The sequence below is a fragment of the Elephas maximus genome, chromosome 13, assembly GCF_024166365.1.
Source record: "Elephas maximus indicus isolate mEleMax1 chromosome 13, mEleMax1 primary haplotype, whole genome shotgun sequence".
NCBI classification, from domain to species: domain Eukaryota; kingdom Metazoa; phylum Chordata; class Mammalia; order Proboscidea; family Elephantidae; genus Elephas; species Elephas maximus.
The window spans coordinates 54104935-54392181 of record NC_064831.1 but is presented as its reverse complement, the minus strand read 5'-3'; the positions used below and the strand labels follow the sequence as shown (position 1 = coordinate 54392181).

The following is a 287247-nucleotide window of genomic DNA, read 5'->3' as shown; positions in this document are numbered from 1 at the left end:
AAGACAGTGCAATAACCAAAGAAGACATCTATGGAAACTGCTTGTGGCCCCTGCACCAGAGCATACTCCTGAGTAAGGAGCCCAGAGATTCCCAGGTTTTCAGGAAAGTAGAGTGCCCCATTTAAGAAAATGTTTGTTCTCTCTAACCTTTCCTTTTTCTCAGTCTGTTTTCTTGCATCTGATCTTAGGACTAGAAGAGATGAGAGGCAGAAGGAGGCAGCACTACATGACATAGGATTGTATAGTTTGAGACATTACAGGCCAGAGGAATGTGGGTCTCAGTCTTTCCTGGGTCTGTGTGCCCTGTGGTAACTGCACCCCCAGTAGCATGTTGAATAATGAATCTGGTCGGCAGTACTGTCTCTGCTGTCACCAGTAGTTGTGTGAACTGGGTTCCTGCTGGGACTGTTTGATGTCTGCCTGATGTTTTGTGCCAACTGTTCACCTTCCTATCCCTTTTTCTAGAAGGGGTTTGGCTACAAGGACAGCAAATTCCATCGTGTGATCAAGGACTTCATGATCCAGGGTGGAGACTTCACCCGAGGAGATGGCACTGGAGGTAACCTGAGTTCTCCTGGGGAGAAGAGTCTCTCCATGCAGCCTCTAGGGTGGGAAGGCTAGGCTGTGTTGGGTAGACAAGCCTCTCCTTTTCCCATCTCCAGAGAGAACTTTATCTGTGCTGAGACCAGCTGCACCCTTCTGTATATATGAAATCCAGTACAAAGGAGACGCCATCATGGGGGTCAGGTTGACCTGAGAGGGTCTCTCCCAGGGGGCAGACCTGCTGATCCAGGCCTGTAGCCTGGTGACTTCTCTTGATATCTCTTGTTGGGAGGGTAACAAAGTGAAGACACGTGTATAGGTGATTCTAGGTCAGGCACGCAAAGCCCGTGTGGGCCACTTTGGAAGCCCTAGCTGGGGTGGTAGAAGTTTGCTTGGCTGTCTCCCACCAGACACTACTCTGTACACATAGGACAGTCACACAGATACGCTATACTAACCTACAGGTTTCACCATACTTGGGTGCACAGGCTGCTGTTCCCCAAGACTGTTGGTGCAGTTGGAGAACTGCTCACTATCAGAGACTAGTTTGTGACCCAGGCTCTGTGGTGGGTGCTGAGACCACATGAAGATCAGTGGGGCAGCAGCTCCCTTTCATTTGAGCATATGAGCCCTCACAAATGGGCTACCAGTCAGTCTTCAGGACACAGGCCTCTGCCCTCAAGGTGTTCATCATGTAGGTGGGAAGAACTAGTGGGGAAAACTGAAAGCTACAAATTAGTACAAGGTGGCAGTAACAAAAGGCCGTGGTGGCAGAGATGGCACAAAGCAGAGCTTGGACTTTTGGAGTCAGACACTCCTGAGTTTGAGTCAGTGTCCGCCACTATCTTGATTTGTGACTGTGGCAAGTGGTTGCAGCCCTCTGAGCTTTGCTTTCCTCTTGTATAAAGTGAGAGTGCTGAGGTAGGGGTACTGTGAGGATTTGGAGAGATCTTGAGTGTGAGGCCTGGCACGTGGTAAGTGCTCAGTGAAGTCGGCCATCATGGATACACGCACAGGCAGAGGAGTCACTTCAGGCCAAGCTAGTCAGGAAGTGGCCATGTGAATGTGAGGAAAGATTTGCGCCGGGTCCCGGATGGGGAGAATTTGAGAGGGCAGAGAAGAGGCAGAGTTGTGGTGTGAGGCGCCTCTGTTCAGAGGCGGGAGCTTGGCTAAAGCTGGGGTGGGCTGGGGGTGGGAGTGTGGTACCGCCAAGGAGTACAGAGGTGGGTTAGGGCCAGACCAGGGAAGCTGGCTTTGTCCTGTGGGGAGTGAGGATGACCCAATCGCAAAGCTGTTTGAGGGAAAATAATGTGGTAGCAGGATCCCAGATGAGCAGGTGGGGTCCCAGGGGCACAGGCAGGATTCTGGGTGTGCAGGTGGGGTCCCGGGGGCACAGGCAGGATCCTGGATGCGGAGGTGGGGTCCCAGGGGCACAGGCAGGATTCCAGGTGCAGAGGTTGGGTCCCGGGTGCAAAGGCAGGATCCCAGGTGTGGAGGCAGGAGCAAACAGACTGGCTGGGGGATTGGGGCAGCTGCCCCTGGGTAGGGTGATATGGGCCTGCACCCCGAGGAGAGTATGGCCTAATGGGTAAGAGCAGAGGTTTGAGAGCCAGACCCCCTTAGCTCCTGCCTCACACGGTGGGTTTTTATCTGTGTGAAATGCTGAGGAGTCTCTGGCACACACAGGCACACCCTAAGCGGTAGCTTTATTGCAGTGGGGTACTGGGAATGGAAGGGCCAGGATGAATCGGTGCTGGGGTGGGGACAGTGTTGACCAGTGTACAGACGCAAGTTGTCAACAGAATAACTGGAGTCTGGAGGGAAAGGTAGCGAAGTCTGTGGAGTTGGAAGTGAAGAACTAGCCATTTGAGTTTGAAACTCGCTGTATCTTGAGAAAGTGATTGGCGCCAAGGACATAGATTTGGGGATTTTCTGGATAGCAGCAGTAACTGAAATGCTGCACTTGGCAGAGATTTACACAGACGGTTTTCACTTGGGGGAGGCACTGCATGGTGGTGAATCTTGTCTCCTCAGTGTGGGGTTGGAGGGTGGGACACAGGCTGAGACATCTCTTACCCGCCTCTGCCAGGCCGAGTCTGGCCTGATGCCCTGAAGCTGATTGGACTGGATAGAGCGCCTCCGAGAGGTATTGGGCAGCGAGAGCTGGGGGTGAGGGAGGCGGTGCCTACGAGCCCTTGGACTTAATGTGCCTCCTTTAATGAGTAATTCTTGGTTTTCCGTCTTCCCGTCTGCTATACAGTCAGCCCTTTGTCATCTCCCTGGTTAGCATCAGTCTAGGACAGATTCCCACCTGGCTCCATTCTGTGGAACCACAGGATGAAAATAGGTGTACTGAGAAGGGGGGCGGGGGGAGCGCTGGTGGTCCAGTGGTTAAAGTGCCCCACTGCTAACTGAAAGGTCGGCGGTTCAAACCCACCAGCCCCAGAGAAAGATGTGGCAGTCAGCTTCCATAAAGATTTACAGCCTAGGAAATGGACATGAAAAGAGAGTGGAGGGAGAGAGCGGGCTGTCTCATTAGGGGGAGAGTAATTGGGAGTATGTAGCAAGGTATATACAAGTTTTTAAGTGAGAGACTGACTTGATTTGTAAACTTTCATTTAAAGCACAATAAAAATTATTAAAAAAAAAAAAAGATTTACAGCCTAGGAAACCGTATGGGGCATTTCCACTCTGTCCTGTAGGGTTGCTGTGAGTCAGAATCAAGTCAGTGGCAATGGGTTTTGGTTTTGAGAGTTAAAAAAGGGTCTCATATGCAAGTGAGTTTGAGAGTTGTTGGGCAAAACAAAATGAAAAGGCCCTCTTTTTGCTGGGTTTCTCCAGCCTTTAATACACTGACAGTCACTCTCCAGGAGGTGACAGGGAAAAGGGTGCCGTGTTTCTGCAAAGCCTTTGCTTCATCACTCCTAATTTCTCCTGGAACCGGTTTTGGAAACTACAGTTAGGGTCTCAGAAATGGTGTAGAGGTCTGCTCTTGGCTCCCTTGTGTACAGTGGCTCCCACACCCGCATGGACAGAGACGTTACACATGTTTATAGTTGCCCTTTATTTTCCGTTCAGTCATTGATAAGAGGCTGTCAACTCCAGAGCCCAAATGGCAGCCCTTCTCCTGTCCACTGCCTGTGCCTCCCTACCATCTTTGTCTGCTTTCTGCTCTGCAGCTGCCTCAGTGTCTTTGTTGCTCTCGGGAAGACAGGCTGGTGAGCCACAGCAGTTTTTCTGGAGAGTTCTTAACCTCTCCCAGTTGTCTCCCCATCCACCCAGCATCCTGCACAGCACCTGTCTTCCCCAAAGACTTGCCACGGCAGGTCCCTCAGGCCACAGCCGAGGGTAGCTGATAGGATATGCCTTATTTAGAAGCCATAAAACTGAACTCTGAAAGTCATTCATCACATGAGATTTTCAGTAAATCCCCCCGGCCATATGCCCTGCCTGGTCTCAGTTAAGTACAGTTTGGTTCTCAGGTCAGGGGTCAGGAAAGGGACAGCTTTTTTATCCTTATAATACACTCAACCTGGCCTGGCACAGAAGACAGGTTGATCCCCTTGAATCTTCACCCCTAAAGATCTGCCTGGTTTGGGCCAATGCAGCTCCTCCTGCCCCAACCCAATGGCAGTATCTGTCTGCCCAGGAAAGAGCATCTATGGCGAACGCTTCCCTGATGAGAACTTCAAGCTGAAACACTACGGGCCTGGCTGGGTGAGCATGGCCAACGCAGGCAAAGACACCAACGGTTCCCAGTTCTTCATCACTACAGTCAAGACGTCCTGGCTAGATGGCAAGCACGTGGTGTTTGGCAAAGTTCTGGAGGGCATGGTGAGTCCTGGAGGCTGGGGCTCCTCACCAGGGACCTGATACAGGCATGGGCCCAGGGCTGCATAGATTTCATCCTTTCCCCAAAAGAACTGAACCCATACGTTCAGAACAGTGCTTATGTCTCCTAACCTGGGGGAAATCAAGAATCAACAGCCTGCGTATTGGTGCCCCCAAATTCTAACCCTTCTGGGCCCCAGGCAGAGGCCAGCCGGGAGGCCTCACTAAGGATTCTTAACCACAGGAGCCTTCTTTCATTCCCTTAGATGGTGCTCTGCAGGCTTCCCCCAAGCTGAGCACCATGTACCACACTCCCAGCCGCCCTTCTCCTTCCCTCACCCTTAGCCCAACCTGGGTCTTCTTTCAAAGGAACAAAACTGCTGCTTCCCTTATTGTCCCTGCCCTGGGCTGGCACCCTGGTCTGAGTTCATTAGAAATTTGGTGCCTCAAGGTTTGCATGCTGTTGGTCACATGTAGATCTCAGCCCTCCTGATCCACACACGGGGTTTAGCTCCCCTTGCTTCAGTGGCCGACCTCTAGACCCACCCTGCCCCCCTTCTTCCGCCTTTCCTTCCCAGGATGTAGTACGGAAGGTGGAGAGCACCAAGACAGACAGTCGGGACAAGCCCCTGAAGGATGTGACGATTGCAGACTGTGGCAAGATTGAGGTGGAGAAGCCCTTTGCCATCGCCAAGGAGTAGGGCCCCAGGGACCTCTTTCCTTTGAGCGACCTTCTATGCAGCCCTGCTGCCCTTATGGGGTGAAGGTGGTCCGCCAGAGGGCTCCACACTGACTGGCCCTGGTGCTGGCATCTGACGGAGTGGACCCACATTCCACAGGCCCAGTTTTGTAACAAACTCCTGCCAACGCTGACCAATAAAAAAAAGGTGGGTTTTTTTTTTAATAACCTGTGTGTAGGCTGGGTTCCTGGGCCTGCAGTGCCTCCCCTAAGTCCAGGATTCTCCAGTGGCAGCGGGTGTTAGCCCCTTCCTTAGGTGCCCGCCAACCTTTTACCCAGGTGCTGCCCTCAGAAAGTCAGAGGGGAGCCTTTTGCTCCTTGCTTCTAAACTGCCAGCTACTGTGCCTCAACTTTGGTTTTTGGTTTTTTTCCTTCTGGCTTAGGTTAAGAAATAGCTTTTATACATTTTCATAGCCAACTTCTCCCTTTATCCCTTACCCTCTGTGCCCTTACTTTGACCCTTGGGGCCCAGAGCACCTGAGTTCTACCACCCCAGCTGCCAGTGTGGGCTGAGTTATGGGTCCTGGTGGGTAAGGCCTGGGTCCCAGGCCAAGGGAGGACCCAGCCCTGGTGCCTTACGTGGAGTTCAGCAGAGTAAGGCATGCGACTGTCCTGATAGGTGGCCCGAAGGCCTCTGGGCTGGTCAGAGCGCCGGTGGTGGAGGAACAAGGTGACAGGCAGCCTCTGGCTGGGCTTTGATGGGGCTGATACTGAAGCTGTAGAGGCCCTGGAGCACACCGTTCACCACCACATTGGGCAGAGGCTCTGGGTAGAAGGAGAACAGAAGGGCATAGGGAAAGAGAAGGCCTGTGACCAGCCTGGCCCCAGGCCCACAGCTCTCTAAACTGCCCACAGGCTCAGCCACCCTCAGGAGCAGGAGGCCATGCCAAGGCAACAGGAAAGAGCTGGGCACCCCAAGTGCAGGTTTGGCTTTCCCAGGTCACAGTCTATCCACATCAGCTTGTGAGGCCAGACTGCTGAGGCCTGGAGATGATGGGGTCTGCCCCCTGGAGGAGAACACAAAACAGGCTACAAGGGGCACAGGAGTAGCAGGTATGGCCCCAAAGGAGGCCAGTAGGAGGGAGATAGTGCCTGGGGGTCCTGGGAACTAAGAAATGGCAAGTTTTCCCCCTGCATCTGCCCCACCCTGGTACCTGGGCCCTGAATACGGATTGTGGGTGGAAATGAGAGTCACCTCCTCACCTGGGGAAGGGGTGCAAATGTAGGGATCCATGCAGAAGCTGACGACAGGTCGGCGGTACAGCTGGCAGCTGAGAGGAAAGAGGATCCTGAACCACCGGGGTGGGGGGTAAGGTGAAGTCCCATGTGGGGTAACACCTGAGATGAGCTCACCGGGGACCCACAAAGGGAAAGGTGAGTGGGAAGTGGGCTTGGGGGCACCAGTGGGAAAACTTGGGCCGCAAGGACAGGCCAGAGGCCAGAGGTGGCAGGCCCATTCCTGGCATCTGGCCACCAGGTGGCAGCAGGAGCCGGCAGAGGAGGGGACTGTGACTTGCCTGCTGTTGCTGGGCAGGAAGTCCTCCAGGGTGCTGAAAAGGAGACAGAGGCCAGTGCGCTCACTGGGGGTGCCCAGGGGAGTGTGAGGAGGGTGGAGACACAAGCCCAGAACCTCGCCTCCCGGGGGACCACTGCTTCTATTTGTAACAAGCCCAGTTCCGGCGTTGGCTGGGGTAACCAAGACTGTCCAGAAAACAGCCTCACTGCCAAGGCTCAAGAAAGCTGATGCTTGTAACAACAGTAATAACCAGAAAACACATGTGTGTTACATAGGTAGATACATGTATATGGGAAGGATGTGCGTATACATGCATGTGCGTGTATAGGTGTATCAGCAAGCGTGTATACACGTTTGCGTCTACTACATGTATATAATAAAGCACATGGGAGCAGTTACATAGACTTCCTAGACATCCAAACAACTCATGCAATTGGCTCACCAGGTTAAGAGGCTTAGGACCATAGTCTTGTGGAACAACTTAGTCAACTGGCATAATTTATAAAGACAATATTTTACACCGTAGTTTTGTGAGTAGTGTCTGGGGTCTTAAAAGCTTGTGAATAGCCATCTAAGATAAATCTATTGGTCTCACTCATCTGGAGCAAAAAGAGAATGAAGGAAACCAAAGACGCAAAGAAGAAACTAGTCTGTGGGGCTAACAGCCCACATGAAACCACAGCCCTCTTTTAACCTGAAACCAGAATAACCAGATGGTGCCTGGCCACCACTACTGGCCATTCTGACCAGGGACACAATAGAAGGTCCCAGATAGAATGGAGAAAAATGTAGAACAAAATTCAAATTCCTAAAAAAGGTCAGACCTACTGGACCGATAGAGATTGGAGGAACCCCTGAGACTATTGTCCTAAGATAACCTTTGAACTTGGCACTGAAGCTACTCCTGGAGGTCTCCTTTTAGCCGAATAATAGATTGGCTTAATAAAACAAACCATATCGCCCCCGAGTAATGTGCTCCCTTAAACAATCAACTATATGAGACCCAATGGTCAGCATTTACCGAAAAGCAAAGATGAGAAGGCAAGGAGGGTGTTTCTGGTTGAGTTGTGTCCCCCCAAAGTATCTGTCAACTTGACTAGGCCATGATTCTCAGTATTATGTAATGCCCAGCATTCTGTCATATGCTGTGATTTTCCTGTGTGTTGTAAGTGTTGTAAATCGTATCTCTGTGATGTTAATGAGATGGGATTGCCGGCAATTGTGTTAATGAGGCACGACTCAGTCTACAAGATTGGATTGTGTCTTGATCCAATCTCTTGAGATATAAAAGAGAGAAGCGAGCAGAGAGACATGGGGACCCCATACCACCAACAAAATATAGCCAGGAGCTTGCATCCTTTGGACATGAGGTCCCTGCACTGAGAAGCTCCTAGTCCAGGGGAAGATCGATGACAAGGACCTTCCCCTAGAGCTGACAGAGAGAAAGCCTTCAACTGAAGCTGGTGCCCTAAATTCAGACTTTTAGCTTACTAGATTGTGAGAGAATAAACTTCTGTTTGCTAAAGCCATCCACTTGTGGTATTTCTGTTATAGCAGCACTAGATGACTAAGACAGGAAGGGAAGCTAGATCAACAAACAACAAGCAGAATGCTGACACATTGTGAAAACTGTAATCAGTGTCACTAATGTGTATAAAAATTGTGAAAACAGGAACCTAATTTGCTGTGTAAACTTTTACCTAAAACACGATAAAATTAAAAAAAAAAAAAAATGCTGACGAGGGAGGCAGGCCTCAGGAGGAGGAAGATCCAGTCTAGGATCTGGGCAGAGGTGAGGAGCAAAAGTGGGGCTTGGCCCCCAAATCTGTCCTCTTCTGCTTGCTGCCAAGAGCCCCTATACCCCCAGCACTGGCCCCTCTCCCTTGCCAAGCCTCAGCCCCTTGAGGTACTCACCCCCAGCTGTTGGCCTTGGGGTCTGTGGGGAGGTGCCGAAGTCTCAAGAACTCCAGTAGCTCCTTGGGCACATCCTGGTTCAGGTACAGGACGCCCTGGAGAGGAGGACAGAGGAAGGCTGGTACTTTGCACAACCTAGTGCAAAATGAAAATGCAGGCCCTTTGGTAAAAAAATGGCTTAAGAGTTTCAAGTTAAGAGCCTAGCATCACACCAAGCTCAGAGCCCTTCTGAACAGTGGGGCCTGTGTGACTACACTAGTTCTATGCCCCTGAAGCCCTCTGGCTGTAATCCCCCATCACTGTGGCTGAGGGGACCCCTAGCCTCCTTCCCCATCACAGGGAGCAGAGGAACTCACCCCTGCAGGGTAAGGGAACTAACTTTGATTGCAATGGGATCACCTGTCTCCTGGCTACCTCCTTCAGTCCTTTCAACAAGCCAGCAAAGTTTGTGTGGACCCATTGTTCAGAAAAACTGAGGCTTAGGGTAGTGAATAACGTGCCCAAGATAAGGGCCCCTCTCCTGCTCTCCAGGCCAGCAGCTTAGGGCACCCAGAGTGGCCCACAGTACCTGGATGTAGGCCTCCAAGCCCTGTCGGCGCTGTTCCAGGCCCCTGGTCCTCCAGTTGGGCAGACGTTTCAATGGGAAGTCGGGCACTTTGTACAGTTTCTTGATCTGCCAGAGGTTACCGCGGTGCTGTCACAGCTCCCTGGCTGAGCCCTCAAGCCCACTCCACCTTAGCCAAGAGCCCTCTCCACTCCTTCCCGCCCGCCTTTCCAGCTCTACCCTGGCATGGACCCGGGTAATGGCGGTGGGGGCTAGGTGGGCCCCAAGTCGCACAGACGCCCGAGGGCCGGCCGGCTGCGCAGGGGCACGGTCATTGCGGACTGGACCTGCCTTCCTACGCCCTCCTGACGATGGCCCCGCAGTCTGCGGGCGGTCTGTGCCCAGGACCTGCTCCCTCATGGACTGGGGCCATAAAGGGAGTGCGCTGGGCCAGAGCCCGTCCTCCCGCTTCCCAGGGGCTGGTCAGGGCCGGCGGGGGTGGGAGTCGGTAAGTCGTCGGCGCCGCCTCACCCGCTTGTGGAGCGCGTGGAACTCGCTGTAGCGCCTCGGCACGGTGTGTCTGCGCCCGCGGCACAGCACTTCCACTCGGAACACCTGGCGGGCGGGCGGCGGGGCGCGCGCGTGAGGTCCAGACGGGGGACCAGCAGGACCAGTGCCCAGCGGCGCGCCCGTTCTCCTGCGCTCACAAGGCACAAAGCGGCGGTGGAGCGCCGCTGCTCCCCGAGGACCCTCTCGCGTCCCCAACACCTGGGAGGAGGGGCTGGCGGACCCACCCCTCTGCTCCAGACAGCTCCTGAGGTGCCCGGACCACGGTCCGCGGGGCAGCCAAACCCGAGCGTCCCCGATACCCTCAACACGCTGTTCCCCGACGGCCTGGTCCACCGCGCTCGGACGCCCCAGCCCGGGCGCAGGGTCCCCAGGGCGCTCCGCGTGGGGAAATCCTGCGGCGGGTCCCCGCGTCCCTCCCATCCCGGTGCTTCGCTCACCATGTGTCCTTTCTCCGGGCTCTGTCCGGACTCCTCGGCCTCGGGCCCCACAGACGGGATGTGAACTTCCAGCATCGGCAACCGGGCCGGCTCCTCTCCCGACGCTGGCAGCCCGAACTTGCCCGGCGCAGACTAGACCCCGGCGCGGAGCCCCGCCCCCGGCCATGGCCCCGCCCCAGTCCCCCAGGCCCCGCCCCGGGTCCGCAGCCCCGACCCCGGCCCTCAGGCCCCGCCCCCGGCCCGCAGCCCAGCCCCCGGGCCCTGGCCCTGTTGCGCCCCACGCTGACCCCGCCCCCGGCGTTCCCCGAGCCGCCGGGGCCTGCGCCCAGAAGATTAGAAGGGCGTGGAGTGGCGGGAGTCGAGGGTCGCTCTCTGAGCCCAGTGGGGTTCCTCCTGCGGAGAGTCATCTGTTTGTCAAACATTTACTGACCGTCCGCTGATTGCGAGAAACGCGGGCGAGTCAAAATTTCACCTACCCTTTGAGTGCCTACTAAGGACCTGGGCCTGTGGGCGCCGCCACACGTGGGCGGTGGAGGGCCCAGCCCTCGGTGCCTGCCCTGGGGGCCAACCAAGGACGTTCCTTGAGTTCCTCAGACACTTCCTCGGGGTCGCACCAACCCCCTACCCCCTTCTCTCCACTTCCAGGGCCCAACCCGGAGGGGGAGTCACCGCCTGGAGACCCCAGCTAAGGCCATGCCTGGGAATGCTAGGACCCAATCCGGCTTTGATTACACCCCCAGCACCCACAGGCCTGCCCGTCCGTTGGTCCATCCCTCCCTCGCTCCCTCACCACGAACCTGCTCCAGGTCCAGTGTGCCGGGAAGAGGCAGTTTAGGGACCCAGGCTCTGGTCGGGGGGTAAGACAAACTGGATTTCTGGAACTGTGTTAGACATGTGTTCATCTGACTGATAGGCAAAATATGCCTCCCTCAAGAGACTGAAAATTGGGATCATCCATGTTAAGCCTTTAGTAAATATTGAGTACATGACAGCTGGGTTGTGGCTGGTCTTGGAGGGGCAGGCGGCTGGTGATGGAGATGGCTACCAGGGACTGTGGGAGGTGGCCCCAAGCTGCTGTTGCCCACCCTTCTGGGCAGGGTCTTTCTGGACGTGTGGCAGTGATTTTAATCACTCTCTGTGCTGCCATAAAGGGCCTCTGCTCCCACCTCTTGGCCACCTCCACCCCCCAATCAGAGGGAGCTGCTGTCCTCCGGCAGCACCATGACAGTGTCTTTGACTCCACTGGCTTCTCCCCCACAAAGGCCCTGGGGGCAGGAGAGGGCCACGCCCTGCCTTCCAAGAGCTGACACCTAGTTGGGGACTCTGGGGTGGGTGGGAAAGAGGAAGCAAATTGCCTGTCTTGGTGGCTAGGAGGAGGGGGAACCACTGAATCACCCCCCTTCCCCGCTGAGCTGAAGCAGAAAATCTTCATTCTTGCTGTGCTCCCAAGAGAGGCTGGGAGAGTGACCCCACAAGGTGGGAAGCAGGTCTCTCACCAGTACTATCTCCTACACTTTCTTCTCCCAAATCCCATCTCATATGGGCCCCCAAATCAGGAAGCTGAAACTTCTAGGAACCTGATGTGGTTCCTTGGAAGGGAAATGACCCACTACGAAGAGAAGTGCTGGCATTTCATTTCCTCCCCGGCACTACAGGGCCCATCATTCAGGGACCCAGCTCACCTGGGCCCACAGGGCCTCCACCACATTCTACTGTCCCGGGTGGCCTCCTCAGACTTCTAGATCACACAACCTATTGACAGTCTGCCCCTCTGTCTTAACCCCTATCACCCAGAAAACTGCCATGTCCTCTAATGGGTCTCCCTGTTTTTCCTTGTCCCTCTTCCCCCATTGCACTTAGAATAAACCCCAATCCCTGCCAGACTACAAAGTTCTAAATGACCCAGCCCAGCCTCCACCTCCCATCTCATCCCATCCCCTCTCCCCCTTGTATGCCAGGCTCCAGCCACAGTGACCGTCTTCTAGTTCTTCAAACCAAAGACAAGCTTTTTCCTGCCTCAGGGCCTTTGAACGTGCTGTTTCCCCAACTCTTCCCTGACCCTTGACCTGGTGGGTTTATCCTCCAAGTCTCAGCCCAATACCTCCTCCAAGAGGCCTTCCTTCCTGACCACCCTATCATATCAGTCTATGCACTTACTACAAACCTTATTGTGTTTAGTATGTGTCTCCCTTAGTTTCCCCCACATTCCCCCAGACTCTAAGCTCCATCAGGCCAGGGACCTGGTCTGTGTGTCAGTGGTTGCTTCTGATGGGCTCAATATGTAGAAGGAACTCAATGGCCATGGAGGGGAGGGGGAGCCTGGGGAGGCAGCAGGAAGGGAGCAGGGGTTGCTAAAAGGTTGGAGGAAAGCCTGCAGGGGTATAACAACAGGAATCTTCCAGGGGCCTTCAGGTTAGACACCTGTCTCTTGACTCCTCCCACCCCCTCTAGGGAGCCGGAGCACTCTGGGCCGGCTGTGAAGACCTGAAGCCCACAGCTTGCAGAGGACCAAGACAACAAGAGAGGAAGGCTGGGTGTGAAAACGTCCCTCCCGACACGCCCCAGCTCCTGTGGGCGGCCCTGCTTGCTGGTGGAGCCCCCAAACCGGCGCCCAGGTTGGCTTAGCCAGCTCCGCACGTCTTGGCTCAAGCCCTCGCCCTCCGCCGCCGGTACATACAAAGCCCCCTTTCAGTGGCAGGGCTTCTGTTGGGCGGCGGAGGCTGCTCAGGAGGTTTGGTTAACCCCGTTAAGAAAACAAACAGCCCTGGGCCACGGGCGGGCCGGCGGGCGCCGCTGCGCACAGAGGCGTGATTCTTCTCTCCCAGGCTGGCTGGGGGACGACAGGGGCCCGCCACCTGGGGCTCCACCTGTGTAACCCTTGGGCAGCCCCTCGAGCCTCAGTGTCCAGATCTGTAGAATGGAGAGTTGTCGCGTGGATTACACGAAGCCACGCTGGCAGAGTTCAGCACGGAGCCTAGAACACAGTTAAGTCAATATTAGCTATTATTGTTTCAGTGAATTATACAAACCGGCTTTTTGTAAATCAAGATTGATGGGGTGGCCTATTGGCAGTTACATATGGGCCACCCTAATATAGTTAGTGATTTCTGCCTTGAAACAAATTCTACCACTCTTTCAGTATCCTGAAATTGCAAGGCTAGCTAAAAACTATTTCTCAGCTACTAACTGGGATCTGGGTTTTCCCTGATTTTCTCAATACTGGCAACCAGTGGAAAAAGAAAAAAAAAAAAGCAAAGAAATAAATTGGAAGCAGCGGTTGATGCAAATCAACTATCCTGTTCATCAAAACAGCCTTAGTTCTTACTGATTGCCTTTTTTAATAAGTACATTTTATAAATTTGAAATAAACTTGAAATAATAAGTTTACAGTAAACCAAAAAATCCTGTTGCTGCCGAGTCCATTCGGTCTCACAGCGACCCTATAGTATAAGTACACTCACAGTCCCCCCGCCCCATCCACGGTTTCCCTTTCCCAGGCTTCAGTTACAGCAGTCAACCGTGGTCTGGGCTCAGCTGTACTGAACATATACAGACTTTTTTGTCATCATTATTCCCTAAGCAACACAGTATAACAACTATTTACATAGCATTTACATTGTATTGGGTATTATAAGTAATCTAGAGATGATTTAAAGTATAGGGAAGATGTGTAGGTTATATGCAAATGCTACGCCATTTTATACAAGCGACTTGACCATCCTCGAATTTTGGTATCTCTAGGGGTCCTGGAACCAATTCCCCGAGGATACAAAGGGATGATTGTATACTAGTATTTTGTTTTCATTGGATTTCAGTGTAAGATGTTGTCTAAAAAAACAGTTCTACTAAAACCTTTTAAATTCATAAAATAATCTAAACCCTTCATTTTATACATGAGGAAACTGAGATGTGAAGAAGGGAAGTGGGTTCTTGAAGGCACCTCAGCCAAGCGTGTCCTGCCTGAGCTCTGAGAGCAAAGCTTGGCTCAGGGCAGGCTGGCGACCTGCTTCCCAGGGGGAAGGCAGGCTCTAGACCCAGGGTTCCAGCCAACAGTGTCACTCCTAGGGCCCTAGGGGCCACCTGCCCCATGCCCAGATATGAGAGGCAGTTCGCCTGCTTCAGATAACACAACCCAGGGCTGGCTAACGGGAGCAGGCAGAGGTCACCCCAGCCACCTTGCATCCAAGGCAGCACAACTTTCCGGGGAGATTTTTCTGGTAATAACAATGTGCCCAGCACTAGGTTCAAGGAACACTCAGGTACCGTCAGGTAACAGGGGTTTATTATGAAGAGAGCTGTGGGACCAAGAACTAGGACAACAGGAAAGCCAGGCCAGAGGCCAGGAGGGGCCACAGCTCCAGGCCTTGAGCTCAGGACTGGAGGTGCCCCCTACTCACAGTCTAATCCTGGTTGCTGTTTGTGGCTTCTCTCTCGGTAAGCAGAGATTTTGGTCTCTGTCATTAATGGTCTCCAGCTACTCACTGAAGCTGCTTCTGTCTCTCAGCTACTGCTCCTACTATCCAACTGGGCAACCCGTCATGTATGTCTGAGGAGAGAGTACCTCACAGGTGTCAGAGAAACTCAAATGCCTACAAGGTCAGGTGGCTAATAAAATGGGACTTGTCCTTAACAGGCCTACTACATGGATTTTGGTATTTAAGAAAACAACTTAGTGGGTTAGTGTCTAGGTTCCTCTTGCCCCCCTTGTCTGGCTTGTGTGGGATATAGTGGGGCAGACAAACTGAGTCAAGCAGACTGGGTTCAGGTTTAACCCTGGGGTGGGACTTTGGGAAAGCTGCCTGAGCTCTCTGAGCCTCGATCTTTTTAGGTGGAAAATAATACCCACCTGGCAGGGCCATGGTGATGGGGTTGGTCGTGGTGGTGGCGGCTGCTGAGTTGATGCAGACTCATGGTGACCCTGTGTGTGCAGAGCAGAACTACTCTATAGGGTTTACAAGCCTGTGATCTTTTGGGAGATCGCCAGGCTGCCTTCCGAGGTACCTCTGGTTGGGTCTGAGCCACAAACTTTTCTGTTAGCAGTCAAGCACTTAACCATTTGCACCATCCAGGGACCTTGGTGATGGGGTACCTGTACTTGTTGATTCTGACTTACAGCAACCCTATGGGATAGAGTAGAACTGCCCCATAGGGTTTCTAAGGCTGTAAATCTGTACAGAAGCAAACTGCCACATCTTTCTCCTGTGGAACAGCTGGCGGGTTCCAACGGCCAACCTCTCAATTTGCAGCCAAGAACTTCACCACTGCACCACCAGGACTCCTCGGTGATGGGATAGTCCTGAGCACAGTGGCTGGCTCAGAGTAGGTGTTTAGCAAATGGCAACTCTTCTAGTTAATAACATTTTTAGGCCCTGGGGTAGGAGGGGGCTGTTGGGGACAGCACCTGTTCTTGGCCGCCAGGTGCCTCGTTTTTCCTGGTAAGGCTGCCAGTGCTCCTGAGGGAGAGCTGCTGGTTTGGCCCCTGTGGTTATGGCTGCTGCTGCTCATAGTGGAAGAGGAAACGGAGAGCTCAGGAGCTGGAGGGGCAGTCATTTGGAAACAACTGTCACGTCTCTTTAGGGAAGAGACTGGACAGGGTTTTTCAGATTGGACAGGGTTTTTCCGGACCCAGACAAAGTGCATCCTATGGAGACCAAGTAGCCAACTTCCTCTCAGCAGCTGGCTTCCTGCATCCTTGGTGAGGGGGCTTTCTTTCTGTCCCAGAGGTCTGGGGTCTCAGCCAGGGGCATTTCCACAGTAGGCAAGGGTCAAAGGGGAGGAGGCCCATCTGGGTCTATCACCTGGCAGCCTGCAGGCCCGACCTGGGGCAACGTACACTAATTCTGCCCCTACAGCAAGGCCCAATGAACCCCAAATTAGCTCAGATTTCTGAATGTCTTGGGGGGAAAAAAAAAAACAAACCAAGATCTGGCCCTCAGTGGGCTCACAGGCTCAAGGGGCAATAATCAGCTGGAGCTGAGGAGCAACCCGTCCCCTTAGGCCACCTTTGGGGGTGGGGAAAGATACCAAGAGGAGCAGGAACAGCTGGTCCCTGACCTTAAGGAGCTCAGCACCCACGAGGTTAATGAGGTCACCTAAGAGACAACAGTACAGGAGGATGAGAAAGACCAGAGATTGAAGAGGAAGACAGGATGGTGCCACTCGGAAGAGGTGGGAAAGAGGCAGGGCTCATGTTCCAGGCTTGAGCTGGGCTGGGGAGTGGATCAGAGAAAGCTTCCTGGAGGATTTACATGTAAGTAGGCCTTAAAAGATGCACTGAAAATAGCTTTATTTAAAATTTCTGATTATAAATACATAGAAATTTCAAGCAATATAAGATGGCATAAAAAATTAAAAATAATGCAAAATTCCATCCCTAGAGGCAATCACAGTTCACAATTCAAATCCACATCCTTCCCATGTATAATTTTAAATAAATGTGAATCATACCATAATGCAATTCTATAACCTGCTTTTTTTACTCAAAAATACATAATAGAGTGATTTCCTTGTCAGTGAATATAGCTATGTATCATCTTCATTGGCTGTATAATATCCAATTGTATGGCTGTACCATAATTCACTTAATCCCTTTTTTTGATGGACATTTAGATTGATTCCAGTTTTTGTAACTGTAGATAATACTGTGATGCACATCTTTGGATAGCCATCCTCATCGATTTCGTTTCCAGAAGCGTTGTCTATGGGGATCCTCAGGGAAAGATCTGATACTGGTAAATGTCCTCTCTATGTCCTTACACTTACACGCCCATCCACGATGTTGAAGAATAAAACAAAACCCACTGCAGCCGAGTCAATTCTGACTCACCATGACCCTATAGGATAGAAGAGAACTACCCCATGGGGTTTCCAAGGCTGTAATCTTTATGGAATTAGACTGCCACATCTTTCTCCAGTGGACTGTGGCTGGTGTATTCAAACCATTGACCTTTCGGTTAGCAGCTGAGCATTTAGCCACAGCGCCACCAGGGTTCCTCTCAATGCCTGTTTCAGACAGGTATAATTCTGAGACTGAAGACAGGGACAGGGGCTGAGAATGAATGCTGCAGGTACAACACCCAGCATTCACAAAGGCTTCAAAGGCTACACAGAAGTGAGAAGGTTAAGAGCATATTTGGAATCAGTTTCCATGAGGTGTTGGCCATTGTTTTGAAGGAATGGGAGACAAATGAGGGAAGGTAAGTTGGGGTCTTACCTTCCCAGAGGACTATGAATGCCAGGTGGCAGTGTCTGCCAGTGGAGAACAATCATTCAACAGTTATCTATTTGGCACCTGTTTTGAGCCCAAGTTCCTGCTGGGGGCCATGGAGTGATAAAGACATACACCTCAGAGAGCTTACAGTTTGGTGGAGAGAGCCAACATAAAACCACACAACCGGTATCACAAGACATTGGCAGGTGATGTACGCACCGTTCTCGGGGTCCAGAAGATGGAGCTAAGCTGTTCTCATCCATTTCTAACGCTCAGCTTACGTCTGACCTTGCCCAAACCTGGAGCAAAGAATCCTAGCCGGTGTCTCCAAAGACAAAGCATACAGTTCAGGTGCATGCCAACTGCAGCAAAGGTGTTTCCTTCTCTGCCCCAGGACGGTTCACAATTATCTCCTCCCTTCCCTTCCCTTCCTTTCACCCTAGGCTGGTGAGTACTGGTGGGAAAAATCCTTGGGGCTTGATGCCCCTTGAAGCTCAGGGTCTTCAACCTCATGTGGGCCCTAAGCATGCTCAGCAAAGGACACTCCTTCCATCACCGTCCTCTCTCCCCTCAATCCAGACACTGGCTGCAGCCTTAGCAGATATGTCATCTTCTCACCCTTTTTAAAATTTGAGTTTCTGCAAAGGCATTCTTTATTTTCTTTAGGGTTCCCTGCTGTAGGTAACATTTAGAATAAAAATCTTCTGGAAAGAGTTCAGAAGTTATAAATATCTATGTGTAAGTGATCCTTCTACTCCTCTCACTTATGATTTCACCAAATACTTACAATGAATACTAGGGTTCCTCCAGCTCACCTTTGGCTCTGGTCTGCATCGTTAGGGCTCTGGAGCCCAGAGAGATTCTTGGGGAGATAACCCAAGGGGAAGTGTAGACCTGTCTGTCTCAACATCTCTAATCCACTAGACTCCAAATGCACAGATAAAATATCTCTGACAACATTTTAATTGTCAAGCATGAAACCTTAGCTTTTCTGCCTTCCTTCCACCTATATATTTCTTTCCCGCAGCCTCACAGTGAGGCTTCCTCTGATCACAGTAACTCCCTCCTCCTGGGTTCTGGACTGCATTTTCTCCAGGGCTTCCAGCTGTTTCCTTTGGACCCAACCCCTGCAGAAGAAACTGGTTTGAAGGGTAGATTTTCTCCAAGATCAGCTTCTGATGGTTATTTCCTTCCTCTCCCCTTAATCTTATTAACACACTCAAGTCAGCCCAACCTAAACTACAACAAAGCCCCCTTTTACTCTGTGTCTCCCCAACCTCTAGCCACTGCCTCCTCTTCCCATTCAGAGGAGCCTCTTAAACAACATGGTCAACACTCACTGTCCCTACTGCTTTCCCTCCCAGCTGCTCCAAAACCATTTTGCCTCCTGTGTTTCACCTGTGTTGTGAAGGACTTCTCTGTCTACCCCAACATCCAGGTCAGATTCCTGGTGTCATGCATGCCCCCTCCCCTCAGGCCTCTCATCAAATCAATGACTAGACCCCAGTGGTCCCATCTCCACCTCCCAAGCCTCTTCCTGCAGCCCCAACCCATTACTACTGCCCTCCCCAGCTCTCTGGGTGGCTGTGATGAGCCTGGCTACTCTTCCCATACACACGCAGCAACTAGAACTCCAGAAGCTTAACAATAAAATATCAGAAATAGATAACTGAATGGAAGGACAGAGAAGTAGAATTGAATCAATGGGAGAAAGGATCGGGAAAACAGAGGACAAATCCCTTGATACTAATTTATTTGAGGAACAACCAGAAAAAAGAATAAAGGAAAAATGAAGAAAGTCTAAGAGTTACGTGGAACGCCATCAAGAGAAACAATCTATGCATGACTGGAATTCCAGAATAGGAGGAGACAAGAAAAAGCATGGAGAGAATTTTCAAAGAATTTCTGGCAGAAGACTTCCCTGATATCATGAAAGATAAGAAGTCTTCCACCCAAGAAACTCAGCAAACCCCCATACAGGATAGACCCCAAAAGAAAGTCACGAAGACATATCATAATCAAACTTTTCAAAACCAAATACTAACAAAGAAATCTTGAGAGCGTTCCATGAAAAGCAAAATATCACATACAAAGGGACACCAATAAGACTAAGCTCTGACTTTTCTGCAGAAATCATGCAGGCAAGGAGACAATAGGATGACATATATAAAACCCCGAAAGAAAAGAACTGCCAACCAAGAATCATATATCCAGCAAAACTGTCTCTCAAATATGATGGCAAAATGAGGATATTCCCAGATAAACAGAAGTTAAGGGAACTTGTAAAAGCCAGACCAAACTTACAAGAAATACTAAAGGGAGTCCTTTAGACAGAGAACAAACAACATCAGATAACAACCTGAGACCAAGACACAAGATAACATCACCCAGAAACCAGCCCAGACAAAGAACTCTCAAAATTAAAATAAAGCTACAATGCTGAAAACAAGGAACTGGAGCTGTCAATCTGAAATCAACAAATGGTGTAGTTATAGAACTTCCATATGGAGAGGAAGTCAAGGCAGTATTAAAAAAAACTCTTTTAAACATAGGATGATAAAGGTAAACCTCACAGTAATCACAAAGAAAATGAACAAACCTACCCACCAAAGTAAACAAAAAGAAAAGCAAAAAGATCCAGTAAACACAAGATCAACAAAAATGAAGGAAATGAAAAGACAATGTATGAACAAAAAGAACTCAACACAGAAAATTAAGCAGGACAAAGAAACCGTCAACACCACAAAAAAAAAGCATAACAAAATGGCAGCAATAAATTCATATTTATCGATAATCACACTTAATGTAAACAGTTTAAACACAGCAGTCAAGGGACAGAGTGGCAGGATGGATTAAAAAAAAAAAAAATGACCTACCAATATGTTGCCTACAACAGACAAACCTTAGACACAAAGGCATACAAAGGTTAAAAATCAAAGGATGGAAAAAAATACATATCAAGCAACCAGTAACCAAAAAAGTGGCAATATTGATTTGATAAAACAAACTTTAAATCAAACTCCCCAATCATAAGAGACAAGGAAGGACATTTATATGATGATTAAGGGATCAATCCACCAGGAGGATAGTTGGAGACATTAACACACCACTTTCAAAGATGGAGAGAACAACTAAAAAGAAACTCAGCAAAGACACAGAAGATCTAAGTAACATGATCAACCAACTTGACCTCATAGACATATACAAAGCCACTCCATCCAACAGCAGCACAGTACACATTCTTCTCCAGTGCACATGGATCATTCTCTACAATAAACCATTTCTAGGTCACAAAGCAAGCCTCAATAAATTAAAAAATATCAAAATAATGACAAGTCACCTTCTCAGACCATAATGTTATAAAATTAGAGACATTATCAGGAAGAACAAGAAAAAAAAATCAAACACTTGGAAAATGAACACCATGCTTAAGAACCACTGAATAACAGAAGAAATTAAAAATGAAATATGAAAATTCCTAGAATTAAACAAGAATGAAAATACAATATACCAAAACCTTTGGGACACAGCCAAAGCAGTATTCGCAGAGGTCAATTTATACCAATAAACACACACATCAAGAAAGAAGGGCCAAAATCAATACCTTCCCCTTACAATTAGAACAAACAGAAAAAGAGCAACAAAAGAAGCCCACAGCCACCAGAGGAAAGAAGCTAATAAAGATTAGGGCAATAATAAATGAAACAGAAAAACAAAACAATCAACAAGACTGGAAGCTGGTTCTTCAAAAGATCAATAAAATTGACAAACCATTGGCCAAACTGACAAAACAAAAAAAGGCGAAGATGCAAATAACCCAAACAAGAAACGAGATGGATGACATTAACAGCAGAAACAGAAATAAAAAGGATCATAATAGAATACTTTGAAAAATTATAATCCAACAAATTGAAAACCTAGAGGAAATGGACAAATTCCTAGAAACACACTATCTACCTAAAAATTCTGAACAGACCCATAATAAAAGAAGAAATTGAAGAGGTCATTTAAAAAAACTACCAACAAAAACAGAGCCCTGGCCTGGATGTTTTCACCGGAGAATTCTACCAAACATTCAGAGAAGAGTTGACACTAATACTACTCAAACTATTCCAGAACATAGAAAAGGAAGGAATACTCCTGCATTCATTTTATGAAGCCAGCATAACCCTGATAACAAAGCCAGGCAGACACCACTAAAAAAGAAAATTGTAGACCAGTATCCCTCATGTACACTGACATGAGAATTCCCAACAAAATTCTAGCCAATAGAATCGAGCAGCATATCAAAAAAATAATACATCACGACCAAATGGGATTCATACTACGTATCCAAGGATGGTTCAACATTAAAAAATCAATCAACGTAATCTACTACATAAATAAAACAAAGGAAAAGAATCACATGATTATCTCAATCAATGCAAAAAAGGCATCTGATAAAGTCTAACACCCATTCCTGATAAAAACGCTCATCAAAATAGGAATAGAAGAGAGATTCCTCAACATAATGAAGGGCATATACACAAAACCAATAGCCAACACTACTTTTAACATAGAGAGACTGAAAGCATTCCCCCGAGAATGGGAACCACGCAAGGATACTCTTTATCACCACATTGTACTGAAGTCCTAGCTAGTGCACTAAGAAAGGGAAATAAAAGGCATCGCGATAAGGAAGAAGTAAAACTATCTCTATTCACAGATGACATGGTCCTACACGTAGAAAATCCCAGAGAGTCCACCAGAAACGTCCTGGAACTAATAGAAGGATTAAGCAAAGTGGCAGGTACAAAGATCAACATACAAAAATCAGCTGGATTCCTTTACACTAAAAAAGAGAACTCCAAAAAGGAAATCAGGAAAACAATACCATTTACAATAACCCCCTAAAAGACAAAATACTTAAGAATAACTAGGGATGTAAAAGGCTTATACAAAGAAAACTACAAAACGCTACTGCAAGAGACTTTCATAAATGGAAAAACATACTGTGTTCATGGATAGGAAGACTTACCGTGGTGAAAATGTCAATATTACCCAAGGTGATCTATGGATACGATGCAATCCTGATCCAGATTCCAACAACTTTCTTTAAGGAGATGGAAAAACTAATCACCAACTTTGTATGGAAAGGAAAGAACCCCCAGATAAGTAAAGCATTACTGAAACAGAAGAGCAAAGTAGGAGGCCTCACACTACCCAATCTCAGAATCTACTATACAGCCATGGTAGTCAAAACAGCCTGGTACTAGTACAACGACAGACACATAGACCAATGGAACAGAATTGAAAACCCAGAAGTAAACCCATCCACCTATGGATACCTGATCTTTGACAAAGGGTCAAAGTCCATTAAATGCGGGAAGGGACAGTCTCTACAACAAATGGTGCTGGAAAAGCTGGATATCCATTTGCAGAAAAATGAAACAGGGTCCATAACTCACACCACACACAAAAAGTAACTCAAAATGGATCAAAGACCTATATGTAAAACCTAAAACTACAAAGATTATAAAAAAAAATATAGGGACAACACTGGGGGTCCTAACTTATGGCATAAATAGGATATCAAGCATAACTAAAGATGCACAAATTCCAGAAGATAAACTAGATGACTGGGACCTCCTAACAATCAAATTCTTATGCTCATCAAAAGACTTTATCAAGAGAGTAAAAAGGGAACCCATGGACTGCGAAAAAATCTTTGGCAACAACGTATCTGATAAAGGTCTAATCTCTAAAATATATAGAAAACTTCAACAACGCAACAGAAAGACAAGCAACCCAATCACAAAACAGCCAAAGGATGTGAACAGACAATTCCCCAAAGAGGACATTCAGGCAGCCAACAAATACATGAAAAGATGCTTGTGATCATCAGTGATTAGAGAAATGCAAATCAAAACCACGATGAGATACCATCTCACCCCTGCAAGAGTGGCAAACCAAAAAAAAAAAAAACCTGTTGCTGTCGCGTCGATTTCGACTCATAGCGGCCCTATAGAACAGAGTAGAACTGCCCCATAGGGTTTCAAAGGAGTGCCTGGTGGATTCGAACTGCCGACCTCTTAGTTAGCAGCCATAGCTCTTAACCACTATGCTACCAGGGTTTCCTGCAAGAATGGCACTGATCGAAAAACAGAAAACAATAAATGGTGGCAAGGTTGTGGGGAAACTGGAACTCTCACACACTGCTGGTGAGAATGTAAAACGGTACAACCACTATGGAAAATGATACGGTGCTTCCCTTAAAAAGCTAGAAATAGAAATACCACATGACCCAGCAATCCCACTCCTATGAATATATCCTAGAGAAATAAGAACCGTACATGAGTAGACACATGCACACCCATGTTCACTGCAGCATTATTCACAATAGCAAAAAGACAGATGAAAAACCACCTCAGTGTCCATGAACAGATGAATGGATAAACAAGCTACGGTACATACACATGATGGAATACTACATAACGATAAAGAACAATGATGAATTGGTGAAACATCTCACAACATGGATGAATTTGGAGGGCGTTATGCTGAGTGAAATATATCAATCACAAAAGGACAAATATTGTATGAGACCATTATTATAAAAACTCAAAAGAATTACACAAAGAAATAATCTTTGAGGGTTACCAGGAGGGAACGGGGGGGGGGGCGGGGAGGGGAAACTGCTAATTAGATAGTGGACATGTGTTAACTTTGAAGGGGAAGACAACACACAATATAGGGGAAGTCAGCACAACTGGACTAAAGCAAAGGAAGCCACTGAGAGATGGGAAACCAGATGAATGGAAACGGGGACCCCGGGGTGGGGGAATTGCTGACACATTGCAGGGATTGCAACCAACGTCCCAAAGCAATTTGTATATAAATTTTTTGAATGGGAAACTAATATGTTCTGTAAACTTTCACCTAAAGCACAATAAAATGTTTTTTAAAAAATGATGTGGACATGTTAAAAAGACACAGTAGAAGTCTGGGACAGTTTTTGAGAATCAAAATAAATCAAAGCAATGGATTGTTAACTTTGAGTAAAATAAGAATCTGTGCATCCATAGTGATAAACAAGTGGGTTAAAAAGTAGGGAGAAGGGACACTTTTTATCTCTCTACAAATAATCTGTAGGAGAAAATAGTAAATTTACAGTGGTGAAATTTGGCAGACATCAACTTAATCAAGAGATCAAAAGTTAACATCACTGTTAATAGATCAACTGACCAAATATCATATACCAAATTAAGATGTACCCAAGACACATCGGTTCTGTGATATTCCTGCCAACAATGCAAAACCCTAATCGAATTACGTGAAAACGCTCAGACAAACCCAAATTGAGGAACCATCTACAAAATAACTAGCCTGTATTCTTCAAAAATGTCAAGGTGATGGAAGACAAAAGCAAGGTTGAGGAATTCTTTCAGATTAAAGATGACTAAAGAGACAACTAAATGTAAAACATGATCTTGTACCAAGAAAGATAAATAACTACCAAGGACATTATTGGGACAACTGAGAAAACTTAAATATAGACTGTGGATTAGGTAATAGTGTTACAGCAGTGCCTGATTTTCCCACTTTGCTAGCATGCTCCTTTTTGGACACAGGCAGTAAAGCTTCTCTGAACTGGAAAAGGTTTAGGGGATCTTGGGTTTTCCTATTTGGAGGCAGAGTTTGTGAAGATACAGAACTGTACTTATGGTGATAAGGTATAAGAGAATGTCCTGTGTTTAAAGAAATGCCTACTGAGGTTTTGGGGATAAAGGGGCACAATGTCTGCACATTACTCTGAAATGATTCAGAAAATATAATATGCAAATGAAGAGAAAACAAATGGTAAAAAATCAACACTTGGTAAATCTGGGTACAGGATACATGGGAGATCTTTGTGATATTCCTGCAACTTTTCTGTAAGTTTGAAATTATATTAAAATTACAAAATTTATAGAATTACAAAAATATCAAGAATCCAACAACAAGGGATGAGTCAGGATTATGGTACAGTCACTCTAAGGAAGCCTTACATTATATAGCCCTACAAATAAGGTTTGTGAAGGGAGATGGCACTGTAGAAAAAAGGCTTACAATATATACAATGTTGAACCATCAAAGCAGGGTACAGAATATTTTGTGCGTATCATTACAACTATGTCAAAACAACTACACAGGAGAGATTAGAAGGATTAGATCAAAGAGAATAATAGGATATTGGGGAGGTAGGGAAGAGACTGAGTGGCTTTTTCCAAAAAACTCAACCTGTTGAAAAAAATACTTGGCAGTACTGGCGCATCCCCGGCGTGGGGACGGTGTGCTAGATGTAAGGCCTGTTTCCTGCGTTCTCCTGCCTCAGGCTGCCCCTCCCCAAACCTTAACCACCCACCAAAGAGAACTGACAGAACAGGTCCTGGAGCCCCCTCGGGCAGGGGCATCTGCGCAGCGGTGGGTTCTGTTCCTGCTGAGCCTGGTGGTAGGGCTGGGAATGGGAAGACTCCCATGGAAGGCAGTCACCAGGTCTGACCCACTGAAGAGGCTCAAAGTCCATTCTCACCAGTGTAGCTCAAGCAGCTGTGGAACACTGCTGAGCAGCTGAGCAGGGAGCCCAGTGATGGCTGAGCTGAAGGCAGGCTTCCCCTGGCCACATCAGCTCAGACACAGCTCGCATGCCCTCGGCTCGAGTGCCCTCAGCTCACGTGCCCTTGGCTCACGTGCCCTCGGCAGGGGCTCTGGCTAGCATGCTTCCTTTTGGGCACCGACAGTAATGCTTCTTTGAACTGTGTGAGGTTTAGGGACTCTCGGATTACCCTATCTGTGGCAGAACGCCTGGCTCTTGTGTCCACGGGGATAATGCATTACGTCCTTATCAGTCCTTTACACCTTAGTATGAACAGGGCCACTGAGGACATGTTCGATGGGTAGCAAAAAGGTCCCGAACATATGACTCCGCTATCAGAGGCAAGACTCAGCGAGCCCCAGGCAGCGTTGGAAGTTAGCGTAGGAGTAAAAACAGAAGGTCTGCCTTCCTTGCAGAATAGCTTTTGTCCCTCTTGTTGTAAGAGACATCTTTATGACTCCTTCCCTACAGGACTAGGACTAAGGATTAAAACAAGTAAGAAACCCTCAGAACAGGCAGCTGGGGCAGGCAGAGAAAAAGAAACCCAGTTCCATAGGGAAGCAGCAGCACAAACTTGTCAACTCCTGCGGAGAGAAACTTACTATACCTGGGAAACTTCTTGGCTAGGAGGATTTCAGACCTGCTTCCCAACTGCTCCCCAGCAAAAAGCACCACCATTTTGAGTCATGTGACCTGATTTGAAAATATTTTATTACATAATCTTTTCATGGCACCATCAGGAGTAACAGGAAACGTTATTCCCAGTTCCTAAACCACACCCTGAAAAATATACATTTGTATTTATATATTTATATCAATTCCCCACTCCTATTCCGTAATTCCACCACCTATTGTAGGTCTTGGCTTAAAGCAGGAAACTATTCTCTTAGATAAGAAAATATATATGGAAGCTAAATAAAATACGGTTAGAATGCTGGGACAGCTTGGCTGCAGGAGCAGACAGGAAGGGCAAGTCCGGGCCAGGCAGGACGCAGCACTGGGTCCGTCAAAAAGTGGAGGAAGACAGTGTATAAAATGGCAGCGTCAGGCAGGTGGGCTCTGCTGTCCTCAGTCCGTTAAGAGATGGCCTTTGCCTCAGGAAGGAAAGCTTCCCAGTACTTTGCCAGCTGCAAGGAAGCGGGACGGTAAGCAGGTGCCTCCATCTAGGGGCAGAGCTTGAGCCCTGGTGCTTCTCAAGCACCTCAGCCACTCAAATGAAGCTGAGGCAGAGCTGAGGAAATCACTGGCCTGAGAGTGGGCCCTGGGGCAGACTGGCCAGCCAGCTACACTGTCCTCTCCCTCTCCCAGGCTGAGGGGAAGCATCCCTTTCTGAGCACCAAGTCCAAGAGCAATCTCTGAAGACTGACTTGGTTCTGCCCCAGAAGTAGCCCTGTGGAGGCCACAGCTTGGGCCAGGTCAGTGAGCTCCTCACAATGGGGGCAACTGTTCCACACACTGATTGGAGCCTAGACCTCAAGAAGGTTAGGTGCTACCACAGGGTGGCCACTCAAAGGATGAGGGGTTACAGACAGGAGAGAGACAGGGTTTGCCCTCAAAAACTAACTCATCATAGGATGAGGGCAGCAGAGCTGGGTCTTCCCGCTTAGGAAAAGACCCTCTTGGATGCTCTGTCTTAGAGCAACAGGGCCTACTTTCAATTACTGATAGCAGCAGGACCTCGCCCCTCAGATGCAGAACCAGCCCACCCTATCACCAAAGCCCCAAGTAGGCAGCTGGCCTTTGGAGCAGGCAGCAGAGGACGAAGGTCACGCACACTTACATACCTGCTGCTGTGAATACAGGAGTGTCTCCAGGTACTTGATCACGTGGTTTTTGAAGTCCTTGGATTTCTCTTTCTACAGGAGATAGGATTCTACACTGACCTGTCGTTTATTGCCGACCAAGGCCAAATACAGCCTCAGAAAGCAGAGCTAGCAGGTGGAACAGCTTCCATCTCCAGCCAAATAGCCTCTGCCAAGGCAGGTGAGTGAGGGGTGAGGGATGGGAAGAGAAAGGATAAAGGACTGGAGGGCATACGGCAGCTGCAAGCTTTGTTTTATGTCTAACTGCTCTGGTCCAGCCATGAGCGTAGCAGCCATTCCCGCAGGCGTGCATGCACACGCACACACGCACACACACACGGACTGTCTCGCCTGCTCATGATGACTGCCAAGTCACTGGCACCTCCATCTGTCTCCCTTCTCAGTATACTTGGACAAAACAAGGCTACTAAAACAGGCACTACACGCTGAGAAGTAGGATCCTCTATCTCACCTCAAACCGTATCACTTCTTTTCGAACCACTGTTGAAATCTTCTCAAAGTCCCTTTCATACTGAGTCACCCGAGACTCCCACTGGGAAGAAAGAGGGAAGAATGGCTCACTTAATATTATGGAATTGTTGTTTAGCCTTTACATTTGCTTAGCAACTCTACACAAGAGACCTTAATTGATCATTATGTCTGTCTGTCCCTCTGGGTGAGATCAGCTATCACAAGGGAATTCAGCACATAAACCACAGTCCAGCAGAAGGCCACCTGAGGGGCTGATGGGAACAGAGGTGCTGTGTGGAACTTAATTTCGTTCTCACCAGATGGGCACATATGAATCAGGTAGGGAGCTTTTCAAAGACCAGTGCCAGGACTCCACCTCCAGAGATTTGGATTTGGCAAGTCTGGGGTGGAGGGGGAAGAGTGGAGGGCCAGGCCTCAAAGCAGGCATGGAATGACCGTCAGGGGCTCCACAGGCAGTCACAGCCCTGCAGACGTGGTCACTCTCTTGCCTGCTGTAGGCTTCTGAGCACCTGGGTGGGAGGGGACCCAAGCTCATTCAGGAGCTGGCAGAATAGCCATGCTGGGCTGCCTGAGGAGACTCACCTCTGCGATCTCGTCCTTGGCCAGCTGCAGCTTGTCAGGCTTGTTGGCCCACAGCAGCCGGGCCTCAGCCTCCCGCTTCTTCTGCAGGGTGGCCTGAGCATCCTGCCAACGTTGCCATGTCTTCATGCGCTGGTCGAAGGCAGCCTGTGGGGGGCAGGGGTGGGGAGCACAACCAGCCCTTTAGGAGCTCCACTGGCTCTGCCCTGGAGGAGGCTTTCCCAGCAGCTGTGCCAAGGAAGGAATGAGCAAGGGCAGCTTCTGCAGCCATGTGGGAGTGCCCAGCTGGGAAGTTTAATGTCTAAAAACACAAGCTTGGGTAAAACTCCTCCCCAATCCTCCAGTGGGCCAGCGCCATGCTGCTTCATGCTACACCCAGGGCCAGATGGCTGGGAGCACAGAAGGTGGATTGATGCCAATGCCTGACACTAGGGCTTCTGAACTGTCTCCCTCAGTTCAGTCAGCCCACGAGTCTATACACTCTTCCTGAGTCCCTGCCATGTGCCAGGAGCTAAGAACACAGGGAGGAGTGAAATATACATAGTCCCACTTTCACGGCACTTGCATTTAACAGAGGAGGCTGATATTATATTAACAACTACTAACACAGAATTACAAGTGTGCCGTACTGAGAAACCAGGGCTTAGCTTGGGAGGTGTCAGGGAAGGCTAACCTGAGGAAGCCACTTTTAAACTGAGACTCGAACAGCATACAGGGTTAGACTGACAAATCTTTAGATAAACCTTAAAACTACCACTGAGACACCTTGCTTTCATCCCAACCATATGCTCAATTGCCCTAGGCTATCAAGGCCTCCAAGAACCTCCCTCAAAGTCTACTTGCTGGGTTTCCCTGTTTTCAGTGCCTTGACCACATTCAGTATTTCCAGGGAAGGGCAGCTGTTGGGTTAACTAACTGTCCCTCAACGCGGCCCCCCGCCCCGGCCCATTTTCTTTGTGTGCTGCAAGAGGCAGCCTGGACCAAAGATCTGTGCCTGGGGCCAGCTCCCAGCTCTGTTCCATTTGTTTCCCTTCCCTTCCCTGCAGAAGTCCTCAGTGTAGGCCTCTGACAAAACTTGAACCTTAGGGAGTGCGATGTCACTGAACTCACCGTCCCCAGCAGCACTGTCGCTGCTTTTCACCTGCCATTTCCTAACACTTTTATGTCAAAGGATTAGGTCAAGCGTGACCTTGTCTCCCAGTAAGACTTAATCCACTGGGCTAACAGTGGTCCAGCTCCAGGTTCAGTGAAGAGCAGGAAAGATCTGCTCATCTCTCCAATCCTACCACCAGCTCATGATCGTGAAGGGTCTCTGAGGAAAGGCCAGCTTACAGTTCTGTGCTGAGGCATGCTTCCCCAGCCCAACATACGGAGCTCTAGGCTAGGCTTCCCTCACCTCGCTACGACAGGCTCATCCTGACCCTGGGGTGTCATATCCAAGAGCTGTGCTCTCCAGAGAAGACCTAGAACAGTGCTCCTCTCTGAAAGCTTCCCCCAGAGAGGGCCCCTCCCTGGGGTGGCTCTGCAATCTAAGCAGTCAGACCAGTTCTAATTCCACAGTTGGTATTTGACAAACCTCTTATCACTCTTGAGTCAGCAGCAAAGGAAATAGCAAAGGGAGAGGACACCGTGCAGTCTCACAGGCTCTAGTTAGCAGCTCCACCTCAGAGGATACAGAGCTCTGGGAGCAGCAGCTCAGCTCCTGACACAACACAGGAGCTCGCCGGGGGGAATATGCTGGGTAGGGGCGGCCCTGCTCCAACTTAGGGGCTCATACATCCTGGTCCCACACCGAATCAGGGGGCAGACTCAGACCCTTATACAGGGTAGATGCCAGGCTGCTTCTTGGCTCTTTCCTCTGTCCCAGAGAGGCCATGCGAGACCTAGTATCGCTGCCCAGTCAAGCTTCCGTGGCTCCTCTGAGAGGTCATGGGAAACCAGACTGCCCTATCGCCAGGAGGAAAAGTGAGGTGCTTGACCTGAGAGGGCAGGCTGCAATGTTGTTACCAGTGTGGTCAGCACAGCAGAAGAAGGGCTCTGGTGACAAAGGCCTCTCAGCCCTCTGGCCACACTCCTCCATGCAACGCCAAGCCCATTCCATGTAGTTACCTGACTGCTCACACTGGAGGGACAAGTGGAAGCCAGCAAGAGCACTTACCAGGGCAAGGCCGCCGATGACTTAGGGAGGCAAAGACCAAAGGACTGAGGAATCACTGCTCCTGGGGCCCAAGACAGCAGGTCTGTAATAAGCCTCGCTTGCAGAAAGGAGCACAGAGGACGCCATCTAGCTTCAGCAATAAGGGGGAGCCTACTTGGAAATTCAATTTTTTTACTTGGAAATTCAAGAGTGGTTTTTTCTCCAAATGCATCTACGAAATTGGCTGTAGGCCTCAAAATGGCTCTATGACAACTAGCTAAGGTTAAATGTATTGCTTGGTTTATTCTTTTTCTCTCAAGAGTAGAAAAAGGTACACCTATTTACAAGCTGTAATGGGATGAAACTTTCTCGGAAGGGGGAGAGAAAAGGAAGATAATTAAATCCAGGGGAGGAGAGAGGGGAAAGGGAACAAAAGCTTACGCGGACTATGGCCAGGAGGCGGATGTAGTCACTCAGAAGCTCAGCCAGGAGGAAGAAGTCATTGTTGGCCTGTTCCTGGTGGAGCTGCTCAATTTTTTCTTCCACCTCGGCCAGCTGGGAGAGTGCCCGCGACAATGCCGTGTTGTCCTCGGAGCTCCCGAGCATGGCTAGACTCTTTGCAAACTGGGCTGTGTTCAGCGCTAGCTCTGGAAGGAGGGAAAGACAGCAGAGGCTCCTCTGATCTCACAAGGAAAGGGACGGGTCAGCTGGCACTGAACGTCACACCTTAGCAATGCTCCCCCCGCGTGGCTGGTAACTGTGGGCTCTGCAGCCAGTCACGTTCACCACAGTCACTTGTATTGACCACAGTTAGCTGTACTGATCATAGTCACCTGTACTCAGAAATTGAAGGGAATGCAGTCTGGTCACAAGGAGCAACATCGAGAGGTACCTGTCTTAAGTTTCACAAGGCTAGGCCTACCTGGAAGAAACCTCTCCAACATTCCCGGAGAACCGGGAGCCAGTTAGCACAAAAAGGCAAAAGGAATGACTCTTAAAATAAAGCTCACGTCTGCATTAGAGGGTGAACATGCACACCACATGGTCTTGCATGTTCTAGAAGGGGGTCAGCGAGCTTTATCTGTAAGGGGCCAGAGAGTAAACGTTTAGGTTTTGTGGGCTACATCCCCCTCCCCCCACCCCACACAATCCGTTAGCCCCTTACACCAGCCTCATGCTACTGGTCTGCTTGCTTCGAGTTCTGACTACTGGCGTATTTAAGGCAGAGAAGGAAAGCATTCAAACTTGGCAAACTTCGCTAGCTTTTAAGCTAATATCACTAAAGAAAGGTGAAGAAAGGTGAGGAGACATAAGGTTTCCCCACATTTACGTGTTGCTGGTTTGACCATGGAGCTAAAGCATACGGGGTATCATTTTGGATATAAGCCACCAATTCAAAACATATCGACGTGTACAGACACCTATGTACCAGATCATGCCGTATCTGGGATGGCTTCTCAGAACCCCTCCCAGCTAGAGCGTATGATGCCCACAGTGGCTGACATAGTTTCCTGCCAGGAAATGCAGAGCGTATCTTTTTCATCAGAACACCAAGGACCAGGTGGGATGAGAATTTCAACTGGAATGGTGAGAGATTTGGGAACAGCATGCCCTCCCGTCTCCAGCTCACCAGAGACATGCATCCCTCTTCCCCAGCTCCAAGCGCAGTGCGGAGGTTGTTACCTTTCCTATGGTTGACTAGAGTTTCTACAACAGCATGCAGTTTCCGTAAGCGCTGCTCCTCGCACTCCACCTCCTGGAGCTTCTCCTCAAACCACTGCAACACACAAGCCCAGAGCTTTAGTGGAGGTGACTCCCCCAAGTACAGAGCTCAGTTCTTCCTTAGCAGTTAAAGAGAAAAAAAAAAGGGACTATCTTAAAAAAAAAAAGGTCTCTAGTCTCAGAAATTTCAGGATTCTTCAGGGCTTCTGACCCATAAGCCTGAGGGGTGGAGGGTTCTGAGAGGCACCACGGTACTCACAATGTCTGATTCATTCATCTTGATGGTCATTTTGCTGACTGCATCCGTGGCTTTGTTGAACATTTTGAGGAGACCAGCGCCACTCAATGTCTGGGTACCCACCGCACGTGGCAGCTACAAGACCAAGAAGGCGGGGATGGCAAGTTATCTGCTGCCCCTATTTTAGGTTCAGAAGAATTAGTATCCATCAGATGGCATGCCCAAAACTTGCCAAAAAATTATTTGAACTGTAGATTGTTTTCAGATTCAGAGGAATCCACAACTAGCACATACAGAAGGCAAAATTAAAAAAAAAAAAAAACGATGCTAAACAGAATCAGCAAATTTTCCAGCTTTTGACATTACGTGCAGAAAGAAAGTAGACTGCTTTGTGGCCAGGTAACCTCACGTTGAAATTTTCTCCCCACTCAGGCAGGAGCTACATAAATGTCACACAACTTTTGTTGAAAGTCAAAACTTCCTTTGGGTTAGCATACTTTGCACACAGCTGGACATAATAGGTCTTGAGAGACTCTGAAGTTGTGTTTTAAGTTCCTTCTGATTTTCCTCAGTGAACAAAGGTTCACGGAGAGGAGCATTATTTATTCAGACCGAGGCGATTTTTAGAGATGACCTAGATATGCCACTCATCGGCTCAACAGCAGTGGGTTTGGTGTTTTTTTGATTAGATAAGCCAAGTCTGCCAAATATTTAGAAACAATTTGATTGGTTCAGTCTTCCCACTACTTTCCTAAGGCATACTGAAGACTCTAGGTAGTATATCATGCTAAAAAACTGGATTTTAGCGCCCAGGACTCTAGGGCAGTGGTTCTCAGTTGGAACCATTTTACCTCCCAGGGACATCTGATAATGTCTGTAGACACTGACGGGGTACTACCGGCATCTAGTACGTAAAGGTCATCCTGCGGCGCACAGGAAAAGTCCCCACAACAAAAAATTGTCTGGCCCAAGGTGTCAGTTGTGCCGCTGCAGAGGAACCCTGCTCTAGGGGGATGAGGTGGGAGGGAGAGAGGCAGGAAAAGGGAAGAATGGATTGAGGAATGCCCAGAGGATGGACTGAAAAATTTAAAGCTGACAGAGCATTTTTAATTTAAACATTTCATCTTGGAGAAAAAAAATCCCATATACTGAGTACCATTTTACTCATTAGGGAAATATAGAAATATCTCTATATGCAAATTATAGAAAAATGTACAAATAAGAACAAAATGACAGACCTACCCTGTCACTTACTTCCTTTTAGTTTTCTTTCCTGAGATAAAAGCCTTGTTTTATTTCATTTCTTTTGATTCTTAGTGACTTGCATGTTTCTATAGCTCTATCTATACGCTGTTTTATGTTTTGCTTTTTATAATTCTTTCACTATATGCTTGCAAGTACAATCATTTCTGTATACTTTTTGTTTATGGTAAGAATAAAGTATTTGTTGTATTGATATATTTTACTTAAATCCTCAATTGTTAGCATTTGGGCGGTCTCCAGTTTTTCACAATCATGAATAGCCTACGCATAGCCTGTAAAAAAGACTGTCCACTTTAATAAACGCTTTTGCTACATGGCAGTTCTATGGTCTGTGGTAATTGGTTTTTAACCAGTGCCCCTCAGCTCCTGGCACAAAAATAGGCATTCAATTTGAGCCAAGCAGTAACCTATGAAAGACATGCCAAGGACTTGCTAAATGGATCACTGTGTTGATGCAGTAACACAAAACTAGGTTGCAGTTTGATCTCTACAACCAGTTTTTTTGTTTTTCTTTTTTGGCAAGGGGCTTCTTTCAATTCAAAGGCTGAAAGACACTTATTACACTTGAGGGCTCATGAAACTAGGATATAGTCTGTGCTAGGCTATGAACATGTTAAGTGCTCAAATATTTGTTGAATGAACTAGTTTCATTTCACTAGGAGCAAATAAAAATTAAGAAATTCAGTTAGTACAATACTAACCTCTTCTTTTTCCAAGAACTCCCTGACATCAGGGTCCTGTAACATGGTCGGATGATTCACAATCCTCTGAAGATACCTGAAAGGTGAACAGTTAGCGTCTGGTCAGTTAATCTGGCTCTGCGAGGTTGTGGACGTCACACAGTCCTGGTGGGAGCACTATGTTTTCATTACTTTAAAATGCCCTCAGATAAGGCATTGCTTGGAACCACATTCAAGTTCATGTTCTTCACATTTCCAAAAGGGGACAGAAAAATGACTGGTCAGAGGGAGATCACAGAGTCATTCATACGTGACTAAGGAGGAGAATATGATTGTCTGCTCACTCAAGACGAGGAAAGAAAAAAAAAGGTGACCTGTTCCTGAGGTGCGAGGTCAAGGACTCAGGAAGAGGCAGCAGAGCTGTATCTCCACTGACTCCAGTGAACAGCTCAAAATGAAGGCTTGGCTTCAGCGTCTCACTTGTTCTCCTGTTAGTCAGGGAAATGGCTGTCGCTTATGACACTTACCTTTCTAGAGCAGCCCTTCGTTTTTCAAGAAATTCTGCAGAAGAAGAATCTTCCTTCCCAACTTTCACTTTTGTCATTCCTGGAATGGAATTTAAAAAAACAAAAATCACCATAAATCATGAAAATGATAAATCTGCATTAAAAAAAAAAAGGCAACAAGGGCAGTACTAGAAAGCACAACCTACCCTATCAAAAACTGCGTACAAGACTTGAATAGACACTTCACCAAAGAAGATATACAAATGTTCAACAAGCACGTGACAAAGTGCTCAACATCATCAGCCATTAAAAAAAAAAAAAACCTGTTGCCATCTAGTGGATTCCAACTCATTGCAACCCCACAGGACAGAGAAGAACTGCCCCATAGGGTTTCCAAGGAATGGCTGGTGGATTTGAACTGCCAACCTTTTGCTCAGCAACTGAGCTCTTAACCACTGCACCAGCAGGGTTCCTCATTAGCTATTAGGGAGATGCAAATCAAAACCACAATAAGATAACCACTTCACTACTACTACGATATGAAGAAAAAAAAAATGGAAAATAACAAGTGTTGGAGAGGATGTGAAGAACTTAGAACTCTCATCCATTGCTGGTGGGAATACAAAATGGTACAGCCACCGTGAATTCCTCAAAAAGTTAAATATGGAACTACCATATGACTCAGCAATTCCACTCCTAGGTACATACACAAGGGAACTGAAAGCAAGAATGCAAACGGAAACTTGTATACCAATGTTCATTGCAGCACAATAGCCCAAAGGCGGAAACAATCTAAAGGTCCATCAACAGATGAATGGATAAAGAAAATATGGTATATACATACAATGGAAATTGTTGTGGTCAGGTGACATTCAGTTGGTTCTGACTCATAGCAACCCTATGTACAAGAGAATGAAACACTGCCCAGTCCTGCGCCATTCTCACAATCATTGTTATTCTTAAGCCCATTGTTTCAACCACTGTGTCAATCCATCTTGCTGAGGGTCTTCCTCTTTTTCACTGACCCTCTACTTTACCAAGCATGATATCCTTCTCCAGGAACTGATCCCTCCTAATCACATGTCCAAAGTATGTGAGATGTAGTCTCACCATCCTTGTTTCTAAGGAGCATTCTGGTTGTACTTTTTCCAGGACAGATTTTTTCATTCTTTTGGCAGTCCATGGTATATCCAATATTCTTCACCAACACCACAATCCAAAGGTGTTAATTCTTCTTTGGCCTTCCTTATTCATCATCCGGCTTTCACACGCTTATGAGGCAACTGAAGACACCATGGCTTGGGTCAGGAGCACCTTGGTCTTCAAGGTGACCCCTTTGCTTTTCAACACTTTAAAGAGGTCTTTTGCATCAGATTTGCCCAATGCAATGAGTCTTTTGATTTCTTGACTGTTGCTACCATGTTTATTGTGGATTCAAGCAAAATGAAATCCTTCACAGCTTCAATCTTTTCTTGTTCATCATGATGTTGCTTATTGGTCCAGTTGTGAGGATTTTTGTTTTATGTTGACGTGTAATCCATACTGAAGGCTATAATCTTTGATCTTCATCAGTAAGTGTTTCAAATTCTCTTCCCTCCCAGCGAGCAAGGTTGTGTCATCTGCATAATGCAGATTGTTAATGAGTCTTCCTCCAATACTGATGCCCTGTTCTTCATTTAGCCTAGCTTCTCGGGTTATTTGCTAAGCATACAGATTGAATAGGTATGGTGAAAGGATATGGCCCTGATTCATACCTTTCTTGATTTTAAAACACGCAGTATCCCCTTGTTCTGTTTGAATGACTGCCTTTCGATCTATGTACAGGTTCCTGATGAGCACAATTAAATGTTCCAGAATTCCCATTCTTTGCTATGTTATCCATAATTTGTTATGACCCACACAGTTGAATGCCTTTGCATAGTCAATAAAACACAGGTAAACATCTTTCTGGCATTCTCTGCTTTCAGCAGGATCCATCCGACATCAGCAATGAGATCCCTGGTTCCACGACCTCTTCTGAATCCAGCTTGAATTTCTGACAGTTCCCTGTTGATATATTGCTACAGCCACTTTTGAATGATCTTCAGCAAAATTTTACTTGCATGTGATATTAATGATATTGTTTGACTATTTCTGTATTCGGGTGGATCATCTTTCTCGGGAATAGGCATAAATATGGATCTCTTCCAGTCTGTTGGTCAGGTAGCTGTCTTCCAAATTTCTTGGCATAGACAAGCGAGCACTTCCAGTGCTGCATCTGTTTGTTGAAACATTTCAGTTGGTGTTCTCTCAATTCCTGGAGCCTTGTTTTTCACTATGCCCTCAATGCAGCTTGGACTTCTTCCTTCAGTACCGTCGGTTCCTGATCATATGCTACCTCTTGAAATAGTTGAATGTCGACCAATTCTTTTTGATATAATGGCTCTGTGTATTCCTTTCATCTTCTTTTGATGATTCTCGTGTCATTTAATATTTTCCCCGTAGAATCCTTCAATATTGCAACTCGAGGCTTGAATTTTTTCTTCAGTTCTTTCAGCTTGAGAAATGCTGAGCATGTTCTCTCCTTTTGGTTTTCTATCTCCAGGTCTTTGCACATGTCATGATAATACTTCACTTTGTCTTCTTGAGCGTCCCTTTCAAATATTCTGTTCAGCTCTTTGACTTCATCATTTCTTCCTTTCGCTTTAGCTACTTGATGTTCAAGAGCAAGTTTCAGAGTCTTTTCTGACATGCATTTTGGTCTTTTCTGTTTTTTTTCTGTCTTTTTAGTGACCTCTTGCTTTCTTCATGTATGATGTCCTTGACATCATTCCACAACTCGTCTGGTCTTCGGTCACTAGTGTTCAATGCATCAAATCTATTCTTAAGACAGTCTCTAAATTTAGGTGGGCTATACTCAAGGTTGTATTTTGGCTCTCGTGGACTTGTTCTAATTTTCTTCGGTTTCAACTTGAACGTGCATACAAGCAACTGATGGTCTGTTCCGCAGCTGGCCCCTGGCCTTGTTCTGACTGATGATATTGAGCTTTTCCATTGTCTCTTTCCACAGATGTAGTTGATTTGATTCCTGTGTATTCCATCTGGGGAGGTCTATGTGTACAGTCACTGTTTATGTTGGTGAAAAAGGGTACTTGTAATGCAGAAGTCATTGGTCTTGGAAAATTATATCATGCAATCTGGCATCATTTCTATCACCAAGGCCGTATTTTCCAACTACTTATCCTTCTTCCTTGTTTCCAACTTTCGCATTCCAATCACCAGTAATTATCAGTGCATCCCGATTGTATGTTCAACCAATTTCAGACTGCAGAAATGGGTAAAAATCTTCAATTTCTTCATCTTTGGCCTTAGTGGTTGGTGCATAAATTGGAATAATAGTCATATTAACTGGTCTTCCTTGTAGGTGTATGGCTATTATCCTATCACTGACAGCACTGTACTTCAGGATCCAGAAATGTTCTTTTTGATGATGAATGCAACACCATTCCTCTTCAATTTGTCATTCCTGGCATAGTAGACCACATGGCTATCTGATTCAAAATGGCCAATACCAGTCCATTTTAGCTCACCAATGCCTAGGATATTGATGCTTATGCATTCCATTTTATTTTTGATGATTTCTAGTTTTCCTAGTTCCATACTTCATACATTCCACATTCCAATTATTAATGGATGTATGCAGTTGTTTCTTCTCATTTTGAGTCATGCCACATCAACAAATGAAGGTCCCGAAAGCTTGACTCCATCCACATCATTAAGGTTGACCCTACTTTGAGGAGGCAGCTCTTCCCCAGTCGTATTTTGAGTGCCTTCCAACCTGAGAGGCTCATCTTCTGGCACTATATCAGACAATGTTCCACTGCTATTCATAAGGTTTACACTGGCTAATTCTTTTTAGAATTAGACCACTGGGTCCTTCTTCCTAGTCTATCTTAGTCTGGAAACTCAGCTGAAACCTATTTGCCATGAATACCGGTGGCATACCTTCCAGCATCACAGCAACACACAAGCTTCCACAGTATGACAAACTGACAGACAATAGAAATTATTCCGCCATAAAGAGAAATAAAGTCCTGATATATGCTATAACGTGGATGAACCTTGAAAATACTATGCTGAGTGAAATAAATCAGTCATAAAAAGACAAATATTGCATAACCCCACTTATTTAAAATATCTAGAATAGGCAAATAAACCAAAGTTTATCAGTGGTCACCAGGGGCAGGAAGGAGTAGGTAAAGGAGAGTCATTGTTCAGGGGACGCTAGGTTTCTGTTAATGGGGATGGAATACTTTGGAAACAGTGATAGTGGTGATGGTTGCACTACATGATGAATGTAATCAATGTCACTGAATTGTACATGTAAAAAAAAAAATGTTGAATTGGCAGATGTTTTGTTGTGTACATATTTGCAACAATTAAAAAAAAAAAAAACTGACAAAGCAAAACAGAACGTAAGGCCACTTCTACGTCATGAGCAAGCATGAACAAAAGGTTTTTTACATGAGAGTCATTCGTTAACTAGTTTATGTGCTGAAGGTTCTGAACTTTGGAATTTGCATGAGATACATCTGTGCTGTGGGACTCTGAGCAGAAGTGAACAAGACATCAACTGATGGAGATAGAAAGGTCTCCCATTCATCCCATACAATTCAGTACATTTCAGTCTGAAGGGAACAGCAGTCATTTAAGACTCCTGGATACCAATTAAAAAGAACAAACTAACAAAACACTCTGGAGGCTGAAACCAGAGCCCCTGACTGCATCTGTGGAAACAGAACATGTCAAAATATACTATTTCTCTAGACCTCAAGTCATGTATAGGAAAACACTGGATATATCTTTTTTTCTCCTAACCACAAGATTTTACAGTTAATAGAAATAGTCTCATCACTAAGCAGTAATTATATTAAAGGAAGAAAGAAGGTAAAAGAAAAAATCCAAGTGGAATTAAAGACCACAGTCTTACCTATTAGGCTCTTCTCAGGCGGAGGAGGAACAATGAAGCCATTCTGAGAGTGTTTCTCTGAGAGCTTCTCATAAAGACCCAGAAAGTCACTAAATCTTCTTTTCACTGCAAACTGTTTACTTCTGAACATTGGTAAGCTCGTCTTGGGGACAGAAAAAACACAAGGCAAATTCATTCCAAATTGGGATGAATCAGTATCTTGAAAGCCATCAGGCTGACATCACAGGAATACATCTCCCAGATTCCTGCCCTTTAGCTACTTGGCAAATAACTCTCTCCAAGGCAGAGTTCTTAAACTTTTTTGAGCTATAGTCCCCCTTGGCAGCCTGGGGAAGCCTAGGGAGCCCTTCTCAGAATGATTTTAAATGCATAAAATAAAGACAGGATTACAAAGGAAACCGATTAAATTCAAATACAATTTCATCCTCAGATTAAGAACTCCTGCTCTAAGGAAACACGTCGAATTCTAGCTTAATGCGAGAACTTTATGGTCACCGAAAACCCATTCATCCTGTACTGACTTATTAAGGGTATAAGCTGCTGGAATTAGAGCAGCCAAACTAGAGAAAAGACAGTGTAAACAGTGCTTCTAAGGGGAGAGGAGATGAAATGTCACAGCTGTAGACACTTTAACCTCTAGTGTCAGAGGAGCTGGAACTCAAAGGAGGCATACCAGCAAGCAGTAGACAGACAATACAAAGGAGACTTCTAGTAAAAAAGGCTAGGCCTAAATCATAATGAGATCATTTTATACTCACCAGATAGGCAAAATTTAAGGAACTTAGCCTCACCAAGTGTTGGCAAAGAAGTCAATCAATGGAAACTTTTACATACTCTCAATGGATGCATAAACTGGTACAAAGACTTTGGAAAATGGTTTTCATTTCTTATGAATTTCAACATCTGCACTACCTATGACCCAAGAAGGACTCCTGGTTACACACCCTAGAGAAACTCTTCCATGTGGGCACTAGCAGACATGTGCGAGAATGTTCCTGGTTCATAACTGCAAAGACTGGAAACAAGCCAAATGTTCAGAACAGGAAAATTAATAAGTACATTATGGTATATTCATACAATGGACTAACCACAACTGCTCACAACACAGGTGGGTCTGAGAAACAACGCTAAGTGAAGAAGGCACATTTTTTTCAGCATAGCATTTTTATGAAACTCAAAAACAAAGCAAAATAAATATGCTGCTTAGAGATACCTATGTGAAGACCTTTAATAAAGGCAATGGGAGAGAACTCAGGAGAGTGGCTGCATCTAAGTAAGAGGCAGAGGATGTGATGGGGAGAAGCATACAGGTAGATTCAATGGTGCTGACCTTAAGGCTGGTGGTAAGTTCAGGGCTCCATTTCATTATGCTTTGTATCTTACATATGATGTTTTCTAAATTTTGTATGCATTCGTATTATATAAATGAGGAAGACCAGCCTGGAGAGGCAAAGGTTAGGGGAAATATTAAAAGATGCTCCATAGATGAAACCTCAGAAGAACTGAGAATTTTTAAACAGGTGATCACTCTTAGTTTGGAGCAATCTACCAAACTAGCTCTAAGCCATAGTTCTTAAGTGGGACGGGGCTATATCAGAGACACTGCACGTCGTAATAACACTTACTAAGTTGCGCACAGAAGTGTTAGCTATTTGGAAGAAAACCGGAAAGGCTTAGTCTAGAGTATCTGGATGAGATCATGAAAGGGATGGAGGCTGGTCCATCCTGAGTGAACGTGAAGGAAGATGTTGGCAAAGAAACTAAAGAGAGACCCAGAGTTAATCTGAAGGATGACCTTCTTGGTGTGAGTACCCAAGCCTTTTAAGGTGGTCATCAACAGGGTCACCTGGACTCACCTGTGTTGTAACTTTGTAGGCTACGTAGGCATTCATACCATCCCCTGTGGGAGAAGAAAGCAGGAGAGGATTATTGTGTAGACCAAAGGAGTGTTAATCTAGCTAACATTAAACCAGGAATCACGCACCATAGGAGTCCTGTACAAGAAGGGATACTTGTTTCATCTCTGAGTTTTACACGCCATCTGAGAATCCAGTTCCTACTTGCCTCTGTGGTACATATCATGCCCCCACGGATGCTGGCTGGGCCCCAATTTCAAGTTGGACAAGAAAGTCAGTCCCCTGTTCCAAAGCCAGGCTCCATTTATACCCTCCACAAAGCAGCGCTGGACACTGACAATCCATCAGTTGTTACCACGCCAGTATTTGGGCTGATTACACACATCTGTCCAAAACCAAACAATTCTCTTGCTGTATAAAGCAGAGGAGGGGAAGGAAGCAACTGATGTCAAAGGAAACAAGTAGTTCCACCCTAGGCGGACTCTGGGCTCAGTTTGCTCTTTTAGAAACATCATCACAGTCTCTTGCATTGGTGCTGGGAGACACTGACTTCTGTGACCTAGCATGCTTACCCAGAGCAAAGGGCCTGGCAGGGGGCGCTTTTGCTGCCTAATGCCACACATTCTCCCTTTCCTGAGGAATTGTTTTTCTGGAAAAGCCTTTACCTGTTAAATAATTTGGGATTCATACAACTGTTTTTCTCTGTGGGAGTCTCCTGACCTAGACCACTTGGGGAGGAAGGTTAAGGTACCAATGATTGAACACTGAGAAGGCATATCTGGGGATCTAGACCCCCACAGCTCCAGTGCTAGGCTATGTGCTTCACGGGGGTTTGGTTCCCTTACTCCCTACCCTGAGTCCTCCCCACACCAAACACAAAAACCTCGTCAACAATTACTAGCTGCTTAAGCTTAAGCTCGAACTAGACCTGGGGAAAAGGGTAAGGAAAGCTGCAATACTGGGTCAAGAGGGTCAAATATTACAGCTGGTTTCAATGAAATGACTGGAAATAACTGCTTTTACAAAGTACGCAGAGAAGCTGGAGGTTATACCGAACAGGGGGCTTGCCTTCTCTACCTCCCCAGCCCCTACCAAAAAGCTCTGTATAAAACAGCTAAGTTTTAGAAACTACACTGACTACCCCCTTTAGTTTTCTTCTAAACCACTTACGCTACATTGCCAAATATTACTAAGGATGCTTACCACTGATGACAGGAAAAAAAATGTGAATTTATAGAAAAAGTATTCAAAATTTCATTCACAGTACAATCCAAAAACCAAACCCAGTGCCGTCGAGTCGATTCCGACTCATAGTGACCCTATAGGACAGAGTAGAACCGCCCCATAGAGTTTCCAAGGAGCGCCTGGCGGATTTGAACTGCCGACCCTTTGGTTAGCAGCCGTAGCACTTAACCACTACACCACCAGGGTTTCCAATAGTCATATTCCAATGTCCAAAAGGTCAATTCTTGGCAAATGATTTTTAAATATATATTTACTGCAATTAAAAAAAAAAGGGAAAGAAGAAATAAGGTCAATCCCATAATGTAGTGCCTGCAATTTTGGGAAAGTCCAAGTGCAAACAACTTAATATGCAAATCAGGATCTTCAGGCACTGACTGTCTGCCAGCTGCTTTACTGGAAGGGTGTGTGAAAATGAACATACTTATATGTGCGCACAGAGCACACCAGATCTGAAAATGTGTTAATATAGCAGTCTTAAAGTTTACATAATTTCCCAAATTCAGAGAGTAAAAGATGGCATATTCAAATTACCAAGACTCCAAAAAGAATATCCTGAAAGAAATAGTTGAACCTATCTGATGTGTGTGGGAAAGAGAAGCACATGTTGAATAAACAGCCCACAAAAACAGAAGGTGTTCCTATAAAGATCAGGCCTTGATTATGAAAAGGCTTTAAGGAGCTGGTTTCCTGGTATCTACATGACTAGAAATCTAGACTATGGTGAAAGGGGATGAAAGCGTATCACCTAAGAATGAATTCTGTTTAAATAAATCTGATTCATGGGATGTTTTAATCATCATCTCTCCTGGTTCGAACATTATGACTTGTTAAATGCTAAAGCAATCAGAATTAGTTATTTATAACCAGTCTTATTCCACCAAGGATTTCAAGCAGCTAATAGCTAGCTGAAAATCAGCATCAGAGAGGCAAGTGAAAATCGTAGACACAAACCCAAAGTTCTGGTCCAGGCTCTACCATGAACCTCGTTGTGCTGAACAGGAAAGCTACTTCATTGTTTGGTCCTCAGTTTCCCCAACTGTTAGATGAGGGAACTGTGTAAGATGCTTATAAATAGCTAGTGCAAGAGTCTAGGAAAAGTAAAAATTCAACAGCTTAATGAAAAACTATTTTGGCATAAAGTCTAATTTGACTTCATAAATTCCTATTCTGAGTTCAGAACAGAGAGGGGGTTGGGAATTACAATGTTTCCTCTTAACTGTACAAACACCACCTCTCTTTAGGAGGACAAAGCTCTGCACAGCCTCCTCTGTAAGGATCAATACCCGGAACAAGGAAAGTTGAGGCCTACTGTTTCCTGCTTACTAATAACCCTCATATGCTTGGGACAGGGGAAGGCTATCCTGAAAATCCAAGGTCTAGCCAAAGTTAAGCATTGTTCTTTTCTGAAGATGTAGTTTCAATTTGACCAAAATTCCACCTAGGCTCTTTGGTTTCTTATCTATGAAGAGAGACGTAGACTTTCTCACCTCATCAACGTATCGAGAGTACATGATAAATGACACATAACAAGAGCTTCAAACTTCTGAGAGAAAAACAAGTTCAGCATCCCAAAATTTTAGAACATGTGTTTTTAAGGTGCTTAAATGGAATTTATGATCTCAAAAGGGGATAAAATGCTCTCACCAACTCTATGGGAGAAGGCAACATTTAGGTTTTTGAAAAGGGATTCTTGTAGTGCTTGATGTCTTTGATTTTTCTTCTTGAAGCCAAAAAACCAAACCTAGTGCTGTCGATTCTGACTCATAGCGCCCCTATAGGACAGAGTAGAACTGCCCCATAAAGTTTCCAAGAAGCGCCTGGGGGATTCGAACTGCGGACCCTTTGGTTAGCAGCTGTAGCTCTTAACCACTACGCCACCTAGGTTTCCTCTTAAAGCCAACAAGAGCCTAAATGAAGTACTGGGTAACTGCTGTTTCTGGCCTTAGAAGCACAGGAAGAGGTATAATTTACAGGAATGGTAATGAAATACTTCATTCACATTGGCTAGCTCAGCTATGGAGCTAACCATCCACAAAGCAGCTTACTACGCTTTTCACAGCTAGAACCTGACATCACAAGGAATCCCAAGAACACTTACCTATCTTCTCAGGGTCAGTTATACCGACTGTCAAATCAAACTGGTCCTCGTGCTCTTCTTCCTCTAGCTTTTTAAAGAGAAGACAGATCATGACAGTTGATACCAAAAAAAGGCTCTTAATTTTACCCTGTTCTAACTTTTCATCAATATAAGATCAAGATGTATCTTTCTGTGCATCAGTGTTCAGCTCTGTCCCTTCCCAACAATCCTCATAAACCAGCTCCCGCGATTTTAAGTTGGGAGCCAGTTCAAAGGTCTTGGATAAACTTATTTCCTTAAAACTTTATTTTGACCAGAATGAGTAATTATTGCATTCTGGAAGACCTGTCTCTTTCTGCCTAAGGAGGAAATGAGGAAAAAATATACTCCTGAATATGGGAGCTTCTAGACACTAGATATCGTTAGTGATTTTTGAAAGCCTTTGTGCTATTCTCTGGGCAAGAGACACCCTGCCCAAGAAAGAGTCCTTTATTGGATTCTGGCTGTCCACTAACCATAAATGTCTTCTTCATGCATCGTAAATATTTTCTCAGGGTTCATGTAGAACTGAACTTCAGAATGGTAGCATAGAGTCCTAAAAATCTAAGCGAAGCAAGACCAATAACATATATTCTTACCTCCTCATAGATTGGCTGGGTCTTAGAAGAATGTGTGGCTTCCTGTGGTGGAAGAGAAATGAGCGTTTTGGCTGGTACCTTCTTCTGATTATTTTGAGTGCTGTCCAGGGATAGCTCCACTGTGGCATCTAAAATGAGTTGATACTTTAAAATCTAGGTCAACAATGAGTTTCTGATGGCTGAATTTCATCCTATAGGTCAAGAGACTTATAAGAATAACAGCAACTCCTCTCAAGACTCAGAGGTTCTTAGGCTAAGAGAACAAGAGTCATGAAATTTTGATGTGGATAAAAGGGCAGGCTGGTTTAAAAAAAAAAAAAAAAAGTATTCTTAGTAGAGCAGCCCCTCTTCCCCTCTTCTTTCTGGAGGGAACTTTGGAAACAACTACTTTGGCTACCCTCTCTTACCTAGAATTTAGGCAAGAATCAGAGATCGATCAGAAAGACTACACAGCCAAAGTAAGTGACAGTTTATTTTACTCTTAGGGCTATGCCTTTAGAAACTTGTATGAACACTGTTGTTATAACGGTTTGTAAAAGAAGAGTAAGTTCAGTTACCTGCTTTACAAACCAGTATGACAGAAGAGGCAGGTGTGCTGACAGCAAAAAATGACATCAAAGGAAAATCCGGGAAAACTATAAGCTAGAAAGAATGCATCTAAGATGCAAACACGGGGACACCTGTGCTTGTGAGCAGTTCTTAAACTGTGCTAAAGTAGCAGTGCTGTCCTCAGGTGTGGCTGTGTTCTTTCCCAGGTGTCACTGTGTTTGTATTTTTTTTTTTTTAGTAATTTTTATTGTGCTCTAAGTGAAAGTTTACAAATTAAGTCAGTCTCTCACATAAAAACTTACCTACACCTTGCTACATACTCCCAATTACTCTCCCCCTAATGATACAGCCTGCTCCCTCCTCCCTCCACTCTCTGTTTTCATATCCATTTCACCAGCTTCTAGCCCTCTCTACCCTCTCATCTCCCCTCCAGGCAGGAGATACCAACATAGTCTCAAGTGTCCACCTGATCCAAGAAGCTCATTCCTCACCAGCATCCCTCTCCAACCCACTGTCCGGTCCAATCCGTGTCTGAAGAGTTGGCTCCGGAAATGGTTCCTGTCCTGGGCCAACAGAAGGTCTGGCGGCCACGACCACCCCGCCGGGGTCCTTCTACTCTCGGTCAGATGATTAAGTCTGGTCTTTTTATGAGAGTTTGGGGTCTGCATCCCACTGCTCTCCTGCTGTGAGCAGTTCTTAAACTGTGCTAAAGTAACAGTGCTGTCCTCAGGTGTGGCCGTGTTCTTTCCCAGGTGTTGCTGTGTTTGTATCTTGGATGCATTCCTTCTAGCTTATAATTTTCCTGACTCTTCCTTTGATGTCATTTTTTGCTGTCAGCACACCTGCCTCTTCTATCATAGTGGTTTGTAAAGCAGGTAACTGAACCTACTCTTCTTTTACAAACCATTATAACAAGAACAAACAGTGTTCATACAAGTTTCTAAAGGCACAGTCCTGAGACTAAAATAAACTGTCACTTACTTTGGCTGTGTAGTCTTTTCTGCTTGATCCCTGATTCTTGCTTAAATTCTAGGTAAGAGAGGGTAGCCAAAGTAGTTTCCACTATGAGTCGGAATCAACTTGACGGCAACAGGTTTTTTTTTTTTTTGTCTTAAAAAGATTAAGTTATATTTAATATAGCTGCCCAAGGGGGGAAGGAGACATGTAATAACTGGAAATCTTCCTAATCAAAATAATTATATAAAAAAAATAGTGCTTAAGAGCCATCCTTTAACTATCTGGACAGTTGAGCAGAGCAACTCATTCCTGAGTGTTTGAGATTGGGGACTTTAAAAACAGCATCAGGTACCATTTTTAAGCATTAAAATTGTTAGACAAATAAAAAGAAAAAGGCATATATTAATACGTTAGGACTTTAGGATTCTTTGGGGGGAAAAAAAAAAGCCACATGAAGTATGTTTAGGATCCTGCAAGAAAAAAGTATATATTAACATGTTAGGACTTTAGGATTCTTTGGGGAAACAAACAAACAAACAAATAACCAGATAAAAGTATGCTCAGGATCCTCCACGTGCCCCGTGAGTAATCAGGTTACAGGCGCGCGTGGACGTGAAGACTAGACCTGACCCCAGGCCGTCGAGTTGATTCCTACTCGTAGCGACCCTATAGGACAGCGTAGCACTGCCCCATAGAGTTTCCAAGAAGCACCTGGCAGATTTGAACTGCCGACCCTTTGGTTAGCAGCCGTAGCACTTAACCTCTACGGTGGACGTGAAACAGGAGATGAAACAGAAGATGCTGATTGTTTAAAGCCTCAGGCTTATTAGAGTGCTACCAAAAGCCTTTTGAAAAACTGCATTTTCTACTGAAATTCACTTGACAAAGATGCCAAAACTTACATTAAAAAAAGATTTTATCTTTGAACTCTTGATAAAAGTAATGGAAAAGCCTTTGGGCTTCAGCAGAGAGACTCTGATCATCACTAATCAGGTGGAAAATACAATCTGAACATTTCATCTCCACGGTTAATACCTAAAACATCTGGAAGCTACTTGAGTCCTAAAATGCCTGACTATAGACATTCCTTCCTATAGACAGCTGTTCCTTTCTTAGTAGTGAGGCAGGTACTGGCTGCTTATGAAACTGGTAGGGGACAGAGCTCAATCAGAATCCTCGTTAGTAATAAATACAACCCTAATAAAGATTTCTACATGTTCATCTACAGAAAACCCAGTCCTAGGGGTAACTGGTTGGTCATTCTAGGATTTCAGGTTTTCTTATTAGGAAAGGTCATATAAATGTAACATCTCAAAGATAAGAAATTTATATTCTTTTCACTCTTCCATGTTTTAAAGATAATTCATTATTTGCATTTGTCTTCCAGAAACTTCATCCAAAAATGGTCACTACCAGAATGAATGGAAACTCTGGTGGTGTAGCGGTTAAGAGCTATGGCTGCTAACCAAAAGGTCGGCAGTTCAAATCCACCAGGCGCTCCTTGGAAACTCTACTGGGGCAGTTCTACTCTGACCTACAGGGTAGCAATTGACTCGACAACAATGGGTTAATGGGTTACCGGAACGAATAGTGCGTGTTTCAAGCTTGAAGGATAAAACGGGACTGGAATATCTTCTACCTCTTTATATTCCTCCTTCTAGGCTCTTCTTCCCTTCTGGGTCTTTTAAATTTCTCAGCAGACATCTAACGTGCGCATCCTCCCAAGATCTTACCCTTGGCTTTCCTCTTTCCTCTTCACCACCATTCTTTCCTTAGAGGATTTTATTCACATGGCAGCTTCCACTTCCAAGGAGACTCTAGGAAGGTGACCCCTTATTTCCAGTCTTCTCTCTTTCCCCAGAAAGAGTACCACAGTTCCAACCACCTCCTGGGGATTTCCTTTTGCATTTCAAACTTAAAACATCTAAAATCTACACTTACTTTTCCCCTAAAGCCAGTTTTTTCTTTAGAATGTGGTTCTATAAACAGTATCATTTTCCTCTCAAACCTTGGACTTGAAACCTTTGACTCTTGTCCTCAATGCTCATTTGTGAACACGCCATATGTCCAATCTCTAACACTAGATTTTGTGATACCTCTTTTGAAAGTTTCCACCTTTTCCTTCCTACTTCTATCACCTGAATTTTGGTCTTGGCCATTTTATTCTTGAACTAATTTGAGACCGCCTTCTGAAAAGTCTCCAGACTCTGCCCACTGCAGTCCCCTTTACATAATTCCACTAGATTAGCTTTCCTAAAGCATTACTTTGCCCATATCACTTTCCTTATTCAAAACTGCAGTGGATGGGCCAATGACTCTTAACTGGTGCTAGGATGAAAATTCAACCTATAATTACCAATGTTGAAAATCCTCCCAAACTATGTCTCCAGCCTTATCTTTCATGGCTTCCCTAAGAACCCCCTGCTTTGGCCCATCAAACTCATGCACTGTCCCCCAAACACACCTTATACTTCCTGCCCCACTATTTGTATATCCTTTTCACCTATATAATCCTGCTTCTTCCAGAAGTCCTTCAAGGTCACTCTAGACCAGGGTTGCTCAATCTCAGCACTATTGACATTTGGGGGTGGATAATTCTTTGTTGTGAGGGCTGTTCTGTGTATTGTAGGATGTTTAGAAGCATCCATGGCCTCTACCCATTAGATGCCAGTAGCACTCCCTCCCCAGTTGTGACAACAAAAATGTCTCCAAACCACTGACAAATATCTCCTGGGAGGCAAAATCTGTTGGGAATAGGGCAGTCCCCCCAAACAAAGAATTATCCATCCCAAAATGTTAATAGTGCCAAAGTTGAGAAACCCTACTCTAGTGTTTTCCAAACTGAAGGTTGTGGGTCATTGGTGGATTGTGAAATCAATGGTTGCCAAGAATATTAAAAAAGTGAAACAACAGAAAATTTCAGATTGTATTAGAGGGAGAAAGGGCAAGAAACTTTTGTTTCACTTTTGTACAAGTCTCTATATATTTTGGATTAGGACAATGTATTTCTTACTACATCTCCATCATGAGTCTAAAATTCCTACTTTAGTGATCTCATACTCCTACGAGCTCCTGTTAGTACTTCTACTGTTCCTCTAGCCACATTTATATTATCATTTAATAGTTATTTAACTCATGTTCTTAAACAACTGTATATTTATGTCTTACTCCCTAAACTTATAATGATGGCAAGGCCTGTATTTTACTTTTTTTTTGAGTTCTCCACAGTAGTATCTTACATAGTGTTATGTTCCCAATGCTTTTCTTTTTGCTTTTGACTTTAATTCAGCAACTTAACAAAGCCATTTCCACACTTGCCTGCAAAGAGGTCCTGTGGCTCTTGGTCTTGTTCCTCATGGACTCCATTTTCTTTGGAGCCACTGTTGATGGGAAGAAGGGAAGCAGTTCTCTTTGGAGACTGGGACTTACTCTGAAAAAAAGGATATACTCTGAATAAAATAGTGCCATTAAAAACAAATCCAACCTGCCTAGAAAGTGACTTTTAATGCATCCCTCAGTGGCTCCCATAGGTGTTTAGGGGAAGACAGGATGACTCGTCAGCCAATTCAACTCTCTGGTGGCCTATATAAGCAACAAATCATTACTAGTGATGTAAGTGCTGCTCATGGGATCACACAGCTAAAACAAACTCACAGATTCTCTGGTTAATTTTCTAACACTCTAACCTTGCTGGAATGCCCTACCTCAAAGCACATGACACCAACCCTGGAATGTGTACCTACAGATAATCCTCAAAAGAACCTATCGAAATGCAAAATGCGAACGCGTCTCTCCTGCTCAGTTCATGACCTTTATTCTTTCAAATGCTGATGGAGGCACATTCTAGTGACCAGGCTCTGATCCTGGCTTACTCTGTGTCTTGGACCAAACTATTAACTGAAGTCCAGTTGTGTGGATATTACTGACCCACCTGTCAGGCAAATGAAGGTATAACACTTTACATCTAATGCTGTTTGTAAATAGCTTCTCTTCTCATCCTTAACTCACAAGAACACAATCTCCAACCACACCCGTGTCAGACTAAATAAAAACCAGTCATGCTTAGCCTAGTGGGTACGTGGTGAAAACAATCAGTCCATGATGTTTATTAAAAGCTCAGTGATCAGCCGCAAGCAAGGGTGGGCTGTGTCCCCAGACCGGTGCCAGAGTGAACAAAGCCGGATTGTGCAGAAAGTCAACAGAAAGCTGGGAACCTGGTCTCAAAAGCCTTGGCGTTGTACTGCAGGATTTTGAAGTTCAGACCCTAAGGCCAAATAAGTTAAAAGACCTGACTTAAGGGACCTTTTAGGAAACATTTCCTTACAAATTTGAGTTTGTTCCTTGGAGATGGGCTGTTTCTGACCCAAAAGAACCAGGTAAAATGAAAAATCCATTGGGTACTCTGAATTTGCCATGCCAACAATCCCATACCAACATTGGGGCCACCCTCCAAGAAAGAAACTGTTACCAATATTTAGATTTATATGAGCAAACAATACACTTACTGGAACTTTTCTATGCTAACAAAGTCTAATGAGCACTTAGCTGTGTATGCTTAATCCCAGTTCTGTTACAGAATTATACAGACTGTGATTCTGTCCTCTAGCTGCTTCCACAAACTTAAAAAAAAAAAAAAATCACTGCAGAGACAGAAAATAAGTAACAGGTCAAAGACAAAGCCAGTATTTCCCCTTTGCCTCTAACATTGCCAAACACCTCCCTACACATACTCTTATACGGTACAAGAATCTCGTAAGAATACCAGTGCCCAGGCTACCTGATTTGTTTTCATTCAGTTCCATGTGGGAGAGGTTAAAACCCAAGATACATTAAGGATATATGTACGCAAATGTAGTTTACTTAGAGCTTCCCAAGGAGAACAAAGGCACAGGTTAGAACTTAGCAATTTTTTAAAAACAGCTACAAAAGCCCACTCCTGTGGTATGGAGATGAGTAAAGCCAGCTTTCCATATCTGATTTACCGTCTAAACTTGGAAGGTTAATGCCTAAGAACATTTTCTGGAGCAGTCAGAATGGCAGTCTGTCTTTCTGTGTTCTAATCAAATGGGACAGACCAGACAGATGGGATACATACTTCAGGGACAACTACAACACGCCACCCCCTTCAAGGCCTAGGCCATAATTTGCTTGACTAGAACTGTGATTTAAACAAAGACTTGTGCTTCCTTTGTAAGCTAGGTAACAACTCAACTACCTGTGAGAAAAGTGCTCCTCAGATATTCTCTGCGACACCATCCAAAAACTAATGACTGAATTCTAAAAGTGTTGAAGAAAGGTAAATTGATTAATATACTTCTCAATCTTTCCAATGTAGCTCTTTGACAAAATTGATCTTCTACTTATGTAAAACTTTGTATCCAGTTTCCCGCCTCTAAAATCTGTATTTTCTCATGTCATTAAAAGTTGTATAAATGATGACTTTTAGCCACTTTACTCTCCATCATATGGGTATAGTACCGTATAATCATTCCCAAGGCTGAACATTTAGATGGTTTCCAGGTTTTCACCATCACAAATAACATCCATCTTATGTTATCAGTCCACATCTGATTATCTCCTTGGGAAAGATTCTTAAATAGAATTACTGGATATAAAATTTTCAAAGGTTTTGTTAAACTAAACTGCCTTCCAGAAAGACTACTGATTTACTCCACCCCTGCCCCCAACTAGAGGAGTGCTGCATAGCATTCTCCTCTCTTTAATCTTTGCACGGTGACTGGTGAAAAGCTGTCTTTTTTCCATGTGTTTATTGGCTGTCTGAACACCTGTGTCTTGACCTGATGTCCTTTGCCTGTTTTTCTAATAGGGTGTTATTCTTCACTGCTGTCGGGTCCCGCCTCATGGCAACCCCACGCAGAACAGAGCCCGACGCTGCCCAATCCTGTGCCATCCCCGTGATCACTTGGGGATCAGACTGTTGTGATCCACCTGGGTTTTCACTGGCTGATTTTGGGAAGGAGATCACCAGGTCTTTCTTCCTAGGCCATCTTAGTCTAGAAGCTCTGCTGAAATCTATTCAGCATCATAGCAACATGCAAGCCTCCACCGATGGAAGGGTGGTGCCTAGAATCAAATCTGGGTCTCCTTCATGGAAAGCAAGAATTTTACCACTGAATCACCAACGCTTTTTGGGTGTTAGTGTTACTTCAACAGGTGTACAGACTTCTTACATAATAAGTATATTAACCCTCTTTATGGTATGTTATACAGTATCCCTCCCCAACTTCATCTCAACAAATTTATTTTCAGTTTGATTGGTTTGAACTGGCATTGGACAAATTAAGCTTATTTCTTTAGGATGAAGAATACCTAGCATACAGTTGGTCTTCAAAGCATAAATATATTCTCAAGTTTTACTTGAAATGAGATTCAAAAGCAACAGAGCAGAACCCCTTTGAAGGACCGAAATGGAGTCCTGTTCATGCTATCCCACAGCCGTCCAGTACTGTTACGGAAAACGAGTCTTCATGAGGCTGGTCTATAGGAACAGCTTACTTGTCATCAAAATGCATACCTACCTGGGCATTAAAACATAACACAACACATTTCATATGCTATGCTTAAGGTTAAAAGGCTATTTTCTATTCAGATTTATGGAGGTATAATTTACATAAAAAGTGAGTTTTGAATCAACACGTAAAATTTTAGTAAGGATGCATTTTGGGTATGCACATTTGACAGGGAGAAGGGAGGAGGCACATTGTTTACAGTGAGTGTCAAAATCAACACTAAAAATAAGCCTTGCTTTTTAATCCATACTTTAGAAACCTCTTGGTAGTCAACAAGAAACCCTGGTGGCATAGTGGTTAAGTGCTATGGCTGCTAACCAAAGGGCCGGCAGTTGGAATCTGCCAGGCACTCCTTGGAAACTCTGTGGGGTAGTTCTGCTCTGTCCTATAGGATCGCTATGAGTCAGACTCGACTTGTCGGCACTGGGTTTGGTTTTTTTGGTTTGGTAGTCAAAAAGTCACTGCTGTCCATCTGTTTGAAAAGGGGTAAATTTCTAAGTAACAGATTAAACTACTCTCTGTGATGCAAACAGTATGTTTGTGATGTAGTAAGTAAATCCAAAGAACTGCCCAGCTTACTTCCCCTCGGCCCCCCCCTCTTTTTTTTTTTAATAAAGGAAGTATTCTTTCTTTTAGCGCATAGACTCCTAGACTAGGATATCCAACACCTGCTGACTCCCTTTGGCTGTTAATTCCAGCAGGAGGTTCCACTGATAAGTCTGTTTAAAAGTTCAAGCGGTTCTGTTTGTCATTACAAGAGAGGATAGACAGCCCAATACTCATTCACGTAGAGGCACTATAAAGATCTGCCAGTAATACAGCACTTGTGTTAGGAGCAAACAGGTACTTCTTGACAACTACCATCCTCAAACCATGAGGGCCATGCCACTAACACAATTTTCTTTGCTTTAGGAAGGACAGAAGTGGCTGGCTGTCCCTCAGGGCTGACACAGCCATTCTGCACTGAAATGCCCTACGGTGATTCCAGAGGGTTTTTTTTTGGGGGGGTTAATCTCGTTGCTCAACTGCTCTGCTCCACGCAGAACCCTCTGTTACATTCAAGGACGGTAGAAGGAAGGGTAAAACCCAAAAAACCAAACCCAGTGCCATCGAGTCAATTCCAACTCATAGCGACCGTACAGGACAGAGTAGAACTGCCCCATGGAGTTTCCAAGGAGCGCCTGGAGGATTTGAACCGCCGACCCTTTGGTTAGCAGCTGAAGCACTTAACCACTATGCCACCAGGATTTCCAGAAGAAGGGTACAGACTGTTAAAACTCTCCACCGTATTTAGGGGTCTGATTCAAATTAAACACTAAGGGAACACCGCTGCTACTGGAGGACTAGAATACTTATTTTCTGATGGGAAATCAGTACGCTTTAGGCAAGATGGAGCTAAGGAGTTGTGTGAGGACATTCATGGAACAAAGCAAGAACACTAAGTCAACCCCAGGAACTATACCCACAAGATAACAGGGCAGCCATGCAGTCTTTAAAAATTACCATAACATGAAATACTGCTCCGTTTGGACCTCTATTTCTAGGGAGAATTGAGTGACATGGGACAATATATTAGTTTTCTGTCGCTACTGCAACAAATTACCACAAACTTAACAGCTACACAAGGCAAATTTATTATCTTACATTTCTGTAGAAGTCCAACGCAAGTTTCCTGGGCCTAAAATCAAGGTGTAGGCAGGCTTTAGGGAAGAATCTGTTTCTTTGCCCTGCAGCTTCTAGAGGTTACGCACATTTCCTTGGCTCAGGACCTCCTTCCTCCATCTTCAAAACCAGCAGTGTTGCATCTCTCTGTGCCTTCCTTTCAGAGTTACATCTTCCTCTGATTCTCTCTTACATTTTTTAAAGATCCTTGTGATTACATTGGGCTCACCTGGATAATCCAGGATAATTTCTCTTTCTTAAAGTCGGTTAATTAGCAACCTTAATTTCCTCTTAACCTTAACTCCCCTTTCTCATGTAACCTAACATAGTCACAGGATCTGGGGATTAGAACACAGACATTTTTGGGGGGCTGTTATTCGGCCCACGACAGGCAGTGACCCTTCTCTTACCACCAGGTTTCGGAGGTGGCACAGATGTGCTAAAAAGCACCTGCGCTCAGAGGAATGGACATTCAGTGTTGATGAAATTTGGGAATGAAATGCATCTTCCTCTACACACTGGGTGAACAGTTGATTATCTCAAATGGTTTCACAATATCAGCCCTCCTCATAGCTTAAGGAGGGAATTTTACCCTGGGATTCATATAATTCAGAGGATCTATGAATGTGGGTGGAAACACTGGTGGTGTCGTGGTTAACTGTTACAGCTGCTAATAAAAAGGCTGGAAGTTCAAATCCACCAGGTGCTCCTTGGAAACTCTATGGGGCAGTTCTATCCTACCCTATAGGGTCGCTATGGGTTAGAATCGACTCGACGGCAATGGGTTTGGTTTGCCTTGGTTATGAACTTGGATTGAGAATAAAATTATAATTTCATTTTCAGTAACCCTTGCTGAAATTCAGCATTTTCTTCAGTTATAAAGACACGCAACAAACCATAATAGTAATAGCTGAGACTACAGCTAATACAAATTAGATTTTTTATATATTATAGTTGTTGCAGATCTCAAAATATCATTTATGTGCATCTCTATTTCAAAGTTATGGTAGTTATCAGACCCATTGTTGTCAAGTCGACTCATAGCGATCCTATTGGACGGAGTAGAACTGTCCCACAGGATTTCCAAGACCCTAATCTTTACAGGAGCAGACTGCCACATCTCTCTCCCACGGGGTGGTTGGTGGGGTCAAACTGCTGACCTTTTGGTTAGCAGTTGAGTGCTTTAACTACTGCACCACCAGAGCTCCTTACCGACCCCTAGGTAATGTATTAAAAAGCCCATGTTACCAATATAAAATTGTTTTAATATGTTAATAACCATATTTCAATATAATTGGTTTCCTTTATGATCTAATGTGCTTTATTTTATGTATTTAAAAACACTAGCGAATGGTCTATAAGCTTCCACTGGACTGGCCATTGGGTCCTGAGCACAAAAAAAGGTGAAGAACCACTGAGCCAGAGGGCAGAAGGAGAGTGGGGAAAATGAGGCTGAAGCTAGCCACTGAGCTAGCTAAGGAGAACCATGAGCAAGTCCATTAGAGACCTCAAACTGAAAGGGCGCATCATGAATCTACCAAATTTAGCTACAGACATTTCTCCTGAATTCTCTGATGTAATTTCCCTACTAAAATTTTTGAGTCTCAAACTAATGTAACTTAGAAAGGCCCAGAGAACTATGGAAGGATCAGAGTACTAATGGGTGTATTATCTTCTAAACTGAAAATGCAAACCCAGTTCAAAACCGGCTTGGACAGCAGAATGAAGCCCAGCTGTCCATCTGACTAAGCAAAAGAATAAGCCAGAAAAAGTGAGCAACAGGTTCTTCCTGGAGATGAGAAACTTACAGCCACTTGTGCTAGAACTATCAACCACTCATGAATTATTTACACAGATAGTTACCTAAGAGTGCTGAGGAGCTTTGAGGACTTAAAAAAAAAAAAAAGGGAGAACAATTACAGTGCTCTTTGTCCTCTCTCCCCTCTCAGCCTAACAAATCCAAATGGCCACGTCATCAGAGCTGCCTTCTAACACCTGAGTATGCAAAGGGGCAGCAACTCCCCACAGAAACCAGAAGTCCAACTGCAACTTCTGTTGCTTCTCTCTTAAGCCCCAAACTCTAATTTTAAATAAATTTTAAGTTGGGTTCTTACTAGTCGTCTTTAAAAGTCTTCTCTCATCTCTCTTTCCCTCACAATGCTTTGTGACTACTTTTATTTGCTTTTCTTCTATAACCTTAAAAGCTAGGTTAACTGCTAGTATAACTGTACTGTCAAGAAATGTTAGTCTATGTACTTTAGGAAAAAATAAACTTATTAGAATAAAACTTATTTGCGACTTCAGCTGAAGATGAAAATAAGTCTTTGGACCTTACACCATTGCCCGACTTTTTAAAGGACAGTTTCATCAGACCTGTGTGAAAAATGTGTCAACTTCTAATCTTTTGACCGGATGTGACCATCTGAGGTTAGCTCCAAAAACAAGTTTTTGAGGCAATAGGCATAAAGAAAATCCTACATACCAGTGGGAAGCTTACCTGTGACTATTTACTAATGTTCGTTATAAATGACTTAACCATTAACTAAAGAGACTAAGCAATAAACCTTTGTTTAAAGATAGTCATGTAGATTCACTTTCAGAAGTCTAGTTAACACTGAAGAAGGGCTAGTGCCAAGAAACTTATTATGTATGCATTGCACCCTGGGGAGAAGCTACCGTACATGTTTTGTAGAATAGAGAACTAAAAAATTAGCCAGTTAAACCATCGATCTCCTTATGGTTGTTTTTTTTTTTTTTAATTGTACTCTAGACGAAGGTTTACAGCAAACTAGCTTCTCATTAAACAATTAATATACATATTGTTCTGGGACATCGGCTGCCAATCCCATGTCACATCAACACTCTCCCCTTCTCAACCTTAGGTTCCCCGTTACCAGCTTTCCAGTCCCCTCCTGCCTTTTTGTCCTTGCCCCTGGGCTGGTGTGTCCATTTAGTCTTGTTTTGTTTTATGTACCTGTCTAATCTTTGGCTGAAGAGTGAACCTCTGGAGTGACTTCATTACTGAGCTAAAAGGGTGTCTTGGGATGCATCAATTGGTCTCAACCCACCTGGAGCAAAGGAAAATGAAGAACACCAAGGTCACACGACAACTAAGAGCCCAAGAGACAGAAAGGGCCACGTGAACCAGAGACCTACATCATCCTGAGACCAGAAGAACTAGTTGGTGCCCGGCCACAATCGATGATTGCCCTGACAGGGAGCAGCACAACAGAGAACTCCTGAGGGAGCAGGAGATCAGTGGGATGCAGACCCCAAATTCTCATAAAAAGACCAAACTTAATGGTCTGACTGAGACTAGAGGAATCCCGGCGGCCATGCTCCCCAGACGTTCCGTTGGCACAGGACAGGAACCATCCCCGAAGACAACTCATCAGACATGAAAGGGACTGGTCAGTGGGTGGCAGAGAGATGCTGATGAAGAATGAGCTAATTATATCAGGTGGACACTGGAGATTGTGTTGGCATCTCTTGTCTGGAGGGGGGATGGGAGGATAGAGAGAGAGGGAAGCTGGCAAAATTGTCACGAAAGGAGAGACTGAAAGGGCTGACTCATTGGGGGAGAGCAAGTGGGAATACAGAGTAAGATGCATGTAAACTTATATGTGACAGACTGATTGGATTTGTAAACGTTCACTTGAAGTTTAATAAAAGTTAATAAAAAAAAAAAAAAAAAGGGTGTCTTGGGGCCATACTCTCGGGGTTTCTCCAGCCTGTGTCAGACCAGTAAGTCTGGTCTTTTTTTTTTTTTTGTGAGTTAGAATTTTGTTCTACATTTTTCTCCAGCCCTGTCCGGGACCCTCCACTGTGATCCCTGTCAGAGTAGTCAGTGTCCTTATGACTTTTTATAAAGTTACCAAATTCTGTCCAGATCTAAGGAAGTTATTCTATAAGCACTCAAATGGAAATAAACTGATCTCAAAAAGAGCTGATTTGTTCCCCCTCAGGGCACACGCTACATTGATCACAGATTTTGGGCTGGATCCTAAATGACCATGTCCTTTCAGGTCTCAATGTTAACGTATAACTTACATTTATAAAACTCTCTGCAGTCTATAAATTACTGTCAATCAGGAGCCAATTACTATTTAAGACTCTACAATACCAATAAAAGTTATATTGCTGATTAATCTTAAAACCCCAGTGGGCATATATAAATAATTATTTGTTAATCAAAGACTAATTATTCAATATATGACTTTTCAAATTCCTTGCTATTCTTTTTTTTTTTTTTTCCTATTGGATCATATAAGTCTTTTATTTTGCAGGTTTTTTTTTTCAACTTTTACTTTAAATAGGTAATATTTGCACATGGTGAAAACTAAAATGTACAAAAGCAGCACATGGTGAAAACTAGCTCCCCTCCACATCTTGGACCCCAGCCACCTAATTTCCTTGCACATAAGACACACTGTTACTACTTTCTTGTATACTCTTCCAGAGATATTTTATGCATATTCAAACAAATTCCCACACACACATACATTTTTATAAGTAGCAGCATAATAAACTTCTGAACCTCTCTTCTTTTTCACTTAACAAAGTACCATGGTATACTGGTATCTTGGGGCTGTCATAGCAAAGTACCACAAATTGGGTGGCTTAAAACAGTAAAAATTTATTCTTTTACGGTTTTGGAGACTAGAAGTCTGAAGTCTGGGTATCAGCAGTGTGGGTTTTCCTGATAGTTTTGGGAAAGAATCTGTTCCATGCCTCTCTCCTACCTTCTGGTGATCTCCTGAAATCTTAGGTGGCTATTCCTTCTTTATCCTATTTCGTTTCTTCTGGCCATTTTCCTAATCACTAGGATTTCAACTCAAGAATAAGACTAATGGAAAAAAATTTTTTAATTGGCCTGATACTCATTGTTGTTGAGTCAATTCCAGCTCATAGTGACCCTATAGGACAGAGAACTGCCCCATAGGGTTTCCAAGGAGTGGCCGGTGGATTCAAACTGTCAACCTTTTGGTTAGCAGCCGAGCTCTTAACCGCCGCATGACCAGGGCTGATACATTATCAAAAGAAGTTACCAGAATTGTCTAAAATCTGAGACTATCATTTATGTATGTTTTCCTTCTTCGTTTCAGCACGAGAAGTCTACATTGTTCTTCCCTTGAAATTTGCAAGGCAGATCTAACTATGATCCCGGCATACTGCTGAACAGAGAGGGGCATATAAGAACTCCTGGGGAGGCAAATAAAAGAGCTTCCTTCAATTCTATCCTTAGGTTTACAAGTACAAAAAGGAGGCCAGTGAAGTAAAATGAGGTATAAAAATATATGTATCACTTAAGTCTGATTAACATGGTAATTTTAAGCAGTAGCAGAGCTGAAAAGACTGGCTCCAATTTAGCCTCTCAGTTTCATAAAGAAAAGGGGAAGATAAACCTATCCCATAACTAAGAAAGTTTTAGCTAAAAAGATAGACATCTGGATTCAGCTCCACAGCAAAGACTCAGATGATAGAAGTTTTAAACCTTTGTTTATAGGCCCACAAAGGAAGAGGCTGAAAGAAGATAAAGTCTTAGGTATTTTAAGAATCAGACATTCCACAAGCTGGTTTTCAGTCTTTAAAAAATGACTTAAGATTTGTTCTAATAATTCTTTTAACTTTAGTCTCTCCCATTCAAATAACTGGGTTGTAGATTCTGAGACACATATCACGTGCTGTTCTTTTGACTATAAATCAAATCACATTTCTATTACTGCATTAACACAGCCTCTAGGGCTATACAAGAGAGCAGATGGGATGTTAATAGCAACAGCTGTGACATCAATGTCCAGGAAATGACATTCAGACCATCAACGAGTTTCACACTTTACGTTCCTCAGTGTTCAGTTCTTCAATGCCCCTCTCTTTGCCTTCAAAACCAGCTTTCAACAGGCAATAAAACACAATATAAAGATAAATCAGTAAGTGCCTACTTTGATGGCTTTGAGCTAATCAAATAAACCTTACTCCTAGTTAATTTTCATAAGCTACACTAACCATTTTTAGGGTTAATTAGTTTAACTTTTTCTAATCCATTATTTGATTTTGTGAGTTTTTTGATTCTTAGAGTTTACAATCGTTGCTAAATCTTAGCTGGACCAAGCAGTGTTTCGTTGTGTTGTACACAGGGTCTCTATGCGTCCTAACCGACTGGACTGCACCTAACAACAACAGTTTACAAATGCTCATCAGCAAATACAGCTCAAGTGCTCAAAAACTAAGTACTCTTTAAATGTTTACTATATGCAAGGCAGTCTCCTAAGTGTTTCACAAGTATTCTAATTTAACCTTCATTATAATGATGGAGGTAGATACTATTATTCACATTTTACAGATAAGGAAACAGTATAATTAAGGGCCCTGCCCAAGATTAAGCCAACAAGTAGTAGAAAAAAAATTTTTTTTTTTTTATAGAGCCAGGATTTATTTAAATATATGCAGTCAGACTTCAAAGCCCACACTCTTAATTACTTTATTCTTCAGGGTTATTCTTTACCAACAGAATCACTCCAATGCCCTATTTTCTTTGGCTCACAACTAAAGCATTTATTAGAATATAATTTGTATTTAATGCCTGTTTAACAAGACATGCACAGCTTAACTAGTCAGGAATCTTGGGGTCTTCCTGAAGATTAACACCAAGGCAGGTAGCTCAAAAGAAGGTTTACAGGTGGCATTTTAGCTTCCTTAGCAACTCAATTTTCCTGGTTGAAAATCTGAATAAAAATAATTATGCATTCTGCGGTAGAGTAAGGTCATTCTGACCCCCTTTGCCCCATAGCTGGAAATTAAGCAAAGGATTTTTACAGTCTTACAATAGAGAAGTATTGATGCCTCTGTAAAGCAACCTGGTGGGATCAATCAACTCTCACCCTCCTGAACTTCTTTAGATAACTCTAGAAAACAACACCTCACCTTTCCAAGGTGCTTTTTAGAAATTAACATTTGCATATGTAGCCAATCGCTTTCAGTGCCAGAGCTTCTATTTTTCAGATATCCAGTGTGCATATCTACCATCTGGGCAGTTTATCAATGGTAGCTGTTCTCCATGGCTTATGGGAGAATTAGTAGAGGAACAGACTAAAGGTACAGAAAACCTAACACTTGAAATCTAAACTAGTAGCAAGAGTTACATTTTTTTCTCAGAATAACACAGACTTCAGCAAATAGTTTGAACAGTTATTAGCATCAGCAAGCATTTTATGAGCCGAGATTATGGGCTCAATTCCTGAAGACAGTGTAAGAAACATTCTAACGATTGCCACTGGAGGCTTTTAGCAAGATATTTCCAAGACACGTAATCTTTTTCTGACATACATAAGATGAGCATAAATGAGAGTCTCCCAGGAAATGATCGAACTTTTTCAGACACAGGCTGTTTATTTAATCACTTTTTATGGTAGCTACAAACTGAGTAACTACTATAAAAAGAAATATTATGGAAGGAAAAAAGATGAATAAATCCGCAGACCCAGCATTGAATAAGTTTACAACTTTGAATGAACCATACCAAGTGAATCAGTATTCTCACAAAACAGACCAAAACGTCGTTACTGGTTCCAGAACTGATTACCTATTTCCACATATAAAGATTAGTTTCTTCCAATATCTAACTCTTATTAGAAATCTGGCTATTACGAGGGGAAACACCATTTCCTCCTGGGACGTACAGGTTTGTTCCTACTGAGGCACTCAGGCACTTTATAAGACATCCCTTTAAAAGGGACAACGCCTTCTGGTCTATGTAGTGCTCTATCTGGCAGGGCCCTCCCTCAACCAGCCAGAGGAGGCCAGATTTTCCTGGAGATCAGGGGAGTCAAATTAATATCCAGAAAAGGCCTTTGGTAATTACCGGTAGGTGCTGGGCTAATGAAAGGATCTGTGGGCGGGTCACTATCCCGGGCCACTCCAGATAACATTATTCATCCCAGAAGCAGTGATGCGTGGGAAAGTAAGGTCTGCACCCCGTTCCCTTATCCTGACCTATTAAGTCGCCCGGGCAGGGAACGAGCAGCAAAACAGTCCCGTGGATTCGTGAGGTCACCCCACAGCTGGGCCAAATGACGGCCTCGGCAGCTCTTCGCTGTCAGGGACCTCGATGGAGAAACCACCACACCCCTCATCCCTCACGGTCCGCCCAGGCCCTGTGGCTCGAAGTCCAGCCAGGCCTCCGAGCCCAGATTACTGTCACCGATGCGGACTCAACGGGCCTACTCTGCCCAGCTTTCCGGACCCTCATCGAGCCTCTCTTCCCTTTTGGGGCGCCCGCCCGGCCCAAAGGGTGCGAACTCACGGCCGCCGCGGCGCCGGTGAAAATGTCCTCCCCCTCAGTGTCGCTGTCCCCAGCCTCGGGTTCTGACCCCCCAGCCGCCCCCTCGGACTCCAGACAGGGAAAGGGTGGAGGGAGTCTCTCCGAGGCACTACAGCCACCACCACCGGACGCCATCTTCCTGCACTCGCGGCGGAAGCCGCAACAACAACTTTATAGAGAGATAGAGCCGCGAGCAAAGCGTTCCAGCGAACCGAAGAGTGGGAGGGCCGCCACGGACCCTGCGGGACCTGCGGGGCGGGGCTTAGGCGCTGGGGGCGGGGCCGGGGCGGAGGGCTCCCTCCCCGGACACCTGACCCCGGGCCAGAACGCTGAGGTCTTAACAAGGGGGACCGAGAGAGCAGAAAAGAGGGAGCCGGGGCCACTCCGGTCCCTACGGCCCTTTGCGCTCCGGATAGCTTTAGCTTCCTAGGGAGATTTCGTTTGAATAAAGGAGTCTGAGTCCTGGTGGCGTGGTGGTGAAGAGCTCGGCTGCTAACGAAAAGGTCGGCAGTTCCAATCTACCAGCCGCTCCTTGGAAATCCTCTGGGACGGTTCTTCTCTGTCGCTATGAGTCCGCATCGACGGCAACGGGTTAGGGGTGGCTAAAAATGTTTGATAAACCTCTACATGCCACTTACTGAGCAGATAAACCCTCAGATTCCATAAATATTTCTGGTTGAGGTCTCTACACAGACTGCACAAAGTATCGGCATTTATTCTTTGGACAACATTCAGTTGATGCATTCAGGAAATACCTACTGAGCATCTACTGTGTGCCTGGCACCCCGCTGTGTCCTTGAGATACATAAATAAGCTCCTCGCCCATTAAGCGTTTACAATTTAATGATGGAGACAGGCATGTAAATAAACAATTTAACATGTTCAATAGTATGATGTGGTTTGGCAGAACACTGGAAAAGATCCCCAGTTCTGGTGGGAGAAGTCAGGAAGCTTCACAGAAGAGATGAAGCTCACAGGTCCTAAATTTGGTTGGAAGTTAGGATTATCTTCTCAATTGCTGTGGAGTGCAAACGGAGTGGAATAGATAGCAGGGAAATTATTAATCTCGGAACAAAATTTTCCTGGAATTTAAACTATTTACTGATTGTCTGGTGAGCCTACAGTCTGAATCAGTTAAACAAGTAAGACTGGAGTTTAAAAGTAAATGGGATATGTAATCATGGAATAACTCTGCAAACTAATCCTGACTTTCTTCTCAAAAGAGACGAAGCTTGCAATCAACTCTGACAAAATGGTTTAGTTTGTTTCCAATTGCAAACTCCTTCACATCAGCGGTTGGCTCTCTCACCAGGTCTGTTCAGTCACTTGAAGGTAGGGCTATCTTTGTATTCTCGGCATCCACAGGCCGTGCAGGGGAAATTAAGTACCCAATAAATGTTTGAGATTTGAAAGAAGGGATGGATAAAACGTCTAACATTATCAACCTGGTTACTGGCATCCATCACGGACATGAACACCAAAGGGCTTAAAACATTCTTTTTAGCATGGTGATCTCCAATCATTTCCAACCATCTCTTCCAGGGAAAGTTCTCCCGTTCTAAGTTGTCTTTGAAGGCACTTGGCAGAAATACTCAGTCCAACGGGAGTTGTGCTGTACTGAGGCCCTATGAGGCGAGAAAACCCAAAAACACTCCCCCGTCAAAGCCTAACCAGTCTGACTAGGTTCCCAAGACCTCCTGTTTCACAGCAACGGAAACTCACTTCCGGCACGACCAGGAAGTAAACGTTTCGTCTGAGAGTGGCTCCCTCGGAGAACTAACAGTCTCTCTGTACATGCTTTTCCAGCACTAGAAACCAAAACCTTCTCTTCTCCTACCTCTTCAGGATTCATCCTTAGCTTATCTCGAGAGCTGAATGAAGCAATCAGTGGCGGATAACCGACGGTTACACTCCCCCTCTTCCCGGCGGAAACTACAAGTCCCAGAATACAGCTCTCGCTCTTCCGAAGAAAACGACCGATACGTCCCAGCAGGCAATGCGCCTCACGGGTGACGAGTTTTTTTTTTTTGTTGTTCCGCGGAAACTGAGCAAGGCATGCTGGGGCTTGCAGTGCTTGCGGCGCCCTTCCTTAGGTCTTCCGCGCTACTCCGTCCGGTCCTGCCTATTATCTGTTCCCTGGACCCTTTAGGCTTTTCTTGGCCCGTTTGAAGATCAGAAAGTTTTAAGTTCGGAGACCGGCTGCTGAAAGACGGTGGCTCGGGTGGGACGGTCGCCAGGGATGGCGGAGCGTGAGGATGGAGCGGTTGTCCGGGCTGCTCTCCTGGACGCTGAGCAGAGTCCTGTGGCTCTCGGGTCTCTCTGAGCGGGGAGCTGCACGGCAGTCCCAGATCATGGAAGAGAAAGCGCTAGAGGTTTATGGTAATTAATTTACCCAGGGGTGCGTTTGGCTTTATACGTGAAGGCGGGAGTTGGGCGGAGTGGGACAGATGAGGGCCTCGCCTTGAGGGCTTGGAGTGGAGACCCGGGTTTTTCCCGGGTTTCGTCGGGAGAGTGGGAAGTTTTTTTCTGGGGTCCTAAGTCACGCGAGGATGTGGGAGTCCTGGGCTTTTTCTAAACGTGAGACAAGCCGAGCCTAGAGGTCTTAAACGCTTCATTGGCCTTGTCCGCCCCAAGCCCTCGTGGCCATCCCAAGACTTCTGGGCAGAGCAGGAATCTAGGGTGCGTGGTTAGGAAGCAAAGCTACGCCCAGCTGCCCCAGTGCACTCCTTGAGCCATCTTGCTTATCCCGAGTCCCTGGACACGCACTCCTACCCCCACGCGGAGGGCAGTGGTGGGTCACGCCAGATTTGGCGACTGGCCCAAGGTCACAGCCACTCTTGTGGCGAAGTCAGTAGGCAGAGGTCACCGAGAGAAGAGGACGAGATAGTTTCTCATATCTGGGCCTCACGCTTACAGTTTCTTTAATACAGCCCTGAAACCTGGAGTACTGTATGTGTGTGTGTATATATCTGTATTTTTTTAACGTATGTTTTAAACCTTTTCTTAATTTAACACTTGAGGCCATCTTCATTGTACAGATGAGGGAACTAAGGCATAAAATGCTTAAACACCTAGGTAGAGGTCACACAGAATCGGAATCAACTCGACGGCAGTGGTGGTTTAGAGGTCACACAGAGGGTAAGGATCAGAGCCCAAACCTAAAGCCCATGTTTTCTGATCCCAAACTTAGTGCACTTTCTATCACTTCTCAGTTGCCTCATGACTCTCCTTTTTTGGAATTATGTGGTGTTGTTTTTGAAAACTAAAAAGATTGGATCTAATGTTCCGAGATTCCTGCTGCCCGCAGGTGCAAGATCTAACCATGAGAATACAAATATAATTCAGGTAAGCATTACAGAAGAAAGTTGGGGATGGGGAAAGCTTTTGGAGCTAATTAGTTCGAGGCAGGTCTTACTTAATCAAACCCAAACCAAACCAGTTACTGTCCAGTGGATTCTAACTCATTGCAACATCAAGTATTGCAGAGTAGAACTGAGCTCCGTAGGGTTTTCAAGGCTGTGACCATATGTTGCAAGTAGAACTATGATCCAGAGGGTTAAGGCTATGACCCTTCGGAAGCAGATCTCCAGGGCTTTATTCCAAGGAACCTGTGGGTGGGTTTTAACTGATGACCAGTGCTTAACCGTTTATGCCACCCAGGGACTCCCTAAGCAACCTTACCAAACCAAACCCATTGCCGGCGAGTTGATTCTGATTCATAGCAATCCTATAGGACAGAGTAGAACCGCCCCATAGGGTTTCCAAGGAGCAGCTTGGTAGATTCGAACTGCCAACCTTTTGGTTAGCAGCCTGACCTCTTAACTACTGCGCCACCAGAGCTCCTAAGCAAACTGAGCCAGATAATTATGAGTGGAATGAGGTCTGTGAAGTACTTGGGCACATTCCTGTCCTGCCACACCTCTGTTGACCACAGATCTAAGGGCATTGGGATGCAACTTTGGAAGAGATGATTTGCACACCAGCTTACTACACTGAGGGAAACCTATACATGTAAAAATATCTATAGTATGTAGTAGAAGGCTATGGGCCTCAATAAGAGTTAACAGAAATTCTGAGGAAAGAGAGACACTAATTTCTGATGAGGGAGGGGAGATCTGGAAAAGCTTTAAGGAGCAGAGTCACTTGAGTCGAGTCTTGAAGAGTAAGTAGGGCCTGGGATGTATAGAAAGGAGACCCGGTGGCACAATGGTTAAGCAGCTTGGCTGCTGACAGGGCATTCGAACCCACCAGCCGTTCTGTGAGAGAAAGACGTGGCAGTCTGCTTCCATAAAGGTTACAGCTTTGGAAACTTAATGGGGCAGTTCTACTCTGTCCTATAGGAATCAATGGCAATGGGTTTGGTTTTGGGTTGGTTTGGATCTGTAGAGGATCAGGTCGAGGAAACTAGAGCAGAAGAATGGAGACAGGAAAGTAACATGTTTAAAGAATGGCAGGTAGTTGGAGCTACAAGGTAAGTTTGTGATTAAAGGAGGAAGCATGGTAGAAGGTTGTTTCATAGAGTAGGCTGGAATTGGATATTGGAGGGTTTTAAATACAAAGATTGTATATCAATGCAGAGCCGTAGAAGAATTTTTGTCAGGGGAGTAATGTGAGGAGAGCAACATTGATTTCTTTCTAAAGAAATAAATCCAAATTTCTCAAATCATTAGCGAACTAGAGAAGTTTAATAAGGGGTGAGATTTAATTTCAGGGTTGAGTAGCATATGCAGAATATAATACAGCTTGTGTAGATGAGCTTATATGGAAGGCATAGGATGAGGGGCAGAAAGGTTCTTTTCAAAAACTGTTTTCCAGAGCCCGGTGATGTCACAGCCTTGAGAAAGAGCTTTATCCTTTTCCCTGCCTACATTTTCGAATTCTCACTTATGAGCAAGTGAAAAGCTTAGGAGATAGCTGTTAGAAGGTACAGTTTAATTGACTTGTTTTTCGCAGCCGGATTTCTGATCAGAGGGGTGCTATAAATAATAGAACAAAACCTCAGGCTTGAGAACATCAAGCCCATCCTATATGAACTTCCTCTGCTTCTGTACTTTTCTGCCTCAGTATTTCTCTGTATCATTTTCCTTCTCTTCATCTTTTTCTCCAACTTAGAGTAAGAAGGAAATCTTGTCCCCTCCCAGGTCAACCCAGTTTCCCATTTTCTTGATTCTGTTCTCTTCTGTGTATTTATTACCTTCCTTCCCACTGCCCCTCAATTACATTTTCAGTCCCTCTTTCTCTGTTTGGAACCCTGGTGGCACACTGGTTAAGAGCTTGGCTGCTAACCAAAAGGTCAGGGTTCGGCTCTACCAGCCACTCCCTGGAAACCCTGCGGGGTTATACTGTGTGCTACAGGGTCCTACGAGTTGAAATCCAGTGGGTTCCTTTTTTTTTTGTTTTCTTCCTCAATTTGATCCTTCCCCTTAGGCTATAAAACATACTCAAGTTTCCTTATCTTTGTCATTGTTCTGGCTTCCTCTTAAAGCTACTGTCCTTTCTCTGCCCTTCCCTGCCAAGGCCCTAGGACTGCATTTTTAGTTCCATCTTGCTTCCAGTCTTGCAAACTGGCTTCCGCCTTCACCTCTTTACTGAAACTGCTTTCTTACAGGCTACAAATCAAAGACCTGTTCTAGCTCTTGCCAGCCTGAATTTTTCTAACATTTAATATTGTTAACTAGCCCTCATCCCTTCTCTACTTCTTGCTTTTCTTTCTTCACTCATCCATAAATTAGGTATTTCCCACTGCTTTATCTTTGGGTTTCTTTCCCTTTACACCAGTGGTTCTTACCCTGTCCTGCACTTGAAATAACCTGCGGATTTTAAAACTCTAAATGCGAGGCCACGCGCCAAACCAATTACATCAGAATCTCTGCAGCTGGGACCCAGATACCAATATTTAAAAAAAAACAAACTGTGTTTTAGGTGAAAGTTTACACGGCAAATTAGGTTCCCGTTTAACAGTTTTTATGCAGATTGTTCAGTGACATTGGCCACGTTTTTCAGTGTGTCAACATTCTCATTATTTCCATTCAGTTTATTCTTTTTGCATTAATCTAGCTTTCCTGCTCCTCCTTAGCTTCTCATCTTTGTTTTAGGGTAAATTTTGACCATTTGGCCTCATATAGTTGATTATTTAAGGGAGCACAGTACTCACAGGTGATATATTGTTTATTTAATAAGCCAATTTATTATTTGGCTAAAGGGTAACCTGCAGAAGTTCCAAGTTCAAAGGATATCTTAGGATGATAGTCTCAGAGGTCGCTGTAGTCTCTGTTGGTCTAGTAAGTCAGGCCTTTTTTTAGGAATTTGAGTTTTGTACAGTGTTTTTCTCCCTTTCTATTCAGGGCCTTCTGTTGTATCCCTGGTCAGAACAGTTGGTAGTGGTAGCCAGGCACCATCTAGTTCTTCTGGTTTCAGGCTAGATGGGGCCATGGTTCATGTCAGCGGTTAGTTCTGTGGACTAGTTTCTTCTTTGAGTCTTTGGTTTCTTTCATTCTCTTTTGTTCCAGATGAGTAGAGACTGGTAGTTGTATCTTAGATGGCCGCTCACAAGCTTTTAAGACCCCAGACACTACTCAGCAAACTGGGATGTAGAACATTATCTTTATGAACTGTTATGCCGGTTGACTGAGTTGTTCCACAAGACTATGGTCCTAAGCCTTCAAACCCAGTAAACCATTCCTGCGAGGTGTTTGGTTTTGCTAGATGTCAGTATTTTTTTTTAAAGCATTCCTGGTGACTCCAACGTTCAGTTTAGGTTGAAAAACTACTGTTCTCTCTCCTTTGTGAATCTCATGGGTTTGACAGCTACTGTAGCCTTGGTGCTCTGTTAAATCCTGTGCCACAGTTCAGTGTCTGGAAGGTTCCACCAGGTTGCCCCTTCCAAAACTAAGCCCATTGCCATTGAGTTGATTCCGACTCATAGCGACCCTATATGACAGAGTAGAACTGCCCCGTAGGGTTTCCAAGGAGCGCTGGGTGGATTCGAACTGCTGACCTTTTGGTAAGCAACTGAGGTCTTAACTGCTGTGCCACCAGTGCTCCAGACAAAAAAAAAAACCAAACCCAGTGCCGTCGATTCCGACTCATAGCGACCCTTCTATAGGACAGAGTAGAGCTGCCCCATAGAGTTTCCAAGGAGTGCCTGGTGGATTCGAACTGCTGACCCTTTGGTTAGCAGCCGTATCACTTAAGCAGTACGCCACCAGGGTTTCCAAGTGCTCCAGATTGCCCCTTAAGTACCTGAAAATCATTATGTATGGAATTGAACTCATTTACTCCAGCCCCCACATGAATTTTTTCCTGGGTTCTCTATTTCTCTTTATTCTAGCACCGTTCTCCGAGACACTTAGACTTGAAATCTGAGCCATTTTTTTTCTTTCCTTGTCTTCTGCACCCAAATAGTTACCAAATTTAGTTGATTCTGCCTTTGAAATTACTTCTTTATCTGTTCCCTCCTCTTTATTACAATTGTCTTGTGTTTATTTTAGGCCCATCTTTTCAGCTGGTGGAAAGCCTAGTGGCGTAGTGGTTAAGTGCTATGGCTGCTAACCAAAAGGTCGGCAGTTTGAATCCACCAGGTGCTCCTTGGAAACTCTGTGGGGCAGTTCTACTCTGTCCTATAGGGTCGCTATGAGTAGGAATCGACTCGAGAGCAGTGTGTTTTTTGGTTTGTTTTTTCAGCTGGTATTCCTGGCTTTTCTCTTTAGTTCAGAGTCTGCATTGGTGGATGAGTTACCAGCCAATCGGGTGCTGTCCATGTCACAGCACAGTGCTGTTCATAGCACTCCCTTGCTCACAACTTCATGACAGCCTGGCGTTGCCTGTAGCCTGTTGTAAAAGACTCTTGGTGGTCTGGCCCAAACCGTGTATCCTACTACTCCCCTTCACTTGTGCTGGCTTCCAGGCAGACTATTTGTTCTTTACTTTTCTTCACCTTAAATACCAGACATTGAAGTGTTACCCATTTTTGAAGGCTTAATTCAGATTTCACTTCCATACGGCTTGATACCACATTCTTCTAAGCTAAAGTTAACTCATCCTCTTGAGCTTCTTTGACACTTTTTTCATTCTTATCGTATTCTATCTTGATTTTTAACTATTTAATAGTAATTGATAATATTTTCAAGTGTGTGGCTCTGTACACTTTAAATGTATTGTTTAATATTTACAACTTTGACGTAAATTTTTGTCTTTATTTTATAAATGAGGAAACTGAGGTTTAGAGAGATGAACTAACTTGTCCATGGTCATAAAGCCAGTAAGTGGCCGAATCTGAATATCCGTCTGTCGGTCTTCAGAGTACATCCTCTAACCATTGTGCTACACCGAGTTTCCCTAAACCTTAATTTCTCCGCCACAGTAGTGCCTAGCAGAATTGTCTGCATAATAACATTTCAGTAAATATTTAAATATTCAGTAAGTGAGTTTAGAATCTTCTCTTATCAGTGGCTGCTCCCTACCTTTCCCTTTGCATTTGAATGAGGTGAGCATGCCCACCTGAAATTGGCACAATACCTACCCCCACTACCTTGTTGAGCCTTCATATATCCAGACTGGAAATGGGACACTCCTAAAGTGTTGGATCCAAGAAACTGAATGTGGTCTAATAATAACCCGAGAAAACAGTTTCCTCCAAAGGAAATTAGTAGTGCAGATTTCTGTTGGAAACTTGGGGCACTGTTGTACTTTTTGCTTAAACAAAAAGAAGTCAGTGTTTGGATTAGGATTGGCAAAATCAAGCTTATTTGGAATATACTTTTTTTTAATGTAACACTGTCTTTGATGCTTTTTTAGATTTGATTCGAAATATCCGAGACCCAGAGAAGCCCAATACTTTAGAAGAACTGGAGGTGGTAACGGAAAGTTGTGTGGAGGTTCAGGAGATAAATGAAGACGACTATCTGGTTATTATCAGGTTCACGCCAACAGTACCTCATTGCTCCTTAGCAACTCTTATTGGTGAGATTATGTACATATATTTTTTATTTTATATGTATATATATATAATTTTTTATGGTTAAATCTTTTTTTTTTTTTGATTGTGCATTAGGTCAGAGTTTACAGAGCAAATTATTTTCCCATGCGATAGTTTGTACATAAAGTGTTCTGTAACCTTGTTTTCATCCCCTGCAGTAGTATGTCAGCATTCTCCCCATTTCTGTCCTAGGTTCCCATTTCCTTTCATCCTGATTTTCTACCCCTTCCTACCTTCTCATCTTTGCTTTTGGGCAGATGTTGTCCTTTTGATCTCGTATAATTGATTGTCCTAAGGAGCACATTCCTCTCGGGTATCATTGTTTATTTTATAGGCCTGTCTGTGGTTTGGATGAAAGGTGGTCTCCAGGTGTATAGATGGCTTAATTCTAAATTATTTTTGCTAATACTGACACAAAATAAGAGTTTATACCATGTGTCACACTTTATGGTTTGCATACGTTCATCTTCTGTAATCCTCACAGTTAGCCTGCGAGGGAGTTAAAATATTATCTTCATCTTAAGATGAGGAACCTGAGGCAGTTTAAGTGACTTGCTCAGGATCGTCTAGCCAGGAAATGGTGGAGCTGGGGCTCAAACCCAAGACCTTGACCCCAAACCTATTTCTCCTTTTGATATACCATGATCCTTGTTTGATGTGCACATTCCCACAGACGATGGAGTCGGCCTCTCTCTTCAGTTGTGGAGGCTGGAGAGGGCACTGTCAGACTAGGACTGTTGCCTTCACCACCTTCTGTTTTAAGCTACTGTGTTGGCTTCTATGTAGTGTGGACAAAAGCCCAAGTGGGAGGGCACTTGTGAGGCAGTTTGCTACTCGAGGGAATACATTTCTAGTGTTTTGGAGTAGTTAGCAGTAAGATAGACAATAGGTATCTTTGAACATGTACTTTATTATATATAGTGAAAAGGGAGTTTATTTCAAACGAGATGTCCATCAGAAGGGGACTGATTAAATAAATGATGGTGTATATAAACAATAGGGAGCCCTGGTGGCACAATGGATAAGCGCTTGTCCGCTAACTAAAAGGTTGGTTGTTTGAACCTGCCAGCCACTCTGTGGGAGAAAGATGTGGCAGTCTGCTTCTATAAAGATTTACAGCCTTGGAAACCCTATGGGCAGTTCTACTCTGCCTGTAGGGTCGCTATGAGTCAGAATTGACTCAACAGCAATGATTTTTTTTTTTAACATAAACAATGGAATCGTATGCTGCTATGAGAAAGAATGAAAAAACTTTCCATGTGTTGATATAGAAAGATCTCTATGACATACTGTTAAGTGGTAAAAGCAAGTATAGTATTGCTACCATCTGTGTAAAAAAAGGCAAAAATACACATTTGTATTTAAAAATTTTTGAATCATGGGAATATATTACCTTTTGAAAAATAAATTTAAAAAAGGATTGAAAAAGGAAAAATGTAGAAAGGGGTTATATTGGAAAGATAAGGGAATGTCACAGAAACAAAGTACAAGTAGTTCTGCAGAGCCTCGTGGGAACGGGAAAGTTGTCAGGCTCTGTGTGTGTGTGTTTGGTTTATAGAGCTGTACGCTCTCTTTAGTTTCTACCCACTCTTTGTTTATGTATGGCCCCATCAGAGGTGCTACCAAGTGGCAACATTGGTTCCTAATGGGTATCAGTAGTTTCCAAATCTGGTTCCATGTTGCCATCACCTGGGGACCTTTTTAATACAGATTCCTGGAGCCTTTCACAAGACCTAATTCAGTAGAGCTGGACAGCCTTTAAGGAGCCCTGGTGGTGCAGTGGTTAAGCACTTGGCTGCTAACTGAAAGGTAAGTGGTTTGAACCCACCAGCCACACCTCAGGAGAAAGATGTGGCGGTCTGGTTCTGTAAAGATTATAGCCTTGGAAACGCTATGGGGCAGTTCCCCTCTGTCCTGCAGGGCTGCTATGAGTCAGAATTGACTCTATGGCAGTGGGCTCCCCCATCCTGTGCTGCAGTCCGGAAGGTACCACAGGCATGAAGCCAAGGAGATCATGGGGCTTGCTTTGCGTGTTTTCCTTCTCGGAGGGATCAAGCCCTGTGTTGCCTTGGGTCCAGTGTCTGAAAACAGTTGCTTCATATATCTTGTCTGGTTTATGGTTGTTTATGGTTTTGGTGGGGGAGCCTTTAAGTCTTTAAACATATTTATTAAAGCTGATATAAAGTCCTTGTCTGCTAATTCTAACCTCTGTCACCTCAGGGTTTATTTCTGTTGACTGATTTCTACCCTGGATATGGGTGACATTTTTCTGCTGCTTCACATCAGTGATAACTTTTTGTGTTTTGGATATTATGGATGCTATACTGCTTATGGTCTAGATTGTGTTGTCTCCCTTTAAGTAATGTTGAGTTTTGTTTAGGCAATGAATTTATTGGCAGATCATCTTGAAGGGAGTCTACTGCAGCCTTTATTTTAGGGATAAGAGACCTGTACCTCAAGTGTGGCCTTCAGGGATCTCATTTGAATGCCTGGGGTGTGTGATGAGATCTCTCTTACATTCTAGCTCATCACAATCTTCTTTGCCAGTACTGTGTGACCTCCAGAAGAGCCACTGAGCACGTAGCTCCTGAATGAATAATTGTTCTCTGGTCGGGCCTCACAGTCTCACCCTGTACATGTGCAGTTCAGTATTTAGCAAAGATGCCTATGCGGATTCCTGGGGCCTTTTCTCTGTACAACTCTCTCGTCTTTGGGAGTTGTACAGAGAAAAATTTTAGCCACTTCAGCAGCCTGTAACTCTGAGCTCTGCCTCCTCAGTTCTGCAAGACAGCTTGGGCTCTCCCATCCTGTGCTGCAGTCCAGAAGGCACCACAGGCATGAAGCCAAGGAGATCATGGGGCTTGCTTTGCGTGTTTTTCTTTCCTAGGGATCATGCCCTGTGTTGCCCTGGGTCCAATGTCTGAAAACAGTTGCTTCATATATTTTGTCTGGTTTATGGTTGTTTATGGTCAGTGGGCATGTCCAGTACTAGTTATCCCATAAGGTATGGAAGAAGTCTCAGACCTAGGATTCTGTATTAAAAACAAAAACAAACAAAACTCCCCAGTTGATTTTTATGAATGACCAGTCCTGTACCAGCGCCAAGATTGGCATTTGGGAATCATTAATGTAAATGTTTGACATAAGGGCCCTAGAGAGTGAAGATTTTAGGTGCTTCCTAGTATGTTAAAATGTGTGTTTCAATTATTTTTTCTCAGGCTAAAGACAAAAAACAAAACAAAACCTCTAAGCAAATATTGAACTATAATTAATAGGTTTCTTTTTCACAGAGGTTCCCTCAGGCTAAAGACAAAAAACAAAACCTCTAAGCAAATACGGAACTATAATTAATCGGTTTCTATTTCACAGAGGTCAGCAATCCCAAACTACTTTCTGTACATTCTAGGATTGAGCAAATAAATAAATATATTACAATTGGTGGGAGCCAGGTTTCTCCTGTTAGAGAATGGAGTTACAAATATGGAAAAGGGGAGGATCAAATGAACCCAGTGGTGCTGGATTGGAAGTGAAGATACCAGTGTGAACTCATGGGGTTAATATATGTAGACATCTAGACATAGAAGAAGACGTAGGATAGGAACAGAAATAGACATGTATGTGGTGGTTATATGTGTATTTATGATACATATGTGTGGGTGTATGCATACGTATGTATTTTATTGTTTTATAAAATATCAATGATTCTGGAACATCTTGTGCAAATAGTAAGTGGCCAAAGAATGATGGGGAGGTATCAAAAGTCACAGTTACTGAATAGAGAGTCCCTGAGCCCACGTTAATATAAATGAATAGATAAATGCTGTTGGAAAGCTCTCTTAGCTGAAGTCCAGCTAATAAATGCAGAAGGAATGATGGAATTGGAAAAGCACCATTTGGCAGCCCGTCACAGTGGGTGGAGGTGCAGTGACAGTATTTACATAGCCTCAGAGTTTCTCACCACGAGATACTTACTGACTCCTAAGGGTAAAATAGTAACTTTAAAGTGGAGAAACCTGCCAGACACCACCGTAACTGAATGATCAGAGTTAACAAGTGCCACCAATGAGGTGAATTGACAACATTCTACATTCTGATGTGATGCCTTCAGAAGAACTCAGCATCACTTCTTGGCATTCTGATAAAAAACGTATAATCTGAACCTAATTATGAGGCAGTATCAGGTAAACCCAAGTTGGAGGATAGTCAAGAAAACCACTGGTCTCTACTCGTAAAAATATTAGTGGTATGACATAGTAAGAAAGATTCAGAAACTTTTCCAGATTAAAGGAGACTAAAAAAACATTGACAAGGCCCTGGTGGCACAATGGTTAAGCGCTCGGCAGCTAATCGAAAGATCAGTGGTTTGAACCATGGGCTTTGTGGGAGAAAAGACCTGGCAATCTGCTCCTGTAAAGATTACAGCCTAGGAAACCCTATGGGGCAGTTCTGCTCTGTCCTGTATGGCCATTATGCGTTGGAATCAACTGGATAACAAACAACAAAGAAAGATGACCACTAAATGTAGCATATGATCTTGGATTTTCTTTTGCTCTAAAAAGACATTATTGGAAGATGTAGTAGTATTATTGATATTAATTTTTTTGATTTTGTTAATACTGTGGTTATGTAAGAGAATTTTTTGGTTTTAGGAGTACACTGAAGTATTTAGGGGTAAACTCTTAAATGGTTCAGAAAAAAGAAATGACTGTATATAGAGAAAGACAAATAAAGCAAATGTAATAAAATGTTAACCTTTGAAGAATCTTTGGGAATTTTTTTTTTTACCGGCAACTTTTCTCTAAGTCTGAAATTGCGCCCCCCCCACCAAAAAAAAGTGTGAAACAGAAATTGTCCCCAAACTAGCGGTCTAAATTAGAGTTATTTTAAGGGCCAGTTCTCAGGCATGTGAAATAGTTGAGTGGTCTATGCATCTGCTACAGCTCAGGTCAGTGTTTTACTATTGTTCCCACTATTGCTGTGATTTCTGTTGTAAGGATTAATTACTAGAATGAATGAAATATATGAAGAATGGTTTTTATTTCTCATTAAATATTATCCTTTAATTACATAGTCATATAGGTTACATACTAATCGTATACCAAATCTGTTGCCATTGAGTCATTCCTGACTCATAGCGACTCTATAGGATGGAGTAGAACTGTCCCTACGGTTTCCAAGGAGCAGCTGGTGGATTTGAACTGCCAGCCTTTTGGTTAGAAGACAAGCTCTTAACCAGTACACCACCAGGGCTCCATATAAATATATCATAATTCTTTTTAACTCTTTAGACTTTCGTAGTTGTACGTAATATTGCAACGGACAACTTTATACATTAAACTTTTTATACATCTCTAGTTATCCTCACGATGAATTTCCTGTCAGTAGAATTATTGGATCAGGTGGTGTAAATGTTTTTAAGCCTCTTAGTACATATTGGCAAATCCTTTTGGAAAATACTTTAGCAGTATGTGCAAAGAATCATTGAAAAGTTTATAGTCTTTGACCCAGGAATTAAGGAAATCATTTCATAGGAGAAAAACAGTAGCATGTACAAACTTTTGTAGTAAATTTATAATAATGAAACCTGGACAAAACTATCATATCCATGAATAGGGAAATGGAGCCAATATGATGGAATTTCATGTTGCTGTTGAAAATAATAAATAGAACCAAAGAATCAAAGTATCTCTGTGGGAAATGTTTGAAAGAACTTGAACGTTAAACTGAATTTGCATTCTGATTACAGTTATCAAAAAAGCTGTGTTTATGTGGACAAAAATGCACAGAGAATATGAAATGAAAATAATTGTTATGTAAGGGTGGTAAGATTAGGGTATGGTTTATATTTCAGATATGTGCACTTCTTGAGCAAAGTTTTGTTGTTTTTTCTGGCCTGTTATAGGTTTCAGTTAAGACCTTTGGCTTTTAAAGAGTGATACAGTTGTGTACCGCAGTAAATGTATTCAGGGTATGCGATTGGGAAATTCAGTGAAACCCTCTTTTTGGCTGATGTGCTGAGGGCATTTCTGATAAGCAGGTAGTTCTAGCAGGGAAAGGTGCTTGAGGAACTTACCTTGGTTGCTTAGGTTGTCACCTACTGAGTTACTCTGTGAGGAATTCCAAAGACAAGGAAGACTCAAAGGGGACAGGTGAGTAAGGCAGGGAAGCCAGTTGATACGCATTTGTGTTGGGTTAGCCCAGAGATGAATGGCTGAAGGCAGCTGTGGTACAATGGGGAGGGCATAGCATTTGGAGTCAGAAGGTCTAGGTTCAGTTCCCAGCTTTGCTGCTTGTTGGCTGTGTGTTGTTGAGCGAATCTTGGCTTCTTGGCTGTAAAATCAAAGTGATAAAATAGTAATACCAAAAACCAAACCCAGTGCCGTCGAGTCGATTCTGACTCATAGTGACCCTATAGGACAGAGTAGAACTGCCCCATAGGGTTTCCAAGGAGCACCTGGCGGATTCGAATTGCTGACCCTTTGGTTGGCAGCCATAGCACTTAACCACTATGCCACCAGGGTTTCCAGAATATTGGGCACTTACTATGTGCCAGGCACTGTTCTAAGCACATTACATAGCAATTTATTTACCTGTTTTGCGGATAAGAAAGCTGAAATGCAGAGAGGTTAAGTAACTTGCCCAGGATCACACAGCTAGTATGCAGAAAAGCCAATTTTGAATGTCAGGCATCTCTCTCAGTTAATACTGGCTCCCTTGAGGATAATGGTGCTCAGGAGAGTGCTTTGTGAATTATGAAGCAGCTGTTATTTACTTGGTGGGTGAAGCATCTGCCAACAGTGATTTTAACCATATGGATGCTCAGATGGTACACAAATAACAAATTAAGGAGATAGCATGGAGGTGGGGGAGGAGAACTCCCCCAGATGTGCTTTAAAGCAGATCCTCTAAAATGAGACCCCCTTAAGGAAATGATTGAGTCTTTTTAGAGTCCACTAATTTTTAATATTTGTTATGAAACTGCTATGCTCCATACTCTGAGCTAGGCCCAGTCTTGCTCCAGTCTCGCCTAATTCTTTTTCCTATTCTAGGGCTTTTCAAATGATTCTGTTAGATAACCTAAAGGTGTGAAGAAGACCAAAAGCAAATTAATTTCATACCTCCCAAAAAGACAGGTAGTCTAGCAATTATATTTTACAGAGTTGGGACAGTTTGGGTTTTTATTATTATTGTTTATTTTTGATCAAACCAAAATACTAAGAAAATGTTCTCGATAGGATAACAAGCCCTTATGTTTTTTGGGGGAGAGAAAATAAACTTCTCTGAGTAAAAGCATTCTGACTCTGCTTCTTCAAAGCTCATTACTGAAACACTCTTTTCATAATAAGAGCAGTTTGATTTATCTTCTGTCTAGAAGTATGGATTTAGTTATAAATTCATTCCTTATTTTGAGGTGGGGGAGAAGTGGAACATTGCCACTAAGATCAAGCCCAGTTTTGATTTCTCCTTCAAGTCTCAACTGGAAAAAGTATTGAATTTAGCAGTGGGGTGATAAACTGAACTTCAGAGGTGCTTGTTTTAGGGAAGGAGTTCTATTTGTATCTTGCAGACATAGAGGATTCCAAAATTGAGAGGTTTCTTATGGCCCTTTTTAAGTGGCTCTTACTTAGTTTTACATCTTGCGTGGCCTGGCCTGTTGTGAACATTTCAGTAAAGTCTGGAGAATGAACTGACCTGTGCTTGGAGACAGATTGATGTAGTATAAAGGGCCTGCGTTTTTCAGTGGTCTTGGGTTTCAGCTGCAGGTCTGCCACTTTATTATATCGTTGTCCTTGGGCAAGTTACTTTGTGACCTCGGTCTCATAATTTGTAAAATGGGGCTGGTAATACCGCTCTCACTGGAGGATCATAAGGAATAAGTAAGACTAAGTGGCTAGCATGGTGCAGGACTCAGAGGAGACCCTCAATAGATGTTAATTCTTGTCTCTCCTTTTGGAGGGAGCCCCGGTGGTGCAGTAATTAAAGCACTTGACTGCTAATCGAAAGGTTGGTGGCTTGAACCCACCTGCCGCTCCGTGTGAGGAAGATATGGCAGTCTGCTTACGTAAAGATTTACAGCCTTGGAAACAATATGGGGCAGTTCCACTCTGTTCTACAGGGTTGCTATAAGTCAGAATTGACTCGAAGGGGTGGGTTTTTTGTTGTTGTTGTTCCTTTGGCGTCACTAGCAGTGCCAGCAGCCCAGGAGCTATCCTTTAAGTCTACAGGGGGTATCCTGACTCTCCATGCACGATGGTGAGAGACAGAACAGTCATTTATACCACCGGAGTGAGCCAGAGCTGTTTTCAGCCCCTGAATTGTATGGAGGCACCTAGACGCTGCTGTATGCTCTTTCAAAAACCAACCAAAAGAAATAACTGGAACTTTTTTTTGTTTTCCGCTCTACAGGGCTGTGCTTAAGAGTAAAACTTCAGCGATGTTTACCATTTAAACATAAGGTAAGGAAGATTGACTTTTTGTTGTTTTTAATAATAGTTTCATTGAGATATAATTCACATACCACATACTCCACTCATTTAAACTGTACAATTCAGTCGTTTTCATTGTATTCACAGTTGTACAACTGTCACCACTATTAATTTTGGAACATTTTCATCACCCCGAAAGAGACCTTGTGCCCATTAGCGGCAACTTCCTGTTCTTCCCCTCTTCCCCCTCCCCTAATACCAAGCCCTAGTCAACAACTAATCTCTCTCTTTTTTTCTTCTTGCAATTATTACCTGAACAAAGTGGGTTGTTTGTAGTACCCAAAGCCTGGAATTCAACCATTTCCTACAGCCCGGATTCTGTTGATTTTTGTCCCCATGTCATTGTACACATTCTTTTGCCTCTTGTATTTCCTATAAATCCTAGTTAGATCCAGATACTTGATCAGATTCATAGTATTTTTTTTGTTTTACTTTTTTCTTAGCAAGCTCATTTCATAGGTGGTATTGTGTGCTTCCTGTTGTCTCACATTAGGAGACGGAATAGCTGATTGTCTTTTTGTGATGTTAAAATTGATCAGTGGGCTCAGGTGTTGTCAGCCTGATCTATCCATCTGTTATAAAGTTCCCTTTCAGCTTGTCGTTTTAGACTTTTAACAGCCATTGATGATCATTTCTAGAATGGGTTAGCGTTATGCCACTAAGGGAATGTCTATGAGCTGTGTCTTTTAAAGAAAGAGTGAACTAGATGGTCTCTAAGGTCTTTTCACTCTCTAATAGGCTGATTATTTTCACTCATGGGAAGCATTTATCTCAGCAGTAAATAAGAACTAGTTCATATGGTCCAGTGTTTTCTGGAGAGTAGACATGTCATCATCACTCCACCACCACCCGTTGCCAATGAGTCGATTCCGACTCATAGTGACCCCATATGACAGAGAGTAGAATTGCCCTGTGGGGTTTCCAAGGCTGTAATCTTTACAGAAGCAGACCGCCACATCTTTCTCCTGTAGAGTGACTGGTGGGTTTGAACTGCCTACCTTTTGGTTAGCAGCTGAGCACTTAACCATTGTTCCACCGGGGCTCATTTATATATTAGCATGCCCTATCTGCCAAGGGATTAGCAATAATTTCACGTGTTTGTCCCAAAAGCTCTGGTTTGTGGCGGTTAGCTAATTTGAAGAGGTACAGCAGACCAGAAGGAATAGCTTAACCAGTAGGATACTTGAGGATAAATTCAGGAAGATAACAGTGAGTGAGAAAAGGAGGGCGCTGAAAACTGTATATATTGTGACCCCGTTTTTGTAAAACAAGCAAAATGAAAAGAAACCTCCAACCTTGGTGTGTATGTGATATGTATAAACCAAACCCAACCCAGTGCCGTCGAGTCGACCGACTCATAGCGACCCTATATGAGTGTGATATGTATGTACGGATGTATGTGTGTGTGTCATATGTATGTATGCATGTGTATGTGATATTTGTGTATGCACATATATGTGTGTGATATGCATGTAGGCATGAATATGTGTGTGATATTCGTGTATGCATGTATGTGTGCGATGTGTATGTAGGCATGTATATGTGTGATATTTGTGTGTACGTGAAATGTGTTTGCCCATTTGTATGTATATGTATGTACGCATGTATATGTGTGTGATATTTGTGTATAGATGTATATCTGTGTGATATGTACACATGTATGCGTGTGTGATATTTGTGTGTACATGAGATGCGTGTTTGCCCGTATGTATGTATAATCTGTGTAAGATTATGAGTATAGGGAAAAATACAGAAGAAATTACATTAGATTGGTAACTTGGCTTTCCTGGAGGGTGGGGCAGGAGGAAGTTAGATACTGATTTGGAAGGAAGAGGTAGAACCTGGGGGAGCGATATATCCACCAGTAAAATAACAGGTATGACATCTCGTTTGTATAAAATGGTATTTGTGCATTGTTGTTGTTAGGTGCCACCGAGTTGATTCCAACTCACAGTGACCCCATAGGGTTTTCTTGGCTGTAATCTTTATGGGAGCAGATTGCCAGGTCTTTCTCCTGTGGAGCTGCTAGGCGGGTTTGAACCACCAGCCTCTCGGTTAGCAGCATAGTGCTTAACTGTTGTGCTACCGGGGCTCCTTACTTGTGTGTATATATAAAAAATTAGTGGGAATGCCCCACACAACCCTTCCCTAGATGAGCAAAATAAAAAATCTTGCTAATTTCCATCCTCGTTTTAGAGAAGAACATGAGAGCGTCGTCCCTAAGTCTTGGATATCGGAGACAGATTTGGGCTCACGTTCCTAGACTCTTAAGTCCACTGTGCATCTCACCTCACTTTCATCTTCAAATGCTTTAATGTCTGCTTTCAATATATGTTCTTTCCAGTTGGAAATCTACATTTCGGAAGGAACCCACTCAACGGAAGAAGACAGTAAGTGAATCCTGACGTAATAAAGAACAACTTCAGATAATACTTTATGCTGGATACGAGGTCCTTCTGCCAGCCAAGTGATATTTGCAAAAAAGTGCAAAATGAGTTCTTAGCACTTCTTTCACAGACGGAGAAACCCAGGCATTTCAAGGAAGTAATTTTTTTCCAGGGTTACGTAGTGGGATTGTGGGTGAAATAGAGCCAGGCCCTGTGGGTGTTGACTGGTTTAGGCCAGTGGTTGCACATCTGTAAAGAATATCTAGCTCTAGGGACTTTGACTTGAGCTCTAAAGAGGGCTTGATTCTTTATCTTTAGTGGAAGGATAGACAGGTGTGTCCTTGAAAGTCAGTGAATTTGATGGGTCTTAGAAGGTCTAGCAATAACGCTTTAGAGAACCTTGGGTAGGTGTTCTCTCTCTGGGTTAATGTATCAAATGAGTGTAGGGAACTTTTTTTATATAGCAGACCTCTGGTCTACAGACAGGAATCAACCAGTAGCTACTTAAAAATAGCAGAGGCAGGGTCTGGGAAAAGCAAAAGACAGAATATTGTACATGACCTACTGGTTACCTTAAAAACAAAAAAATTTATCTGCAAATGATAAAGAGCAAATAATGAGACATACATTTAAATTGCATGTTGTGCCTCACTTTCATCGCTAGGTAATTGAGAAGTTGGAAGAACGACAGCAGAGCAGGGGAAGAAAGACATAGGCAGAGCATAAGAGCAGCAGTAAGATAGATACGGAGAGTAAGACAGTAACTCAGAAAGGCACCCCAGGGACAGGGAGAGATGCACAGAAACAGACACAGAAGAGGTACAGAGGGAAGCCCACTGCTTTCAGAGGAGCAGCCATCAAGGTATTGCCATGGAAACTCTTAAAACCGTGATCTGTTTTTACAGTTCCAAACGTGGATTATTTAATCCTCATGGGCTACATTTATTCAAACCCTGTAAGCTGACAACTTGTACTTCTTAATTCAAAGAATAAAAGAGTTTAGATATGCCTAAATCCACCTTGGAGCATGGGTGGCACAGTGGTTGAGAGCTCAGCTGCTAATCAAAAGATTGGCAGTTTGAGTCCACCAGCTGCTCCTTAGAAACCGTGTGGGGCAATTCTACTCTGCCCTATGGGGTTGGTATGACACAGAATCGACTCAATGCCAATGTTTTTTTTTTTTTATCCACCCAAGTTGTTCTTTTGAAACACCTCTTAATTATAGAATCTGATGAGAATAACAGTATATTTTTTAAAATTTTTTATTGTGCTTTAAGTGAAAGTTTACAAACCAAGTCAGTCTCTCATACAAAAGCTTATATATACCTTGCTATATCCGCCTAATTGCTCTCCCTGTAATGAGACAGCACACCACCTCCCTCCACTCTCTCTTTTTGTGTCCATTCGGCCAGCTTCTGACTCCCTCTGCTCTCTCATCTCTCTTCCAGACAGGTGCTGCCCACATAGTCTCATGTGTCTACCTGATCCAAGAAGCTCGTTCTTCACCAGTATCATTTTCTATCCCATAGTCCAGTCCAATCCCTGTCTGAAGAGTTGGCTTTGGGAATGGTTCCTTGTCTTGGGCTAACAGAAGGTCTTGGGACCATGACCTCCAGGGTCCTTCTAGTCTCATTCAGACCATTAAGTCTGGTCTGTTTACGAGAATTTGGTGTCTGCATCCCACTGCCCTCCTGTTTCCTCAGGGGTTCTCTGTTGTGTTCCCTGTCAGGGCAGTCATCCGTTGTAGCCGGACACCATCTAGTTCTTCTGGTCTCAGGCTGATGTAGTCTCTGGTTTATGTGATCCTTTCTGTCTCTTGGGCTCATAATTACCTTGTGTCTTTGGTGTTCTTCATTCTCTTTTGCACCAGGTGGGTTGAGACCAATTGATGCATCTTAGATGGCCACTTGCTAGCATTTATTACCCCAGAAGCCGCTCTCCAAAGTGGGATGCAGGATGTTTTTTAATAGATTTTATTATGCCAATTAACCTAGATGTCCCCTGAAACCATGGTCCCCAAACCCCCGCCCCTGCTTACGCTGGCCTTCGAAGTGTTCAGTTTATTCAGGAAACTTCTTTGCTTTTAGTTTAGTCCAGTTGTGCTGACCTCTTCTGTATTGTGTGTTGTCTTTCCCTTCATGCAAAATAATTCCTATCTACTATCCAATTTTTTTTTATCCAATTAGTGAAAACCCATCTCCCTTCCTCCCTCCCTCCCCCCTCTTGTAACCATCAAAGAATATTTTCTTCTCTGTTTAAACTATTTCTCGAGTTCTTATAATAGTGGTCTTAGAATCGACTCAAGGGCACTGGGTTTCTTTTTTTTATATATACAATTTTTGTCCTTTTGCAACTGACTGATTTCACTCAGCATAATGCCTTCCAGATTCCTCCATATTATGAAATGTTTCACGGATTCATCATTGTTCTTTATCGATGTGTAGTATTCCATTGTGTGAATATACCATAATTTATTTATCCATTCATCCGTTGATGGGCACCTTGGTTGCTTCCATCTTTTTGCTATTGTAAACAGTGCTGTATATCTGTTCATGTAAAGGCTCTTAATTCTCTAGGATATGTTCCAAGGAGTGGGATTGCTGGATTGTATGGTAGTTCTAATTCTAGTTTTTTAAGAAAGTGCCAAATCGATTTCCAAAGCGATTGTACCATTTGACATTCCCACCAGCGGTGTATAAGTGTTCCAGTCTCTCCACAACCTCTCCAACATTTTTTATTTTGTTTTTTGGATTAATGCCAGCCTTGTTGGAGTGAGATGGAATCTCATTGCAGTTTTGATTTGCACATCTCTAATGGCCAGTGATCGTGAGCATTTCCCCCGGTGTCTGTTAGCTACCTGAATGTCTTCTTTAGCGAAGTACCTGTTCATATCCTTTGCCGGTTTTTTAATTGGATTATTTGTCTTTTTGTTGTAGAGTTTTTGCAGTATCATGTGATTTTAGAGATCACACGCTGATTGGAAGTGTCAGAGCTAAAAACTTTTTCCCAATCTGTAGGTAATCTTTTTACTCTTTTGGTGAAGTCTTTGGACGAGCATAGGTGTTTGAACAGTATTAAGTTTTATGATTTTTAAAAAAATTTTTATTTAGTAAGTAGTTATTGAGTGCCTCTTGTGTGTAGGTACAGTGCAGCCTTTGAAGTGTATCCTTGTCCTTGTGGAGCCTGTGTGGTAGCAGGAAGAAACTGAATAAATTGAAATTGTCTAGATAGAGTAATATGTTTTCTTCATAAGACATTTCAGCAACATCCCAGAAAAGTCAGTGTTAAGAATATAGACGTTTCTCTTTTCAACTTTTCTATCCAAGAGTGCAATTAGCAAATTATAGACAGCAGATAATGTGAAGTTTCATGCAGACTGAATTAAAAAAAAAAAAAAATCCAATAGATTAAGAGGAAGAGACGTGAACAGAAAATTCACACAAGAAGAACTAATAAATAAACGTGGAAAATGTTCTATCTCTTAATCCAAAACCCCTTGCTCTTGAGTGGATTCCAACTCATAACGCAGGAAAAGCAAATTACAACAATAATACGGGGTCACTTTTCCCGTGTGTGTGTTTAATAATTATACCAGGTATTGGTGGCAAAACTGATAATACTCGTGTATTGCTGTTGATGATGTAAATCGGTAAATAATTTGGGGAAGTAATTCAGTGATACGAATCAAACCATAAAAATACTCATACTTTTGATCTAATAATCCCACTTTCATGAATTTTTCCAAAAAGAAGGCTGTGTGTTTAAAGGTGCTGATTGTTGTACAGTCTTCATAATTAATTTAGAACTCTTGTAATTTTTGCTGTGTTACATAACCCTGTAGTTTTGAAAATGCACTTAAGGGGAAATAGAGCAATTTTCAAAATTGTATTTACTCAGAATATAACTATGCGAGAATATATGGACAAAGACTGAACAGAAAGAAGTTAAAATAGACGTGGCAGTGTGGTAGGATTATGGTTTTTTTTTCTCTCTCTCTTAAGTTTGCCTTTTAGTACTTGGAAATGGCATTATGAGTAAGTAGCCAACAATAGCTTCATTTAAGTTCTCAAAGAGTTAAATAGCAGGGTAAACATTTTACCCAGCTAATAAAAATACTATCTGTCCTTTCCTGTTGACACAGTTCTGCTAACTGTTGTCTATGTGTTTTGCAGTAAACAAGCAGATAAACGATAAAGAGCGAGTGGCAGCTGCAATGGAGAACCCCAACCTCCGGGAAATCGTGGAACAGTGCGTCCTTGAACCTGATTAATAGCTGTTTTAAGAGACATTGAACTGTAATTATTTGATATATTTGTTTAAACTCTTTGTAAAATGTAAAAGACTCATGTTTAATACGTAGGTGATTTGTACCTCAGAAGATTTTTTTTAAAGAATTATTTCCAAGCAAGATTTAATTGTAAGATAGTACCTAGTTTGTTCAGGGATAACCTTCTCAGGATTTGTAACACTTAAGTGATCAGACAGAAATATTTTCTAGTTATTATGTTTAAGATGAGTTACTATTTTTCTGATGCTTGTTCTATACAACTACTTTTCATGTCAAATGTCTACTGTGCCCAGATGTGTTCAGTTGAAATCATTATTCTGTAAAATATGAATAAACCGAGATGATTCTTGTAGTGATTCATTTTAGAATGTTTTTATTCAGTAATAGATTTTTGTGTAAATGTAATGTCATTTCCTTAAAGATGTTTCCAGAGATTTATTTTTGCTGATTGTGTAGAATCAGAGATTTGAGAACCTCTAAGAGATCGTCAAGCCTAGGACCTGCCCTTCCTCCAAGGGTGGTCCTGGACCTGGTTATATATGAGAACAGATGTGAAGAGGTCAGATGGCACATCCAGTTTTGAAGATCAGGAAGTTCCCTCAAGAAGCGTTAGGTTAAACCAATCTAAATTTATGGTTTCTTCTTTATTTGTAGTTTGTTCAGTTTGCTTTAGGGGATAGTGGCCATTTAATTGCAAAAAGGTGTGGTTGGAGGCATAAGAAGGTTTGGTAAGCAGCTTCCAAGATGGCCCCCAGTGATCCTCGCCTCCTGGTACACATGCCTTTGTATAGTTTCTTTCCGTATTTAATCAGAGCTGGTCAGTGTGATCAATAAAGTATGGCAGAGGTGACAGTGCATGACTTCTGGGGCTACATCATAAAAGGTGATGCTGTTTCCACCTTGGTCTCTTGTATTACTCCTTCTCCGGGAAGCCAGCTACCATGTCTTGAGGACACTCAGACGGCCCTTTGGAGGATCCCGCGTGGAATGGAACTAAGGCCTCCCAGCAATGACCAGCACCAACTTGTCGACCATGTGACGACCCACTTGGGAAGTGATCCTCCAGCCTCAGTCAGGCCTTCAGATAGCCACAGCCCTAGTCAACATCTTGACTGGAACCTCATGAAGCTCCTGGGCCAGAACTGCCCAGCTAAGCTACTCCCAAATTCCTTACCCACAGAAGCTGTGAGAAGTAATGAATGTTTGTTGTTACTTGATGCCACTAAGTTTTGGGGTAATTTGTTACGCAGAAGTCAGTAATGAACATGCAAGCTGTTAGAATGGAACTCTTCCTGCCTCAGATTTAATTGAGGATGCTAAGGGGGGAAACGGGAGAATCTGCTCTATGGTTTTTGAACCTCTTTGTCTACTTCAGGGATAGGTTTTGAGAGAACAGAGAGTTTGGTGAGAAGACTCATGAAGCTGTTGTTGTGCTGAGTCCTTATCTCCATTTTGGCAGAAGGTTGGAGATGCAATGCCTTCTACCATTACCTGCTAAGGGGAACTTCAAGGGGACAACTTGGACAGTTTGGAAATATGTCTTCTGCAGTTGGGAAGCCCAGAACACTGATGCCTGGATCAGGCCTGCGAAAGAAAGCAGAAGTGGACTGAAGACTATAGTCTGACTTCTGGCTAGGAAATCTAGAGTACAAAACAAAGGCTGGGTTGATTGTGTTCATGGCTGAGCCCTCATGACAAGGGGTATATGAAAGTTTCTCATGGACCCTGCTGTGAGGTCATATTTGACACTGTCCAAGAGGCCATCAACCGGGCCAAGGAGATCTCAGCAGAAGGGGTCTGGACATATCCCACCTGGTGCCCAGGGACTGAGGAGAGGACAGCAAGCAGGCAGTGAGGGCGGAGATGTACCTGCCAGGGTCAAGGGCAGAGCAAAAACCTCCTACGCCCAAGAGGGTGCCATCCTAAGGAAAGAGCCAGCTCTGGTCACCAGGCAGGCCCAGAGAACACAGAGCCAACCAGCTAAGTAAGAACTGCCCTATCTCTTTAGCTCTCCTCGAGCTTCTGAGGCAGCAGTGGTGTAAATGGCAGGTGGGGAAGTTGGAGGGGAAAAGAGAGCAAAGGATTCCACCCCATTTCTCCGTTATAGGTTTCAAGCCTGAAGCCAGCTCAAGTTAGCAAAAGATTTAATGCCGATTTTGTAGTTTTGACTGTGAGATGTGACTGAATACATTAATGAAAGGGGATGGTATGATTAAAAGTGACAGGAGGACTTCCCTGTCAGAAGTCGGGTCTCTGCCCAAATCTTTGCCCATGGAGAGAGGAAGATCATGCCCCCTCAACAAAGTTTAAGAGGATGGTGGGAGACAAAAAAAAAAAATAGTTTTTTTGTGTGTGATAAAATATATATAACAAAAAAATTGCCATTTTAACCCTTTTTAAGTGTACAAATCAGTGACATTAATTGCACCATGTTGCACTATCCATTCCCAGAAGTTTTTCATCACGGCAACAGAAACTCAGTAGTCCTTCAGCAGTACGTTGCGTTCCCTCCTTCCCGCAGCCTTCGGTGACCACTAAGCCACTTCTGTCTCCATGCATTTGGCTGTTCTAGCTCTTTCTTGTAAGTGGGATCATGCAACATTTGTCCTTTTGTCTGACTTATTTCACTCAGCATAATTTTTTCACGGGTATCCTATGTCATAGCAGGTATCAGAACTTCGTTTCTCTTTCTGACGGAATAACATTCCCTCATCTGCCTGTACCGCTATTTTTATCCATCCATCTCTTGATGGACACTTGGGTGGTTTCCCCTTTTGGCTTTTGTGAATAATGCTGCAGTGAACATTGGTGTATAAAACTATTTCTTAAACACCACACTGGTTACAGAAGTTCCTTTAAAATCATCTTGCCTTGCCCTGCTAAGGCTGTGCACTGTGGGAATGTCTCAGGGCACAGCTCTGTCCTTGTGTGGCTCTTTGTCTTGAGATTATTAAAAATGCTGCTGTCAGGGGAACAACTGCCTGGCATTGGGGCAATGACTTTGTGGAAACGCTGCTATCAATTCCTGATCTTTTGCTATGAAAGTTCTCACTGGCTCCTCTCTTTCTTCCAGATCTTTAAAAACCTGTCACTCAGATACATAAACAGACCCAGAAGTAATGGAGGCTTCCTGATTTTTAAATACCGCTGTAATCACGTCTTTCTAAATTACAAATCCACCAGGAGAAGGTCCTCAAGATCAACACGAAGTTTCATGCTTCACAGCAGTCTGCGATCCAGTGCCACGTAGGAGCATACACATGTGTCTGATACATGCTCTGTTCCACGTCCTCCCATTCAGCACACACGTGCATAGACACAAACTGACAGCTGTCTGCTTCTAAAGGTGACAGGCATCATCCGAGGGAGATCTGGGACGGGCACACAATCCAGGGTCAAATTCACATTAATTTCCAAATTCTGATCATTTCTCATGGGAGGTTTGATGTCCTGGAAACCTAGGAGGCCATATATAGGGCTCTCTGTACATCCCCTTCTCCTGGGTCCCTGATCCGTGAAACTCCCATTGACAATTTCAGTCAGCTTGAGTCTGTTGAAGTCAGAGATCCCTGGTCATTCTCTCACCAACTAACGCACTTATTGGCTCTCCCATCAACAGCTGTTTAGTGAGCACTTTTTAAGTGCTGGAGCCCTGGTAGCACAGTGATTAAGAGCTTGGCTGCTAACCAAAAAGCAGGCAGTTTGAATCTACCAACCATTCCTTGGAAACCCTATGGAATAGTTTGTCCTATAGGGTCACTATGAGTTGGAATTGACTTGACGGCAATGGGTTTGATTAAGTGCCAGGCACGATCTTAGATGCTGAAGATACCAAGATGGGCCAGCCACTGTTTCTGACCTGACTTCGTATACTGGTCTTGGCCTTCAGCCCCTCTCTGCTCCAGGCAGTGAATGATACAGGCTCCGTCTCCAGGTGCCTGAGCTAGTCCTGGCTAGGTAGACATGGAGGCTAGGCAGCCAGGACCAAAGACAAAACCATGCTTTAGGGACTGTCTGGTGAGGAGCCCACTGAGGTGTAACCAGGATTGGGTCACTGCTGAGGCACCCCATCACTGCTGGCCTTGCTGCTCCTGGAAGGTGGACGTAACTGCTCTGGTCTCTGCTGCTGCCAGAATGACCTTCCCTCTATCCCTGCTCTTTTGTGGGACTCACTTCTCCAAAAGCCTAGGTGGGGTCTCCACTGGCTGAGCCCACCTCGCGTGTCCATACCCTGGCTGCCAGGGAGGCGGTAGGAAGGAGACCCGGGCCGTCTGATTGGGGAGGGGACTCTGTCTCTCAGCAAGACTCATGTAGTGGGAATTCCCCATATAGAGTAAGAAAGGCCAGATGACACTGTCCACTACATTTAATAATAATTTTAAATACATTTATACTTTATCAATCATAACAGCATCTACAAGCACATGGAAATAGAGGTATATATATTCCCAAGGTATATTATCTAGTTCATCTCTAGCAGGGTCAGCAGACTTTTTTGGAAAAGGATAGACAGTAAATACTTTAGGCTTTGGGAACCATATGGTCTCTGTTGTAACAACTATCACTGTAGTGCAAAAACAACCATTACAAAATGTAACTGAATGAGTATGTGTTCCAATAAAACTTTATGCTGATGGAGACTGTGGCCCTAAGTCAACCCTCTGACTTGACACTGCGTCATTCTTGGGAGCCACCTTCTAGCCAAGCAATAGAAACAATGACACCCGAAAAGAATGTGCTATGAAGAAAAACAATTATGCAAGATCAAAAGGGCAACATTTGTTCAAAAGTAAAGATGTGAATGCAAGAAGGCGTAGGAAAATCAGGCAAAAGGAAACAGGGAACCCAGGGTGGAAATGGGGAGAGTGCTGACAAAGGGTGGGGACTGCGACCAGTGTCATGGAACACTTGGTGTACAGTTTGTTGAATGGGAAACTAATTTGCTCCGTAAACTTTCACCTAAAACACAATAAAATATTTTTAAAAATATGGGCACAGATTTGAATTTCAGATAATTTTCATGTGTCATGAAATATTGTTCTTTTGATTTTTGCCAGCGATTTAAAAATATAAAAGCCATGCTTAGCTTGTGGGCTGTACAAAAGCAGGCTGATTCTTAACCTTTTTGAAAGGTCTCAGGCCACTTTAAGAACCTGATAAAAGATATGGAATGGACCTCTCCCTAGGGAGAAAAGAGCACTTATACACAAAACTTAGAACTTCAGGATGTTTGTGGAGTTGTTTAAGGGATTGATAGAACCCAGGTTAACAACTGCTGTCTACAGGCAATGTTGGCTGAGCGTTTGGACTTTCCACTCTTGGCAGTAACTCCTCAGGGCCTTTGCAGTCCGTAGCCTTGATTGGGAGCCACTACTTTCCTTGACCATAACAAGTAATTGAGAAGCTTTCTTAGCTCCACTGTGGAGTAACTGTTACCTAAACTGCAGATGTCTCCAGCAGGATACAGTGAGCCATGATTAGGGAGCAGTGGTTATTAGGAAGGGGAAAGATTGCTATAGAAGCTTCAATCATAGCCCAATTGGTGTTCTTCATGTGTTAATAGGTTGGCAGAAAACAAGTCAGTGAACCCTGAGAGTTGAAACTTACCATTGGAAGTGCTCTATTTTTATTTTTCAGGTTAATTTTCTTTTAAAAAAATTTTTATTGTACTTTAGATGAAGGTTTGCAGAGCAAACTAGTTTCTAATTAAATAATATATGTATTGTTTTGTGACATTGGTTGCCAGCCCCACAACATGTCAACACTCTCCTTTTCTCAAGCTTGGATTCCCCATTACCAGTTTTCATGTCTCCTCCTGCCTTCTCGTCCTTGCCCCTGGGCTGGTGTGCCCATTTAGTCTTGTTTTGTTTTATGGGCATGTCTAATCTTTGGATGAACAGTGAACCTCAGGAGTGATTTCATTACTGAGCTAAAAGGGTTTCTGGGGGCTATACTCTTGGGGTGTCTGCAGTCTCTGCTAGGTGTTCCCTGAGACCATGGTCCCCATAGCCCTCAGCCCAGTAGTTCTACCCTTCAGGGAGTTTGGATGTGTCTATGGAGCTTCCATGACCTTGCTTTGGACAAGTTGTGCTGATTTCCCCAGTATTGTGTACTGTCTGACCCTTCACCAAAATTGCCACTTATCTATTGTCTATTTAGTGTTTTTCCCTTTTGCCCCTCCCCTCCCACGTAATCATCAAAGATTGTTTCTTTTTGTGTGTAAACCTTTTCAGGAGTTTTTATAGTAGCTGTCTCATACAATATTTGTCCTTTCATGATTGACTTATTTCACTCAGCATAATGTCCTCCAGATTCATCCATGTTATGAGATGCTTCAAAGATTCATCATTTTTCTTTATCATTGCATAATATTCCATTGTGTTTATGTACCATAGATTGTTTATCCATCTGTCTGTTGATGGGCACCTAGGTTGTTTCCGTCTTTTTGCTATTGTGAACAATGCTGCAATGAACATGGGTGTGCATATGTCTATTTGTGTGACAGCTCTTATTTCTCTAGGATATATTCCTAGGAGTGGGATTCCTGGATCATATGGTATTTCTATTTCTAGCTTTTTAAGGAAGGATCATATTGTTTTCCAAAATGGCTGTAAGGAAATGCTCTATTTTTAAAGCTGCTGATAGGTACTGAGTACCATTCCTTATCCCTTTTTGTGTGTATGAAATATTTTACAAATACAGATTTAAAACAAAAAACCAACCCACTGGATCTGGCCTGGGCTGGTTGGTCATCCTTGATTCAGGTTAGACTGTGGGGCAGGAGTGAACTGTGTCCCTATGCAAGTTATTTGGGGCAGGTGTGCTGGGGGAGAGGGCATTGCCGTGTGGGCTGTGAAGTTCTCTCTAAGTGCTGTTAGTGTCACAGACCCTTGGCCCTCAAAGAGGAGGTGATTAAGGGCAGGGACCCTGTGCCAAACTGCCACCCTGTTCCAGTCGTGGGCTCAGCTACTTAGCTGTGTGACCTTGGGTTAAGTTACCTAACATCTCTGTACCTTAGTTTCTTCACCTGTAAAATGGTTATTCTGAAAGTACCTAATTCATAGGTCTGTTGTAGAATTAAAAGAGCAGATGCTTGTGAAGTACTGAGCACAATGCCTGGAACAATTTATCCGTATTAAATAAAAAGAGGAGGGGCCCCTGGATGTAAGCTGCTTGGTGGAGGCCAATCGCTCTCCCTGACTGGGTGCAGTTCCCTGGGGAGGCACTAGATGGCAGCAAAACACAACTCAGTTCAGGTTTTCAGGTCTCCAGTCAGTCCTGCTCCGCAAACACCAGGGGAGCAGTGATTGCTCAGTGTCAGCTGCCCTGAGTGCTGCCAACCACTCCCAAGGGTACACTCACCACCCCTCCATCCAGGCTGCACTATCGGTCCAGAGCACACTGGGTGCGTTGCAGTCTGTGCCTTTGTTGATACTGGGGTGATACCCCTGAAGATTTTCTTAGGGGTGGAATTACTTTGCCACAGGTTATGAATAATTTTGAGGCTTTTGATACACACTGTGGAGTTGCCCTCTGACGAAGTTGTACCAGTTGATACCCCACCAAGAATGTGGGGTTTGTGTCCCTGTCTCACACTAATATTGGGTATTATTTTTCAAAATCTTTCCCAAAATAGAGGATGAGAAATGATATCCTTTTTTAAATTTCCATTTGTTTGGTAAGGTTAAGCATTTAAAAAATATTCCCATTGGGATTTTTTTTTAAAAATCAAATGTTTTTATATCCTTTGCCCATTTTTCTATTGGGATGTTAATGGATTGAATTGTGTCCCCCCAAAATATCTGTCAGCTTGGCCAGGTCATGGTCCCTTGTATGATTGTCTACCATTTTGTCATCTGATGTGATTTCCCTGTGTTGTAAATCCTATCACTGTGATGTAATGAGATGGATTAGCGGCAGTTATATTGATGAGCTCTACAAGATTAAGCCAATCTCTTTCAAGATATAAAAGAGAGAAGCAAGCAGAGAGACTTGGGGACCTCATACCACCAAGAAAGCAGGGCTGGGAGCAGAGTGCGTCCTTTGGACCTGAGGTTCCTGCGCTGAGATGCCCCCAGACCCAGGGAAGACTGATGACGAGGACCTTCCTCCAGAGCAGACAGAGAGAGAAAGGCTTCCCCTGGAGTTGACACTTGAATTTGAACTCCTAGACTACTGGGCTGTGAGAGAATAAACTTCTCTTTTTTGAAGCCGTCCACTTGTGGTATTTCTGTTATAGCGGTACTAGATGACTAAGACAGGTATTAACACTTTGTTATATACATTGCAAATATGTTTCCCAGTTTTTACTTATTTAGGATTTTGAATAAATAATACCTTCATGTGTTTCAAACATCAAATAGCATAGAAAGGTATACAGTAAAAAGACCCTTCCCAACCCTGTTTCCTAGCCACCCAACTCTCACCATTCCCCACCGGGTTTCATGGTGAATAACCTTTTAGTTATTTATGGCTCCAGATAACTTTTATCTCTGTAAAAACCAATACAAATATATATCACCTCTTTTTTTTTTGCTCAAATGTTAGCATGCATTGTGCCAGACCACACAGTCTTACATATTGCTTTATTTTTTTAACTTAACAATGTATCTTTGAGATATTCCCATCAGTTTACAAAGAGCTTCCTCATTATGTTTTACAGTATCATAATGTCCTATTGTATGTATCATTTCTTTAACAAACCTCCTATTGATGTACATTTAGGTTATTTCCATTATTTGGCTGTTACACACGATGCCACAGTGAACAACCTTGTATATGTACGTCATGTCATACGTATACAAGTGGATTCTAGGGTCAATTCCTGGAGAAGGAATTGCTGAATAAAAGACCTGTGCATTTATAATTTAGATAGATCCTGCAAACCACCCTCCGGGGGGATTGTGTCAGTTGACACTCCCATCATCAATGTATGAAAGTGCCTCTTTCTGTTCAGCCTTACCGGACAGGGTATTATCAGATTATAGAGCTTTGTCAAACTAATAGGTGAAAAATCATGCCTCAGTGGACTTCTTTTTATATGAGTTAGAGACATTTATATTTCCTTTTCTATGACCTGTCTAAATCTGTCTTGGAAGAAGCACAGCTAGAATGCTTCTTAGAAGGTGAGACTTCATCTCACATATTTTGGACATGTTATCAGGAGGGACCAGTCCCTGGAGAAGGACATCATGCTTGGTAAAGTAGAGGATCAGTGAAAAAAAGGGAGACCGTCAATGAGATAGATTGACACAGTGGCTGCAACAATGGACTCAAGCATAACAATGATCGTGAGGATGGCGAGGACTGGGCAGTGTTTCCTTCTGTTCTACGTAGGGTCCTTATGAGTTGGAACTGACTTGATGGTACCTAACAACAACTACAATGACCCATCTTTGTATCATTTGTCCACTTTTCTAGTTAGTGTTTGCCTTCATGGTTTGTAGGAGTTTTTTATATATTAGGGAGAGTAGCCCTTTGTTTTGTGTTGCAAGTTTTTTTTTTCTTCTAGTTTGTCATTTGTTTTTGACTTTTCTTTTTTCTTTCCTTATTGCCATGAAGATTAAAAAAACTTTTTATATGGTTGAATTTATTAATCTCTTATTTTATGGATCATAATTAGAAAAAAAATCCCCATTTCAAGGTTATGAAACATTTCTTCTATGTTTTCTTTTAATGTTTTTATGATTTCATTTGTTACATTTCAATCTTTGAGCCATGTGGAATTTGTACTGGTGTACAGCATGAGGAGTGGACCCCACTCCGTTTTTATCCAAATGGCTAATTACTGTCTTAACCCCACTTGTTGAATAGTTTATCCATGACCATTATTTTCAAACCCAACTCTATGAACTGGAGGAGTACAGTGTTATATTTTATAGTAAAAAATGTACACCTCAATGGCCAATAATAGGTAAAGAGTTAGTTTATACTATGTTCATTTAATAGAATTCTTAGTGTTTTCAAAGGCTCTCTAATTATATGGAAGAATTCTCATGATGTAGCTGTTGAAAGAAAAGCAAATTATAAAACAATATGCCAAGTGACCACAATTAATGTATTTACATATAAAAATATCTAGAAGGAAATGTATCAAAATTTTAAGAGTAGTTATCTCTGCTTTAATTTTTTTTTGGCAATGAATATGTTTCCCTCTAATAATTAGAACTCAAAAATCAAAGCCGTTGTCATCGAGTCAATTCCGACTCATGGCGACCCTATAAGACAGAGTAGAACTGCCCCATAGGGCTTCCAAGGAGCAGCTGGTGGATTTGAACTGCTGATCTTTTGGTTAGCAGCTGTAGCTCTTAACCACTGCACCATTAAGGCTTCAAAAACTGGAAAGCCCCTAGTTAATGTTATTTAAAACAAGAAAGGAAATAAATTCTTACGGTATATGTATGTTTTGTAAAACCACTTAAAAAATATCTTTAAAGTGTGGGAGAGAAATAAAATGTATTTATCCTCTTGGGGACATCTCCTTCGATTATCCAGACTCCTGGGGTCTGGTGCTGTGGTATGCCACTGACATCCTTGGTTCTTTGGAATAACCAACATACAGAGATGCCTCCTGTATATATCAGGCTCTCCAAAATTTCTTGTTGAGATTATTTCAGGCTTACCTTGCTCATAGTGAGTGGATGTGGCTCTACCCAAGGCTTCAGCTATTGGCATTTCATAGGAGGACTGTACACTGGGCTAGGGGTTAGGAGCCTGACCTTTAACCCTGGCTCTGCCCCAGATGAGTGTGAATTTGTGGGTGAGTCACTTCCCCTCTCTGGTCCTCACTCTTTCTTCTAGAAAGGTGTTAGATGATCTCAAAGGCTCCTCCAGGTTTTAGAAGTCTACCTACTAGAAGCCACAGTGGATTTTGGCTTTCTGGGGATTTCAAGGGCTCATTGGCATCGTTAACAATCACAGGAGTGATTAATATTGAGCTTGGCCTGAGGTTGTTAATCTGCTGATTCGTGCAGAATTAAAAATGATTATAACCCTTTCCCAAAGCTTATTAGTTTAATTAATTGTTCCTTTTTTTTTTTTTTAAGGAATGTTATGGTTCTTAAGATTGTTGTTGTTGTTCTGATTAAGCTAATAAAGCTAAACTGGGTCATATCAGCTGAGTTTCCCTGTTGCCAGGCTCCTGAGCCTTTCATACCAGTGTTCCTTGGCTACGTTCAGGTGAGAACTGTTCAGATGAGTCAGAATATAAAATGAGTATGTGAGCGAAACTCAAGGTTGCCTTGCAAGGTGACACTTACCAAGTTGCAGAGCCTTGCTGGACTTTGTTTTTCCAACCGAAACACATGGCTACCATTAGGGAATTTGGGGGCTGATTTTGTGTTAATTTAATCCTACTACTTCATTTTGCAGGTAAGAAAATGAGGCAAGGAGATGCTGAGTGAATTGCTCACACTCACACAGCCATGGAAGAATCAGGACCGAGACTATGGGGTTAGGATATATAGGAAGAGGCCTGGTTTCTAGGTGAGCATTTGCCAATAACCAGCTCTGTGATTTGGGCAAGTCATGTCTCCCTCACTGATTAAAGTGATTTAAAAGAATAAAATCTGAAACTTTCTAAAACCAGCTGCTGTCAAGTTGACCCTGACTCATGGTCACCTCACGTGTGTCAGAGCAGAACTACGCTCCATCGGGTTTTCAGTGGCTGATTTTTGGGAAGTAGATTGTCAGGCTTTTCTTCCGAGGTGGCTTAGTGTAGACTTGAACTGCTAACTTTTTGATTAGCCACCAAGCACGTTAGCCATTTGTACCACTCAGGGAATCCAAAACTTTCTAAGTCCCTTAGTCATTCTGTAGACTGAAAACAGGGGCTAAGTAGGTTGACAGACCAAGAGCTTCTGGGTGAAAAAAAATAGGACATAATAAGACATAAAAATCAAGATGTGGTTCTTCAATTTCTCAAGGATATTCACAGCTTAACGTATCTTCACGTTAAAACCAAAAACCAAACCCGTTGCCATCGAGTCAATTCCGACACAGCAACCCTGTGGGACAGAGCAGAACCATCCCATTGGGTTTCCAAGGGCGCAATCATCATGGAAGCAGACTGCCACATCTTTCTCCCATGGAGCAGCTGGTAGGTTAGAACTGCCAACGTTTCAGTTAGCTGCTGAGCTCCACCAGGGCTCCTGTCTTCACATTAGTGATGTTTAAAGTTCTTAGCAATTTTTTTCCTCTTAGCCAGATTTAGCAAAAGAATGCAATGCCCTTTAATAAGTGCTGCTGTTGGACAGAAATGAGGCTGGGGAAGCTGGACTGAACCCAAGAACCTCAGCACTCACTACAGGGCTAAAAGCTTAATGAACATTAATGGGCATTAAACATGACCTTTAGTAATTTTTTTCTAGAACGAAGAGGCTTATTACTCTCAGAGCAGCCTCTGTTGTAGATATTTTGCTTTATTAGTTAAACTAGTTTTCTTTTTGGTCACAGAAGTAATATAGAAGCATAACCAAAGAAAAAAGTTTAAAAAGTATAAAATGCAAACTAGAAGTTTCCTTTTCCTCCTATCCCAGCGTTCCTCCTTCCTCCCCAAAGACAACCACTTTCAACCATTTTTACTTTTAGTTTTTCTGCTAATCACAGGTATGCCTCGGAGATATTGTGGGCTCCCTTCCAGGCCACTGTAATAAAGTAGATATTGCAATAAAGTGAGTCCTATGGATTTTTTGGTTTTCCAGTGCATAGAAAAGTTATGCTTTCACTAAATTGTAATCTGTTAAGTCTGGGATAGCATTATGTCTAAAAAAAAAAAGTACATACCTTAATTAAAAAATACTTTATTGCTAAAAAGTACTAGCCATCATCTGAGCCTTCAGCTGATGGTAATCTTTTGCTGGGTAGAGGGTCTTGCCTTGATGTTGATGGCTGCTGACTGCTTGGGGTAGTAGTTGCTGAAGGTTGGGATGGCCGTGGCAATTTCTTAAAATCAGACAATGTAATTTGCTGCATCAGTTGACTCTTCCTTTCACAAAAGATTTCCCTGTAGCATGCAATGCAGTTTGATAGCATTTTACCCACAGAACTTCTTTCAAAATTGGAGTCAATCCACTCAAACCGTGCCACTGCTTATCGACTAGGTTTATGTAATATTCTAAATCCTTTGTTGTCATTTCAACAATGTTCACAGCATCTTCACTAGGAATAGATTTTATCTCAATAAACCACTTTCTTTGCCCATCCATAAGAAGCAACTCTTCATCCGTTGAAGTTTTATCATGAGATTGCAGCAATTCAGTCACATCTTCAGGCTCCACTTCTAATTCTAGTTCTCTTGCTATTTCCACCACAATTACTTCTTCCATTGAAGTCTTGAGCCCATGAAGGTTGGAATCAATTTCTTTCAAACGCCTGTTAATGTTGATATTTTGACCTCCCGTGAATCAAAAATGTTCTTAATGGCATGTAGAGTGGTGAATCCTTTCCAGGAGGTTTTCAATTTACTTGCCCAGATCCATCAGAGGAATCACTATCTATGGCAGCTATAGCCTTACAAAATGTATTTCTTAATAAGACTTGAAAGTCGAAATTACTCCTTGATCCATGGGCTGTAGAATGGATATTGTGTTAGCAGACATGGAAACAACGTTAATCTCCTTGTACATCTCCATCAGAGCTCTTGGGTGATCAGGTGCATTGTCAATGAGCATTAATATTTTGAAAAGAATATTTTTTTTCTGAGCAGTAGGTCTCAACAGTGGGCTTAAACTACTCAGTAAACCATGTTTTAAACAAATGTGCTGTCATCTAGGCTTTGTTGTTCCATTTATAGAGCAAGGCCGAGTAGATTTAACATTACTCTTAAGGGCCCTAGGATTTTTGGAATGGTAAATGAGCATTGGCTTCAACTTAAAGTCACCAGCTGCATTAGCCCCTACCAAGAGAGTCAGCCTGTCCTTTGGAGCTTTGAAGCCAGACATTGACTTCTCTCCAGCCAGGGAAGTCCTAGACGGCATCTTCCAATATAAGGCTGTTTCATCTACACTGAAAATTGGCTGTTTAGGGCAGTCGCCTTCATCAATGATCTCAGCTGGATCTTCTGGATAACTTACTGCAGCTTCTACATCAGCACTTGCCACTTCAGCTTGCAGATCTATGTTATGGAGAAGGCTTCTTTCCTTAAACCTCATGAACTAACCTCTGCTAGCTTCAAACTTGTCTTCTGCAGCTTCCTCACCTCTCTCAGCCTTCATAGAATTGAAGAGAGTTAGGGCCTTGCTCTGGATTAGGCTTTGGCTTAAAGGAATGTTGTGGCTGATTAGGTCTTCCCTCCAGAGCACTAAAACTTTCTCCATATCAGTAATAAGTGTGTTTCGCTTTATCATTTGTGTGTTCACTGGAGTAGAACTTTAATTTTCTTCAAGATCTTTTCCTTTGCCTTCACAACTTGGCTAACTGTTTGGTGCGAGAGGCCTAGCTTTCAGCCTGTCTTGGCTTTTGATATGCCTTCCTTGCTAAGCTTAACCATTTCTACCTTTTGATTTAAAGTGAGAGAGTAAGACTCTTCCTTTTACTTGAACACTTGTAGGTTATTAATTGGCCTAATTTCAATATTGTTGTGTCTCAGGAACAGGGAGGGCCAAGAAGAGGAAAGAGATGAGGAACGGCTGGTCAGTGGAGCGCCCAGGACACACACAACATTTATTAAGTTTGCCATCTTATATGGGCGTGGTTCGTGGCACCCCAAAACAATTACAACAGTAACATCAAAGGTCACTGATCACAGATCACCATAACAGATAAAATTATAATGAAAAATTTGAAATACTCTGAGAATTACTAAAGTGTGATATAGAGACGTGAAGTGAGCACATGCTGTTGGAAAAATGGCGCTGATAGACTTGCTCGACACAGGGTTGTCACAAACCTCCAATTTTGTGAAAACGCAGTATCTGTGAAGTGCAATAAAGTGAAGTGCAGTAAAGCGAGGTAGGCCTAAACCCAGAAACCAAACCCAGTGCTGTCGAGTCAATTCTGACTCATAGTGACCCCATAGGACAGAGTAGAACTGCCCCATAGGGTTTCCAAGGAGTGCCTGGTGGATTCGAACTGCCAATCCTTTGGTTAGCAGTTGTAGCACTTAACCACTACGCCACCGGGGTTTCTGAGGTATGCCTGTACTAGAATATATTTTATGTTTTTTCCCCCAATTTTTGATTTTGAAAAACTTCTCTGGAAAATTTGCAAGAAGAATGCTGCTAGATTTATCAACTGTTAACTGTTTACTACATTTAGATTTCTCTCACACTCACTACATACATACATATTCTTTTTGTGGAACTGTTGGAGGGACAGTTGTATATATAATGCTATTTCTCCCCCAAATACCTCAGAGTAAGAACACTCTCCTACATAACCACGGTATAATTCTCACATTCAGAAAAATGTAGCATTGATAGGATTATTTAATAAGTCCACATTCAAATTTTTACAATTTTCCAATAATGTCCATTTTAACTTTTTTTTTTTTTCCAGCCCAGGATCCAATCATTCGTCACGCATTGCACTGAATTGTCATGTCTCTTCAGTCTCCTTTGATCTAGAATGGTCACGTTTTTCTTTCATGACATTGGTATTTTTTGAGTACATCCCTCAGTCTGGATTTGTCTCATGATTAGATGCAGGTTCTCCATTTTTGCAGGAGTACTACACGGGTGGTGTCATGTCTCTCTCAGCACAACACATCAGGAGGCACCTGATGTCAGCTTGTCTCATTATTGGTGATGCTACATTTGGTCATTTTATTAAGGTGGTGTCTTAGTTATCTAGTGCTGGTATAACAGAAATACTGCAAGTGTATGGCTTCAACAAAGAGAAGGTTATTCTCTCACAGTCTAGTAGGCTACTAGTCCAAATTCGGGGCGTCAGCTCCAGGAGAACGCTTGCTCTCTGTCAGCTCTGGAGGAAGGTCCTTCTCATTGATTTTCCCCTGGAATAGGAGCTTCTCTTCTCGGGAACCCTGGGTCCAAAGGGTATACTCTGCTCCTGGCACTGCTATCTTGGTGGTATAAAGTCCCCACTCTCTGCTTTCTTCCCTTTCCTTTTCTTTCTTGTAAGATAAAGGCTGGTGCAGGCCACACTCCAGGGAAACTCCCTTTACCTTAGATCAGGGATATGATTAAGAGTGTTATAATATCACCGTAATCCTCTTTAGCACAAAATTACAATCGCAAAATGGAGGACAACCACATAATACTGGGAATCATGGCCCAACCAAGTTGACACATTTTGGCGGGATACAATTCAATCCATGGCAGGTGGTATCTGCCAGGTTCCTCCATTATAAACGTATCTTTGCCCCTTGTCCTCAGTGAGTAATCTGTGGGGTGATACTTAAAGACCACACGAGTATCCTGTTCTCCAACAACCTTTCACTTGATGGTTTTAGTATCCAGTGATGACTCTTGCCTGAATCACTTATTACTATGTGGTGATAAAGTGATTTTTCTACTTCTGTCATTTCTTCTATGTTTATTAATTCATGTTTTTCTTAAAACTTTTACTTTCCTTTTTCCTTCTCTCCTTTTTGAATTTTAATTTTTAAATATCAAATTGGAACATATGAAGATACAACTATTGGTCTCTCCCTGCCTGGAGCAAAGGAGAGTGAAGGAAACCAAAGACTTAAGGAAGAAATTAGTCCACAGGACTAATGGCCTTCGTGAACCACAGCCTCTTCTAGCCTGAGATCAGATGAACTAGATGGTGCACGGCTACTGCCACTGACTGGTTCTAACCAGGGACACAAGAGAAGGTTCCAGTTAGAATGGGAAAAAAATGTAGAACAAAATTCAAATTCATTTAAAAAAAGACCAGACTTACTGGACTGATAGAGACTTGAGGAACCCCCAAGACTATTGCCCTAAAATAATGTGGAACTGAAGCCATTCCTGGAGGTCACCTTTCAGCCAAGTAATAGACTGGCCTATAAAATAAACAATAACACCTGTGAGGGATGTGTCCTTTAAACAATCAACTATACAAGACCAAACAGTCAACATTTACCCAAAAGCAAAAATAAGAACGCATTGAGGGGCAGGGAAACTGGATGGACAGAAATGGGGCAGACTGGGTGGAAATGGGGAGAATGATGACACATTGTGAGGATTGTAACCAATGTCATGGAACAATTTGTATATGAATTGTTGAATAGGAATGTAATTTCACCTAAAACACAATAAAATATTCAAAAAAGTTGGAACATATGAACTCTCTCTTATAATTCAAAGTTATAATCCACTCCTGTCATTATTTTGATGCTCAACTCATTCCAAGTCTGGCCAGTGCAAGGCCCTTCAAGTTGTCTCCTTGTCCTCTTAAAATCCACTCTTTATCTTTGGGTTTGGCAAGTTTGATTATAATATGTCTTGGTGACTTTCTTTTAAAATCTGCCTTATGTGGAGTTCAATGAGCATCTTGGATAGATATGTTCTTATCTTTCACTATATCAGGGAAGTTTTCTGCCAACAAATCTTCAACAATTCTCTCTGTATTTTCTGTTATCCCTCCCTGTTCTGGTACTCCAATCACTCATAGGTTATTTCTCTTGATAGAGTCCCACATGATTCTTAAGGTTTCTTCGTTTTTTTAAATTCTTTTATCTGATTTTTCTTCAAATATATTGGTGCCAAGTGATTTATCTTCAAGTTCAGAAATTCTGCCTTCCACTTGCTTAATTCTGCTCCTCTGACTTTCTATTGAGTTGTCTACTTCTCTAATTTTATTGTTAATCTTCTGAATTTCTGATTGCTGTCTCTCTATGGAGTCTTGCAGCTTATTAAATTTTTCATTATGTTCTTGAATAACCTTTTTAATTTCTTCAACTATTTTATCTGTGTGTTCCTTGGCTTGTTCTGCGTATTGCCTGATTTCCTTCATGATGTCTCAAAGGGTTCTGTATATTAATCTTTTGTATTCTGCATCTGATAATTCCAGGAAAGCATTTTCATCTAGAAGATCCCTTGATTCTTTGTTTCGAGGGCTTGTTGAGCCGATCATGGTCTGTTTCTTTATGTGACTTGATATTGACTGTTGTCTCTGAGCCATCTATAAGTTATTGTATTAGTTTATTTTATGTTTGTTTACTGTATCATAGCTTCTTGCTTCGTTTCCCAAATGGATTGCTTGAGTGAGCTAGCATGATTATTTTCACCTTTGAAGCTCTGACGACCTGTCACCACATGGTTAGATCTGTTATCAGGTATATCAGTCTAGGAGTCCATTCACTTTTCTTGTATGAATCCAGCTCAGGTGTCCAGGTAGCTGCTCATCAAGTGTGTGGTACAGGCTCTGTCCTCCAGTCTTATAGGGGCAGGGGTGATTGGTGTAGGTACCAGTATCTGATTGCAACAGGGGGTCACACTCTGAACAAGGCAGGGGACTGAGAATCATCCCCCAAGTGACTCTGAGGAAAGCATGTCCCTCTTCCCTAGAGCGTACAGGTGGGTGAGTTCTGCAGATGGGCAATGGGCACCCAATGCTTTTGGTTGTAAGGACTAGGAGGTACCAGTTATCCTTGGACCCCTGTCGTGGGTGGCCGGGTGACCTGAGTGGAGCCACCAGTCCTTAGGCCCCTGATGTGGGTAGGTGAGGACCCTGTTTAATAGGCAAAGCAGTGTCAAACATCAAACACCCACCTCTCTACTGCACGGCTGAAACAGTTGTAGTCTGCCTACAAGGGCCACACAGGTCCATGCCGCGGGGAAAGGTACTCAAAGTCCATGGACCATTTATGCCTGGACAGGAGCCGCGTCTGTCCTGAGCTCCCCCAGTTAGTGGAGCTGGCAAATTATCTTTTCCCACAACTGCAAATTTATTCCTTCTCCAAGGCCCGGAGGATGGCTCTAGGTGCTCAACAGGGCCTATCTCAAGCCCAGGGAAATCAGCAGGCACTGAATCTGGCTTGGGGGCAGGGGGTGTGGTAAAATGTACGCAAGGCCTTAGCTTTTGCCGAGAGCGCCGTTTTTCTCTGGTTCTGGAGGTGTGAGTAGGCTGTGGGGCTGGCTGCTTCTCCCTGAGGAAACCGTGACTGAACGCTATGGCCGCAGCCACTCCCGGGAATGGTGCCTGAGGGCTCCTGGCAATTCGGGTCCGGCAGCTCTTCTCCTCTTCTGAACCATCTCTCCCTTCCCCTGCCACTCATCCTGTTTTCTAACTTTGCCTATGATGTTCAGGGCTCCCAGTTTGTCATAAATGTAATTGTTTCACTTGTTTTTTCAGGTCTTTGTTGTAAGAGGGATTGCTGGAAGCATCGGGCTATTCCACCATCTTGGCCCCACCCTTCCTTGCCCTCTCGATGTATTCTCATCCATTTTCGAGCACTTCTTTACTTTCTGGTATGAGATGTTCTAGGTTCACCTTGTACTCTCCCTGCCCAGCCATGGTATCAGGCATGTCTCTTAGGGTCCTGCCATTATACTTTAAAATAATATAAACTAGAGCACATTCCCTTTCTTCCACTTCTCCCTTTTCCACTTCCAAAATTTGTTAGTTACACTGTCAAGATTTATAACATAACATTTTGATCTTTACCTATAAACAAGTCCATTTTTTGCTTATGCATTTATTCTAAAAATTAGGAACCAATCAATGACATTTACTTTATGACTGTGTGTGTGTATGTGCCTATACATATATATCCTGAAAAACCAAACCCGCTGCATTTCAGTTGATTCTGACTTTTGTAGTGACCCTATAGGACACAGTAGACTTGCCCTGTGGGATTTCCAAGGAGCAGCTGGTGGATTATATAATTCTCTGTAGAAAGAAATATGCATTGGGCCTCGAATTTGTGTAGATTTGAATCACCTAAGGGAAACTGTTAAGTACTCAACTGCTAAGTGAAAGGTTGCCAGCTTGGACCCAACCAGTGGCTCCATGGGAGAAAGACCTGGCAATCTGCTCCCGTAAAGATTACAGCCAAGAAAACCTAAGAGGCAGCTCTGGTCTGTCACATGGGGTCACTGTGAGTCAGAATCAACTCAACCACACCTAACAACAGCGACAAGGTTCTTCGTGGAGTATGTGGGGTATTAAAAGCCTGCAAGAGGTCATCCAGGGCACAACAATTGGTCTCTATTCGTCTGGAGCAACAGAGGAAGGAGAGTCAGGAATAAGTAGAGAATATGGAATGTGTAGTTAATTGCCTCCATGAACAGCTGTTTCCTTTGCCATGAGACCAGAAGAACTGAATGGTGCCCAGCTACCATTCATTACTGAACGTTTTCAAAGATTTCACAGAAGAATCCTGATCAAAAGAGGGAAAATGCAGAACGGAATTTTAAATTCCCATGGACTCCAGACTTTCCGGAACCATGGAGAGTGGATGAACCCAAGAAACTATTACCCCAAGATAATCTTTAGACCTTAAACCAAAAATATCCCCTAAAGTCATCTTAAAACCAAACAATAGCTTAACTAGTTAAAAAAAAAAAAAAAAAAAAGCCTGCCTTGAACATTATGCTCTTTTAAGAGGTATCTATGTGGGATCAAATTGACAACAGCAATTCAAAAGATTAGATAGGAACTTTAGGGGGCAGTGAGTTGATGTAATGAGGAACAACTCAAAAAATGAAGGCGAGGATTGTTGCGCAACCGGAAGAATGTAATCAGTGTCACTAAGTTGTTCATGCAGGAGCTGTTGAATTGGTGTATGTTTTGCTGTGTATATTGTCAACGACAACAACAAAATAAAATTTAGGGGGAAAAAAAAAGATGGAAGGAATACACAGAGCCACTGTACCAAAAAGAACTGGGCAACCACTGTCATAATGGAAACCCTGGTGGCATAGTGGTTAAGTGCTACAGTGGCTAACCAAAAGGTTGGCAGTTCCAATCCACCAGGTGCTCCTGGGAAACCCTAAGGGGCAGTTCCACTCTGTCCTATGGGGTTGCTATGAGTCAGAATCAAAACAATTTGTGTGTAAATCTTTGAATGAGAAACTAATTTGTGCTGGAAACTTTCACCTAAAACACAAAAAAACTTAAAAAAAAAATTGGTCAACTCAAACCTCTGACATTAGGTGTTACAGACCCAGGCGCCATTTTTAAAAATCATATTATAAAAACCAAACTAAACCATTGCTGTTGAGTCAATTCTCACTCATTACTACCTTACAAGACAGAGTAAACCTATACCACAAAGTTACCAAAAAAAAGCTGATAAATTTGAACTCTTAACAGTTATGCTTTGTTAGCAGTCAACGTCTTCACTGGTGTACCCACAGCATTTCAGCCTTAACTGTAAAACTAACACGTAAAAACTAAGCGAATTACAGGAGATCTTTCGTTTAACAACATAAACCAGCCTTGCTTACACAAGGCCTCAAAAAATTGAGTTAAGACTCAGACTTGTTCCTCTCCACGGAAATCTTTAGTAAAAGGCGAAAGATTTATACGATATGAAAAGAAACCAGAGTGTATCTTACTGTCTGTGTAACTTACACCTCGGGTAACAGAAACTCCTAGTACACTGATGGTGGCTATTTATCGCCAAAACCCAGTGCCTGAAGAAAAAATTTCACAGAATTTTGTAAATAAAAAACTACAATTTTTGAAAGTATGAGTTAAATAGAATTAAAATTTCTGGCACTTTAAACTGGTACTATGTGCAGTGCATTGTGGGTATGCAAATAAGTCTGAGCCACCACCCTTTCATTCCGGAAATACATTAGCATTTGCAGGATGACTCTGTGTTCTTCCCATCTTCTTTTGATGTTTTCTGCCTCGTTAAATTTTTTGCCCGTAGAATCCTTCAATATTGCAACCCAGGGCTTGAATATTCAGTTCTTTCAGGTTGAGAAATGCCAAGCATGCTCTTCCCTTTTGGTTTTGTAATTCCAGGTCTTTGCACATTTCATTAAATACTTTGTCTTCTTGAGCCACCCTTTGAAATCTTCTGTTCAGCTCTTTTCCTTGATCATTTCTTCATTTTACTTTAGCTACTTGACGTTCAAGAGCAACTTTCAGAGTCTCTTCTGATATCCATTCTGGTCTTTTTTATCTTTTCTGTCTTTTTAATGCTCTCTTGCTTTCTTCATGCATGATGTCCTAGATGTCATTCCACAGCTCATCTGGTCTTCGGTCATTAGTGTTCAGTGCATCAAATTTGTTTTTGAGGTGGCCTCTGAATTCAGATGGGATGTACTCATTGGCTCTTGTGGACTTGCTTTAATTTTCTTCAGCTTCACCTTGAACTTGCATATGAGTAATTGTGGTCTGTCCTGCAGTCAGCCACTGGCCTTGTTCTGAGTGATGATATTGAGCTTTTTAATAACAATGCAGGAAGCATCAAAAGAAGATGGAAGGGATTCACAGAGTCACTGTACCAAAAAGAACTAGTTGAAATTCAGCCACTTCAGGAGGTAGCATATGATCAAGAACCCATGGTACTGAAGGAAGAAGTCCAAGTTGCACTGAAGGCATTGGTGAAAAACGAGGCTTCAGGAACTGACGGAATATCAATTGAGATGTTTCAACAAATGGATACAATGCTAGAAGCGCTCACTAGTCTATACCAAGAAATTTGGTAGATAGCTACCTGGCCAGCTGGCTGGCAGAGATCCATATTTGTGCCCATTCCAAAGAAAGATGATCCAACAGAATGAGGAAATTATTGAACAATATCATTAACATCACATGAGTAAAATTTTACTGAAAATATTAAAAAACAGTTGCAGCAGTACATCGACAAGGAACTGCCAGAAATTCAAGCCTAATTCAGAGGAGGACATGGAACGAGGGATATCACTGCTGATGTCAGATGGATCTTGGCTGAAAGCAGAGAATAACTGGAAAGATGTTTACCTGTGTTTTACTGACTATGCAAAGCATTTGACTTTGCGGATCACAATAAATTATGGATAACGTTGGGAAGAATGGGAATTCCAAAACTCTTAATTGTGCTTATGAGGAACCTGTACATAGATTAAGAGGCAGTTGTTCAAACAGAACAAGGGGATACTGCACAGTTTAAAATCAGAAAAGGTGTATGTCCAGGATGTATTCTTTCACCATACCCATTCAATCTGTATGCTGAGCAAATAATCCGAGAAGCTGGACGATATGAAGAAGAGTGCAGCATCAGGATTAGAAGAAGACTTATTAACAGTCTGCAGTATGCAGATGACACAACCTTCTTTGCTGAAAGCAAAGAGGACTTGAAGTACTCGCTAATGAAGATCAAAGACCACAGCCTTCATTTTGGGTTACCCCTTAACATAAAGAAAACAAAAATCCTCACAACTGAACCAATAAGCAACATCATGATAAATGGAGAAAATATTGAAGTTGTCAAGGATTTCATTTTATCTGGAGCCACAATCAATGCCCATGGAAGCATTGGTTAAGAAATCAAATGAGGCAGCCCTTCCCCAGTCGCCTTTTGAGTGCCTTCTCACCTGGGGGGCTTATCTTCTGGCACTATATCAGAGTATGTTCCGCTGCTATTCATAAGGTTTTCACTGGTTGATGCTTTTCAGAAGTAGACTGCTGGGTCCTTCTTCCTAGTCTGTCTTAGTCTGGAAGCTCAGCTGAAACCTGTCCTCCATGGTTGACCCTGCTGGTATCTGAATGCCGGTGGCATAGCTTCCAGCATCACAGCAACACTCAAGTCCCCACAGTACAACGAACTGACAGACACGTGGGGGAATTCTGCAACTGGATAGGGTGTGTTGTTAGACTAGCTTTTCTGCTGGGGACTAGGTGGGGAGCAGGCATGTTCAGGACCAATTGCCGGAAAAGTAGAGCTTTACTCTGAGCACGGGGTTGCTATGAGTTAAAAATGGGCTTGATGGCACCCAACAACATGAGCATGGTGCACCATGGTGTATTTCACTTCTAAGTAGAGCTGTTCCCTCACCCTCACCCTCTGCTCTGGTTCTCCCTAGTCTTCTCCCCACCATCCTCGTTAAGAGCCCTCCCAAGGCAGGATAGTCTCTTCTTCAGGGAGCTGTCCTCACTCAGGCTTTATCCTAAGTCCAAAGCCGCATCCTCTGGCCACTCTATTAGGCAGAAGAAGAAGGGGAGGAGCCCACTGGTCCTGCTGTACCTAATGAATTATCCTGACGATCAACTACCCACCCCATACCAGTCTCCTTCTGCTCTTCCTAATGGTTAATGGAGAGCTTGGAGCTTTTACAAGATATGGTGTAATTAGGGCTCTGGAGAGTCAGACTGCCTGGGTTTAAATCCTGTCTCTAATACATGTTAACTATAGGGAGCCCTGGTGCAGTGGTTAAGCTCAGCTACTAACCAAAATGTTGGCAGTTTGAATCCACCAGCTGCTTCTAGGAAACCCTATGGGGCAATTCTACTCTATCCTATAGGGTCCCTATGAGTCAGAATCAACTCAATGGCAGACAACAACATGTGAATCTTACTAAGTCTCGTCTGTAAAATGTGGATAATAATAATAATGCAGTGATTGGTGTACAGTAAGTGCTCAGTTATTAGGTGCCATAAACCAAACCCACTGCCATTGAGTTGGACTCATAGCAACCCTGTAGGACAGAGTGGAACTGCCCCAAAATGTTCCCAAGGCTGTAAATCTTTACAGAAGCAGACTATCACATCTTACTCCCTTGAAGAGGCTGGTGGGTTTGAACCATCGACCTTTTGGCTAGCAGCCACGTGTTTTAACCATTGCACCACCAGGCACTATTAGGCACTATGATGACTATTAACTCTTATCTGTAGCTGTGATTTTCTCTGCTTTTTTTTTTTTTGTAACAATTTGATCCCACCTATTTTCTTTCAACTTTTATCCAAGCAACATCTGTACATAGTTTTCAAGGGAAAGTAGTTTACTAGTCTTATAGCTATAAACCACAATATCCTGTCCCATAATGCCCCACACCTGAACCTCGTTCCCCAGAAGCCACCATTCTTAGCTCTTGAAACTGTTTTCTTTTATTTACCACCGTATTTCAAAAAAGCATTATTACAATGTTATTTTATGACTTTCAGTTTTATGTATCTATTGACTTCCTACTATGAAAGATGAGCTTTTAATGCTTATGTATTTCCCCATCCCCCATCCTGTTTTCTATTGAGATTAGATAAAAATGTACCGTTTACATTATTAGTACTATGTAAACATTACCCACAGCTCACAGCCAAGCCATAGCCTATTGTGATGACATTTCCTCACTTATACACCTTTTTGTTTTTTCAGGAGTTAATAATTGCTTTGTTATTTATTTAATTTTTCTGTGTACATTAGTAAATTCATCCCCAAACTTTCCTCTCAAGGAGTAAAGCACCATTTGGTAGGTTGAAACAGAGTGCCTGAGGTATGAGTTTCACTGCTTCCTTGGAGACATCCCCCCTGGAGCCATCTTGTTCCCTGCTCCAATCTGGACTGGCTGCCCTCTAGCCTGCTACATATGCTGTCATCCTCGGACTTCTCTTCACGATGGTCCTGGAAATCCCCTGCACCTCTCTTAGTGTGGAACCTCTGTGATAAGATGGAAAAATCCTAGGTGTGAAAGATGTCCTTGTTTGATTCTGGGTCCTTCAGCCATTGAGCAAATTCCTGTCTTTTCCAGTATCCATCAGGTTCTTGCCAACTCTGCACAAAGGGATTTACTGGAAAACTGGAGGAACTGAGTCAGTGGGGGGTTGGAGCAGCAGGAACCAGAGAGGATCCAGAGGCCGGGCAGGAGGAATAATCCATCGAGGATGACTCCACTGATGCTGGACCCCTGCTGGATCTCACTGTGAACATCTTGGTATTACTTATTGGAGATTTAAAGTGCTGGGCAGAAGCATCTGATTGGACAAGCTTTAGTTTCATGGATGCTGGAGATGGGGAGTGAACGAATGATTTCTTGAATAATTTCTTTTACAAGGGTCAGAACAAAACTGGTTCCTATGAGGCAGAGGTTAAAGATGTCCCAAACATCCAAGTTTTCTAAACGGCTGTCCCACTTCATCATCTCTAACACCAACTACTCCTTCTCCACTAAGTACTCTCCCTCCGTCTTTGGTTTCCATAATTTGCTGCAATGTCTCACAGAACTCACAAACTGTATCTCAAGGAAGTGGCTCATGTGGTTGTGGAGGCTAGCAAGTCCCAAATCTGTGAGTCAGGCATCAGGCTGGTGGCTTCTCCTGACCAGTGTGGCTGCAGGGGCTGATGAGCAGGTCAGACTACAGGCTGCTGGCTCAAGGGGCAACCAAGCTGGAGAAACCCAGAACTGGCAGGTCAGATGACAGGTTGCTGGCTCAAGCTCCAAGAACCAGAGATCAGATGATCACCAACCGGATGCAGGATTCAGAGTGAGAGAGAGAACTTCCCCAGAGCATTCACATACATTAATACAGACTACACTCTCAAAGAAACTCCCCCTACTTGAGAAGGCAGTAACTTGAGTCATGCCCTTTAGTAAGGATAGTGACTGAGGTAAGGGTGGTGACTTGAGCCACACCCTCCAGGAAAGTGGTGATTCAAGATATATCCCTAATCCTGCCTCATTAACACAACCACAGATGTAGAGGCTAGGAGTTACAACACACCATAAAATGGAGGATAATTACATTAGATCACAAAATGGAGAACAGCCATGCAATACTGGGGATCATGGCCTACTTAAGTTGACAAATAACCCCAACCATCACAGATTCCATGTATTTATTTGCATAGTCCCACTCAATCATTGTGAGTCTCAAAGACTATTGCTAGAAGGGTCATTTTAAGTAATTCACTGCACTGCAGGGAGTGAAGATCTTCCCTCTTCAGAACTGGTGATGGAATATGGTATATTACATCCACTTATACCCAATATGGGAAATGCTGGTGGTATAGTGGTTAAGAGCTACGGCTGCTAACCTAAAGACCAGCAGTTCAAACCCACTAGTTGCTCCTTGGAAACCCTGTGGGGCAGTTCTATAGGATCACTGTGAGTCGGAAGCGACTTGATGGCAACAGGTTTGGTTTATACCCAATATGAGGAACCATGGTGGTGCAACAGTTAAGCAGTCAGCTGGTAACTGAAAGGTTGGTGGTTCAAATACACCCAGCAGCTCTGTGGGAGAAAGATTTGGCGATCTGCTTCCATAAAGATTACAGCCTAGAAAACATTACAGGCAGTTCTGCTTTGTCATATGGGATGGCTTTGAGTTGAAATCGACTCAGTAGCTCCTAACAACAACAACAACAACAACAAAACTCAATACAGCCACCATAGGTGTTTCCTCCCAAATAGGAAGGGGGTTTGGAAATAGGAGAGCCAAAATCAATGCAAATGCCCACTATACTCTTTGGGTCTCAGTTTCCCCATCTATAAAATAAGGATAATAATAACACTTGCCTGAAAAGGTATTCAACTCTCAGATTAAATGAGATAATCGGCAACACTTGGCACAGTGCCTGGCCATAAGAGATTGTCCATAAATGTTGGTTTAATATGGGTAGAACGAAAAAAATATTCTATGTGGATGAAGTAATGGAATCAGAAAAATCTCATGAAAAGAAAAGGCAGAGGGAGCCTGGGGACTCTTTGCCTTGAGAGCTGGTCTGAGAGGAAGGAGTAGGGCCCTGTCCTGTCATAGAAGGCTGGGCTTGGCCTCCTGTGCCTTGGTCCTCCGGGATGCAGCTGCTCCTAACTGGGCAGGACTTGGAGCTTCGCCGAGAGGAGTCACCTTGCAGACCAGGGAGTACAGAGCAGGGCACCGAAGGGAGGGCCAGTGTCCACAGAGTTCTGAGGCCAGGGCTCAGTCAAGGGTGTGGAAGGTGCTGCTCTCAGCGTAGCTAAGTCTAGCGTGGCAGTTTCTCTTCAGGGGGAGTGGGGGAGGAAACACGGGCCTACCCATCCTTCCTTCCCTTGTGGATCCACCAGAGTCTCTGTTACTGGCAGAGTGTAGAGAAAGGTGACAGGAATCACCCAAAGGACCTGTTAGTAAATGCGGGAAGGGGAAATGATACCTTTAGCTCAGCAGATATGATTGTGAGTTCTGAAGAGCTGACAGAGGGGGTCTAGGAAGAATTCCTTTCCTCAGGAACTCCTCCCTCACCCCCCAGACACTCAGGGACCATCCCTCCCATCTCCGGCCTCCCTTGAGACTCTGCTTCGCCACTGACCTGGCCCCAGAACATGTGATTCCAGATATTTGTTCCCAGGATATCATCTCTGCTCAGCTGTGAGCTCCTGAAGGGCAGGGCCAGTGCCTCTGTTTTCCCAGAGCCCAGCCCAAGGTCTGCTTCAGGATGAGCACCAGGAAATGTTTGAAGAACGAATGGGCTGAGCTTGGAGAGGTGAAAGGTAAAGGAAGAAAGAATTTTGGAGACAGAGGCAGGGACAGCAAGGGTAGAGAGATATGACACAAGTGACAGGCTGACTTGAGGGAGAAAAGCATCTGCCTGGGGAGAGGAGCTGAGATCTGAGCTGCTACTTTCTCAAATGTCTTGCTTGGTCTTCACATTTGCCCTGAGAGAAAGGTGTAATTATTCCCATTTTATAGATGAGGCAACTGAGACTCAGAAAAGGAAAGTGACTTGTCCAGAAAGTGGCTGAGCAGGAATACAAACAGGCCTGTCTGATTCCTGAGCCAAGGGAAATTGGTGGGTGGAGTCTGTAGCCCTAAAAGTGGGCATAGTTTGGGTACCCTGGTCCAGCACTCACTGCCCCAGTGTCACCAGCCTCTGCTCCAAACAGTGGGCGATGGCATGTGCTCGGGTCATGATGCCAGTGTGACCCCTGTTCTGGCTCAGGTGGGCATCCGTGTAGCAGTAAATGACAGATGATTTCACACGACCAGCACTTTGCACACCCAGCTGCTCCCACCTAGCATGCCCCCCCACTTTACCCCACCCCCCCACACTCTGCCAGTCCTCTGGCAAGCATTACTCTTTCAAGTCCAAATCAAGCCTTATCTTCCCCTCAAGGCCCCTCATAATGCCTGCTGGAGTAGACCTGACCCTTCCCAACATCAGGCTCCTGTCCCCCACACACCAGCACCTGGCCCCAGGAGTTAGGCTGATGAGTGTTTGTAGAGTGAATGAGTGTGCATACATGTCTGGGAAATCCCCACCTTCCAGGGCCTTGGGGGAAAGGCAAGGCCTCCCATCCCCTGAGCCCTTCTCTCTTCTCTCTTCCCCTTCCCCATCCTGTCACTGTGGTGAGGTCAAGGCCTTGCTGAGTTCAACAAAGCTAGAGGACAAAGAAGCAGGTCTTCTGAGGGAGGATGCAGGAAGGGCTGCCAGGCCTGTTCTACACACTGAGCGTGGGAGAGCAGAGGGCACAGGCCAGGGTGGGCAGAGCTGGGTGGGGCTGAGAAAGGTAAGTCCCCTCCCCTTGTGAGGAGGAGGCTTCTGGCCTGCCTCCCACTGGTGGAGCAAACCCCTGGGAGGAACCATCTGTGTCCTCTTCTGGCCTGAGATGGTGGCCCAGGAAGGGCGTAAGCACATTGGACGCTTGCTAAGAATCTGCTCTGGGCCAGGCTGGGTGTGGGATAGGGTGCAAAAATGATTAAGACTCATTTTCTTCCCTTGGGGAGCTCACACCAGATATTTAAGAAATAATAAAAATAGTTAATACACAAGAACACTTTATCATGTGCCAGGCACTGGTCTAAGTGCTTCACTCATATCGATAACTAATTGAATGTTCACAACAACCTATGAGATCAATGCTATTATTAGCTTCATTTGACAGATGGGGATAGAGGCACAGAGAGACCAAGTAACTTGCCCTAGGCCGCACAGTAAACCTCTTGCAGTGTTGGGATCCACACACAGGCAGTCTGGCTTCAAAGTCCATGAATTTAACCTTCACATGTCTTCTGTGTCGAGCTCAGCGCTCTTTGATGTGTGCCATGGGTGACATAGACAGATCGCAGTCCCTGTCTGCCTCCTCAGTGGGTTGGTAGGCTCTGGAAAGTCACCAGGCACCAAAGCGTGCTTCTGGATGTCACTCCTTTCACTGCCCTTTGCTTCCTGCCGCAGTCACATCTTTCCCCATGGGCTTGTCTTCTCTTCCTACAGAGCTCCAAGCTCCAGTGGCTCACAGTTCCTCAGAGTGTCTTGCACAAAGCAGGTGCTCAGATGTGTCTGCAGTTTGGCAGGCTGACGGAGGATGCTTTCATTTTCCCAGGTCTCTGTGACATCAACAAAGTTGCTCTTAACCTGGACTGTTCATTAGAATTCCCTGAGGAGTTTTAAAAAATACTGCAGCCCAGACCACACTCTCAGAGATGCTGATGTAATTGGTGCAGGGTGCAGCCTGGACATGGGGGATTTTAAGCACTCTCCAGCAATTCTGATGTGTAGCCAGGGCTGAGAATCCCTGCACGGACACCATTTTAGAAGTCTTGGAGATTTCTTCTGGGGCAAGCAGTGGTCGGGGGAGCAGAAAGAGCTTGGGCTTTGGAGATGGGCAGATAAGATTCACATCACAGCTCGACTACTTCCAAGTTGGATAAGCTTAGGCAAGTCAACTTTCCCAAGCCTCAGTTATCTCCTGTAAAATGGAATAATAACATCCACCTTGAAGTGAAGTACCTGGTACTGGCATGGCACATGCTGGAAACAATGCAATACATGGCAACTATTGAAATGAATTTTCCATTTATCCATCCACATATGATTATTGACCACTTACTAAGTGCCAGGCACTTGAATGCCCTTGAGAGACAATAAACAACAAGACAGTTATGACCCCTTTTCTTGTGGCATTTATATTCTAGTAGCTCAATTTAATAAGATTTTAAAGGCTTGGGATATCAGGCACTGTATGCATACAAAGATGAACAAGACATTGTCCTTGCCCTTGAGGAAAAGAGAAATGAGCAATAATGAAAACTCAAATACAGGAAAGGAAAAGACCAAAAAGATATAAACCAAATGTGGTGGGATTCAGAGGAGAGAGCCATCCAGTTGGGTAGATCAGGGGAGTTTCCATGGAAGAAATGACACTTGAGAGGGCCCTTGAAGGGTGGTTAAGATTTGTAGGATGGGATGAGGGAGAGTGGTGGTGGGAATGGCTTAGGCAAAAACATGGCGGCAGAAACAGCCAATAATTCAACAAAAGGGCTTGATGTGCACGCATATGCAAGAAGAGACAAGGTGGAAAATGCAAGTTGGAGCCTTAAACTTCTGGGTGAGGGATTTGATCAGTGGTGAGAACCATGCAGGGGCTGGGGCTAAGTTGTATCATTCTCAGCTTTTGATAACTGGACCTCCTCCTGGCTTTATTTTGGAGCAGGTGGCCTTGTCGCTACTGCCCTCAGCTCCCTTTCTCTACCTACTGCCCCTTTGGTCTCCTCTTTAATGCTCAGTGCCCTGCCTGCTGCTGCTCTTGGGTGAGGGTCTGATGAACTCACTCAACCTCAGGCATAAAATGCCTCTCCACATGGTACCTCCCTGGGCAGCTGCAATTTTTTTTTTTTAATTTTGTTGAGAACATACACAGCAAAACATAAACCAATTCAACCATTTCTACATGTACAATTTAGTGACGTTGATTACATTCTTCGAATTGTGCAACCATTCTCACCCTCCTTTTCTGAGTTGTTCCTCCCTCATTAACATCAACTCACTGCCCCCTGAGGTTGCTATCTTTCAAGTTGCTGTTGTTGATTTGATCCCCATATAAATAGTTCTTAAAAAAAAGCATAATGCTCAAAGCAAACCTTTTTTACTAGTTAAGCTAAACTATTGTTTAATTTTAGAAGACTTCAGGGGATATTTTTAGTTAAAGGTCTAAAGATTGTCTCAGGGCAATAATTTTAGGGATTCATCCATCCTCCATGGCTCCAGAAAGCCTGGAGTCCATGAGAATTTGAAATTCTGTTCTAAATTTTCCCCCTTTTGATCAGGATTCTTCTATAGAATCTTGCATCAAAATGTTCAGTACTGGTAGCCGGGCACCATTTAGTTCTTCGGGCTCATGCATGGCAAAGGAGGCAGTTGTTCACAGAGCAATTAGCCACACATTCCATAGTATCTTCCTATTCCTGACTCTCCTTCCTCCTCTGTTGCTCCAGGTGAGTAGAGACCAGTTGTGCCTTGGATGGCCACTTGCAAGCTTTTAAGACTCTAGGCACTATCCAGTGAACTAGGAGGTAGAACAGAAGGGCTAGACACACTATTAGGCCAGTTAACTGGGATGTTCCATGAAATCATGACCTTAAACCTCCAAACCAAGGAGCTGAATCCCATGAGGTATTTAGTTGTTTGGTTGTAAGCTACTCTTTTTTGTTGTTGTTGTTGTTGTAAATATATCTATCATCACTCCGTTATATGTATCTACCACATTTTGTTTATTCATCTGTTGATGGGCATTTAGGTTGTTTTCACCTTTTGGCTATTGTGAATAGTGCTGCAATGAACATTGGTGTACAAGTCTTTGTTTGCGTCTCTGCTTTCAAGTCTTCTGGGTGTATACCTAGGAGTGAAATTACTGGGTCATGTGGTAATCCTATTTTCAGTTTTTTGAGGAACCACCACACTGTTTCCCACAAAGGCTGTAAGTTTTGCATTCCCACTAGCAATGGGTAAGTGTTCCAATTTCCCCATAACTCATGGCAACATTTGTTTTGTTTGTTTAATCTTAGCCATCCTACCACTGCCATTGAGTTGATTCTGACTCATAGAGACCCTGTAGGACAGAGTAGAACTGCCCCACCAGGTTTCTAAGGCTGTAAAACTTTACGGAAGCAGGCTGCCACACACCTTTCTCCCTCAGAGCAGTTGGGGGGTTCTGACTGCTGACCTTTCAGTGAGCAACCAAGCGCTTAACCATGGTACTACCAGGGCTCCCGCTTAGCCATCCTAAAAAAACAAAAAACAAAAAAACGGTTTCTGTCTAATGGATTCCAACTCATAGCAACCCTAGTGGGAGTGAAACGGATCTCATTATTGTGGTATTGATTTGCATCTCTGTGATGGCTAATGATGCTGAGCATCTTTTCATGTGTTTGGTGGCCATTTGAATGTCCTCTTTGGTGAAATGTCTATTCAAGTCTTCTGCCCATATCATGATTGGGTTATTTGTCTTTTTGTTGTTAAGTTTTTGAAGTTTTATATATATATTGGTTATTAGATTCTTGTTGGATATATGGTTTCCAAAGATATTCTCCCAGTCAGTAGCTTGTCTTTTCATTTTTTTGGTAAAGTCTTTTGATGAACAAAAGTTTTAATTTTTATGAGTCCTATTTATTTATTTTGTTTTTTGCTGCTTGTGTTTTTGTTATTATATTAGATAATCCATTGTTGAAAGCTAGGCCTGACAGCGTTGCTCCTGCTTTTTCTTCTAAGAATTTTATGGTTTTAGTTTGCACAATTAAGTTTGTAATCCATTTTGAATTTGTTTTTCTGTACGGCGTGAGGCATGGATCCTGTTTCACTTTTCTGTGCATGGAGACCCAATTTTGCCAGTACATTTATTGAAGAGACTCTTCTTTCCTCATCGAATGGACTTAGCATCCTTGTCAAAGATCAACTGATAGGCAGCTGCATTTCGTAAAAAAACACCCAACTTAGAGTCAGAAGGCCCGGTTGTAATCCTAGCCCTGCCTCCTACCAGCTGTGTGACTTTGGGCAAGTTACTTTCCCTCTCTGAGCCCCAATGTCCTCATCTGGAAAATGACCAAGCTGGATGAGTTGATTGACCCTTTAAGCAGTGATGTTCTCTGACTAATTTTCAAGTGCCAAATCCAGGAACGTTTATTTTGGCTCATGCAAGAGGATGCTGCTACTGAAAGTTAGAAATTAAGCAGGAGGCTTGGAGAGGAAGAGATGGAGAGGCTACATGTAGTTGCTCCAGCAGTGTCCCTTGAGCCCAGCCTTGGATTCATCCCAGCCCAGGCACTGAGCCTGGACTTGTGAATGAAGAAGCCTCCAGACGATTCCAGTCTTCAGTCATTCAAGTCACCCCTAGCCTTCCCAGTTGAAGCCCCAGATATTAGAGACAAGCCATTCTTGCTGTGGCCTATCTGAATTCCTGAGCCTAAAGGTCCAGGAACATAATGAAATTATTGTTTTATGCCAACAAGTTTGGGGTAGTTTGTTGTAAAGAAATGTTGTTGCCATGTGCCAACAAGTTGATTCCGATAGGACAGAGTAAAACTGCCGCATAGGTTTTCCTAGGCCATAATCTTTACAACAGCTGATTGCCAGTTCTTTTGTCCTGTTAGCAGCTGAACTCTTAACCACTGTGCCACTGGGCTCCTTTTTAGGAGCTATAGGAATAATTTTTCCCACTGCACAGATGAGGAAAAAGTTCAGGTGGCTTGCCCAAGAGCACACATCCCAAATGGCAGAGCAGGGCTTTGGACCAGGCAGTAGCATTCTGAACCTAGCACTCTTTCCTCTATGACTTACTTCAGGAGCCAGGTGGATGACTTAGGGATAGAAGTTCTGCAAGGTGGCCTTTTCTTCCTTCCACTAAGCAGCTTCTGGTCTTGACATAGAGCCACTGAACTTGGCCTAAGCTGTTTCAGCTTCCTTCCTCCCATCATCCTTCTCCTCTCATTCCTTTTTCCTCCCAGGATTTTTTTTTTTGGTAAAAGGAAGATGTCTTAGTTATCTAGGGCTGCTTTAACGAAATACCACAAGTGGATGGCTTTAACAAAGAGAAATTTATTTCCTCACAGTAAAGTCCAAATTCAAGGCATCACCTCCAGGGGAAGGCTTTCTCTCTCTGTTGGCTCTGAAGGAAGGTCCTTGTCCTCGATCTTCCCCTGGTTGAAGAGCTTCTCAGGTGCAGGGACCCCAGGTCCAAAGGATGTGCTCTGCTCCTGGTGCTGCTTTCTTGGTGGTACGAGGTCCCCAACTCTCTGCTTGCTTCCCTTTCCTTTTCTCTTCAGAGATAAAAGGTGGTGCAGGCCACAACCCAGGGAAACTCCCTTTACCTTGGATCAGGGAGGTGACCTAAGTAAGGGTGGTGTTACAATCCCACCCTAATCCTCTCAACATAAAATTACAATCACAAAATGGAGGACAACCACGCATGGCCTCACCAAGTTGATACACAGATTTATGGAGGGACACAATTCGATCCATGACAGAAGAGAGGAGTAATCGTCTTCCAGGTCCTTTATTAACCAAGGCTTGAAGGTGATGTGGGGGCTTCATTCACTAACCTTGCCAGGGCTAGGGGCACAAAGGGTAGTCGAGAGGCCCAGCTACTCCACAAGCTACAGGGGTGGGGGGAGAGGCCCTCCCTATCACAGCCCAGACCCTGTTTCCAGGCATGGGTGGTGAGGTTTCCAGAAGGATCGATGTGTGTCAGTGAGCATGCTGGCTGCGAGGGAGGAAGCAGCCTAGTTCTTAGTGGGACTTTTCTCTCGCAGTGATGGTAGTCGGTGAGAGCAAGGAAGTACCATTTTCTGTGCGATTGTGCAGGCTGTGTCACACGTATCAGCTCATTGAAATCAATTCCAGATGAGGGTAGCGAGGCTCAGGGAGGTTACGTGATTGTCCAAGGCCACACAGCAAGCGAGCGGCAGAGTCGGGAAGGGCGCCCGGAGGGTCTTGCTCTCGCGAGCCTCAGAGCCCTGGAGGTGCCCGCCTGCCCGGGCTGTCCGGAGGGGCACCCCAGCAGGGGGCGCCCCTGTCCCCGTCCCGGGCCTCTGGGCGCGCCTCGAGCGGCGCTGGGACAGGGCCGGCCGCTCCGCCCCTCGGCTCCTCAGTGGCTCGGCGGCGGGCACCAGGCGCGCAGACGGGACAGCTGAGCCGAGCGACGCGGCCGCGCCGTGCCACCGCGCCCCAGCGCGCGGCGCAGCGCAGCCTCCCGCCGTGAGTAGCGCCGGGTGCGGGCTCGACGCGCGGGACGGGGCGGGCGGCCCACTGCTGCGGGCGCCGGGGCCGGGGCTGGCGGGGACCACGAGCTCCGGGGCGCTCTCGTGTCCCGGCTCTGTCGCCCTGGGTATGGCCGGCCGTGGCCTTGGGGCTGTGGCCCGAGCCTGAGAGCTGAGCCCTGGAGGCTGAACCTCTAAGGCGTGCTCTGAAGCCTAGCACCTGAAGGACGTCTGGGGTGGGCGGCGGACAGGGGCCTGGCACCCAGGGAGGATGGGGGACAGACTGCTATCATGTCAGGCCCCTTTGAGGGGGGAGAGCGCCCCTTAGTCCCGGGAGGAGAGGTGCTGGGTCTTCTCAGCATCCGCCGCCTCTCACATCCCCTGCTCCCCGCCCAGGCGCAAAGAGGTAAGGGGGGGTCGCAGGGAGGAGTGCTGCATTCACAGTCGGCCTCCTGTGTGACCAAATGAGTCTGTGGTCCCCGCCGTCAGGAGCCCCGGCCCGGGACAGGGCTAGGGTGGGCGTGGGGGGCAGACAGCAGGTCAGCTGCAGACTGCGGTAGAAGGGCATAGAAGGGCCTCCCACAGTTGACCCAGACTCAGTACTAGGTATTGTGGACGCCTGGCGGCACGTATGGGTTTGGCTAACCCTTGCTATAGCTCTGCAAGGTGGAAATTAGTATTCCTACCTCATAAAGGAGAAGATGAAGCCCAGAGAGGTGAGCTTCTTTGGGGCCAAGTAGGTAGTGGTATGTTTGAGAGGCCCACCCCTGGAGCGATGACACAGCTGGCTGCCTCAGAGGTGAGGTGGGAAGGTCCCAGGGTGCAGATGGAGGGAGCACAGCTCCTGACACTCTTGTACTCTAGTAGCCTGTGGAGAGGGCAGCTGGGGCCTGCTGCTATGGTTCTTGACCCGGTCGCCCCCAATTGCCTCTTTGTAAAGTATTCCCGGGACCATCCTGGTGACTGAGGGGCTCTGAGGATTTGGCCTCTTCACAGATAGTTTCGCTTCAGAGCCCTGTTCCTCCCAAACCACCCATCACTCAAGATGGGTTTTTAGCACCTAAAGTGGCCCCACTCGTGATTCAGAGACTTGGGCAGGGAGGACAGGGTTTGTGGGTGTGGGTGGGCTTCTGCTGGTGGGGGGCAAATTTCCCGCAGGCAGGACGAGGAGACCTGAACTGACCCTGACCACCGCAGCCCTCCACTTCCCCAAGGTCTCCCTATTTGCTAGGTGTGGAGCTAGGCCTTCCCAAAAGACAGTTTCTCATGTCTCCTCAGGCAGGTGGCTGACCTTCCCTGAGCCCCAGCTTCCTTATCAAAGAATGTGGGTAGAGATGAAATGAGTCAAAGCCTTGAATGCACAGAGGGGCTTTGTAAATTTTAGAGCCCCCTGCCTTCTGCTGGCACCCGCCCTAGAGCCTGAGTGTAATGATTCCCCATTGGGGGTGGGAAATATAAGGTGACACTCATGTGTGTTTGGTCCAAACTGGTGTCTGCCCACTTGGCATTGTTCTGTTTCACACACTCAGTGAGGTGGGATGAGGAACTTGGTGAGTTCACTTTGCAGGGTGAGCTGGGGCTGGTGAGAAAAAGGGCTTCACGAGAGTTGAGAGTTCACTATGGGGTGATGCTACTGGCCCTGGAAACCCCCTTCTTGGCTATCTCTCAGGAAGCCACTGACTTCTCCAACCCCTGATGCGACCATTGGACGCAGAACCCTGGGAAGAACAGCTGGAGTAGGCTAGCTGTGTGACTTTTAGCAAGTCCCTTCCCCTCTCTGAACTTCGGTTTCCTTCTTTTGTAAAACAAGTGAGTTACCAGACAGCAGTGGTTTTCAAACTTTTTTTTTTTTTCCTGATGAACTCTTATACAGAACCCTAGCGTACGGTATGGAAAAAGTGGAACTGTTCTGGGCAAAGTTGGGGGGAGACCATCTGGCTCCTCTCCCTCACCCTGGTGGACCCTGAAGCAGAGTTAAAAAATCCTCAAACAGATGACTTGTGAGGTCTCTTTCTGTGAAGTTCTAGGAAATCTGTTTTAAGCCCCTAAAGGTTTGGGGGCAGGGACATGAATTCCAGCAACTCCAGTAAGAGAAATGCAGGCATCATGGTGGACCTTATTCGTGGAATGTCTGGAGCCTAAGGCCTGAGTGCTTTAGGCCGAAAGTGTGTCCTTTCCCTCTGCCGTGTGATTTTGGCTTTTCACAGGGCCAGAAAGGTGTCTAAACCTCCCGGGTCCTTTTCTAGCTCCAAGTTGGTATCTATAATTCCATCTCAGAGTTTCTCTGCTTCTGTTTCACGTTTCTGAGCTGGTAAAATGTAAATCTATCTTGAGGGGAGGTGTGAAGAAAGGGCTTTAAGTGGTTATCAGCTGTTTTTGCCTGATGAGGTATCTGAGCAGCTGCCTGGAGAAGCCAGAAAGGAGGCTCATACACTAAATTCAAATCAGTCAACATTTATGGACTGCCTGCTGTATACCAGCTACTTCAGAGGGACAGAGGGGACAACATCATACCCCCTGCCCTCTTGGGTCTCTTAAGGCCATCGGCAGGAGGGCAGGCACTCACATTTGTTGGGCATGTCCAGGGACCATTCAAAACAGTTTCCATGTGTTATCTCATTTGTCCCATAAAGGAGGTATTAGCCTCATTTTCTATTATGTAAATTTCTTATTATTATGTACATAATAAGTGCACCTGTCATATATCCATGCAACCTCCACCTAGATCAAGAAGCAACATTGCCAGCACCCAGAAGCTTCCTGACGCCCCCATCTAGTCACAACCCCCCACCCCTAACCACTATTCTGACTTCCAAAACCATGGATTATTTTTACTTATTTTTGTCTTTAATGTAAATGGATCACACGTTATGTCGTCTTTGATGTCTGGCTTCTTTCATTCAGGAGCCATGGTGGTGCAGTGGTTAAGAGCTCGGCTTCTAACCAAAACATTGGCAGTTCGAATCCACCAGCTGCTCTTCGGAAACCCTATGGGGCAGTTCTACTCTGTCCTATAGGGTCACTGTGAGTCGGAATCGACTCGACGGCATGGGTTTGGTTTGCTTTTCTTCCTTTCATTCAGTGTTATGTTTAAGATTCATCCACATTGTTGCAGGTGGCAGTAGTTTGGTCATTCTCATTGTCGTGTAACAGTTCCATTGTATGCACATCCCTCTATTTATATGTGCTTCTATTGATGGACATTTGGTTGTTTCCAACTTTTATTTCTTACTAATAGTGCTCCTGTGAACAATCTGTGGTGGTTGTGGTTAGGTGGTGTCAAGGCAATTATGACTTATAGTCACCTATGTGCCAGGGTAGAACGGCCCCATAGGGTTTTCTTGGGTGTAATCTTTATGGAAGGAGATCACCAGTTCCTTCTCATGTAGAACCGCTGGGTGGGTTTGAACTGCCAACCTTTCAGTTAGCAGCTGAGTGCTTAATTGTGCCACCAGGGCTCCTTGTAAACATTCTAGCATAGACTATTTTGGAAAATATCTGCACGCACATCTCTGGGGTATGTAGCTAGGAGTGGGTATGTCTATGAAGCTGCCCGACAGTTCTCCAAAGTGCTTGCCCCAGCGTACATTCCCCTAGTAGTGTTTGAGTGTTCTAGTTCTCTACATCCTTAGCAACACTGGCCACTGTCTAACCTCACTTTCCATGTCAGTAGTTTGAAGCCCAGAGAAGTTTCCCTGTGCTTGGCAAATGCTAGACAGTGCTGGGGCTGGGATTTGAACCCAGGCCTGTGTGACCAGAGTCTGTGCTCTCTCTCTGGTTCAAACATGGACATAGATTGTGATTCGAACCAGAATGTGATAACCAAAACCAAACCCGTTGCTGTCGAGTTGATTCTGACTCATAGTGACCCTATAGGGTAGAGTAGAACTGCCCTATGGGGTTTCCAAGGATTGGCTGGTGGACTGGAAGTGCTGACCTTTTTGGTTAGCAGCTGGGCTGCTAACCACTGTGCCACCAGGGCTCCCTAAAAATCTATTCACAGCACTCTCTGGGAATATAAAGTGGCAGGGGGAGAGTTTGCGTTTGGTTTTGGGGGAGAAAGAGTCATGGAGCCTCATAGAGATGGTGGTATTTGAGCTGGGCCTTGCAGGAGGGAACAGTTTTTCCAGGAGAGCCTCCCAGCTTGAGCTGGATATGGCAGGAGTGAAAGTTTCCGGGGAACAGGAAAGGTCTACTTTGGTTGTAATATAGAATATGTGCGGTGCTAAGCCTGGAAAGGCAAGTTGGGGCCAAACTGGTAGGCTCCCCTGTCCCCCACCCCCAGCCTCCCAGAAGTGGAACCTGAGGCAGGGGAACTGCGTGGCGCTGCTCCCAATCAGCTCAGCTCCTGATAGCAGTCGAAGCTGGCCTCTCACCAAGTAGAGGATCTTAACTGTTCCTGTGACCACTCTTGGGGTGTCTGCCAACAGAATTTTTTGGAGTTTCTACTTCCATCTAACTATGTGAAATTAGTAACCCTGCTCCCCAAGGCTTGACAAAAATGGTTTATTTGGAAGGATTTTTTTCAGCAAAAAGAAGATGGTAGATGGAAATTCCGCCGCCCCTCCCCCCCCAGGCTAGTCTCGGGAATTTGCCAGGACAGTGGGGTGGGGGTGGGTTCGGCTTCTGATTCTGGTCAAGCCAAACTTGGAGACCTAAAATCCTTTTCCTCAGAAAGGAACCAAACTGATGTCTCAATGACTGTGGGAGGCAGAAACAGAGACACTGGCCTTGGATGAGTCAAATAATAATAGTAATAATAATAATCCTTCTTAGTCGGAATCGACTCGATGGCACTGGGTTTGGTTTGGTCTTATTTGCATAGCATTCTTGGTTTTTAAAGTGTTTTCAACACCCTTATCACAGTGGGCCCTCACAGATGTTATCACCCCTGTGTACAGCACCCAGAGAGAGTGCTAACCTGCTGGGGGTCGTGCTGCCGCACACACTCAGGCTAGTCTAGACCTGGGCTCCTGGAGCCTACGCTTTTCAGGGTTCCATGCTTGCCTGGGCCCTGGCTGAACACAGAGTGAAGACTGAATAGAGAGAAAGATGTGAGATGAGCCATGGGTGCTTACAGGCATCAGGTTGGTGGGTGACCCTGAGAGCAAGGCTAGGAGCCAGGCCAGCTATGCCTGGGGGTCTCCAGAGACCTGTGTGCCTCAGTGGAATGAAGGGAGGCAGGTAAGTGGCATCCTGGTAATAGAGCTCTGGTTTGCAGGGGGCAGAGGTGGAGGAAAGAAGGTGAAGTGTGTACACACTTTGAGTTAGAATAGCTCCAGCCACTTGGTGATGGATAATGAGATGTGCCCTTACATAATGGTGCCCGGGAAAAGCAGCCTTTCGGGGTTCATGGGGTCTGGGTGTGGTTGGTATCTGAATGGCAGGCAAAAGCAAAGCTGCCAACACCAGCTGAAATGGTTTCCGAGAAAACTTGGCTGATGACTCTTGAAAGACGCATCCACAGGCAGCTGGTTTTAGCTTTGTGTTTTGCAGGCTGTGCCCTGTGTCCTGCCCTCGGGGTGCTGGCTAGGGTGGCATCTGGCTCTCCTGGGCATGGGTGAGCTCCTTGGGGTGGGGATCCCGCAGAGGATGCAAACAGCTTCTCCTGGTGACATGGGGAGCACCCTCCATGGGCTCAGAGCTGTCGTGAGGTTCTCATTAAGGTGCTTGGGCAGCCAGAGTGAGCTCCATTTTACAGATGAGGAAACTGAGGCTCTTCTGATAAGAGATGAGGTCACAGAGCTAGTTGCGGGCAAAACTGGAACTAGGACCTCAGGCTTCTGACTCCTGGTGCCTGTTTTAATTTGCCACACCGCTCCCACCCATATTTCCCTTGGGCGATGACTGAGAGAGTTTACAAATTGGTTCAGACTTGCAGTGGGGTGGCACAGGCCCTGAGAGAACTGAGGTCATGATAATCCCTTAGCTTCTAAGCATTTTATAGTTTGCAAAATAATTTTATAAATTGAGGTTGATCTTTACAGTATTAGCCTTGTTTTATAGATGAAGAAGCTGAGGCTCTGGAAGCTTATGTGACTTGCCCAAGCAGACCTGGAACTCAAACCCAATACTTCTGACTCAAAAACTAGTGCTCTTTCTACTGCATCCTAGCTGCCTCTTCTCAGGAGACCTGAATTTAATGACAACCAATTGCCCAAGTTCGCCATGGGTCTATTTCTCTGAATCTTTTTGGAACAGACCTGAAAAAGTGAGGAGGCCTCTTTTTCTCTCTCCTTAACAGATTTAAATGAATATAAATCAAGTAAGAACTATCTACGGTCAGTGACAGGTGAGAGGCTTGAGCAGGATAGCCCTCAAAGAGCTGGGACTGTGGGTTATGATAAAATTACTAGCTTCTCTCACAATAGCCAAATGGTGGAAACAACCTAAATGTCCATCAACAGATGATGCATAAACAAAATGTGGTATTTCTATACAGTGGCATATTATCTCAGTCATAAAGAGAAATGGACTTCCGATATATGCTGCAACATGGGTAAACCTTGAAAACATTATGCTGTGAAATAAGCCAAGACACGAAAGGACAACTCCTGTATGATTCCACGTACATGAACTATCTAGAGTAGGCAAATGCATAGAGACCAAAGTTTACAGTGGTTGCCAGCAGAGGATGGGAGGGAAAATGAGTTATTGCTTAAGGGACGCTGAGTCTCTGTTAAGGGTGATGAAAAAATTTGGAAACGGCTAGTGGCAATGGTTATACAACATGGTGAAGGTAATTAATGTCATTGAATTATACACCTGAAAAAGGTTGAAATGGCGAATGTTTTGTTATGTATTTTTTACCACAAGAAAAATAATTTGTTGAACGAATCAACAGGTGAATACGATAAAAATTCAATTAGCTAAAAAAAAAATTAGTTCTCCTGTAGCCAATTACTTTAGACCCCAGACCCTTAGGCTTGTGCTAATTTGCATGGCCGCCCTAACCTGGTGTTTCACCCCCTTTCAGGTCAGTAGGCTCCAGGCCTCGATGAGGAGCCCAACATGGAGACGTTCAAGCAGCAGAAGGTGGAGGACTTTTATGACATCGGGGAGGAGCTGGGGAGGTAAGAGACTGTGTGTGAGGTGGAGGGGCTGTGAGTCGGAGCCAAGGTCATGCTTCTCTTTGTACAACTGTCAGTTGCACAAAGTTATGGCACAGGCTTGTCACAGGACTAGTGGGAAGCTTTAAAAACAAGCCTGAGGTTTATTCGTTTTCATGGATAACTGTACAAATAGTCATTTCTCTGAAAATAAAGACCGGCCATCAAAAGGAGCTACAGTTGTTGAGTTCTGTGTCTTCAGGGGAGCCTTGGTGGCACAGTGGTTAAGCTTTTGACTGCTAACCAAAAGGTCAGCAGTTTGAATCTGCTAGCCACTCCTTGGAAACCCTGTGGGGCAGTTCTACTCTGTCGTATAGGGTTGCTATGAGTTGGAATTGACTCGATGGCAACAGGTTTGGGGTTTTTTTTTTTTTTTTCATTGGTAGAAACTGGCTGACAGTTATGGCAAAATGAAATGATTCTTATTTTATTGACACTTTTCTCACTAAGCCATTGGTTTCCTTCTCTGGGTCCCACTTAGGATTCTCCATGGTTCCTGGGAAATTTTTTTTTTTTTTTTTAAGCAAAGAGCCTGAATTGTAGATGAAGTAATCCTACTGAAAATGGATTTGTTTTGAGTAAGCAACTACATGAGCCTAGTCCTAAAGGTTTCTAGGGTCTGAGTTATTTGATGCATTTTCAGGTTTGCTAAATCTCTAATGCAGCCAGGGCTAGACTCTGAGATCTGAAAATCATTACTATTTGGAGAGAAATGAACATTTTCTGAGGTTATCTTCTCACCTTCCATTTTCTAATATTCAGATGGTGTTTCACTGACTAACCTAGAGGTTGGTGGTTTGAGTACCCCCAGAGACAGCTCAGAAGAAAGGCCTGGCGATCTACTGCCGAAAATGAGCCACCGAAAACCCTACAGAGCACAGTTCTACTCTGACACGGGGGGGGGGGGGTCGCCATGAGTCAGAGCTGACTTGATGGCAGCTGGCTTTTTGGCTGAGTGATGACAAAGTACCTGTCGTAAAGTTTGGTCCTCAGAACAGTGCATGAAAGAGGAATTATTTTTACTCTCATTTTTCAGACGAGGAAACTGAGGTTCAGAGAGTTTAAGCAGGTTGTCCAAAGTTGCACAGTCCCAGGTGACATCGCCAGGGTTCTGACCAGCCCAGTTGCACCTGCTGGCCTGATCCTACTCTCTCCTGTGTGCACAGCATTTGCACACCCACCTGCTTACTTATACACCCAGCCTCATCCCTTCACATACCCAGCAGAGTGCAAACTTGGGTAAAAAACTCCACTGTGTCCAAGGGGGTAAAATAGAAGACCTTTTCCCTTTAGGGAACTCTTGGGCCAGGACTAATTATCTCGCTTTCTTTGATTTTAAAGACAAAACAGAAAGAGCATCAAAGGCAAGGGAGCCTGATTCTGAGAAGCATGGGAGGCAGCAGTTGCTTCAAGCTTAGGGAGTGTCTGTCCAGGCTGGCTGGTTGTCAGCTAGCTGACTGGGTGGAGGAGTGAGTGAATGCAGAGCCCCGGAGGGCGATGACTCCTCTGGCTTCTAAGACCAGCTGTCACTGGCCAGCCGGGGCCTGGTGAACAGGGTGGGAAGAGGTCAGGGCGTGCCAGGCCCGGGTGTGGTCAGCCAGGTTCTTTCCACCTCAGGTACTTCTCCTGACCTTGCGGGCACCAGGGGAAAAGTGGCATTCTCGGCAGAAGATCCTGGCAGGCCTTGCCACTGGCACTTGATTTGGTGGCCTTACCTTGGTCTCGTCCTGTGTGTCGAGATCTGTGCCGAGTGCCATGGGCATAAAGGTGAGCAAAGCATAGACGGCCTCACCCTCCTAGAGCTCCAGCCTGGGGGGTGGGCAGCCATGTGCCTGACAACAAGGGTGGAGTTGGATGGAACTGGAGTCCCCAGTGTGCCGAGAACCCAATACTTGGGGGCAGGGATGCAGGGGCTCTGAAGAAGGAAGTAGAAGCAGTTCCCTGGGGAATCAGGCACATGAGCTATCAGAGCTGGAAGAAGCCTCACGCTTTTGGGTTCTCCTTCGAGTATAGGGTGTGAAGGCCCCATTTACCTGAAGGCCTGGGGAGCCTTGGGATGTATCCCCCCTTTCTGAGTTGCTAACTAGGCATGAGGGGGCAAGAGGCAGCAGAGGTCTGGAGCCCTGGAACCTTTGAAGTGACTGGATAGCCTAGGACTTGTGGTCTCAAGGTCAGCTGAGCTAGAAGGGCTTTAGAGGTCTCTCTTCCAGGTCCTCATTTGACTGTTGAGAAAACTGAGGCTCAGAGAGGGGAAGAGTCTTGCCTGGGCCCATAGAACAGGCTGAAAGTAGAGCTGCCTTCAGTGAGGGCTTGGCTTCTGAAGGGACAGTCCCATCCGTCCCTCCCCGCCTTTTTTCGCTTCACAGCAGTGCTGAAGACCTGCTGTGTGCCGGGTGTTCTTCAAGGTCATGGTAAATAGAACAGACAGATTCCTACCCTCTTGCAGTTTATTTATTGTTGGTGGAGAAAGACACTCAACAAGTAATACAAAAGGATGCACCATTCTAATGTGTTAAGGGGTAGGAAAGGAGAGAACATGATGCCCTGAGAAAGAATAAGGAGGGATGTGCTTTAGGCTGGGAGGTCAGGGAAGCTATTTTGAAGAAGTTAACTTGAGAACCAATGGGTAAGTGTAGGCAAAAGCAACAGCGTGAACACAGGCCCCGAGGCAGGGAAGAGCCAGGGGCCAGAGGGGCTGGCAAGAGGCCAGCGTGGCCTCAGAAAGTGAGCTGGGGACAAGTGGTGCTAGATCTGGCCGGCCAGCTCCCTGCCAGCACAGGGTGATGGACAAGTTTGCTTCCAGCTGTGCAACCTTAGGGCACTCAACCTCTCTAAGCCTCAATTTTCTTACCTGTAAAATAGGAATAGTGACAGTATCTACTTTATGGTTGTGAGGATTAAATGAGATGCTAAGTCTAAGGGGTCCCTCACAGAGCCGGGCACAGGGTAAGTGTTCAATAAACAAGAGCTTCTGGCCTTTACCAGATGATAGACTGGGCCTTTGAAGTAAGTTTGGGGGATCAAGGGCCCACATCCCACCTCTGGAATCCCCCTGGGAGGGAGGCGTGGACTTTTGGAACAAGAGCAGAGACTCACTGCGATCACTCTGTTTGAACACAGGGCACCAGTGAGCACCCTAGCCTAGACTATGAGCTGCCTGCTGATTTTAGCCCTCCATTCAGTCCTTACTCTGCAAAAATCAAAATGAATGACAGTCTGCCACATGTAAGGACAGATGAAGCTCACAAACATAATGTTGACCAGAAGGAAGCCAGAGTCAAAAGAGCACATACTGTATAATTTCATTTATGAGAGTTCAAAACAGGCAAAATGAATCAATGGTCCCAGGAGCAAGAATAGTGGTCATCCTTGGAGCACTAGAGACTGGGAGGGATTTTTGGGGTTCAAGTGCCATTCTCTCTTGGTCTGGGTGCTTATTTCACCGATGTGTTTATTTCATGAAAAGATATCAAGCTGTGCATGTATGATATGTGCATTTTCCTTTACGTTTTCTATGCTATACCTGGGGATCCCTGAGTGGTGCAAATGGTTAGTGCACTCAGCTACTGCTGAAAGGTTGGAGGTTTGAGTTCACCCAGAGGTACCTTAGAAGAAAGGCCTGGTGATCTACTTCTAAAAAATCAGCCATTAAAAACCCTATGAAGCACAGTTCTACTCTGACACACACGGAGTTGCCATGAGCCAGAATCCACTCTATGACAACTGGTTAACTGGTTATTCTACAAGCCCACTGCTGTCTCGAGTCAGTTTTGATTCATAGCGACCCCATAGGGTTTCCAAGGCTATTAATCTTTATGGCAGCAGACTGCCACATCTTTCCCTCACAGAGCCACTGGTGGTTTTGAACTGCCGACCTTTTCAGTTAGCAGCTGATTGCTTTAACCACTATACCACCAGGGCTTCTTTGCTAGGATGAGTGGGGTAAAAACCTGTAGATGTTGCTATTAAGGTGATTTGAAGTCCTACTTACATGAGGCTTGGTAGGACATGAGAGTTTACAACATGGCAAAAGCAGTCTCTAATAGTTTTCATTGCAGTAGACAAACTGGGACTAGAGTCTTCCCTAGTTTAGGGACGTTTACCCTGAATTTCTATACCTTAACTAAAATCATGCGTTAACAAACAAACAAAGAACCTTAACTCCACCCGCTGGCCTGGTCCCTGAAGCGTGTGTTCCTGATTCCTTTGGGGGCCTTGTCTGTCTTTATCCCCCAAGTAAGGAAACATCTGTGAGAGAAGCTGCAGAATGTGGCTTTGCCCCAGAACCGCATGCCCTGGCTGCAGAGTTCCGGCTTGTTTGGGACTCTGCCTGGCCCTGCTTATCTCACCTGAGATCTGGCTCCCAGCGCTACGTGTTGACACTTGGCTGTACTCATACTTTTGGCACCAGCCCATTGGGGATGCTGGAGGCCGTCTGCTGCCACTGCGCAGTGTTTGGAGAAATACTGGCCTGCAGATTTTGGCCTCTCCCAGCCTTGGGAGCCACCAGTGGGGCAGAGCAGGGAACACTAGAACTGGCAGGGCTCTGTAAGAGAAGCTCATCCCACCCCTCATTTTACAGATGAGGCTAAGGCCAGAGAGGAGAAGTGGCTTATCCAAGGCCACGCAGTGAGCCGGCCATTGAACCAGGCTAGGGACCTTGGAATCTGACTCCTCATCTAGGGCTTTGACCACCACACCATCAGGTCCCACAAATCACAAAATTCTTTTATCGTTTAATTTGTGGGCTTCTGGGAGTAGGGTAGAATATAGGGTAGGGTAGTCTTTTCTGTTTGACCTTGAGGGTAGGGTCAGGGTCAGGGTCAGGGTCAGTGTCAGTAAGGGTGAACACTGGAGAAGGAGTCATGCTTCCTAGGGTGAATACACTCGTAGATGTGCCCAATGAGACACAGACAAATACTGCATGTCCAAGGGTATAAGGTAATTTAATAGAAACAGAATATAATGACCAGTGATTTCTTCTTTCCTATTCTTAGATCGGAATCGACTTGATGGCACTGGGTTGTGGTATTCTTAGATCACCTTCCTTTATTTGGATTATTATGTTAACATAAAATTGTAACCTATCAGTGTGGGACTGGAGCTCATCAAGAATTTAGTCTAAACCCTCATTTTACAGATGTAGAAAATGAGGCCCAGAGTGGAGGTGATTTATTTGCCCAAGGTCACAGAGTGTGTAATGTAGGAGGCGGAACTTGAAGGCAGAACTTTTTCAACTACACTGTGCTGGTTAAAACAAATAGATAAACTTATCTTTATCTATAGTCACACCTTTATTCACAGCCCCACCATCCTAATGGGCCTTCCTCACAATCACCCCACACATCCCATCGCCCCTTCTGCCCTGGTGAAGACAGCAACCGTGGTAGCTACTACTTGTTGTTGTTAGCTGCCGTTGAGTCACCCTCAGGGTCCTGGCGACTCCATGCCATCCCCATGAATGGTTTTGGATTTCAGACCCATTGTGATTCATAGGGTTTTCATTGGCTGATTTTTGGAAGTAGAATACCAGGCCTTCTTCCTCGTTCATCTTAGTCTGGAAGTTCCGCTGAAAACTATTCAGCATCATATCAGCACTTAAGCCTCCACTCACAGATGGGTGGTGGCTGAGCATGGGGAGCATTGGCTGGGAATTAAACCCAGGTCTCCCGGATGGAAGATGAGAATTCTAGTTACAGGAGGCTTATGTGCACAAGGCACCTGCTAGGAACTAAACCTGCAGAATCATCTTTTTCAGGCACAGGAACCTTGGGGTCAGGAAAGGAGCCCCTGTACTCAAGCTTTGTCCCTCTTAAAAAGAGCTGAGGAATTCCTTGGGGGTGAGATGTGCATTGGTAGGGCTGTCTCCCAGGCTTCAATCTCTCAGTGGGATCATCTGTGGTTAAGATCACCCACTGCACACGCGGCTTAGCCAGGGCAGCCTCTTCAGGGACAGAAACAAAACCCTACAGGAAATGCTTGGAGTTCAGATTTGCTCAGGGTGGGTTCCATGGCCAGTCCAGCCAACAAGCACTATTGAAAACAACAAAAAAGAGGCGCTCAGATTTACCCTTCTCAGTCCTTGGGTCAAGAGCTTCCAAGATGAACTCTGAGGCAAAGGGGATTTTATTATATCTTTTTTAAATAAAAAAAAAATTTACTGTGGAAGTAATGCATGTTAAATGTCATAAAATTATGGACGTGTGTAAAGCAGAAGTGAAAATCTCCCCCAATCCTGCCCTCCGTCCAGCCTCATGCCCACAGTTAAGCTTCGATGATCATTTTCTTCTGTCGTTGTTCAGAAATTTTCTATGTAAAGCCAGTGAGTATGTGGACCCAGGTGGGATCACACAGCCACAACTTGATTTTTTTCACTTAATGAAACATGTTGGATGTCTTTTTACAGCTGTGCAGGCAGATTCATGAGGCGTATTTTGGCTGAAAGTGGCTTTAAATAAAAAATTTAAGAAAACTGTGTAAGCCAATAAAAGATCAGCAGCCTTAACGCATTGGCTGGTTTTATTTCTGAGTCTTCCCTTCTAATCCTTCTGAGGCTATTTCTCACACCCACACATCCCCTGTCTCTGTGTCAACTTGAGGTTACGCACATATGTACTGAGTTAACACCCATCCGGAGTGGACGTAACCACAGTGCTAAGCTAGTGGGGCAGCTGGGGAGGCCAAGGGGAGCTGGAGCAGTGCTGACAGCCCTGGGACAGCCCTGTGAGACATAAGCCTGTCTTACTTTGTACTGGGCTGTCAAGACTTTGAAGCCAGGCCCACCTTTGTTCTCCCATTTTGAGTGTCACTGAAGCACCGAGGCAGAGGTCAGAGGTCCCAAGAGCTTCTTTGACTTGTCTTTGCTCTTGCTGTTTCCTCACCTTCAAAAATTTTTTACTTTTCTTTCACATGCTGTCTCCCTGACAAAGCACCCCCTTCAGTCAGATTTAATTACTCCTTATTTTGGAGCTCTCTCTCTCGTGCTTATGTTATCATACCTTATGTCACCCAAAAAGGCTTACCTGGTGGTCTTCCCTGCTGCACAGAAGGTTCCTCCAGGCCAGGCTCCTGTGTACTTTCTTATTTATCCGTCCCCCGCTATGGTCTCCAGCCCCGGTGTTTTAGATTTGGTAGGTGCTGAACACAAAGATATACACCCATAGACACCCAGCAAGTTAACTGCAGAGGTGCCTGGAATCTGCCTTGAGTTAAATCGAGGTAGAAAACCCAGACAAGCCCCCAGTTCCTGGAGGTCCTGGAATCCATGAATGTCCAGGATTCCTCAAACGCAGAATTGGGAAATGCAACACAAAAATGACTACCATTTACTGGACTTTGTACTGAACTCGTATTATTTACTGGACTTTGTACTGTACTCATATTACTGTATTTAATTCTTTTACCTGTGAAGTAGTTGTTATTCCCAGTTTGCAGATGAAGAAACCCAGTCTCCAAGATGTTACGTAGCTGGCTCAAGAAATATAGACCTGCCTTATCAAGGGGAAGCCAAGTGGGAAATTCTACTCTATGTGACACAGTGAATCTCAGAATAAGTTAGAAATAAAAGCCAGAAGCTTCTCTGGGCAGAGAGCCCTGTCTGCCATCTTGGGTTGGGATTTTTATGCCTCTGTGATCACACACAGAAACCCCAGTGGCACAGTGGTTAAGTGCTATGTCTGCTAACCAAAAGGTCAGCAGTTTGAATCTACCAGGCACTCCTTGGAACCCTATGGGGCAGTTCTACTCTGTCCTATAGGGTCTCTACGAGTCAGAATGCTATAGGGTTGCTACGAGTCAGAACGGACTTGATGGCAATGAGCTTGGTTTTTTTGAGTTTTTTGGTGATCACACACATGCTTGTACTTCATGCTGATGGGAAAGTGAAAGTAACTGACATATGTTAAGAATCGATTCCCCTTTCCCATTTTTGTAGAACTATATGAGCTGGATCACATTCCCATTTCACAGATGAGGAAACTGAGGCTCAGAGGAGTTAAATAGCATATTCAGTCACACAGTCTGAAAAAGGACCATTAGGATTTTATACTAGGTCAAAGAGCTCTTGCTCTTTGTATTAATAAACCAGTAACCTCTTTCTGGAAACCCTGGTGGTGTAGTGGTTAAGTGCTATGGCTGCTAACCGAAAGGTCGGCAGTTCGAATCCACCAGGTGCTCCTGGAAACTGTGGGGCAGTTCTCTGTCCTACAGGGTCACTATGAGTTGGAATCGACTTGATGGCAACAGTTTTTTTTTTTTTTTTTGGTTTAACCTCTTTCTAGTAAAAAAAAACCCTATCCTAATTCAATAATTTAATCAAAATGAATCTGGGAGATTCTTCAGAGGTCATCTATTCTAGTACAGCCCCAGGGTGTACTAGTTAGTGGGTAGTGGTGGCTTAGGGACTTGCCCTGGGTCAGAGGGTTTTATCAGTAAGAGGGGCCTGAAGGAGAAGAAAGAGGAAAAGACAGATTCCCAACATCTGTGCACAGAGCAGCAGAGGGGACCACCCAGGCCACAAAATTCCATTGGTGAGATTCCTTCTTCCAGTCACAGGACTGTGGCCCAGTGTAGGGCGGGAGAGTGGCCAGAAACAGGAGACGCGGGTGAGGGGTGCCAATGGCAGCCCGCTCAACCTCGAGGAGCCAAGAAATGGCATTTGCATCAAAACCAGTCCCGTCAACACCACAGCAGACTTCAGACGGAGGGGGCATCTGATGGCTCTGAGCCCCTCAGAGCCTCTGGCCTGTGGAACAAATGAGGGAGGTGGGTGGGGGGCTTCCAGAGGTGAGCCAGGTGGATGCAAAACAGCCGCACAACACATGGCCTCATGTCACTCTGGTGTGGGCTTGAGAGCTTCCTGGGCCTGGCACAGACAAGGCTGGTGTTAGAGCAGAGCAGCCTCGGGGCCACAGCTGTGCCCCAGCCAAGCCAGTGGTTCCCAGAATGTTGGTGGGTGCATGACTGTGTGTGCATGTGTGCAAAAGCTCATAAGTATGTGCACATCTGTGCTCTCTCTGGGTCATTATCACAGTCAACAAGAACTATTTCCATTTACCCACTGTGTGTTGGGCACCAAATAGGTGTAAACCAAAAACCTGTTGCTGTCGAGTCGATTCCGACTTGTAGCGATCCTTATAGAGCAGAGCAGAGCTGCCCCCTAGGTTTCCAAGGCTATAATCTTTACGGAAGCAGGCTGCCACATCTTTCTCCAACGGAGCAGCTGGTGGGTTCGAACAGCCAATCTTTCATTTAACAGCCGAGCGCTTAGCCACTGCACAACCAGTGCTCCTTCCAAATAGGTGTAGGAGACTTAAGCTCAGACCTTGTCCCAGGAGAGCTTAAGGCGTCGCTGGGGCATAAACATTCTCCTCAAAAGGTAATGAATTGACAAGGTGGACCAGCCAATGTGCTAATGGAGGGACCCCCAAAACATGCGCCAGGAGTTCAGAGGTGAGGCCCTCACCCTGGGTAGGGCAGCTGAAGGGCATCGTGGTTGCATCTGGGAGAAGGAGGGGTAACCACCTCGTGCTAAGGCCTCTAGTTGGGACGAGGAGCAGAGGGCTTGGGCTGGGGCAAAAGGTACGTGGAGAGGGTGGTGGGATGGGGCTGCCAGCAGGACAGTGAACTGTGGAGGGCCCTGGGTGACCAAGCCTGTATGAGAGAGGGAGGCGCTCTGGTCACCCATTGTTAGGAAAACAAAGCACAAAGCCACTCAAACAAAGTGGCTGCATTGCACATGCGGCAGCTTCTGCCAGAAGCTCGGTGCACAGTACCAGTCGTATGTCTAGAGGAGTCGTCCTCCTTGAGCCCAGTACGTAGTAAGAAAACTGTCAGAGCTGGAGGACAGGCGTGTGTGAGGGTCACGGAAACCATCAAATACCTGTATCTACTGTACGGACTTCCCTTTCTTATTTATCACCAGTATGTAAATTTGTGTTGTGCTGGTTTTCTGACTTGTTTTATTGTCAAGCAGTAACCTCTTTCTAGTACCCTTTCCATGTATCCAGGGTCCATGTACTAAAAAAAAAAATTTTGTTTTGAAATAATTTCAAACTTAATAGAAAAGTTGCAAGAATAACAGAGAACTCCCGTATACTTTTTAACTCAAACCCAAATCCATTGCCATTGAGTCAACTCTGACTCACAACGATTCTGTAGGACAGAGTAGAACTGCCCCATAGTGTTTCCAAGGAGTGCCTGGTGGTTTTGAACTGCTGACCTTTTAGTTAGCAGCCATAGTTTTTAACCACTACTCCACCAGGTTTTCCTTAACCCAAATATACCCATTTTTAACATTTTGTCTATCTTTTCTTCCTTGTCTCTCTCTCTTCCCTCCCTCCTTCCTTTCTTTTTTATTGTTTCTAAATCACTTGAAAGTAGGTTGCAGATATGAGGCTGCTTTATCTCTTAGTATTTCACGATGTATTGCCTAAGGATATGGATATTCTTTTTCATAAAAAGTATAGTTATCAAATTCAGGACATTTAACACGGATCCAATATTCTTAACTAATTCATCAATACCAGAGACAACAAACTATAGCCAGAGAGCCAAATCTGGTTTTTGAATGGCCCTTAAGCTAAGAATGGTTTTACAGATGAATATTTCCAGTTTTTGTCAATTGTCCCATTCATGTCCTTGATAGCATTTTTTCTACTTCCAGCCCAAGAACCAGGGCAGGATCATGTTTTACATATTGTTGTGCTTTCTCTTTAATCTCCTTTCAGTATGAACAGTTCCTCAGCCTTTGACTTTGATAACGTTGATGTTTTTGAAGAATACCGGTCTTTTTTTTTTTTAAATAGACGCAGGACATATACTTTTATTAACTTTATAATATCTATAGACATTCCCAATATATTTAACTTTCCCCTTTTCTCACTGTGAAAAATAATAGTGTTTCCCGTGAACACATTTATTTATTTTCTTCTTTATGTGTTATTTCCGTTGGGTCTATTCCCCAAGGTGGAATACTAGGCCAAAGGCTCTGACTGGTTTAATGGTTGAAACTGAAAATACCAAGCCAGTACACAATGTCACCAGAATTGTTTATTTCCCTGTGGCTTTGCCAACACTTTTTATTGCTTCTGTCTATTTTGGGTAGTTTAAGAGTTTTGTTAAGAGACATTAATGTTTTTCCTGTGGGGAAATTTAAAGTGGTCCAAATCTTCTGCGCTCCCCCTTAATTCCAAAACTTATCCTCTCTCTGCTACTTTACTTTTTTTCATAGTGTTTACGTTCTGTTTCCCTTTATTCCATACTCAGTCATTTTCATGGAGAATTTGAAGTTTCAAGAGCGACACAAGGTAGGTAAGGCAAATGTTATAATTCCCATTTTATGTGATGGAAGGAAGGCCCAGAGAATTTACCCAACCCAGCCCAGTGAGAAGTAGAGGTGGAGATCTTCCCTTCTCCTCTGGATTCCCATGGACCCATGGGGAGGCTTTCACCCTCACCCAGGGTAGGGGGAATGCATGGTACACTGGGTGACCCCAGAACTCCAGCAAGGAGTTCCATTGCTTTGTCTCTAAAAAGCTGGCTAGAAGGATTCCCTGAGAAAGCTTTCTGAGTGCTGTGGGGACAGGCGCTGCTTGGAGAGGAGAATGCTTTTCAGAGGGCAAAGGAGAGAGCTCAGTCCCCTTGTTATCCCCCTTGCTGGGGCCACCAAAGTGAATGTTAAGAGCTGAGGCAGGGGTGGCAGTTACGACCTGAGGTATCCTACCATCTCAGCCAAAGCCCTCACAGCTCTGGCAGTGCAGGTGGGTAGCTGGGTGAGAGGCCTCGCACAGAAAGGAGGACTGTGCTTCAGTGAACATGGGTGTGCATATATCTCTTCGTGTAAAAGCTCTTATTTCTCTAGGATATATTCCAAGGAGTGGAATTGCTGGATTGTATGGCAGTTCTATTTCTAGCTTTTTAAGGAAGCAACAAATCAGTTTCCAAAGTGGTTGTACCATTTGACATTCCCACCAGCAGTGTATAAGTGCTCCAGTCTCTCCACAACCTCTCCAACATTTATTATTTTGTATTTTTTGGATTAATGCCAGCCTTGTTGGAGTGAGATGGAATCTCATCGTAGTTTTGATTTGCATTTCTCTAATGGCTAATGACTGTGAGCATTTCCTCATATATCTGCTAGCTACAAGAATGTCTTCTTTAGTGTCTGTTCATATCTTTTGCCCATTTTTAAATTGGGTTATTTGTCTTTTCATAGTTGAGTTTTTGCAGTATTATATAGATTTTAGAGATCAGGTGCTGATTGGAAATGTCATAGCTAAAAACTTTTTCCCAATCTGTTGGTAATCTTTTTACTCTTTTGGTGAAGTCTTTGGATGAGCATAGGTGTTTGATTTTTAGGAGCTCCCAGTTATCTAGTTTTTCTTTTGCATCGTTAGTAATGTCTCGTATGCTGTTTATGCCATGTATTAGGGCTCCTAACATTGTCCCTATTTTTTCTTCCATGATCTTTATCGTTTTAGATTTTATATTTAGGTCTTTGATCCATTTTGAGTTAGTTTTTGTGCATGGTGTGAGGTATAGGTCTTGTTCATTTTTTTGCAGTTGGATATCCAGTTATGCCAGCACCATTTGTTAAAAAGACTTTTCCCCATTTAACTGATTTGGGGCCTTTGTCAAATATCAACTGCTCTTATGCGGATGGATTTATTCTGGATTCTCAATTCTGTTCCATTGGTCTATGTATCTGTTGTTGTACCAGTACGAGGCTATTTTGACTACTGTGATGGTATAATAGGTTATAAAATCAGGTAGAGCGAGGCCTCCCATTTTGTTCTTCTTTATCAGTAATGCTTTACTTATCCAGGGCCTCTTTCCTTCCCAAATGAAGTTGGTGATTTGTTTCTCCATCTCATTAAAGAATGTCATTAGAATTTGGATCGGAATTGCGTTAAATCTATAGATCGCTTTTGGTAAAATAGACATTTTTACAATGTTAAGTCTTCCTATCCGTGAACAAGGTATGTTTTTCCACTTAAGTAGGCCTCTTTTGGTTTCTTGCAGAAGTGTTTTGTAGTTTTCTTAGTATAAGTCTTTTACATCTCTGGTAAGATTTATTCCTAAGTATTTTATTTTCTTGGGGGCTACTGTAAATGGTATTGATTTGGTGGTTTCCTCTTTGATGTTCTTTCTGTTGGTGTAGAGGAATCCAACTGATTTTTGTATGTTTATCCTGTATCCTGATACTCTGCTGAACTCTTCTATTAGTTTCAGTAGTTTTCTTGAGGATTTCTTAGTGTTTTCTGTGTATAAGATCATGTCATCTGTAAATAGAGATACTTTTATTTCTTCCTTGACAGTCTGGATGCCCTTTATTTCTTTATCTAGCCTAATTTCTCTGGGTAGGACCCCCAGCACAACGTCAAATAAGAGTGGTGATAAAGGGCATCCTTGTCAGGTTCCCGATCTCATGGGGAATGCTTTCAGACTCTCTCCATTTAAGGTGATGTTGGTTGTTGGCTTTGTATAAATTCCTTTATTATGCTGAGGAATTTTCCTTCTATTCCTCTTTTGCTGAGAGTTTTTATCATGAATGGGTGTTGGGCTTTGTCAAATGCCTTTTCTGCATCTATTGATAAAATCATGTGATTCTTATCTTTTGTTTTATTTATATGATGGATTACATTAGTTGTTTTTCTAATGTTGAACTATCCCTGCATATCAGGTATGAATCCCACTTGGTCATGGTGAATTATTTTTTTGGTATGTTGTTGAATTCTATTGGCTAGAATTTTGTCAAGGATTTTTGCATCTATATTCATGAGGGATATATGTCTGTAATTTTCTTTTTTTGTGGAGTCTTTACCTGGTTTTGGTATCAGGAATATGCTGGTTTCATAGAATGGGTTTGGAAGTATTCCATCCTTTTCTGTGCTCTGAAATACCTTTAGTAGTAGTGGTGTTAACTCTTCTCTGAAAGTTTGGTAGAACTCTGCAGTGAAGCTACCTGGGCCAGGAGTTTTTTTGTTGGGAGTTTTTCGATTACCTTTTCAATGTCTTCTTTTGTCATAGGTCTATTTAGTTGTTCTACCTCTGTTCATGTTAGTTTAGGCAGGTAATATGTTTCTAGGAATTCATCCATTTCTTCTAGGTTTTTAAATTTGTTAGAGTACAATTTTTTATAGTAATCTGATATGATTCTTTTAATTTCAGTTGGGTCTACCCATCTCATTTCTATTCAGGTTGCTTCATCTCCTGTTTTTCTTTTGTCAATTTGGCCAATGGTTTATCAATATCGTTAATTTTTTCAAAGAACCAGCTTTTGGTCTTGTTAATTCTTTTGATTTTTTTTCTGTTTTCTATTTCATTTAATTCTGCCCCAATTTTTATTATTTGCCGCCTTCTGGTGCCTGAGGGTTTCTTTTGTTGCTGTCTTTCTGTTTTTTCAAGTTGTAGGGATAATTCTTTGATTTTGGCCCTTTCTTCTTTTTGGATGTGTGCATTTATTGATATAAATTGACCTCTGAGCACTGCTTTTGCTGTGCCCTAAGGTTCTGATAGGAAGTGTTTTAAATTCTCATTGGATTCTCTGAATTTCTTTATTCCATCCTTAATGTCTTCTATAATCCAGTCTTTTTTGAGCAGGGTATTGTTCAGTTTCCAAGTGTTTGATTTCTTTTCCCTGCTTTTCTGTTATCGATTTCTACTTTTATGGCCTTATAGTCAGAGAATATGCTTTGTAATATTTCAGTGTTTAGGATTCTGCTAAGGCTTGCTTTATGACTTAATATGTGGTCTATTCTAGAGAATGTTCCATGTGCACTAGAAAAGAAAGTATACTTGGCTGCTGTTGGGTGGAGTGTTCTGAATATGTCTATGAGGTCAAGTTGGTTGATTGTGGCATTTAGATCTTTTGTGTCTTTTTTTTGTGTGTGTGTGTCTTTATTGAGCTTCTTTCTGGATGTCCTTCACCTTAAGTGGTGGGTTGAAGTCTCCTACTACTATTGCGGAGCCGTCTATCTCACTTTTCAATGCTGATAGAGTTTGTTTTATGTATCTTGCAGCCCTGTCATTGGGTGCATAAATATTTAATATGGTTATATCCTGGTATATTGTCCCTTTAATCATTATATAGTGTTCTTCCGTATCCTTTCTGATGGATTTAACTTTAAAGTCTATTTTGTCAGAAATTAATATTGCCACTCCTGCTCTTTTTTGATTGTTGTTTGCTTGATATATTTTTTTCCATCCTTTGAGTTTTAGTTTGTTTGTGTCTCTAAGTTTAAGGTGTGTCTCTTGTAGGCAGCATATAGATGGATCATGTTTTTTAATCCATTCTGCCACTCTCTGCCTCTTTATTGGTGCATTTAGCCCATTTATATTCAGTGTAATTGTGGATAGGTATAAATTTAGTGCTATCATTTTGATGTCTTTTTTTGTGTGTTGTTGACAGTTTCTTTTCCCACTTAATTTTTGTTTGTTGTGTTTAGTAGTTTATCTTTATATATTGTCTTTTCCTCATATTCATTGTCGTTGATTTTGTTTTTGCTGAGTCTCTATTTTTTTCTTGTATTTTATTTTGGTATGTAGGATAGTTTGTCTCCTTTGTAGTTACCTTAATATTTACCCCTATTTTTCTAAATTTAAACCTAACTTTTATTTCTTTGTATCACCTTGTCTTCCTCTCCATGTGAAAGATCTATGACTACATTTCTTAGTCCCTCTTCATTGTTTTAATGTTGCCTTCTTTTGCATAATAACATCGCTGTTCCCCTGTTTTGAGCGTTTTTTTTATCTTGATTTATTTTTGTAATTTCCCTGTCTGGGTTGACCTCTGATTGCTCTGTCCAGTGTTCTAATCTTGGGTTGATACCTGATATTATTGATTTTCTAACTAAAGAACTCCCTTTAGTATTTCTTGTAGTTTTGGTTTGGTTTTTTATGAATTCTCTAAACTTCTGTTTATTTGGAAATATCCTAATTTCACCTTCATATTTGAGAGACAGTTTTGCTGGATATATGATTCTTGGCTGGCAATTTTTTTTTACCATCAATGGTTTATATAAGTCATCCCATTGCCTTCTTGCCTGCATGGTTTCTGCCGAGTAGTCCGAGCTTATTCTTATTGACTCTCCTTTGTAGGTGACTTTTCATTTACCCCTAGCTGCTCTTAAAATTCTCTCTTTATCTTTGGGTTTGGCAAGTTTGATTATAATACGTTTTGATGACTTTCTTTTAAAATCTACCTTATGTGGAGTGTGATGAGCATCTTGGATTGATATTTTCTCATCTTTCACGATATCAGGGAAGTTTTCTGCCCACAAATCTTCAAGAATTCTCTCTGCGTTTTCTGTTATCCCTCCCTGTTCTGATACTCCAATCACTCATAGGTTATTTCTCTTGATAGAGTCCCACATGATTCTTAAGGTTTCTTCGTTTTTTAAAATTCTTTTGTCTGATTTTTCTTCAAATGTATTGGTGCCAAGGGCTTTATCTTCAAACTCACCAATTCTGCTTTCCACTTGCTCATTTCTGTTCCTCTGACTTTCTATTGAGTTGTCTACTTATGTAATTTTATTGTTATTCTTCTGAATTTCTGATTGTTGTCTGTCTATGGATTTTTCTGGCTTATTAAATTTTTTATTATGTTCCTGAATAACCTTATTAATTTCTTCAACTGCTTTATCTGTGTGTTCCTTCGGTCGTTCTGCATATTGCCTGATTTCCTTCCTAATGTCTTGAAGGGTTCTGTATATTAATCTTTTGTATTCTGCATCTGGTAATTCCAGGAAGGTACTTTCATCTAGAAGATCCCTTGATTCTTCATTTTGAGAGCTTGTTGAGGCGATCATGGTCTGTTTCTTTATGTGACTTGATATTGACTGTTGTCTCCAAGCCATTTATAAATTATTGTATTAGTTTATTTTATTTTTGCATACTGTGTCATAGCTTCTTCCTTTGTTTTGTTTTTATATGCCCAGATGGGTTTCTTGAGTGAGCTAACTTGATTATTTTCACCTTTGGAGCTCTGACGTCTTGTCCCCAGATGGCTAGAGCTGTTATCAGGTATATCAGTCTAGGAGTCCATTCACTTCTCTTGTATGAATTCAGCTCAGGTGTCCAGGTAGCTGCTCATCAAGTGTGTGGTACAGGCTCTGTCCTCCAGTCTCAGAGGGGCAGGGGTGATTGGTTTAGGTACCAGTATCTGGTTGCAGCAGGGGGTCACACTCTGGACAAGAGAGGGTACTGGGAATTGTCCCCCAAGTGACTCTGAGGAAAGCATGTCCCTCTTCCCTAAAGCGTACAGGTGGGTGGGTTCTGCAGACAGACCATGGGCACCCAGTGTTTTTGGTTGTAAGGACTGGGAGATACCAGTTATCCTTGGACCCCTGTCGTGGGTGGCTGGATGACCTGAGTGGAGCCACTAGTCCTTAGGCCCCTGATCTGGGTAGGTAAGGACTCTGTTTAATAGGCAAAGCAGTGTCAAACATCAAACACCCACCTGTCCACTGCACAGCTGAAATAGCTGTAGTCTGCCATCAAGGGCCTATTCTCCTGAAATAGGCCCACACAGGTCCATGCAGGGGGGAAAGGTACTCAAAGTCCACAAGCCGTTTATGCCTGGACAGGAGCCGCTTCTGTCCTGAACTCCCCCTGTTAGTGGAGCCGGCAAATTATCTTTTCCCCCAGTTGCAAATTTATTCCTTCTCCAAAGCTCAGACAATGGCTCTAGGTAGTCAACAGGGCTTATCTCAGGCCCAGGGAAATCAACAGCTGCTGAAGCTGGCTTGGGGGCGGGGGGTGCGGTAAAACATACGCAAGTACTTAGCTTTTGCCGAGATTGCTGTTCTCTGGTTCTGGAGGTGTGAGTAGGCTGTGTGGCTGGCTGCTTCTCCCAGAGGAAACTGCGGCCAAATGTTAGTACCAGCCCGCGGTCGCCACTCCCGGGAATGGTGCCTGAGGGCTCCCTGTGATTCAGGTCCAGTAACTTCCCTCTGCTTCTGAACCGCCTCTCCCTCCCCCTGCTGCTCAGTTCATTTTCTAACTTTGCATTTGATGTTCGGGGCTTGTAGCTTGTTATAAATATATTTGTTTCACTTGTTTTTTTGGGTCTTCGTTGTCTCAGTTATTATTATATTAAAATTTCATCAATAAAATATTCATGGCAATTAGTTTTATTCCTTGTTATACTGGAGGGGGGGCGGATATTACTGTTAAGTCAGTTCTGCCTTGTATGTACTGAGTATCCTTGAGTTTTCCTTCTGGTCTGCAACACATAAACTATTTACTGTCTGGTACTTTGCAGAAGAAGTGTGCTGAGTCCTGATTTCCTCCCGTAAGGTTTACTATTTTTTAAGCAGCAGAACTTTTAAAAAATGAATTACCATATTTTTACACAAATAACAGCAACTTCTATGTTTGTTTGCTGACTGTCCCCCCCTCCATTTTCATAAGCACACTATGCTAATTTTTTTACAGCAACCTAAAAAAAATTGGCATAGTGGCACTTATGAAAAAGCTTGCAGGGGGTGGGGGAGGGCATGGTTGGCAAACATACGAAGAAGGCACACATTATTTGTGTAAAAATACAGTAATATGGGATAAGGACAGGATATAAACAGATCAAAGTGAAGGTTTAGAGGTGGGAGAGGGTGAGGAAGACTGAGCAGAGGTCCACCTGCCCCCCTTCCCTGCCCTTCCTCTCATTGCCTTGGGGAACCTCCAGGGACTGAAGGCTCTAAGGAGCCCAGTTTCAGAACCACTGTCCACCTAGGTCAATCCTGTCTTCTTCAGAAGGGAATGGGTAGGGAGAAGGGAAGGAAGCTCCAGGTACTGGGGACTGAGTGTCTTCTCTCAACCTGGCGCTGCTCCAGCCACTGTGGGTACGTTACCTGGTTTAACCCTCTTGCAGCCCTGTGGGTGGTGGGTGTGTCCCCATTTTACAGGTGAGAAAGCTGGGGCTTAGACAGTTTAACTAATTTACCAAGGTATGTGTCAGAGCTGGGTTTTAAGACCATGACTTCTGACTCCCGATCCTGTGCTCTCTTTGAGGTACCAAGCTGCCCAGCATTTTCTCTGTGCCTGTAACCCTCGACTCCCCTCCAGAGAACAGGAAAGGAGCTTGGTAGTATCATTCAGTGCTCTTGGTAGTTCACTGGGGAGCCTACTTGACCTGGGTCTAATCTATTTCCAGAGCTGGCCATGCCTTGCTGCTCATCCTCCCCAGCATCTAACCCTGAAGCCTCAGGACCTGAATCTTGAATCCCGAGCTCCTGGCACTGGTGGCCCGGCCATAGGGCTGAGTGGGTGATGAAATACCCTTTCCTCCTTGAGCTGATGATGTTTATGTAGCATCCTGGGGGCAGGGGCCACCAGCTAGAGAGAGGCACTTAGCTGCTGAGGGGGGCAGCACAGTTCTTGAGGTGAAGTGTTCCTACAAGTCTAGGCTTTGGAGGAGCCCTGGCAGAGAGAGGAGATGAGCAGAGGGAAGAAGGGCAACAGCTGGACCTGGGCAGGAGTACGGGCTCAGGGCAGCGGGCTGAGGAGCTCCAGCCTGGCCGCTACTCCTGTGGGCACTGGAGTCACGCAGGCCCAGGCTGGATTCCTGACTCTGCTACTGTGGATGGTTTGACCCCAGGCAGCTTCGCTCTCCTAGGCTCAGTCTCTTAGTCTGTGAGATGCTCACTGTCTCATAGAGTTGTGGAAATAGCACGTGTGGAATCCGAGTCTCTTGTTTTCCAGCCTTCAGGGGTTCCCTCTTCTTTAATGTCCAGAATAGCAAGCATGCCATTCCAGGCTGCAGAAAATCCTGTTCCCTGACCCAGCCTTTCTGAGTCTCCCCAGGGAGCACTCATCCTCCTGGATGGCTCAAGTCTTTGGAACTCCAGGACCACCCTCCTCCTTGGAACAAGGCTGCAGTCCCCCTGTGACCCTGTCCCAGGTGCAGACTCTGGCCCATTTCCAAGCTTCTGGCCTCACTGGCTGCAAGCAAAACTGAGTTTTTCCTCACGCTTGGAAGTAATGAGAGGAAACAGCTTAAAAATGGGTGACAGATACCTCTTCCCTTTGGCTTTTGACATCTGCCATGATGCTGGGACCTTCCAGGATCCCACCCCAGGCCCTGTATCTACCACCACCGTTTAGAGTCACTGCCCAAGAAAGATGCCCCCTTTCTTTCAAATGCAGGCAGTTTAACTCCTTGTTGTCACAATTTCTCCCTAATTGGATCCTGGATCTGTTTTGCGGAACCGAAGGCTCTTTAAAGTTTTAAAGGTGCCCAGCAAATGGTCACTGATACCAACATCGCTGTCCTAAAAGCACAGTGGCCAGTTGTTTAGAAGAGCTCACACTGGAGGTCTGCTGGGGGGCCGGGTGGGTGCTGGATTGGCCAGTTTCTCTTCTGTGACTTCATTTGATCCTGGGACTCCCCTATGTGGGGTACGTAGGCAAATGGGAAGTAGCTGTCCCCAGTTTATGCTAAGGAAACAGAGGCACAGAGACTCAGTCCAGAACCAGGAGACCAGGTGGAGTAGAGATGCGGCCGTGTGTACACAGAGGTCTGTAAACAAAGGTCCAAGTAGCAATCCTGAAAAGATTTCTTAGAGAAAGAGATTTTATAACCACCTTCAGAGTCAGCTACCTCTGCATCGTTTCCAGAGTTTAAGGTGGTGACATTCTTTTGGATGTCTCATCTGAACCCTGATATAGGAAACTTCCTGGGCCCACACGTGTCTCTGAGATGTCAGCTCCCTGCTGGTCAGGAAGCATTGCCCGCCCACCTGCTCCAGCTCTGCCCAGGGTCCCCCTGGCTAAGCCATCCCAGCTCTACCTCCCCTGCCATGACCCCCAGTGCCGCTTCTCTCCTGGAAGGCCTGTGGGCTGGGCCATCTCTCTCCAGCACACAGCTGGACACCTGGGCATGAATCCCAGCTTTACTACCTACTACCTCTGTGACCTTGGACAAATTACTTCACCTCTCCAAGCCTCAGCTTCCTCACCTGTGAAATGGGAACATACCACCTAGTTTATCAGGCTATGATTTGAACCTAGCTCCCTCCTGACTCCTGAGGATGAATGACTTGACTGTGAAATGTGCAGAATCACCAGGGGAGGTTTAAAACAAACACATACATGCCAGGGACTCAGATTTAGAAGGTCTGGGGAGGGGCCCGGGCATCTGTATTTTTTAAAGCACCCCAATTAGTATAGATTGCACAACTGGGCCCAAGATCAGTTCTCCAAAATGGTACTAGACATGCATAGTAGTCCCTCAGAGATAGCAGGTTATCCCCTTCTTCCTCCATTGAGCAACCCTCCTGTTATTCTCTGCCCTTCTATGTTAATTTTACTTTTTGCCTTGGCGCACACTAGGCCCCTGCTGGGATATACTCTTCCCCCCTCCCCCACCACGCCCCACTGCATGACCTCTGCTACACTCAGTGTTACCTTCCTGCTAAAACTGCCCCCTCTCCCTTCCCACACATCCTGTACCCCAGGAAGTAATGCTAGGCTGGTCGTTGTGCAGGGCAGCTCCTGATTGGAACAGGGGTGATCACCTGACCTGAGAGTGACTCGTTCATTGGCTGGTTGGAATCCTGGGAGATGGCTGGGCTGGAAAAATTGATTGTTAGGGGCAGTGATAATTAGCTAAAAGTCTATCAAAAGGCCTGTCTCTGAGACTTGACCTTAGACTGTGGGGAAGGAATGGAGCAGACCCAGGAAAGTATGGTGCCTCTGCAAGGCAGAGGAGCATGCTTTCCCTGTGTTCGTCTAAGCCCTGCCCAGGCATTGAACACTGCTCTGGGTTCTGCCAAGTTGGACTTCTGCTTCCTCCTGGAAGCCTTCCCTGACTACTGCAGACACGTTGACAGCAGGCACAGTTGGGTGTGCCTATTCTAGGCTCCTGGTGGATACCTCTGTTGTCACTATTTGCCCGAGAGTCTGCTCACAACTCTCTTGCTCTGCCCTTAACAAAGAGCTGCCCTAAAGCAGCTCACGGGGACATTGATGGTTCAGTGGTAGAATTTCACCCTCTGTGGGAGACGCAGTTCTCTTCCCAACCAATGCACCTCATATGCAGCCACCACTTGTCTGTTGGTGGAGGCTTGTGTGTTGCTATGATGCTGAATAGGTTTCAGGGAACTTCCAGACTAAGACAGACTAGGAAGAAAGACCTGGCAATTTCCTTCTGAAAATTAGCCAGTGAAAACCTTATGAATCACAATGGTCTGACCCACAAGTGATCATGGGGATGGTACTGGACAGGGCAGTGTTTCATCCCACCGTACACGGGATTGTTATGAGTTGGGGGTGACTCCATGACAGCTAACAACAAAAGCAGCTCCCAGTCCAGTGGGCTTTCTGAGCACAGGATCTGGCGCTTGCTCAGTTCTATCTCCCTGGGCCTTACACAGAGGCAGGGACAATAATATTCAATAATGTTGGTTCCCCAGGTTTCTTCCTGGCTTTGCCACTATGACTTTAGGCAAGTTCTTCCTCTTCTCTGGTTCTCAGTCTCCTTTTTGGTACAACAAAGGGGCTGGGTTCCCTGATGGGCACTAGGAAGGGGATGGGAAGTGTGGGGTGTATGCAAAGATATAGTTTGAACTTTGTAGGACCTTACAGAATGGTTGTGCTGGCAAGAAACATAAGAGTATTGGGTGCAACAGCTGTTCAGGAACTGTCAGGATTTGGTTCAGCCAATCCAACATCCAGACAATGCTTGTGATACCTGTTCAGGGCGGGGAGCCGCCTCCATGGGCTGGCACAGCCTGAGGGGTTTTGGGAGATGGGAGCTAAGTGGGGAACTGAAGGATGGGTGGAATTTGGGTAGGCTGAGCAGGGAAAGGAAACCCTGGTGGTGTAGTGGTTGAGTGCTATGGCTGCTAACCAAAGGGTCGGCAGTTCAAATCCGCCAGAAGCTCCTTGGAAACTCTATGGGGCAGTTCTACTCTGTCCTATAGGGTCACTATGAGTCGGAATCGACTCGACGGCACTGGGTTTGGTTTGGTTTTGGTTTGAGCAGGGAAAGTGGGAATTCCAGATATAAATGGACTTGAGCTCCCTAAAAAAAAAAAAAAAAGGGACACGAAAATGCAAGATATGGTTGGGGTGGTGGTGGGTCCACTAGCAGCTAGCTGATGAGTTCTCCTTGGGAGGCAGTGGGTGAGCCCAGAGAAGCCAGCAGAAGATGGGTGGAAGGCTAGGCTTGCCATCAAAGTTTTGATAGTATTGGTCACTGGATAGTGGGCCTAAAGGTGATTTAAGTTTTCAAAAACTTTTACTTTTCTGTATCTTTTCAATGTAAAACATATGACATGTATTCCTTTTGTCATATAAAAAAAAAATTTTTTTTTTTAAACCCCCCAAAAACCAAACCCACTACCATCGAGTCAATTCTGACTCATAGCAACCTTACAGGACAGAGTAGAACTGCCCCGCAGGATTTCCAAGGAGCAGCTGGTGATTTTAAACTGCAGACCATTCGGTTAGCAGCTGAGCTCTAAAACCACTGCGCCACCAGGGCTCCAGACCACTGAGGAGCTCATCACTACAGGGAATGTGCAGTGATAGGACCTAGAAGCTTCCTGAGGGTAGGTATGGAGGTTTCATTGTCTTGGATCCTTCACATGGAAAGAAAAAACTCAGTAGACCCTTGCTGAAGGAATAGTAAGTCACGACGGCAGCAGCTAAAAGGGAAGGTAAAGAGACAGTGAGGATTCCATACTGGCATCTACAGTGAGTCTCTCAACTCTTCTGCTAGAAAAATGCTGGCAGAGATACCCCTCTAACCTGGATGCCTCCCAAGGGGGTTGGAAAGAATCATATGTCATTCACAGACTATAGAATTTAGAATGAGAAGACCCAGAGATACCGTCTGTCTGACCTCTTCACTGGACTGTGAGCTCTTTAGGGTAATTAAACATTTTTCTTTAGATTCACAGAAGTCCGCCCTTCACAGAAGTATTCACCCACACAAGTCCTTCTTTCTTTGGCATTCAGAAAAAAAGTTTTTTGTGTCTGTGCTAAAAAAATATATATGTGTATATAACAAAACCTTTGTCATTTTGACTTTAACTTGACTTTTTAAAAGCCTGCTTTTTTCAAGAACTTGTCTCTTGGGTGAAGTATCCTTGTGTGTGTCACGGCTCAAGTCCCCAGTCCAGCTAATGCTGCCTTTAGGAAGCGCTTCTTTTTCTCAAAAGAAGTCTAGGAAACCTTTGCCTAAGGCTTTGAAGAAAATGATCATTAACAACTGAAAACAGAACTTAAACGATTCAAGTGTTAACAATTACAGGTGGTCATTGAGTGACAACATTTCCTTTTGTCTCTGCAAGATTGTCCAATAGCCAGCACCCATAGCCATTGTGGGAACGCTGGTGGCGCAGGTTAAAGCGCTCAGCTTTTAACCAAAAGCTTGGCAGGTTGAACCCCACCAGCCACTCTGCGGGAGAAAGATGGGACAACCTTGGAAACCCTATAGGGCAGTTCTAACCTGTCTCATAGGGTCACTATGAGTCAGAATTGCCTTGATGATAGTGGTGGTTTAGTGTTTTTTTTTAATTTTTTATAGCCATTGTGAAGACTAGTTGACCCTTGTTGACTTTAAACAGCATTCGGATGGTTGCCCAATGCCTACAGGTATACTTACCTTCCCTGTTTGTTGCCATCTTGGTTACCTTTTTGCAGTGTTAAGTGCTTCCAGGCAGAAACCTTGTCTTCTCTATACAAGGTCTGTACAGAATCAGGAAAAAGTGGCTGGCAGATTTAACTGAAGGATGTGGCTAACATGTTCCACTACTCTGCCCGCTCTGCCTGTCCAAGCTTAGCTACTAGTCCACACGCCGGCTCACACGACCTTCTTTGTTTTCTTGCTTGGAGGGAGTTGGGCAGGGGATCGGTCCCAGCTGTTTGACATCCCAGCAGCTGCACAGGACGCTCACTTGTTCTCCCTCCGCGTGCCAAAATCGTCCCATATCACAGGCTTCTCCCTGCACTGGTGTGAGCCTGAAGTCCTCTGTCTTGCCCCTGCCTCTCCAGCAAGTGGCTGAGCCTGGTTGTGTGAACTAAGGTGCAGTGTCTATTCCCAGGGAGAGAAGATGACAGGACTTCTTGTGGGAAGGGCCTGATTTCAACTAAGGAGGAAGATAAAGAGAAGTCTTATTGCCACAGAGTTTCCAGATCAGGACTGTGGCCTTCTTGGGCGTGTCTGAGGATAAGGGGAGTAGAAAGACTCACCTGTGGCATTCCGGCCCTCAGCCATGGACTTGGCATGGAGAACTTGATTCAAGTCCCACTTCAATCACTGATAATGCTGTGTGGCCTTGAGCAAGGCACTTGCCCTTGCTGAGCCATGCAGCATGTTGGTGGCAGAAGTGGGGCTTGAATGCAGGTTTCGTCATTCCAGGCCCATTTCTCTTTTTACTACTCTATTTTTTTTTTATAGAAACACTACAGCATTTGATATCACACCAAGTCACCATTCTTTCCCTTCTGACTTGTTCTTTTTAGTACCCAAGGTGGTGTTGGGAGCTGGGACTTTCCTCCTGAGGGCTACTGTCAGAGGGCTACCCCCACACCATATTCTCCTACATTTCCTTCATATAGATATTTTCCTTCAGGCCTCAGACTTTCCTGAAGCTACCTGATGGGTCTGTCTCTTTTGGCAACTGCAAAGAAATCCTTCTCAGAAGAGGTGGGCAAAGGGGTGCTGCTTTGGTGAAACAAGCAATGCCTTCCCACAGCTGGTTCACAATACAAATTTGTCAAATGAACAAATGAATGAATTCCAGTGAAAGGCAGGATGTCATGGTGTCCCCTTGATCATTACTGCAAGAGACGAGGACACTCTTGGGAATACCTCTCTGTGAAATAGGCCATCTCAGCAGCACTTGACCAATCTCCAGTCCTGCTAGAATGGATTCTGTCTTCTGCTGCCTCCTCAGCTGTCACTCCACATTGATACCTTCAGTGACACAGTACAACAAGAGAGAGGGCTGGTGTTGGAGCACAGGGGTCCATGCTTTGGTTCTGGAGCTGCAAGTCCTTAGACAAGTCCTTCCTTCCACAGGTCCTCAGTTTCCCCATTCAGTTGCCATAGAGTTGACTTTGACTCATGGTGGCCCCATGTGTGTTAGAGTAGAACCATGCTTCATAGGGTTTTCAGTGGCTGATTTTTCAGAAGTAGATTGCCAGGCCTTTCTTCTAAGGTGCCTCTGGGTGGATTCCAACCTTCAGCCTTTCAGTTATCAGCCAAGCGCGTTAACCACATGTACCACAGAAGGACTCCTAGTTTCCCCATATCTCATATTTCAGCGACTAGCCTCCTGCGACTTTATGATTATGCAAAGCAACCTTGCTGGACCAGCGGCCACCTGCTCAATTAGAGCAGGCGTCACTCACCCAGTGTTGTGGCCTGTGGCATAGAAAAGTCTCCGGGGCTGCTGAGACTGCTGCGGAGATTATACAGGGAAGCTTGGCACCAAGTCTGTGACCAGTGACTATTTTAGCAACACACCTAATAAATATTGACTCTGTGGCACAAAAATGGAAAGCAGAGATGACTAAGTTAACTCCTTCAGGGTAGAAGCTCACCAAACCCTGATAAGACGAGATGTAGTTTTGTAATATATAGGCTGTGTCACTAACAAGTAAGTTATGTAGGGGTGGGAAAAACGGAAAAGCAGGACAGGAATCCTTGCACGAGCTGGCTGCCTTGCTAATTCATTTGTTTGTTTTTAAATGAGTACGTGCATACATACAGGCGTACAGAAAAAAGACGAGAAGGAAATACACTGGAACATCCATTGTGGCATTCTTGAGAGATGATGAAATTGTCACTGATTTGCTTTTTCTATTTTCCATACTGTCTACAAGGATCACATATTACTTTTTTAATCAGAAAAGGACAACGTATTACAAGCAAAATATTTTTCTTTGAGAGTCATAAGGAACTTCGGGAATCATCCGAGTGCCTCAGACCTTTGTGTTTCGCCCACTGGACATTGTGTCGCTATCAAAAGAAAAGGCCACGTGTGAGAAGTTACTTTTCTGAATAAACCCCGATCTAAGCTTGTGGACTTAGTGATTTGTACCTATAGAGGTAGAATGTGGTAGGGAAAAATTCCGGTCATTTTAGATTTCAGGACTTTTTTCTAAGTAAGCAGACATTTGCTGTTGGTTGCTTTCTGTTTGCTAGCGCTGCACTTCGCAGAGGCCAGGCCAGGCTTGGCCCAGAGCTGGGCAAGTCTTAAATAGGGCACTTGGTAAGTGGTTACATGTGAGCTGAAGTTAGGAGGAGTCAAGTATGGAGGAGTGACCAGGTCTTAGAATGTGGAACATGGGGTGGGAGGTGGGAGTGGTATTATAATAATAATTATCACTGGTTAACCACCAACTGTGTTCCAGGAGGCTTTCATATATTATTACTAATCCTGGCAAAACTGTGTGTGCTAAGCATTAGCTACAGTATAGGGATGAGGAAACCAGGACTGGGAGAGGCTAAGTCACTTCCCCAAAGCTCCGGAGCCAGTCAGTCGCCGACCCTGGGTTCAAACCTAGGTCTACCTGACTGCAAAGCATTTTCTCTTCCCACAATGCCAGGCTGCCTCTTGAGTGGTTCAGGATTTTGTTCTACAGCTGGAACCTCCAAAGGGAGCCTGAGCTTACAAACGAGGGGCACACAGTCTCCAGCCAGGACTAAGGATCTTTGGGGGACGAGGCAGCCCCAAAGGTAAAACATGGGTGAGTAGCTGCAGGTGGGATCCTGGGTGTGTCAGCCCTTGAACCTGGGATTGGGTGCATCTCCTTCCACAGCTCTGGGATGACCCAGTGAGGCCAGGTGGGCTTCCTTTGAGGTTCCTTCTGGCTGGCCTGGGAAGGCCCGTCTTCTGTTGACTCCTTGTAGGACGGGGAGGCCGTTTGTTGGGGAAAAAGGAGTTGAAGCAGAGCGATTGCAGCACCAAGGCTTGTGGGTAAGGGGAAATGAGTTCATAGGCCTTCTTTGTACCTGGTTAGTTAAAGGAGCCCTGGGGATGCAACATTTAAGCCCTCAGCTGCTAACTGAAAGATTGGTGGTTCAAACCCACCTAGCAACTCTGTGGGAGAAAAACCTGGCGATCTGCTTCCATAAAGATTACAGCCAAGAAAACCCTATGGGGCAGTTTTACTCAGTCACATGGGATTGCTGTGAGTCAAAATCCGCTTGACGGCACCTGGGAGCCCTAGTGGCACAATGGTTAAGAGCTTAGCTGCTAACCAAAAGGCCAGCAGTTCGAATCCACCAGTCGCTCCTTGGAAACCCTATGATTCGCTATGAGTCAGATTCGACTCAACAGCAGTGGGGTATAACATCAACAAGTTAAGCTTAACAGTTAAAGGGCCTTAAAGTTGTTTAGCTCTTTAGCTAGATGAGTAATGCTAATTCCTGTGGTAACAATGGCCTCACAGGCCCTATCCTCACAGCCCTTGGGACTGGCCAGGAGCCTCACTTCCTCTGCCACCTCCCCTGGAAATCTCGACCTGAAACTGTAACCCTAGAATACTTGAGTCTGCCCTTGTTGCAAGGGGAAGGTTCTGAAAGGACCGGCCTTCCCAGAATGAATGCCTCAGAGTTGGATTTCATCAGTTAAAGTTGGTTTCTACTTATTTTATTTTCTCAGGAGAAAAGATATGCATTTTGGGGAGAGGGGCTGGAATTGTGGTCTGTGTGGTATTTTTCAAAAATGAGTTTTTTTTGGCTCAAGGAGCAGAATTGATTGAAGCCCAGCAGTACCCATTATGGAAATGGCTTATCTTGTGGTTCCTCAGATTTGTGGCTAGAATATTTTTGGTTTCTTGGCAAAGTCATATAGGATTTCATAATTTGATGGAGAAAGTTTCAAAGTTACCAAAATTGAAAGGAGAGGCAGCATTTATACTCCCCCCTTCTGGCCCAGGAGCCTGTGTTCCTCTGTCTTGAACCAATGTGAGAGTCTTTTCTCTGTAATGATGATGATTGTAATAATCTTTGGCATTTGCACAGAAGTTTACAGTTTATAAAGCACTTTCACGTATGTTATTTTATTCAGCTCTCACGGCTACATTCATTCAGCTCTCACAGCTACATTCCTAGGTAGGCAGGGATAATTAACCCTCTTTTCTAGAAGAACCGAGGGTCACAGAAGTTAAGTGGCCTGCCTCCAGTCACACAGTGAGGAATGGGCAGTGGCAGAAATTGAACCAAGATTTTCTGACTGCAGACCAGGAAAGAGAGGAAGGTTTGTATCCCGTGGTGGACCTGCCTGTGTCCTGGAATGAGTCTCTGGGCACAGGAAGATATGAGCTTCAAGAGACCTACCTGTGACTGCCCTAGGCTCAGCAGGGCCAACCCCAGTAGAGGACTAGACAGCCTCAGAAGTGTGGTTTGAGGCTTTGTGTGGTACTTTGTCCTCTTTGCCAATCTTCACTGGCTGCTCTCTCTATTGGGTCTTTACAACTGAGTTAAGAGGGTTGTTGTTAGGTGCCGTTGAGTCAGTCCCAGCTCATACTGACCCTACATACAACAGAATGAAACACTCCCCGGTCCTGCACCATCCTCACAATCGGTGTTGTGTTTGAGCCCGTTGTTGATTCCACTGTGTCAATCTGTTTTGTCAAAGTTCTTCTTCTTTTTCACTGACCCTGTACCAAGCATGATGTCCTTCTCTAGAGACTGATCCCTCCTGATAACATGTCCAAGGTACGTGAAACAAAGTTTCACCATCCTTGCTTCTAAGGAGCGTTCTGACAGTACTTCTTCCAAGACAGATCTGTTCGTTCTTCTGGAAGTCCGTGGTATATTCAGTATTTTTCGCCAACACCGTAATTCAAATGTATCAATTCTTTTTCAGTCTTGTTTATCCATCCAGATTTCACATGCATATGAGACAAACGAAAATACCATGGCTTGGGTCAGGTGCACTTTAGTCCTCAAGGTGACATATTTGCTTTTTAACACTTTAAAGAGGTCTTTTGCAGCAAATTTGCCCAATGCAATATGTCATTTGGTTTCTTGATTGCTGCTTCTATGGGTATTGATTGTGGATACAAGTAAAATGAAATCCTTGACAACGTCAATCTTTTCTCCCTTTATCATGATGTTGGTTATTGATCCAGTGTGAGGATTTTTGTTTTCCTTACATTGAGGTGTAATTCATACTGAAGGCTGTAGTCTTTGATCTTCGTCAGTAAGTGCTTCAAGTCCTCTTCACTTTCAGCAAGCAAAGTTGTGCCATCTGCATATCACAGGTTTTTGATGAGTCTTCCTCCAATCCTGATGCTGTGTTCTTCTTCGTACAGTCCAGGTTCTTGGATTATTTTCTCAGCATACATATTGAATAAGTGTGGTGAAAGGTACAACCCTGACACACAATTTTCTTGATTTTAAACCATGCAGTATCCCCTTTGTGTTAGTTATCTAGTGCTGCTATAACAGAAATATCGCAAGTGGATGGTTTTAACAAACAGAACTTTATTCTCTCACAGTTTAGGAGGCTAACCAAAACCAAAACCAAACTCAGTGCCGTCGAGTCGATTCCGACTCATAGCAACCCTATAGGACAGGGTAGAACTGCCCCGTAGAGTTTCTAAGGAACGCCTGGCAGATTCGAACTGCTGGCCCTTTGATTAGCAGCCATAGCACTTAACCACTATGCCACCAGGGTTTCCTTAGGAGGCTAGAGGTCCAAATTTAGGGTGCCAGCTCCAGGGGGAATGCTTTCTCTCTCTGTTGGCTCTACAGAAAGGTCCTTGTCATCAATCTTCCCCTACTCTAGGTCCTTCTCAGCATAGAGACCCTGGGTCCAAAAGACCCACTCTGCTCCCGGTGCGTCTTTTTTGGCAGTAGGAGGTCCCTATCTTCTCTGCTTGCTTTTCTCTTTTATGTCTTAAAAGAGATTGACTCAATATGCAACCTGATCCTGTAGATTTTGTCCTGCCTCAATAACATAATTGCCCCTAATCCTGCCTCATTAACACCATAGAGGATTTACAACACACAGGATAAATACATCAGATCACAAAGTGGTGGACAGCCACAGATTACTGGGAATCATGGCCTAGCCAACACATTTTTGGGAGACACAATTCAATCCATAACACCCTTGTTCTGTTTGAAAGGCTGCCTCTTGGTCTATGTACAGGTTCTTCACGAGCACAATTAAGTGTTCTGAAATTCCCATTCTTTGCAATGTTATTCAAAAGCAGGGTAGGTAGGTGCTATTAGCCCTAGTTTACAGATGAGGAAACTGAGGTTTCAAGAGGTTGGGTGACTCAATCAATGCCATTTACTCGCTATTCAAAAAACACATATTTATTGGGTGCCTATTAGAGGTACTTGGGACTGAGGTCACAGCTAGTGAGTGGGGAGGGAGGGGCTTGCAGGTGAGTAAGAAGAGGGAACATAGTAGGTACCTGATATCTCTGCTAAATGAACAAAGAGCCTTAATGGGAGGCAGGGTGGATGTTAGCAACCGTAACTTACTAGCTGGACATAACGAGCCAGGGCAAAGTGGCTTGCTCACGGTCCCTCAGTTTGGCTCCAAAGCTGAACACTTTCTGCTGAACTACACTGCCTCTCTATGGTAATGAACTCTGAGGACCTTGCTGGGGAAGGATGGTGCCTGTTACTTCAGGGAGCTCATGGGTAAGGAGGGCCAGGTGGGTGGACAGGACCACAGCTCTGGGCAGATAATCTGTAAAGGGCTGTGGGCTCTGCTGGTGGCAGCTGGTGCCTAAGGAGAGAGCAGGGTGGGGTGGGGTGTGGTGGGGAGCCCTGTTCAAGGCCCATGTACCCAACTAGCCTGAAGTCCTCGGGAGCTAGACCTCATCGGGCTGGGTGAGGCCTGCAGAGCAGGGGCTGCCTTGTCCTCTTGGACCCCTTTCTGGGGGTTCTCCATTACCACCATGACCCCTGTTACACCTTCTGCCAGAATGCCCGAAGCCCCTGCTTCCCTTTCCCCCTTCTCCCTGCTGTATTAGTTTTGGGGGGCTGCTGTAACAAATTCCCACTGGGTGGTTAAAACAGCAGAAATGTAGTCTCTCATAGTCCTGGAGATCAGAAGCCCAAAATCAAGGTGTTGGCAGGGTTGTTTCCTTCTGGAGGCTCTGAAGGAGAATCTGTTCTGGGCCTCTCTCCTAGTTTCTGGTAGCTTCTGGCAATTCTTGGCATCCCTTGGCTTGTAGATATATGGCTCCAGTCTCTGCTCGTCTTCATATCACTCTCTTCCCTGTGAGTCTGTGCGTCCTCTTCTGTCTGTCTAGTCTCCCTCTGCCTCACTCTTATAAAGACACCTGCCATTGGATTTAGGGCCAAGCCAGATAATCTCAGATGATCTCATTTTAAGGATGCAATCTTTAAGTTGATTACATCTGCAAAGACCATTTTTCCAGATAAGATTACATTCACAGGTTCCAGGGGTTAGGAAATGGATATACCTTTTTCTGGGGACACTACCCTGTAACATGGAGGCCTGGTGGCACAGTGCTTAAGAGATATGGCTGCTAACCAAAAGGTTGGCAGTTTGAATCCACCAGGTGCTCCTTGGAAACCCTATGGGGTAGTTCTACTCTGTCCTGTAGGGTCGCTATGAGTTGGAATTGACTCGATGAGCAATGGGTTTACTCTGTAACACAGAGGCCTGGTGGTGCAGTGGTTAAGAGCTATGGCTGCTGACCAAAAGGTCAGCAGTTTGAGTCCACCAGCAGCTCCTTGGAAACACTATGGGGGCAGTTCTACTCTGTCCTATAGGGTTGCTATGAGTTGGAATCGGCTTGACGGCAATGGGTTACTCTGTAACACATGGGTTGGCTGTGAGTCAGAATCAAAGGGATAGCAAGTAGTTTGATTTTTTTTTTTTCTTAACCCACTACGCCTGCCTACCTCTTTGTCTTCTGGGAGTAGCCTGAGACCTTTAGGATCACTGCCCTGACTGCAGGCTGGGCCCTGTGCCGACAGCAGCCCCCCCACCAAACAGCCACCCTGAGCCTTAGTGTCAAGTAGGTCTTGGGCCCACATAGCCCAGCACAGGGCGGACCTTGTGTAAAGAACTCAAGAGCCCTGGGGTTAGTTGCTTTCGAACTTCGGAGCCGAAAGCCCAACCTGGAACATGCTGCTCCCTTGTCATGTGTGGCATAGGCAGGTGAGAGGGTGTCCTTGGCATGGCAGGGCCCTGAGGGCCAGCTAGGCTGTTTGTTCTCCAGCCACTGCAGCTGCCACAGGCCCTTGGCCACTGTGGCACCCTTCCTGCTGCCTTGCCCTACTTAAACTAGTCGCCATTGAGTCGATTCCCACTCATGGCGACTGCGAAGGCCTGCTCCTCTCTTGCTCTGTCCAGATCTCCCATCCTCCCCTGTCTGCCCCCTCCCAGGACCCTTCCGTCCTGCATGTCTCTTGGTTGTTCGTACCAGCACCTGGTAGTTTATCCCCCTTTCCTCAACTATGGCATGTCTTGTTTTTATTTAATTAACTTTTTTGAAGGATCAGGGCCTGTTTTTCCAATTAGATGTAAGCTCCCTGTGGCCAGCGTTTGTCTCCTGTGGTACCTGGCACGTGGTCTTTGATAAACACCTGTTGATGCTCCATCGACTGCTCAACTGGCAAAGGGAAGTATTTGTGGGCTTCTGTTCTTGTCCTGCCTTTGTTCCTAAATTGTCCAGTGACTTTGAGCAAGTCACCAGCTTCCTGGGTTTTCATTCCTTCGTCTAGAAAACCAGTGGGTGGTGCAAACGGTAACATGCTCAGCTGCTAACCAAGAAGCTGGAGGTTTGAGTTCACCCAGGGACACTTCAGAAGACAGGCCTGGCAACTCCACAGCAACTGGTTTGGTTTTTCAGGTTAAACATTCTGTGATTGTCCCAACAGCTCTCAAGTCTCCACAGACTCAAGTCTGCTAAAGGTAGGGCCTGGACTAACGTGAATGTTCTCTTTGTGGACAAGTTAGAATTAGAGACACCTACCCCTTCACCCCTGCCCCTAGCAGTGCAACCTCTGCAGGTGGTACTCCTAACAAATCATACTGTAGGATGGACCACACTCTTCTCTGGAAAGCCGTCTTTGTGCCGAGCCCACTTCCCAAGGGCCAGGTTCTCTGGAATGGGTGACGGCTATCTTGGAGCCCTGTTAGAGGAAAACTAATAAACACTTGACCCGTGCTGCTACAACCTTAGCCAGGACTCAGGCGGCTGAGCCTCCCTGCCCAGAACCCTAGCTAGAAGGTGCTTCTTTCTGGCGTAGCTACCCCCCACGTCGGAGAAGGTTGGGGCCTCTCCCGCTTGCTAAGTGAAATGACTCAGTCCTGAAAAGGAAGATTTCTATCTGCTCACAAGGGTGTCATGACTTATTCATTTGAGGCTGGGACTCTTACAGGGATTGGGCCTTTGTTTCCTGTGGCACCAATGGGATGTTCAGCCAGATGGATTTTTCCAGGATGGATAATTTCTGAAATCCAGCTTGCCTTACCACTCACCGTCAACACCCTTCTTCCTGATCTGCAGTCGTTCTAGAAGGAATGCATTCTTATCTGGGCCTCAGTTCCTTCTCTGGCAAAAGGACTTGATGGTATCTAAGGGCCCTTCAGCCCTTAAGTTCTCTGCTTTTAAATTCTTGTCCCTTCTCCCAGCTAACTCTTCTGTTTTCTTAAGGTATTTGCTTCCATACGACTGCATGCAAGGTAATCAGAGACATTTCAACTGCCTGGAAGCCTCTCGCCTGGTTTCACTTTTCTACTGATTACTGAATCTTAAAGGCACCTAGTGTAGCATAAGCTCTTAGTTCCTGGCATGTTAAGAATGCACAGATTCACTTAAAGTTGTCCGACTTGCAGCCAGTCAGTCTAAAATCTTAGTAACAAAGAACAAGGTCTCAGCCTTGAGTAGAGGCTAAGGCAGGTTTACTTTCGTCTCCATATTCCCATGCAGAATGAGGGAGCTGGACCTGTTTCACTTTAGAGAACATTTAAAATGTTATTGTGACTGCTTTGTGGGTTCTATGGCTGTGGAGTGAGTCAGCTCCTTCATGACTTGGTTGCACCTTGTGGATCATCAGGGCTGGGGGCTGGGAAGGGTCTCAGGCCTTTTTATGGGGACTAGATTAGTGGGGACTGTGTTCTGGTTTTTCTTCTGTGCATTCTTTCTTGTCTGTTTTCATTATGATCAAAACAAAGATACAATTTATATTCCATTTCTCCCAATGACATTATAGTTTAAACATTTTTCTCTCTCATTTCTTCCATAAACATATTTTATTGACAATGCAACATTCCAGATATAATTTATTATTATTTTTTCCTTTTTTTCCCGGGGGGGGGGTTCATTATTTTAAAAAATTTATTGTGGTGAAATATATGTAACAAAACATTTGCAATTTCAACCATTTGTATGTGTGCAATTCAATGACGTTAATTACATTCGTTATGTTGTGCAACCATCCCAGATAGGATTTTTTACATGACCATGCTTAACTTTTATAGTTAAAAAAGAAAACTAGTTAATAAAAAAAGGTTCCTTCCCCCATCGTTCTAAACTTCTCCATCTAGTACCAGTCTTCAGAGGCGATCACTGCTTTTGTGTATCCTTCCAGAAATTGGCTATGCATATGCAAGTATGTACAGTATATACATGTTCTGTATTTTTAAAAATGTAGATAGAATCAGACTGTACATGTAGGTGGAATCAGAATATTGTCCTGCAATTTGGTTTTTTAATCTTGTATATTTTCTCATATTAACAGATCATACACACACACACACACACACACACACACGTGCATACATACATAGTTCTGACTCATAGCAACTCTGTGAACAACAGAAGGACACACTGCCTAGTCCTTTGCCATCCTCACAACCATTGTTATGCCCATTGTTGCATCCACTGTGTCAGTCCAGCTCACTGAGGGTCTTTCTCTTTTTTGCTGACCCTCTACTTTACCAAGCATGATGTCCTTCTCCAGGGACTGGTCCCCCCGATAACATGTCCAAAGTACGTGAGACAAAGTGTTACCATCCTCGCATCTAAGGAGCATTCTGGCTGTATTTTTTCCAAGACAGATTTGTTAGTTCTTCTCACAGTCCATGGTATATTCAATATTCTCCACCAACATCATAATTCAAAGGCATCAATTTTTCTTCGGTCTTCCTTATTTATTGCCCAGCTTTTGCATGCATATGAGGTGATTGAAAATACCACGGTTTGGGTCAGGCACACCATAGATAGATAGATAGATGGATGGATGGATGGATGGATGGATGGATGGATGGATGGATGGATGGATGGATGGATGGATGGATGGATGGATGGATGGATGGATGGATGGGATCAGAATATTGTTCTGTAATTTGGTTTTTTAATCTTGTATATTTTCCCATATTAGCAGATCATATATGTATATATACAGAGAGAGCCCTGGTGGCACAGTGGTTAAGAGCTAGGCTTCTGTCATGAATTGAATTGTGTCCCCCAAAAATATCTGTCATCTTGGCTGGGCCATGATTCCCAGTATTGTGTGATTGTCTACCATTTTGTCGTCTGGTGTGATTTCCCTGTGTTGTAAATCCTATCACTGTGATGTAATGAGATGGATTAGTGGCAGTTATATTGATGAGATCTACAAGATTAGATAGTGCCTTAAGCCAATCTCTTTTGAGATATGAAAGAGAGAAGTAAGCAGAGAGACATAAGGACTTCATACCACCAAGAAAGCAGTGCTGGGAGCAGAGTGTGTCCTTTGAACCTGAGGTTCCTGTGCTGGGATGCTCCCAGACCAAAGGAAGACTGATGACAAGGACCTTCCCCCAGAGCTGACAGAGAGAGAAAATCTTCTCCTGGAGCCAGTGCCCTGAATTTGGACTTCTAGCCTATTGGACTGTGAGAGAATAAAATTCTCTTTGTTAAAGCCATTCGCTTGTGGTATTTCCATTATAGCAGCACTAGACGACCAAGACAGCTGCCAACCAAAAGTGTTAGCAGTTCAAACCTACCAGTCACTTCTTGGAAACCCAAACCCGTTGCTGTTGAGTCAATTCTGACTCATAGCGACTCTATAGGACAGAGTAGAACTGCACCATAGGGTTTCCAAGAAGTGGCTGGTAGATTCAGACCACCGACCTTTTGATTAGCAGCTGAGCTCTTAACCACTGCGCCACTAGGGCTACATATATATATATATAACATTCTTTTAACAGCTGCATAAACCACCTATTATGGATGGGCCATAATTAATTTAACCAGTGCCCTGTTGATAGATAAACTTCGGTTGTTATTGCAACGAGCATCTTGTACATTTATCAGCATATTTCATTTACTCACCTACTATATTAGTTTTCTAGAGCTGCCGTTATAAGGTACCACATACTGGGTGGCTTATAAAAGCAGAAATTTATTCTTTCACAGCTCTGGAGCTGGTAGGCCAAATTCAGGCTGCGAGCAGGGCCATGTTCTCTTCCAAGACCCCAGGGAAGGATCCTTTCTTGCCTCTCAGCTTCAGTTAGCCCCTGGGTGTTCCCGGGCTTGTAGCTGCAGGGTAACTCCATTGTCACATGGCCACTTGCCCTTAGACTGTGTGTCTCTTTTCTTTCTAAGGACAGCACTCAGATTGGATTAGGACCTACCCTCCTCTGGTATGACCTCCTGTTAACTAGTAACATCTTCAAAGACTCTATTTCCAAACAGGGCCGCATTCACAGGTACCAGAGGGTAGGACTTCAACATATCTTTTTTTTCTTTTCACTTACTGTATGGAGACACAGTTCTAAAGACTTGCATTTCCTGAATTCTTTCCTGAGTTCACTTAGAGCTGTGCTGTCCAATGTGGTAACCACTAGATGCATGTGGCTATTTAACTTTAAATGTCAAATAATTAAAATGATAAATTAGTTCTTCCGTCATACTCACCACATTCAAGTGCTCAGTAGCTGCTAGCACTTGGCCAGTGCAGATAGAGAACATTTCCGTCATCTCTGGACAGAGCTGACTTAGAGCGTTATTTTTCTCCTAAACCCTCAGATGCTATGGAAGAGATTTTTGAGATCCTCTTTACTTTCTAAGTTTGCAGGTAGGGAAAACAAGGCTCACGGACGGGAGGTGGTTTGCAGCCATGGCCACGGAGCTGGGGGGAGGGGCGGGATGCAAAGCCAGGATTAGAACCAATGCTCCTCCTGTGCTTTCTCCACTCCCACCTGCCCCATTTACCTGCAGGACCCCTTCGCACAGGGCTTTGTTCTGTTCCTCTCTCTCACCACTTGCTGACCTGGAGGGTCCAGATTGGGTGCCTGCTGTGTGCAGGGCCCTCTGCCAAGTAGCCCTGGGTCTGTGCCTTTGCTGTGTCCCCAAGCCTGGGAGATACAGAGTGGGTCAGCCGCTTCTACACAGGGTACTGTGCCCTGCAGACTCTTCCCCAGCACTGCAAGCCCCCTCCTGGACCCTCGTTCAATGGGGCTGGGACAAATATTGACAGCCTATAAACCAGGTTATGGGAGACTGGACTGCTGCTCTGTACAAAAACCTGCTTCACCAGTCACCTGCAGAGCTGGGACAGGTCCTGAGGAATGAAGGGCTGTGAAGCTTGCCCTCATGGATGGGATTAAACCAGAGATGCTAGCAGACTGACCCATTGTCTTCAAAGGTGGGGGTGGGTACTCAATTTAGAGACCAAAATGTGCTGTAGGGGCTCAGCACAATTAAAAGTGCAAACTCTGAAAAGCAAGATGATGGAGAAGGCGGGAAGACAGGCAGGGCCTATGCCTCTGGAGCTAGGGCCTGGTGAGGAATCACTGGTTTAAGACTGAGATAGTCATTAGGACTCAGAGAAATATTTGGTTTAAGGCTGGGGAGCATTGTCATATTGAAAGGGCCAAGAATGCCTATCCCCATGTGTCATGGATTGAATTATGTCTCCCCAAAATACTTGTATCAATTTGACTGGGCCATGATTCCCACTATTGTGTGATTGTCCACCATTTTGTCATCTGATGTGATTTTCCTATGTGTTGTAAATCCTATCACTATGATGTTAATGAGATGGATTAGCGACAGTTTTCTTGATGAAATCTACGAGATTAGATAGTGCCTTAAGCTAATATCTTTTGAGCTATAAAACAGAGAAGTGAGCAGAGAGATGGGGGACCTCAGACCAGCAAGAAACCAATGCCAGAAGCAGAGCACGTCCTTTGGACCCGGGGTCTCTGTGCCCAAGAAGCTCCTAGACCAGGGGAAGACCGATGACAAGGACCTTCCTCCAGACCCAGCAGACAGAAAGCCTTCCCCTGAAGCTAACTCCTTGAATTTGGACTTCTAGCCTACTAGACTGTGAGAGAATAAGCTTTCTGTTTGTTGAAACCATCTACTCTCAGTATTTCTGTCATAGCAGCACTAGATAACGAAGACACCATGCCTCATAGGTTTCAGCCTCCACTCAACCTCTTGCTCCTGAAAATGGTAGGAAAATTGGCAGAGAGTACTAAGCACTTAGTAACTTTTGTTATTGTTACTATTTCTAGTACTACTACTAGTAGTAGTAAACAGGCATGAGTTAAAAATTATATCCATACCCACCACCGTTAAGTTGATTCCGACTCATAGCGAGTCTACTGGACAGGGTATAACTGCCGCATAGGGTTTCCAAGGCTGTAAATCTTTACAGAAGCAGACTGCCACATCTTTCTCTTGCAGAGCTGCTCATGAGTTTGAACCCCTACCTTTTGGTTAGCAGCCGAGCACTTTAACTACTGCACCACTGCAGCCTTTAAAGGCGGAAGGAATGACTCTTTCTGGTATACGAGAATATTCCCCGTGTGTGTTTACGCTGGTGGCTCCCAAACTTTAGCGCACAGCAGAATCACTTACAGGGCGTGTTAGAATGTGGACGCTGGGCCCCAGCCCCAGATTCCGATTCGGCAGATCTGTGGTAGGTTCTGAGCATTTGCGTTTCTCACAGATCTCAGGTGATGCTGCTGTTGCTGGTCTGGGGACCCCACTTTGAGAACTACTGGTTTAGACCATCAGGTACTAGGGACAACTCAGCTTAAGTTTCAGTGGCCTAGGTTTAAATTCCATGCCCCTTACAAACCCCCCTGCCCATTCCTCAGCTGCACCAGCTGCCTAGAACAAGCCTCCGTGCCACCTGGAAATGACTTTTGTCATTCCTGATCCTGACTGTGTCTCAGATTTTTGGGTCTAAGAGCCAGCAAGTCTTGAGTCTCTACAATGTGTCTATCTTACAGTGCGTGCAGGGGGTCACAAGGATGATGTGTAAGACACTGCCCTGCCCTTAAGCAGATTAATCTGGGTTGGGGTGGGGGAAAGACAAACACAGGAAAGAAAAAAATACATCAGATAATTAAGTGTACTCAAACTTTAGGGGTGGCACACTCAGAGGCCAAGATCCTGAGGGTTAGCATAGTCATGGAAGACTTCCAGGAGGAGTTGGAACCTGAATTTAAGCAAGGATGGGATTTGGGTAGGCAGAGGGCATCCCAGGCTAGGCAAACAGGGCTAGCAGAAGCCCGGAGGTGGGAATGCGTAGGTTGGGCTGTGCCTGCTGGGAAGCCAGAGCACAATCGGGTGAGCAGAATGGAGCCAGGTGATGAAAGGCTTCTGGGGCCCGGCCAAGGAGCTCAGGCCTGATGGGAAGAAGGGGAAAACAGGTCTTGAGCAGAGGAGAACGGGATGACATCAGCGTTTCGGAAGATCGACTGGAGGATGTATGGTGTGGCCCGGGTGTGTGGGTGGAAGACCGAGGACAGGAACGTTGGTCCGGAGGTTGGTGCCTAGGTGTACCACAACCACCACTACCGGTTGCTCCCAGTTGATTCCGACTCATGGCGACCCCGTGTAGGTCAGAGTAGAACTGTGCTCCACAGTGTTTTCAATGGCTGAGTTTTTGGAAGTAAATCACCGGGACTTTCTTCTGAGGTGCCTCTGGGTGGACTCGAACCTCAAACCTTTTGGTTAGCAGCTGAGTCCACTAATTGTTTGCACCACCCAAGGACTCCTGCCTGGGGATACAAGAATGAGTAAATACGATCTCTGCTCGAGGACCTCACGGTCTAGTGAGGAAGAAGACTATGTACAGGGATAATCTTAGTATCATGTGCTGAATGTCATCATGGGGTGTGCCCAGGAGTGGAAGCCCAGACAAGCCTTGAGTCCAGGGTACACAAAGAACAGTTTGAAGGAAAGATCAGTGGTAACTGAATAAATTCTGGCCGACTTTCCTGTTCCTTATCCTTTTGTCAAAGAGGAGGTCTTATGTTTGCAGACTCTCTGCTGCCTGGAAAGGGAGCCCTACCCTTTCCTCCCCCACCAACCTTAAGGCCCTTGGTGACCCTGCAGCCCAGTGGCCTGTCCTGCGGAGACTGTTGCCCTGCTCTGAGTTCACCCTTGATTGGGTAATTACAGTGCACCGCTGTGCTGGTTGGGCAGTGTCCACTGAAGAAGCTGTTTTCTCTCCTCTTTTTACAGCTCAAACAGCACTTACAGGAAATTTTCAAAGGAAAAGTTTCACTTCAATATCTGTCTTTGCATCTGTACTTTCTAGTATTTTCTGGCCACTTGAATGCATTTCAAACAAAACAAAAATTGTAATCAAACTGTATATACCACCTACACATGTTCACTTAACATTAGTGTTATTTTTTTGGCTTTTTACTGTGGAAAATACATAGGTAACAAAACATTTTCCAGTTCAGCCATCTCTGCATGTGCCATTGATGACACTGATCATGTCCACGACGTCATTCAGGACTTCCCCTGCTCTACGACTACGCCTGGCCGTTGAGTCGATTCCTGCTCATAGAGACCCTATAGGACAGAGTAGAGCTGCTCCATGGGGTTTCCAAAGAGCAGCTGGTGAATTTGAACTGCCCACCTTTTGGTTAGCAGCCATGCTCTTAACCACTGCATCACCAGGGCTCCTGAAGTTAGTATTTAACGTTATTTTATAAACATGTCCCACATGATGTTCGTATGTATCATTTCAATGGGTGTGTAGTCTTCCATTGCCTCCAGAATGACTAAACGCCAACACAGCTCCTTAGCGGATGGTGTTTAGCTTGGTTCCAGCTTTTCCTTGTCCATGGAGTTGTGTTCTTTCTTTCAAAGTTTCTCCATCGGCTAAATTCCCAGCCAGAGAGCACTGTATTTGGACCCAGATAATACGATTCTAAGTTCTGTGGCTAGTTAGCTATGGGACCTTCACTCTCTGAGCCTCAATTTGCTGGTCTGTAAAATAGGGATAATACTGGCTGCTCTGGATGTTGAGATATGGCCTGGGGCTAATAAAGAAGTGCTTTGTGATCTATGAAGGATCTATGTATTAAAGCACAGCTGACATCACCCTGTGAAAGCGTTCGAGTGTTTTAATGGTTCTTTTCTGTTTGTATTTTAACAGAGATAGTCTTCACATATCATACAATCCACCCATTTAAAGTGTACAATTCGATGGCCTTTAGTATATTCATGAAGTTGTGCAACCATCACTATAATCAATTTTAAAACATTTTTGTCACCCCAAAATGAAGCCCCTTACCTGTTAGCAGTCACTCCCCATTTCCTCTCCAACTGCGCAGGCCTAGGCAACCACTAATCTACTTTCTGTCTCTATGGATTTGCCTATTCTGGACATTTCATATAAGTGGGATCATAGAACCTGTAGTCTTTTGTGACTGGCTTCTTTCACTTAGTATAATGTTTTCAAGGTTCTTCCATGTTGTAGCATGTATCAATACTTCACTCCTTTTTATTGCTGAGCAATATTCCATTGTATGGCTATACCACATTTTATTTATCCATTCATCGGCTGGTGGGTATTTGGGTTGTGTGGTTCTTGACATGGAGTACTAAACGGCATTTATCAAGCACTGTCTCATCCCCAAACTCTTTGATGCTCCAAAATAGTAGGATTCTTGGTCCTTTTTTCAGAATAGCAGTTAGATAAGCTGCAGAAATTGGGTAACTACATAGGAGAACAGTTGGAAAGCTGTCCCAGCAGGTTATGAGAAATTCCAGTGTGGGATAAGGATGGGCCCTCTGGGAGGGGACCTCCACCTTTCTTCCCAGCTCTAACTTTCTCTGGGGTTGGGAGATCAGAGGACGAGAGAAATTGCAGTGGGCTTAATGGGACAGGGCTTCCTGGAGGAGGGAGGCTTGTAACTGATCCTTAGAGGGTAGAAAGCCCTGGCTGGAGGTAGGATGAGGTGGACATCTTGGGCAGATGTGAGTAAGGTGGTCTTAGGGGACAGGTGGCCATGATAGGAGAGCAGAGGGAAGATTGGGGGCTACTGGAGCCTGAGTGGGGCCAGATTAAAAGCTGAGGAAATTGTTTTAGTGATCTAGCACTGCTGTACCAGAAATACCACAAGCACTGCTGTACCAGAAATACCACCAGCCTCCTAGACTCTGAGAGAATAAATTTCTGCTTTAACAAACAGAAATTTATTCTCTCAGAGTCTAGGAGGCTGGAGGTCTGAATTCAGGGTGCCAGCTCCAGGGGAAGGCTTTCTCTGTCTGTTGGCTCTGAGGGAAGGTCCTGTCATCAATCTTCCTCTGGTCTAGGAGCTTCTCAGCACAGGGACCCTGGGTCCAAAGGATGCACTCTGCTCCCGGCTCTGCTTTCTTGGTGGTATGAGGTCCCCATGTCTCTCTGCTTGCTTTTCTTTTATATCTCAAAAGAGACTGGCTTAAGATACAATTCAATCTTGTAGATATAGTCCTGCATCATTAACATAACTGCCACTAATCCCATCTCATTAACATCATAGAGATAGGATTTAGAGCACGTAGGAAAATCACATCAACTAACAAAATGATGGACAATCACATAATACTGAGAATCATGGTCTAGCCGAGTTGGTAGATATTTTGGGGGGACACAATTCAATCCGTGACAGGGATCTTATACATTTCTGTTGTTTGGGGAGTAAGTGAGAAAGCGCTGGGTGATGATGAGCAAGATGGAATGAGGACAGCCCTTCCACTGCCTTTTAGCGTTCCCCTCCTCTGTGGAGATTTTCTGAGCCATGTTTGAGCCCCCCGGTGTTTTCAGTGGCTTCCTGGACTCAGGCTACCTGTAGGGGGAGGGAAGGAAAGTAGTCTCCACTTCTTTCTAGGCTATCTGCGAAGTTGGTGTAATCTGTACTTGGCCTCCACCCTTCCAGCTGCCAGGCCTTCCCCGTGTGGGCGCCAACCCTGAGCTGCCTGAAACATGAGACAGGGTGTAGAGGGAGGAGAACCATGTCACCTGTCAGGAGTCCTGTCTGGTGCTGGATCTTACTTCCTGGAGAGTGAGTGGCCTAGCAAGTCCCTTCCCTTCGCTGGGCCTCAGTTTCCCCATCTGTAAAGTGAGGGTGATGCTGAGAAGTTCCCTTTATTTCCAAGGTTCCATGAGGTTTGCCAAGTTTTATTGTACACTGGAGGATCTTGGACAGCTTCCCTTGGTTGGCTCTGCCCTGCTTTGGCAGGGTAAGAATGGAGTTTGGGGAGCTGTGGCTTCTCTTGAAGGTCCTGATGCAGGGGCTGAGATTGCACATCCTTAATTGAGAGTTGCCAAGCACTGACAGGAGCCCTGGTGGCGAAACGTTAACCACTTGGCTGCTAATCGAGAGGTTGGCAGTTTGAACCCACCAGCCACTCTGCTGGAGAAAGACCTGGCAATCTGCTTCTGTAAAGATCACAGCCTAGAAAACTATATGGGGCAGTTTTACTCTGTCACATGGGGTCGCCATGAGTCAGAATTGACTTGACAGTACCCAATAACAACAGGAAACACTGACATATACTGTATAGACCAGGACATGGAATGAGGAAAAATAAGTCTGTTTTTGTGTCTTCTGCTCCCTGACTGGCCAGCATGGAGGCCTGTCCCCTTTGATGGGCTGGTTCTCTGACTCTGGCCTGTTTTTTGTAAACTGGCAAGAGCCACGTGTGCCAGAACTCAGGTGGGGTACAGATGTTGGTGGCAGGTGCTGCTGTGGTGGTGGAGGGGTCAGGGCTGGCCTGGGGAAGCCCAGTGGACTGATGTGATGGGTTGGGAACTCATGGGAGTAATGGGGAGCAGGGGCAGGACTTCAGGAGATGGCTCAGGGACAGCAGTGGTGGGCAGGCTGGTGTGCCATGTCGTGGAGTGTTGCATGCTTGAGTGTGGTTTTGCTTTGGGATTCCATCCTTGTATTCACTCCCCTCACTTTGTGGCCAGATAACTTCTCACGTTTTGCCCTCTTTCATCCCCACCTTGGCCATATGTCTCCCAGTGTTTGCTGTTGGCCTCAAGCATGAGGGACTCTGGGCAGATCAGTACAAGCCCATCCCCATGTTGGGCAAACGCAAGTCCCGTTTTAGGCATCCCTCTCCACACCTTCTTCAGCACCTGCGTGTCTTTCCTGAATTGCAAGTGGTACTCCTGGGCCAGCAGTGGGGGTTTGGGTCATGGAAGGATAATGTTTCTGCCCTTGTTCCTAATATCTATGGTGACAATATTTACTAAACCCGTGATCAAAACACAAAGCCTCACATGGAGCCTGAGGGTAGAACACTGTGTTTGAGATTGCGGCTTTGGGAAAGTCTAGGCAGGCGGTGGCCGTGAGCCGTTTGGGATACTCCTTGCCTCCCAGTAGGGCCTCCTGGCTTCCCTGAGACCACAGAACAGAAGACCCCTCAGGGGAGGAGTATGGGACTTACTCAGAAGATGTGTCTTTGACTTGTTAAAGGCAAAACCTTGCACCCTTAAGAGCAGGCCTTAGGCCAGAGCAGGACAGCAGGTGGAGCAGCCAAGCTTCTTGGGGTCAGTTTCCTTGTTTGGGGAGTATGGACTCTCCCCTAGTCATCCTCCTTACTCACTTAGGTGCTAAGAGGATTATGTAAGACAGTGTTTTGAAAGCTTGTGAAAACCCTCATCTAAAAGGAGCTATGGGAGTAGAAGGAATTAATGTTCCAAAGGAAAGAAAGAGAAGTCGTCACTGATTTTGGCACAAAAGCCAAGAATGTGAGGTCAAAGAATGACTTGTGGCTGCTGAAAGGGAGGGTGTGGCTCTCAGAGTTATAGGATCCTTGGGTTGTGTCCTCGGCTGACTCAGGAAATGGCTCTGCACATACTTAGTGCTTTTGTGTGTGTGCCCCAGATCCTGCAAGAATTAGAGCCCACGTGCCTAGCCATGGAGCCCTGGTGGCGCAGTGGTTAAGAGCTACACCTGTTAAGCAAAAGGTCAGAAGTTCAAATCCAGCAGCTGTTCCTTGGAAACCCTATGGGGCAGTTCTACCCTGTCCTACAGGCTTGCTATGAGTCGAAATTGACTTGATGGCAATGGGTTTGGTTTGATTTTGGTTTGCCTAGCCATCGGGTCCACTGTGTGATTGCTGAGATGAAGGCTGAATGGGGAGACCCCAGCAGACCAGGCAGTAGATTCTACTGAGGGCTAGAACAGATTCCCTGCCCCCCAGCACATCCCATGCAAATGCAGTAACTTCTTTGAAAGTTCATATCCCACAAAGGAGCTCAAAATCCTCTGAATACTCACTTTTTCTTGTTGAAACCAAGCTGCCCCTTCCAGGAATCAGCATGATGATGATGATTTAAAAAAAAAAAAAAATGAAGCTCCTCCTATTGCATTGATGGATCTAGGCATTAATCATCAAAATCTGCTAAGATCACAAATATGAGAGAGACAGCCAGATATTATGTAACTCTGGATGGAAGCACACAGCACCACTTATGAAGGAGTCTTGTCAGAAACTCAAACCTGAATCTAATTAAGCTTCTAGATCCAACTACCAACAGAGGAACATGTCAAACAATACTACGGGGGAAGCGACCAGGAAAATCCAGACTGTGGAATATTCTACTCTACAGGTCAAAAGACCTAGTATTTTCAACAAACGAATTGAAGAAAAAGAGAGAGAGGGAAAGAGAGGGAAAAAGAGAGACAGAGGAATTTGTAGATGAAAACAGACTTAAGAGACATTTCAGTCAATTGCTGTGTATTGAAATTGCAATGGCAACCCTTATTGGGATTTTGCTTTGACCAAAATGACTTTAAAAAACCTACATGACACAATCAGGGAAATGTGAACACCTCTTGGATATTGATGATATCAAATAATTATTGTTGATTTTTTAAAAATAATTTTTATTGTGCTTTAAGTGAAAGTTTACAAATTAAGGCAGTCTCTCACACAAAAACCCACATACACCCCGCTACGCACTCCCAGTTACTCTCCCCACAGTGAGACAGCCCGCTCTCTCCCTCCACTCTCTCTTTTTGTGTCCCTTTGGCCAGCTTCTAACCCCCTCTACCCTCTCATCTCCCCTCCAGGCAGGAGATGCCAACATAGTCTCAAGTGTCCACCTGATTTAAGAAGCTCACTCCTCACCAGCATCCCTCTCCAACCCATTGTCCAGTCTAATCCATGTCTTAAGAGTTGGCTTCGGGAATGGCTCTTGTCCTGGGCCAACAGAAGGTCTAGGGGCCAGGACCACGGGGGTCCTTCTAGTCTCCTTTTAAGTCTGGTCTTTTTATGAGAATTTGGGGTCTGCATCTTTTTTTTTTATCCCACTGCTCTCCTGCTCCCTCAGGGGTTCTCTGTTGTGTTCTCTGTCAGGGCAGTCATCGGTTGTAGCTGGACACCATCTAGTTCTTCTGGTCTCAGGAAGATGTAGTCCCTGGTTTATAGGGCCCTTTCTGTCTCTTGGGCTGGTAATTTCCTTGTGTCCTTGGTGTTCTTCATTCTGCTTTGATCCAGGTGGGTTGTATTGACAATTTTTAAAAGCGTGATAAGTACTGAGGTTACAGCTTAAAAGAATCTTTATCTTTTCTGTTAGAGATATACACTGAAATATTCAGATATGAAATAATATGATATCTGAGACTGGCTTCAAAGTAATCCAGTGGGCGTGGGGAGTAGGTGGGAGTATAGATGAAATAACATGGCCACGAGTTGATAATTGTTGAAGCTTAGAGAATTGCTTTTAATGAGATTTAAAGAAAGCATTTATGGAACCACTTTGACCCCAAGTTGATTCAGAAATCTTACTGTATGGATATGCCTCTCAGTCCTGGTGTCACAGGCATTATTGAAATACTGCAATCCAAATTAACAATATATTACAATAGAACTATTGTCTTTCCTTTCTCGGGAGGTCGATACGGAAAAAAGTCAACAGAGGTTCAAAGCCCCCAGAGTGAATGATGCATTTAAAAAAAAAAATTTTATCGTGCTTTAAGTGAAAATTTACAAATCAAGTCAGTCTCTCACACAAAAACTTATATACACCTTGCTACATACTCCCAATTGCTCTCTCCGCAATGAGACAGCCTGCTCCCTCCCTGCACTCTCTCTTTTCCTGTCCATTTCGCCAGCTTCCAACCCCCTCTACCCTTGAATGATGCATTTTTGATGTGAGGCAATAGGACTATTTCCTGGGTTGACAGAATTAGTAGAAATTATTACGAATGTCTATCCAGAACCTAAGGAGCCCTGGTGGCACAACAGAAATTATTACGAATGTCTATCCAGAACCTAAGGAGCCCTGGTGGCACAACTGGCCTCCTTCTGAGGCCAGTTCTCCCCACTTCATCTCATTGCAGCCCCCTGCCCCCCAGCCTAGACCCATTCTTGTGAATCCCTGCTTTGGGCGTGAATTGGAACAAGATTCGGTCATATGCAGACCAAATGGGCAGTACCTGCTAAGAAACAAAGACAAGAAGGGACAGGAAGACTGGACAAATGGACATGGGGTACCTGGGGTAGAAAGGGAAAGAGTGCTGACACATTGCAGGGATTGCAACCAATGTCACAAAACAATTTGTGTATACATTTTTGAATTAGATAATAATTTGCACTGTAAACTTTCAACTAAAAAAAAAAGATTCGGTCATAACCCTACTTTGCCAACCCCTGTAACACACACGCACAGAAGTACCTGCTACTGGCTTCATTAACTAGGTGATTCTCTGTTAAAAAGCCCCAAGACTCAAAAGAATGATGCTCTAGAGATGAAATGACAGGCAGTGGGTTTATTGTAGGCGCAAAGGTACCCTGAAATCTTACCCAATAGCTGCCCACTGTGTCTGTGTGTAGACCAATGGTGCTGATACGTATCATTCCATGCATCTGTGTGGGCTTTTGGAGTTTACAAAGTACGTCCCCTTATTTGGGCTTCTTGGCAACCTCACATAGGCAGGCATTACCCTCATTTTACAGGAGAGGAAACTGAAGCTGAGAAAGTTTATGACTTGTCCTAAGCATAACAACTGTTTTGGGGGAGCTGGTACCAGAACCCAGGTTATTGATGTCCTGAGGGCACAAACTCCAATGACAAGTGACCCTAGGGGCCCAGAATGGGCGCTTGGCTGACAAAGGCCTATCCTAAAATCTGCAATCACCTGTGACTGAGTTAGGAAGGAGGCCCAAGGGCCTGCCGGTGAACTTTTGTTTAGGGTGGTGTTATGGATTGAATTGTGTCCCTCGAAGACGTGTGTCAACTTGGCTAGGTCATGATTCCCAGTATTGTCTGATTGTCCACTATTTTGTTATCTGATGTGATTTTCCTATGTGTTGTAAATCCTACCTCTGTGATGTTAATGAGGCAGAATTAGAGGCAGTTATGTTCATGAGGCAGGACTCAATCTACAACATTAGATTGTGTTCTGAGTCAATCTCTTTTGAGATATAAGAAAGAAGCAAGCAGAGAGGCATGGGAACCTCATACCACCAAGAAACAAGAGCTAGGTGAACAGAGCACCCTTTTGACCCAGGGTCCCTGCACTGAGAAGCTCCTTAACTGGGAAGATTGATGACAAGAACCTTCCCCCAGAGCCAACAGAGATAGAAAGCCTTTTCCTGGAGCTGAAACCCTAAATTCAGATTTCTAGCCTACTAGACTGTGAGAGAATAAATTTCTCTTTGTTAAAGCCATCTACTTGCAGTGGATGTTATAGCAGCACTAGATAACTAAGACAGATAGAACAAATAAAACAGTAAGTAGAGATTCAGGTGATTTCTCTCTCATGGCCGAGTTCCCAGCAATCTCTGGTGATGTTCAAGGATGGGTCAAGTTTGACCCTGCTTGGATTTGAACGTAAACAAGATCTCAACCTTCTGTTTCATTAACTCTCCCCAGACTGCTGCTCACTTTCCCACCAATTTCCCACCACTCTCAAAGAGGCAATCAAGGATAAGAGTACAGACCCCAGGGCCAGCCCCTTCCTGTTCAAATTCTACTTTCACCCCTTCCTAGCTGTGTGCTGTGACTTTGGAGAATTACTTCCCCTCTCTGTGGCCTAGTACCCTCATCTGTAAAGAGGAGGTACTTAGAATATCTCCCTCATAGGATTGTTAAGAGTGAGGTACTACATTTTGGAATAGTGCCTGAATATAAAAAGAAATAAACGTTAGCTTTTAGTTTAAAAAAATAAAGCAGGGTATTAGGTCACTATGAATTGGAATCAACGCAATGGAAATAGGCTTGGTTTGGTTTACAGTTATACAAAATAGGAGTGATTGGTTGTAGTTTTTTTAAATAAACAGAAGAATCTTCAAAAGATGCTGTCGATGCTGAAAATAGTTTTGAAACTCCTTCTTGAGAATTAGAAACCTTGGTGGTGTAGTGGTTAAGAGTTACGGCTGCTAACCAAAAGGCCAGCAGTTTGAATCCACCAGGCACTCCTTGGAAACTCTATGGGGCAGTACTACTCTGTCCTATCAGGTTGCTATGAGTTGGAATCGACTTGATAGCAATGGGTTTGGTTTTTCGGTTTTCTTGAGAATTGCCTTCTGTGCCAGATGGCAAACCATATGAGACTATCAGATGCAGTACATGATGGTATCACTCTACAAAGCTTCAGTTAACTATGTTGTTGTTGTTTGGTGCCATTGAGTCAATTTCTACTCATAGGGACCTCATGTGACAGAGCAGAATTGCCCCAGAGGGTTTCCTAGGCTGTAATCTTTATGGGAGCTGATTGCCAGGTTTTTCCTCCCATGGAATGGCTGGTGGGTTTGAGTCACCAACCTTTCAGTTAGCAGCCAAGTGCTTAAATGTTGTACCATCAGGGGTCCTTTTAGTTAACTATAGTCCTCCGTAGTCAACTCACCATACAGTCAAGTCTGCATAGAGTCAAGTCCTCTCCATGGAAGATTATAGTTAACTAAAAGGATCCCTGATGGCAAATTGTCAAAAATGAAACAGAACACATAAAGATCAATATCCTAGGCATTAGTGAGCTGAAATGGACTGGTATTGGTCATTTTTAATCAGACAATCATATGGTCTACTATGCCAGGAATGACAACTTGAAGAGGAATGGCACTGCATTCATTGTCAAAAAGAACATTTCAAGATCTATCCTGAAGAACAACGCTGTCATTGATAGGATAATATCCATAAGCCTATAAGGAAGACCAGTTAATACGACTGTTACTCAAATTTACACACCAACCGCTAAGTCCAAAGATGAAGAAAGTGAAGATTTTTACCAACTTCTGCAGTCTGAAATTGATAGAACATGCAATCAGAATGCACTGATAATTGCTTGTGATTGGAATATGAAAGTTTGAAACAAAGAAGAAGGATCGGTAGTTGGAAAATACAGCCCTGGTGATAGAAATGATGCCGGAGATCGTGTGATTGAATTTGCAAGACCAATGACTTCTTCATTGCAAACACCTTTTTTCACCAACATAAATGGTGACTATACACACGGAATACACAGGAATCTAATCAACTACATCTGTGGAAAGAGATGATGGAAAAGCTCAATATCATCAGTCAGACCAAAGGCCAGGGGCCGACTGTGGAACAGACCATCAATTGCTCATATGCAAGTTCAAGGTGAAACTGAAGAAAATTAGAACAAGCCCACAAGAGCCAAAGTACGACCTTGAGTATATCCCACCTGAATTTAGAGACTATCTCAAGAATAGATTTGATGTGTTGAACACTAATGACCAAAGACCAGATGAGTTGTGGAATGACATCAAGGACATCATACGTGGAGAAAGAAAGAGGTCATTAAAAAGACAGGAGAGGAAGAAAAGACCTAACTGAATGTCAGACGAGACTCTGAAACTTGCTCTTGAACGTCGAGTAGCTAAAGCAAAAGGAAAAAATGATGAAGTAAAAGAGCTGAAGAGATTTCAAAGGGTGGCTCTAGAAGACAAAGTATTATGATGACATGTGCAAAGACCTGGTGATAGAAAATGATAGGGAAGAACATGCTCAGCATTTCTCAAGCCGAAAGAACTGAAGAAAAAATTCAAGCCTCGAGTTGCAATACTGAAGGATTCTACGGGGAAAATATTAAACAATGCAGGAAGCATCAAAAGAAGATGGAAAGAATACACAGGGTTACCATACCAAAAAGAATTGGCTAACGTTTAGCCATTTTAGGAGGTCACATATGATCAGGAACTGATGGTACTGAAGAAAGAAGTCCAAGCTGTATCGAAGGCATTGGTGAAAAACAAGGCTCTGGGAATTGACGGAATACTAGTTGAGATGTTTCAACAAACTAATGCAGTGCTGGAAGCGCTCACTCGTCTATACCAAGAAATTTGGAAGACAGCTACCTGGCCAACCAACTGGAAGAGATCCATATTTATGCCTATTCCCAAAAAAGGTAATCCAACCAAATGCAAAAATTATTGAACAATATCATTAATATCATACCAATCCAAAAAACCCAGCACCATCGAGTCGATTCCGACTCACAGTGACCCTATAGGACAGAGTAGAACTGCCCCGTGGAGTTTCCAAGGAGCGCCTGGTGGATTCGAACTGCCGACCCTTTGGTTAGCAGCCATAGCACTTAACCACTATGCCACCAGGGTTTCCATTAATATCATATGCAAGCAAAATTTTGCTGAAGATCATTCAAAAGTGGCTGCAGCAGTATATCAACAGGGAACTGCCAGGAATTCAAGCTGGATTTAGAAGAGGACATGGAACCAGGGATATCATTGCTGATGTCAGATGGATCCTGGCTGAAATCAGAGAATACCGGAAAGATGTTTACCTGTGTTTTATTGACTATGCAAAGGCATTTGACTGTGTGGGTCATAACAAATTACGGATAACATTGCGGGGAACGGGAATTCTGGAACATTTAATTGTGCTCATGAGGAATCTGAAAATGGATCAAGAGGCAGTTGTTCGAACAGAGCAAGGGAATACTGAAGAGTTTAAAGTCAGGAAAGGTGTGTGTCAGGGTTGTATCCTTTCACCACATGATAAAAAAAAAAAAAAATTTTTTTTTTTTTTTTTATTCAATCTGTATGCTGAGCAAATAATCCGAGAAGCTGGACTATATGAAGAAGAATGGGGCATCAGGATTGGAAGAAGACTCATTAATAACCTGTGTTATGGAGATGACAGAACCTTGCTTGCTGAAAGTGAAGAGGACTTCAAGCACTTACTGATGAAGATCAAAGACCACAGCCTTCGGTATGAATTATGCTTCAACAAAAAACAAAAATCCTTACAAATGGACCAATAAACAACATCATGATAATCAAAGAAAAGACTGAGGTTGTCAAGGATTTCTTTTTACTTGGATCTACAATCAATACCCATGGAAACAGCAGCCAAGAAATGAAAAGACTCATTGCATTGGGCAAATTGGCTGCAAAAGACCTCTTTCAAGTGTTGAAAAGCAAAGATGTCACCTTGAGGACTAAGGTGCGCCTGACCGAAGCCATGGTGTTTTCAATCACCTCATATGCATGCAAAACCTGGACAATGAATAAAGAAGACGGAAGAAGAGTTGACACCTTTGAATTGTGGCATTGGCGAAGAATATTGAATATACCACAAACTGCCAAAAGAGTGAACAAATCTGTCTTGGAAGAAGTACAACCAGGATGGTCCTTAGACACAAGGATGGCGAGACTATGTCTTACATACTTTGGGCATGTTATCAGGAGGGATCAGTCCCTGGAGAAGGACATCATGCTTGTTAAAGTAGAGGGTCAGCGAAAAAGAGGAAAACCCTCAACAAGATGGTTTGACACAGTGGCTGCAACAATGGGCTCAAGCATAGCAACAATTGTGAAGATGGTGCAGGTCCAGGCAGTGTTTCTTCTGTTGTGCATAGGGTCGCTGTGAGTTGGAACTGACTCGACGGCACCTAGCAACAACAATGACATAGTCCCCTGTTAGGTAGAATTGTATGTATGTGTGTGTGTTTTGTGTATAGGCAGATAAAAAGAAAAAAACAAACAGACAAAAAACAAGCTGAAATCAAGATCTAGTTTCAATTTTAGGGGTAGGAAAGACTCAGCCCAATTTCTCATACCTATAGTTCAGTGTACAGGCCTCTCCAGTGAAAGATGAGAAGACTCGTTCTGATAAATCTGCCAGTTGATCACTCATCCATTAATTATTAATTCAAACAATATTTATTGACTATTATGTGCAGATTACTGTGGTGGATGCTATGTGATAGACTCAGGGATAAACAGGAAGAACGGTAAGATCTTTCAAGGTCTGCTCATCTTCAAATAAATATTGGATCAAAGCACATGCACAGGATATTGCTTATTACTGAGGCAGGTAAAGCTGATTCATGTTCCCAACGGGAAGACCCAAATAAACAAGGAATTTCTGATGAACTCGATTATTAAAGATTTAAAAATTAGATCATCCTTTCCTCCAAACACTATGGTTAACCCTCATTGAGCCGTGGCATTTCCACCAGATGTTGATCATAAGTGCCACATTGGTGGCTGGTTGTGGCACCCCCTCTAAGGCCCCTGGGCTTAGCTCCTCCTCTGAAATAGAGGTTGGTAATGCCTGTCTCTAAAGACCTCCCAGGAATTTTGTGACTAGGAAATGAGAGAACTCAGGTGAAACCACTTTGCAAATCATAAAGCCACTCTTCAATGGTTACTATTATTCATGGGAGTCATTCAGCAGATATTTATGAATTTGTGTTTGCTCATGATATGGCCTTTACCAAGGTAGGAAAATAGTATCATAGGTCTAGATTTTCAGAAAGAAGGTTCAGAACTGAAGGGAATTTGGAGTGGATTTTGGGCATACCCAGGATTCCGTGAAATAGTGGACTGGGACCTTGCTGTAATATTTTCTAAAGCAGCACTTCTCAAACTTTAATGTGTACACAGATCACCTGGAAGTTGTGTTAACATGCACATTCTGATTGAGTAGGGCTGGAGCAGGGTCTGAGACTGCTCTTCTAACAAGCTCCTCGGTGATGGCAATGCTGTTGGTCCAAGGACCACACTTTAAGAAGCAACATGGGGGGAAAGGACAGGAGGGGAGGGAAGGGGAGGGGAGGGGAGAGGAGAGGTTAAGCAGCCCACAGCCCCAAGAGGGCAGGACATACTGCTGAGAGCGATAGGCAGAGGTGTCCAGTAAGGTCCTCTTGGGAGCTGGGATTGCTGATCAATGCCCCTGCTTCCTTCCTGTCTCCTTCTGGCATGAAAAGGCTGTTGTCCTGGGTTCCATATTTGCACTGAATGGTGGAGGGAGAAAATGTGTATTGTGAGTGCTTGAGTCCCATCTGAGGGAAGAAGGAGGAAGGAAGGAATTGCACCATTGTGGTACAGCAACGGTCCTTTCTCGGTGGCAAGCAGCATTTCCCCATGGCTAGACGGTGACCTCGAGATAGGGAGTGAGCCAGTTCCTGCCTTCAGTGTCTGAAGGGGCAGCACAGCAGAATACAGTGCAGATGGGGCTCTTTTGAGGGGCGGGTAGTTGAAGTGATGGAAGAGTGTTTGAGGGGCGGGTAGTTGAAGTGATGGAAGAGTGTTGACTTCAGTGTTTTGAAGAAGGAAGGGCTGAGGAGTAAGGAGTCAGAGGGTGCCCCACCCCTTTCTTGCTGCATTTCTCTGATCCCTCTGGTCATCCTCTATTCCCAGCTTGCCAGGCTCCTGGTGCCTCATGCTGCCTGCTAGCGCCCCAAAGACCTCCACTGCAGGGCTCATCTCATTCTGCCTTCTCTCTAAGTACCTCAGTTCTCCCACAAACCCAACATTATCCTTCTCCCCACTTACATAAAAATTCCCTTTTTTTTTTCAAGCACAGCTGAATTCTGCAAATTGGTAGAACCTAAACCCACCCACTGCCGTTGAGTCGATTCCAACTCATAGCGATCCTATAGGACACAGTAGAACTGCCCCCTTGAGTTTCCAAGGAGTACCTGGTGGATTCGAACTGTCGACTTTTTGGTTAGCAGCCATAACACTTAGCTACTACGCCACCAGCGTTTCCAATCGGTAGGAAAGCAGTCTAATTAAAGTAATTCATATTAAGGCGTACATGACTGTTAATCTAGCTAGCTGTTAGTTATTAGCATTTTATGAGCTGTGATACACACAGATTTCTCCTCACTTTTCTCCCTCCCAGCCAGAGCCTAAGCCTTAGAGAACAGCGGAGGCTTTGTAGAGGTCTCCTTTGCAGTATCGGTGATACCTCAGGAGACGGGGTGTAGGAGAGCTGTGCATACAAATTCAGGTATGCCTGGTGCAGGTGTGTCTGTTCAGGGAGAAAGTTTCCCTCTGCCTTCACAGTAGGCCCCAAGTAAAACTGGGGGCTGTGACATAAGGGGACGTTTTCTCTAGTGGTGTGGTTTTCGTACTGAGTCCTGTGGTATGCGTGCGTGTGTCTGTGTGTGTGTGTGTATAGAAGTCAAGCAGGTGCTTTGCCCTGTCCCCTTTTCCACCAAAGCATCTTTGCTTTAAATCTATTTTGCATATCAAGCTTTTATGTAAGATTTATCTGACAAAAGCATTCTTAAATACAGGAAGGCTTAAAAATGGTTGCCTCGAAGATATGAACATGCACTTCACTAAAGAAGACATTCAGGTGCGAACAGATACATGAGGACATGCTCACGATCATTAGCCATTAGAGAAATGCAAATCAAAACTACAATGAGATTCCATCTCACTCCAACAAGGCTGGCATTAATCCAAAAAACACAAAATAATAAATGTTGGAGAGGTTGTGGAGAGACTGGAACACTTACGCACTGCTGGCGGGAATGTAAAATGGTACAGTCACTTTGGAAATCAATTTGGTGCTTCCTTAAAAAACTAGAAATAGAACTACCATACGATCCTGCAATCCCACTCCTTGGAATATATCCTAGAGAAATAAGAGCCTTTACACAAACAGATACATGCACACCCATGTTCATTACAGCACTGTTTACAACAGCAAAAAGATGGAAGCAACCAAGGTGCCCATCAACAGATGAATGGGTAAATAAATTATGGTATATTCACACAATGGCTACTATGCATTGATGAAGGGCAATGATGAATCCATGAAACATTGCATGACATGGAGGAATCTGGAAAGCACTATGCTGAGTGAAATTAGTCAGTTGCAAAAAGACAAATATTGTATAAGGCCACTATTACAAGAACTTGAGAAATAGTTTAAACTGAGAAGAAATTATTCTTTGATGGTTACGAGAGGGGGGAGGGAAGGAGAAAGAGGGGCTTTCACCAATTAGATAGTAAATAAGAACTGTTTTAGGTGAAGGGAAAGACAACACACAATACAGAAGAGGTCAACACAACTGGACTAAACCAATAGCAAAGAAGTCTCCGGAATAAACTGAACGCTTCAAAGGCCAGCGTAGCAGGGGCAGGGGTTTGGGGACCATGGTTTCAGGGGACATCTAAGTCAATTGGCATAATAAAGTCTATTAAGATAACATTCTGCATCCCACTTTGGAGAGTGGAGTCTGGGGTCTTAAACACTAGCAAGTGGCCATCTAAGATGCATCAACTGGTCTCAACCCACCTGGAGCAAAGGAGAATGAAGAACACCAAAGACACAAGGTGATCATGAGCCCAAGAGACAGAAAGGGCCACATAGACCAGAGACTACATCAGCCTGAGTCCCAAAGAACTTGATGGTGCCCAGCTACAACCGATGACTGCCCTGACAGGGAACACAACAAAAAACCCCTGAGGGAGCAGGAGAGCAGTGGGATGCAGACCTCAAATTCTAGTAAAAAAGACCAGACTTAATGGTCTGACTGAGACTAGAAGGACCCCAGTGGTCATGGTCCCCAGATCTTCTGTTAGCCCAAGACAGGAACCATTCCCAAAGCCAACTCTTCAGACAGGGATTGGACTGGACAATGGGATAGAAAATGATACTGGTGAAGAATGAGCTTCTTGGATCGAGTAGACACATGGGACTATGTTGGCATCTCCTGTCTGGCAGGGAGATGGGAGGGCAAAGGGGGTCAGAAGCTGGCCGAATGGACACAAAAAGAGAGAGTAGAGGGAAGGAGTGTGCTGTCTCATTAGGGGGAGAGCAATTAGGAGTATATAGCAAGGTGTGTATAAATTTTTGTATGAGAGACTGACTTGATTTGTAAACTTTCACTTAAAGCACACTAAAAAAAAAAAAAATGTTGCCTTTGGCTGTCAGAGCTGGGGCAGAAGAGATGGGGCAGAGGCCTTCCGTGCGCTTAGATTTTTACTCAGCCATGTTCATGAGTATTACATTGGTAATAATTTTAAAAATGAAAAATGAGACAAAACATGGCTCCACAACTAGAAGAAGTTTGGAATTCCTTGTGGTAGTGGACAGGACCCTGGCTGGAATGGGAAGAGGAAGACCTGGGGCTCAGGCTGCTGTGCTATGAACTGCTCCGTGTCCTTGGCCAAGCTGCTCTGCATGTTTCCTCAGCTGTGAAATGGGAGGGAAAGGGTCCTTCCTCCCCTCTGTGGTTTGACCCTGCAATTTGTGGGAGGCAGCTGTTGACAGCTCTGGGAGCTATGCTCTGGCAGGGCTTGGGTCTGATGTCTAACCTGTGGATTGTCCTGACCCCTAGCCCCAGCTTGGTCAGATAATTCCTGGGATGGAGGGAAAGGGGTATGTTGGGCAAATTACTTTGTTTCTTACTGGCTGTAGGATCCATGGGAAAATCCCTCCCAGAACAGAGAGCAACTGGCCAAGTGGGAATGGACGTGCTTCAGGCAGAGTGTACACGCCTGAGCTACGTTTAGTCTGTCTGTCAAAGTGCCTACTATGTGCCCTGTGTGAAGTTAGATTTCCTAGGGGTAAAGAGATGTTCCACAAAACAGCTCTGCCTTCAAAGAGCATGGAAGAGAAGATACACAGAGTGTTTAGCTTAGGAGATTTGCAAGGGTAGGGGGCGGGTAGCTGCCTTCTTCAAATATTTGGTGGTTCTTACAAACATACCAGCCATCCATGCCAGCCATCATGAAGATGATGCAGGACTGGGCAACAGTTTGTTCTGTTATACATAAGGTCGCCATGAGTTGGAGCCGACTTAAGGGAAACTAACAAGAACAACTTGGATGAGGGGCTGCATCTCCTTCATCTTTGTGTTCCTGGTGCTAACACTCAAGACTCATAGATGCTGAAAACACAATAGTGAACAAGACATTGCCATCCCTGCCTTTCAGGAGTTTACAGCCCATGTGTGTGTGTGTGGGGGGGGGGGGGGGGTGCGGGATGGATTCAGGCAAGAAGACAGTCAGAACAGTCCAGGGTGGTGAGGGCTGAGGTGGGGAGGATACCAAGCTATGTGTGCAGAGGGCATCTGTTGTTATGGTCACTGCAATCTTAGCTGCTCTTGCCTGGGCTTCCTGGCAGTTCCTCTGGGTCTCCTCCTGGGGCAAGACCACCAGGCAGAGACCCAAGGGAAAGCCCTGCTTCTCTGGGTACCCTCTCTGTGTATAAATGAGCCTCATCAGCCAGACTTGGCCTCTGGGGAAGACCTTGCAGAATCCCTGGCTTGGAGAGGTGTGTGGGGAAGCCATTTGGTGGCAGCAGCTTGAGGAAGACAATCTATCCCTTGGCTGTCTGCGTTCTGACAAGCTGAGACACAACCTGGCTTCTCACTCTGCTCTGGAAGGAAAGCTGGGACCTGCCAACCCTCAAGATAATTCAGGAATGCACTGGTCTGCCTAGCCTGGGCCCTGTGGTGAGCCAGCAACTGCTCTGTGGCTTTCTCTGAGGGTGGAGGTGATCTTCTGGGATATTGAGGGTCAGGAGAGTGACCATGGGTAAAAATGTCTGCTCTGGACCGTGATATCCATCGTTTGATTTATTCACCCTTTGTCGTTCAGAAACCATTCACCGTGTACCAAGGATGTGCCAGGCTCTGTGATAAATATTCTTATATTTCTCTAATTAAAATTTCTGAACAGTCCTATGGGATAAGTGCCTTATTTTCATTTTACAGATGAGGAACTGAAGCCCAGTGAGCTAAAAATAAAATCATATTTATCAGTGTTTACTGGTGGTTCAGTGGTAGAATTCTCACCTTCTGTGCAGGAGACCTGGGCTCGCATATTGCACATAGCTCCTATGTTCCTATGATAACGAACAGGTTTCAGCAGAGCTTCCAGGCTAAGACAGACTAGGAAGAAAGGCCTGGTAATCTATTTCCAAAAAATCAGCCAGCGAAAACCCTATGTATCACAACAGTTCGATCCCATTGTGCATGGGGTTTCCATGAGTAGGGGGCCAACTCCACAACAGCTAACAATGACAACAGCCAGGGACCGGATGCTGTTCTAGGCGCTTACACGTGTCAATGCATTTAATCCTCATCATGACCTATGAGGCAACTAACATTCCCACGTTATTGATGAAGAAATGGAGGCTCAGAGGGATTGAGAAGCTTACTCAAGGTCTCATAGCAAGTTACAGAATTGGGCTGGAATTATCTTTGGGTTCTTCCATATCTGAGCCCCCTGAGCCCTCAAAGTGCTGCTTGTTAACCTCTGCCCCTCTGTGACTTCAGCGTGGGCCACGTGGATGTCTTTGCTACCCAGAGACAGCTTTCAAGGGGGACTTGGTGGGCGGGCATTGTAATGGAGAGAGGCCATTTTAAAGCCTGGGGTCCATTCTAGATTGCAGTTTGGGAAGACAGAGGAAAATGAAACATGTTGGATATGATGTGTACTTTTCCTGCGTCCCGACAATTAGGCTTGAAGGAAACACGTTAACCAGCACCAAAGCCTGTCACGTGTAATGACTTACAGCAGAGTTAGAGAGACCGGGCAGGAGTGGCAGCCCCAAGGGCGCCTGGTAGCTGCTAACTGGGGATGGTGATGACAGAGCAGGTGCCACAGCCCCACTGCAAGCTGCTTGCCCAGCAGCGGATCTGGCTTCTGCCGGGGGAATGGGGGCTGGGCGGGAGGAGAGTCTGGAGGGAAATCTGCTTCTGAGAGGACTTGGACCTGTTCTACCCCACCCGCTCCCTTGCCCTCCAGCCTTGTGGGCACAGGGAGGCTGGGTGTGGATCTAGAGTTAAATCCCTTTGAGGGCGGGGATGAGAAAATGGGCCACAGTGGGCGAGATGGGGTGGCACCATTTTTTTCCTGTGGGAAATGCCTTCTGTTCTGCAATCAACTTGGCCATTTGGATTGACCGTAAATATTGACTGGGTGGTCATGCTTGGATAATGCCCTGAATAGTGTGGGGCTTGTTTAGTCACCCGTGAAATGGACCAAGCTTCTTCTTTGAAGGTGTGCTGTGCAGCTGAGGAGTGCCTCTGTGCATTTCCTGGACCTGTGAGTGCTCAGTGATGGCAACAAGAACCATTTATAATTCCTTCTGCTCGTCGTGTGTGTTTACGGGTTTGAAGCAACATTCAATGAGCACATAAAACCAAAAAACCCATTGCCATCAAGTCGATTCTGGCTCATAGCAACCCCGTAGGACAGAGTAGAACTGCCCCATAGGGTTTCCAAGCCTGTATATCTTTTACAGAAGTAGTCTTTCTCCTGTGGAACGGCTGGTGGGTTCGAACTGCCAACCTTTTGGTTAGCAACCGAGATCTTTAATTGCTGCACCACCAGGGCTCCCAATAAGCACATATACACCTAGAATTTGAAAATAAAGGTAGAAGAACAAAAGTCACATGGCCTCCAAATGATTATGATTCAGCAAATGGATGGTAGAGCCTGGGCATCTGCATTTTTTAACAAGCTCCTCAGGTGATTCTGATACACCCCCAAGTGTGAGAACCACTGGTGCAAAGGAAGGCAGAAGGAAATACACCCAAGAGCTTGACCATCACAGTTATTGTCATTGACCACCAAAGCAACAAAAGGGAAATAAGATAGATTATGTAACGTTCATTATCTGAAAGGAGGAAGGCTATCTTAAAGACAAACATCTTCAAGGTACGTGAACTTCCAAAAGAAAGCAATTCTGGGAGTCCTGTGGCAAAGAACACTAAACAACTAATGGATAATTTTGGAGTTGGGGGAGATGCTTTGTATCCCTAAAGGGGTCTGTTGTGCTGGTTGCCCCACATCCAGGCTCCGTCTGCAGTGGAATCTGCCCACCTTCCCATGCTGTCCCTTCCTTCAGTTGGCCAGTGGGAGGGACATTGCCAGGAAGAACAGTGTGGGGACTTGGAGGAAAGGGCCAGATGTGGGGGATGAGAGATGGTGGTCCTCCTGGGCCTGTGCAGTAAGTTTGAAGATAAAACTTGGATCGAGTACCTCGGTGGCCAACAATGCCAACAGGCTCACCAAGGACAGAGTCATTTCCCTTCAGAATGTTACTAAGGCACAACCCTGGTGAACCAGGTGACTAAAGTGACAGGCAGGAGGAGAGAGAGATACAGAGGAGAAAACGGTTGACACCATCTGATGCTGGGAAAGACACAAAACTCCTTTATAGACAATCAACACATAAAGACTCAGCCTGTAAGACACTAAGTTGGGGAAAATATTTATAATATATGTGGTAAAAGGTTAATGTCACAAGTATGTAGACAGCATTTGCGAACAATAAAAGAATTTCCAATGGAAAAATTAGCAAAGCATATATGAGTAGGCAGTTCAAGTTACCAATAAACATAGCCAAAGATGCCCATCCTTATTATTAACTGCAAGTTTATTGATGTAATTCAAGTTAAAACAATAATGAGATATCTTCTTTCAAGTATTAAAATGGTAAGGTTGTAAGAAGTAATAAGCCAATACTACTGAGATGGTAGAGGGTATTTAGAGCTGTTAGAAGTATAAATGAGACATCTTTCTGGAGGATAATAATCAAAAACCTTAAAGATGTATGTACCCTCTGACCAAGGCTTCTACTTCCTGGGATTTGTCTTAAGGAAAGATGATCAGGGATGCACCAAAGATTTATACATAAGGATCTTTATAACAGTGCTATTAATGATATTAAAAACTAGAGATGATATAAATGTCCAAAATCAAGAATTTGCTTAAATAAATTGTGGCTCATCTGTATTACGGGATGCTCTGCAGCCATTAAAATCAGGTAGTAAAAGAATTTTTAATTATGTGGGGAAATATTCATGATATATTGTTAAGTGGAGGATAAAAAAGTGGGTTACAAAATACTATATGCAGTATCATCCCAATTAATGTTAAACAAACGAACAAATAAAAGAGATTCTAGTATGTCCTGAAAAAAATCTGAGAAAGCAGACACCAAACAGAGAACAATGGTTACCTCAGGAAAGTGGAGTTAGAGAAAAAATTTACCTTCTTCTTTGTGCTTTCTGTGTTTCCTATTTTTTAAAAAGTAATGAACATATTTCTTTTGTAATAATAATAATTTAAAAAAAGATACCAGCAATGTTTCTTTTTTAAGCGAGTCTGCCAGGGACACCCTCCTGCTGCGCTGGGCCAACTGTGGGTGACAAAGCTCTTTGCTACACCTCCTGCCTCCCCAAACCCAAACCCCATTGCTGTCGAGTAGATTCCGACTCATAGCAACCCTATAGGACAGAGTAGAACTGCCCCGTAGAGTTTCCAAGGGGCGCTTGGTGGATTTGAACTGCCAGCCTTTTGGTGAGCACCCGTAACTCTTAACCACTACGCCACCAGGGTTTCCCTGCCTCCTCAGTGTAGATCATTTCTTCCTTCAAACACTGGCTGAATCCTTACCTGCTTTGTGCCTGTTGCTGGGCTGGGCCCTGTGAGAATTATAAAGATGACTTGGGCAATTCTTACTCTCTAGGCTCCATGGGCTGGTTGGTGACTGAGAGAAATGAATGCCCAGGTCATTTGTTACAGAAATACTTTTGTGACATCAGTGCGTCCAGTGTTTTCCTGAGCATGAGGGTGTAAGAGGCATCTTGCTGAGTGCCGACATCTGCTGTCTCTGCCCAAAGCCTTGGTCCCCTTCTCTCTTAGGAAATTTAGTTGGCTAACACATGACTGACAAATCTCAGTAGCCTGGACCTCTGCCTGAGCACTGTGAAGTGGGAAACCCAGAAATCACCTCTTTATGTTTCCAAATGTGTTTCAGGATGGGTGTGTGACATACTGACCAGAATCAGAGAATTCTAAGAGGATGAGGCTGGGTGGGGTGGGTGACCTGAAAGAGACATCTTGGTCCAACCCTTTATGTTCGGATGAGGTAACAGATCCAGATAGAGAGAAGTAGCCTAACTTCCTGCCCTAACCCTGTGGTTTGTCCATGACATGGGGTCTTTCCCATTCACATGCCCTGAGCATTTTAGAGAGATGATCTGAGCCATTGCCAAGTAATGGTGAGGAAATAAACTTGGGTTAAAAAATTCACAGAAATTCCAAGACACAGACAGCGTCCACCCTAGATGGCTGAGAGTTGAGTATATTAGCAAAAAAGTTGCAACAGGAGTCCCTTGGGCGTTAAGATCTAGGGGTACAGAAGAGACTTGACAAGAGATCATTGGTTCTGGTTTGTACATACACCCACGTTTACATACCGACACACATAGTCAGCTTCTGCAGAAGCAAAGCAGGGAGCCACCTTGGAGTGAATTTTAGGAAAATGGATTGACCTCCCTGTCTCCAAGTGGTTTCTTCACTTGCCCAAGTATGCCTAAACTTGCCACCATTGAAGTCCCTTCTTGACCAAGGACCCTATTAAAATGCGAATGTGATATTTTGGAGGGGGCTGGGTTGACTCTTGGAATCCTTTGTTGTCTTACATGAATTATGGAAAAGACCACAGGGTAGATAAAGCTTGATGTGGGAACGGGAGAGGTGAGAAGTTCTTAGGAGACAGGGTGGGTAAGGGAGAACTCTGTGCTGGAGAGGAGGGGTCTGGCAAGTTAGAAGGGAGTGTCATAGAAGAGGACCTGCTCACTTCTCTGTGTTATGAGGATGACCCAGTACACCTGCAGCAACAGGAGAACCTCAACCATTCTAGATTTTTCTAGAGCCTTTCTGCCATCCCTTTCTTACTCTGTGGCATGAGCTCCTGTTTGAGGTTTCATCTTTTATGGTCCAGCCTTCTGAGTTCTGCCCCGGCTGTGAGGGTCAGCTGGCTGACATTTCCAGGAGTGAGTGAGCTGACCCCTTCTACTGATATTCTTCCATTAATCAAATATACAACTGATTGTCAGGAACTTCGGTGGTGGGAAGGATGCCTGACCCAACTGACCGTCTTTGGCTGCCTGACCACTTGCTCTCCTTATTCCTTCCACCCCCACAAGGAGGAGAGGAAAGGGCAAGTTCAGCTTCCTGATGTATTTCCTCAAGAAAGTGGCTGTTTAACAGAGAGGAAGTGAGGTAGAGAGATGATGGCTTGGGGCCTGCCCAGAGTAAAACATTTGTGTATCACTCCTTGCCTTTCTAACTGTTGCAGATATGTCTTACACATCTGTCTTAGTTATCTCATGCTGCTGTAACAGAAATACCACAAGTGGATGGATTTAACAAAGAGAAATTTATTCTTTCACAGTCTAGGAGGATAGAAGTCCAAATTCAGGGTGCCAGCTCCAGGGGAAGGGAAGATTGATGATCCTTGTCATCAATCTTCCCCTGGTCTAGGAGCTTCTCAGCACAGGGACCCTGGGTCCAAAAGATATGGTTCCCTCCTGGTTCTTCGTTCTTGGTGACAGGAGGTCCCTATCTCTCTGCTCACTTCCCTCTCCTTTTATCTCATGTAAGATGAAAGGTGACGCAGACCACATCCCAGGGGAACTCCCTTTACATCAGATCAGGGCTATGACCTGAGTAAGGGTGTTGTATCCCAACCTAATCCTCTTTAACATAACCTAATTTTGCCTCATAACCACAGGCAGAGATTAGGATTTACAACACATAGGATAATCATGGAAACCCTGGTGGCATAGTGGTTAAGAGCAAACCAAAAGGTCAGCAGTTGGAATCCACCATGCCTCCTTGGGAACCCTATGGGGCAGTTCTACCCTGTCCTATAGGGTAACACTATGAGTCGGAATCAACTCAATGGCAACAGGTTTGGTTTTTTGGTTTTCAGGATAATCACATCAGATCACAAAATGGAGGACAACCACACAATACTGGGAATCATGGCCTAGCCAAATTGATATACACTCGGGGGGGGGGACACGATTCAATCCATAACAACATCCATACTCTATTTCCTCTCCCTTTAGTGCTCGTCTGATCTCCCCAATAGAATGAAAACCCTTCAAGTTGTAGGGTGTGTCTTGTTTGTAGTACTTAGGACAATGATCAATAAATGAGGGATGGAGGAATAAATAGGTGAATGGACGGAGGGTGAATGGACAGGTGTATGGGTGGATGGCACCCTCCAAGCTCAACACTGCCATAGTAACCTACATCATGTCAGAGTCTAGAATCTAGACTCTGGGTTGAGTGAAATACCGGAGGATACTGAGCTGTACTTTCAGTGAAAACCTTTGTGTAGATAGCCAAGTCCAATTTAAATCGAGTCCTGTTTATTTCTGGTCTTGGATCTGTGGGCTCATGTTAATTTGACAACAGCATCAAAACATGCCCGCGCTTAAGAACAGATTCCGTAAAGTGATCATACCTCAGGCTGACTTGGCTCTGCTCGATGATTCCTTCCTTTCTATGCTTTTGGGGTTTTTTTCTGACGAAGAAGGAGTCCAAAGGAAGGAAGTTAGTCTGCAGGGCCAGAGAGTTAAATGAGCTAACCTGTGAAAGCAGCTGCCACAAGGCCAGCAAAGAGCAGGCTGTGGTGACTGTGCACAGGGGCCATTTATGGGTCAGAGTTCAGCTCCCTGGAGACTTCTGGTTTCGGATGCCCATCCTACATGTGTTCCTTACTGCTCATCCTGAGTGTGACTTGGTTGGAAGGACTTTTTAAAGGACTAGATAATATTAGAAGCATCAGTGTGTTCTGTTTCTCCTTTATTTTCCCTTACAGTTTGAAGCTGCTTTGGGATCATCTAAGAACATGCTTCCTGCTATAAAGCACTACTTCTCAACCTATGTTCCCTGGAGCTTTGAGGTTTGATGAAGCCCCTTTAGGCACCGTGGGGTGCGGGGCGATGAATGGACGGGCTCTGAGTGTCTTTCCCCAAAAAGAGGCAGTTTTTATCTGTTTTACAGACTGGGCTTCTGTGCAAGATTTATTTGAAAGCGGATTCCACACCTCAAATAAATTAAAAAACCATTGTTAAGAGGCTAGAAAGACAATGGCAACCTGGTCAAGGAGGAGGAATGGGTTCGTTAGACTGTGGTTTGGCTCACGAGCTGTCATCAGGGAAAATGAGTCATTTCAACCACCCCGAGCCTTCTGCTCTTTGCAGTTTCTTGTGCATTTCTGTCTGCTCCAGATCCTTGTCTGCGTGCTGGCTTTGCCACTGTTCCCCCCGTGCTGGCTTTGCTGCTGTGTTCCCTGCGTGATGGCTTTGCTGCTGTTCCCTGCATGATGGCTTTGCTGTTCCCCGCGTGCTGGCTTTGCTGCTGTTCCCCACGTGCTGGCTTCGCTGCTGTTCCCTGCGTGCTGGCTTTGCTGTTCCCCATGTGCTGGCTTTGCTGCTGTTCCCTGCGTACTGGCTTTGCTGTTCCCTGCATGCTGGCTTTGCCGCTGTTCCCTGCCTGGTGGCTTTGCTTCTTGCTCTTCGTCTTGCCTGCCTGGTTCCTGTTGTACTGCCCACTGGCTTTGGGTGCATTTTTGCTCCTTACCCTCATTTCTCTCACCTGGAATCCTGACCTGCTTCCTGCTCTGACTTGTGGAGACCTGTATTTCTTAACTCTAGTCTTGGCTTCCTACATATCTGGTCCCTTGTTTGCCCTTACCTCGGGTAACTGTGTGTCTCAAGTGTTTTCTGCCTATCAGGACCCTGACACTGCCTGGGGACCCTCCTTTTCTGCAGCCACGGTCCCCTACAGCACTGTTTTCAAGCTGGGATCTAAGGATGGGGTTCACTGGGGCCAGTCAGGTTCAAGGATACATTGACATTGGAAACATGAAGACCAGAATCCAGATGTGGCAAGCCAGTGGATGGAAATAAATAATTCACTTTAATGGGGAAATTATAGTTTGCACAGTGCTTTCACATGCTTACCTCATTCTCATTACAACCTGGAGAGATTGGGATATCCTTATGCCTCTGTTACACACAAGGAAACTGAGGCTCAGAGCTTATGTGATTTGCTCACGGCGGCAGAGCTGGAAACAGAACCTGGGTCTTTTGACTCCAAATCCTGGGCTTGTGTATGTTGTTGTTGGGTGCTGTCAAATCAATTTTTTTCAGCTCATAGTGACCCCCTGTGACAGAGTAAAACTGCCCCATAGGGTTTTCTAGCTTGTAATCTTTTTTTTTTTTTAACTTTTATTGAGCTTCAAGTGAACGTTTACAAATCAAGTCAGACTGTCACATATAAGTTTACACACACCTTACTCCATACTCCCACTTGCTCTCCCCCTAATGAGTCAGCCCTTCCAGTCTCTCCTTTCATGACAATTTTGCCAGCTTCCAACTCTCTCTATCCTCCCATCCCCCCTCCAGACAGGAGATGCCAACACAGTCTCAAGTGACCACTTGATGTAATTAGTTCACTCTTCATCAGCATCTCTCACCTACCCACTGTCCAGTCCCTTTCATGTCTGATGAGTTGTCTTCGGAGATGGTTCCTGTCCTGTGCCAACAGAAGGTTTGGGGACCATGACTGCCGGGATTCCTCTAGTCTCAGTCAGACCATTAAGTATGGTCTTTTTATGCGAATTTGGGGTCTGCATCCCACTGATCTCCTCCTCCCTCAGGGGTTCTCTGTTGCACTCCCTGTCAGGGCAGTCGTCGATTGTGGTCGGGCACCAACTAGTTCTTCTGGTCTCAGGATGATGCAGGTCTCTGGTTCATGTGGCCCTGTCTGTCTCTTGGGCTCTTAGTTGTCGTGTGACCTTGGTGTTCTTCATTCGCCTTTGCTCCAGGTGGGTTGAGACCAATTGATGCATCTTAGATGGCCGCTTGTTAGCATTTAAGACCCCAGACGCCACAATTCAAAGTGGGATGCAGAATGTTTTCATAATAGAATTATTTTGCCAATTGACTTAGAAGTCCCCTTAAACCGTGGTCCCCAAACCCCCGCCCTTGCTCCGCTGACCTTTGAAGCATTCATTTTATCCCGGAAACTTCTTTGCTTTAGGTCCAGTCCAGTTGAGCTGACCGTCCATGTATTGAGTATTGTCCTTCCCTTCACCTAAAGCAGTTCTTATCTACTAATTAATCAGTAAGAAACCCTCTCCCACCCTCCCTCCCTCCCCCCCTCGTAACCACAAAAGTATGTGTTCTTCTCAGGTTTACTATTTCTCAAGATCTTATAATAGTGGTCTTATACAATATTTGTCCTTTTGCCTCTGACTAATTTCGCTCAGCATAATGCCTTCTAGGTCCCTCCATGTTATGAAATGTTTCATAGATTCGTCACTGTTCTTTATCGATGCGTAGTATTCCATTGTGTGAATATACCACAATTTATTTACCCATTCATCTGTTGATGGACACCTTGGTTGCTTCCAGCTTTTTCCTATTGCAAACAGAGCTGCAATAAACATGGGTGTGCATATATCTGTTTGTGTGAAGGCTCTTATTTCTCTAGGGTATATTCCGAGGAGTGGGATTTCTGGGTCGTATGGTAGTTCTATTTCTAACTGTTTAAGATAAAGCCAGATAGATTTCCAAAGTGGTTGTACCATTTTACATTCCCACCAGCAGTGTATAAGAGTTCCAATCTCTCCGCAGCCTCTCTAACATTTATTATTTTGTGTTTTTTGGATTAATGCCAGCCTTGTTGGAGTGAGATGGAATCTCATCGTGGTTTTAATTTGCATTTCTCTAATGGCTAATGATCGAGAGCATTTTCTCATGTATCTGTTGGCTGCCTGAATATCTTCTTTAGTGAAATGTGTGTTCATATCCTTTGCCCACTTCTTGATTGGGTTGTTTGTCTTTTTGTGGTTGAGTTTTGACAGAATCATATAGATTTTAGAGATCAGGCGCTGGTCGGAGATGTCATAGCTGAAAATTCCTTCCCAGTCTGTAGGTGGTCTTTTTACTCTTTTGGTGAAGTCTTTAGATGAGCATAGGTGTTTGATTTTTAGGAGCTCCCAGTTATCTGGTTTCTCTTCATCATTTTTGGTAATGTTTTGTATTCTGTTTATGCCCTGTATTAGGGCTCCTAAGGTTGTCCCTATTTTTTCTTCCATGATCTTTATCGCTTTAGTCTTTATGTTTAGGTCTTTGATCCACTTGGAGTTAGTTTTTGTGCTTGGTGTGAGGTATGGGTCCTGTTTCATTTTTTTGCAAATGGATATCCAGTTATGCCAGCACCATTTGTTAAAAAGACTATCTTTTCCCCAATTAACTGACTCTGAGCCTTTGTCAAATATCAGCTGCTCATATATGGATGCATTTATATCTGGGTTCTCAATTCTGTTCCACTGGTCTATGTGCCTGTTGTTGTACCAATTCCAGGCTCTTTTGACTACTGTGGCTGTATAATAGGTTCTGAAATCAGGTAGAGTGAGGCCTCCCACTTTCTTCTTCTTTTTCAGTAATGCTTTGCTTATCCGAGGCTTCTTTCCCTTCCATATGAAGTTGGTGATTTGTTTCTCTATCACCTTAAAAAATGACATTGGAATTTGGATCGGAAGTGCATTGTATGTATAGATGGCTTTTGGTAGAATAGACATTTTTACTATGTTAAGTCTTCCTATCCATGAGCAAGGTATGTTTTTCCACTTAAGTATATCCTTTTTAATTTCTTGTAGTAGAGCTTTGTAGTTTTCTTTGTATAGGTCTTTTACATCCTTGGTAAGATTTATTCCTAAGTATTTTATCTTCTTGGGGGCTACTGTGAATGGTATTGATTTGGTGATTTCCTCTTCGATGTTCTTTTTGTTGATGTAGAGGAATCCAAGTGATTTTTGTATGTTTATCTTATAACCTGAGACTCTGCCAAACTCTTCTATTAGTTTCAGTAGTTTTCTGGTGGATTCGTTGGGGTTTTCTGTGTATAAGATCATGTCATCTGCAAATAGAGATAACTTTACTTCCTCTTTGCCAATCCGGATGCCCTTTATTTCTTTGTCTAGCCTAATTGCTCTGGCTAGGACTTCTAGCACAATGTTGAATAAGAGCGGTGATAAAGGGCATCCTTGTCTGGTTTCCGTTCTCAAGGGAAATGCTTTCAGGTTCTCTCCATTTAGAGTGATGTTGGCTGTTGGCTTTGCGTAAAAAACAAAAAAAAAGCTTTGCATAGATGCCCTTTATTATGTTGAGGAATTTTCCTTCAATTCCTATTTTGGTGAGAGTTTTTATCATAAAAGGGTGTTGGACTTTGTCAAATGCCTTTTCTGCATCAATTGATAAGATCATGTGGTTTTTGTCTTTTGTTTTATTTATGTGGTGGATTACATTAATGGTTTTTCTAATATTAAACCAGCCTTGCATACCTGGTATAAATCCCGCTTGGTCATGGTGAATTATTTTTTTGATATGTTGTTGAATTCTACTGGCTAGAATTTTGTTGAGGATTTTTGCATCTATGTTCATGAGGGATATAGGTCTATAATTTTCTTTTTTTGTAATGTCTTTACCTGGTTTTGGTATCAGGGAGATGGTGGCTTCATAGAATGAGTTGGGTAGTATTCCGTCATTTTCTATGCTTTGAAGTACCTTTAGTAGTAGTGGTGTTAACTCTTCTCTGAAAGTTTGGTAGAACTCTGCAGTGAAGCCATCCGGGCCAGGGCTTCTTTTTGTTGGGAGTTTTTTGATTACTGTTTCAATCTCTTTTTTTGTTATGGGTCTATTTAGTTGTTCTACTTCTGAATGTTAGTTTAGGTAGGTAGTGTTTTTCCAGGAATTCATCCATTTCTTCTAGGTTTGCAAATTTGTTAGAGTACAATTTTTCGTAGTAAGGTGATATGATTCTTTTAATTTCAGTTGGGTCTGTTGTGATGTGGCCCTTCTCATTTCTTATCCGGGTTATTTGTTTCCTTCCCTGTATTTCTTTAGTCAGTCTGGCCAATGGTTTATCAATTTTGTTAATTTTTTCAAAGAACCAGCTTTTGGCTTTGTTAATTCTTTGAATTGTTTTTCTGTTCTCTAATTCATTTAGTTCAGCTCTAATTTTTATTATTTGTTTTCTTCTGATGCCTGATGGATTCTTTCGTTGCTCACTTTCTATTTGTTGAAGTTGTAGGGACAGTTCTTTGATTTTGGCTCTTTCTTCTTTTTGTATGTGTGCATTTATCGATATAAATTGGCCTCTGAGCACTGCTTTTGCTGTGTCCCAGAGGTTTTGATAGGAAGTATTTTCATTCTCGTTGCATTCTATGAATTTCCTTATTCCCTCCTTGATGTCTTCTATAACCCAGTCTTTTTTCAGGAGGGTATTGTTCATTTTCCAAGTATTTGATTTCTTTTCCCTAGTTTTTCTGTTATTGATTTCTAGTTTTATTGCCTTGTGGTCTGAGAAGATGCTTTGTAATATTTCGATGTTTTGGATTCTGCAAAGGTTTGTTTTATGACCTAATATGTGGTCTATTCTAGAGAATGTTCCATGTGCGCTAGAAAAAAAAGTATGCTTTGCGGCAGTTGGGTGGAGAGTTCTGTATAAGTCAATGAGGTCAAGTTGGTTGATTGTTGTAATTAGGTCTTCCGTGTCTCTATTGAGCTTCTTACTGGATGTCCTGTCCTTCTCCGAAAGTGGTGTGTTGAAGTCTCCTACTATAATTGTGGAGGTGTCTATCTCACTTTTCAGTTCTGTTAAAATTTGATTTATGTATCTTGCAGCCCTGTCATTGGGTGCATAAATATTTAATATGGTTATATCTTCCTGATCAATTGTCCCTTTTATCATTATGTAGTGTCCTTCTTTATCCTTTGTGGTGGATTTAAGTCTAAAGTCTATTTTGTCAGAAATTAATATTGCTACTCCTCTTCTTTTTTGCTTATTGTTTGCTTGATATATTTTTTTCCATCGAGTTTTAGTTTGTGTCTCTAAGTCTAAGGTGTGTCTCTTGTAGGCAGCATATAGACGGATCGTGTTTCTTTATCCAGTCCAAGACTCTCTGTCTCTTTATTGGTGCATTTAGTCCATTTACATTCAGCGTAATTATAGATAAATAAGTATTTAGGGTTGTCATTTTGATGCCTTTTTATGTGTGTTGTTGACAATTTCATTTTTACACTTACTTTTTTGTGCTGAGGCGTTTTTCTTAGTAAATTGTGAGATCCTCATTTTCATAGTATTTGACTTTATGTTTGTTGAGTTGTTAAGTTTTTCTTGGCTTTTATCTTGAGTTATGGAGTTGTTGTACCTCTTTGTGGTTGCCTTAATATTTACCCCTATTTTTCTAAGTAAAAACCTAACTTGTATTGTCCTATATCGCCTTGTATCACTCTCCATATGGCAGTTCTATGCCACCTGTATTTAGTCCCTCTTTTTGATTATTGTGATCTTTTACGTATTGACTTCAATGATTCTCTGTTATGAGCATTTTTTTTTTTAATTAATCTTAATTTGTTTTTGTGATTTCCCTATTTGAGTTGATATCAGGATGTTCTGTTTTGTGACCTTGTGTTGTGCTGGTATCTGATATTATTGGTTTTCTGACCAAACAATTTCCTTTAGTATTTCTTGTAGCTTTGGTTTGGTTTTTGCAAATTCTCTAAACTTGTGTTTTTATCTGTAAATATCTTAATTTTGCCTTCATATTTCAGAGAGAGTTTTGCTGGATATATGATCCTTGGCTGGCAGTTTTTCTCCTTCAGTGCTCTGTATATGTCATCCCATTGCCTTCTTGCCTGCATGGTTTCTGCTGAGTAGTCTGAACTTATTCTTATTGATTCTCCCTTGAAGGAGACCTTTCTTTTCTCCCTGGCTGCTTTTAAAATTTTCTATCTTTGGTTTTGGCAAGTTTGATGATAATATGTCTTGGTGTTTTTTTTTTTTTTTGGGTCAATCTTAAATGGGGTTCGATGAGCATCTTGGATAGATACTCTTTCGTCTTTCATGATGTCAGGGAAGTTTTCTGTCAGCAGATCTTCAACTATCTTCTGTGTGTTTTCTGTCCTCCCTCCCTGTTCTGGGACTCCAATCACACGCAAGTTATCCTTCTTGATAGAGTCCCACATGATTCTTAGGGTTTCTTCATTTTTTTCAATTCTTTTATCTGATTTTTTTTTCAGCTATGTTGGTGTTAATTCCCTGGTCCTCCAGATTTCCCAGTCTGCATTCTAATTGCTCGAGTCTGCTCCTCTGACTTCCTATTGCGTTGTCTAATTCTGTAATTTTATTGTTAATCTTTTGGATTTCTACATGCTGTCTCTCTATGGATTCTTGCAACTTATTAATTTTTCCACTATGTTCTTGAATAATCTTTTTGAGTTCTTCAACAGTTTTATCAGTGTGTTCCTTGGCTTTTTCTGCAGTTATCCTAATTTCATTTGTGATATCATTAAGCATTCTGTAAATTAGTTTTGTATATTCTGTATCTGATAATTCCAGGATTGTATCTTCATTTGGGAAAGATTTTGATTCTTTTGTTTGGGGGGTTGGAGAAGCTGGCATGGTCTGCTTCTTTAAGTGGTTTGATATGGATTGTTGTCTCCGAGCCATCACTGGGAAACTAGTTTTTCCAGAAAATCCGCTGCGTCCAGTCCAAATCCCTGCAGGACGGTTCCCTGGCTCGGACGCTGCTCTTTCTGCTCCAAGACCAGTCACTGCCTCCTGGGGACTTCTCCTACCGGCTGCGTTCCACGCCACCCGTGGAACCGGCTGGTCCCCCTCCCGGGGTTAGTTCAGGGGGGTGGAGCAGCTCTCTGTGCTTGTGCCGTGCCTGACTGGTACGCTGGCTCCAGGGTCTGGAAACAATCGCTGCTTCCCCGTATTAGTTCGTTCTCCGTCTCTAAATCTGTGTTTGTTGATCAGGGTTCGTAGATTGTTTTGTATGTGATCGATTCACTTGTTTTTCCGTGTCTTTGTTGTAAGAGGGATCTGAGGTAGCGTCTGCCTAGTCCGACATCTTGGCTCCGCCCCCCCCAAATTTTTTTTTTATAGTAGTGGTTTATTCTGTAATTGCTCACTGAGTCTTATCTTGTTTTGTTTTCTTTCAATATACGTGGATGGGCTACTAGATTGTGCTGTCTTGTTTGTTGTAGCCCTTGACTTACTTATGACCTGTTACCAGCTGGTTTGGGCTGTTGTCAGATATATATGCCTGAGTCTATTCACTATTCTTGAGTAGAATCTGATTTTGGGTCAACAAGTGTGTGCTGCACCCTAACACCTATCCAGCTCGAGAAGTAGTGGTGATAGTTGTATGCACCAGATTATATTAGCAGCTGGGGTTCACCCTCTGGGGGGGCAGGATGCTGACAGGCTTCCCCCAAGTGTCAGTGAGGTAGGTGTGTCTCTATTCCTGTAGCACCTTGGTAGGAGGGCACTGCAGCTGTACCTTAGGCCCCCAGTGCAAGTACCTCTACTGATTGGTAGGTGTCACCCTCCTTAGGCCCCTAAGACAAGAGGCTAGGTGGTCTGGGGGGAGCTTCAGCCCTCAGTTCCCTGTTGTGGGTCAGTTAGGGCTCTGTTGAATAAGCAGAGATATCAGACCTGGGAAACTTGTTTTTCCAGAAAATCCGCTGACTGGGACGCTGGCTCCAGGCTCCGAAAACAGTCGCTGCTTCCCCGTATTTGTTCGTTCTCCGTCTCTAAATCTGTGTTTGTTGTTCAGAGTTCGTAGATTGTTATGTATGTGATCGATTCACTTGTTTTTCTGAGTCTTTGTTGCAAGAGGGATCCGAGGTAGCGTCTACCTAGTCCGCCATCTTGGCCCCGCCTGGCTTGTAATCTTTATGGGAGCAGATTCCCAGGTCTTTCCTCTGTGGAGCTGCTGGGTGGGTTCAAACCACCAGCCTTTCGGTTAGCAGCAGAATGCTTAGCTGTTGTGCTTCCAGGGCTCCGGGCTTGTATACGGGAGATCAGAAACAGGCTAGTTGTTGGGGCTGGCCTGTCTGGAGGATGGATGTGTTGGGAAGGGGTGGGAGATAAGAAGCAGGGTTGCAGAACTCCACAGTTGAGACTTTCCAGGCAGAAGAGTGGGGAGGGGGCTCAGTGACACTCTCCCCAGATGGGCTGTCACCTTGGATCTGGGTGTGGGCTCTCTGGGATCAGGCTCATCTGATTCCTGCTGGCTGTAGACTTGAGTAGCTTCTGCATTTGAGACATGTTAGCTGAAGGTGCCACTTGCTCACCTGCTGGGCTGCACCCAGGGTGGCCTTGATGGGAAGTGTCTAAGCATTATCCCTGTCCTGTGGCCCTGAAACCTTGCCAGGTAATCCCCGAAGCTTCATGACTCATTTTTCTCCAGTGTGGGAAGAGGAACTGCTGCGAAGACTGTGGGTGAAGCAGGAGGAGGAGCGTGGTCTTCACATCCCTGTGCCTTGGAATGCTTCCCATGTGATGGCTTTCACCTCATGTGGCATCTTGGTCCCGAGGTTGGGCTTATATGCAGCTCTGCCTCATCTCTGCCTTGATGATCTGGTGATTTTAGGGCAAATTGCTGAACCTCTCTGAGTCATGCATGGACAATTTAGAGCTGACTGACAGAAGGAATGAGTTAGACCCACTCTATTCATAAACCTTATAAAAACTAGCAGCCAAGCCCCTGGGGGTGGACAAAATGAGTCTGGTTGACACTGGCTTACCACGGAGAGTAGAAGGGGTACATTGTCTGTTGAGCATTTAAACACAATAATAAAATTGAGTAGGAATCTGCCTACTTTTTATCATCACCAAGCATTGGCAATTCTAAGCAATGCCAGTGATAACATACACCTCCATTCTGGGGTAGCCTCCTACCCCCTTCCCTACTTGGTACACTGTTGCTGGTTAGTTACCTTGAGTCTCACCAAAGCTGGAGCCAGTAGACCTAGATTTGAGTCCTAGCCCTGCTATGAGGGCCTGCTCCCTGGCCCAACTACCAAATCATTTAACCTCTCTGACTCTCAGTTTTCTTATCTGTAAAATGGAACTAGGACTAATACCTGCAAACATTAAAGGAGAGAATGACTATGATAGTAGGTTACAAACAAGAAAGCTGGATGTAAATGTTGTAATGCTCATGTTCCTATATAAAATGTATCCCATGGTGTCATATTTGGGTCATGCCTGGGCTATTCTCCTTTGGCAGTGAAGAATTTTGGGGTGATTGAGCTAGGCTGTGCCATGAAGCTTAGAAGCTGGTGTGGGAGGTATTTTTGAGCACTGAGAAACTATTCTAGATGTACTACATTTCATCTGATTCCAAGGCAGCTACATGAGAGCACTCTTGGGTTGCCACCCTGGGCTGCCAAGTTCTGGAGCGAAGCCCATCTGCCAGTGACACTGGTAGCAGAGTAGCCCTGCCTGTCCTGCCTGGGGTGCTGAGTGAATGAGGAGTGAGCCCCCTGCCTGGAAAGAGGGGTGTGTTCCTGATATAATAGCAGGAGAGCTGCCGACAGGAGCAGAGAAAGCAGTTTCTGCATCTTGGAGATTCACTGTCTCTTGCTAAACCCTCGTATGTGACTTCTCTAAGCCAGCCTTAGACAACAGAGGTCCAAGCCTCATGCCCTCTACAGCACTGAATGATAAAGTCCTTTCTTAGGCATTATCTCACGATCTCCCTAACAGCCCTGTGAGGTGGGCAGGGTAGATATTATTATCCTCACTTAACAAGGGAGGAAGTTGAGGCCCGGGTTATTGAACAGGCTGCCCAGGGTCATGGTCAGTTAGTGGCAAGCAGAGATGGGAACCCCGGTCTCCTAAGCCTCAGCCCAGAGATGGGAATTTGGAGAGTGACAGGAAAGTCTTCACTTCTGTTCAGTGTTGTTGCAGTCTCTTCAGAGCTTTCTGACAGGAAGCAAAGGTGAACCTTCATGTGGCAGGTAGACAAGAAGGCAGTTACTTGTCCAAGCCCACAAAGTTTTGATGGCAGAACCAGGACTAGGAGTCAGGGCTCCTGACCAGCTCTGCACTGTGTTAGACCATGGATTAGATGTTGACTGTGGCTATAGGGGGAAAATTGGAATATGTGTGCTTTGCCTACGTGTAATAATATTCTCGTGTGTCTTAGTTATCTAGTGCTGCTGTAGCAGAAATGCCACAAGTGGATGGCTTTAACAAAGATAAGTGTATGTTCTCACAGTAAAGTAGGCTAAAAGTCCAAATTCAGGGTGTCAGCTCCACGGGAAGGCTTTCTCTGTCGGCCTTCTCATCAATCTTCCCCCAGACTAGGTGCTTCTCTGCACAGGGACCCCAGGTCCAAAGGATATACTCTGCTCCCAGCACTACTTTCTTGGTGGTTTGAGGTTCGCCTGTCTCTTTGTTGGCTTCTTTCTTTTATATCTCAAGAGATTGCCTCCAGATACAACCCAATCTTGTAGAATGAGTCCTGCCTCACTAACACAACTGCTGCCCATCCTCCCTCATTAACATTATAGAGACAGGATTTACAACATACAGGAAAGTCACATACTACCAGGAATCATGGCTCAGCCAAATTGATACACATTTTTGGGGGGACATAATTCAATCCATGACATAGTAGTGTTCCCGTAATTCTTGAGTTAGCTTAGGCAATGACCTCCAGAAAGGCTGGATGTCTCCCCTCTGCCCTCTCTCTGATGATGCCTTGGGTGGCACTGTCCTAACCTAGAGGGGCCCTCGCTGTCACCCTCACCCCCATAGCCTAGCTGGGTAGCTTCTGCACCATGGGGTCTGCCATGTGCCCTCTGATGGGCACAATGGAGCCACCTCAGCACTAGCTTTTGGGCATCTGCTGTGGGTACCCACACTGCAAACTTCCACTCCTGTTATCCCCAAAACCCAAGTAATCGTCTGTCTTGATTTGCAAATTAACATAGTGGCAGTTTGATTAGTGACTCCCCAAGAAAGCCTGTGCTGGTGGGAGAGACAATCCTTCCCTTTCTCCCCTCCAGACCAAAGGATGAAGGGGGTGTAGTACTCAAAAGGACAGAGGATGCATGATTCACCTCAGTATCGTTTCTTCATCTGTAAAATGGGGATCATCAGAGAGCTGTTGTAAGTCAGGGGTTCTCAGCCCCGGCTGTACAGCAGGATCACATTTAAGTATCAGATGCCCAGGCTGCAACCCAGGCCAGGAATTCAGAATCCCTGGGGGTGGGACCTGGTGGTGCAGTGGTTAACAGCTACGGCTAACTACGGATACAAACCGAAAGGTCAGCTGTTCGAATCCATCAGCCACTCCTTGGAAACCCCATGGGGCTGTTCTACTCTGTCCTATAGGGCCGCTATGAGTCGGAATCGACTTGATGGCAACGGGTTTGTTTTTTTTTTTTTTTTTTTAATGGGGATGGGACCCAGGCCCCGGCTGCATTAACAGTTCCCCAGGTGATTCCAATATGCAGTTAAGGTTGAAAACTTCTGCTCCAAGGATTAAGAGTTGGTTAATTGCTTCAAACAGAGGTATTCTCACATATGGCTGCATTGGAATTGTCTGGGAAGCTTTTAAAATTACACAATTCCCTGGCCACGCATCCAGACCACTGAAATCAGTGACTTCTGTGTCCGGAATCTTTTGCTCGACCCTCACGTGAGCCACAAGCTTATAACAGTCCTAATAGCTACCATGTATTAGTAGCTACTGTATTATATTATATAGGAGCCCTGGTGGCACAGTGGTTAAGCGCTTAACTGCTAACAAAAGGTTGGCAGCTTGAATGCACCAGTGGCTCCGTGGAAGAAAAGACTCAGCAATGTGCTCCCGTAAAGATCACGGCCTAGGTATGGGGCAGTTCTACTCTGTCATATAGCGTTGCTAGGATTTGGAATTGACTCAGCAGCACACAACCAGAGGCAGATTAACCAGTAAGCAAGCTACACGCGGGTTTACAGTAAGCAAGGTACTCACGGGCTTACTTGTGCTTGCTTACTAACCTGTAGTGAACAATTTCACATGGGTTTCACTGTACTAATCTGTTTACTACAGATTAGTAAGTAAGCACAAGTGAGCCCATGCTTACCTTTTCTTACTGGGTCATCTGCCTCTGTCAGGGATTGTAATATTGAAAAGAAAGCTTTGATTCTGTCAGAAGGTGCTGTGGGGTTAGGAGAAAGACAGATGCCAGCCATACCTAGAAGCAGTCTTTGATGTGCTGAAAAAATGTGAAATTGTTCACTATAGCCCATGCTTACCTTGCTTATTGGATAATCCACCCCTGGCATAAATCCCTGAGGCCAGGCCAGTCTGATCTTGAAGCCTGCTCTCCATGCCCAAAACCTCATGTGGCCTGGGGGCTGGCCCTAGCGGAGGGTGTTCTCCACTCTTCCCAGTAACTGCCCAAGGAAAGGGGGAAATGAACAAGCAGCCCTGGCTTTCCTGGTGGCTCCCCCAGACTCACTGAGTGGAGGACCCCTCCCCCATGAAGAGAGGAAAGATGCGCCGTGTTGCCTGGTATTTGGCTTTGTCTTAGTTATCCGCTCTCAAAATACCTCCTTTTGGCGGAAGCAAGACGCCTGCACATTAAGTCTGACCTCCAGTCACCCTTCATGGCCACAGCTGCTCTCACAAAGAGAAAACTCAGGCAGGGAAAGCAAACACTCATTTGCTTTTTGAGAGCTTGAGGAATTTTCCAGGCATGTGTTATAGAAAAATGCCTCCGTTTCCCTCAGAAGACAAAGTGGAGGCTCTTTTAAGGTGACCTGAAATGTGTAGCTCTGCTTCACAAGACCTCTCTTCCCTTTTCATCTGAGCAATCAAGTCCTAACATAATAGAGTGTGAGGCTGGGAGCTGTGGGGTCTGACTGCCAAACCAAACACCGCACATCCACCTATGTGCTCTGGAAGCCTAAACAAATCACTTAAAATTCTCAAGCTTTGGTTTCCCTGAGGGTCAAGTAGAGAGACTGAGCCTCATCTGCCCTCAGGGCTGCCGCGAAGAGGTTGTGGGAACACCAAAATGCCACACCATGTGAGCAGCCCCTTGAGGTATCTGAGACAGAGGAGAAGAGCGTGGCCATCCAGATGCTAAGACTCAAGGCTGGCTGGGACTGGAAGTTTTGTTAAGTGTTTGCTGTCATCCACTAAGGGACCCTATGTCCCCGAGGCCCGAAGTGGCTCCAAGTGACCAGCTGTGTTAGAAAGCACACTGAACGTATTCACTTGGCTTTGGGAGGACTGGCTTCACTCCACCTGCGTCAGACCCTAATGTGGGAACAGCTCAGGGCCAATTTAAAAAAAAAAAAAAACCAGTTGCTGTTGAGTCAATTCCGACTCATAGTGACCCTGTAGGACAGAACAGAACTGCACCACAGAGTTTCCAAGGAGCACTTGGCGGATCCGAAGTGCCAACCCTTTGGTTAGCAGCCGTAGCGCTTAACCACTACTCGACCAAGGTTTCCTCAGGGCCAATATTGGATCCTAAATAGCTCAAACCTTAGAGTTAGTAGACAATGTAATGTAAATTTGGCTCTACAAAGACTTCCCTGCCCAGCCCTGGGACCTCTCCCTCCTCAGAGTTCTACCTATACCTGTTGTCTTTACCTTTTTTCTTTGTCCACTACTGCCCAGCTCAGAGCCTGGCACAGAGAAGGTGCTCACACAGTGTTAAGTGGATGGAAGGATGAGGGGATGGAGAGAGACATGAATATGTGTTCAGTGACTTTTCTAAGGTAGTTGCCATAGAATGCTATTTAAGTGTTCGTGTGTTTATTCCTTGCTTACTTGGCTTGACTTTTTGTTGTTGTTTCCAGTTAGGTTTATTTTGGAGACTATCTCACTGAGCATTATTCTAATAATGGAGTGGTCCAGCTGTGTTCTGAAGTTGAGGCAAATATCCAGAGCCTCTCACTGCGTGTGACTCTCACCCTAGAGCCACTTAGATAGTACATCCTTAGAGGCCCTTATTAAGCTATTAAGCTGAACCATAAAACTTTCTAAGTTCTGTCCCAAGCAGTGTGTATTTTGGGTGGCAAGAAAACATGCGGCACGCAGTGCGATACCACTTCACAGCCACTGAATGGCTATGATCAAAAAGACAGATAATAACAAGTGTTGGCAAGAATGTGGAGAAACTGAAACTCTTGTACATTGTCAGTGGTGTTGTAAAATGATGCAGCCTTTGGAAATCAGTCTGGCAGTTGCTCAAAGGTTAAACATGGAGTTATAATATCATCTAGCAATTTCACTCCTAGGTATATACCCAAGAGAGATGAAAATAGATGTTCACACAAAAACTTGTACACCAGTGCTCATAAAAGCATTATCCATAATAGCCGAAAAGTGAAAACAACCCAAACGTCCATCAACTGATGAATGGATAAATAAAATGTGGTACATCCTTACAATGGAATATTATTCAGCCATGAAAATGAGTGAAGTACTAATACATGCTACAACATGGATGAACCTTGTGAACATTACGCTAAGTGAAAGAAGCCAGTCACTAAAGACTACATATTGTATGATTTCATTTACATGAAATGTCCAGAATAGGCAAATCTCTAGAGATAGAAAGTAGACTGGTGGTTGCCTAGGGCTGGGGGGAGATGGAGAGATTGAGGTGATGGCTAAGGGGTGTAGATTTCTTTTTGGAGTGATGAAAATGTCCTAAAATTGATGGATGCACAACTTTGTGAATATACTAAAACCATTGAATTGTACACTTTAATTGAAACCCTGGTGGTGTAGTGGTTAAGAGGTATGGCTGCTTACCGAAAAGTCCACAGTTCAAATCCACCAGGTGGGCCTTGGAAACCCTATGGGGCCATTCTATTCTGTCCTACGTGGTCGCTATGAGTCGGAATCGACTTGAGGGCAGTGGGTTTGGTTTGGTTTTAGGTACACTTTAAATGGGTGAGTTGTATGTTATGTGAATTATATCTCAATGAAGCATTTTTTTAAAGGAAGGAAAGCATGGGGAGATGGTAGCCTTAGGAGAGTGGGAGGGTATTCAGGAGGAGTGGCCACTGGATAGTCCCAGGGACTCTGCTGCTTCTGCTGGTCACCTGAACTGAGACAGTGAAGCAGCAGGGTTGCCCACTGCCCTTTCCCGTGGGGTGGGCTGCCCTGGGAGCACTCTGGGAAGGTGGCTCAGGGCTGACCACTGCCCTTCCCTATGGGCGCCTGCCCTGGGAGCACTCTGGGAAGGTGGCTCAGGGCTGACCACTGCCCTTCCCTGTGGGCACCTGCCCTGGGAGAATTCTGGGAAGGTGGCTCAGGGCTGACCACTGCCCTTCCCCATGGGTGCCTGCCCTGGGAGCACTCTGGGAAGGTGGCTCAGGGCTGACCATTACCCTTCCCCATGGGTGCTTGCCCTGGGAACACTCTCGGAAGGTGGCTTACCGCTGACTGCTGCTCTGGCATGGACACCATCTCATGACTACTGTCTTAGTCCCTGTAGTGAAGGGTTTCCAGCCCCAGCTCTGAGTGCTAGTGCCCGAAGGGCTTTGTGGACAGTGGGCTGGATGCCTGGCTTTGCCATCAACTGTGAAGCCTCAGGTGGGTCACTCGTCCTCTCCTTGTCTCAGGTTCCTAGCATTTCACAACTCTGGGCAACAGTAGCCCCCTCTCTGTGAGGAGCTCCCACTATGACTATTAACATGGTCAGATTACTTCCCTCTTCCTCCACACCAGACTGCAGAGTTCCTGGCCTTACCTTTACATTGAGATCTTCATGCTCGCGTTTTCTCAGTGCTTCTGTGGTTTGGCTCAGGCCACATAATTGAGATTTTATTTGCTGGGAGGGGGAGTGGGAGCAAAGGGGTGAGGTAGGAGTATAGAGGTGCTTTGTCCCCTCACAATTCCAAATGAGTGAATTTGTACTTGTCCCCAGATCGGGGGACCCAAACTAATAATAGTTACTGTATTTTGGTCCCATTGATTTTTTTTATTCCCCCCCCCCGCCCTTTTTAATCCTTCTTTTACACAGTACAAGCCTGTGGACTCTGTGATTCCTTCTCATGGGTACTAGACTTGGGTACTAGCTGAGGCTTTGGAATGATGAGGCTGCGTCATCCTGATCAAATCGCTAAACCACTCAGGGCCTCAGTGTTCACATCTGTATACTGGGAATGGCAATACTAAAAAGTAAAGGATTCCTGGGAACAGAAGAGAGGCCTGGTACCTGGCCCATCTCCATCCCTGGCTGACACCCAGGTGGGGATGCTGGTTGGTGACACACTTTGATGACCCTGAATTAGTGTGGCCTGGCGGCTGCCGGCCAAATCACTTCCCTGATTGCCACAGTGACTCCCTAATTGTGTGGCTCTGTGTCCCCACAGCGGCCAGTTCGCCATCGTGAAGAAGTGCCGAGAGAAGAGCACGGGGCTGGAATACGCAGCCAAGTTCATCAAGAAGCGGCAGAACCAGGCCAGCCGGCGGGGCGTGCAGCGGGAGGAGATCGAGCGGGAGGTGAACATCCTGCGGCAGGTGCTGCACCCCAACGTCATCACGCTGCACGACGTCTACGAGAACCGTACCGACGTGGTGCTCATCCTGGAGCTGTGAGTGGGCGCGCAAGGATGTGTGGGCGGGACAGCGGGGCACCCACCCACAGGCCCAGGGGGTGGCAGCCACCAGACCCAGGGTCAGCCCAGAGAGGATGTCAGTGTTGGGCAGCTTTCCTCAGCCTCAGTTACCTTTGTTCTCCTTCTGGACCCCGGGCTGGAGGAGGGGTGAGCTTGCTGAGCAGCCGCGGGGAGGGCGAGGGTCTGGCTTTTATTGGACGATGGCGTCGGGGTCGTTTTCTGGCTGGAGGGCATGTGGGAGGTTGAGGGGGAGGAAAAGTGGGGGTGCGGTGGGGCAGAGGCTACTCCCAGGAATCGGGAGGGGAAAAACCAACATCCTCAACTCTGTGAAGCCCTTCTCCAGCCTTTTCCCCAGGGAAAATCCATTGCATTTGTGCTGTTTGACACCTTTATTATTATCATAGCCATTGTTTAAGGAACAGCTACTACAGGCCAAATATTTGCTAGGTGCTTCGTGTTTGTCATTTTGTTCACGCCTCACAAAGACCATGATGAGGGAAGTGTCTTACAAACAGGAGGTTATTATGTACATAAACCAAAACGAAACCATACAGAGCCAGAATAGACTCTATAGGACAGAGTAGAACTGCCCCGTAGGGTTTCCAAGGCTGTATTCTTTACGAAGGCAGACTGCCACATCTTTCTTCTGTGGGGTGGCTGGTAGGCTCAAACCACCAACCTTTCCTTTTGCAGCTGAGCACTTAACCACAGCACCACCAGAACTCCTTATGTAAATAGGAGTAATTTACTCCTATTTATTACCTCATTTAATCCTCTTAAGACCTCTGTCACACGGAGACCCTTATTATCCCTGTTTTACTGAGAAGAACACTGAGAGGCCAGGTCACTGTCAAGGTCCTATAGCCAGGAAGTGGCAGAGCCAAGGCTTGAGTCCACACAGCCTGTGCAGACAGCTCTGAGCATGAGTGAGGTGGCTTTACACTGGCCTAGAGGGGAAGACTAACCAGTCCTTGGTTGAATAGGTGACACCAAGACTCCAGGGGTTGGTTGGCTACCCTGGTGTCCCTCTGGAGGTCTTTCCATGGAGTGAGGAGGTGGGGCTCTGGGAGACAGCAGGCTTGAGTTGGGTTCTGGCACAAGTTGCAGCAGCTGTGTCAAGTCAGGTAGCAAGACCCTGTGCTGGGAACGTTCTGAGCTTCATAAGCACGTGCATGTGTGCCAGTTAGCCGAGGAATGGTGGCTTTTGCATTAGCCATCCCTGACTTTGTGACCTTGGACAAGTCACCTAACCCCTCTGAGCTTCGCATCTCATCTGTGAACTAGGGGGCCACCCTTAACCTGGGATCACATATGCTCTGGCATTGCCAGGAGATAGATTTAAGAAGCAGATGGGTATTTGCATACGCTTGCATTTGATTCTGAAATCATCCACCTCAATGTTAAATGCATAGAAATCATCCTTGCTCTCTCCACATTTCTCGCAAGACCTCCCGGCCAGTAGGACCAATTGGTGCACGCAGCTACGTGGCTCGGACAGAGCCTGGCAGGGTCCCTCAGGTGTGGCCTGCTCCAAGGCTAAGGCTTAGCAGTTGCCATGCTGATTCCTAGCAGACAATGACAAGCCTATCTTTGCTGGGAAGGCCAGGTCACTTCTTTAAAGATAAATATTTATAGCAAATGAAAAATTACATTCATAATCCCACCACTCAAAGACAGCTGTTTATGTTGTCCTGCGGTCCCTCTCAGTCTTTACCTATTTATGTTGTACAATTTCCTGCTCTACCTTTTTCCCTTTTAACATTAATTCCATAAGTAACTTTCTTTTTACTGACACGATCAGGTTTCATTGAATTGCATACCAATATTTTTCCCTTTTGGTTTTTGTTCTCTGGCTTTTCACTATTACAGATCTTACTGCCATAAAAACGGTTTTCTTCCTATAATGTCCCTCTTTTCCTTTGAGTTAATTCTTTAAGGAGTGGGAGGACTAGGCCGAAGGCTGGCAGTTTTAGGCCTCTTGTAGTTTCATTTGCAAAGAATGGTGTTGATTAATCAGTACCACCTGCAACGTAGGAGTGTTCTTCTTTGCCTACAGCCTTGCCAGCCCTGAGATCTATCTGAAGTCGCAGCCTCACATGACCCAGCAGGGCTGAGAGGCTCCGGGAGTATAAAAAGCAAGGGCGGGACTAGGCCCTGTGCATTTTGGAAGGGCACTGTACATTTGAAAATTTGCAAAGGGCTCCAGACAGATCTCTTACAAATGCCGAAGCTTGACTGTCTGTATGATATAGACTATTCTATGTCATGTCGGTATTCTAAATGTTTTCTTCCATTTGGCTTTTTACTCATCAAACGTCTGTTGAATGTCTTTCTCGTGCCAGGTGTTGTGGAAGCAAAGATAGTCTAGTCGGGGAGAGACTGACAGATAACAGCCCAGTGTACCGAGGGCACAGGTACAGGTGAACGGTGATGCCAGAGGACTGCCCAGGGCTTGGGCCGTGGTTTTGAGGCTTTGTTTCTTGTACCAGCAACTCAGGCTTTGTGATGTGGAAGGAGCGTGGTGAGAAGAACGTGGACTGGGGCTGAGAAGATCTAGGTCTAAATCCTGGTTCTGCCACTTACTACCTATGTGACCTTGGGCAGGTCACTTGCTCTCTTGTAGCTTCAGTTTATCTGCCATATGGGAAAAATTGTTCCCTATCTCCCAAATAGGGGCAGTAGTTCCAGCTGCCTCTCAGGGTAGATGTGAGGCTCAAGTGGGAGAATGCTTGGAAAAGCACATTGAAAATGTGGCAAACTCTTCATAGACTCTAAATGAAGCCCTCCACCACTGCCACCCCAACCACGGTAAGGTGCATGGTATTTATGTCAGGGCCTTTACTGAGACTTTCATAGCATTTATTCAACATTGCATCAAGATTTCTTCCATCCCCACCCCTACCCCGAAGGTGGCAATGAGACCATTTGTTTCTCATTCCTGTTTTATCAGAAGAAAAGCTGAGCCCTGGAATGCTCATATGCCCTACCCCAAGGTCAAGGTTGAGTCTAAGTTGGGAAAGGATTGGGGTCACTGTCCTCATTCTTTACCTGGGCTGCAGGGCAGACTCAGGGCTACTCCTCCAGCAGTGCTCTAGGTTCCAGCACCTGCCCTGGATGGGGGTGGGGGTGGGGGTGGGGGTGGGGCAAGAGTGATCTCACCTGGCAGACATGTGGGAAAGATGGCACGCCAGGTCTGTCCCCTGATCCTAGGTGGCCACTCAAGGCCCCGCCTGGAGGAGACGCACTGCAGCCCTAGCAGATAGTATGCTCCGGGCACCGTCTTCTCACCTCTCCTCACCCTCTTCACCTTTCCCCCTCTCTCTCCCCAAACATTTACTGAGCATCTCTTATGTCCCAGGCACTAGGGACATACAGACAAAACCCTGGTTCATGGTCCTGCCCTTGAGAAGCTCACATAGCAGGAACATACACTTTCTGACATTCATCCATCTGTATAGGGAGATTTTTTATTTTAACCCCAATTGACAGATGAAAAAGGACTGAGGCTGAGAGTGACTTGCCAGTAAGTGGCACAACCAGCATTCCAATGCAGGTCTTCACCTCTGGGCCTGGCCTGTGTGTGGGGCCTTGATTCCGCAGACACTGCCGGTCGCTGTGCCTTTGCATGTGCTGCCCCTGCCCATCCTGCCTGTCCATGTTCCCCTGCTTCATTCATCAAGGTCTTACTTAAGTCTCACTGCATGCCCTACACCTTCTCCAGTTGCTGAAGCTCATGCTACCACATGTGACAAACAAACAACCACAGCAGGGCCAGAGCCCCCACCAACGGAGCCCCTACCAATGGAGTGTGCCAGTCACTGTGCAGAGCACTTCACTGATGCACCCAACCATTTGGTCTTTGGAACAAGTCTACAACGTAGGCACTCTTTTTACCCCAGTATTAGTCTCCTGGAAACCCTGGTGGCGTAGTGGTTAAGTGCTATGGCTGCTAACCTAAAGTGTTGGCAGTTCGAATTCACCAGGCACTCCTTGGAAACTCTATGGGGCAGTTCTATTCTGTCCTATAGGGTTGCTATGAGTTGGAATTGACTGGACGGCACTGGATTTTATTAGTCTCTTAGGGCTGCTGTATCCAAATATCGCCAACTGGGTGGTTGAAAAGAACAGAATTTATTGTCTCACAGCTCTGGAGGCTGGAAGTCTAACATCAGGGTGTCAGTCAGGCTGATTCTTTCCGAGGCTTTGAGGGAGAACCCTAGAAGTGCCTCACAGGGTTTCCAAGGAGTAGCTGGTGGATTTTTTTTCTTTCTTTTTATCATACTTCAGATGAAGGTTTACAGAACAAACTAGTTTCTCATTAAATAGTATACACATTGTTCCATGACGTTGGTTAACAACCCCATGACATGTCAATACTCTCCGTTCTTAACTCTGGGTTCCCTATTACCAGCTTTCCCTGTCCCCTCCTGCCTTCTAGTCCATGCCCCAGGGCTGGTTCACTCCTTTAGTCTTGTTTTGTTCCATGGGTTTGTTCAGTCTTTCACTGAAGGGTGATCCTCAGCACTGACCTCATTACTGAGCTGAAAGGGTGTCTGGGGGCCATACTCTCAGGGTTTCTCCAGTCTGTCAGGACTGCAAGTCTGGTCTTTCTTTTTTGAGTTAGAATTTTGTTCTACATTTTTCTCCAGCTCTGTTGGGGACCCTCTATAGTGATCCCTGTCAGAGCAGTCAGTGGTGGTAGCCAGGCACCGTCTAGTTATACTGGACTCAGTCTGGTGGAGACCGTGGTAGATGTGGTCCAGTTGTCCTTTGGACTAATCTTTCCCTTGCATCTTTAGTTTTCTTCATCCTTCCTTGCTCCTGAAGGGGTGAGACCAGTGGAGCATCCTAGACGGCTGCACACAGGCTTTTAAGACCCCAGATGCTGCTCACCAAAGTAGAATGTAGAACATATTCTTTATAAACTATGTTATTGCCAATTGAGCTAGATGTTCTCCGAGACCATGGTTCCCACAGGCCTCAGCAATTAGATCCTTCAGGGAGTTTGGATGTATCTATCGAGCTACCATGACCTTGCCTTGTACAGGTTGTGCTGGCTTCCCCAATATTGTGTACTGTCTTACCCTTCACCCAAGTTTCCACTTATCTATTTTCTATTAAGTGTTTTTCCATTCCCACCCTCCCCTCCCTCATAACCGTCAAAGATCATTTCTTTTTGTATGTAAACCTTTTCATGCATTTTTACAGTAGTGGTCTCATATAATATTTTCCTTTTGTGATTGGCATAATGCCCTCCAGATTCATCCATGTTATGAGATGCTTCACAGATTCATCGTTGCTTTTTAGCGTTGCATAATACTCCATTGTGTGTATGTACCACAGTTTGTTTATCCATTCATCTGTTGATGGACATCTAGGTTGTTTCCATCTTTTTGCTATTGTGAACAATGCTGCAGTGAACATGGGTGTACATATGTCTATTCGTGTGACAACTCTTATTTCTCTAGGATATATTTCTAGCAGTGGGATTGCTGGATCATATGGTATTTCTATTTCTAGCTTTCTAAGGCAGCACCATACTGTTTTCCAAAATGGTTGTATCATTTTGCATTCCCACCAAGCAGTGCATAAGAGCTCCAATCTCCCCACAGCCTCTCCAACATTTGTTATTTCCTGTTCTATTAATTCATGCCAGTAATGCTGGGGTGGGATGGTATCTCCTTGCGGTTTTGATTTGCATTTCTCTAATGGCTAGAGATCGTGAGCATTTCCTCATGTGTCTGTTGGCTGCTTGAATTTCTTCTTTGGTGAAGTGATGGCTAGTGAATTTGAATTGTTGACCTTTTGGTTAGCAGCCAAGCTCTCAACCACTCCACCACAAGGGCCTCTTAGTTATCTAGTGCTGCTATAACAGAAATACCACAAGCAAATTGTTTAAACAAACAGAAATTTATTCACTCATGGTCTAGGAGGCTAGAAGTCCAAATTCAGGGTGCTAGCTCCAGGGCAAGGCTTTCTCCTTCTGTTGGCTCTGGGAGAAGGTCCTCGCTGTCAATCTTCCCCTGGTCTAGAGCTTCTCAGTACAGGGATCCCTGGTCCAAAGGATGCACCCTGCTCCCAGCTCTGCTTTCTTGATGGTAGTAGGTCCCTCTGTCTCTCTGTTCACTTCTCTCTTTTATATCTCAAAAGAGGTTGATTTAAGACACAACCTAATCTTGTAGATTGAGTCCTGTCACATTAACATAACTGTCTCTAATCCTTCCTCATTAACATCATAGAGGTAAGATTTACAGCACATAGGAAAATCACATCAGATGACAAAATGGTGGACAATCACACAGTAATGGGAATCATGGCGTAGCCAAGTCGACACACATTTTTTGGGGACACAATTCAATCCATAGCACTTGCCTGTCACCCAGCTTCAAGTTAACAATATTCTTCCAATCCTGATTTATGTAAGATTCCTACAAACCAAACTTTTTGGTTTGTTTGCTGTAATATTTTAAGCAAATCCCAGACATCATGTCATTTCACTTGTAAATAGTATGCATCTCTGATAACAGTTTTTGAAAATGTGACCATGATGTGTTTATTGCACCTAACAGCAACAGTGAGGCCTTGGTGAGGGACTGTAACACTTCCCTGGTGAGGCCTGTCCAGTCCATCGTTGTATTTCCCCAATGGACTCTAAGATAGTTTTTATAGTTGTTTTATTTGAATTAGGATCCAAATATGGTCCTTATACTGTATTTGGTTCTTTCATCTCTCATGTCTTTTGTATTCTATAACAGTTCTTTTTTCCCGTCTTTTTTGATGCCACTGATTTTTGGGGGAAACTGGGTCATTTGCCCTATTGATTATCTCACAGTCTAAATTTGGCTAATTCCTTCCTCATGGTGTTATTTAACTGGTTCCTCTATCCCCGTATTTCCTATAAGCCAGTAGTTAGTAGTTAGTTATAGAGGAGATACCTTTTCCGGCAGTCCTGTCCACATATGTAATCTTAAATTTACTAGTAGTGTCATTGAATAAGAAGTCTTTTTTAATAATAATAAGGTGAATTAAATTTAGTATTATTTTTATTAACCCAATATATACAAAATATTATCATTTCAACATGTAATCAATATAAAAATTATCAGTGAGGTATTTTCTATTTTTTTAATACTAAGTCTTCAAAATCTACTTTGTACTTTACACTTAAAGCACATTTCAGCTCACATGCCATGCGATGGTTAAAGTGAAATACAGTCCTGCCAAAACAGTCAAGCTATATTCAACAGGAAATATTTTATATTGCTTTAGTTTTTGAATTAAAATTAAATAAAAATTTAAAAATTCAGTTACTCGGCCACACTGGCTATATGTTAAGTGTTCAGTAGCCACATGTGACTCGTGGCTAGTGTGTTGGACAGTGTAGCTACAGAACATTCCCTTCACTGCAGAAAGCTTGGTTAGCTAGCACTGAACTAGAGGCTTAATCAGATTGAGGTTCAATTTTTTAGAGGTCAGAATACTTCATAGGTATTGCTGCTTGCTTCCTACTGTACCACATCATCTCTGGTTGTTCCACTTTTCACGATGCTGAGATTAATCTGTGGGTTCAGGTGTGCCTTTGGATGTTTTTAAAGAGAGGAAGAAAGATGTGTTTTTGATGCTCTTTATTTAGGATGGACTAGGTGGCAGGGAGATGACTCCCAAAGCTGCGACATAAAAATCCTCTGGGACACTCAGTATGATATAGTGGTTGAGAGTCATTCCGCCTAGTTTGTATCCTAATTCTACCACTGACTGGCTCTGTGATCTTGGACAAGTCACTTAACCTCTCTAAGCCTCCATTTCTTCAGCTGTAAAATAGGAAAGTAATAGTACTAATACTCATAGTAAATGAGATAGTATGCACAAAACATGTAGCTCCATTCCTGGCACAGAGTAATGAGTATTTGCTACTGTTATTTTTATGTTGGTGTTATTGTAAAAATACAGGTTCTAAGGAGAATCTGGAGCCCTGGTGGTGCAGTAGTTAAGAGCTTGGTTGCTAACCAAAGGGTTGGCAGTTTGAATCCACCAGGTGCTCTTTGGAAACCCTATAGGGCAGTTCTACTCTGTCCTATAGGGTCGCTATGAGTCGGAATCAACTCGATGGCAATGGGTTTTGGTTGTGAAGGAGAATATAAATGGGTAAGAGCTCCAGGAGTGCCTGGGGACCTGCATTTTTAGCAAGTTCTCAGGTGATCCTGAGGTCCTGGATCCCCTGACTTAGATCCTTTCCTGCAGTCTTTTCCTGGGGTGATTCTTGGCTCTACCTGAGCCCTAGAGAAAGCACGGTGCTGGCTGGGTACCCCAGCATCTGTCAGAAGACAAACAAGCCCAGTAGGGTTGGCAGATTTAGCAAATAAAAATCTCCTATTTTATCTGGCTACCCTGAGTTACCAGGGGAGAGTCTTTTTATCCTGTAGGTCTCCAGTCCTGTGACGTCAACCACAGGGTGCAAGTGCCTGGAATGTGAAGACCAAAGTGGTACCCTAGAGTTTTTAGAGATGGATATCATTAATGGTTTTTTATGTTTAAATTGGAAACCATGCCTATATCCTTGTCAGCCTATGAAGAGAACACCTCTTAGAAAACCAAAGAAGAGTGGCTTTAGGTACCATCTTGCCTACTCTGCTCATTTTGCAGGTGAGGAAACTGAGGCTTGGAAAGGGGAAGCGAGTTGTGCAAGGTCAGTGGCCAGGGCTGGACGGGAACCCACATCTCCAGTCTCCTGGCCCAACATCTGTTCTTGTTTGTTGCCCCCCAGCACTTGTTTCTGCCTTCTGCCTGCTCGGTCATATTGCGGCAGGAGGAAATACCAGGATAACCAGGGCCTGGGCCCGGGAGGTGATCAGAGGCCCTTCTGGCGACACCCTAAGGATGACCTTTGCTCTGTGACCCAAAGGGAAGAACACGGCAAAGAGAAACAAAGCAAATCCCTGGTGCCACCGGACAAAGCCACAGAGGTGGCTATGGGGGGTTCTGACATAGGTGGCTGAGGGGTCAGGTTTGGGGGCCGTACCACCAGCCTGGCCTTGTACACACAGGACTGACTGGGCCTGGGCCCTCCCCACCCGTGTCTTGCAGAGTGTCCGGAGGAGAGCTCTTTGACTTCCTGGCCCAGAAGGAGTCACTGAGTGAGGAGGAGGCCACCAGCTTCATTAAGCAGATCCTAGAGGGGGTGAACTACCTTCATGCCAAGAAGATTGCTCACTTTGATCTCAAGGTCAGTGAGGGGGGTGAGGGAAAACAATCAGAGTTTATGAAGGAGGGATCCAGTCTCTCAGGATGTCATTGCTACAGGGGTCCCAGAGCTCACTGGTCCTCCTCCCTCACCTTACAGTTGAAGACGCTGAGCTCCGTGGAGAAAAGTGTGCTGTGGAAAGTGTCTGCTTCCTCAGTTTTGTTTCACACAGCAGGTTTTCTGCATGTAGGGGCTGGCTGCAAGAGGCTTATTAATCAGACCATAGGCGGCTTGTCTCTTTCAGGGGAGCAGGGCAGGTGTAATTTTTGAATAAGAAGACCAATGACAGGAAACTTGAAACCAAACACATTTCCCAAGACTGAACTTTTCAGTCAGCGAGAGCTAACTCCTGAGCGGGCAGAGCTAGGGTGCCCGAGGAGGACGCCCGAGGCTGGCTGCTCTCCAGACCCAGCAGCAAGCAGCCTCCAGCATCCTTTGGCTGGAGATGGAAAAACTTGGAGGCCAGGGACCGTGGCTGTCTTCCCCTACCCCAACCCCAACTGTGGCTGTAAAACTGCTTCTAGGGGCTGCTGATCTTTTGCAGTAACCGGTATTCAGGGTCAGGAAAGTTCACTTTGACCACAGAGTGGTTGGTTCCCTTAGTGACTGAGCTCAATTGCATAGACTGATGTGACACCCTAAACCTGACTGTCCTGTAGCCCAGATACCACACTGACCTTTTACTAGGGAGGAGACCCATTCATTTTTCCATCGAGAAATTCCTGTTGTGTTTCAAGCACTGTCCTGGGTGCCTAGGTGGCTGCTGCAGATGCAAAATCAATGGAGTCCCCATCTGGGCTTAGTTCTTCTATTCCAGGGACCTTAGTGCAGGAGGCAACAAAGAAACACCACCAGCTATAAGTGCTGTGATAGAGAGAAGCACAGAAGGTTGGGAAAAGTTATCAGAGAGGACTTCCTGGAACAGGTGTAGTTTGAGTTACATTCTGAAAGGCTGGCAGGAGTTAGCAGAGGGGAAGGGCCTTCTAGGGAGAGAAGCCAGCAGTTTGCATGGCTTCAGGGAAACTGCATGCAGGCAAAGGGTTTAGGTACTGCATGGCTGGAGAAAACGCCAGGAGGAGAGCAGGAGGCGGACACAGGGCCTGGGAGCTGAGCCCGGGGGGTTGAACTTCACCCTGAGAGATATGGAGGCCAGATGAGCAGGGAGGTGCAGTGAGCAGATGTGTGTGTCAGGATGTTCCCTCTGGCTTGGAGGATGGATAGAATGGGGACAGCTGTGAGGTTGGGGGACCATCTGGAGGCTAGTGCAGTGATCCAGGTGAGGCATGCTGAGGGCCAAACTAATTTGAGAAGGGCATGGATTCAAGACATGTTACAGAGGTTAATATGAGGATTCGGTACCCCATTAGGTGTGGGAGGTGAGGGAGAGGGCAGAATCCAGGATGACACCCTAGTTTCTGGCATGGGGGACCAGCCCAGAGAGGGTGTGATGTGCCCAAGGTCTCACAGCAGCCATGCCAGGGTGTGGGCTCAGTTCCTTCACACGGGTCCCAGCCCCTGCACTTAGTCTGCCTCGTGGAGTGACTTGCTGCAAGTCCCCTCATAGTGGGCCCCATTCCTTCTCACGAGTATCTGTGTTTTAAATTCCTCCAACTGAAGACATCTTGCAGAGTTGTACTCAGGTGTCACTAGGTAAAAGTTGGGTTCTCTCAAGGAGGGCATGGCCAGGGAGGCCTTTGGACTTCAGGGTGGTAATACACCAAACAGGAAGTAGTCTTCCTGGATTGCACCTATGTCTCCCTTCCTGTAATTCTTGGGGCAATTAACATGTTGTTTTATGTCTTTGCTGGCTCCAGGAGACCAGCCTCAAAATGGGCTCCTTTGTCTTTTCTTGAATGGGCCTGGTAGAGGTAGGAGGAGTCACCAGAGTCCCAGGAAGACTACAGCAGGTTGACATTGTTTTGTTTGTTTCAATGGCAGCTCACTGTGGCGGATGAGTGCTGGCGTGGGGTTGGTCAAATTGGGGTTTAATCCACATTCCACCATAGGATTTCATGTACTAGGATAAGATTGAACCTTACTTTTTTCAGCCTCAGTGCAAATAATAATAATCATACCTACCCGGCAGGGCTGTTGTAAAGATTAGAGAGATGCAATAGGTGCTGAATACTGAATTGGTGCCCAGTAAGAGTAGCTGTTATTGTTATTTCCCTGCCCAGAAAACAGGAACAGAAAACAAAGCTCTTGTTACAGTGTTTTGGGTCCTGACAGACTAGGAAAACACAGCCAGTTAAATTGCTCAGCAGAGAGCTGAGCTTGGTTGCTGGGTGGGGCTGCTGGTGGGGGCTCATGTCTGGCCCCTGTCTCAGTGTGAACATTTCCCACAACCTAGAGACAGTCTAGATTTCCTCTAGACATGTGGAGGGTGAGGATGCTGCTAACCCCCATCCACTGCCATGTGTCCTTGGAGCTGTGTGGACTCAGCCTTCTGGCCCCCACACCTGTGAGTCCTTTAGCCCAGGCCTAGCTGGGTAACGTCAGGAAGTGATGAGTAGCCGGAACTTAGAGGGATTACCTCATGACTGTGTAGACGCTTCCTGAAGCCAGAATGTGGATATGCATGACCCCTGGCTGGAACTTGCTGCCAGCTGGAAGGGAATTTTGAAGAAGGTCCGGCCGGTAGCTTCAAGTGGACTTCCTGGTTGGTGGTGTTTCCCATCATGTAAAATTCACATTTTTCTTCCTGATTTTCATTCTCCATGAGGGCCTCTGCTTTCCTCTCCTGCTGGTATTCTGTTACTTCTCATCACAGAAGTCAGGCTAGCATCGCTGCCCCAGGAATGCAGTCACCAGGTGGTCTCTGAGCCCCCACCCATGATCTGTTCTCCACACTCACCTTCCAGCTCGAAGGAGCAGACAGTTGGGGAGGCTCCGCTGGGCCCTGCTTTTGGAATCTGAAGACCTCTCTCAGGCTGCTGATTGCTGAGCTCCTCCCGTGTCTAGGCGTTGTGCTGGGATGGTGAGGCTGTGTGTCTGGCCATGAGAGGAGCCCTGCCTTGTGGCAGAGAACAGAGGAATGGACAATGAGTGTAAAACAAACAGTCTGGCTGCAACAGACCGTGGCGTGCTCTTTTCTAAAAATCTGTCATGGGTCCTTGTTCCCCTTGGGGTAAATGAACCCATTCTCAGCATGGCCTCCAGGCCTTTCTGGGGCTGCTCTAGTCCGCCTTCTGGCCTCATCCACCCCTTCCCACTCCAGAACACTAGCCTCAAGCAACAAGATGACTGATCCACATTCTGGTCTCACTCCCCCTTGTTCATGCTGTCCCCAGTCCAGGATGCTTCTGCTTTTCCTGCTCTCTGCCCGTGGACTCCTGCTTATCCTGTGAGGCCCAGCTGAAATGCCTCTACGTCTTCTGGGAAGCCTTTCCCATCCCTGTCACCTCCTAAAAGCATAACTAAGAACTCACTTGCTTTTCTGCCTCTGTTGTACTTTGTACAAACTTCTGCAGAGAGCGTTTATCTCTGTAAGTCACTTTCTGCTGCTTGTGTCCAGGACAGTGTTTGAGTCGTGGTAGGTAAGTCACTTGGCGCTGAATGGATGAATGAATGAATGAGCGAGTGAAGACCAGATGGATACCTGGGTGCCCAAGGCCCTTTCATGCCTCACCTGGAAAATGCAAAAGAGGTTGCAGGCAGATTTCAGTTCAAATTCAGTGACATGAACATTTATTGGCGGCCTACTATATGCTATGGGGTAGAGTGACAAGCATCAAATAGATGTGGCACTTCCCTGCCAGGTACCCACTGTATACTGGGTGAAGGCCACAGTGAGACTCAGTGGGGAGGTCACCTGAGATAGACGGGTACTGTGGCTCTCACCAACACTCACTCCCTTCCAAGGGGTTAGCTCTCTGCCTCTGCAGAGTAGAGACCACCCTGGTGTGTGCTGTAACTTGCACCACAGAAAGGCCTGTTGATGTGGTAGGTGGGGGTGGTGAGGCTAGATGACGTTGCCCTGTATTTACATAGATGGAAGGGACACTGGACTGGGTGCCCCCTCAGTACCGGGTAGTACTCCATGCGCCTTCAGGCATGGCTTCCACATGATGGATTACCAGGAAATGGAGCTTAGTACCACCCAGTAACCTCACCCTGGTATATCATTCCCAACACAAGTAAAGTCCTTGTAGAGGGTGTTTTTGTGTTTATTTTGCATCTGAGAGTTTCTGCTCTGAGCCTGGGTGTGATCTCCCCTCCCTCACCATCCCTACCCTAACTTGATCCAACTTGAGAATTCAGAAATGGCCGGTAGTCCTTGGATCTAAATGGTATTTTAAGCAGAAAGAACAAGTCATCGAAATCGATTGCAATTGTATATAAGCCAAGAACCCAGGACTCTGAGGGGGCTCTTTTAAAGCAGCATTAAGAGGAGTGAATTCCTGAGCAAGATACTCCAAAAATCCAAATTCCTCTCTGCCCAAAGTCAGCCTTTGACCTGTCTATACGTTCATGGTGTGATGGGGTCTGCTCATCAAGCTTTCACAGAATGATACAGATAATATTTTAAATGTGTATGGTACGTTTTAGTATGCAAGGTACTTATACATCTATTCTCTCATTTGATCCTCACTGTCACCTGTTGAGATACGAAATATTGTCACTTTTTTACACAGAAGGCAATTGAGATTCAGAGAAGTAGCATGCTTGAGATCACATAAGTTTATTATACATTTTACCAATAAAAAGGTGTGTAACATAACAGTTTGCAAACAATAAAATATACAACACTCTTCAATGGAAATTCCATAGAGCAGATTGATTTTCACAGAACACTTCCCTGTTTTGGCCAAATTCTTGTATCATTAGCTAACCTATGGATGCAGTTGATACATGCGTGTAGCTCTGACAAGAATGTTGGCTGACAATTTTGCTTACGTTAACGAGACGAAAATGAAACAATGAAAGTGTATGTAGGAATTTTACCCATTCACCAATGAACATGAGTGACTGCTAAATTGGACAATAGTTTTCGAATGCTGGAAGACTATTTCCTTAATGTTCTGTGCTATTCACAAAGTAAAGGCCACAGACACACACCCGTTTAAGTTTAACCTGCATTAATAACTTCTTCTCCATAAATTTCGTAAGTCTAAAATCAAGAAAACAATACATCAAACCCTGATTTGTGTTGTCTGCCGATTTCTGTGGTGTAAATACACCTTCCATGGCTGATTTCAAGCTACTGACGTGAAGTCACTGACTATGGGGCTGGGAAGAGAGATGTGCAGTAGCATAACATTATATAGTATTTCCCAAATATATGTACAATGGTATTTTCAATTTCAAGAGCATAGGTAGTAGTTAAAAAAGTATTACATTTGTTTTTAATGTAATTTATTTAAAGATAAAGTTTATATAACTTAATTTTTAATAATGGCTGTGTTTAACGACTAAAAACCAAACCAAACCCAGTGCTGTCGAGTCGATTCCGACTCATAGCGACCCTACAGGACAGAGTAGAATTTCCCTCAGAGTTTCCAAGGAGCACCTGGCGGATTCGAACTGCCAACCTTTTGTTTAGCAGCCATAGCACTTAACCACTACGCCACCAGGGTTTCCGTTTAACGACTAGCTCATAAAATTTCTGAAAAAATTTAGTAACTAGCTCTCATAAGCCAGTAGAGACCAGCTCCAGCATGCCCCTGGTTTTCAGAGACTGTAGGTGAAAGTATTTTGTAAACAGGATAGTGCTATACACAGGCTGGTTATTGTGGTGGCAGCAATGGTGTAGTGATACTGAGGGGAGCCCACATTTATTGAGCGCAGGCTCTGCTCCAAGTGCTTTGCATGTATTTACTCATTTTATCCACACAACAGCCCTATGAAAGAGGTTCTGTCATTGTGCCCATTTTACAGAAAGTGAGAGGTTGCCTAGAACTGTATTTTCCCTCTTCAGAACCCCTCCCCATATTAATATTCCCATTTTGCAGACGAGGGGCCCAAGGCTTAGAGAGGTGAGTGACTTGCCAAGATCACACAGCTAGCATGGGGCAGAATTGGGATCAAACCTGTGTCTAATGACAGGGTCCTCTTTAGTACTGGTTTCCTAAACTCTAGGCACCAGCTAAGTTTTGACCTCCTTGGAGGTGGAAAGGGTGGGAGGGGGAGCAGGAGGGCCTTGAATGCCAGGTGGAGGCAGGGTTGGGCATGGGCTGCTCGGGAGGTTTGTGGGGAGGGACTGCCTGTGGTCCCATCTACAGCGTCCTGGGAGTAGAGGGAACCACAGCACCCTGGAAACCTGCCCACGGAGGCCAGGCAATGAGCAGCCTTGCTGTCTCGGGTTGCCCAGCACTCTGTGAATAATCTGGGGCTGTGATCTGACATTTGCAGTGAAGGTTTGTAAACAGCTTCCTGGTCCCATCGCACAGACCTGGCTGGCCCCCTGCTCCACTGAGCTGAACAGCCTCACCCAGCAGCAGGCAGTGTGAGAGAGAGCACGGAGCCGGGGTCAGCAGACTTGGGTCCCAGGCTTGGCTCTGCTCTTTGCTCAGTGACCTTGGGCAGTTTGTCAATGCTAGCTAGCATCCCTGAAATGAGTGGACATAGTTTCCCTTCTCCAAAATCTCTCCAGGCACTGCTTTTTATACACACCATCTCTCTGAATCCCCAGAACAATCCTGTGCCATGGCAGTTGTCCCCATTTCACAGATGAGAAACCAAGGCTCCCAGAGGCCCAGTGGTTTTGTCCAGGTCTCACCCAGGTCTTAAGTGGCAAAGCTGGGATTTGAACCCAAGCCTGCCTGACTCTAAGCCCTCATCTTTTGCACTTTGCTACATAGTCCCCCGAGGGTGCCTTCATCCTGCAGGGTCTCCCCGCATGCTCTGCTCAGCCTGTGGGGATCACCCATTAGCATGGGTCCTGGCTGGAGGACCAGCTTCCAGTTGGCATGACATTAGGCACCTCTGGCCAGATCTATGGAGACACGAACCTGGCAGGCTGAGGTGAGTGGTTTGTTTTGACAGGCAGGGGTCAGTCCCACCTCCTGGCGACAGCTCCAAGGGCCCAGGGCTGGGCAGTGGTGACACACCTACAGGAATGCAATCCCTCCTTCCAGCCGTGCTTGGGAGGTGACGTCAGGTGTGTGGGTGAATTATTTGGCTGAAGTAAATAAAGCCAGAGGAGAATGACAGGAGCAGGGGCGTGTGGATAGGATCATACTACCCCAGAGGGCAGACTGGCTTGGGCCCAGCCGCCTGTGGCCAGCAGCCTCCTTCTTCTTTCCTGTGCTGGGACAGGGGGCTTGAACCTCTGCACATCCTCTCTTGGGGCCCAGAGCAGTGGGAATTTGTCCAGCTAGCTTGAGAGGTCATGCCACCTTACAATCACAGAGCCTAGAGCTCGAAGGGGCTTCGGGTGTCACCAGTGTCTATTTTATAGTTGGTGGGGTGGGGGGTGCTGAGGCCCAGAGAGAGGAAGTAGCCTGCTTAAGCTCACACAGCCTTGAACTGGAGTTTCCCAGTACCCAGGCCTGGGCTCTCTATCACTACCCTGCCCTCATGGGAAAGGGGGAAGCAGAGAACCTTAGGCAAAACCTCTGGGGAACTGCTGCCTTACTGGCATCTCAGGCTACCCTTCCAGACCCTTCCTGACCCCACTATATAAAACCAAAAAACCAGACCCACTGCCATCGAGTCAATTCTGACTCAACGGTGACCCTATAGGACAGAGTAGAGCTGCCCTTTAGGGTTTCCAAGGCTGTGATTTATGGAAACAAACTGCCACATCTTTCTCCCCTGGAGCGGCTGGTGGGTTTAAACCGGGGACCTTTTGGTTGGCAGCTGAGCACTTTAACCGCTGCGGTACCAGGTCTCCTTACTCTGCTTTATAGCAGCTCTGGAAACCCTGGTGGCTAGTGGTTAAGAACTGTGGCTGCTAACCAAAAGGTCAGCAATTGGAATCCACCAGGCACTCCTTGTAACTGTGTGGGGCAGTTCTACTTTGTCCTCTAGGGTCGCTAGGAGTTGGAATTGACTCGATGGCAACGGGTTTGCTTCTTTGTTTTTTATAGCAGCTCCATAGAGGGAGGAAACCCTGGTGGCACAGTGGTTAAGAGGTCAGCTGCTAACCAAACGGCTGGCAGTTTGAATCCACCAGGCACTCCTTGGAACCTCTATGGGGCAGTTCTACTCTGTGGTATAGGATCGCTACAAGTCCGAATCGACTCAACAGCAATGGGTTTGGGTTTTGGTTTACAGCGAGAAGTGCGCTCTGGCGCCCCTAGTGGTGGTGAAAGGCCTCCAAGGGCCAGAAAGGGAAGGAACACAGGCTCAAGGGAAGGGGCTTCCTGGCTGGTCCCCACCCCTGCAGAATCCTTCCAGTTCTTTCCAATTCATTTTAGCAAAGTTAATGGGTCATGCAGGATATTATAGGGGATGCCAGGAAGCTCAAAACCGACCTCTAGATCTGAGTTTTCCCGGAAAGCTGCGTCACAATGTGAGAGAAAGCCTACAGATTAGGACCAGAAGTTAGCGTTGTCAGTGCTCTGGTGCTTAGAGCAAAGGTCAGGGAAAGCTTCATTAAAGAGTAAGGGAGTGAAAGGACACCGCATGGGGAGGAGCCGGCGCCGGGGCTTTGAAAGTGTGTGGAGGAGTAGGAAAGGCCTTCTGGGCAAGAGAACAGGCAAAACAAAGAGTGGAAATGAGACATCATTCTGGGGTGGAAATACCTGTCCTGAGGGGGTGGAGGGCAGGTGCAGGCAGGGATGCACAGGGAGGCTGGAAAGGCAGCTTGTGTTGTCTGGAGCAAAGCTCAAAGTCTTCAAACGTTAGACTAGGGCATCAGGCTTTTTCCTCTGATCAGCGGGTCCACCGAAGATGTTTAACCAGGCTCAGTGACGTGATGGAGATAACAGGGGCTGAACTGCCCAGGGAGTCCACCCTGACTTGCCATTTTGAGCTGTTGGACCTTAGGCACGTCTGAGCCTCGGTTTCCTCATGTGTGAAATAGGGATGAGAACAGTACCCCTCAGGTTGGCCTGGAGGACTATGTGGTGTACACACAGAGCGCTAGCATGTTGCTTGGCTTGGTTAACAGGTGGCAGATGTTAGTTCCTGCTCTGCCCCCTGGGTATCATCAGCTACTAGTGGAGGTTGGAATAGTGAGAAGGAAGTCTTTCTGAAAGCAGGGAAGCTGCAGAAAAGGGGTCTGAATCCCCTGGTCAGCCTGGAACCACTGGCCATCTGGACCAGATATTAGTAGCTTGGGGAGAACGCAGGAAACGTCGTTTGGTGTCAGGGAGCCCTGGTGACAGGGTTCTGTGTACTCCTGGTCTGGCCACAGCCTTGGGCAGGTCTGAGCCTGCAGGGGCCTCTGCTCCGAATGGCACGGCAAGTGAGCAGCAAGACAGGGGCAGGAACCCAGGTCCTGACCTATGCCTCCTGGCCGAAACCCCCAGGCCGCATCCCCATTTATCACGACCCACCTTGGGTTTCCTCCTTGTCAGGGCTCCAGTTTTCCAATCTGAAATGAGGAACTGGGCTGTGGGGGCCTGAGGTTCCTTACAGTCTCTACAGAAACGCCTTTCCCCCTCTTCTCCAGCTGCCTCAGGCGCCTTCCATATTTGTGGCACCTCAGAATGTCATTCCACACCTGATTTGGTGCCCCCTTGGACTCATGCCAGGGGGCAAGTTCTCTCCTTTGCCCCTTCCTGTCCCCCACACCGCTGAAGAAGATGCCAGAGGAGGAAAACAGCAGGGCTTGAGGTGGCCCTGGGCTGCCAGGCTCACATGGCATTCCCACTTTCCCAGGGATAGACTCACAAGGCCCTTTAGAAGCAGGGGAGGGGATCATTTAGTCCAGTGGTTAGGGGCACAGGCTTTGGAGTCCAACAGATAAAGGTTAAAAGTCCCTAATATTTCAATCACAGTTTCTTTTTCTGAAAAATGGGAGCAGCAACACCCACCACATAAGGAAGCTGAGAGAGTACGTATATGAGGTATAAAGTATGTCACGTGCTTGGTTAGCAATGGGCCCTGCACATTATACCAAAACTCATTGCTGCCGAGTCGATTACGACTCATAGCAACCCTATAGGACAGAGTAGAACTGCCCCGTAGAGTTTCCAAGGAACACCTGGAGAATTCAAACTGCTGACCTTTAGGTTAGCAGCCATAGCACTTAACCACTACACCACCAGCCACCAGGGTTTCCCTGTACATTATAGGGGCTTAATAAATGGTACCTGTCTTCACTTGGAACATTAATTGAGCCCCTGAGGGTGCCAGGCTCTCTGCCAGGCTCTGGGGAAATGATAGGAACAAAATACTCGGAAGTTCACAGTCCAGTTGGGGGAGACAGATACTTAAACCGACAAGCTCCAGAGTATAAGAAGCACTGCAATAGGGAAAAGTGCTGGGTGTTTTGGGAACCTGGGAGTTGTGGGGAGGGGTCAGGGAAGACCTTCAGGAGGAAGTACTATCTCTACTAAAATATGAATAGGTATTAACTAGGAATCGGACAGATGGAGTACAGGGAGTGTGTGCCAAGCAGGGGAGAAGTCACCATCTTGGGATGAATCTGGGGACAGACAGAACTAAGGTGAGAAAGCCTGGCCTTGCCCTCAGCTTCTCACAAGGCAATGGAGAAGTCATTTCTCTGGACTGTGGGTCCAGAGGTGAGAGGGTGTGAGGCAGTGAGCTTCTCACTCCTCCCCCACCCCTTATCCCTGCTGCCCTGTACCCTGGGGATCACCAGGTCCAATGTGTCCACCTCTGTCCTCTGTGGCTCCCACCCCCATTCAGCATGTGTTGCATGGTGGTGGCCTGGGTCCTGGGCACACTGTGATGTGCAGGAAGGCCTGTTCTCGGGTCCCTAGGCCCCAGGGAAGAAGCCTTGGGCCTTTCCTCTGGAGGAGCAAAGTCCCTAGCAAGGTGGCCTGAGGGGTGTGTGTGGAACGGAGGGAGGACAAGCCACCTTCCGGGGAGGTGGTGGGTGGTGGGCAAGTGCAACTCATCGCAGGGGTGCTTGGACCTATGGGCAGCTGCTGGGGGGACTAGGCCAGAGGCACTGGAGTTAGCCACCTGCCTGGGTCCTGTCTCCTCACCTCCCCCTGTCCTTGCTCCTCACCCTTTCTGCTGAGCCTAAGAATCTACTCTGCCTTGGGAAAGTACTTTGACACATTTTCCAAATAAGGTTGCGAGAACTCCCCAGAAAGGAAGAAGAATAAACAGACTTAAAAAATGCAGAAGGAAATAAAAAAGGGGGACCTTAGCCAGTTCTGAGTGAAAGTTTCCAGCTGCTGTGTGATGAGGTCACGGGGACTTCAGAGAGCCTGGAAGTTTGGGGTGGGGGCATCTAAGGTGAGTCTTCACTCCAGATTCGGAATCAGTTCAGCGAATGGTGGCTGCCACCTTCAAGGAGCCAGCCTCTGCTTGGCTCTGCAGGGCCAGGATGCAAAGACCTGAGGCCTCCCTCCAGCGGAGGCTCTGGCTGGGAGCTGGGACAAAGACAGCAAAGGACTGATGGCCAAGGCAGAGCATGACAAATGTCACAACAAGAAAGACCTGGACAAGTGCAAATGGACTTGGGGGAAGGAGGGTTCACTTCTGGTGGGGGGTGGGGCTCAGGGCAGGTGAAGAAAGGCTTCAGGGACAAGGTGGATTGAGCTAGGCTGACACATGGAGCTAACAACATCATCAACAACAAGTACTAGGACAACCATCACAGGATTTTGGTGGGCAGAGATTGGGCAAGTGGTGTGAGCAAAGGCACAGAGGTGAGAAACTCTTCAATGCTTTGAGAAAGAGGGACATTCAACTTCTAAAACATGTCTTTGTTTATTTTTTTTAAAAAACTTTATGGAGATACAATACATATACCATACAATTCACCCGATTAAAGTGATTATTTTACAGAGTTGTTCAACCAACACTACAATTTTAGAACATTTTCATCCCCCTAAAAAGAAACACTGGACTCATTAGCAGTCATTCCCCATCCTCCCAGCCCTAGGCAACCACTAATTACTGTTTCTATGGATTTGCCTATTCTGGACATTTCATGTAAATGGGATTATGCAGTATGTGGCCTTTTGTAACTAGCTTCTTTCAGTTAGTATAATGTTTTCAAGGTTCATCCTTATGACAGCATGTATCAGTACTTCATTCCTTTTTATGGCAGAATAATATTCCGTTGTATGGATATACCATATTGCCTTTGTTTATTCACGAGTTGGTAGACATTTGGGTTGTTTCCACTGTTTGGCTATTATGAATAATATTGCTATGAACATTTGCATACAAGTTTTTGTGTGAATGTATGTTTTTATTTCTCTTGGGTATATACCTAGGAGTGGAATCGTTAGATCACATGGTAACTCCCTGTTTAACCCTCTGAGGAATGGGCACCCTGTTTTCCCAAGTGGCTGTACCACTGTTACATCATTAAAAAATAAGAGAGTTCCAGTTTCTCCACATCCTTGCCAATACCAGTTATTTCTGTCTCTTTGATTACAGCCATCCTAGTGGGTGTGAAGTAGCATCACATTGTGGGGTCCCATGTTTTCTTGTCACCCAAAATACCCACTCTTGGGACAGAACTCAGAAAGTTTTATAGTTCAGCTTAATAGCTTAGTAAGGGACTCCAGACTAAGGACGTACTATCTAAGTGGCTTTGGGGTAAGAGTCACACACAGTAAGATACTCTGGATGTTTGCCTCAACCTCGGAAAATAGTGTCACAAATTTGTGTAGATGTATGTTTTGAATGGGGTCTAGGACAATCATGGTGGGAAGTGGGGGAAAAGAGGGTGAAGTAGATGGACCTGCTCACCTACCTCCTACTCAGAGTGAGTGGGTAGGTGGGTGGGAGTAAGAAGGATGGGGCTCAGGAGCCTTGGTTACAGCCTAGGGCAGGGCTGCCCCTCAACACACCCACATCACTGTGTCATACCCAGCAGCTGTTCGCTGGGCTGGAAATAGCCTGGGAAACTGATATTTCCTTGAAAACCAGGTGCATTTTTTTCTATGTCCTGCTGAGGGTCAAATTAGTTAGACACAGAGAAGTGTGGGTCATACAGTTAGTCTAGAGGAGGGGAATGCTGTCAACAGGAAGCCAATTAGACGGGAAAGGGGTGGTCAGGAAGACCAAGATCAGTAAGTGTGAACTCGACTAAGCTGCATCACCCCGGCCTGCAGCACACTTACATCAGACAGTGGTTTTATTTATAGGAAATGCTACAAGTATCTCATCAGCCTCATTTGACAGATGGGAAAACAGAGGCACTGCAGGAAACTGATCTGCCATTCAGAGATAGAAAGAGAATTAAAGCCAAAGTCTCCAGTTCTGCTGTCAGCAGCAGGTTTGGTAAAACCCAGGCCTTGTCCTTGGCACTGTGCCTGTTTTGGGAAGCACAGGGGGAGACCAAGGATATAAAAACAAGAAAAGGGCTTATGCTGTTTTAGTCACCTAAAAAAAAAAAAAACAACACCAAACCCCACCCCAAACCACAGAGCAAAAATACAAAACGGGGTTTTAATTACTGTCTTTTCTTTTCTTCCTTCCTTTCTTCCTTTTGTTTTTGTTCTCCAGCCAGAAAACATTATGTTGTTAGACAAGGATATTCCCATTCCACACATCAAGCTGATTGACTTTGGCCTGGCTCATGAAATAGAAGACGGAGTTGAGTTTAAGAGCATTTTTGGGACGCCGGAATTTGTTGGTGAGCTTTAGGCCTGTTTGTCTTCCAGCTGAGAGTCTGGGATCAAAAGCCAGAGAACTCCTGGGAACAAACCCTTTGTCTGGGGTATGGCCTCTGGGCTTGGAGGTGATGCCCTGGGACACCCCATAGGAACTTAAAGGGTAGGGAAGGAAATGCTCTGTGAGGGATCCGTGTGAGGGTCCAGGTGCTGGCTCTCAGGGGCCAGCAGGCCGGAAGGTGGCCAGGTGGGGCCTAGAGGCCTCTGCGGAATTAAAGCGCCTCAGGCTGGCTCCACCTGCTACTTGTATATGAGCTTATTTTGAAGATTTAAAATCACCTCGCCCTCTCCATTCCCATAAATTCAACCTTCTTTTATTTTCTGAAGAGGAAAAAGGAAGTCATCTACCAGATGCCGGATCCACCCACTCGCCTTTGGCAGTTGGAATGGTCCTGGAGATGTAGGGAGGGTATGGTCTCCTCAAAATCCTGGGGGGTGAGACTTATGTACCCAGAATATTTATCTTTCCAGAAGAGGGCAAAAATTCAGCCAAAACAAAACAAAACGAAGAACAACAACAAAAAAACAAAACAATAAATCATAGTTTATGACCAACAGACTTTCACTAACGAAATTTCTAAAAGGTGTACTTCTGGATTAAGGGAAATGAGCTCACATGAGAGGTCTCAATACCAGAAGGACTAGTGAGCAAGTAAATCAGTAAACATTAAAAAAAAATATATAAACATTTTCTGTCTAAAAGGGTGATGATGAAGAAGAGGCTTTAATGGTGTGGTTAAAAAAGGCAGAATTAAAAACTGAAGACAATAATGTTAGATCAGAGCAAGTGTTTAAAACTAGTGTTCAAGGTTCTTGAATTGTTAAAAGTGGATGAAAATGTTGATTTAAGTTAGAATTTGTTAGAAATCAATAGGATAGTTTCAAGAGGAACCATTAAAAAATAGAAGTTGGGAAAAACAGTAAAGAAACTAATTTTAAAAGACAAGAAAAGAGAAGAAAAACAGAAAAAAGAGCAAATAAAAACACTGGTGGGACAGTGGTTAAAGCGCTCCACTGTTAATCGAAAGATCAGTGGTTTGAACCTACCAGTTGTTCCGCAGGAGAAGGATGGGGCAGTCTGCTTCCGTAAAGATTACAGCCTTGGAAACCCTATGGGGCAGTTCTACTCTGTCCTATAGGTTCACTATGAGTTGCAGTTGACTTGGTGGCAATGGGTTTTGGGTTTGGGATACACACACACACACACACGCACACATGCACACACGCACGCACACACACGCATATATATGGAGAGGGAGAGAGAGAAAAAAATATGTGTATGTGTATATATATACACACACACACACCCCCCAAACCTGTTGCCTTCAAGTTGATTCTGACTTATAGCCACCATATGTGGAAACCCTGGTGGCATAGTGGTTAAGTGCTATGGCTGCTAACCAAAAGGTCAGCAGTTTGAATCTGCCAGGTGCTCCTTGGAAACCCTATGGGGCAGTTCTACTCTGTCCTATAGGGTTGCTATGAGTCAGAATCAACTCAATGGCAGTGGGTTTATAGGCCACAGAAGAAATGCCCCATAGGGTCTCCAAGGAGTGCTTGGTGGATTTGAACTGCTGACCTTTTGGTTAGCAGCCGTAGCTCTTAACCACTGTACCATCAGGGGTCCTGTGCAGTAGTTAAGAACTCAGGCTGCTCAGGGTTTGTTTTTTTTGTTTTGTTTTTCCTCTTTAACTGGAATATGCAGTCCATTTGTATCTATTTTAATTATATACACATTGTGTTTATATGCATTGTAAATATATATAAAAACCCAAAAACCCATTGCTGTCAAGTCGATTCCAACTCATAGCGACCCTATAGGACAGAGCAGAACTGCCCCATAGGGTTTCCAAGGAGTGGCTGGTAGATTCAGTTAAAGATAGAGGTTGTAAATTGGATTTTTAAATATCTATATAGACAAGGTTCCCTGGGTGGCACAAATTGTTTGTGCTTGGCTGCTAACTGAAAGGTTGCAGGTTTGAATCCACCCAGCAGTGCTGCTGAAGAAAGGCCTGGCAATCTACTGTAAGATTACAACCATTGAAAACCCTATGGAGTGCAGTTCAACTCTGACATACACAGAGTCACCATGAGTTGGAATTGACTCGACGGCAACAGGTGACATTGATATGGACATCTAAAACATAAGGCTATGCAATGACTGTAAATAAGACTGTAAAAACATACACCAGGCAAATATTAACTAAAAGAAAGCTGAGGTAGAAAAAATAGATGTTAAAGCAAAAAGCATTTTTAAAGATAGAGGGTGTGTGTATATAAACAGAAAAATTCAGTTCACCAAGAAGTCATAACAATTATAAACTTAGATGTACCTAATAAAATGCATAAAAAGAAATACAGCAAAATTGACTGAATTGCATAGAGGAAGTGAAAAATTCACCATTATAGTGGAAGATTTAAACACACTTACCTCAGTTATAATAAATCAAGCAACAAAAGTAGTAAAATAAAAGATTTAAATAACACAGCTAACAAATTTAGTTTAATTGACATATATAGGATGGTACACTTAAAAATTAGCTTGTTAAGATCTTGTATAACATTTACAGAAATAACCATGTACTTCTCATAAAGGAAATCCCAATTAATTTCAATAAATTAGTATCACACTCACCACATTTCTGACAAAAACATGAAAAGATAGTTAATCCTTGTACACTTAGAAATGAGAAAACGTGCTTCTAAATAACGTTTGGAAGAAATCATAATGGAAAGTAAAAAAGTGCTTAGAACTTAGAAAGCTTGTGGAATGTAGTGAAAGTGTTACTTAAAAGAAAATTTATAACCTTAATTACTTTCATTGGAAAAGAAGAAAGCCTTACAATTAATAAGCTAAGCATCTAACTTAAGAAATCAGAAAAATAACAGTTGAATAGACCCAAAGAAAATAGAATAAATATGACAAAGATAGGAATTGAAATTTTACTAGGACACAATGGAGAGGATCGACCAAATCAAAAGTTGGCTTCTAAAAAAAAAAAGAAAAACAAATACAATAGCAAATTTCTGGTGATATTGAATGGTAGTGGTGGGGGACACATAAAAAGAATTAGAAATAAAAACAGACATAAAACTACTAATATAGCAGAAATTATAACTATAATAGAATACTTTGCACAATTTCATTCTAAGGAATTTGAAAATTTAGGCAAAAAGGACAAATTTCTATAACTTGTCAAAAGCAAATCAAGAATAGTCATTAATTATATCAGTAGTTAAAAAATATTCCCACAATGCAAAATAGTACAACCATTTTGGAAAAAAATATGACGCTTACTTAAAAAGCTAGAAATAGAAATACCATATGATCCAGCAATCCTGCTCCTAGAAATATATCCTAGACAAATAAGAGCCGTCACATGATTAGACATGTGCACACCCATGTTCATCGCACCAGTGTTCACACTAGCAAAAAGATGGAACCAACCTAAGTGCCCATCAACAGATGAATGGATAAACAAACTATGGTACATACACACCATGGAATACTATGCAACAATGAAGAACAATGATGAATCTGTGAAACATCTCACAACATGGATGAATACTGAGGACATTATGCTGAGTGAAACGTTAATCACAAAAGGACAAATATTGCATGAGACCACTACTATAAAAACTTGTGAAAAGGTTTACACACAAAAAGAAATGATCTTTCATGGTTCCGAGGGAGGGGAAGGGTAGGGGTGGAAAAACACTAAATAGACAATAGATAAGTGGTAACTTTGGTGAAGGGTCAGATAGTATACAACACTGGGGAAGCCAGCACAGCTTGACAAAGGCAAGATCATGGAAGCTCCATAGACATGTCCAGAGTCCCTGAGGGACCGAATTACTGGACTGAGGGCTGGGGACCATGGTCTTGGGGAATATCTAGCTCTATTGATATAACATAATGTATAGAGAAAATGGTCTACATCCTACTTTGGTGAGTAGCACCTGGGGTCTTAAAATCTTGTGACCAGCCATCTGAGATACTCCACTGGTCTCCCACCTCTTCTAGGGCAAGGAAGAATGAAGAAAACCAAAGACACAAGGATATAGTCCAAGGGACTAATGGACCACCAGTACCACAGCCTCCACCAGACTGAGTCCAACACAACTAGATGGTGCCCAGCTACCATCACCAACTGCTCTGACAGGGATCACAATAGAGGGTCTCACACAGAGCTGGAGAAAATTGTATAACACTATTCTAACTCATAAACACACAAAAAGACCAGGATTACTGGTCTGAGAGAGACTGGAGAAACCCCAAGAGTATGGCCCCCGGATACCATTTTAGCTCAGTGCTGAAGTCACCCCTGAAGTTGACCCTTCAGCCAAAGATTAGACAGACCCATAAAACTATACAAGACCAAATGGGCACACCAGCCCAGGGGCAAGGACGAGAAGGCAGGAGGGGACAGGAAAGCTGGTAATGAGAAACCAAGGTTGAGAAGGGGAGAGTGTTGACATGTTGTGGGATTGGCAACCAATGTCACAAAATAATACAGGTATCAGTTGTTTCATGAGAAACGAATTTGCTCTGTAAACTTTCATCTAAAGTACAATTAAAAAAAATTTTTTTCCCACAAAGGAAAATTAGGCCCCAGTGGTTTTAAAAGCAAGCTCTAGAAACCTTAAGAGCTTATTCCAATGCTATATCAATTTTCAGATACAGGAAATATCCCAGTATCATATCAATATTATTTTGTCTTGCAGAGAATGTAAAAAAAAAAAAAAAAAAAAAAAAGAGGCACTATCTCCCAGCTATTATCTGAGAACTATATAATTTTTTAAATTAATTTTTATTGTGCTTTAAGTGAAAATTTACAAATCAAGTCAGTCTCTCATACAAAAATTTATATACACCTTGCTGTATACTCCTAATTGCTCTCCCCCTAATAAAACAGCATACTCCTTCCGTCCACTCTCTCTCCTTGTGTCCATTTGGGCAGCTTCTGGCTGCCCTCTCATCTCCCCTCCAGACAGGAGATGCCAGCATAATCTCATGTGTCTGCTTGATCCGAGAAGCTCGTTCCTCACCAGTGTCATTTTCCATCCCATATTCCAGTCCAATCCCTGTCTGATTAGTTGGCTTTGGGAATGGTTCCTGTCTTGGACTAACATAAGGTCTGGGGACCACGACCTCCAGGGCCCTTCTAATCCCAGTCTGACCATTAAGTCTGGTCTTTTTATGAGAATTCGGGGTCTGCATCCCACTGCTCTCCTGCTCTCTCAGAGGTTCTCTGTTGTGTTCCCTGTCAGGGCAGTCATTGGTTGTAGCCGGACACCATCTAGTTCTTCTGGTCTCAGGCTGATGTAGTCTATGGTTTATGTGGTCCTTTCTGTCTCTTGGGCTCATAATTACCTTGTGTCTTTGGTGTTCTTTATTCTTCCTTGCTCCAGGTGGATTAAGACCAATTGATGCATCTTAGATGGCCACTTGCTAGCATTTAAGACCCCAGGAGCCACTCTCCAAGTGGGATGCAGAATGTTTTCTTAATAGATTTTATTATGCCAATTGACTTAGATGTCCCCTGAAACCATGGTTCCCAAACCCCCGCCCCTGCTACGCTGGCCTTTGAAGCATTCAGTTTATTCAGGAAACTTCTTTGCTTTTAATTTAGTCCCGTTGTGCTCACCTCTCCTGTATTGTTTGTTGTCGTTCCCTTCACCTAAAATAAAACTTATCTACTATCTAATTGGGAACCCTGGTAGCATAGTGGTTAAGAGCTATGGCTGAATCTACCAGGTGCTCCTAGGAAACCGTATGGGGCAGTTCTACTCTGTCCTATAGGGTCGCTATGAGTCGGAATCGACTCGACGGCAACGGGTTTGGTTTTGGTTTTACTATCTAATTATTGAAAACCCCTCTCCCTCCCTCCTTCCCTCCCCCTCTCGTAACCATCAAAGAATATTTTCTTCTCTGTTTAAACTATTTCTCCAGTTATTATCATAGTGGTCTTACACAATATTTGTCCTTTTGCAACTGACTAATTTCACTCAGCATGTCTTCCAAATTTCTCGATGTTACGAAATGTTTCATGGATTCATCCTTGTTCTTTATCAATGCGTAGTATTCCATTGTGTGAATATACCATAATTTATTTATCCATTCATCCATTGATGGGCACCTTGGTTGCTTCCATCTTTTTGCTGTTGTAAACAGTGCAGCAGTGAACATGGGTGTGCATATATCTGTTCGTGTAAAGGCTCTTATTTGTATAGGATATATTCCAAGGAGTGGGATTGATGGATCGTATGGTAGTTCTATTTCTAGTTTTTTAAGGAAGCACCAAATCGATTTCCAAAGTGGCTGTACCATTTTACATTCCCACCAGCAATGAGTAAGTACGAGAACTATATAATTTTTTTTTCACTGATTCCTTTTTATTTGCTGAGGTACATACACAACCTGTTTCACCCCTCCATGCTTTATGAGAACTATGTAATTTTGATATGTAAACCATACAGGGATAATACAAGAAAGTAAAATTATAAGCCAGTCTCACTTATGAACATATATGCAAAAAGTCTAAACCATTATTAGTGAACTAAATTCAGTGCTGTATAAGAAGGTGTGGCAAATTCAAGATAGCCACAAATTCTTTCACACTTTTCTCATTGAGAGGTTGGCACCACATCCCTTCTTCCTCAAATGTACCCAAACTTTAAGGTACCGGCAGCTTTCCTTTGGGTAGTTCATTATGTAAAAAGAGATAACGGGAACAAAGGGTAATAAAGCATAATCAAGTTGGATTTGTTCCATGATTGTAAGAGTGGCTTTACATTAGACAGTCTATAAACTAATTGGCCAAGTAGCAGATTAAAAGAAAAAAAGATTATTTGATGAGACGCACACATTTTTTTAATTTAAAAAGTTTTCTACAAACTAAGAATAGAAAGGAACTTTCATAACTTAGTAAAAAGTATCCTCCAAAAACCTACACAAAACAGCATCCTTAGTAATGAAATGTTAGGAGCAATCTCTTTACAATCAGAAACAAGACAGTAGTGCCCATTATCACTCACTTCTGTTCAACATTGTACTGGAGGTCCCAGCTTGAAAAGAGAGAAAAATCAAGGTAATAAAAAAAATTAAAAGGACAAAACAACTCTGTATTATTTACAGAAGAGGTAAATTTCTATATAGAAAACAAAAACATTTACAAATTATTATATTTAATGAGACGTTAGCACAGTGGCAAACAAAAAGCAACTGTATTTCTACACTCCAGCCAGAAAAAAAAGTAATTTAAAAAAAGTTCCATTTACAATAAAATACTGTGCCTCAAGTTTTCTTTTAGGGTGATTGAAATGTCCTAACATTTTACTGTGGTGATGGTTAGTACAACTAGGCAAATATACTAAAGTTCATTGAATTCTACACTTAAATGAGTGGATTTTATTGTATGTCAATTATGTTTTGATAAAGCTGGTGGGAAAAAAGCCACCTAAGAATAAATCTAACAAAAAGTATGCTAGACTTGTGCAGAGAAAGTTGTAAAACTTTGTTGACAGATATTAAAGGAGAGAGATATCCATGTTCATGGATGGGAAGACTCATTCATTTCTCTCCAGTTGAACTATGGAGCCAAAGCAATTCCCATCAAAATTCCACCTCAGCCTCTCTAGGACTTTGATGAGACTGACTCTCAAATAAATGTATGGGATAACAAAGGCCCCAGAATAGTCAAGATTCTTTTGAAGAAGACTTAGATGGAAGGCCTGCCCTACCCAATATCAAGACTTCTTATAAAATTACAGTGGGAATAAATAAATGGACCAGTGGAAAAATTAGAAAGGCCCCCAGAAAATCCACACGTTTTAGAGATCTGATATTTACTGGATGTGGCATTGCAAATCACTCAAGAAAGGACAAACTGTTCAATAAATGATGCTGGGACAACCAGAAATTTATGTGGAAAAATAAAAAAAGAAAAGATATCCCTAATTCTTCCATACACAAAAATAATTTCCAGGTGGAAAGACTTAAATGAGAAAGACAAAACCTTAAAACTTTTAGAATAAAATAGAGCATTTTAATGATTTCAGAGTAGGTTAGAATTTCTTAAACACAACCTCAAAATGCTAACCACCCTAGAAAAGATTGAAAAAATTGGCTACATTATTATTAAAAGCATCTGACTGTCAAAAAAACAAACAAATGAAAATAAAAAGCAATTCCAAATCTGGGAGAATATATTTGTACTATGTATAACTGATAGTTATACATCAGCTATAAGTACATAGGGTTGCTATGAGTCGGAATAGACTTGACGGCACTGGGTTTTGGGTTTATGTATAACTGACAAAGGATTAAAATCCAGAATATATAAAGAGCTATTACAAATCAACAAAAAGAAAAGAAAACCAACCCAGTGGAGAAGTGGGCGTAAAACATGAGCAGGCATTTTATAATAAAGGCAACATAAATCATCAATGGGCATATGAAAAGATGCTTAAGCTCATTAGTAATCTGGGAAATATAAATAAACATCACAATGAGATAGCATTTTGTAACTACTACTTTGGCAAAATTAAAAAATTTGACAGTACCAAGTATTGATCAGGATGTGATTAAAAAGGAACTCTCATTCATTACTTGTGGGAGTGTAAATTTGTACTAACACTCTAGAAAACAATTTGGCCTTTTTTTTTTTTTTAAGTAAAATTGAACATTAGCAAACCCTTACAATGCAGCAGTTCTACTCCTAGCTTCTCAAACTCTCTGTGGTGAAAGACTTCTTTTTTTCATTTTTTTATTTCCAATCTGCCCTGGACTACGACATCAGTATGATAAAATAAAAATAAACTCCTAGAAAAATGATCATGTTTGAATGTCCCAGCAATGACAAATTGCTACAAGAGTTTCTAAATACTCCCTCTCAATTTCTGTGCCTACCTTATCTGGACCAGCGACAGCCTGTGGACTAGTGGTCTGCAGACCACACTTTGAATATCACTGTCCTAAAGAAGGTCTTTCACAAGTGCATCAGGAGACATGTACAAAAAAGTTCATAGTCATATTGTCCCAATAAAACCCAGAGTTTTATTCTGACTCAAAGTGACCCTATAGGACAGAGTAGAACTGCCCACATAGAATTTCCAAGAAGCAACTTGAGGATTTAAACTGCCTACCTTTTGGTTAGCAGCCGTAGCTCTTAACCACCGTGCCACCAGGGCTCCATTACTTCAATACTTAAAAAAAAAGAAATGGAAAACACCCAAATGGTCACTAAGAGGCAAATGCCTAAAAAATTATGGTGAAAATGAAAAACAATGGATGAACATTAGATACGTAATGTTGAGGGTAAAAAGCAAGTGATAGTAGACCATACAGTATGACACCATTTTATAAACCTAAAAACCAAGCAAAGCCAGGATGGTGATTCCCTGTATCATGACACAGGGGGAGGCAGAAAGATGGGATGGCAGGCACACCTTGTAGATGCAATGGCTTTGATATTGTTTTAGATGGACAGACTCGGTCTTTACTGCTCTCCGCCTTTTCTGTTAGCAATTGAACAGGCTCAGTCCTGGTTTCTTCTCTAGCTACTGCCCGCTCTTTCTCTCTATTTCATCACCAGGCTTTTAAAAAGGATCATCTACACTCGTATCTCCACTTCCCATGCCCTGGGCACTCTCTGGGCACTTATCTTCCAGTGCTTATCTCCCTTGATGTCTGGGCAGCTGTAGTCTTCTCTCCGGTGGAATCTTCTCTCCTAAGCTCTACCCTCTCCCAGTTTCCACATCATTTGCATAGCTCCTGGTTCCACTGGTATGTTGATAAGTCCATATTTGATAGCTCTGAAAAATAAAATTTTGATAGCTTTGGCTGAGTCAACCAATACCCCAGCTGCCCCCTGGACATCTCCCTCTGGATGCTTCTCAGGCACCTCAAGCTCAACCCCTCAGTGGCTCCAGTTATGTCCTCACACTCCTCAGGTAGGAGATGTCCTCTTTCTTACTAGACTCAGGGAATGTGGATTTCCTCCCTGCCTTCTGTTGTTCTCCATAGCCTTCTACCATTGACTTGACTGGTTTCCACCAGAGAATTCTGAAGCAGGCCTTGCCACTAGACCCCCATTTCTCCTTGCACCTTCCTCTCCACTCCTCTTCTTCCCTTCTCTGGTCTTCCTGTGTACTTTTGCTCTTCCTTAGTATCAAGGCCTGTTTGTAAAAGCTTTCTACTGGGATAAAAGGCAACTCCTTCCTCAGAATTCTTAGGCCTAGAACATCTTTACCCACTGCTCTGATTTTCCTTAGTGGGAATTTAGGATGGAGGCATTTGGCACCCAATTCCCTTACAGACATCTCTTCCCATTTTCACACTCCTATTAATTCTTCAATATGGCTTCTTTCAGCTCCAGAAATCGTGAACTATGAGCCCCTGGGGCTGGAGGCTGACATGTGGTAAGTTGTGCAGCCCACCCTGGCCCCTGGTCTCTGTGGTCCAAGGGCAGAATGTCTCCAGGAGACAGCCCCCTTGCTCATGAAACCCCTTTCTCCAGACTCATCTTTCAGGGCCACTGGCTGCTTTGGCTGTGTGCACCTGCAGTCTTGGCAGCTGGAGGCAGGTAGGCCTGGACCTGAGGCCAGTTAGAACATGGCTGGGCCTGAGCTTTGCCAGCAGTGGAGAGATGGAGGGGCAAGGGCAGTGGAGAGGCCAAGGGGTAGCATCCCCAGCAGAGCCTGCCACGGCCGTGATAGTAACCCTGGCTCATTCCATCAGTCTACCAGGTGTTCACTGAGAGCTTCTTGTTAGTTCCAGGCAATGTGTTGGGCCTGGGGGTACTGCAGTGACTGGTCCCCTGTACAGATGGACTCTTTTGTTTGAATGGTGCTTTACAGCTTGCCGAGCACCTTCATTGCTTGGCTTTGTAAAATCCTGCCAGCAGTCCTGTGAGGTAGTTATTGTTATCCTGATTCTGTGAGGAGACAGAGGCTCAGAGATGACAAGGGAATTGCCTGTATCATAGAGCCAGCAACTGTGGCCTCTGACTCAATGTCCAGAGCTTGATGACTCCAAACATGGCCCAGGCTGCTGAGGAAGACTGGGATGAAGAGGGGCTTGGGGCTTGAGACAGCATCCAGGGGCCACCAGGGAGGAAGCAAGTGACATCTTCTCTGAGAACCATGTGAGGAGCCTGGCTACCGCTGATCTGACTGTGCTTTGTTCTGCAGGAGCATCGGTGTCATCACCTATATCCTGTGAGTATCCCTGATTCTAGTGCTCAGACCTGGGCAACTGGGAGGAATGAGAAAGGGCAGGCAGATGGACAGGCAGACAGACAAACTGACTTACTGAGCACCCACTGTGAGCCAGCTGTGTTACATCCACACAGCAAACCTGAGGCTAAGCGCTCTTAGCTCCATTTCATACATTTGTCTCTGTGGTTGAGGTCATGCAGAAACCAGGAGGGCAGCCTCTGGCCCTCCATCCTGTGCAGGCTGAGCCAGCATTCCAACTGTGACCAGACTGAGCTTTACTGTGAGGATATCGGTTTTCACTTAGAAGCCTTGGGACAGCCAGAAGCTGGCTGTGGCCTCCCTGATCCTGCCCCTTCTCTATCTCTCCAGGTCCCCTTTTCTTCCTCTCACATTCTGTCTCCTCCTTTCTCTCCCCTCTCCCTTTTCCCCAGTCTCTCCTTTCAGTCTTTGGAGTATTAAGTCACTTCGGCAGGGATTTCCTGCTTAGCTCCAGTGTGTAGTGGATTATACCTAGGGTTGGAGTCAGGCAAATGTCACTTTCCATCTCTGTGGCCTTGTCAACTTATTTAACCTCTGAGCCTGTTTTTCTCACCAGAAAAATAGGAATCACAAACTCCCCACCACTGGTGTGCTGAGAGGGTTAAATTAGCCAACATGTGCTAATTCCCCAGTGCCTGCATACAGCGGGTTAGTAATTGTTTGTTCCTCGGGGTTTCCTCACCATTTTCTTCTCACAGCACACACGGAAAATGGTATTTTCCTAGCACGCTGGGGTAAAGAGCTTCCCACAGCCAAAAGGGATAGGAGGCGCCAGTGCTCAACAGTTGAGGGAAGCATTAGATGACACCCCTGGTTTTAAGAAGACTTCAGGGGATATTTTGGGTTTAAGGTCTAAAGATTATCTCAGGCAGCTCTCGGACTGGGAAGCACCGCTCATGTGGTAGACCCCCTGAGCTGTGGCAGAGGGTCTCAACCCTGGCTGCCCATTGCTTGCTGTTGTTGTTGTGTGCTGTCGAGTCAATTCCAATTCATAACGACTCTATAGGTCAGAGGAGAACCACCTTATATGGTTTCCTAGACTGAAATCTTTATGAGAACAGATGGCCGGGTCTTTTCTCCTGCAGAGCAGCTCTTGGGTTTGAACTGCCAACCTTTTGGTTAGCAGCCAAATGCTTAACTATTGTGCCACCAGGGCTTCTTGGCTGCACGTTAACACTTTTAATAACTACCACAGTCCAGGCCCCATCCCAGATCTATTAAATCAGAATTGCTATGCGTGGGGCCAGCATCAGTATTTTTTTTCCTAAATTTTATTTACTTTGTTGTTGTTGAGAATATACACAGCAAAACATACACAGTACAACAGTTTCTACATGTACCATTTAGTGACACTGATTACATTCTTCCAATTGTGTAACCATTCTCACCCTCCTTTTCTGAGTTGTTCCTCTCCATTAACATCAACTCACTGCCCCCTAAGGTTCCTATCTAGTCTTTCAAGTTGCTGTTGTCAATTTGGTCCCCATATAAATAGTTCTTAAAAGAGCATAATGCTCAAGGCAGACATTTTTTACTTGTTAAGCTAAATTGTTGTTTGGTTTTATGAAGACCTCAGGGAATATTTTGGGTTTAAGGTTTAAAGATTATCTCAGAGCAATAGTTTCAGGGGTTCATCCACCCTCTGTGGCTCCAGAAAGTCTAGAGTCCATGAGAATTTGAAATTCTGTTCTGTAGCTTCAGTATTTTTTAAAAGCTTCCACTGAATTTGATGCAAAGAGAGAGCTGAAAACCGTTGATCTGTATAGTTCCACCTCAGACCGAAAATATGCAGACATTGGCTCTTGAAACCTTGATTTCTTCAGAACTCTAGTGCCCATATTGAAATATTAGGGTATTCCAGCATCTACAGGGCTCACAGTCTTCTTACGTTTGAATTCAACACAGCTTTGTTGAGTACTCGCCCCCTGGCACGTACTATGCCGCGTGCTTGGGGTACTGCTGTGAAGGAGATTCTACCCTGCTTGCCTGGAGCTCCCTGTCTGTGGGTGAGACACCCACACAGCTGACTCTGACGCAGGGGGACCAAGCTATGCTGGAGGTACGAACACGCTTCCGTGAGATACAGATGAGGAAGCAACTGTTTTTGTTTCTTTTTTCTTTCTGATGAAGTATTTTTTTTTGTTTTTTAATTTTTATTGTGGTGAAATATATATATGAAAAACATTACAACCGTTTTTACAAGTACAATTCAATGACGTTAATTACATTCACTGGCTGAAAGCAGAGAATACCAGAAGGATGTTTACCTGTGTTTTATTGACTATGCAAAGGCATTTGACTGTGTGGATCATAACAAATTATGGATAATGTTGCGAAGAATGGGAATTCCAGAACACTTAGTTGTGCTCATGAGGAACCTTTACATAGATCAAGAGGCGGTTGTTCGGACTGAACAAGGGGATACTGACTGGTTTAAAGTCAGGAAAGGTGTGCGTCAGGGTTGTATTCTTTCACCATACTTATTCAATCTGTATGCTGAGCAAATAACCCGAGAAGCTGGACTACATAAAGAAGAACGCGGCATCAGGATTGGAGGAAGACTCACTAACAACCTGCGTTATGCAGATGACACAACCTTGCTTGCTGAAAGTGAAGAGAACTTGAAACACTTACTAATGAAGATCAAAGACCACAGCCTTCAGTATGGATTGCACCTCAACATAAAGAAAACAAAAATCCTCACAAATGGACCAGTCAGCAACATCATAATAAACGGAGAAAAGATTGAAGTTGTCAAGGGTTTCATTTTACTTGGATCCCCAATCAACAGCCATGGAAGCAACAGTCAAGAAATCAAAAGACTCATTGCATTGGGTAAATCTGCTGCAAAGGACCTCTTTAAAGTGTTGAAAAGCAAAGATGTCACCTTGAAGACTAAGGTGCACCTGACCCAAGCCATGGTATTTCCAATTGCATCATATGCATATGAAAGCTGGACAATGAATAAGGAAGACTGAAGAAGAATTGACGCCTTTGAATTGTGTTGTTGGCGAAGAATATTGAATATACCACGGACTGCCAAAAGAACGAACAAATCTGTCTTAGAAGAAGTACAACCAGAATGCTCCTTAGAGGCAAGGATGGCGAGACTGCATCTTACATACTCTGGACATGTTGCCAGGAGGGATCAGTCCCTGGAGAAGGACTTCATGCTTGGCAGAGTACAGGGTCAGCGGAAAAGAGGAAGACCCTCAACGAGGTGGATTGACACAGTGGCTGCAACAGTGAGCTCAAGCATAACAACAATTGTAAAGATGGCTCAGGACCGGGCAGTGTTTTGTTCTGTTGTGCATAGGGTCGCTATGAATCGGAACCAACTCGATGGCACCTAACAACAACAACAATTATGTTCTCCAAGTTGAGGGAGCCACTGGTTTCACTGTAGCTGTGGAAGGTTTAACAAGAGAGAGATTTGAACCGGTCTGTAAGGAATGATGTTAATCCTCTGGGTGGAGAGGGAGGGAAGGGTTGTATTGTCTCAGGAACAGTGTGAGGAAACGAACAGTGGCTGAAATGTATGGAGTGTGTGATACGGAGCTACCTCTAACGGCCTCGAATGCCTTGCTTAGTTTAGATGTGATTCTATAGAAAATGGGGAGTCAAAGAAAGTTTTTTTGTGTGTTCTAACAATAACAGCCATCAGTAACATCTAAGAATAGCAATAATAGCTCTTAGAAGGGCCAGGATTCACAAAACATTTTATATACCTTATTGCTCTCATTTATTCTTCACGTGAGGTAGGGACTTTTACTTTCTTCACTTGACAGATGAAACTGAAGCTCTGAGAAGTTGAGTAACTTACCTAGGTTCACACAGCTAGTGAGCTAGTGAGCTGGGATTCAAACCAAGGATTGAAATACCTGCCCCCCGCCACCAGTGCACCTTGCTGTCGTTATGCTAAGAAAGTGGCAGCAGGGATGGGGTGATATTCAAGAGCTATTCAGTAAATGGGATCATCAAGACTTGCTGGCCAGTTAGATGTGGTGAGGGAAGGAAAGGAGGGGTCAAAGGTGACCCCATGTTTCTATCTAGGGTGCGTTTGTGAAGTGATGCCATTTATCAAGGCAGGGGAGTGCATGGTGGGAAGTTTGGGCCCAGTGAGTTCTGGGACAGTGGGACATCCAGGTAGAGTTATCTCATGGGCAACTGGAATACAAGTCAGGAGATGGTAGATTTAGGAGTCACTGTGTATGACACATCCTTGACAAGCCCTGCAAGGGAGCCTTACAGACCCTGCCTGTCCCTAAAGGCCCATCCGTTTCCACACCTCCTGGGCTTTGTTTATTCTGCTCCATTAGCCTGGACTCTTCCAGCTCCTCCTCCTACTGCTGACAACCTTTCTATTCTTCTGCACGCAACTGACGCAAATATCACCTCTACCCTGAAGTCTGCACTGCACTACCTCTTTCCTGTGCTCCCCCAGTCCTTTGGCCTTCCATTGTATTCTACTTTGTTCTGCAGGGGATTATAGAGAACTGTGTTTCTTTGTTTCTCTCTCCTAGCCTTTGAGTCCCTTGAAGACAGTTTATCTCTGCCAAGTTCTTAGTAGGAGATCCATAAAACTGTACTGAATTGGATTCAATTGAAAAGGTTGCTCATCAGCTGACCCGAGTGGGTCTGCTGTGTTGCTGGGGCCTCCCATTCCCATGCAACAGTATGGGTCAGGGTTCCCCAAGTCCGTCACCCCCGTTCCAACCACTTTCCCACAGTCACGTGATTCCTTCTCTATTGTGCTCAGCCTAAGCGGAGCATCCCCTTTCCTGGGAGACACGAAGCAGGAAACGCTGGCAAATATCACAGCAGTGAGTTATGACTTTGACGAGGAATTCTTCAGCCAAACTAGTGAGCTGGCCAAGGACTTCATTCGGAAGCTTCTGGTTAAAGAGACCCGGTAAGAGGACAGAGAAAGGCATTGGTTACAAGGCATTGATCGTCTGTCTGTCCCTTTGCTTTCCCAAGGAAGTGTCAGTCTGCCCCGCTTTGCCATGGGGTGTCACCATGTGTCTAATCTGGGCAGGTGCTGGGAAGCATGGACTGGCCAAGACTTGGCATTCCTTGTGTTTGCTCAAGTCTTTCTGCTTTCTTCTTCTGCCGAAATGCAAATAACCATGTGCACGTGTGTGTTTGTATGTGTGCGTATATATATATGTGTGTGTGTGTGTGTGTGTAAATCACCCTGAGTTTCTCTAGTGCTCATTACCTTGTGCAGTCTGTCCCAAGGGGACTTGGTACTAGAAATTGAAAAGGTAAATTGGCACAGTTTTCAAGCCAATTCAAGTTTGGAGGAGAGGAGGTGAGCTCAGTACAAGCACAGTGAGAGAGTGGGAGCTATGCTAATCCTACCCTGCTAATCTGATCCCTTCTTCTGACCCCAGAGGGAGCCCATGGCTGTGGGAGTCAGAGAAGGAGATGGGCAGGAAATTGTAGGGTGTTAGGTGCCTAGAGAATATCCTAGATGAGCAGGGGAAAGGCACCTCACAGACCCTAGAAGGCCATGTCCTCTTAGTCACCCAGACTCCAGAGAGGGCCAGGGTGGGTTCCTCTAAAGTACAGGGGCCCTGACTTTCCAGACTAAGAGCAATGCTAGTGAGGGTCATGCTACCTGAATACAGAGCAGCAAAGGGCAGAGAATGGAAGTGGGAGGCAAACAGAAAACAGGTTTAGCAATGGAGAGCTGGCTTTTGGAGGATTCTGGGGGAAAGGAAGCTCAATAGAGCATTTATGACTCTTATAGTGTGACTTTAAGCCCTTTAACCTTAAGACTGTAGGTGAGGGGCCCTTTAATGTTGAGATTGAAGGTGAGGGGGCCTTTAACCTTGAGACTGAAGTTGAGGGGCCCTTTAACCTTGAGACTGTAGGTAAGGGGCCCTTTAACCTTGAGGCTGTAGGTAAGGGGCCCTTTAACCTTGAGATTCAAGGTGAGGAGCCCTCTAACCTTGAGATTGTAGATAAGGGGCCCTTTAACCTTGAGACTGAAGGTAAGGGGCCCTTTAACCTTGAGACTGAAGGTGAGGGACCCTTTAACCTTGAGACAAGGTGAGGGGCCCTTAACCTTGAGACTAAAGGTGAGGGGCCCTTTAACCTTGAGACTGAAGGTGAGGGGCCCTTTACCTGGAGACTGCAGGTAAGGGTTTATGTCAGATAACTCTTCCTAGGGGTCTGCTTCAAGCCCTTTTCCTCTCAGTGCAGGGAATGCAGCCGCCTCGCATCTGTCTCTCCATCCCCCATTATGCTGGCCTGATGGCAGTGGTCAAAGTATGCCCAAATGCAGGACTGAAGAGTTAAGACTGCAGACTGCTCCCAGTTTTTGTCCTCATGGGTCATCACTGTTTTCTGATCCCTGTTTCAGGAAACGACTCACGATCCAAGAGGCTCTCACACACCCCTGGATCACGGTAAGAGCTCGGGGATGAGTTCCAGCGAGCAGGTGGGTCCCTGCTGTGTTGCCAGGGCTGGCAGGGTGGCCAGATGCAGAGGGCCTATGGAGAGACCTTTGCTTGATACACTGACCCTTAGGAACAGATGTGAAAGCTAGTCAGGAACCCCTGAGGGTCTGGGCTTGTTCAAGTAGGTTTATGCTACTTGCAGTTTGTATTTCATAGACTGAGATGAAACCTTCACATACCTCAGCTGAAACTCTTTTGCTCTGAGGCCAGCTTGTAAAGTGTTCTTTACCGGGGGACATAAATTCGTTACTTCCCAATGCAGAAATCGGGGCTCCCAATTGTAGCGACAGGTCAACGGCAATGAAAAACCCCAGCTTTGTAACTAGGGCACTTCCTTTCTGATTTCGGGGCTTTGAGTAAAGGATGACACCCAAATTAGCCACCCGCTTCCTCAGTCCCCAAGAACCTCAGGGAACAGGCTCTGAGGTGAGGCCTTGTGGGGAAGAGAGGCAGCCATTTTGTTAGGGTGATCCACTTCCTCTGTAAGGGGGAGGGGAAAATGGTGAATTCCTGCCAACTCCCCTTGTAATGGAGCTGCTGGCTTTTCAGAAGGTCTTGCAGCCTGGTACAGGGAGAAGTACTTTGGGAGGGTGACAGTCAGGAGATCAGTACTCTGGCCTCATTATGGTGGCAGATTAGCTTTGTGACTTTCAGGGATGTCACCCAACTTCCTGTTCACCTCACTTGTTAAATGAGAAGGTGGAGAGGGTGATCTGTGAGTTTGTAAGTGGTGCAAATAAGAAGGGTAGAGGCTCCTGGGGAATCCCTGGGTGGCACAAATCGTTAAGCGCTCAGCTACTAACTGAAAGGTAGGCAGTGCAAGTCCCTCCAGAGGTGCCTCAGAAAAAAGCCCTGGTTATCTGCTTCTGAAAGGTCACAGCTGTTGAAAACCCTGTGGAGCACAGTTCTACTGTGGCACACATGGGGTGGCCATGAGCCAGAATCGACTAGATGGCAATTTTTTTTTTAGAAGGCCATGGAAGATGGAGGGGAGAGAGGGCTGGGTGGTCGGGGATAAGGTCAGGTTCATCTGCCTCTCGAAGGACAGGGAAGGCCAGGGCCCTCCAGGTCTGGGGTTGGCCCAAAGCAACAGAGCTGGGGGATGTCTTGGGCTGCCTCCCTGCTCAGCATGCCATTGCAGAGGCCCAAGGAACTGACTGTTGCTAGAGGAGGGGGCCCCTCTCCCAACCGTGGCCTTGTGTGCTCCAGTCCCTGAGGCGATCCCTGTGGGGCCCTTGCTCTAGCCTGCTTGTCTGTGTGGGCGCCCATTAAATGCTATGCGTGTGGAGACCCCTCTAATGGCCGTGGACCACCCTGCCCTGAAGGGAGCATGCAGGCAGCACCCCGCCCAGTGCCACTTCCACCTGGTTCTTCTCACCACCTGATGCATGCACTTCCGCCTGCACCTGGAGCTTGCTTCTGCAGCGTGTGTCAGACTAACATTCTGGTTCTTCTGTCTGAACGCCCACCAGTTGAAAGGAGACATCAGAGCCCCTGAACAGCGGAAGACCAAGCGCCTGAGAGAGTACACCCTCAAGTGCCACTCAAGCATGCCCCCCAACAACACCTACATCAACTTCGAGCGTTTTGCCCACGTGGTAGAGGACATGGCTCTGGTGGAGCAGGGATGCCGCTCCCTGGCGGGGGCCCATGATACCATCCAGGACGACGTGGAGGCCTTGGTCTCCATCTACAATGAGAAGGAGGCCTGGTACCGAGAGGAAAGCGAGAACACCCGGCATCACCTGTCCCAGCTCAGGTACGAGTTTCGCAAGGTAGAGTCCCTGAAGAAACTCCTGCGCGAAGACATCCGGGCTACAGGGTCCAGCCTTGGAAGCATGGGCAGGAAATTGGACCGTCTGCAGGCGCAGTTTGAGGATCTAAGGCAGGAGCTCTCAGCAGACCTACAGTGGATCCAGGATCTGGTGGGCAGCTTCCAGCTGGAGAGTGGGAACACAGATGGCCTGGGCTCCGTGTTCCACCAGGACGCCAGTGAATCCCTGACGGAGCTGCTCAACAGAGCGTGCAGTGAGGAAGTCCTGGCCGGCTTGAAGTTCTGAAGCCCCAGAATCCAGCCAGGAATTAATGCATCCCGGATGGCTTGCATAAGCATGCTCTCAAGTGCCCTGCTGGGTCATCCAGCTAGACTTATCCTGCAGGTTCTAGTTAACAATTCATTCTGCACTTCCCCTCACCAACCTGGTTTTCTGGGGAGGGAGCTGGCAGGGCAGCCAAGCTTTTAAAGCAGTTAGAGAATGGATACCCCTGACTGGAAAGCCCTAGCGTACCCTGCCCCAGAGGGAGGAATGCTGGCCCTGGGGAGATGCCTGATAATTGATTTGAGATGATGGATCTGCTCACACCCCACTTCTCACCTATGCACCTCACGGATTGCAGAGCTTGGGTAATACTTGAATGGACTGGGGATGATAGTAAGTCAGCTTGGTGCTTTCCTGCCGCAGAAGCAGGAGTTTAAAATGAACAGAGAAAATAATACTGCCTTTCGTTTGGATTGACTTTTCACTTACCAAGCCCTATATGCCTGTGGCCTCATTTGATCCTTAAAAGAACTCTGTGAGATAGAAAGGTGGGTATTATTATTACTCCCATGTACCAGATGAGGAAATTGATCCAGGGAGGGGCAGTGACTTACTCAGAATCACCCACAGTAAGTCAGCCTAGATGAAGCAGGAACCCAGGATGGCCAACTCTGAGATGCAGTACTTGGGAGAAATAGTGAGGTTTTGCTGTAAATATCAACCTTAATATTAAAGTTCAGATCCCACAGGCAAAGAAAGCAACGTCAGGTACTCTGCCAGGTGAATGCCACATCCTTCAGTCAATTGCCTCAAAAATTGTGTGCTAGAGGGTGCGGTTCACTGTTTCTGCCCAGCCCGGTTGCTATGAGAGCAGGAGGGAAGGCAGCAGCATCTTACCCTCCTCCACTCTTTCCCCCATTCTGGCCAAGGGCCCCAAATTTGTGTTGAGAATGAAGACCAAAAGGAATTCCATAGGTTCCTTTTCTTCTGTACCTAGGGCATTGGGCCCTGAAAGGGCTGAGAAATTCTATGAGCACTTTTGAGGAGGGTGGATGTCAATATTGGGAAGCACAAGACACCGTGGCCCCTTCATGACCCAAAGCTTTGAGCACGCCTCCCCGGGGACTCTGTGATCTAAGGAGGGGCCAGTCAGCCACTCGTATTCCCAGATCCTGGAGTGTGGGCCCTGCTCTATGGCCTGGGGATGAGGGGGAGGCGGACTGTATAGTTTCAAAATGCCTTCACAGCCTCACAAACACTCTTATCAGATAATAAGTGGATGGGTAGTGTAAATATCATTCCCAATTTGGAGATAAGGAAACAGAAAGCGGATGTGATTTACCCAGAGTCATGTCATTAATAGTAAAATGAAAATCTGATGACAAGACTGTTGCCCTTTCTGCTCCCTCTAAGTACTGCAGCCTCAGGGAGTTTATCGTCTGCTCAGAGCCGCAGGTTATGCACAGATCCAGCCATCCGTCCATGCACTAATAGCTCTTCAGCTCCTACCAACGGCCAGGCCCTCTGCTGGCACTGGGAACACAATGTTGAGTAAAAACAGGCACGTTTCCTGCCATCGTGGAGTTCACAGTCCAGTGAAGGAGTCAAGCATTAATCAGAAATCACCATGGTAGCACTGCACTGTGACGTATTCCGTGAAAAAGAAGTATGTGGTACTGCAAGAACCCACAGTGGGGGATGGAACTATTCAGGGTGACGTGGTGATGTGGTGACGCCGGAGCTGAGGTCAGCTAAGCAAACCAGGAAGAGAGAAGTGTTCCTGACAGAGGCATCAGCAAGGGCTGTGCAGCAAGGCTGTGCAGGAGGGGACAGGCTGAAAATGTGAGGACAGAAAGAAAACTAGAGAGCAGAGAAATAACAAGAGTGCAGTGTAGACACGGCTGGAAAGGAGGCAGGGCAGACCTGGCAGGGCTTGGCCACATTAAAGGGCTCTGCCTTTACCCCAGATTTGGCAGGGCTTGGCCACTTTAAAGGACTCTGCCTTTACCCCAGACTTGGCAGGGCTTGGCCACTTTAAAGGGCTCTACCTTTATCCCAGACCTGGCAGGGCTTGGCCACGTTAAAGGGCTCTGCCTTTATCCCAGACCTGGCAGGTCTTGGCCATATTAAAGGATTCTGCCTTTATCCCAGACCTGGCAGGGCTTGGCCACGTTAAATGGCTCCACCTTTATCCCAGGAGTCCTGGGAAGTCACTGAAGGGTACCCAGCTAGTCAATAGCTCTTGAGAGGAAATGCCCAGTGAGCAGTGAAGGCAGGAAGTGGTTTAGGATGAGACCAGGAGATTTTGATCCCATAAAACCATTTCTTAAAACTGCATTTCCGTTTCTATTAGCATGCCGGGTCATTCAAATATCATATATAATATTTATAATGGAAACTTTTTCATGAAATGTAAGAAACCATGATTGTAAGATGCATGGCACAGTGGTTAAAGTGATTGACTGTGAACTGAAAGGTCAGTGGTTTGAAACCACCAGTGGCTCCATGGGAGTCTGCTTCCATAGAGATTTATACCCTTGGAAACCCTATGGGGTCGCAATGAGTAGGGATTGACTTGACAGCAGTGGGTTTGGGGTTTTTTGGGTTTAAGAAAGAAAAAGGAGCCCCTGGGTAGTGCAAGTGGTTAACACACTCAGCTGCTAACCGAAAGGTTAGAGGTTTGAGTCTACCCAGAGGCACCTTGGAAGAAAGGCCTGGTGATCTACCTCTGAAAAAGCAGCCATTGAGGACCCTGTGGAGCACAGTTCTGACACACGTGGGGTTGCCATGAGTTGGAATTGACTTGACAGCAACTGGTTTAAGAAAGAAAAAAGTCCAAGATGGGGAGTCCAATAAGAGACCCCCCCATAGAGCTGGGACATCCTCTGTGAGAGGGTAAATAAAGCCACCACACAGAAAGGGAAGGCAAGGAAACCTGTGTATCTCAACCTAGACACTCAGTGAGGGATGGAAAACCCTCCCCTGTCAGTAGGAGCCCCAGGCCAGACATGCTCACATAGGTTGGCTTTCTGGATTCGCACTCTCAGTGTGATCCACAAAACCTCATGTAGAGAGACTAATGGAAAACGATCTGGGGCTAGCTGGCCCCAGATGGCTGGTGAAGCAGGGTAGTCCTCTCTGGGAGTATCTACCTTCACTCCAAGCTGATACTGAAGGAATAACACCATTGACTTGGAGATGCATCCTGACTTCAGAGATCTGAGAATGTGCATCTTGGAGTCAATGCAAGACAACAAAAATCCTGTTTTTCCCCCCTACACCCAACGTGGTAGAATTGGTACAATGACCCAGCTACAATCTTTCCAAGGACTTACCTGCCCTGTCTAGGACTTTGTGTACTCATTTGGCTTAAAAACAACTCGTTGCCCTCGAGTTGATTCCGACTCATAGTGACCCCGTGACACTGTTTGGCGTCAGACAATGCAAATATGAAAGGTCCCTTGGGTCAAGTCAGCAGAACTTTACCCCAGCCAGCCAGGCCTCCTAAGGACACAAGCTGCCAATTCAGCAAAGCAGGGCAAACTTTCTTGTGAAGGTCAAAAGAAAATGCAGTAAAAGAGAGAAATGTTGCGATGATTCGAGTTAGGGAGACGGGGGAGAGTGGGAGGAGAAGTGGCTGTTTTAGAATCATGGGGTCAGCCACACACTGTTTGTGCTGAGAGAGCCCTTGGGGGTGAGCCCCCTACACCCTCACTTATAAGCTGGGCTTGTCAACCAACTAGTCAGCCCCAGAACTGGGGTCAGAACCCAAAAGTGGTTTTTCTCACGTTAGTGGACTGCAGCTCCCTGTGTTCACGTCCAGTTGTCAGTAACTACTGCTCATCTAGATGTTTCGTAAACAGACGCTTCTCTGTACAAACAGTGTCTAAAGACAAATGGAAGTGAGCTGAGAACTCCCCTCCAAATCTTCTGGAAAATCAGAGAAGATTGTGACCTTCCTTCTGTCACCTGGCTAGCCCTCCTCCCACCCTCCTTTGGCATCAGAACCTGATGCCGAGGGGAACCCAAGGAGGCCAAGGATACGCTGTGTTACGGAAGGCCTAGCTGGAGAACCTGCTTAACTCGTCCACGTGCCCAGCCACTGGCATCTTACCGGTGGCAGGCGAGGGCAGGCCGGCGTTACCTCTGGGGATGGGGTTGGCGCATGGACTGTGTCTCTGGTACCTAGGAGGAGGTGCTGCTCTGTGTGCATGCCCCTCTACCCTCACTGCAGGTTTGTAATTTACCAGACTGTGAATTAAAAGGTTGACCTCTGTGCTCTGCTCAAATACCATCCTGGGCTTTAGAGGGTGGGAGCGTGGTGTGTGACATTTTCCTGAACAATAATTCCCAATGAGAATCACTGGGAGAGTCAGCAGCTGGGGGAGGCACCATCTTGTCCCGGCTCCGAGGCAGATGCATCAGGCTATGATTGTCTGCCTTTGGATGGGAAGGGTGGAGACAGTCTGGTAATTGGTGATTGTGCTGATGCCAGAGGCTGGCAGGGTGGGCTGGAGGGGGGTAATAATGACAGCAGAAGCCAGGGCCTCCTCCATGGAGTGTCTCCCCCCACATACGCTGTAGGTGATTACAAAGATGGCGGTTCCCCAACTCATTTGATCACGAAGCCCAGTCAGTCTGGATCGAGGTGGCTCTGTGCCCAGCTATCACCCCCACTGCCACCTCCTGTAAATGTCTGTGGAGCTGAATGGCCTGGGAAACTCTTGGCCTGTGGAAAGGATTCTTTGCCCGGTAGAGGAGACTCAGCAGCAGGCATATTCAAGGAGCAGGGGGAGCAGAAGGGACCAGTTCAGTTGAACAAACCTTGATTGTGCTCCAGCTCAGGGGGGAGGAGACAGATAAGGATGAGACAACCCCTGAATAAGAGATGCAGTGTTTGGGACAGAGGGAACCTGACCAAGCGGGAGATGGGAAAGGCAGTAGTGAGAGATAAAGTGGAGGTAACTAATATTTCAGATAAGGAGCCTTGGTGGCACAGTGATTAAGCGCTCGTCTGCAAACAGAAAGGTGGCTCCAACCCACCAGCCACTCTGTGGGAGAAAGATGTGGCAGTATGCTTCCATAAAGATTTACAGCCTTTGAAACCCTGTGGAGCAGTTCTGTTCTGTCCTATGGGTTCACTATGACTTGCAATCAACTCCACAGCAATGGGTTAATATTTCAGAAAACAGGAGAGAGATGAATTCCAATTGCAAAAAGGGAGGGGGGGTGGCAGAGAGCAGAAGCCTTCCCAGGGAAGGGCTCCCTGCTTGCCGACCCCTCCCTGCTGCAGGGGGTGAGCCCCGATTGGGGTCAGAAACCTGGAACTGCCGGGTGCCATCACAGAGACTAAAGAGAGGGAGAGTTTTTGCTTTTAACTTTTTGTTACGGAAATTTTTCAAAATTTGCACAAAAGCACAGAAAATGGTGTTTCCCATGTACCTATTACCAGCTTCAACACTATTCAAGACATGGTTAACCAACTTTCATCTGTCTCTCCACCAATTTTTGTGGAGTATTTTAGAGCAAACTTTCTTGTTGTTAGGTGCCATCGAGTTGGGTCTGACTCATAGCAACCCTATGTACAATAGAACGAAACACTGCCTGGCCCTGTGCCATCCTCACAACTGTTTGAGCCCATTGTTGCAGCCACTGTGTCAATCCATCTCATTGAGGGTTTCCTCTTTTTTGCTGACCCTCTACCAAGCATGATGTCCTTCTCCAGGGACTGGTCCCTGCTGATAAAGTGTCCAAAGTATGTAAGACAAAGTCTCGCCATCTTTGCTTCTCAGGAGGATCCTGGAGCAAACTTTAGGTTTATTTAACTCATAAAAATCTTTTAGCATGTAGCTCTAACTGATAAGGACATTCCTTTTTTCTTTTTCATGGACTTAAAAAAAAATTTTTTTTTTAATCGTTGAGATGAATTCATGTAACATAAAATTCGCCGTTGTAAAGTGAAGAATTCAGGGCCATTTAGGACATTCACAGTGTTGCGCAACCACCACCTGTCTAGTTCCAAAACATTTCCGTCACTGCAAGAGAACATCGCGCACCCGTTAGGCAGTCACTCCCTATTCTTCTCTGGCACCCCCAAGTCCCTGGCAATCGCTATTCTATTTTCTGTCTCTACTTCTTCTGAATATTTCCTATAAATGGGATCATGCAATGCGTGGTCCTTTGTGACTGATTTCTTTTGCTTAGCCATTGTAGCACGTATCAATACTTCATTCCTTTTTATGTCTGAATAATATTTCATTATATGGATAGCTAACCAAAAAGTTAGCAGTTCGAATCCACCAGTCGCTCCTTGGAAACCCTATGGGCAGTTCTACTCTGCCCTATAGAATCACTATGAGTCAGAATCGACTCAATGGCGCACAACAACAAAGACAACAGTATGGATATCCGTTCGTCCTTGGATGGACATTTGGGTTGTTTCTGCCTTTTGGCTATTGTGAAAAGACTTGTCTTTGTAATATAACCGCCATGCTATTTTTACACCTGACAAAATCAGCAATAATTCCTTAATATCACCTTCGTTTTCATTTCCCCACTTTTTGCAAAGGTGCCCTGTTATAGTTGGTTTGTTCAAATCACGGTCCAAACACAGGTCACATGTGACATTTGGATGTTATGTCTCTGAAGTCTATTGTCTTTTGTAACAATACCAGAGAGACAGCTTTTAAAGATTTTCTTGGGGACAAAAAAATTGCTCAGAAAATTGCCAGTCCCAGAGAAGAGGATTAAAAGAGAATGTGTACATGTTGAGACCTAACTCAGAAAGGTGAGAACAGGAGAGGCAGGAAAATGGGCATTTCTTGCATTGGCTTGTTGGCTGTGGGGGACAACCTGCATTCACAGCCTTTCTGCAGCTCTGTTGGCTCCTTTATAAGTCTCCTGTGCTCCTTTCCTGGGAGAACAGGTGGATGAGGCCAGCAGGGCCCAGGCTCCAGCCATAGAAACAGTCGGTGAAAGGGAGACAGGTGTGGGGGCCGCCTTCAGAGAGACTTGCTAAGGCAGGTGAAGAAGCGAGGCCCAGAGTGACAGTCCTGGGCAGGAAACACAAGTGGGTTTCCAGGTGGATGGCCCTGGCTTTCCAGGGAGAATGGGGCTGGAGCAATGGCACGGATGAGGCTTAAAAAGTTGCCATCTGTTTACAGTTTCTAGAGGAGGTTGTGGTATTTAGAGAGCATCCCTGGGGGGCGCCTCCCCTGGAAAGGAAGGGTTCCATTTCGATCCCTTGGAGGGCGGCTGCTTCGTCTATCTCTTCGGTGGCTCTCCCTGCTGACCTAGCACACTCCACATCTGCATAAACAAAACCTGACTTCAGCCACAGCTTGTTTTCTTCTCACCTCCCTTCCCAACATTTTCCCAAGACACCAGCCACATTCCTAGGACCTGGTTAGATGGAACACAGTGTTTACAGAGAGGGGAGCATCAGAAGAAGGTAGAGCAGAGCCCCATGTCCCCCACGCTCCCCCCAATTTAATCGAAAGGAGTAATGCCACATTCCTTCTGGGAACAGAGTTTGTCACAGAATTTACACTCCTCTGACTTTTGAGGCTGAGCCTACAGCATCAGCACTTGGCTAGCCTCTTAGTAACCAAGGGAGGCCCATTGATGAGGAAAGGCTGGCCTGACAGATTTATAGCGGATGGCCTCCTGCTGGGGGTGCATGCCATTGTGTGTAGCGTATAGATAAGGCTCTAGAAGTAATTGCATCATCTGCCATTAACGGCCTTCATTGGGTCCCACTACTCAGCACCTGGCACCACTCTCCTAGCCTGCTTGTTGACCTTTCAGGCCTGGGGTTTGGCCAAAGTGCCCATCCTCTCCTGGACAAGGGTGCCAATAACTAAGTGGACAAAAAGAGGCCTCTTTACTCTCAGAGTCTACTAATTTTGCCTCATCAAACTGACCTGTCAGTGGAGCCGAAAGTACAGGAAGGAGAGAGCTAGGAAATTTGATTGGAAAAGGAGCAGATGGTGCAGGCCTTGGGGTCTCTATGAGGATGTTGGGTTCTATCCCCAGTGCACTGGGGAGCCACTGGAAGGTTTGAGAGGAGGAGCAGGCCTGGTACTCAGGCGTATGGCCCTCTGCTTCCTGCGTTTCCCTGCCAAGTGGACCTAGACCCAGAGCTGGTCTTGCAGGTGTAGCAGAGGAGGTAACAGGTGGCTAAGGAAAGAGTGGGGAGTGGCAAGGATGGCCTGATGGTCCTCTCAGCACCCTCATTTTTTTCTCTTCTCCTCCTTCTCTGTGTTGTCCTTCCCTCCCCTCCTCTCTTTCCCCTCCTGTCCTCTTGGGCCCTAACCACTGAACTCCAGTTTTGGAGGGTGAATGGCCCCAGCTTTCTCCTCCCCCACCCCCATCCAGTTTGCACTCTCCTCCCTGCTCCCTGAGCCTCCACAGAACGCCACACCTCGCTGCTCCCCACAAAGAGCCATAGCGAGGGCTTCCTTGGTCTGTCAGTGATGGGGCTGGTCAGGGACCTGGGCCTCTCAGCAGTGGGAGTGGGCAGGTCCCAGGTCCTGGGATTTCATTCCAGTTTGTCTCTTCAGCAGCTCAGGGAAACAGTTTAACCTGCAACTATTGAGGACCCACTGTTGTAGGCTCTGGGTGAGGGTGGGAGACAGGGAATGGAACAGTGACATAAACAGAAAGAAGTTACTTTCTGTGTCCTTAGTTGTTTGCCAGTCGAGGAAGACTCCACTGCAAAGCTGGTGAGAAGGTTCTATCCACAGTAAAGGGGCACACGTGTGCTTTGGTCGCCCTGGGGGGAGAAGTTTCTTGGAAGCTGTCTTGGAGGAAGCCACATTTGAACTGGGCTTTGAAACACATGGAGGTGTCTTAAGTTGGGTTCTCTAGAGAAGCAAAACCAGCGCAGCTTATAAATATATATAAAAAAAGATTTATATAAAGAAAGTGGCTCATGCAGTTGTAGAAGCTGGAAAGTCCCAAGTCTGTGGGTCAGGCTGGAAGTTTCTCCTGACTCATGTAGCCACAAGTGCTGGTGAATCTAAGATGGGAAGGTCAGATAGCAGGCCTCTGGCTCACAGGCTGTGGAGGCCAACGTGTCCAAGATTAGCCAGAAAGATGGCAGGTAAGGTGCTAGCTCAAGTCCCAAGAACTGGAGGTCAGATGAACAGGAGCCAGCTGCAGGATCCAGACCAAACAAAAGCCAGCAAGCCTTGCCAGTAAGTCCACCTATATTGGATGCAGGCCACACCCCCAAGGAAACTCCTTTTTAACAGTCTGCTCACAACAGATCTCATCATGGAGGTGATCACATTATATCAGATCTTATTATGGAGATGATTACATCATTAAAAAGCTGCCAGACTACATCATAATTACCAAACCATTGAGGATCATGGCCCACCCAAGTTGACATACAACATTATTCATCACAGAGGCCTTCCAGGGGTGGGAGGTGGGGACATGGCAGTGGCCTCCTGACAGAAGATGTCAAGTGCAAAGCAGAATGGGTCACAATATGCACTGGCCTCCTCCTAGTGCCTAACAGCCTCTTCATGTTGTTTATGAAGAACAATAAGCAAGAATGGATGGAGGTCCCTGCAAGTGTATTTAGGAGACAAGGCCAGGACTCGGGAATCAGTGAGCCACCTCCCTGAGCACTCACCCAGGGGCTAAATGAGGTATGGCAGGGATAAGGCTGTAAGAGGGAAGAGAACTCACAGAGCCGGATGGGACTTTGTGTATCCTTCCGGGCAGTTCTTCATTTTCTTGAGGTCATGGAGTCCTTAAGAATCGATGAAAGCCACTGATTGTCCTCAGAAGAAATGCTTGTCTGTACATACACACTACTTTTTTTTATCGAGATATAATTCACATACTAGAGAATCCGCCATTTTAAAGTGTACAATTCAGTGGCATTTAGTATATTCACAGTTATGCAACCATCACCACTATCTAATTCCAGAACCTTCTCACCACCCCAAAAAGAAACCCCATACCCATTAGCAGTCAGTCACTCCTCGTTTCCTCCCTCCCTCCATCCCCCGGAAACCCCTAATCTACCTTCTGTCTCTATGGACTTGCCTATTCTGGGCATTTCATATCAATGGAATCATACAATATGTGACCTTTTGTGTCTGGCTTCTTTCACTCAGCACCAGGTTTCCAAGGTTCGTCTGTGTTGTAGCATGTATCAGTAGGTCATCCCTTTTTATGGCTGTATACTACTCCATTGTATAGATAGGTCACATTTTGTTTGTCCATTCCTCAGTTGATGGACATTTGGGTTGTTTCCACTTTTTGGCTACTATGAACAACAATGCTATGAACACTCGTGTACCAAATTTACACACTAAAATTTGCAAACCACTTCAGGAGATTCACAAAACCCCTGAAGCTCATCTCTTGACCCAGGAAAACCTCATTTTACAAAAGGGAGCATTGAAGAGGGCACGGAGAGGGCAGGAAGACTAATGATAATTTATTGCTATTAACTGAGCAGTGCTAACACCTTACATACCTGTATTCATTTAATCCCTAACAAACAACCCAGTGACATGGTGTTAATAGCTCAGTATTACAGATGAGAAAACTGAGGCTAAAACAAGCCATGCCGTGTTTCTTGGAGGAGGCAGGATTTAAGCTGAGCCTTGACTGCTGGCCCGTCACTTCTCTATTCCCATTGATGTCACTGTTGCCTTCAATTTATTTTTTAGTGGAGTACTTATGCCCTGTCTGGGTGGCACAAATAGTTACTTGCTCAGCTACTAAATAAAAGGTGAGCAGCTTGAACCCACCCAGTGGTGCCTGGGAAGAAAGGCCTGGCCATCTGCTTCTGAAAGGTTACAGCCATGAAAACCCTATGGAGCGCAGTTCTACCCTGCAACCCTGGGGTTGCCACAAGTCAGAATTGACTTGATGGCAACTGGGTAATGCCCTCTCTGGGTTGCATTAGTGGTTCAGGGATAGAATTCTCACCTTCCATGCAGGAAACACAGGTTCGATTCCTGGCCAGTGCACTTTATGTGCAGCCACCACCCATCTGTCAGTGGAGGCTTGCATGTTGCTATGATGCTGAACAGCTTTCAGCAGAACAACCAGACTGAGATGAAATAGGAAGAAAGGCTTGGCAACCTACTTCTGAAGACCATCCAGGGAAAACTGTATGGATCCAATGGTCCAATCCCCACCTGATCGTGGGAATGGCACAGGACCAGGCAGCATTTTGTTCCATCGTGCATGGGGTCACTATGAGTCAGGGGCTGACTGCGGCAGCTAACAATGCCCCATCTGCCAACAAGGCACCCATTTTGCTAAGTCCCGGACTGGCCCAGTGTACGCTGGGCTTCCTGGACTGGTGTAAAATGACCGTCCCCCTGAAAGTGGCCCTGTGATTAATGTCCCTACCTCCTGCTTTTCCCCTTCAGCAGAGGCTGAGCCTCCTGCCAAACAGGCTTGTGTGCCTGGCTGAGGTAATAATAGCTCAGGGGCACCAAGGGCATCTCCTGAATAGCTGAGACATCTGTAGCCGTGTGGCCATATTGCTATGCTCCGGCTGCACGCCCTGCCCGGTGAGGAGGCGCCAGGGTCGGGCGAAGGACTGTGTGTGGTTGGGGGTTCTGCAAAGATGGGGGTGCCATTAAAAGGCCAGCGTCATCCACCACTCCTTGCTTTGTCTCTCAGCCCGTGGACAACCAGCAAGCCATGGTGCGCAGGGAGTCCCTGATCAACTTGGAGAACTTCAAGAAGCAGTATGTGCGCCGGCGATGGAAGGTATGTCAGGGTCGGGGTGGGGGGAAAAGGGGGCACAGGCGGGGCTCCTGGTGTCTCCCCAGGTCTCCGTGCACAGTCTCACCTGCGGTTCCTTCTCTCTTCTTCCTTTCAGCTGTCCTTCAGCATTGTCTCCTTGTGTAACCACCTCACCCGCTCCCTGATGAAGAAGGTGCACCTGAGGCCAGATGAGGACCTGGTGGGTAAATGCAGTGCCCTCTTCCTGGAGCCCCCGCCCCTGCCCCTGCCCCCTGAGACAGGTGGCTTTTAACTGTTTCCAGCCAGCTCCCACTGGTCTGGTTCTCTGCTGCACTGGAGGCTGGAGCGTGGTCAGAAGAAGCCATGTGTTCAGGGAGGCCCTCTGGGGTGGTTCTGGAAGGGAGTTCTCTGACCCGGCAGGGTGAACTTTTGGAGGTTCTCAAATTCTTTTCTGGGGGCGGGGCGGGGGCTCCAAAAGAGCTGCTGCTGCCACTCCACAACCCCCAGCCTTTCCCCAGCCCACTGGGGACCGTGGGGACTCTGGATAATGATGCTACCTCAAAAAAACCAAACGAAACCTGTTACCATCAAGTTAATCCTGACTCGTAGTGACCCTATAGGACAGAGCAGAACTGCCCCATAGGGTTTCCAAGGAGTGGCTGGAAGATTCAAACTGCCAACCTTTTGGTTAGTAGCCGAGCTCTTAACCACTACACCACCATTGTTCCTGACAGTCCACAAATCTACTTTAGAATGGGAGTTTCTGATTCTGTTTTCCACTTTTCCATTTCTGTTTTGCTTTAGATTAGAATTATCAAGGATATTAATAACAGGATTTAGATGACATATTGATTAGCTTGTTATAGTTTTATGTACATTTAAAAGGAGAGGCTTATGATATACTGGTCAAGAGTGTGGCCTCTGAAGCCAGACTGTCAGGATTCAAATCTGCATTTACTAGCTGTGTGACCTTGGAGACATCACTTAACCTCTCTGTGCCAAAATTGCCTCATTTGTAAAATGGGGTTAATAATAGTCCCTATGAGTAGGAATTGACTCAATGGCACTGGGGGGACCTCAAAGGGTAATCATGTGGATTAAATAATGATATATTCTTAGAACAAGTGTTAGCAATTATTAGCAGTGGTGTTTAAAATCCTTTTGTAGATTTTAGAATGCAGAGCCAGTGTGCGTTAGTATTTCAACTGGTAGGGGTTCCCTGGATAGCCTCTCCCCACCATTCACGGAGCACAGTGAAGGGGTCCAGCAGTGTCTGGGATGGCACAAGTCAGGATGGGAGGGGCTCCCTGCTCAGGAAGGGGCTGGAGGGCAGCTGCCTGAGACTGGCAGCCCCATCAGCCTCAGGATGCACCACGCTCAGCCCCACAGACAGCACAGCCCCTGCAGCTCCCCCATCCCTCCACACACACCCTGGGTCCTCTTTCTTCAGCCTGAGCTCTTGTTGATTCCTGCTCTTGCTCAGGCTTTGAAACAGAAAGCCCTGGTGACGTGATGGTTAAGCTCTTGGCTGCTAATCAAATGGTAGGTGGTCTGAGCCCTCCAGCAGCTCCATGGGAGAAAAGACCTAGAGACCTGTTCCCAGGAAGATTATAGGGATTGCAACCAGTGTCACAAAACAATATGTATACAAATTTTTGAATCAGAAATTAAAAAAAAGATTACAGCCTGGGAAGCCTTGTGGGGCCGTTCTACTTGATGCCACACAACAGCAAGCCTGGAACATCCACATGGCCCTGGCTGAGCTGTATCCCTTCCCAGGCCTCTCTCCCTCTGAAAATCCCTGTTAATGACAGGTGGACTTTTCCCCAGCTTACTTTTTTATTGTTTGGCTCTGACTCATACTAAAAAGTTACTAATCAGTAGAGCTCAAGTTATTTTTATTGTCATAGCCAGGCTTGGTCTAGGATGTATTTGGCTAAAGTTGATCGACCTTGGATTTCCAGCTGGCTCAGGCCAGGGGAAATAGAATAGGACTTGAGAAGGCACGTGACAGGCAGCAGGCAGGCCTTTCGGCTGAACCCCTGGCCTTGCTGCTGGGTACAATGCAATCCATGGTGAGAGGACCTGGGAGTAATTGAGAAAAATTGTAAACTTCTTTCCTAATTTTTGTCCTTATGCAAACATTTTTAAGTAGTCCTATTTTTACTCAGCACCATCAACTCAATGCCACACCCTACAAATGGAAAAGGATTGGGTTCCAGACATCTGTTTTACAGTTTTCCCAAAGGGACTTTCCTTAAAAAAAAAAAAAAAAAAAGAATGATAGGCCCATTTGTTTAGAAAGCATCAAAACTGGACATCTGACAATGGCTTTTTTTTTTTTATAATTAATTTTTATTAAGCTTCAAGTGAACATTTACAATTCCAATCAGTCTGTCACATGTAGGTTTACACACATCTTACTCCCTTCTCCCACTTGCTCTCCCCCTATTGAGTCAGCCCTTACAGTCTCTCGTTTCGTGCCAATTTTGCCATCTTCCCTCTCTCTCTATCTTCCCATCCCCCCTCCAGTCAAGAGTTGCCAACACACTCTCCAGTGTCCACCTGATTTAATTAGCTCACTCTTCATCGGCATCTCTCTCCCCCCCACTGACCAGTCCTTTTCATGCCTGATGATTTGTCTTCGGGGATGGTTCCTGTCCTGTGCCATCAGAAGTTCTGGGGAGCATTGTCTCTGGGATTCCTCTAGTCGCAATCATACCATTAGGTATGGTCTTTTCATGAGAATTTGGGGTCTGTATCCCATTGGTCTCCTGCTCCCTCAGGAGTTGTCTGTTGTGCTCCCTGACAGGGCAGACATCGATTGTGGCCGGGCACCAACTAGTTCTTCTGGTCTCAGGATAATGTAGGTCTCTGGATCATGTGGCCCTTTCTGTCTCTTGGGTTCTTAGTTGTCGTGTGACCTCGGTGTTCTTCCTTTGCCTTTGCTCCAGGTGGGTTGAGACCAACTGATGTATCTTAGATGGCCACTTGTTGGCATTTAGGACCCCAGGCGCCACAATTCAAAGTGGGATGCAGAATGTTTTCATAATAGAATTATTTTGCCCATTGACTTAGAAGTCCCCTCAAACCATGTTCCCCAGACCCCAGCCCCTGCTTCGCTGACCTTTGAAGCTTTCATTTTATCCCGGAAACCTCTTTGCTTTTAGTCCAGTCCAATTAGGCTGACCTTCCTTGTATTGAGTGTTGTCTTTCCCTTCACCTAAAGCAGTTCTTATCTACAGATTGATCAATAAAAAGCCCTCTCCCTTCCTCCCTCCCTCCCCACTTTGTAACCACAAAAGTATGTGTTCTTCTCCGTTTTTTCTATTTCTCAAGATCTTATAATAGTGGTCTTATACAATATTTGTCCTTTTGCAACTGACTCATTTCGCTCAGCATAATGCCTTCCAGATTCCTGCATGTTATGAAATGTTTCAGAGATTCGTCACTGTTCTTTATCGATGCGTAGTATTCCATTGTGTGAATATACCACAATTTATTTACCCATTCATCCGTTGATGGACATCTTGGTTGCTTCCAACTTTTTGCTATTGTAAACAGAGCTGCAATAAACATGGGTGTGCATATATCTGTTTGTGTGAAGGCTCTTGTATCTCTAGGGTATATTCCGAGGAGTGGGATTTCTGGGTCGTATGGTAGTTCTATTTCTAACTGTTTAAGATAACGCCAGATAGATTTCCAAAGTGGTTGTACCATTTTACAATCCCATCAGCAGTGTATGAGTGTTCCAATCTCTCCGCAGCCTCTCCAACATTTATTATTTTGTGTTTTTTGGATTAATGCCAGTCTAGTTGGTGTGAGATGGAATCTCATCGTAGTTTTAATTTGCGTTTCTCTAATGGCTAATGATCGAGAGCATTTTCTCATGTATCTGTTGGCTGCCTGAATATCTTCTTTAGTGAAATGTGTGTTCATATCCTTTGCCCACTTCTTGATTGGGTTGTTTGTCTTTTTGTGGTTGAGTTTTGACAGAATCATGTAGATTTTAGAGATCAGGCGCTGGTCTGAGATGTCATAGCTGAATATTCTTTCCCAGTCTGTAGGTGGTCTTTTTACTCTTTTGGTGAAGTCTTTAGATGAGCATAGGTGTTTGATTTTTAGGAGCTCCCAGTTATCGGGTTTCTCTTCATCATTTTTGGTAATGTTTTGTATTCTGTTTATGCCCTGTATTAGGGCTCCTAGGGTTGATCCTATTTTTTCTTCCATGATCTTTATCGTTTTAGTCTTTATGTTTAGGTCTTTGATCCACTTGGAGTTAGTTTTTGTGCATGGTGTGAGGTATGGGTCCTGTTTCATTCTTTTGCAAATGGATATCCAGGTATGCCAGCACCATTTGTTAAAAAGACTATCATTTCCCCAATTGACTGACACTGGTCCTTTGTCAAATATCAGCTGCTCATATGTGGATGGATTTATATCTGGGTTCTCAATTCTGTTCCATTGGTCTATGTGCCTGTTGTTGTACCAGTACCAGGCTGTTTTGACTATTGTAGCTGTATAATAGGTTCTGAAATCAGGTAGAGTGAGGCCTCCCACTTCCTTCTTCTTTTTCAGTAATGTTTTGCTTATCCGAGGCTTCTTTCCCTTCCATATGAAGTTGGTGATTTGTTTCTCTATCCCCTTAAAGTATGACATTGGTATTTGGATTGGAAGTGCGTTATATGTATAGATGGCTTTTGGTAGAATAGACATTTTTACTATGTTAAGTCTTCCTATCCATGAGCAGGGTATGTTTTTCCACTTAAGCATGTCCTTTTGAATTTCTTGTAGCAGAGTTTTATAGTTTTCTTTGTATAGGTCTTTTACATCCTTGGTAAGATTTATTCCTAAGTATTTTATCTTCTTGGGGGCTACTGTGAATGGTATTGATTTGGTTATTTCCTCTTCGGTGTTCTTTTTGTTGATGTAGAGGAATCCAAGTGATTTTTGTATGTTTATTTTATAGCCTGAGACTCTTCCAAACTCTTCTATTAGTTTCAGTAGTTTTCTGGAGGATTCCTTAGGGTTTTCCATGTATACGACCATGTCATCTGCAAATAGTGATAGCTTTACTTCCTCCTTACCAATCTGGATACCCTTTATTTCTTTGTCTAGCCTAATTGCTCTGGCTAGGACTTCAAGTACGATGTTGAATAAGAGTGGTGATAAAGGGCATCCTTGTCTGGTTCCCGTTCTCAAGGGAAATGCTTTCAGGTTCTCTCCATTTAGAGTGATATTGGCTGTTGGCTTTGCATTTCTCTATATAGATGCCCTTTATTATGTCGAGGAATTTTCCTTCAATTCCTATTTTGGTAAGAGTTTTTATCATAAATGGGTGTTGGACTTTGTCACATGCCTTTTCTGCATCTATTGATAAGATCATGTGGTTTTTATCTTTTGTTTTATTTATGTGATGGATTACATTAATGGTTTTTCTGATATTAAACCAGCCTTGCATACCTGGTATAAATCCCACTTGATCAGGGTGAATTATTTTTTTGATGTGTTGTTGGATTCTATTGGCTAGAATTTTGTTGAGGATTTTTGCATCTATGTTCATGAGGGATATAGGTCTATAATTTTCTTTTTTTGTAATGTCTTTACCTGGTTTTGGTATCAGGGAGATGGTAGCTTCATAGAATGAGTTGGGTAGTATTCCGTCTTTTTCTATGGTTTGAAATACCTTCAATAGTAGTGGTGTTAACTCTTCTCTGAAGGTTTGGTAGAACTCTGCAGTGAAGCCGTCTGGGCCAGGAATTTTTTTTGTTGGAAGTTTTTTGATTACCGTTTCAATCTCTTTTTTTGTTACGGGTCTATTTAGTTGTTCTACTTCTGAATGTGTTAGTTTAGGTAGGTAGTATTGTTCCAGGAATTTATCCATTTCTTCTAGGTTTTCAAATTTGTTAGAGTACAATTTTACGTAGTAATCTGAAATGATTCTTTTAATTTCATTTGGTTCTGTTGTGATGTGGTCCTTCTCGTTTCTTATTCGGGTTATTTGTTTCCTTTCCTGTATTTCTTTAGTCAGTCTAGCCAATGGTTTATCAATTTTGTTAATTTTTTCAAAGAACCAGCTTTTGGCTTTGTTAATTCTTTCAATTGTTTTTCTGTTCTCTAATTCATTTAGTTCAGCTCTAATTTGTATTATTTGTTTTCTTCTGGTGCCTGATGGGTTCTTTTGTTGCTCACTTTCTATTTGTTCAAGTTGTCGGGACAGTTCTCTGATTTTGGCTCTTTCTTCTTTTTGTATGTGTGCATTTATCGATATAAATTGGCCTCTGAGCACTGCTTTTGCTGTGTCCCAGAGGTTTTGATAGGAAGTGTTTTCATTCTCGTTGCAGTCTATGAATTTTCTTATTCCCTCCTTGATGTCTTCTATAACCCAGTCTTTTTTCAGGAGGGTATTGTTCATTTTCCAAGTATTTGATTTCTTTTCCCTCGTTTTTCTGTTATTGATTTCTAGCTTCATTGCCTTGTGGTCTGAGAAGATGCTTTGTAATATTTCGATGTTTTGGATTCTGCAAAGGTTTGTTTTATGACCTAATATGTGGTCTATTCTAGAGAATGTTCCATGTGCGCTAGAAAAAAAAGTATACTTTGTGGCAGTTGGGTGGAGAGTTCTGTATAAGTCAATGAGGTCAAGTTGGTTGATTGTTGTAATTAGATCTTCCGTGTCTCTGTTGAGCTTCTTACTGGATGTCCTGTCCTTCTCCGATAGTGGTGTGTTGAAGTCTCCTACTATAATTGTGGAGGTGTCTATCTCACTTTTCAGTTCTGTTAAAATTTGATTTATGTATCTTGCAGCCCTGTCATTGGGTGCATAAATATTTAATATGGTTATATCTTCCTGATCAATTGTCCCTTTTATCATTATGTAGTGTCCTCCTTTATCCTTTGTGGTGGATTTAAGTCTAAAGTCTATTTTGTCAGAAATTAATATTGCTACTCCTCTTCTTTTTTGCTTATTGTTTGCTTGATATATTTTTTTCCATCCTTTGAGTTTTAGTTTGTTTGTGTCTCTAAGTCTAAGGTGTGTCTCTTGTAGGCAGCATATAGATGGATCGTGTTTTTTTATCCAGTCCGTGACTCTCTGTCTCTTTATTGGTGCATTTAGTCCATTTACATTCAGCGTAATTATAGATAAGTAAGTTTTTAGTGCTGTCATTTTGATGCCTTTTCATGTGTGTTGTTGGCCATTTCATTTTTCCACATGCTTTTTTGTGCTGAGACGTTTTTCTTAGTAGCTTGTGAGATCCTCATTTTCATAATGTTTAACTTTGTGTTTATTGAGTCGTTACGTTTTTCTTGGCTTTTTTCTTGAGTTATGGAATTGATATTCCTTTTTGTGGTTACCTTTTTATTTACCCCTATTTTTCTAAGTAAAAACCTAACTTGTATCCTTCTATTTCGCCTTGTATCACTCTCCATCTGGCAGTTCAATGCCTCCTATATTTAGTCCCTCTTTTTGATTATTTTGATCGTTTATCTATTGATTTCCATGATTTCCTGTTGTGTGTATTATTTTGTTTATTTATTTATTTATTTTTAAGAATTAGTCTTAATTTGTTTGTTTTTGTGCTTTCCCTGTTTGAGTTGCGTTGATATCAGGACGTTCTGTTTTGTGACCTTGTATTGTGCTGGTACCTGATATTATTGTTCATCTGGCCAAACAATCTCCTTTAGCATTTCTTGCAGTCTTGGTTTAGTTTTTGCAAATTCTCTAAACTTGTGTGTATCTGTAAATATCTTAATTTCTCCTTCATATTTCAGAGAGAGTTTTGCTGGATATATGATCCTTGGTTGGCAGTTTTTCTCGTTCAGTGCTCTGTATATGTCGTCCCATTCCCTTCTTGCCTGCATGGTTTCTGCTGAGTAATCTGAACTTATTCTTATTGATTCTCCCTTGAAGGAAACCTTTCTTTTCTCCCTGGCTGCTTTTAAAATTTTCTGTTTGTCTTTGGTTTTGGCAAGTTTGATGATGATATGTCTTGGTGTTTTTCTTTTTGGATCAATCTTAAATGGGGTTCGATGAGCATCTTGGATAGATATCCTTTCGTCTTTCATGATGTCAGGGAAGTTTTGTGTCAGGAGTTCTTCAACTATTTTCTCTGTGTTTTCTGTCCCCCCTCCCTGTTCTGGGACTCCAATCACTCGCAAGTTATCCTTCTTGATAGAGTCCCACATGATTCTTAGGGTTTCTTCATTTTTTTTAATTCTTTTATCTGATTTTTTTTCAGCTATGTTGGTGTTGTTTCCCTGGTCCTCCAGAAGTCCCAGTCTACATTCTAATTGCTCGAGTCTGCTCCTCTGACTTTCTATTGCGTTGTCAAATTCTGTAATTTTATTGTTAATCTTTTGGATTTCTACATGCTGTCTCTCTATGGATTCTTGCAACTTGTTAATTTTTCCACTATGTTCTTGAATAATCTTTTTGAGTTCTTCAACAGTTTTATCAGTGTGTTCCTTGGCTTTTTCTGCATTTATCCTAATTTCATTTGTGATATCTTTAAGCATTCTGTAAATTAGTTTTTTATATTCTGTATCTGATAATTCCAGGATTGTATCTTCATTTGGGAAAGATTTTGATTCTTTTGTTTGGGGGGTTGGAGAAGCTGTCATGGTCTGTTTCTTTATGTGGTTTGATATGGACTGCTGTCTCCGAGCCATCACTGGGAAACTAGATTTTCCAGGTAATCAGCTAAAAAAAATGCAGTCAGATCCCTATCTGAATTCTCCCTCTGGCTCCGGGTATTCGGATGTTAATGGAGCCGCCTGGTACGCTGGCTCCTAGTTCTGAAAACGGTCGCTGTCTGCCCGTATTTGTTCGTTTTCCGTCTCTAAGTCTGTGCTTGTTGTTCAGAGTTCGTAGATTGTTATGTACGTGATCGATTCCCTTGTTTTTCCGAGTCTTTGTTGCAAGAGGGATCCGCGGTAGCGTCCACCTAGTCCGCCATGTTGGCCCCGCCTTCCTGACAATGGCTTTTTTCTGACTTGCTTAAGGCTTTCTGGGCTCCCTGGGTGGCACAAATGTTTGCACCTGACTACTAACCTAAAGGTTGATGGTTCAAACCCACCTGATTGCACTGCAGAAGAAAGGCCTGGCCATCTGCTTTTGTAAAAATTACAGCCAAGAAAACCCTATGGAGCAGTTCTACTTTATAACACATGGGGTCACCAGGAGTCAGAATGGACTTGACAGCAACAGGTTTTTAAGGCTTTCTGGATTAGCGTTTATTTTAATAACTTTGATAATTAGGCTACATCGGTTTGGCCTGAATGAAAAGGCAGTAGAACCTCCAGGGTGGCTGCCTCAGCTCTGGTTTAGCCAAGTACCTGCTGAAGAACAGCACTTTACTTTTCTCCTTCATAAAAATTCAACTCAGAAACAATTTCCCTGGAAGAAATGTGTGACGAAGCTCTGCTGAAGGTGAAGCCTAAGTCGGCTAAGAAAGAGGGTGTGTGGAGTGGTGGCCGTCAGATCTTGGGGAGCCCTGTGGCTCACTCCCCAGCTCCCAGTCTCTCTAGGCTGAGTTCAGCCCACAGATCACGTCTGCAAGTGGTCTTGATCATGTGGCAGCCAGAAAGGGCTCCAATACAGCTTTCACTGGTATTAAAATGTGGTCTGTCCTGGACCCTCATTCCCCTCGGATGCCTTCCCTGCTTTCCTTCCTCCTTGAAGGCGGCCTCGGGTCAGCCTGGCTGCCTTTCAGGGCCCTCTGTTCCTTCTGGCCCCCACACTGGTCTCTGGGCAGCAGCCCTAGGCTTCCTTTCAATATTCACCTCCCTGGCTCCCAGGTCCCTGACTCAGGGGTAGCACCCCAGGGTGCCCAGCTTGACCCACTCCTGGCATCTCATGACGCCCTGCCCTGGGCCTCTTTTTTCATTTTCAGAGGAATTGTGAGAGTGACGCGGAGGAGGACATTGCCAGGAGGAAAGCCCTCCACCCCCGGAGAAGGAGTAGCACCTCTTAGCTGGCCTGGTGGCAGTGCCGCCCGGGAGGCCCAGGCCCAGAGGGGCTCCCTTCTGCACAGACCGTTGGACCCAGACCATCACCAGCATCCAGGCATTCTGCATCCCTGAGCGCTTTGCAAGAGAGAAGGGCCAGCAGCACTCAGAAGAGTTTGCAGGGGAGCCGGGAGACCCTGGGAGCTGTGACTGTCTCCTACAGAGAAGGCTCCAGCCTTCCTGAAGCTCTTAATTCTCCACAAAACAGGCTTTTACCTGTCTGCCAACCTCAGGACCTGGGGTGGGGGTGTGGACTTCAGCAAACTATGTAAACAAACATCATTCATACCTGGATATGTGTGTGTGTGTGTGTGTGTGTGTGTGTGTGGATGTGGGGGCGTGAGTGTGTTACAGCATCACCTGGGAGCCTGGACAGAGGTGAGTCCCAGGTTGGCTCTTTAAAAGCCCTCCTTGTCTTCCTGAAAGCCAGGCTGCTGAGCTGGGCAGGGCTAATGGTAGAGAAGTGTCGGATGAGAGGGGAACTCTGGTCCAGTGATCCCCATCTTCTAACTGAAGGTGGGAGATTTCATTTTATTCCTGTGGGTGGAGCTTGGCTGGCATTCTGAGGGGCCAGGGAGAAGCCCTGGGAGGGTGAGGTGTGTAGGATGAGGTCAGGCTCAGGAAGCTTTCCTCACAGAGCAAGGAAGATCAGAACCAGCCAGGTCAAAAGCAGCACCAGGAGGACAGAGGCTGCCTGCATGGGAACAGGGCAAGTGAGTGAAGTGAACCTTGGGGTATGAGGGACCAATCCTGTGACCTCCCAGAACCCACATGTAGTCAGGGAGTCAGGTGGACCAACATATCAGACCTTCTACAGCAGCCAATTGCAAGCCCATTGTGTTGTATTGTTGTTGTTTGTTTTTTCATTTTTATTAAACTTCTGTTTACCTGTTGCTTGGCTTTTGATTTCCTTCAACCCAGGTACCTGTGATGTGGGGGAGTACCCAGGGCTGGGGTGCTGAGTGGGCAGGTCTTACTGAACCACCCCCTCTGGACTGCAAGGTTCCTGCCTTCTGTATCCTTCCTTAAAGGTGCTCAGCACCCCAAAACTGGCCCAGATATCACACGTAATGCTTGTACTCACTCTGCCACTGCCAGCACGACCCCTGCCAACTATGGCCAAAACAGGGGCAGAAAGCTTTTAAAGATGTGGAAAAGGGCAAAGAAGGAACCACTGGGAGAAGCAAGAGAAAACAGACATGTATTACGGGACCCTTGAGTAGATATGGCAAGGGAACCTTAATGACACAGAAATCTGGGCCCTACTTTCCAGGTGGAGAGAATGGTGTTGCTGACCATCAACCCAAGAAGAAGACCTTAAGAGTCAGAAATAAAAAGGGCCAGGATGAGGCACTGAGGTTTAGAAAGTATATGGGAAGAGATGGAAGGAGAGGGAGAGAAGTTTTGGAAAGTGAGTGAGGGATCTGAGCTGAGGAAATGAGCCAAGAAAGGAGGGGAGGATATAAACCATGATGGAAAAAAAGGTCCTGAGGAGAAAGGGAGGCATCCATTCTTTTTGTCAGCAGTGAGTTATAAGTACATTGCATGAGAGAGTGCGCCAAGTGCCTTCATCTAGTGGATGGATCCAGGGAAAGTGATCCCATGGGACAGAAAGGCAAACCAGTTTCAGAAAAGCTTCTGACAGAAATGGAGTGGACCTGTAAGAGGAAGTGGCTTGTTGACAAGAAGTTGACCTTTAGCTCCTGGGCCTCCCCAGTTCTCAGATAGACCTACCTTTGCCGCTCATTCCAGCCTCTGGAAGGTGGCTGCAGGGCCCCTGGGGGGCTCATGGCTGTGACTGGTAACATAAGTCAACCTGGAATGTTCTAGAACGGGGGGGCTTACTGGGAACTCCTAGAAAGTAAAGCGTGGCAGGGGTGCGAGGGCTTCCCTCCTGCTAGGAAGAAGAGCAGTGAATGGTTTTGACAAACCCAGCCTCAAGTTTCTAATCATAATTGCAGGGTTAGCCTTTTAGAATTTGCCTAGCCCAGCCGCTAAGGAGCCCTGCTGGTGCAGTGGTCAAATGCCTGGCTGTTAACCGAATGGTTGGTGGTTCAAACCCAGCCAGTGGCTCCACAGGACAAAAGACTTGTCGATCGGTTCCTGTAAATGTTTTTATGTGCCGTGGAGTCAATTCCGACTCAAAGCCACACTGTAGGACCTGGTCCAGGATTACAGCCTGGGAAAACCTATGGGGCAGTTCTACTCTGTCATATAGGGTCACTATGAGTTGGAATTGGCTCAGCGGGCACACAACAACAGCCCAACCACTACATTTTATTGAAGAGAGAGGACGTGACCACACAGCAAGTTCATGAATAAGTCCGAGGAAACCTCAGACTTCCTAATGCCTGGTACAGAGCTCATTTCTTCAGTTTGATGGACTGTGGTAGACCATTCAGGAAATGAATAGACTGTTCACTTTGCCTAATTTTTTTTTTTTTTAATTTATTGTGCTTTAGATGAAGGTTTACAGAGCAAAATAGTTTCTCATTAAACAATTAACTCGCATATTGATCTATGGCATTGCCTGCCAACCACCTTTGCCTCATTTTTAACAAGTTCTCATCCATTTGTGCTGCTCCCTGTTTCATTCTTCATTTTTGGAAGTGGATGAAATTATCACACTTGTTTCTGCCCATCTTGTCACAATAAAGACACTGCCCTTGGACACCTCAGTAGCCAGCTCCCTATCACTGAACCACAGTGTTGGGCTCCCACTCTGGGCCTGGCACTGTTCTGGGTTCTGGGTTAGAACAGAGAGCAGGACAGGCATGGTCCCTACCCTAAAGGTGACCACACTCCAAAAGTCCTGGGAATCAAGGTCTCCGCCATCCTGCCCACAGACTGCTCCTCCCAGCCTTCCTCTCATCTAGGTTACATAAAGCTCTGTTGCTCGATTTTGCTCAGCCCACTTCTGTAGTGTTTGATGGCATCTGCTGGGTTTCCCAGAATCCCTTGGGAACCAGAGGCTAGGCTGGACAGAGGGGCCCTTTGAGGACACACATTCTGCATTCTCACCTCAGAAGCCTTCTGCCCAACAGCCAGACACCCATGCCCCTCCCTTACAGGCCCCAGTCCCTGTGGCCTCTCTGCTGACAGGTGGCTGAGGATGAGTGGCAGCAGCTGGCCCAAGGGAACCAGGTGTGTTCTGTTGGCTCTGAAGATGTGTTGACCAGCTGACACTTCAAGGTTGAAAGGACAACAGTGTGTGCTCTGAGGTAAACGGAGCATTCCCAGTGATGAAAACTACTCGGTTAAAGGGCAGTTCTTTAGCGAGGTCCGGGGGTGCCCTGCCCCAGGGCGTTTGCCTGTGTGTTTGCAGGATGCCGCATCAATATTTCACAAGTACACACATAAATATTTTAGTGCGCTGTGTTTTAATGTCAGTCTCACTGACTTTTCTGACTCCAGATCTCAGACTGCATTTGCCTTTTCCATGTACATATTTATTAACCAAAGGTTTTTTTTTTTTTTTTTCCTGGAAGCAAATGAAGGCCATACCATAAAAGGTTAACCACAAATGAAAACGTTCTACATTCTACTTTGGCGAGTGGTATCTGGGGTCTTAAAAGCCTGTGAGTGGCCATCTAAGATACTCCACTGGTCTCACCCCTTTGGGACTGAACGAGAATGGAGAAAACTAAACATACAAGGGAAAGATTAGTCCAAAGGACTAATGGACCACAACTAACATGGCCTCCACCAGACTGAGTCCAGTACAACCTGATGCTGCCTGGCTACCACCACCGACTGTTCTGACAGGCATCACAATAGAGAGACCCAGACAGAGCTAGAGAAAAATGTCGAACAAAATTCTCACTCAAAAAAAGACCAGACTTACTGGCCTGACAGAGACTGGAGAAACCCTGAGAGTATGGCCTACGGATACCCTTTTAGCTCAAAAATGAAATCACTGCTGAGGTTCACCCTTCATTCAAAGATTAGACAGGCCCATAAAACAAAATGAGACTAAAGGGGCACACCAGCCCAGGGGCAAGGACTAGAAAGCAGGAGGGGACAGGAAAGCTGGTAATAGGGAACCCAGGGTCAAGAAGGGAGAGTGTTGACATGTTGTGGGGTTATTAACCAATGTCATAAAACAATATGTGTACTAACTGTTTAATGAGAAGCTAGTTTGTTCTGTAAACCTTCATCTAAAGTACAATAAAAAAAAAATTAGCACTGTGCCCCACAGACAACCGAAGTAGGTACATGTGAAAAAAACTAAATTGAAGACTGGGATATTGGAAGAAATTTCATCTGGCACAGTCTTGCAGAATGTTCTTTGTATCTGTTTCCCAGCTTGATTTCATCCTGACATTGTCCTGTTCACTGTTGCTACACCCTAAAGAATAATATCTTCAATGGTGTTCTACTGAGATGAGCCATTCTAAGTAAACTTTAACAGGCTTAGGGATTGGAGCAGTTGTAAAGCTGTGAACAATGGTTAACTGACATTTCAAAAAGCAGAAACACGGTGACTTTCCATTAATGATTTCTAAGATGCTGTTGTTTGTTTTTTTTTTTCCTCTCTGCCACTAGTTTCTCTTCTCTCCCTCTTCTATCCTTGGCAAGTCATAATAGATAGCCAAAGTACATATTTTAGTAATTTCTTTACTTACTGAATAAAAGTCACGTTCCCAGTTCTAAGTCTAAAAAACAGTTGATTTTATTATCTAGGTAGAAGATTTTGTGTTTTTCCCCCTGTGGATCAGTGATCCTCTGCCACTGAGCTAGAGAGAAAACGAAAGAAGAAAAAGCTTGCAATAATGTTTAAGAACGTGCTCTGAAATGGGAACATTTCACATACAGCATCTCATTTAACCCTTTTCATAAACTTGTAAGGAAAGTGAGAGCCCATTTAACAGATGAGGAAGCTGAGGGGCAGCAGAGTTAAGGCACCTGAATGCAGTCACACAGCTGGAGTACTTGGAGTCTGGATGCCAGCCCAGCTTTGCCTGCCCCCAAATCCATATTCTTCTCTCGTTTCCCTGGAGAAACACAGGGTTGAGTGGGAAAAAAAAAAAAAAAAAAGCGTCCTGGAGAACCACATACTATACAGTACGGTACTTTTTTGAAAAAATATTTTATTGTATTTTTGATGAAAGTACACAGTAAAACAGGTTCCCATTCAACAATCTACACATATTGTTCAGTGACGTTGGTTACATTCTTCACGTTGCATCAATGTTCTCATTATTTCCGTTCTAGTTGTTCTGTCTCCAATAAACTAGTCTCACTGCCCCACAACCTTCTCATCTATGCTTTCGAGTAATTATTGGCCATTTGGTCTCATTTATACGATTTTTTTGGAGCTCTGGTGGCACAGTGGTTAAGAGCTCAAGCTGTTAACCAAAAGGTCGACAGTTCGAATCCACTAGCCGCTCCTTGGAAACCGTATGGAGCAGTTCTACTCTGTCCTATAAGGTTGCTATGAGTCAGAACTGACTCCATGGTACATAACGACAACAACGTATGATTAAAAATATTTTTTTTAATTATACTTTAGATGAAGGTTTACAGAGCAAACTTGTTTCTCATTGAACAATTAATATACATATCGTTTTGTGTCATTGGCTGCCAAGCCCATGACATGGCAGCACTCTCCCTTTCTCAGCCTTGGGTTCCCCGTTACCAGCTTTCCTGTCCCCTCTTGCCTCCTCGCCCTTGCTGTCTCTGGATTTAAACCCAGAGGCTGGACAGAGTTTAAAAAGCTCTCTGGGCCGTCGTCCTGCTCCCAGGTGAGACTGCACTTGGGTTTATTCCGCTCATTCCAAATTGAGAGAAGGAGGTCCTATGTCTTCCCTCAATTCCATTTTTAGTTCTTAACAGTCTTTTTTATATTTCACCACTCGGAGCCCAAATGCCTGTGCTATGTCCTGACGCTGCTGCTTGACGGCTCTTGGACCTTGGCCTTATCATTCAACCTTTCTGGGCCTTAATTTTCTTTTCTGTGAAATGACAAGATAATACCAATGTTACTCGTCATGAGTACCTCGTTGACACTAACTTTGATAAGGAGTTCTGTCAACTTGGAAGGACTTTGTAAACATACGGGATTTGTTAATTATGTGATGGTACCCTGATGGGGACATTTGTGGTTCAGTGGTAGAGTTTTCACCTTCCATGCAGGAGACCCAGGTTCTATTCCCAGCCAGTGTACCTCATGCGCAGCCACCAGCCTTCTGTCAGTGAACTTTTGTGTGTTGCTACAATGCTGCACAGCTGATGAAACCCTACGGATCACAACAGCCTGATCTGCAACCAAGCCTGGGGATGGCACAGGACCTGGCAGCGTTTTGTTGGTTTGTGCACGGAGTGGCTGTGAGCTGGGGGCCAACATGATGCCAGCTAACAGCCACAAGGGTGTCCTGAGAGCAGGCTGAGCATGTCCGATAGTGGGACTCGACGCTGGCTGCCTGGCTTCTGGGTGGAGGGCCTTTGGGAACTGGGACCACCTTTCACCTCTTCATCTCTAACACACCTACGTGGTGTCTGGTTCAGCAGATACAGGAGAAAGCATGAGGGGTTTTCCTCCATCACATCAACGTCCAGTGCTGTCCTAACCTGGGTAGGGAACTCTCAACTGGCCATCTTTTTCCCACCCCTCCAGAGGGTCTCTGGGATTAGGGAACCCCGCTAGGGAGGCTGGAGACACGGCCCTGTCCAGAGTCCGGGTGCAGAGAGGGTGGTTATCTGAAGCTTTGTCTTTTCATCCAACTCCTGTGCTGTTTGCCTCAAAAGGTGTATGGAACTCTTTAAAGAAGTAAATGGAGGACTTGGACTATTTGTCTCCCACCCTACTTTCTTGTTTTGGGTATGAACATATTTAGTTCTTCACTTAAAGAGTAAGTGCTTTGCCTTCTTGTTTCGTATGCAAATTCTGGATACCCCTGGGGGTGGAACCGTGGGCCTGGCCTGGCCTGGCACTGACTATTG

The 287247-nt window shown here is 44.9% G+C and overlaps 5 protein-coding genes, 1 long non-coding RNA gene and 1 other non-coding gene across 15 annotated transcripts in view; 3 read left to right on the top strand and 4 right to left on the bottom strand.

Moving 5' to 3' along the window:
* The window catches only part of PPIB (peptidylprolyl isomerase B), a 6646-nt gene extending 1370 nt beyond the window's left edge, over positions 1 to 5276 (top strand). The window contains exons 3-5 of the mRNA XM_049906040.1: positions 466 to 559; positions 4193 to 4377; positions 4953 to 5276. Coding sequence (XP_049761997.1) covers positions 466 to 559; positions 4193 to 4377; positions 4953 to 5075 — 402 coding nt within the window. The 3' untranslated portion in view covers positions 5076 to 5276. The remainder of the gene's footprint in view (positions 1 to 465; positions 560 to 4192; positions 4378 to 4952) is intronic.
* A 93-nt stretch (positions 5277 to 5369) lies between these two features.
* Positions 5370 to 10213, bottom strand: SNX22 (sorting nexin 22). Of its 6 annotated transcripts, none has more exons than XM_049906035.1 (7): positions 10095 to 10213; positions 9619 to 9784; positions 9112 to 9216; positions 8544 to 8638; positions 6631 to 6663; positions 6317 to 6384; positions 5370 to 5878 (listed from the first exon to the last, which is right to left on the bottom strand). In XM_049906035.1, the coding sequence occupies exons 1-7, from the start codon at positions 10167 to 10169 to the stop codon at positions 5689 to 5691; spliced, it is 732 nt and encodes a 243-aa protein (XP_049761992.1). In that variant the 5' UTR covers positions 10170 to 10213; the 3' UTR covers positions 5370 to 5688. The 6 variants fall into 6 exon arrangements, with proteins under 6 accessions (XP_049761992.1, XP_049761995.1, XP_049761993.1 ...); XM_049906038.1 differs by having other exon boundaries at positions 9619 to 9702; XM_049906036.1 differs by lacking the exon at positions 6631 to 6663.
* A 3127-nt stretch (positions 10214 to 13340) lies between these two features.
* On the bottom strand, positions 13341 to 26586 carry LOC126087816 (uncharacterized). Its single transcript, XR_007519881.1, has 3 exons — positions 26526 to 26586; positions 14941 to 15012; positions 13341 to 14640 (listed from the first exon to the last, which is right to left on the bottom strand). It is a non-coding gene; the product is annotated as an uncharacterized LOC126087816 (long non-coding RNA).
* A 21-nt stretch (positions 26587 to 26607) lies between these two features.
* On the bottom strand, positions 26608 to 64309 carry SNX1 (sorting nexin 1). Its single transcript, XM_049905642.1, has 15 exons — positions 64123 to 64309; positions 50947 to 51058; positions 46123 to 46250; positions 45506 to 45572; positions 42163 to 42206; positions 40307 to 40448; positions 35359 to 35437; positions 34853 to 34928; positions 32910 to 33023; positions 32612 to 32705; positions 31370 to 31575; positions 28795 to 28938; positions 28193 to 28273; positions 27703 to 27774; positions 26608 to 27045 (listed from the first exon to the last, which is right to left on the bottom strand). The coding sequence occupies exons 1-15, from the start codon at positions 64273 to 64275 to the stop codon at positions 26995 to 26997; spliced, it is 1563 nt and encodes a 520-aa protein (XP_049761599.1). The 5' UTR covers positions 64276 to 64309; the 3' UTR covers positions 26608 to 26994.
* Positions 64310 to 66159: 1850 nt separating this feature from the next.
* On the top strand, positions 66160 to 88630 carry CIAO2A (cytosolic iron-sulfur assembly component 2A). Of its 3 annotated transcripts, XM_049906030.1 has the most exons (6): positions 66160 to 66519; positions 72937 to 73101; positions 81524 to 81573; positions 83948 to 83993; positions 86927 to 87003; positions 88163 to 88241. In XM_049906030.1, exons 1-5 carry the CDS (start codon positions 66396 to 66398, stop codon positions 86965 to 86967), a joined length of 426 nt encoding a protein of 141 aa, XP_049761987.1. In that variant the 5' UTR covers positions 66160 to 66395; the 3' UTR covers positions 86968 to 87003; positions 88163 to 88241. The 3 variants fall into 3 exon arrangements, with proteins under 3 accessions (XP_049761987.1, XP_049761986.1, XP_049761988.1); XM_049906029.1 differs by lacking the exon at positions 86927 to 87003 and having other exon boundaries at positions 66161 to 66519; positions 88163 to 88630; XM_049906031.1 differs by lacking the exons at positions 83948 to 83993; positions 86927 to 87003; positions 88163 to 88241 and adding an exon at positions 83800 to 83933 and having other exon boundaries at positions 66161 to 66519.
* A 20971-nt stretch (positions 88631 to 109601) lies between these two features.
* LOC126057418 (U5 spliceosomal RNA) lies at positions 109602 to 109717 on the bottom strand. Its single transcript, XR_007512507.1, has one exon. It is a non-coding gene; the product is annotated as a U5 spliceosomal RNA (small nuclear RNA).
* Positions 109718 to 123944: 14227 nt separating this feature from the next.
* Positions 123945 to 280380, top strand: DAPK2 (death associated protein kinase 2). Of its 2 annotated transcripts, XM_049905643.1 has the most exons (13): positions 123990 to 124033; positions 130280 to 130327; positions 131012 to 131108; positions 215604 to 215825; positions 224934 to 225072; positions 238639 to 238768; positions 249179 to 249227; positions 249999 to 250025; positions 254824 to 254976; positions 256435 to 256480; positions 270232 to 270321; positions 270434 to 270517; positions 280191 to 280380. In XM_049905643.1, exons 3-13 carry the CDS (start codon positions 131047 to 131049, stop codon positions 280269 to 280271), a joined length of 1083 nt encoding a protein of 360 aa, XP_049761600.1. In that variant the 5' UTR covers positions 123990 to 124033; positions 130280 to 130327; positions 131012 to 131046; the 3' UTR covers positions 280272 to 280380. The 2 variants fall into 2 exon arrangements, with proteins under 2 accessions (XP_049761601.1, XP_049761600.1); XM_049905644.1 differs by lacking the exon at positions 130280 to 130327 and having other exon boundaries at positions 123945 to 124033.
* Positions 280381 to 287247: the final 6867 nt, after the last annotated feature.

Coding starts and splice junctions, on each gene's coding strand:
- SNX22 (XM_049906033.1), bottom strand. CDS start 10,169: ATGCTGGAAGTTCACATCCCGTCTGTGGGGCCCGAGGCCGAGGAGTCC. Junction 9,703..10,094: donor GCCCGGAGAAAGGACACATG/GTGAGCGAAGCA, acceptor CCCGCCCGCCAG/GTGTTCCGAGTGGAAGTGCT. Junction 6,664..8,543: donor CCCAAGGCCAACAGCTGGGG/GTGAGTACCTCA, acceptor TCTCCTTTTCAG/CACCCTGGAGGACTTCCTGC.
- CIAO2A (XM_049906029.1), top strand. CDS start 66,396: ATGGAGCGGTTGTCCGGGCTGCTCTCCTGGACGCTGAGCAGAGTCCTG. Junction 73,102..81,523: donor CTCCTTAGCAACTCTTATTG/GTGAGATTATGT, acceptor TCCGCTCTACAG/GGCTGTGCTTAAGAGTAAAA. Junction 83,994..88,162: donor CCACTCAACGGAAGAAGACA/GTAAGTGAATCC, acceptor TGTGTTTTGCAG/TAAACAAGCAGATAAACGAT.
- DAPK2 (XM_049905644.1), top strand. CDS start 131,047: ATGGAGACGTTCAAGCAGCAGAAGGTGGAGGACTTTTATGACATCGGG. Junction 270,322..270,433: donor ATGTGCGCCGGCGATGGAAG/GTATGTCAGGGT, acceptor TCTTCCTTTCAG/CTGTCCTTCAGCATTGTCTC. Junction 270,518..280,190: donor TGAGGCCAGATGAGGACCTG/GTGGGTAAATGC, acceptor TTTCATTTTCAG/AGGAATTGTGAGAGTGACGC.
- SNX1 (XM_049905642.1), bottom strand. CDS start 64,275: ATGGCGTCCGGTGGTGGTGGCTGTAGTGCCTCGGAGAGACTCCCTCCA. Junction 45,573..46,122: donor CCCAGCCAATCTATGAGGAG/GTAAGAATATAT, acceptor CTCTTTAAAAAG/CTAGAGGAAGAAGAGCACGA. Junction 35,438..40,306: donor GCCTGAGAAGAGCCTAATAG/GTAAGACTGTGG, acceptor ATTCCATTCCAG/GAATGACAAAAGTGAAAGTT.